We start from the raw sequence: 263,211 nt of genomic DNA, 5'->3' as shown, positions 1-263,211 counted from the left end.
TTTACATCGTAGAGCATGTTTCTCATGCCATTCTCTATGGGCCCTTTAGAAAATATCTGTAGAGTCCAACTGTGGGTATCATCCAAGTCCATTGTCTTAGGTGAGTAAGAAACTGCAAGTGGTGTATCCTACATTGTCCCTTTCCCTAGGGAGGCTGGTGGCACTAATTCAAAGAGGTGGCTGCCATCTTCTCTCCCCAAACTCATTGTGTCTGATTACTGCTGAAGTTTCAGGTCACAGAGACCAGGTATTTAGAATTTTCCCTTCTAGTATCTGGTGCATTGTAGAGGCTGAAATCATGTCCCTGAGTTGTCTGTTCCTTGCACGCCTACCCATCAGTGATGGGCAATGCCCCCCAGCCCTGCAGGAACAAGAAGCAGAGCCCTGCAAAGTAAAGTCTTGAAGGGAATTTCATTTTAGTACAGATTACTATAGTTTATTATATTTCAAAAGTTGGAACAGGTCATTTCCAGCTACCATCATTTTTGGAGAGTCATAATAATAGCTAAAAAAATATCCAGTACCTATTTGCCATCACTGTTGTAAATCTTTTGTACATAACCCTTCAGTCTTCAAAACAATGCTATGAAACAGATGTACTATTAATTTCCCCATTTCACAGATGAGAAAAAGAAAGATGCATGGAAAGACATGGAAAGATCGGCAACATGCTCGAAGTCACACTGCTTGTAAATGGCAAAACCAAGCTTCAAAATCAGGCAATCTAGTTTCAAGTCCATAAGCTCTTTGTTAAGTCAGATTAAAAAGCACCATAAAAGGGAATCCGCTGGAGGTCCAGTGGTTAGGACTCCGTGCTCTCACTGCCGAGGGCCTGGGTTCAATCCCTGGCTGGGGAACTAAGATCCCACAAGCCAAAGGGTTTGGCCTAAATAAATAAATATATATATACGTTCCCCCCACCAAAAAAAAAGCGCCATGGATATTGCCCTCTGCCGTGCAGTCTGATTAAAAGAAAAAAAAAAAAGGCACCATAAAAAAGACAAATTCACAATATTGAATGAATTCAATATGTAGTCAATGGTTATTTATCAACATCTCTGTTATAACCCCACCAGGCTGTGGACTCTTGGCCCACATCAGTAAAGCTAAGTCACAATGAACTTTGAACAAATACTTCTGATTTTCCTAACATGTTAGCTCTGCAAGGAGTCCCAGGGGTCATCTGGACCTGGGGTAGAAAACGGGCTGCAGGCCCCTGGATACCAGGCCAATAGTAGCCTCTTTTATGTGAACAGAATGCTCCAGTGTTTCTCAGTTCCTACCTCCTCTCCTTGCCTTATTCTGGGCCTCTTCACATACCTGAACAACCTGTCTGGCTCAGGCTTGCAACCTCTGCTCTGGCTTAATTTCCTACCTCCCTCAGGGACAGTATCAACTCCCTTTGCCAATCTGAACATTTCGTTAGTGCATTTCTGTGGTTAAGAATGCTCTAGAGGTCAAAAGTCAAGGCTCTGGAGCTGATAGATTCCCAGAGCCAAATCCTGGCTGCTTCATCACTCATTAAGGCAGGTTATTTAGTTTTCTCTATGCCTCAGTTTCTTCACCTGTAAAATGGCAATAATAATAGAATACTTACCTAGTAGATTTGTTGGGAAAATTAAATGAGTTAATGACCTATATAGTGCTTAGAGCAGAACCAGGCATATAATATGCATTATACGAGTAAGCTATAATAATACTAGTAATAATAATAATAACAGTTGTTGCTATTATTATCACTGAGCACCATCAGTTTTTCCTTGTTATAATTACTAACAAATATCATAGAGAAAGATGGGATTTTTTTTTTTTTTGCTTTAACTCTTCTACTAATTGATTATTCCATCAGAATTTTAAACGTCTGTGAAACACTTGGTCTAATCCAGGTTCATGTCCTGATTACAAACATTTACTCAGAAGTTAATTAATTTGTATTTTTGCTACATATCTGGAAATTTCCTTCACATTCAGATTCACCTGCCTAATGTTTCAAAAGTTTTCCATTTAGAACTTCATTTTAAGTAAGTCATGGGTAGGGGTGGGGATGGACTCTTATATTTCAGAGAAAATATAAAGGTAAGATGGATTTGAATATATCCTTATGATTAACTTCAATTAACACATGCTTTTCAAAAAGGCAACAGAGGGCTTCCCTGGTGGCGCAGTGGTTGAGAATCTACCTGCTAATGCAGGGGACACGGGTTCGAGCCCTGGTCTGGGAGGATCCCACATGGCGCGGAGCAGCTAGGCCCGTGAGCCACAACTACTGAGCCTGTGCGTCTGGAACCTGTGCTCCGCAACGGAGAGGCCACCATAGTGAGAGGCCCGCGCACCGCGATGAAGATTGGCCCCCGCTTGCCACAACTAGAGAAAGCCCTCTCACAGAAACGACACAGCAAAAATAAATTAATTAATTAATAAACTCCTACCCCCAACATCTTTAAAAAACAACAAAAAAAACGCATACGCCCTTTGTGAAAACAAAAAAGAAAAGGCAACAAAAATCTATTTGCTTTTCCATATGACCCAAATAAATCTTTTTTTTCAAATTCAGACAAAAATCAGTCAATTTTATGTTATGTGTATTTTTACACAAAAAAAGTAAAATAAAATCTTGATACTATTCATCAATAAAAAGGAATGGTCTACTAATACTTACAGAACATGAATATATTTCAACGCATTGTGCTAAGTGAAAGAAGCCAGACACAAAAGACCAGATTCTATATGATTCCATCTATATGAAATTCTAGAAAAAGTAAAACTACAAGGAAAAAAAACAGATCAGTGGTTACCAGGAGTAGGGAACTGATTGCAATGCGGTGTGAGGATAATTTTGAGGGCATGAAGGAAATATTCTGAAATATGAATGTGGTCAAAAGTAATCAAATTGTACACTTAAAACAGGTAAAATTGATTGTCTATAAATTATACCTCAATAAAACTAGTATTAAAAAATAAGAGAAAGGGCTTCCCTGGTGGCACAGTGGTTGACAGTCCACAACAGTGAGAGGCCCGTGTACCACAAAAAGAAAAAATAAGAGAAAAATCTCAGGACTTCCCTGGTGGCGCTGTGGTTAAGAATCCGTCTGACAATTTAGGGGACACGGGTTCAAGCCCTGGTCCGGGAAGATCCCACATGCCGCGGAGCAACTAAGCCCGTGCACCACAACTACTGAAACCCGTGCACCTAGAGCCCGTGCTCCGCAACAAGAGAAGCCACCGCAGTGAGAAGCCCGCGTACCGCAACGCTCGACACAACTAGAGAAAGCCTTCGTGCAGCAACGAAGACCCCACGTAGCCAAAAATAATAAATTTATTTTTAAAAAATCAAGAAAAAAATCTCAAAAAAAGCTATTTTATAATTAAGATAATACTTTAATTCAAATGTGCAAACTCAAGCACAGAACCAGAAACACAACAGTGACTGCATAAATTGTAACAAGCCAGAGCACAGATTCCAGACCCGACGTCTTGCTGTTTCTATTAAGCTCCAAAGAGCTTCGAGCAGAAGGCCATCTCAGGCCTTCAGGCAGAAATACCACCCAAGAATTGCAGGGAGATCCCTCTTCCACTTTTTGTTTTTGTGTTTTAATTTATTTTACTGAAGTGTAGTTGATTTAGGGATCCCTCTTCTGCAGGTCCGTTTCAGCAATTTACAAAAGGAAAGAGATGCCTTTCTGAACTGTTTGCTTAGGAGCATGAATTTTAAACCCATCTTGGACTTTTGTCCTAGGAAGTCAGCACTTAGAATTTCCTCTTATCTTTTCCAAAGTAGTCACGTTCATCTAGAGTGTAACCCCTGGTATCAGTGGGGATAAGGTTCTATGCAGAAGTTCTCTGAACAGAGATGGAAAGGTACTGGAGCATTTCCCCAGGGCATGACCGGGAAGGCTGAGGCCTTGGAAGTCCCCTTTGTCCATTGTTTCTTTTGCAGTTCCGTCATCCTCCAGGGGACTTTTTTTTTTACATGCTGTGTAAATCACCTCACAGAACTGTCATCTCTCCACCCCAACCTACCAAATAGAATTGCTTTCAGAAGGAATGTCTGGCATGTCACCCGCTTTCAAACTCACTTATGATAAAAACTGAAGCACTGGCTGTTAACATGCCAGCAGGAGACAGGGCTGCTGGTCTTGATCCCAAGCCTTTAATCTCCTCAGATAGTTCTAATTACGTCTGCATTTGCATAAAAATTTTAAACCCAAAATAATGCAATCAGGGGGAAGAAACCAACAACTCCCCCTTTGTTCTTAATTGGTAAAGGAAAATGTCCATAAATGGAAATGGTTTGGTGTTTCCTGGATCGTCTGGGTAAATTCTCTGAGGTTGGCCAGACTCCAGAAAAACAGTGTTCTCTGAAGCAAGCATCCTGGCTGAAGTGGCAAGCTTCCATCTTATGCAGAAATGTATATGGTGTTCCCACAGCTAGTTTTCAGGGAGCAGTGGAAGCCAGACCAGAGTTCAAGTAATACCTTTTACTTTAAAAAAATTTTTTTTAATTTAATTTTTATTTTATATTGGAGTATAGTTGATTTACAATGTTGTGTTAGTTTCAGGTGTACAGCAAAGTGATTAAATTATACGTACATATACATATTATATATTCATTTTCAGATTCTTTTCCACTATAGGTTATTACAAGATATTGAATATTGTCCCCTGTGCTATACAGTAGGTACTTGTTGTTTATCTGTTTTGTATAGTGGTATGTATCTGTTAATCCCAAACTCCTAATTTATCCCTCCCCCTCCCCACCTTTTACTTTTTAAGGGGAGATATTCCTTTTTCTATGGTCGGCTGGTGATGCACCTGGGACCCGGGAAGTGATGGGAAATCAGCAGCTAACCACAAAGAGCAACTTCATTTGCATATTTTTTGGATATAGCTATTATAGACAGAAATATTCGCACTGATTATTTGTTTAACCAATACAACAAATGGAGAGGAGTGGAGAGAAGAAGGACACATGCTCAAAAAAAGGCAAAATAGAAAAAACAAAAAGCGAGGGTGAAAGATTCTGCGAGGGAACTCTAGTGGATTCAGGGGGGTGCCAGCTGTTGTGTTGTGGACAAAATTTGGTCATCCACTCAGGTGTGAAATGTCCGTTAGTAGATTAACCGCCACCCTTGGTTCCTTACCCACTCTAATACGTGGACCATAGGTATTCAGATTTGAATGAGAGGTAAGGAGCCCACCGCAGTGAACTTCTTCCCTGGACTGCAGCGTTGGGGGTCAGGGCTGCAGGCATGACAAGGTAAGTCCAAAGAAGCAGGCAGCCACCTTAGCTCAAAGGTCCCCACCCCTGCCTTTCGGAAGTAAGAAACAAGTTCACGAAACAATGTTTCTAAACGTGACTCAGTTTCAATCTGGTACTTTCCACCTTTAATAATTTAAAAAATTAGCATTTAGAGTCTAACCCTCTGCCTTTAGATAGGAAACTTTGGATGTATTTTAAACATCTAATAAGAGTTTTGACAATTACAATACTGACGGCAAAACCGTACTGAATATTCTGCGGGTGCCCAGCTCAGTGCTGGGAGCCTTGCTGGGGTTTTGGATTTCATTCCTCACCACCGCCCTCTGAAGCAGGTGCTATTATTATCCTCATTTTGAGGTTACCCAGGCTCCTTCACAAATCCATGCCAATGTCTTGCTCTACAGTTATTATTCAACTAGAGTATAAAAACAAATTAAGCCTCTCACTTGGATAAACACGCCCTTCTCCAACTAAAAAAAAAAAAAAACAACTGAGTTGGATCTTCAAATAAAAATAAAATGGTTAATCTTTTTATTTATTTTTACTTTTGCTGAGGGAATTTTTTCCCAGTTTTATTGAGATAGAATTGACATACAGCACTGTAAAAGTTTGACGTGTACAATGCTTTGTCCCAGGTGTTAATGCTTTGATTTACATATGTCATGAAATGATTACCACAATAAGTTTAATGAACATCTATCATCTTGTACAGATGCAAAATTAAAGAAATAGAAAAAGATTTTTCTTCCTTTGATGAGAACTCTTAGGATTTATTCTCTTAACAACTTTCATACATAACATAGAGCAGTGTTACTTATATTTATCATGTTGTACATTACATCCCTAGTACTTACTTATCTTACTACTGGGAGTTTGTACCTCTTGACTACCTTCATCCAATTCACCCTTCCCTCAGCCCCCGCCTCTGGTAACTACAAATCTGATCTCTTTTTCTATGAATTTGTTTATTTGTTTGTTTGTTTTTGAAGTATAACTGAACTACCAAATGCCTAACCTTTATAAGATATACTATATTCTACAGAGACTCCCCTCCTGCAGATAGCAATGAAGGTTTGGTTATTAGGAGTACATTTGCCTTTTCACATTACCTTTTGTAACTCTTCAGTGTACGATGTCTTTGAATTCTTATGCAAAATCCTTTTACGTCATCTAATCAGGTCTTAATGGTTTTCTCTTGGTCTGATACCTTAATCCAGGTATAAGAGCTCTTTATTAAATAACTCAACTCTTGAACTCCTTAGGATAATTGGAAATTAGTTTCAGCATGGTGTAATGAGTCTGAGCAGTCTGAAAGAGCTCCAGAATTTAGTGGCTGTCTCCCTGGGGTCAGCTTTTCTAGGGCCTGGTTGCACAGAAATCCCCAAACATTCCTGGGTGGTTCTTTTGCAGGAAGCCAGAAGATTGGATTAGACTTCGGTTAAAAGGTAAAACTGTGAGATCACTGCAATTATGGAAAGAGCTTCAAATAATCTCAGAAAAATCTAGAGACATTTCTCGCTGACCTAAAAATTTCTCACAGCTTCAGTATGTCTACTTAGATTAAATAGCAGAATTAACGCAGTGATTCAGACAACTTAAACCAAAATGACACATTTAACTCCCTGGATATTTTAGGTGAATACATTTCAGGCCTGAATTATTTGGACAATTGTTTCAATGTCCTATCTTTTATTGTATGAAGACACAGCAAAGCAAGATTTAATTGCTTTATCAAAGCTGCTAATACCTTTGCTATTTTCTGATCTCAGGGTGCTCTATTAAAGCAATCCTGGGAAGTAACTTAGAAAAACACAGCAAAAGCAGAATATGACTACTTGGTTTTGCAGCAGAATTGTTTATTTGGAATTAATATATTTTACATGCCTTGGTAAACTTAGAACGGATTATACCTATGTTAAAAATTCTATACACACACGCACACACACACACACACACAGATATGTATTACTTGAGCTCTAGGTAGAAAATCTCCTTTTGAGTAAAATGTGTGGGCTTTTGTTTGGTTGGTTTGGTTTTTAGGTTTTAATCTTACATTCAATATTTTCTAAGAAAAGGGCAATTCCAAATCTTCTACCCTTCAGGGCCTGATGGAAAACCCATCTTCGAGTTAACTGTCCTAATATTATCTACATTCTAATCTTTCTTGTTAAAATTTTCTGAAGAATTCTTACAAATTTATAAATAAATTATATTAATAAAAATTAATTTAATGAGCTTCCTTTCAGAACCAGATCATTTCTAACCAGTCAACCACGATGTTGATTTTCCCTCTGGAACACAGACAAAGTCAAGAGTGATAACACATAAAAGGCTATGCTGGGCTTCCCTGGTGGTGCAGTGGTTGAGAGTCTGCCTGCCGATGCAGGGGACACGGGTTCGTACCCTGGTCCGGGAAGATCCCACATGCCGCGGAGCGGCTGGGCCCGTGAGCCATGGCCGCTGAGCCTGCGCGTCCGGAGCCTGTGCTCCGCAGCGGGAGAGGCCACAACAGTGAGAGGCCCGCGTACCGCAAAAAAAAAAAAAAAAAAAAAGCCATGCTGATTCAGGTCACTGTCCCCTCACACAGTGGACCTCACAGGAGCACCAGTGGATGTTTTGAGGGTGGGTTGCCTCTGTGATTCTAACCTCAAATGTTTAGGAAAACAGTTCAAAATTTCCTCAAATTTACTTATTAGCATACTATGGAATTACCATCTGTACATTTAACCAACCCTCTCTTTTAAATATCTATATTTTCTAGAAGTTTTTGATCTGCTGTATTAAATCAACTTGCTTTTATTTTATTAAAAGACCTCTTAATTGTTCCTGGTTTTAGTACTTTAGGATTTGCTAAACAAGAGTATGTTACAGCCATTTCCCAATCCCTTATGACGTTGTAAGCTTTACCGACATGTTCTTTGCTTTCCTGGATGAAAAACCCCATTTTTAGACTCATCTAGTAATCTGCTCTACTGCTGATTTTGGTTAGCTTTTTAAGGCTATTTCCAAGCTTTCCCATGTATATGTTGACAAAGAGAGGCCAGACTGTAAAGCGCCTTACATTTGGACGCATCGCAGCTTGCAAACTGGCAGCGTAACAGTTTCGGATGGAGGGCCTCATGCGGGTCACCTTGTATGGTTATGGTCAGCGCAAGAGCATGTGGCAGAGGAGGTATGCAGGGGTGGCGGGGATAGAGTACTAAAACCCAGCACGGAGCCTCTCTTGCCAAGCCACATACTCTGGCACGGGCCTGCATGTATCCAAAGGGAGGAAAACTTTTCTCTGCTTGGTCTCCCCAGAGGGGCTCCTTTTAGCCATCAGCAAGAAATGGGAACCAAAGGATTAGTCCACATGATTTCTTGATTTTGTCTTTGATATGAAGCTGGATTCAGATACCATCATTTAGTTAATCTAATTTGGATTATTTTCCCTTAAATACAATAATTAACACCAGTTTTCTTTGAATTTCACATCTCACCTTCCTACTAACTCCAGTTCTTGTGAGCTTTTCCGAAAACTTTTCTCTTCTCTGCATCAATTTGATATTTAGCATCAACTTGGGCAAAATACCATCTGGAAGATTAAACCATGTATTATGTCTTCCAGGTAATTTACAGTCATTTTAGAAAACACTGTTTACCACACCAATCTTTGGAGGATATTGTTTTTAGCACATTTTCCTCCATCCAAAAAACCACCGTTTCTTCTCTCTAAGTTCCCGAAGTATAACAAAACATTGTCTCTGGTTCTAGGGTAATGAAAGTTGTAAAATAATTTCTGGTGTGGAATTTTAGTAACTTTTTTGAACATCCGAACAGCAACTGTTGTTTCTATCTTGTCTTGAAACTCATTTGTGTTCCCAAAGAGCCATTCTAGTGTGATCAGATGTCTTTTCCCCAGAATCCATGCTTCCCTTTCCAGAGTAATTTGCTTGCCTGCCTTTATTAAAGATTTCATCAGCTTGACTCCCCTACCTGTACTTTCTAAGGTGGTGCTGTCCAGTGGAAATTCCTGCAATGGTCAAAATGTTCTGTATGTGAATTTTCTAACAAGGTAACCAATAATCACATGTGTCTATTGAGCATTTTACACGTGGCTAGTGCAAATGAGGGGCTAATTTTTTTCATTAATTGTATTTAAATTTAAATAGCCACATGTAGCTAGTGGCTACCATATTGCATACACAGCACAGGTCCAAGACCTTCTCTGACATCTTTTTATAAATGAATGTCTCACTAAACCTCTCCTTCACGGTGGTCACTTGTAACTAAATGTTGTCTCTGTGGTCAGTAGTCCCATAATTTGAGTTCTTGCAAAATCAGTGAGTGTATAGGATCACTTCTGATGGAAAAAAAAAAATTATTTGAAAGTAAATACTTAGTAATTTTTGGTTTGACTATTAAAATTGTACCCAGCAGAAATTTTGTCTTATGTGTTACCTAAATTTTTCTAACCCTACATTTCTACTGGAAAATATCACTTTTATATTAATAAAATCCTATAAACCAGATGCCTGGAAATGGGGTATAGGTTTCATGCTCATTTAGTTTTGCCTTCTTGAGTCTAAAGTTTGGAAAGTTCCACATATTTTTGTTTTCACAATTGTAAAGTAAGGTATTCACATTGCTATATTTGAAGGGTGTTCTATGAGAAATGAAAGAAGTAGCAGATCAAAAAATGTATTTTAAATTGCTTTGTAGAACACTCTTGAAAACTTGGGTGTTGTCTTCACCTACAAATGGAATTTACCTACAAAAACTGTCACCACAATGCAGATTTTGATTTTATGATTTGATATTTTTAAGGAAAATAATATGATGTAAAAAAAAGGAAAAAATTTCTTATAATCTGTCTTTTTCAGTGACCCTAGGCTAAATTCTTCTTATTAAAATCTGAGATTTATTTTATAGAGGTAATTTATATAGAGAATCCTTTATCACAGTAAAATATTTTGCTATGCCAATTCTTTCATTTACTTGTTAAATGATTTTTTGTTTTTGAGCATCTACTATGAACCAGGCAGGGTGGTAGATGCTTGATCAATAATACAGCTCATTCTATATAATCTATGGGAAAAGGATGAAAAGACAAGTGCAACAAAAACACAATTTACTAGGCATGAAGGGAACCAAAGGGAAAAATATTATAAAGTAGAGTTTCAAAGACTTACCCTGGTAGAATGAATTAATCCCTTTAATTTATCTAATAAATGGCTACTCAACTGCTTGTTAAGACTATAAATCAGCTTGGTGAACAGTAAGAATTCAAAAACTGTACTGTGTTTTGCATTGCTGGGGACATTTAGGCTAGTCAGAGAGAGAGTCTGTAGCCAGTGACTGTCCCAGTGATTCCCATCTTTCTCAGAATAAAACCCAAAGTCGTTATGCAGCCTCTAAGGTCATACACGCTACACTCCACCTCACCCCTCCAACCCATCCGCTATAGTCCTCTTTCTCCTTCATTCTGCTCCAGCCACCCTGGCCCCTCTGCTGTTTCTCAAACTAGGAGCCCATCTACCTCAGAGACATCCCACTTGAGGATGACCACGATCAGATGCCACCTCCCTCCCCTGCCCAGTCATTCTCTATTTCTTCCTTTGTTTTATGTTTCTTCTTACCACTTCTTACCACCTGCCATAAGATTTACATGTTTTTTCATCTGTCTCTTCTCAAATAAGAGGGATTTTGTGTTGTAAAAAACAAAAAAAGCAGGGATTTTGTGTTGCAACAAGATCTAGAACAGTGCCTGGTTCTTAGTAGGCTCTCAGTAATATCTTTTTGAAAGAGTAATACATGTTTAGTACTTATTTTGAAAGACTGAACTCGCTCAATTTTCTATATCTCAGTTTAAATATTAATATGATGAGGGAAATTATATCTTATCTAAATTACCCCTTAAGAACGTTAGAAAGATGACAAGTTAATACTACACAGATTTGACCTGCTTGGAAGAAAAACAATTCTAAAACTCAAGTTCTCTTACTTTATTAAGATAATTTCACAGATTACCAAAGCTATAAATTCATACAAATAAAAGAGACTAAAATGAATATACAAGAATTGCAAATAACTCTAACAAAAATGGGATGTGCTTATGAAAAGTACTTTCTTATGTTTAGAGCTTGAAGATGAAGGAGGGAAGAGACCTACACTTAAGACCAAGGGTATGAATGGAAGACAGAGAGAAAGCCCGTATCCTCGGGTACCTCTTTGCAACCATCTTCTCGGTCTCATCACAGAGAAAGCGTCCTCCAACACAGATATTCCACAGTTCCGTAAATTAAAGGTCATTTAATCAAACCTCCTCAACCCCCTGGAAGACACACACTCACTAATCTAGGCAGTTAAAAAAAGCTACAATAGGGCTTCCCTGGTGGCGCAGTGGTTAAGAGTCCACCTGCCGATGCAGGAGACGCAGGTTCGTGCCCCGGTCCGGGAAGATCCCACATGCCGCGGAGCAGCTGGGCCCGTGAGCCATGGCCGCCGAGCCTGCGCGTCCGGAGCCTGTGCTCCGCAATGGGAGAGGCCACAAGAGTGAGAGGCCCGTGCACCGGAAAAAAAAAAAAAAAAGAGCTATAGTAGTTTTATATCCTATTTTTCTACATTTATTTTTAAAGACAGAAAGGAAATTTTATAGAAACAGGGTCAACTCTTTATCTAGAGTTTGCAAACTTTTGAGAGCCATACACTTATTTTTAAATTTCTCATCAGCTAGGATGCATTTAGCTACAAGTAATTGAAATCCCAACTCAAAGTGGTTTTTATAATAAGCAAATTTTATAGAGGCTCACATCTCTGAAAATTCAGAGGTCAGGTGGGAAATAGGGTTAAATTACCCTATGGTCTAATGATACCATCAAAGATCCAAGTTCCATCTTTCTCTTTTGTTGTCCAGGGTCCACTTCATCTCAACTCTGGCTCCCCGCGTCGTTGTAGAATCATAGTTGTTATTGCCAGTAACAATCAGGGTTGTATGCTTCCTTATTCACATGGGGGGTTAGAGGCTCAAACCCCTCTCTCCTCTCCCAAATTTCAAACAAAAATCTTTCCCCTTCCTGATTGGACCAATTTAGATCATATGTCTCTCTCTGAACCAGGAACTATCCCCAGGAAAATGCTTTTTGTTGATTGGTTTAAGCTTGGGTACCCTAACGACTGGCTAGAGAGATGGATAACTATGATTGGCTTAGGCCAGAGGTTGGCAAACAATGGTTGTGGGTCAAATCCTGCCCACCAGCTGTTTATCTGAAAGTTTTATTAGAACATAGTCACTCTCTTCTTCTGCGTATTATCCATGGCTACTTTTCCATAAAACAGCAGTGTTCAGTAGTTGCTAACAGAGACCATAAGGCCCAGAAATCCTCAGACATTTACTATCTGGCCTTTTACAGAAAAATTTTGCCAACCCCTGGCTTGGATAACATGGGCCCACTTTGGAGCTGAGTCCAATCCCCTAAATCATGATGCAACTACACGATGAGAGAAAACTGGACACAGTGGGATCGATATAAGGTCCTCACATGTCAACCTAAGTTAATTTTTTTCTCTTGTTCTTTTCTGAGCAGCAGAGCTGAAAAAGAAAGAACACACCAGCATAGAAGGAAAGCCTTCGTTTTTGAAGTCCATTCACTTAACCTCATTCTTCTCTTCCAGTTGGATTATCATCAGTTCCTTACATTGATCTGTGTTCCAAGCTTAGCCGTGTGTCATCTTGTTTGTTTGTTTCATTTTGTTTTCTGAACTGTCTTCAAGTTATTTGTTCATGCCACGGATCTGGACTATTTGAACTCTCTACCAAATCTTCGATCTGCCAACAGTGTTTGATGGAATTCCCCAGAGTCCTGCTGCAGCCGTAGAAGACACCTCCGTCAAACCAGGGCACAGCGTTACAATGCCTGCTCAGTCACAGGAAGACCCCCACCTGTGTACCCTTCGCATCATGATTTTCCAGGTAAGCCCTTTCCTGCCAAAACAGCAGTCTGCCCTTTTTTTTAAATAGCTTTTCTTGTTTAATTCTGTTGTGACAGGAGCAATACATGTCCACTGTAGAAACATTAGAAAACATAGATAACCAAAAGGAAAAAAAAAAGACAAGAAAAGAAAAGAAAACTTGTCACCATCCCACACCCCAGGGAACTTTTAAAACAAACAGCATTTTCTAGAGGTGAGGTCTTCCCTCCAAGTGATCTGAACTAGCTTTGAGTTTTCCAACAGGAAGTCGCGATGGAATATTTTATTTTTTTAGCTGCCTATATTTATGAAGTAACTGAATGGGTCTATTCTTTGACTAGCCTTTCTAAGGGTCTTCATTAAGTTGTGAACTTTCTGACCATTTAAGGAAATTTATGGAAAAGGGCAGAGTTTGAGAAGTTGCTGTTTAAATTACTGTCTCAAAGTCTTATGCATATCTTTTGCAAACATGAAAGAGCACCTAGCTGTCTTCATTTGGGTTGGTATGTACGATTTCACCTTATTTGGTAAATAAGAGGGAATGAACCTTTCTGAAATACAGGGTTGGGAAAGTATGCTCAGCCTCACAAATCTTCACTTAGGCACACCTGTGGGTTCACTAATGCTCATTACAGAAAGCACTTGAAAATGTCCCAAGGTTGGGTTGCTTCCAAGACAATCAGATGGGCACAATGTTAGGCTTAGGGCTAGAATCAACTATAGGATGGGATTCAGTATCACCGCACATCCCTGAGGGGATCTGAGTGTGGGATCAGGGCCAATGTTGTAATTAAAATCCAGGCGTTACTTCAGAGAGTGATGCTTTCCCACCCTGCTCACAGCACCCGCCCCTCCTCCATTATTCCTCTATAGAATCCACACAGTACATCTGACCCCAAGGGTCATAACAAATTCGGCCATTCATATCCCAAGGATAATTCCTGTTGAAGAAAGTATGAGCCTTTGAGTCTCTGGAAGAGAAGGAGTGAATGGGGGAGGGAAGTCCACAAATAAGAGAGGTTAAAAGAACACTCACTCTACATTAAAAAGATGAAATATTGCCATTTGCAGCAATATGGATGGACCTAGAGAATATTATACTTAGTGAAGTAAGTCAGACAAAGACAAATATTATGATATTATTTATATGTGGAATCTAAAAAATAATACATATGAATATACAAAATATATGAATATACAAAACAGAAACAGACTCATAGACATAAAAAAAAAACTTATGGTTACCAAAGGGGTGGGTGCAGAGCTAAACTAGGAGTATGGGATTAACAGATAAACACTACATAAAATAGATAAGCAACAAGGATTTACTATATAGTACAGGGAACTATATTCAATATCTTATAGTAACCTACAATGGAAAATAATCTGAACAAAATATATATAACTGAATCATTTTGCTGTATACCTGAAACTAACACAATATTGTAAATTAACTATATTTCAATAAAACAAAAAACTCTGGCTCTAGGGCTCAGACTAACCTGGATTTTTTTTTTTTTTTTTTTTTTTTTTTTTTTTTTGCGGTACGCGGGCCTCTCACTGCTGTGGCCTTTCCCGCCGCGGAGCACAGGCTCCAGACGCACAGGCTCAGCGGCCATGGCTCACGGGCCCAGCCGCTCTGTGGCATGTGGGATCTTCCCGGACCGGGACACGAACCCGTGTCCCATGCATCAGCAGGCGGACCCTCAACCACTGTGCCACCAGGGAAGACCTGTCAGACAATTTTTTTTTAATTTCATTTTTTAGAAAAGTTATAGATTTATAGGAAAATTGAGTATATAGTTCTCTCTGAATTCTCTATTAACATATAGCCCACATCTAGTTTCCCCATTACATCTTACTTTAGGAGGGTACATTTGTTACAACTGATGAACCAATGCTGATACATTGTTTTCAACTAGCAGCCATATTTTATTCAAATGTCCTTAGTTTTTACCTAATGTCCTTTTTCTGTTCCTGGAGTGCATCCAGGATACCACGTTACATTTACTTGTCACGTCTCCTTCAGCTCCTCTCAGACCATCTGTGTTTCTCAGACCATCTGTGTTTTCGATGACCTTGACAGTTTTGAGGAGTACTGGCTCCATGTTTTGTAGAATGTCCCTCCACTGGGATGTGTCTGTTTTTCTCATCATTAGACTGGGGTTGTGGATTTTTAGGAGGAAGACCACAAAGGTCAGTGTCATTTAATTGTATCAAGGATACACATTGTCAACATCACTTATCACTGTCGGTGTTGACCTTGAGGACCTGGCTGAGGTAGTGTTTGCCATGTTTCTCCACTGTAAAGTCACTATCCCCCCCTTTTTCCACACAGTTCTCTCTGGAAGGAAGTCACTACGTGTTGCCCACACGTAAGTGCTAGGGAGTTACCCTCCACCTCTTTGAGGGCAGAGTGTTTAGATAAATTATTTGGGATTCTTCTCTGTGGGGGATTTGTCTTTTCTCCTCAACTAATTTTTCTAGTCTAGTCTTTGTTCGAATGAATTTTCTTTTTTTTTTTCCCCAAACGTCACTGAAGAAAGTCTAAGGCCAACGTCCCTCAAATTGATATCCTGCAAACTCACCACTTTCTGTAATTAAGTATTACTATTTGGAGTGTTCTTAAGCTGGGCATGGGGGAAATTTGATAAAACCAAGATTTCTAAAACCTGACAATCTTCTAGTTGAGCGTCACAAAGGGCAGCTATGAAATTAGCAATTCCTCAGTAACCCTATATGGAAAGATCTGAAAATGAATAAGGAATTAAAAATAAAATGAGTGGGATGGTCAGAACCAATATAAATGAATAGCTGTGAGCCAAGTGGAAAAGCATCCCTTGGCAAGTTTAAACTGGTTACCTCAGCATGTCCTCAAAATGTGCTCTCAGTGTTCCAGGCTATTAGGCTCCCTTTGTAGGCATGAATCCTGCCCCTCCTCAGAAAGGAAGCTCTCTCTATGCCTCTCTCTTTCGATTGATCTAGTATTAACATGCTCTTAAAAATCACACACACACACACACACACACACACACACACACACACACCTCACCACATACCACACACAACCAAACAACTTGAGAATAAATTCCATGTCTTAGAATAATTACAATTAGAATAATTGGCTGGGTAGCTGAAAATCCACTTGAACTTCTCCTTGGAAAGACTTCTTATAAAACTAAAAAGTATATGTTTGGGGTTAATTTGAAAGAAAATGGGGGAAGATTATTGTTGGTTCAGCTTGTAAGGTTTCCATATCCCTTTGGTCAGATCAAACTTCAGCCGCCCCTGTCTTCATTCTATCAGAATACTTTTTCTCTTAAAGCAATTCAAAATTTGCTTCCAAAGCACAGGCTGACAGAAATAGGTGAGGGTTTCTTTCTCCAGAATTTACTCCAAGACAGAGAGATCTCTAACATGCTCATGTCCGGCACAGACTTAGTCACAGCATTCCACGGCTCTGACACATTTCTTTGGAAACCCACCCACCGCATGGTGTATGGAAGCATCCAGTTCCCAGAGGTGGAGGCTTTGGTTCCTGTCTTATCCTGTTCTGGTGTGCTTTCACAAACACCTAAATACAGGCCTGCATTTTGATCTAGTATCCCAGGCCGTTAAAATGAGCAGAAGGAAAAAAGCCCTTGAACAGTTTTACTGTAATCGTGGTGACGATTTTTTAAAAGAATTATCCTGGTCAGTTCAGAGCCTTCTCAATTTTTCACTTCCTATACACACAGCAAATGGAGAATCCTTGATTAAATAGAAAGCTCAGGAAAGGAGATGGTGTGGCTGAATATGGTTTATTGCTAACTAAACGTCAGCGAACAGTTTTTTCTTAAATATAGCACTTTCGCTTTGCGGGCTAAGGCATTCACGCCTTTAACAAATCAGGTGCCCTCTCTGTGTCATCCGCATTGGCTAAAGCATGATTATTATAATCTTTCTGGAAGATTTTGGATCTTGTTAATTCTTAATCATTCTTTTTACTCTTCAGCACTATAGTTAATATAAACCGTGTAAGGCAAAATTTTGCCCATCCTCTGACTTCACTTGGAAATTTTAGGTAGTTCTTTGTCTTTCTTTTTTAGTGAGATAATTGATATGAGCTTATATTCTTGAGATATTTTTCTTTTCAGTTAAATCAATTGCCGAAAAAACTTCGGTCCAATTAAGTGTTCTGATTAAGGATTTCTGGGTAAGTGGTTTTCAAATTCTTTGCCTAGAGGGGAACACTTCAAAGAAGGCCAATTTGCAGAATGCACATGGCAACCGCAAGAGGAAATACAGTAATCTGATATTTGGTTAGAGCAAATCAAATACCCCTACTTAAACCACTGACTTTACAGAAATTACTCAAGTATACTTCATCAACACCAGGTATGTATGCTAATGTTCATTCGAGATTCAAACCCATCCGTTTCCACCAAATGTCCCAGTCATGTGTATGGGTGCAGGACGCAGATAGTCAGGGCATCTATGAATCACAGTGGTTTACTCATGGCCTATGTGCTGCCAGTAAACAAAGATTTCATTCAGCTTCATTTGAAAAATAAAACTTTTGGACAATTTACTGAGGTAGCTTCCACTGGGACAGGATTGAAAGAAAGAGAAGATTGTGATGCTTAACCAAGCAAACTCTCTAGTAAAACATACCCTACTCAGCTGCTCAGTCTTGCAATCACATCTAGACCTTGCCATTCCAAGTCACTGTTCTAGAACCTCAGTTTCAAGCACCCAATCTCTAATCACAACCTCTGATTTTTGGAGGTCAGGCTCTCTAGTGCCCAGACTTTAAAAATACCACCGAACCTACCACATTTACACTCCTCCCACACCTTCTTGCCATCTCAGCCCCCTTCACCCATGTTAAATGCCATGGTCAGTCATTAGAATCCCTCCCTTAGAGTCCCACTAACATCCCACGTACAACTTACTGTCACATTTTGAATTCATACTTATTAACCTCAAGGGGTTGTGAGCGATCAGGCTCCATTTCCCTAGGCTGCCTTTCTTCCATTCCCCTCAAAGACTATTTCTCTTCCCCCCTTTCTCCAAACCTCTCACACCTCCTCCCCATGTCACTGTCTGCTGACCTATTTCCCAAGACTCTGAGAAAGTGGAAGCCCTTGGAAGAGAGCCTCTACCACACACTTTTACTGCCGCATCCAATAACCTGCCCTCCTTTCACCTGTCCTGCTGTCACATCCCTCATCCCAGGCCAACAGGAGGGCTCCCCCCTACCTTTGTCAAGGATAGCACCCCACCCCCTGGAAAGGGATTCTTCACCTTTGCTCCTGTGTCATCAGTTTTTCTTTCTCTTCTGGATTTTTCCCATCTTAAAAATAACTCCCGGGGCTTCTCTGGTGGTGCAGTGGTTAAGAATCTGCCTGCCAGTGCAGGGGTCATGGGTTCAAGCCCTGGTCTGGGAAGATCCCACATGCTGCAGAGCAACTAAGAATGTGCGCCACAACTACTGAATCTGCGCTCTAGAGCCTGTGAGCCACAACTACTGAACCCTGCGAGCCACAAGTACAGAGCCTGTGAGCCACAACTACTGAGCCCGTGAGCCACAACTACTGAATGCTGTGCGCCTGGAGCCTGTGCTCCACAACAAGAGAAGCCACGGCAATGAGAACCTGTGCAACGCAACGAAGAGTAGCCCCCGCTCGCTGCAACTAGAGAAAGCCCATGTGCAGGAACGAAGCCTCAATGCAGCCAAAAATAAAAATAAACAAAATAAATAAATTTATATAAAAAAAATAACTCCCTGAACCTGTGCTACACTTCAGCTTCCGCCCTATTTTTCTGCCCCTTCTACAGTTGTCCCCCTTGCGGACAACAAAAGAGTTGTCTATCCATGCCTTCCCCAGGGTTCTTTCCTCCCAGTACCTTCTGAAACTGCTACAGTTAGATTTCAAGAAACCCCTCCAACCACTGCGATTAGGCCTCAGCCTTCACCATTCCACCATTCCACTGAAACAGCCCCTGCTACGGCCCTCCAGGCCCTCCATGGTGTAAAGTTCAATGGCCAATTCTCAGCCTTCGTTTCTTGCATCTTTCAGCATCCTTTAACATAGCTGACCATTCCTTTCTTTCTCCTTAAAACACTTTTCTTTGTCTCTAGGACACTGTATGCTCATGTGCCTTTTCTTCTACCTCACCGATCACCCCTTCTTGGTCAATTCCTCCTCATCTCTCTGACCCCTTAACACAGAAGTGCCCTCCTAATGGAGAAGAAACCACCCAAGGCTCAGGTCTTGGACCTCGTCTCTTTTCTGTCTATACTCACTCCTTGATTTTCTCAGCTAGTCTCAACTCTAAGCACATCTGCTAACGACTTTTACCTTGGTATTTTTAGCCTCCTTGCACAGCCCCCCACCGAACTCTTAAGATCAGATTCAACTTCCTAATTGAAATTTCCATTTGGACGGAGAGTTCACATCCCCGGTGTAACACAAAGCTGAGCTCCTCGTATTCTGCCTCCTGCTCCTCTTATGCCTCAGTTTTCCCATCATTTTGGACTTCAGTCCAAGCACCTTAAAGTCATTCTTGACTCCTCCCATTCTCACGGTAGATCTTGCTGCCCTGCTCTACCTTCAGAGCATAATCAGAATTGGATCACTTCTCATCACCTCCACTGAAGTCACCTTAATACAGGCCCCCTCATCTTTTGCACAGATTATTGTGATCTCCTCCTGTCTCGCCTCCCTGCTTTTGCTGTTGCCCCCCTCTAGTCTACCTTAACACCACTGCCAGAATCCTCCTATTACAGTATAGCTCAGACCACATTACTCCTGGTTACAAAAGCTTCCGATGGCATTCCATCTCACTCTCAAAGCCAAAGTCCTTGTAATGGCCTCAAGGTCCTACACTGTGCATCCTGGCCCACCTCCAATCCCCTTTCCCTCAGTGTCCCCCTTCTTGTTCACCTCTAGTCACAGAGTCACTTCCTCTTTGTGGACTCTGCACTCTCTCATGCCTCTATCAGGAAGGTGCTTTCTCCAGACAGTCATGTGGTTCAGCTCTTTATTCAAATGCCATCTTAGTGAGGCTGTCTGGACCATCTTGTATAAAACTGCAAGCTCCGTCATACCCCCTAAACATTTTCTTTCCCCCTTTCCCTGCTTTATTTTTCTCCATAGAGAATCATTTTCCTTTCCACCCTACTAGACGTCGGTGTGCCACTTAGAGTCAGTATGATGTGGTGGTCGAGATGCAGGTATGTCGTGGAGTCCGTGTGCCGGAGTTCAAGGTCCTGCTATGTTACTTACCAGGTAGTCAAGATAGAATCTCTCTATTGTTCATTTTTCTCATTTATAAGATGGGAATAATAATAGTCCTCACCTCATCAGGTTGTAGGTTTCGTATCTGTAAAGTTCTTAGAAAGGTATCTGGAACATATGAAGTGCTACCTGGTTAGCGAACACATATTTCATCCATCTTTTGTTTATTATGCCTCCCCCACTAGAATGTGAGTTCCATAAGGGTGGGGTTTCGTCTGTTTTGTACACAGCTTGATCCCCACCACATAGTCAGGGCCTCACCCAGAGCTGAGTCTCAGTACACAGCTGTAGAATGACAAGTCATTAAAGTTTCTGAGATACTCAAGAGTCAGTAAGGAAAACTTGAGAAAACTTTCCGTGATATAATGACGTCACATGAACAAAAACTAAAGTTCCTGATTGCTGGCGTTGACATAGGCCTGGATAAATTTGTGTTCATCATTCCCAGGTGGCAAGCCTCTCTCCTAGGTTATTTCAGAAAGTCACAGAATAGACTCTCAGCATGCTAGGTGAGCATGCATTGGTTCTGTTTTAGTACTAGATCTATAACTACCAAAAATCATTTTCCTTTGGTAAATGGGAACTAACTGAGGTGTTCGAGTCCTACATTGAAGCTCTACTCAGTGTTTTCTGACTGGAATATTCTTCACAATGCCACTTAAGCGCGCAGATACCCACAGGGTACTCTGGGGTCCCCAGTGAAATGGGCTCCCTAAATAATTTGGACACTATTATTATCCTATACCAGCGGTCCCCAATCTTTTTGGCACCAGGGGCCGGTTTCATGGAAGACAATTTTTCCAAGGGGTGGGGGGGTGAGGGGGGATGGTGCAGGCGGTAATGGGGGCGATGGGGAGAGGCAGATGAGTCTTCACTCGCTGGCCTTCCGCTCACCTCTTGCTGTGTGGCCCGGTTCCTAACAGGCCAAGGACCGGGGGTTGAGGACCTCTGTCTTACACCCCTGTCCTCTACCATCTCACCAGAAAAATAGACTCAGAAGGGTAAGGGTAAATAGACTCCAGAAAAATAGACTCAGAAGGGTAAGCTTAAGAGTTTAGATCTTTCAACTCATTAAAATAGCATTGTTTTTGTTATGTTTGCTATCTTGTTTTGTTTTAATAAAAATAACCTGGCACTAAGTCCTGGCTGAAACATCAGGGTCTGAGTCCTTGCTGTCCAGAGTTTATGTTCTGTTCTGTATGGTGAACGCTTAGAGCGGGCTTGGGCCTGAACGCACCTAAGAATGACTCCAGTATTGGATTGTCTTTGGTATTATATATATAATTCCCTGAGGAGAGAATTGGATGGAATTCTATTTTAAGAAGTGATCTTTAAGAATTGAGTCTGCCTCTTTCACGTCTGAGATTAAAAGGTTTAGTGAAGTAGATAGTGTGCGTTCTCCCCAGTCAAGTCATCCACCGTTGCTCCAACGAATGCCTGCCCTGGGGCGCTCTTTCTTCCTTTGGCAGAAGTCTGATTCTGCAGCCTCTGGGCACATTCTGGAGACCAGGCACTCCCTTCCCAGCCGCACCCACTGTCGTCATGCAGTGAGCACACCAAACAGGTTCTCCTGGACAGACTGCCGCTGAGGTGTCTGCAGTGGAAGGGAAGTACAGTCATGCACACGCCCGATGACACAGTGACATAAAGGAAGCAGCTGCTCTGCCTTCCCCTGGCTTACAATAAATATAGTAACCACGCAGACGTGGATTTCCCATGTGGAGGTAACGGAGCTTATGGGCCTCTTTCCAGCTCTATCCGTACTTTTGCATTTGTGATTGTATATATTTTTTTTAAAGGAAGGCCCCAAATTGTACAAGCTTCAGGCCCCACAAAAACTTAGTTTACCTGACTATCCTGTGTTTTGTGTAATGTCACATACTTACCCACTTATGCGAAGAACTCTGTAAGGTTGTGCTAGCCCCACTTATAGGAAACACTGGCAGGTGGAGAGGCTTACTTAGCCAAGAGCACACAGCTAAGTTGGCCATGAACTGTGGCCACTCAGCAAGGCCTGAGGTTTAAACTGAGCTTCTTTTGATGTCTTTAGGTGTATTTGTTGGTTATCCTAATTTCAAATGCATCACCCACATTAAATGATTTGGCTCTTTTATTTTATACTTCAGAACAAGCTCAGTGCACTCACAGCATCGGATGGTAATGATGAATCATAAAAAGTCTAGTCTATCCTGTAATCCTTTGGCCTGTTCATACCTAGTGGATAGAAATTACTATTTAGAAGATCTTATGAAAAGTGGAGAAATCAATTGGGAGATAAAATACTTATATTAAAAGATTTTAAAAACAGATACATCAGTCTCTGTCTACTTTTTAAGAAGGTCTTTGTACTCCATAGGAGGAAAGTCTTGATTAATCAACCAATTCAGTGTTATAGAATACTTAGAGTTTCTCAGTAGTTTTAAGAAGCACAGAAAAGAGTTGACATTGTCTCTAACACTGTAATTAGCATAGACACATTCTGAACGTCTCTCTCCCCAATTACAACCTGTTTCCTAGCAAGGGGAGCTGAAAGTAAAGATGATGCTTGGTTGAGTCCAACATGCAGACACACAGGATATACCAGTAACAAAGATTAACACAAGGGGGAAAATTGCGAGAACAGTACATAGCACTCTCTGATGCTCTAGGCAGCATCAGAATCCCCTAGAAGGCGCTTGTTAAAACACAGATTATCCCCCTCCCCTCTACCCCTGAATTTCTGATTTGGTAGGTCTGGGGTGGGGTCTGAGGATGTGCATTTCTAAGAAGTTACCAGGCAACGTAGATGTTGCTGGTCTCAGGGCCTCTCTTTGAAAACCATTGCTCAAGGAAACGTTCTGAGTCCACAATTCTACTTGAGTACAAACCTCATTATACTACTTATTTAACCCTCATAACACTCAGCAAAAGAGCATAATTAGGCCCACAATAGTTTTTGCCAGCCCTTTCTTAGAATCTAATAAAACATCAATAGACTACTAATAGTTCGATAACTACATTTTTTGATCTCAACATTGCAAGATCTTTCTAGTTTGGGCCCTGACTAATGACTAGGCACTTCTTCAGACCCTCAAATAATAAGTGAGAGTTTGAAATAACCAAATAATTTGCCATGACGTCATTGGTCTTATGAAATGACAGCACCACACATTAAGAGTAGCCAACAGGGCTTCCCTGGTGGCGCAGTGGTTGAGAGTCCGCCTGCCGATGCAGGGGACATGGGTTCGTGCCCCGGTCCGGGAAGATCCCACGTGCCGCGGAGCGGCTAGGCCCGTTAGCCATGGCCGCTGAGCCTGCGCGTCCGGAGCCTGTGCTCCACAACGGGAGAGGCCACAACAGTGAAAGGCCCGCGTACCGCAAAAATAAATAAAAAAAAAAAAAAAAAAAAAAAAGAGTAACCAACAATAACCAATCAAGAACTGGAACATGGAAAATGCCCATATAGGGCATGAGTGTTCCTTGGGGCTAGAGACCACAGGGCTGGGTTGCCAGAACATCTTCAAGACATAGAGAGGAATGGATGGGAAGAAAACTCAACTATGCAATTGCACATCATTGAATTCTCTGTCCGTGCATTGTCGTATTTGGGTCAGGGTTTCCAAGCTCATTTCCCAGATTATATTCTCTCCAACACAGCTAAAAAATACACACCTTTTCATATAATTTGTCCTTCTAAGACTTCCCATAATAAACAGTCCTGAGCATTCACTGATCTCACACACACGCACATGCACACGCACACAAATATATATATAATGTCCCTATGCATCTGTTTACCAACATCCTCACATATTCCTACTTTATAAAAATATGTCGTTCTCTATTTTTGTTTGTATTGTTTTGTTTTCTGCTGCCTCCTTGACTTAAATAAATTTCCCAAAGTAGAAATAATTGCTTTTGTCACACCGTAAAACCCATGAGTACCAGTACTAGGTAGGCTATATGAGCAATGAGTACTCCAAAAATATTTGTTGATAACGCATAACCTGGGCAATCATCTATGGGGAGAGAACAGGCCATGTCCCCTAAAATCAAGTAGCCTAATGAACAATTTGCTTAAAATTCAGCACCATTTTCAAGAGTTTTTGCATTCATTTGAGCAACCTATTTTTTGCTGTCATTGTTGTTGTTTGCTATTGGCATTTTGAGAATTGACAAAACCTAATTTTGCTCCCTGGAAAAGTGCCGGATTCCAAGATCAGGGCAGGGGAAGTACAAGATGAGCCTGTAATGTCTTGATGTGTCAGAAGTAAGATAATGCTCAAAGAATGATGGGGATGTATCAAAAGGTCACAGAGGCCAGCTTTAGAGTATTCCCATCGGCCAAATAAGGGACATTTAAGATCAAAACAAATATCAAGAACAAAATATTAAATAAAATAGGAATCCATGAATCTAAAATAATAGCAATCAGGAATTCCCTGGTGGCCCAGTGGTTAGGACTTGGTGTTTTCACTGCCGTGCCCAGGTTCAACTGGGGAACTATGATCCCACAAGCCATGTGGTGTGGCCAAAAAAAAAAAAAAAAGTAATAGAAATATATATTATATAGATATAGATAAATGGGAGAGATGGAAAACCTCTACCTCACAGCATTAATGCCAATTAATAAATATAGAAAGAATGATGGAATTAGAAAATCTCCATTTGGCAGCCGCCATCATTGGGTAAAGGTATAAGGAGTAACAGGATATTTATATAGTCTCAAAGCATCTCCCCGTGAGATACTTAGTAATTACAAAGGATAACAGAGTAACTTTACAATGGAGAAACCTAGAAGGTACCAGCCCAATCAAATGGCAAAGTTAACATTGCCGGTAATTAGTTATGTGCCTCCTGATTTAATGTGCTGAAAAAACTTCAGCATCACTTCTACGATCACCCTGCTGAAAGTGCACAACCTGAATCCAATCAAAAGAAAACAAGACAAACCAAATTGAGGAACATTCTACAAAATAAGGGTCTGTATTTTTTTAAAATGTCAATGTCATGAAATACGAAGAAAGACTCAAGAATCGTTCCAGATGAAAGGAAATGAAAGAGATGTGACAACTGAACACAACACACGATTTCAGATTTTCTTTTGCTGTGAAGGACATTTTTTTTTTTTTTTTTTTTTTTTGCGGTACGCGGGCCTCTCACTGTTGTGGCCTCTCCCGTTGCGGAGCGCAGGCTCCGGACGCGCAGGCTCAGCGGCCATGGCTCACGGGCCCAGCCGCTCTGCGGCATGCGGGATCCTCCCAGACCGGGGCATGAACCCGCGTCCCCTGCATCGGCAGGCGGACTCTCAACCACTGCGCCACCAGGGAAGCCCTGTGAAGGACATTTTTGAGACAAATAGTGTATTCGTTTCCTATGCTGTGTAACAAATTACCCCAAACTTAGTGGCTTAAAACAATGCAAATTTCTTATTTTATAGTTCTGTAGAAGTCTGATAGGGGTCTCCCTGGGATAAAATCAAGGTGTCAGCAGGGCTTTGTCCCCTTCTGGAGGCTCTAGGGAAGAATCATTCCCTTGTCTTTCTTTCTGAGCTTCTAGAAGCCACCCACGTTCCCTGGCTCCTGCCCCCTCCTTCATCTTCAAGCCGACAGTGGTGGCCTTAACACATTGCATCATTCTGACCTCCTTTTCTGCCTCCCTCTTCCAATTATAAGAATCCTTATGGTTGTATTGGCCCAACTAGATAATCCAAGATAATCTCTCAATTTTAAGATCAGCTGATTGACAACCTAATTACATCAGAAAGCTTAATGCCCCTTTGCCTTGTGTAACCTAACACATTCATAGGTTCTAGGAATTAGGATGTGGACATCTTTGGGGGGCCGTTATTCTGCCTACCACAAATGGTACAATCTGTATAAGGGCTGTAGATTATAGTACTGCATCAATGGGAATTTCCTAATTTTGACAATTGTACTGTCGATATGTAAGAAAGTTTCCTGTCTTTGGGAAATAACACATTGAAGTATTTATGGGTAAATGGGCATTGTGTCTGCAACTTAAAACACTTCTTTCTCTCCCTCTCTCCATGGAGAGCAAGAGTGAGAGCAGTGAAAAAGCAAGTGTACCATTGGTGGAATCTGAATAAAGAGTACTAGAGAATTTTTTGACTACTCTTGAAAATTTTTCTCTAAGTCTGAAATTATGTCATAAGAGCAAAAAATTTTAATGCAGTCTTTGTGAGTAAATTTCCTATTTCTAATAAATACTTAAATTTGTGTCACATTATGAATGACATGTTCATTCTGATGGGTCTTTAAAAATCTCTTTTGAAACATTGACATTTTAGCAAGTTGTTTAATGACTTATTTGCAATTAACTATGAATAAGTTATGTATTGGGCAGTTTTGAGTGTATCATGAAGGTAAAATCAATTATTTTGGACTCCACACTCCCGTTGTCCCATAGCTTGGGTATTAATGTTGAGTATTTTCATTTTCTGTCTTAAAATTCAGTATTACTTTTAAAATGGGGTCTTGAAAAGGTATTTAAAAGTAGGCAAAAACTGTTTAGTTAGTAGTATTCTTCCAATATTAATCTCTTAGTTTTGGTAAGTGTACTGTAGATATATCAGATGTTAACATTAGGAAGCTAGGTAAAGCTAGGTGACCCAGCTTCATGCTCCTTAACCCTGAGCCTTTGTAGGGGGAAGAGACAAGGAGGGAAAAGCAAGAGCAGAGAGAGAGGTGTGAGCCATGAGGTGTATATGGCCCAGGTGGCTCGAGGACGATCAGGGTCCAAGTAACAGTTCTGCCGCTAACTGGTTCCTTAATATTGGGCAAGTTACTAATATATTTAAATCCTGCCTTGATCACTCTAAACAAGGGATTTGAGGAAGCTTTTCATAAAATACATGTACATAATCGAGGACCTTAAAAGGAAAGTGGATCAAAATCATGACAGAAAATGAGGCAACAGCTAACATAGTGGCTAGGGTGATGGGGAAGCAAAACGTGGCTTCGATTTTCTCAATGGTCAAATGGAGAGTGTCATCACGAGAGGCAAATGAAAGAAATCAATTATGAAAGTGCCTGTGAAAACACGGCATGGGTGTGAGTTACTTTGAGAGTGTTAGTCTTGCCTGAGCCCTCAGAAACATATAGAGGGCAGGCAGCCCATCCGAAATCTACGTGGCAAAACTCATCTCTCTGGCCAGGTGTGCGCCTCTGTATCAGCCTAACAGAGACAGCACAGAGAGCAGACAGTCTGAGCCAAGAGGGATCAGCAAGTTGTAACACAAACCTCTCTGACCACGCTAGACACGTAATCACCCAAATCACAGCTGTTTCTCCTGAGCCTTTATCTTGGACGCTGGCTCAGCAGCCCAGGAACGTGTAATCCACACTAGGACAGCACATCTTCCCCAGACGTTTCTGCTCCTGGCTGGACTTGTGCTTACTCTGCACTAATCTCACCTTGGAAACCATGCTCAGGAGGAAAGAAAGGTCCATGGAAGAAGAGTCTGGGATCAATGAACAGAGAAGATTAAGGAAAATTAGGATCATATACATCCTAGAAACCAAGCACTGAATATCCAGGATGAAATCACGCTATGTTAACACAAGTTGCCATGGCACAAAATTTGATGATTGCCTTAAAGTTACCAAGATGACAAAGGATCTCAGTTATTAGGGCAGACGCCATGGCACGGGCCCCCAAAGCATCAGTCTAAGGCTCACGTAGAATTTTCGGTTACTAGCTATGGTGAAAAAGCATTATGGGAGGATGGAAGGGTGGCCCTCAAAGGTATGACCAGGGACCTTTCACAGAGAAGCACTTACACTGACTTGGACAAACTCACGGGAACAGTGATGTAACAGAGGGTTACATTCTGATTTGATCAAAGGCCTGAAGCTCAACTTTTTACAGAAATAAATACAAACTGAATTAATCATACGCAATACCTCTGCTTATGAATTAATACTGAATTAATCATACTGAATTAATCATAAGCAATACCTCTATGGCCTAAGTTATACGGCTTTCCAAGGTAGGAAGCAAACAATAAAACACCAACCAGTCTGTTGAAATTTACTGGGACCATTCCCAGGAGTTAGAGAAAAAGAAAGGGAATTAATATTATAACTTGGGCCAGGAGCCAGAGATGCCTACAGAAGGGGCTGTGGGTAAAACTCGCAGACAACACATACACAGCGTTGGGAACGGCTAGTGTGAGGCTGGGAGCGCAGAGGCCCAGGCCTTGTAGACCGCATCACACCAGCTGGTTGCTGACTGCATAGCCCGGTGAGGTCTGTGCTATGCCATTTGGTGAAAGACGGTGGTTTTGGTTATTTTTCTACAAATCCATCCTTAGGTAAGAGCGCTGAGTGAACAGAATGCTGTTGGAAGGAGAGGGGGAGAGATAGAGACACAGAGAGAAAGAGAGAGAGAGAGAAATTAACAAGTATCCATAAACCTCTCTCTGCTCACAGCAGGGAAGAAGTAACAGGAGTGGGAGAACAGGATGAGAAAGGCTGATTTGATCGCATCTTTAAGACAACGTGACTACTGTCTGCCTCCTAGCCCTGAGGATGTGAAAGGGAGTAGCCAAGACCCTGATCTTAGAGGTAAGGAGAGAGCGGGGAGGGAGAGTGGGTGAGACACACCGGACCAATAAACACATGCCCAAGGGCCATGCCGGAAGCCAGTACCAGGCTGAGAGGGGTGGTGAACAAAGAAAGGACTGGCCAGTTTCAACAGAGTAGGGAACACCTTGACCTTAGGTTTTCCTGTACTGGGGAAGGGAAAGCAAGCACGTTCTGGGCAGAGAAGAGTTAAAGCCAAGACATGGAGGTCTTAACACTTGAAATGTTAAGGTTTCTCTTAATTGAATTCTTATTTGAGATTTTCTTTGGTCTTCTGCTAAATATTTTCCTTTCTCAAGCATACGATTTTTACTTAGAATTTCATTGATCGGTATAGAGCAGGTAGAATCATTCTAGGAGACTCCACAAGAATAGAAGACACTCTGGTTCACTCCTGAATGAGTGCAGCCTCTGAGAGATACATAGATTCCTTACAGAAAGTTATTTTTCACTCCAACTATTAATATTTTCAATTAAACCTGCTTAGTGTGAACAGGCAAAACTACCTGACATTTACAGCCATCTCATTTCTGTTCCCGTAAACTATTGGCCTGAAGAGATCTGATCTTTCCTCGGGTGGGTCCTTCCTCACCTTAGGTGGAAGGTGCCACCTGCTTTTCTACTTCATGACTCTCCTGGGCACCAGGAGTCCTGTCTTCTCCAGACATTCTATTTTGAACGTAACTGAAGTGGGTCTGGTGAGTTCAGATTTATTAAGGGGCTAGAATGCTTATTGAAGGGGTAAACCTTTGGAGATATTTTGAATCAGATTATGCTGATACCAACTTCAGAGAAATTGCTGACTCTGAAATAACAAAAGGAATAGGAACACATTTTTAGAATTCCACTCATCACTCTGACACAGTAACTATTGAGGTATAGTTGCACCTGAGTCATATCCTACAAATGGGTTAAGAACACGGTATGTAAGAAAGCTAGTAACTAGTGCCCTCTGAAGCTCTCTTCGAGGAAGTTTAAAGAGAAGAGTTCAGGTTCTGCTTTACAGGTGTCACAGCTGTAACGATTGTGTTGTTTGTTTGTTTTTGCGGTACACGGGCCTCTCACTGTCGTGGCCTCTCCCGTTGCGGAGCACAGGCTCCGGACGCGCAGGCTCAGCGGCCATGGCTCACGGGCCCAGCCGCTCCGTGGCACGTGGGATCTTCCCGGACCAGGGCACGAACCCGTGTCCCCTGCATCGGCAGGCGGACTCTCAACCACTGCGCCACCAGGGAAGCCCAACAGCTGTAATGATGTACATGACTGGGGAGGTGGCATGTCATCCCCAGGGCCTCAGGGCTATAAACAGAGCCAAAGAGTAGAGCAAAGCCTTACTGCTGTCTCTGTAGTTCCAAACATCTTCATCTGGTCTTAAGTTACTCCAGTTGGGTCAGCCCTCCAGATGGCCTGCTGGTCCAGCACATTACTTACTTTTTCTTCCATTATGTTTGAGAGTGTTTCTCATCGTATAAAAAAGTATGAAAGTACCTTTAGTTTAGCTGAAGATGTGTGTATTTAAAAGGTGGAAAGACAACTCTTTACATACATCTGCTAATTTAGAAAGCCCAAATAATTTGAAAATAGTCCTCCGTAGTCACTAATCAAATATGGAGACTACACCAGGGGGTCTGGCAAACTCCAGCCCGCAAGCCCAGGCCTGTTCCTGTAAATAGTTGTACTGGACCACAGCCCTGTTCATTTGTTTACAGACTGTCCACAGCTGCTTTCCTGCTACAACAGCAGACAGAGCAGTTGTAACAGAGACTGTATGGCCTGCAAAACGTAAAACATTTACTATCTAGAGCTTAACAGGAAGAATTTGCCATCATCTGGACCACAACCAAAGTATTCCAATCTGGGAAGGGTTAAAATACATAAATATATACATAAATAAATTTATATACTCACACACACGCACGTACACACACTGGATTGTTCTCAGGAAAAGAAACAACCCAAAGAATACATTACGAGATGCTTCCCCTTCATCATACCTTTTTTTTTTCATCATACCTTTTAAAACATCTTACATCCCCAGTACCACACTCAGGCCACACCAAGTATAAAGGGTTACAAATATTCAGATTTTATTATAAATAAAATACTGTTTTTTTTTTTTAACATAAAAAATGCCAAGTGTTGCATTTTATTTACTACCCTGGAGAGCAAGACCGTAGAGATTAAGGCAAACAGCTAAAGTGAAGGCACATGGAAAAGGGCCACGGTTGGAATTAAGAGGGAAAATTCCAGGGAACAGCTGTGTATGTTCCCTGTGACACCCAGCATTCTGCAGCAGCCATCCTGTCGATTTTATTACATAAAATACAGATAACTGGAACTATACAATAAAATAATGGCTATATTGCAGGTGTGTAATTAAGGTATTGTCTTATAAGGAACTTTTATTTTAAAAATAAAATTCTGTTTAAAAATATACCACACAGATGGAAAAGGAGAAAAGAAACAACAACAAATCCCCCAAATTTCACTGTGGCCTAAGACTTACTGGAGTGAACCTGACCCACAGGCTAGAGGGTAAACTACCTTAGCAGTCTATCTTCAGTCCTTTCCCTGAAACCTTGACCAAAATGTCTCATAGGATGTGGCCACTTAAAAAAGAGGAACTAGCTAGGAAACACTGATGTGAACACTTGGCAAGAAAGAGCCAGGCCTCCTGCGATAGGAGAAGAGGCCTGAGAAGAGGAATGGAGTGGAAGCTTAGGAGGATGCCAGGTCAAAACACCAGTAAGTCAACTCTGGGATGCAAGGAGGAGATGGAAAGGGGAAGAACTAAGGCAGACCACCTCTCCCACTCTATGCAGCATGATCCCTGATGCACTACGGGCACTCAAGTAATTATGCACCCCTTATAAAAATGACCCCATCCAGCTCCAACAACTGCCAGAGGGCATTTCTCACTCACTCCTGGCTCGGCTCACACTGATGGTAAAGATGCCCTTCAGCAGACTTTCCTAATTCCATCCTTCCCTGTGGAGCTGGCATTCCTGCTCTGGGGCAGCCACTAAGAACAACATCGTGCTGTGGTTGAGGACCACCAGGACTGCAACGGAAGAGGGTTCGAGGTACCTCTTTATCGTGGCTGTGTGTGGAGGAAAGCAGGTGGATGTGAATGTCAGAAAACGGACATGCTGCAAACACAAGGCGAAGGGCAAAGCAACAGGGAACAAATCCAATCCAAAGAACCGCAGATGGAAGGGAAGGAGGTATACAGACACGCTGTGCTGGTGAAGAGGAAAAATGAAGTGAAGAAGTGAACGGACAGTGCCATTCTAGAAACAGGACCAAGTATATTTACATAAACTCCTTACTCTATAATCATGATAAACAAAAAAACATTCACACAAAAATATAAATTTGAAATAATTAATAGCACCAGTGTGTCAGATAATAGTTTCTTTCCCCTGCTACGCAAAGTACAAAGTTGCATAGTGTTAAAGGCTATATATGAATCTCGAAAGCGGGTTGGTAGGAGGAAGGGGTTTGTGGCAGAGAATCGTCACGCTGTGACCTTAGAAGAAAACCACAGAGCTGAGGGTCAGAAGTTGAGAAGCTCACTAGGAAACTCCATGTAAGGGTCTTCCCTCTACGCTTAGAGGGAAGGTTTAGAGGTGGGTTTAAATCACAAAGTGCAGGAACGAGATGGTGTTGGCAGCTGTGTGAAATACTGAGTGCAAGTATTTGTCACCAGGATTTGGCAAACAATGTGTTTTGAGGGGTTCTACAAGATGGGAACATCAGGAGAAAACTGAGGCTAAGGGTCAAATGTTTCATCTCTCCCCAATGGAAGAAAAATGGATATGTGGGATCCTGACGGTACAAGTTGCATCTAAGTTCTATCCCTTTGCTAGAAAAGACTCTAGGACAAGGAGGCTTTTGTTTTGTTTTGTCAAGATCGTAAGGACCACCCGTTCTCTGCCAGGTAACAACACTAGTTCCAAGACTAATATTCTAAAAAAGCTCTAAGAATTAGTGTGATTTTGGAAAAAACTTTAGTGGTTATCATATCCCTGTTTCTTCTGCATAAATTCCATCTATAGGAATAGAAGACGTCTGTTGGTGAGAGTGCAAGCTGCCCATCCACATTTAAATTGTCAGCTGCCCAAAGATCTGAAAACAGTTTATCTTCCTAGTCAGTTATTAACATCTGAGAAAACGTGCGGCCACTTCTGCAGTCTCACATCGTCCTGGAGACTGTCATAAATCATTGCATCCTTACCCGTGGGATGGCTCAGTGTCCTAAACTCAAAATAGCTAAAACAACAGATGATGGCTCTCGACATTCTAAATGACCAATACCTTTGGCACAGGATGTGTATTTCCTTTTGCTTAAAAGGAGGAGGGGCAGGAGATGTGGATGCATTTTCTTTACCTATAGACTGGATATACTGGCCATCACAATGCTACTGTCAATAGCCAAACTTCTCCTTCATAGAAACAAGAGTACTGAGACTGAGGAGGTTCTGTTGGCATCAGAGAGAAAGGGAGGGCTACTGGCTCAGCCCTGGCCCACAACGGTTCCCACGAAGGGTTTAAGCCACTGTACAGCAACGCAGGATGCCACGTCCTTAGGCGACTCAGAAGGGAAAGGTGGGTCTAAGGGACCACCATTAAGTGGAAGAGAGACTTTATTAGATAAAACCCTTTGTTCCTGATTCACGATGTTTAATTTGCTTCTCTTTAAACTTTGTGACTTCTCCTGGCTCAAAAGGACAGTGGTGGAGAGCAGCAGAGAGTGGGGGTCTGAAAAATGTAATCTTTGTGTTAAGGCACTCTGTGGCCTCACAGTGGCTCCCTAAAGGAAGACGCTAGGGCTTTTCAATGGACGGGGTGTTGAAGCAGCCGGAGGGTAAGGTCTTCTTGATGTCTTCCAGGTTGCGGATGTCCTTCAGGATCTCCTCAATGTCTCTGTTATAGTCCATGATGGCAGCCTCCTGCCTCCTGGCTTCATTCTCCAGGTTAGACACTTTCCTGTCTAGATCACTGACTTTCATTTCATCTTTGGCTTTGTTCAGGGTACCTTCAATCTCATTTAGCTTGTTCAGGTCCACTGTGTCCAGCTGCCCTGTTGAGTCAGAAAGGACACAGAAGAGGACAGACACATTCAGTGAGAATTATAACATCACTCCGCAAGTATCCCCACCAGCGTTTTTCTAAAGGAAGCCCAGCCCCAGCAGCTGTCGCCATGAAAAAGTGGCCTGAGAACTTGACGCCTGTCATACAAGGGCATTAACAATGCAAACCAGGTACAATCACTGACCTAATCTAGCAGGGATGGGTCAGAGCTTATAATGAACATTGGGGCTGGATTTTTTTTCCTGAGAAGACGGTTTTTGTGCAATGTTTTCTAAATGTGTAACGACCATGTCCTAGACCTTAAGCCTCACTTGTGGTTTTGAAGGTCATCTGGTAACGTGTAATACCTTTTCCACGTTTATATATGTAATCCTTGTGTCTTTTTAGTGTCCTCTAATGAACATAAACATCTTTACGCTAGAACCCTAAGCCCTCAGCTGTTCGATTCCAGGGAAACCGGGTTGTTCTGGGAGTCATGTCCTGCTCACAAGAGTTAGACACTATTATCGGAGCCCTCCTATGGAAAATGGCCAGGGTTGAAATGCTGAAATAATTTCACCAAAGCTTTGCTTTTTTAAAAAATTAATTAATTAATTTATTTATTTTTATTTTTGGCTGTGTTGGGTCTTCGTTTCTGTGCGAGGGCTTTCTCTAGATGCGGCGAGCGGGGGCCGCTCTTCATCGCGGGGTGCAGGCCTCTCACTAGCGCGGCCTCTCTTGTTGCAGAGCACAGGCTCCAGACACGCAGGCTCAGTAGTTGTGGCTCACGGGCCTAGCTGCTCCGCGGCATGTGGGATCTTCCCAGACCAGGGCTCGAACTCGTGTCCCTGCATTAGCAGGCAGATTCTCAACCACTGCGCCACCAGGGAAGCCCCAAACCTTCGCTTTAAAATTAGCAAGAGGGCTTCCCTGGTGGCCCAGTGGTTGGGAGTCCGCCTGCCGATGCAGGGGACGTGGGTTCGTGCCCCGGTCCGGGAAGATCCCACGTGCCACGGAGCGGCTGGGCCCGTGAGCCATGGCTACTGAGCCTGCGCGTCCAGAGCCTGTACTCCACAACGGCAGAGGCCACAACCGTGAGAGGCCCACGTACCGCAAGAATAAATAAATAAATAAAATTAGCAAGAAAAAGAGGTCCTTTTGCAAGGAACTACTTCTATATTAGACGAAAGCAGACAGCCAGCTGCACAACGACCAGCACTTTATGCATACTGAACTTGATTAAATTCTCACCAGATCATTTGACATCAATGATTCTCAGCTGTTACGTAATTTGCCCAAATTTGCACAGCTTACAGGCCACAAAGCAAAGATTCCAACCCAAGTCTGACTAACTTTAAAATACAACCTTTTCTGTCACAAAACCTACCTCTTCCAGCTTACTTTCATTTTAAAGTCCATCTGCTGGCACATAATTTATTATTCTTGAAAATTGAGACAGATAAAAATATCACACACACCTCCCAAAAAAACCCCCCCACAAAACAAAACACTGACCAAAACCAAACTTTAAAGGCTATCACATTAAAATAGAGTGCCTTGCTTACAAAGCTGTACTGGCTAGAGTATTACAACTTTATAATAGAGGCTGGTGACAAAAGTACATCTGCCCTATAATGAGGCCTGCTCCCTGTATCAAACTGGATTAAAGGAACATTTTAATATGCTTATATTTCCTTCAAAAAGAAAGCCTTCTCTCTTTTGGCATAAAAACTGTCACCTCATCCAATTAGCCTTTAATCGATTATCCTTTAAAGTGTTCTTTTATTCTGTCATTGAAATCCTTCACTTTAAATCCTTTAAAGACATTCTGCCAGCAGGATGAACTAAGAATAATCACTGTTCGATTGTAACATAAACCTTGACCATAAATGAGCCACCCTAGCTGGAAGCATATCTTCAAAATTTTATTAAGTCCTCAGACCACGGTCAGATTCCAATACTGAGTCAGATTCCATGGAAGGACCTAGCAAGTACATGTTGAATTAATACAACTTAAAGTCACGATTCAGTTCATACGGTCTTTGCACTGTAGTATCTACTTTTGAGTCAACTATCTCAGATCCCAAGAACAGTACCAAGAATTCAAAGGCTGCCTAACAAGACTCTATGGTTACTTACCCAGCTGCTCCAGGAGGTCATTAATAAGGTTGAGGAGGCTGGTGACAGAGTTTTTGGCCTTTCTGGCATTGATCTCAGCTTCCTGAGCAGCCTGTGAAGCCTGTACAGGGAAAAAAGGATAAATGATACAGTAGTCTTGATGATACATTTTTATCTTCTTGAAGTATCTTTTCCCCAATGAGTCAACAAATCTAATTTTCAGATGGTTTCCCTTCTTCTAACTCGTGAAACTATTAGCTCCTACTGTGGAGATGTTCTTTTTTGGTCATATCTTCATGTTGAGGATGTGGCTATTTTTAATTCACTTCATAGTCATGAGGAGGCAGTCAGTATGCCTACAATGACTGTATCTGTCTTTCAAAGATCAAGGTTCCCTCCTTTTCTCACTTTCTCACTCAGGAACACATGGAGGTGTATTCATAATAAAACCCATCAAGCAGAAACACGTTACTTTTTAAGGACGAGTATAAAAACTACCGTTTTAGAACCAAAACATGCCCTCTGGGATGATCTTAGAGACTTGATTGTCAGAAATGTCCTATTCTCAGAAATTTTTCATAATTAAGTGACATTCTTCTAAAACTCCCTCTCCCCAGGCAGTCACACACATACACACATACAAACTGGGGCAATACAATTTACATTTAAAAAATCAACCGAAGGTAAATATATTGGGGAAAATTCCATGAAACCTGAACAAATACACTTGTGCATGAGTCACAGGAAATGGCAATGGAAGAGGAAGTGTCTAAGTATCAGAAAACAGATGCTCTCACAAATAAATCTGGTCAGGATATACATGAGTAGCTTTGAGCTTCCTACCACAGAACTGTTTTTCCTAGCTTTTCTGGGTCAAGAGAATACAAAAGTTTTGGATAGAAACAATGTGAAAATTTTAAAAAGAAAAATAAAGCAACGGAAAAAACCTTCACAAATAAACGATTAACCTCCGTTCAAACTGCAGCCATTCTCACTGCACCTTCCCAGGCTGTCTGCGAGTGTTCTAGCAGAGCTGTAAAGGACTCTGCTACGGCCATACCATTACATTTAACCTGCTTTCTGCAGCCTCCTCTTCCAGAACAACTGTGAGCCTTCACTCTTTCCCTTAAAAAACAGGTTACGGACTGCAACAATACTGATGTAATGTTGGCCTCTCAGGATTGATACTTAAATATAAATGGCATAGTATATATGAGGGTGCCTTGTGCTCCTTAGAAGTTACTTACCAAAAGGAACAAAAGGTGGATCTTCTTTCTACCCTTTTAATTGAATTCATACCCTTTTTTGAAGCTTATAGAGAATATATATCTTTTCCTTTCCTTCAACAGGCTCTAAATCTAATGTTTCTATAACTGTATTAAAACATAAAATCCAGAGACCCTCAGCACGTATGAAATATACACATTTTTACTATATGGGAATTTCCACTTGAGCCATACCTTGCTATAGAAAATGAGGACAATTCAAAACAACAAAAAAATGCATAGTAAAATAAGGTATTTGCACAGCGATGCTTCCTGTTATCACTTCCCTAGGGACTTCTTTACCTAGATTAACAGGCTTAGCAGTTCTTCTTTCCAACCCAAAGTGAAAATGATCTACAGTGAAGGGTGTGATTTTTAGCAGGAGTGGAAGAAGGGTCCCTTCCTTGCACTGAAAGTCCACAATTAAACAAGTTCATGTCTATCATTACTGTGGTTATAATCAGATTGAACTGTAAAGGAATATTTCCATTGTGACTCCATCAAAGTCTTTCAAAAGCAAAATACAGCACAAAACAGAACCTAGTCCTTTGCTGGGCCATGCATTCACAAGTCGATTTTGTTACAAACAGGGCTATGTATACACATCATCACAAAAAGTGAAAAATCAAATTGGATGTAAGTTTGATATGTTTTGTCATCTTCAAAAATGTCCTTTTACACAAGAAACTGGTTTTTGTCTTTAGGCAGCAAGTTGCTGGGAGAATAAGAGGAGGACGGAAATGAACTTTTCATTGCATGCCTTTTTTGATTTTATACCACCTATGATTTACCCATACAAAAATATAAAGACATACTTTTAAATGTCCTAAAACCTCAAATGTGTAAAACAATGTTTTTCTTTTAACTGAGAGTAGCTTTGGGAAGGAACAATTGTGCAACAATCTGGCAGAAGATCCAAATTCTTTGTCTTCTATGTAAGTTACTAACCCGATTCTTGACCAGAAAACACAATTAAAAACAGAAGTCAATATGCAAAAGACTCTTCTCAACAAGTTAGGGATCTTTATTATTAAACACCCTTCACTTTCTGCCCATTAGCAAACATTTGCCAAAATCACTTACCATCCCTGCCATCATCATATCCTGGTCAGCATCATCTTGTTTTTTCTTCAGCTCCTTTTCTGCTTCCTGTAGCTGTTTCAACATATTATTCACCTCGTTATCCAGATCTGTAACTTCTGCAAAAGTCCTCTCAGCTTCTGCCTTGGTGCTGGTAGCGTTCTAGGCACAAAGTAAACAATTCCTAATGAAAAAAAGTTTTCCTTTTTCTAAAGTAGGCTGCCACTCCTTTTATAATCTGTAAAATGGTTCAAAAATATGATCCAGAAAGAACAGGGCAATAATTTGTACTATATGTTGAATTACGTTTAGTTGGGCTACAAATTTAATGAAAAAATAACATTACCACCTAACGTAACATTTTATATTTTATAAAGCACTTTAATTTGTATCCTCTAGTTTAATCCTGTTAATAAGAATTCCTGTTCTGTCGTTGCCATTTTCAGTTGGGGTCACATAGCTGCAACATTTAAACGGTGTATACTTGCCACCACATTGTACTGATTAGACTCTTTCGCTTGGATAATCTTCTATTCAAAGCTAGCCTTATTCTATTGATACTTGGCAGTTCATCATAATGTACAAGAAGTCCATAATTCTGAAATATATTTTATAAAATATAATTAATCCAAGAAACTAAAAAATGTGTGTGATTTTCAAACACATAAGTTTAGAATCAGCTCCAATTTCTCCTTTAAATGAAAGAGATTTATCTTTAAGTAGCAGAAAGCCGGCCTAGAGAAATTATTCTTTAAGATGAGTAGAAAGAATCCTAGTACTGGTAACTTCAAAAATTCTAAATAGGTGGGTCTTAGATATGGCAATATGCTTGAAAGGGGGTCTTAAAAACTGTACTGACTTGGCACTGTATATAAGATGGAAAAAATATCAATTGTTCATGTCAAGGAATTGTGTTTACTTAGAAAGAATCTGATTTTTTGTGGGCAGGAGCTTGATGGCTCACTGAAGCCAACTCCCCTCCTCAGCAACTCAGACCCTGCCACTGAGACACAGCAGAAATTTTAGAGTAAAGGACCCTTTCAATGACTCTCCCTCTTCAATCAATGTGGTTACCTGCTCTAATGCCTAGTAAAAAAAAATGAACGACAAGGACGGTTTAATATAACTTTACTGGAGTTGAGGAAAAAATTTGCAAGAGCTTTTGGGGGTCTGGAAAGAAACTGGAAAATGATTAGAGAATAGATGAGCAAAGGCTTCGTTTCGGACAAGAGGGGAGAGCACACCTTTTGGACAGCGCTGGCGATCCTCTCCGCCTCGTGGGCCTTGTTCTTGGCCTCGGTGGCATCTGCGGCAGCATTGCCCAGAGCCAGCTGTGCTTCCCTGGTCTTTTCATTGGCTTCGATTATAGTCTGGTTGATGGCAGGGATTCTCCTTAGTGCCTCCTCTGCAGCCGTCTTGTTATCATTTACTCGTCTATCAAAATCTAAAACAGGTTCAAGGAATGCAATTAAACTAAACTCTCAACAAGCCAAAAGGGAACTTTTCAGGGAGCTGCCACTGGATTTTGTTTTATGAACAATGAAAGTCAGGGGAAAAGACTGAAAAACAGCATGGACTGAAATGTGAGAACAAAGCACACAGATCTACATGGAAGATTCATGTGAATGAACACCTGTTTCTGGAAGGCAAATTCTCACTTGAAACATTTATTGTCATGCAGAGCTGAGTATGCCATCACCTCCACCTCAACCAATATCGAAAGCTGCAGTTTATTTAGTGTTTACTAAGTGTTAGGTACTGAGTTAATAAGAGCTTTATGTGCTTGTGACACAGGCATTGAATCATTTTTATATGAGAAAATTGAGGATTAAAGAGGTAATTTTTTTCAAGGATTCACACTAAGTAAGAGGTGGATCAGGGATCCTACACCAAACCCACTGACACGAAGCCCATACATTCAACCATTATTCTATAAAGCTTCTGCACATATAGAGCTTATGTTTATCAGAGGTGAGTCCAAGGCTACACAGTGAATTGAGCACAGTTCGTTTTTATCTTGGGTGAGGAAAGAAAACATGAAGACTGAGATGCAATTGTCAGAGAAAATTAAAGATAACCTCCATTTACCAACACAAGTCAGCTAAATAGGCATATCTTGGTTACAGGAAATATCTTTTTTTGGCTTCCATACTGAAGAATGCTGGCATAAGATGACATGAGCGCTGGGATTTTTCTTTGAAATACTTTACCATAAAAAAAGGTAGGGTAGGGACTTCCCTGGTGGCACAGTGGTTAAGAATCCACCTGCCAATGTAGGGGACACGGGTTTGATCCCTGGTCCGGGAAGATCCCACAGGCTGCGGAGCAACTAAGACCGTGCACCACAACTACTGAGGCTGTGCTCTAGAGCCCGCGAGCCACAACTACTGAGCCCAAGTGCCACAACTACTGAAACCCATGCGCCTAGAGCCCGTGCTCCGCAACAAGAGAAGCCACCGCGATGAGAAGCCTGCACACCGCAACGAAGAGTAGCCCCCGCTCACTGCAACTAGAGAAAGCCCGTACACAGCAACAAAGACCCAACGCAGCCAAAAATCAATTAAAAATTAAAGCACTATCAGGTGATGCGTAAAGCAGTAATTGTTGGCTTTAATTATATGCATTAACTGATAAAAATTTTTTTTAAAAAAAGGTACGGTAGGTGTTGGGGGATGAAGTAAGTGCAGTAAAAATCTTAACTGCTGAATCTGAATGACAGGTATATGGGATGTTTTATACTATTATCTCTTGTGCTGTATGTGTTCAGAAAGTCTCATAGTAAAAACTTCTTTACAAAAGAGAGAGAATCACCCTAATGAAGGAGACACACAAATTTACCCTGTTACCTGACCCTCTCATACCTTTCAGGTTGCTGAGAATGTCATTGGCTTCTTGTAAGGTATTTCGTCCCTTTTTAGCAGCTTCTTCCGCAAGAGCCTTGGCAGCATCCGCTCGGGCTAGGAGCTGGTCGGCAGTCTGCAAACACGTGGCAGATGAGAGGACAAACCCTCCAAGGTAAAGCCCTTCTCTCTCCTAACAGACCAGGCACCTACAAGCCACCACCCTGACACTGGCCAGTATACAGCAGGTTAGGCCTGGGCATCAGCATAAGGCCCTCCTCTGAATACTCTTCCATGTATTTCGTTGCTTCTGCAATTGCGGTAACATCACAGACACAGCCTACAGTCAGGCAGTTTCAATTTTTGCCTCGAGAAATGAAGCAACTCGCAAAGCAAACCAACCTGCTGTTCGGTCTTTCCTTTTTCCAGAAGGTTCTTTACTTCAAATTCCTTCCCTCTCATGTCCTGTCTGAGGTCCTCATAATCTTTTAACTTCTGGTCAATCAGACGATCCAGATCCTCAGCTTCCTTCTTTATTTTATTTGCCTCATTCTATGAGAAGCAAGTAAGATCATTATATTTTAGGCAAAACAACTAAACTGACGAAAAGGTAGGCTTAGTAATTCTATACTTAGTGGACATTTTCTAAAGAATAGCACAGGTCAAGATTTTATGGACCTCTTTAAAAAACTGAGGTATACTTACACATACTGAAATGCACAGCACTTAGTCTGATGAGTTTTGACAAATATATTCACCTGTGTAACCAACACCCCAAACAAGATACAGAATATTTCCACCCAGGAAATTCCCTTGTATCTCTTTCCAGTCAATTTCCACACCCACCTTTCCAACAATGCAGCTGCCACTGGTCTGGTTTTTATCATCATAGATTAGTTTTGCCTATTGTCAAATTCCACATATATGGAATCATACAGTATGTACACGTCTGAGGAGACCTAAAACTTTATGGTAAAAACGAAGTCAACACCTCAGATGTAAAAAGTGAAACTTAATAAATTGCAAGTTTAATGTAAAAAATACACCACTTATATAGAACTTGGTATGAAGATTCATGATTAGAGTACAGATGAAATAAAACACTACTAATCCCTAAATATTTTACCTGCCCCAAAGCATCCTGATATAGTTCTTTCATTTAAACCATTCTTTTATTTCTCTCTTGTTCAAAACCAGGGTAATGACCTAGGTGTAGTCTGTTTTAATTAATCCAAAAATATTATAATTTGGATTTATATCCAAGATTTAGGAGTGATTATTCCTATCACTAAAGGAGTCTTTGCTATTTAATGTTTATAACCACAGGATTTTTTTTTACCTCAATAAGTTCTATTAACGTATCTAAACTAGAACTCAACTTTACCAGTGAGCTGTTGGGAGGACAGAGGAGGTAGGTACTGATGACAGCTGCTGGGCAGTCAGAAGAGCTCTCACCCAGACTGAGGGGGCACGTGGCTGTGTGTTTGGTGGGAAGAGGGTAGGAGCTGTGAATGGGGGACGGCAGTGACAACCAAAGCCTGTGCGTGCAGGCTGTCAGCGCCATACCTCCATGGCTTCTGAGTCCACGGGAGTCAGCTGGGCAACACTGGCATAGATCTCCACGGCTTTCTCACCAGCCCTCTTGGCCTCCTCATGTACTCGGGCAGCTTGCTTCTCTAGATCCTGTGAGATGTTCTTCGCTTGTTCATACCTAAGGAACAAAAGATGTGATGTGCTGAAAACCCTAGTTGCTTTTAGCATCTTAATGTTCACCAAATTCATTCCAGTTTAAATCACCGTGATAGTATTTCCAAAACCTCAAAGAAATGTTATATTAAAATGCTATTATTTAATACCAACATAGCTTAAATTTAGATTTCATCTCATCACTTCTATTTAAGGCATATGGTTTACCATATGCTTTCTTATTTCAGACACCTTTTAAATATTTGTAGCTCAAATATATTTTCTCTGCTCACTCTGTGATATTTTTTCTCTTCTCCTTTATGCAGAATTTTAAGCATCATGGCTAGTCGTTACCATTCTCTGCTGATACAGTAACTGGATCAAATAAAATCTCTGTGGCTCTACATCCCCTGCTCTAATTACGGCATCATTTCAAAAGCATGATTAACAAAAGAAATCTTACTGCATGAATACATGGCCTGAATTCACCGGCATTTAATTTTTCCTTGAACTGGTGTTACTTACAAGAACAACTGAAGGGCTATAAGCCACTTTTAAATTACACTCACTTTCTATTAAGCTCTTCAATCTCAAATGCTGTTTGATTTTCTCCTGCCAGTGTCCTCAGAAGCAGATTATATGCCTCAGTTGATGTATCATTGGCTGCCTTTGCCACTCGTACAATGTCATCAGCTTCTTGTTTATGGCTGTATAACATAAGAGGAAAAACAAGCCATGAAACACAACCGTCTAAAAGGGAAAGAAGTAGAATTTAGGTAATGCTTACCTTATTAATATACATAAACTAATGTGGGCAGAGGTCCACAAATACTGAAAAAATCTTATAAATTTGGAATTTTGTTATCATTTCAGAGGGGCTGAGTTTATAAATAGCGTTCTGTAATCTGAGAAAATGATATTTCCCAAGGATATTAATGATATAAAATGTGTAGGGGCAAATGCTTATATTTCTTAAAAATTACTTTTAAATATAATTATTAAGGGTATTTATGTATGAAACTGTGGATACCAGCAAGAACTCATTTCTCTAGTCATGAACACAAATCCCAGACCTCATCTTTAATTGCTACTCTGGTTCTGTTACTGCATAGTCTTGAAACAACTTTGACTATTCAGATTTCTCACATGCAATCTAGTTACTGGCCAGGAAGAGCAACTCAACAAGGAACATGTCAACAGGGACTCCAGACAAATAACGCACGTTAGCTGGGTAAATGCTAAGGTTTTTTCAACTCTAAAATTTCATATTACATTGTCACACTGCAATACATGGCCATTCTTTTTGATATGATAAACTTTCCTTCAAAATTCATGCATGAAGTACACCACAATTAATTTCCAAGATCTAATTTTCTCGGGAGTTTTCTATAATGTTTTCAGCTGTCTTCTTTTAATCAGAAAATTCAGCTCTAAAACCATGAATGTTCTATGAGCTAAATGACAACAGTTCACACACATTTACAAAGGACAGAAAGAGAGCACATATGGTAAAGCAAGAAGCCAATATAACTGCTTAGACATTGAGGCTAAAATTCTAACATGAGGCTTATTTAAGCACCCTGTACCTATGAGGTCTACTAGCTGTTCTGCAATGCATTCGATAAACATTTATTGAGTACCTACTATATGCCAGACATTGTTTTAAGCATTGGGATTTCAACAGTGAATAAAGCACACAAAAACACCTGCCCTCGTGGAGCCTACATTTTAGCAATTTTATTTTTAAAAAAATGTTTTCACTTGATGCCCTCTACAATTTAAAGTCTTCTTAAGAAATTACCTTACATTTAATCAGGAATGAAATGGTCTGTTTCTGATTTTCACATGTACTATGGGTTAGTAAATATTCTCTATTGAAACTTGAAAATTAAACATTTTTGTTGAAAATTTAAAAATTTTTAAAAATAACTAAATTCTATCGAGCTTAATTATCTATTAACTTTAAGGTTTCAAAATTAAAAATCTAAAAAATGTTACGGTTTTCCTTAGATGTGCAAATATAATTTCCCTCCAAACCATCACATTCTAATATTCAAAGTAAATATTCTAATTTCAAAGTAAAGGGAAGCAAAGAGTACATGTAGCTAATCGCATTTCAGAAACGAGAGCAAACTTTGCAAAAGTGCGTTACATGGGAAGTGTGTGTGGGGATAGAACGAAAGGACGTGTGCACACCGCAATGAAAGCCATAACTTAACCATTAAAGAGGGAGCTGGAGGTTACCGTTCAGCAAGCTTTCGTGCCTCATCCGCCAAAAGAGTCATGTTGTTTGGGTCCCCTGTAGATTCTGGCTGAGTGATTGACTAGAGAGGAAATAAACAAAGCACTAATCTCAAAGGAATGAATTATTTAAATTTAATAAAGCAAGTGTCAAAACTAAATTTTCACTAGTGTTATTTCGAGAAAGAAGGTCTCTTCTTAATTTCAGAGATCTTCAGGTAACATCAGCATCCTTGATTGTGGATTATTATTTCTAGTTTCAGCAGAGAATAAAGGAAGCTTAGGGACTTCGCTGGTGGCCCAGTGGTTAAGATTCCATGCTCCCAATGCAGGGGGCCTGGATGCGATCCCTGGTTAGGGAACTAGATCCCGCCTGCTGCCACTAAGAGCCCACACGCTGCAACCAAAAGATCCCGCGTGCGGCAGCGAAGATCCTGCGTGCTGCAGCTAAGACCTGGCACAACCAAATAAATAAATAAATATTAAAAAAAAAAAAGGAAGATTAAATTGCCTAGTGCCATAGAAGGAACAAAACTAGAGAAAGGACCCAGATGTCCTTTGGTTTTAATCCAGTTTGTGATAACTATTTCATGGCAACTATGAGCAATGTGGCTTTCTTGCTCCATGTTTGAAGACAAATAAAAAGATACAAGGAGTCAATTTAGCTGAAGAAGCATTCCACTACCAGTAAAAGCCAAGGGACTCCCTCAGCCCCACCTCAGACCTTCCCAGTCACTCACCACATTGGCAATGGCGACTTTTGCTTTCTCAAGTTCTCTGGATGCGATTTCAATCAACTGCTCTGTGCTTTCTACCCGGGCACAGGCTTGCTCAGCCAAGTTCCCAGTCTCTTCGATGGTATTCCGGATATTCTGCAAACGGCTAATTTGGCTGAATAAGGTGTTATTCACTCTCTGGAGGCGATCCATCAGATTCTGGTCTACATCTGCAATCACAGTGCAGAAGGAAGTCCATAAATTATCTGAGGCGGGGTCGGGCGGGGCGGAACACATATCATCTCACGTGAAATCTGAGGCGCTGCTTATCCTTACTCTTCCAAACATAGCATCTTTCTGACAAGTTTCCCTAAGTCCATTGGCAGAGCTGGTCAGTCTTCACTGTGCCCAGCAGTAGCACCACTGTTACATTCATCTACGGTCTCCAAGTGGGTTAACTGGAGATTAACACACTGTCTCTCTCCCACTTGACTATGAGTCCCTCATTCTTACTCAACACTGTATCCCCAGTATCACACAGTGATTGGCAAAGAGAAGACACTCAAAAAATGTCTGCTGAGGGAAAGATTTTGATATTCTAGCATATGCAAGATTGAATCATAAAAATACAATGTTGTTAAAAGTACTACCAGCCCTGAGAGCTGGACATTTTTCTAAACTAGGAAAAAACTCGGTTCAAAACTGATGTTGAGGGACTTCCCTGGTGGCGCAGTGGTTAAGCATCTGCCTGCTAAGGCAGGGAACACGGGTTCGAGCCCTGGTCCAGGAAGACCCCACATGCTGCGGACTAAGCCCGTGCGCCACAACTACTGAGCCTGCGCTCTAGAGCCCATGAGCCACAACTACTGAGCCCACATGCCACAACTACTGAAGCCCGCGTGCCTAGAGCCCGTGCTCCACAACAAGAGAAGCCACTGCAATGAGAAGCCCGTGCACGGCAACAAAGAGTAGCCCCTGCTCGCCGCAACTAGAGAAAGCCCGTGCACAGCAGCGAAGACCCAACACAGCCAAAAATAAATAAATAACATAAATAATAAGAATTCTTTCTGGGAAAAAAAAAACTGATGTTGAAATATGGCACGTTAAAATTATTTTGTATTTTAAACTAAATAGACTCTTGCTGCCACCTCCCGCTGCCTGGCACATCCATGTAGTTGCTTTCAAATTGATCTCTGCTTTTGAAAAGTTCTTCAAATTGTTCTCTATTAATTATGCACATTCAGTTTAAACCTCATACCTGTGTCCTAATCAATCAATCAATATAAGCCCATGCAAAGATAATTCTGACATTATTACAATTCTCACATGTCATGAAGTTATATTATAATATACAGGAACCATTAAGTCAATCCTATTCAAAATTGACCAGTTCTTATTTCTGCATGGTGTTAGTGCTGGCATCTAAATTTTCCAAGGAATGTAAAAGAGATGAGAAGTCAAAGTTAAGATCAACAAAGATGAATACAGGTTTGGAAAAATAGCAACTTACAAGCAGGGCCACCCAATCAATACACATGCGAAGCTGGTGGCCTAGCAAAACATCTCATCCAACTATACAAAATGGCCCTGCGCGGATGATTCCTTAAAACAATTCTTTGATAATCCAAAGATTTTTAAGAAAATACAAAATATAAAAACAAGCTGAAATCATAGATAATCATTCAGATTTAGGAAGCATAAGCATTGGCTTCATTGGCTAATGAAGTTACAGAAGCCCCCTTCCCTTTAGAACTTCAAAAAGGTAACAGATACCGATCTCTCTGGCCTGTTCTTTACAGAAACAATAGTATCCCAAAAAGGGAACAAATAACCTAAGTGGATCACTTCAAAGCCCTCTAATTCCAAGTGTCCAATTGCAAGACCTAATTGCACCACATAATCTCCCTTCAAACTGCAGAATAAACACAAGTTTAACTACAAATGAACACTTAGGGAGAGTCTGAAAGGGTAAATCATTTTGAAGATATTTTTATTCTTGGCTAGTTTGAACCTAAGTAGGAAAGGTCAGCCAGGAACTCCATGAATCAGGATTTAGTGGGAGTGGATTTTAACTCCAGCCTCACTGTGGTGCTCCCAAAGCTACCAGAAGCAGCCCGTTATGCTCCCCACCTTGCAGGTGGTACGGTGGCCATGGCTCCTATCAGAGCTTCTGTCCCACAGAATCACCAGCTTGGGCGGAGGAAAGTACGTAGCCATTGTGGCCCAAAAGAGCCAGATGTAACTGGGGCTGCGCCAAGGTGTGGAGCCTGGATGAGTGGCGGTGCTGGCTCACCTCCCCTTCCTGCCCCGTGACCGTGCCCATGTGCTGGTGCTGCTGGCACCAGAGCTGCCTGCCACACCCCACCTCTCAGGTTGACTGATTGGCACCTAAGAACGATCACCCCATGTTCAGTTCTTCAACGGATATGGCAGGACAGATGCGAATTTGCTGTTACAAGAGAATACATTAATGAAAAAAAACGTGTGTCCAAATTTGAAAATGAGCAGCCTAAAAAAACCACCATTGTTTATACAGAACAGGAAACATATATATTCTTCTTAATCTATGTTTAAGACTTAAAATGTAACAACAACTGAAACAAAACACATAAGTTTTGACCTCTCATTTTATTTTTCCATTTCTAAAAATTTACCTCATAGAACAATTTTTGGACTGTCCTAATAAAAATTAAACAAACTGGCCCAAACCAGATACATCCAATTTCTTCCTTCTCTACTTCAGTAATTTTATAAAATCTTAGGGACATTTACAACAAGAAATAAGCAATATATTTAGCTTTTGTTGACCCGTACTCTGACAAGAGGACTTCTCTAACTCCAGATGGAAACATCATCAGTAGGGAAGTTGATCACTGTGGTCCCGGGTGTTATCAACGTTAATGCACATTTCCTATGAGTATCTGATGAGCATATGTGTCTCAGTGATGGAAAACTCCAAAACAAAGTGACTTCAGCCCAGTGGTGAGCACCTTGATAGAAGGATTCATAAAATGCTTGGATTTTAACATCTAACAGTTTTTGATGTGTTGGGAGAAGTATTTCTGCTTAGTGTATCTTAAAACATTGACAGGTTCTTTTCTACATGTTTAAAAAATAAAATAATTCATATTCTAAACAGAGTTTAAAAATTGATGGGCTTCCCTGGTGGCGCAGTGGTTGAGAGTCCGCCTGCCGATGCAGGGGACATGGGTTCGTGCCCCGGATCAGGAAGATCCCACGTGCCGCGGAGCGGCTGGGCCCGTGAGCCGCCATGGCCGCTGAGTCTGTGCGTCCGGAGCCTGTGCTCCGCAACGGGAGAGGCCACAACAGTGAGAGGCCCGCGTACCGCAAAAAAAAAAAAAAAATTAATTTTATAAAACCATACTACTTAACCTTGCATTAGGAGCTACATCTAAAGACGGACCATCTTATAGAAATTACCCACTTGTTTAATCGTGTGTACCTTTGACATCCTGGGCCTCACGAAGGAGGTCAGTCACCTCTCTCTCTGCTTCCTTTAGTCTATCCTCAAAGGCTTGATCCGTCACCATCTCATCCCCAGTTCCAAGGTTTGCAATGAGATTCTCTAATTCCTGGAGTTTTGCTCGATGCTCAGCAACCTAAGCGTAATGGAGGAAGAAAAGGGAAAGGTAGGGTGTACAGACATTCCTGAAGAACTCAACTGTACTTCCTGTAGGAACAATAATCAAAGTGGGTACTCTAGAACAGGGGTGCCCAACCCCCAGGCTGTAGACCGGCAACAGTCCATGGTCTGCTCGGAACCGGGCCGCACAGCAAGAGGCGAGTAGCGGGCGAGCGAGCAAAGCTTCATCTGCTGCCCCCCATCGCTCTCCACGGCCCGCATTACCGCCTGCACCATCACCGCCCCCCACACACCCTGTCCACGGAAAAACTGTCTTCCACGAAACCGGTCCCTGGTGCCAAAAAGGTTGGGGACCGCTGCTCTATAAATATGAAGGTCTATACACTCCATGTATGTATACTTTTAAGTAGATAACATGGGTAGTTTTTCCTCATTCCTCTGGCTTCAAAAGAAAATCTGGTTGATTCCTTTGACGTTAAACCCTACATGCTGATGATTCTCCAGTTCTGACCTCTCCCTTGCGTTTGAGATTACCTATCTGATACCCCCACTTGGCTCTCTGATAGGTATTCTCAACCTAATATCCAAAATTCTATCCTTGATTCTTTCTCTTAAATATGTATTCTCTGAGTCATCACCATCTCAGTAAGTAATGCCTACAACTACCTTAAGCAAAAAACCCAAGATCCATCCTTGATTCTTCTCTTTCCCTAACTTTACCCTCTCTCACACCCTGCCCTGCCGAACACACATATAATATTTGTCCAATTCAATCTAGGCTTCCCCTTTTGCCCCACACCTAACCATCAATCTTCACACAGCAGAGTGCTGTTCTTAAAATATAAACTGGATTTCCCAGCTTACAACTCATTAGTGCATTCCCACTGGATTTGGAATAAAATCTGAATTCCTTACTCTGGTCAACATGGTGCAACGTAAGCTGTCTCTACCAACCTTTCCAGTCTTATCACAAACCACTCCCCCCTCACTCAGCAGGCTCCAGACACCCTCCAGCTTTGAGGCCTTTGTACCCCATGTTCCCTCTGCCTGGAACAGCCTACCCACCACTTCTCCTTTGGTTTGCTCTTTCCTATCCTTAAGATCGCACCTTAAGTGAGTTTCCACAGACGCTCTATATAAAGTAGTTCTCCCCAGTTATTCTCTGTTTGTATTCTTTCTTGCACTTATCTCAGTATTTCTTTAATTTTTATTATTTGTCTCCCAACTAGAACTTGAGTCTTTGAGAACAGGGACTGTGTCTATTTTGTTCACCATTTTTTCTCTAGAGCTTAGAGCATAGGAAGTGCCCATTCAACATCTGCTGAATGAATGAACGCATGCACTGTTGACAGCTGACCTTCTCCTTTACCAGCCGGTAACAAGCTGGACATTCCTGGCAGCCAGGCCAAGACCGATTGTAGAAATAGTTCTCTTCACACTGGTCACAGCGATTCCCCACAAAGCCTTCTTTGCATGCACAGAGACCATCATCTTTGCACTGGAGGGAAAGAGACCCCTCAGGATGACAGTCACAGGCTGCAGAATAAAGGGAAAAGGTACATAATAAGGAAAAAAAGGAAGAGTGCATTTTCTTTTAACTCACATTGATATCAATAAGCCAACTGTATTATCATTATAATTAGATGCTTTGTGAAAAACAGGCTGATTTAGGAGAATTTAAATGGTTAAGCCTGCTTAGCAGAGAAGCCAGACATTTTTAAAACAGGAGTAAATTTTAGAGTGAGCACCTTTTGGAGGGGGCACATTTCACGTGACTGAATAATTACAGAAATTAGTCTATTACAGAAAGTGCCCTTTTTGTGCACTTCGAGAATTTATCTCTACCTTCATCTCTCCACTGTTTTTCTCTCACTAAGGAACTAGAAAACCCAAATGCTAATGCTTATTTTCCATTATTTTATAGTTTGTTTACTCATTTTGTTCTCTGAACGGAGTCAATGACTTATGCTACATTCCACAGGAGAAATGAAGGAATTCAGAAAGCAAAAACCCAAACTGTTCCGCGGCCTAATTCCAAGCAAGTGTTTATGCCAAGGAGCAGCAGATGTGGACATGTAACCGCACCAAAAGGGCCCCAAGGGTGGGAAGCAACTGAGCCAGTAAGTCAACAAACACGTTTGAGCAGAATCCCTCACTGTTTCATTTTCTGCGCTAAGGTGATCAATTAAAAAGTTTCATTAAGCACGGGGAAGGCTCGGTAACCAAAGGGTAATCATCTGGAAAAATTAAAGGCTAGAAAAAGGAAGAATCAGAAACACTGTAAAAAAAAAAAAGACATAAATAGGGTGGTTGCAAAGAAACTAGAGAGGCTTTCGGTCCTCTGAGTTTTAAAAAAATGGATAATATTTCTTGAATAAAGCATCTGTGATGATCTGGGCACAGCCCTGACTGTGAGCCATGTGGCTACACCGAGGCTGTCAAAGTCCTTTCTGGACTAACAGTTCTAACTGGAATGAGACGAGACTTTGCCACCAACGCCCCTTACGTTTACAGCCTTCAGGTCCAAACCCAAAGTGGTTGACCTCGCAGTGCTCGCAGTGCTGACCGGTGATGCCAGGCTGGCACTCACACTGGCCAGTGTGGATGTCACACTGTCCATTGGTGGAACCCAAAGCATGGCAGTCACACCTGAAAATGAACACATGACATTTCTCAGGTAAGTAAAACAGACTTTAAGCAAACCTTTCTTTTTTGTTCCTTTCAGCATAGGACTGATGTAATTTGTATTAGAAAACAGAATGTTAAGGGCTATTATGACAGACGTTAAGGGTTGTTAAAACCTGAGGTTCAAGTGATTTTCATGAGTTCTATTCAGAACTTCTTTTTCTAGCCTAACCCACACAAATACTTTTATTTCACTACTAAAACTACTACCCACGGCTCTCCAATCTGGCACCACGTGGGCGCTGAACAGGAGGTTTGAAAACAGGAATTCCCAGGCAACTGCAATCCTTGAAGGTCTGATTCTAAGCATCTCAGAAAGGACCATATAATCTGTATTCTTAAAAAAATGTTGCTCAGGTGACACTGACACAGCTGGGGCCACTGCATTCCACTCTTTTCTCTCATTACTTAATTACAACTCTCCAGTATTGCCTCGAAAGGGTGCCTTGCCTATTTTAGGCACTCAAATAATTCCTGAACAAAGCCAAGCCAACTATGAACCATAACTTATAAAAATTCATCTCTGACAATAAAAGAGCAAAGGTCACTTGAACCAAAGGCAGCCGCCATCTTACCTTTCACAGCCCTGCCCGCTCTGCAGGTTGTAGAATCCAGGGTCACAAGCTCCACAGTCCCGGCCGGTCACATGAGGCAGACACTCACACTGCCCGGTCACAGGGTTACAGCTGCTCTGCTGCTTCACGGTCCCGTAGGGGTTGCAGTCGCAGGCTAAGGCAGGAAGACAGAGACAGCAAAAGATGCAGATCATCTGAGAGAAATACTGAAGTATAAACAACGCAAATAGATTCTTTAGATTTGAGTTATCCAGTACAGTAGCCACTGGTCACTGGTGGCTACTGAGTACTTGAAATGTGGCTGGTCTGAATTGAGATGTGCTGTCAGTGTGAAACACACACTGGACTTCGGAGACTTGGTGTGGAAAAGAACATACATCGCAAAAATGTTTTACTGATTTCTTGTTGAGATGATAATACATTAGATAGGTTAGGTTAAATAAAATATAGTGTTAAAATTAATTTCACCCGTTTCTCTTTACTGTACTGTGTCTACTAGAGAAATTTAAATTACGTAAGTGGTTTGCACTATATTTCTATTGAACAATGCTGCATTCAACCAAACAACTGTGAATATTTAAAGAGACCGTGCAATGATTCTCAGAACGAATGAATATAACTGTGACGGAATCTGGCCGATGGCCGATTACCTTTGCACTTGTCTGCTGGATTGGGAGCCAGGGGATTTCCAAAAAATCCGTCTTTGCACCGGTCACAGTAGAAGCCTGCCGTGTTATAGATGCACTTCAGGCATTCTCCCGTCAAGCGATTGCAATTTCCAACTGCATTGGGATCGATGTTGTCATTGCACTGGCACAGGCGACAAAGCCTCACAGGGCCGTTTCTACCCAGAGGGTCTCCAAAGTAGCCGTCATCACAGAGCTCACATCTTTTACCTGCGCAGGAGACAATCTGATGTTATGAAAGAAAAGGCCTTAGATGTTTCTAGTGCTACTGGTTACAAACAGTCTGGAGTAAACATCAGATGCAAGGCAACATGGGGCAGTGGACATGGCACCAGACTAGGAGAGCAGAGGACCTGGGCTGCAGTCCTGGCATGGTGAGTGACCTTGGACACATCTCCATTTCCTTATTAGAAAGATAGCACCTGTTTTGCCTCCTTTGCTTCAGTTGTTTTGAGGATTAACTGAAATCATGCACTAGGAGTGCTCTGTAAATGAGTCCAGCTCAGGTTGATTAACCTTTCCAGTCCCAAGGGCTGGTACATTCATCTATGTTTGTTTTTTCCGATAATATTGAGAAAAATGAAAGATGACTCTTGATACCATACATTTCTTATACCACAGGGTGGGCAGGATCATTCTCTTAAAAAATAAACGGCATGTGCTAATCCTCGTTTGAGCAGTGTCAGCTGGCATAGGAGAGAACTTGGACAGCATCATTTGCCACTCACTTCTATTACAACTAAGGGAACAGCCAGGTTGAGAAACTTGCCCACAACCAAACAGCCGATAGTAAAAGAGACAGAGGTAGAATTCAGGGCTCTTTCCACTGTGTTAAACTCACTGCTCCTCATCCTTCTTTTTCCACTTCCCCACTATTATTAGCTCAAGTTGTGTTCTTGGTATCTTTGTAGGCAACTGGGCCTGAATTACCTAAACTTTTTGGAGAAACAGAGGTTTCTTCATTTACTCATCCCACAAATACTAACTGAGCATCTACAGACACTGCTCTAGGTTATCAGGGTGATGTGGTGAACAGGGCGGATGAGGTCTCTGCTCTCACAAAGCTTATGCAGCAACTGAGGGAGACCAGTTCACAGACATATAAATAAACAAGATCACTTCAGAGAGCGACACACATAAAAAAGTTAAACAAAACAGAAACCATGACAGAGAGACAGGGCGAGGGCGACTTTATATTGGGTGGTTAGAGAAAAGCCTCTGTAAGAGGAGACATTTGGGATGACAATGGAAAGACACAAGAAACAAACCATGATAATATCCAAGAGAAGAATGTTCCAGAAAAGCAAGATGAGCTTGTGGAAGCAGTAAGAGACAACCATGTAGGTCACAGTAAGGAAAATGGGTTTAAAGTACAGTGAGATGCTATTAGGGTTTTTTTAAGTGATGAGATCTGATTTACATTTAAAAAGTATTATTCTGGCTGCTCTATGGAGAATGGGTTGTAGGAGAGCAGAGTGAAGCATGGAGACAAATTAGGAGGCTATTTCAGGTGAGAGATGACAGCGGAGTAGACCAGGGTGGTGGCGGTGAAAGTGGTAAAGAGTGCTCAGATTTGAGAGCCAGCAACACCTGCTGACTGACTGCTCCTAGGAAATGAGAGACAGAAGAATCAAGGACAAGCCTCGGATTTTTAGCTTAAGCAACTAGGTAGATGGTAGTGTTTTTACTGAGATGAACAAGACTGGGGAAGGAACAGGTTAGGGTTGGAGAACATCAAAGATCTAGCTTGAATTTGCTTAAATTTGACATTCCTTTAGCCATCTGATTCAAGATCACACCAGAAAATATTTGGTACATTCAAACTAGTGAGATTTGAGGAGAGACATTCACAGAAAAACAGACAGGATGAAAAGGCAGAGGGCTATGTACCAGATGAAGGAACAAGATAAAACCCCAGAAAAACAACTAAATGAAATGGAGATAGGCAACCTTCCAGAAAAAGAATTCAGAATAATGATAGTGAAGATGATCCAGGACCTCGGAAAAAGAATGGAGGCAAAGATCAAGACGATGCAAGAAATGTTTAACAAAGATCTAGAATTAAAGAACAAACAGAGATGAACAATAACTGAAGTGAATAATACACTAGAAGGAATCAATAGCAGAATAACTGAGGCTGAAGAACGGATAAGTGACCTGGAAGACAGAATGGTGGAATTCACTGCCACAGAACAGAATAAAGAAAAAAGAAAAAAAGAAATGAAGACAGCCTAAGACACCACTGGGACAACATTAAACGCAACAACATTCGCATTATAGGGGTCCCAGAAGGAGAAGAGAGAGAGAGACAGGACCAGAGAAAGTACTTGAAGAGATTAGAGTCGAAAACTTCCCTAACATGGGAAAGGAAATAGCCACTCCAGTTCAGGAAGCGCAGAGAGTCCCACACAGGATAAACCCAAGGAGAAACACACCGAGACACACAGTAATCAAATTGGCAAAAATTAAAGACAAAGAAAAATTATTGAAAACAGCAAGGGAAAAACGACGAATAACATATAAGGGAACTCCCATAAGGTTAACATTAACAGCTGATTTCTCAGCAGAAACTCTACAAGCCAGAAGGGAGTGGCATGATATACTTAAAGTGATGAAAGGGAAGAACCTACAACCAAGATTACTGTACCCGGCAAGGATCTCATTCAGATGCGATGGAGAAATCAAAAGCTTTACAAACAAGCAAAAGCAAAGAGAATTCAGAACCACCAAACAAGCTCTACAACAAATGCTACAGGAACTTCTCTAAGTGGGAAACACAAGAGAAGAAAAGGACCTGCAAAAACAAACCCCCCCAAATTAAGAAAATGGTAATAGGAACATACATATCGATAATTACCTTAAATGTGAATGGATTAAATGTTCCAACCAAAAGACACAGGCTCGCTGAATGGATACAAAAGCAAGACCCATCTATACGCTGTCTACAAGAGACCCACTTCAGACACAGGGACACATACAGACTGAAAGTGAGGGGATGGAATAAGATATTCCATGCAAATGGAAATCAAAAGAAAGCTGGAATAGCAATACTCATATCAGATAAAATAGACTTTAAAATAAAGAATGTTACAAGAGACAAGGACACTAAGTAATGATCAAGGGATCAATCCAAGAAGATATAACAATTATAAATGTATATGCACCCAACATAGGAGCACCTCAATACATAAGGCAACTGCTAACAGCTCTAAAAGAGGAAATTGACAGTAACACAATAATAGTGGGGAACTTTACACCTCACTTACACCAATGGACAGATCATCCAAACAGAAAATAAGGAAACACAAGCTTTAAATGACACAACAGACCAGACAGATTTAATTGATATTTATAGGACATTCCATCCAAAAACAGCAGATTACACTTTCTTCTCAAGTGTGCACGGAACATTCTCCAGGATAGATCACATCTTGGGTCACAAATCAAGCCTCAGTAAATTTAAGAAAACTGAAATCATATCAAGCATCTTTTCTGACCACAATGCTATGAGATTAGAAATGAATTACAGGGAAAAAAAAGTAAAAAACACAAACACATGGAGGCTAACAATACTAAATAACCAAGAGATCATTAAAGAAATCAAAGAGGAAATCAAAAAATACCTAGAGACAAATGACAATGAAAACACGACAATCCAAAACCTACGGGATGCAGCAAAAGCAGTCCTAAGAGGGAAGTTTAGAGCTATACAAGCCTACCTCAAGAAACAAGAAAAATCTCAAATAAACAATCTAACCTTACACCTAAAGGAACTAGAGAAAGAAGAACAAACAAAACCCAAAGTTAGCAGAGGGAAAGAAATCATAAAGATCAGAGCAGAAATAAATAAAATAGAAACAAAGAAAACAAGAGCAAAGATCAATAAAACTAAAAGCTGGTTCTTTAAGAAGATAAACAAAATTGATAAACCTTTAGCCAGACTCATCAAGAAAAAAAGGGAGAGGACTCAAATCAATAAAATGAAAAATGAAAAAGGAGAAGTTACAACAGACACCGCAGAAATACAAAGCATCCTAAGAGACTACTACAAGCAACTCTATGCCAATAAAATGGACAACCTGGAAGAAATGGACAAATTCTTAGAAAGGTATAACCTTCCAAGACTGAACCAGGAAGAAATAGAAAATAAGAACAGACCAATCACAAGAAATGAAATTGAAACTGTGATTAAGAATCTTACAACAAACAAAAGCCCAGGACCAGATGGCTTCAAAGGTGAATTCTATCAAACATTTAGAGAAGAGCTAACATGCATCTTTCTCAAACTCTTCAAAAAACTGCAGAGGAAGGAACACTCCCAAACTCATTCTATGAGGCCACCATCACCCTGACACCAAAACCAGACAAAGATACTACAAAAAAAGAAAATTACAGACCATTATCACTGATGAATATAGATGCAAAAATCCTCAACAAAATACTAGCAAACAGATTCCAACAACAAATTAAAAGGATCATATACCAAGATCAAGTGGGATCTATCCCAGAGCTGCAAGGATTCTTCAAATATATGCAAATCAATCAATGTGATACACCATATTAACAAGTTGAATAATAAAAACCATATGATCATCTCAATAGATGCAGAAAAAGCTTTTGACAAAATTCAACACCGATTTATGATAAAAACTCTCCAGAACGTGGGCACAGAGGGAACCTACTTCAACATAATAAAGGCCATATATGACAAACCCACAGCAAACATCATTCTCAATGGTGAAAAACTGAAAGCATTTCCTCTAAGATCAGGAACAAGACAAGGATGTTCACTCTCACCACTATTATTCAACATAGTTTTGGAAGTCCTAGCCATGGTAATCAGAGAAGAAAAAGAAATAAAAGGAATCCAAATTGGAAAAGAAGAAGTAAAACTGTCACTGTTTGCAGATGACATGATACTATACATAGAAAATCCTAAAGATGCCACCAGAAAACCACTACAGCTAATCAATGAATTTGGTAAAGTTGCAGGATACAAAATTAATGCTCAGAAATTGCTTGAATTCCTATAAACTGATGATGAAAAATCTGAAAGAGAAATTAAGGAAACACTCCCGTTTACCATTGCAACAAAAAGAATAAAATACCTAGGAATAAACCTACCTAGGGAGACAAAAGACCTGTATGCAGAAAACTATAAGACACTGATGAAAGAAATTAAACATGATACCAACAGATGGAGAGATATATACCATGCTCTTGGACTGGAAAAATCAATATTGTGAAAATGACTATACCACCCAAAGCAATCTACAGATTCAATGCAATCCCTATCAAATTACCAATGTCATTTTTTACAGAACTAGAACAAAAAATCTTAAAATTTGTATGGAGACACAAAAGACCCTGAATAGCCAAAGCAGTCTTGAGGGAACAAAACAGAGCTGGAGGAATCAGGCTCCCTGACTTCAGACTATACTACAAAGCTCCAGTAATCAAGACAATATGGTACTGGCACAAAAACAGAAATATAGATCAATGGAACAGGATAGAAAGCCCAGAGATACACCCACATACCTATGGTCAACTAATCTATGACAAGGGAGGCAAGGATATACAGTGGAGAAAAGACAGTCTCTTCAATAAGTGGTGCTGGGAAAACCAGACAGCTACATGTAAAAGAATGAAATTAGAACACTCCCTAAACACCATACACAAAAATAAACTCAAAATGGATTAGAGACCTAAATGTAAGACTGGGCACTATAAAACTCTTAGAGGAAAACATAGGAAGAACATTCTTTGACATAAATCATAGCAAGATATTTTTTGATCCACCTCCTAGAGTAATGGAAATTAAAAAAAAATAAACACAAAAATAAACAAATAGGACCTAATGAAACTTAAAAGCTTTTGCACAGCAAAGGAAACGAAAAACAAGACGAAAAAGCAATCCTCAGAATGGGAGAAAATATTTGCAAATGAATCATCGGACAAAGGATTAATCTCCAAAATATATAAACAGCTCATGCAGCTCAGTATTAAAAAAACAAACAACCCAATCCAAAAATAGGCAGAGGACCTAAATAGACATTTCTCCAAAGAAGACATACAGATGGCCAAGAAACACATGAAAGGATGCTCAACATCACTAATTATTAGAGAAATGCAAATCAAAACTACAATGAGGTATCACCTCACACTGCTTAGAATGGGCATCATTAGAAAATCTGCAAACAACAAATGTTGGAGAGGGTGTGGAGAAAAGAGAACCCTCTTGCACTGTTGGTGGGAATGTAAATTGATACAGCCACTATGGAGAACAGTATGGAGGTTCCTTAAAAAACTAAAAATAAAACTACCATATGACTCAGCAATCCCAGTACTGGGCATATACCCAGAGAAAACCATAATTCAAAAAGACATGTGCAGGGGCTTCCCTGGTGGCACAGTGGTTGAGAGTCCACCTGCCGATACAGGGGACACAGGTTTGTGCCCTGGTCCGGGAATATCCCACATGCCGCAGAGTGGCTAGGCCTGTGAGACATGGCCGCTGAGCCTGCGCGTCCGGAGCCTGTGCTCCGCAACGGGAGAGGCCACAACAGTGAGAGGCCCACGTACCACAAAAAAAAAAAAAAAGACACATGCACCCCAATGTTCACTGCAGCACTATTTACAATAGCCAGGTCATGGAAGCAACCTAAATGCCCATCAACAGACAAATGGATAAAGAAGATGTGGTACATATATACAATGGAATATTACTCAGCCATGAAAAGGAACGAAATTGGGTCATTTGTAGAGACGTGGATGCATCTAGAGACTGTCATACAGAGTGTAGGAAGTCAGGAAGAGAAAAACAAATATCATATATTGACGCATATATGTGGAACCTAGAAAATGGTACAGATGATCCAGTTTGCAAAGCAGAAGTTGAGACACAGATGTAGAGAACAAACGTATGGACACCAAGGGGGGAAAGTGGTGGTGGTGGTGGTGGTGGTGTGATGAATTGGGAGATTAGGACTGACATGTATACACTCATGTGTATAAAATGGATGACTAATAAGAAAATAAATAAATAAACATAAATAAACAAAAAATAACAAAAAAATGAAAATTATGTCCCTATTAATATTTAGTTTAACTTCCTTATATCAAACTATTCTCTTTTGAGAAATGGTAGGGAACTCTGACTAAAATGTTTATATACAGCACCATCCTATGCAGTGTCACACACTGGTGAGCATTTTTCCAAGAATAACTTTCCAGTGATTAAAAATTCATGGGATATTAGTATATTAAGAAATTAGAACATGATAAAAATGGCATTTCAAAACATCAAAGAAAAGACAGATAATTAAAAAAAAGACTTGAGGAGAGTTAATAAAACATACTACCCATAGAAGGAAGGGGATAGTGTTGAGAAACCACAAGTAGAGCATAGCACCTGGGGTAGTAACTGCAGGGCTCCAGAACCTTGGCCTCAGAGGGTGGGTTGAGGGAGCAGTTACCAGAACCTAATAGTTTCTAACTTTCTTAAAAAGGGCTGTTTGGAGAAGGTCACCTGCCAAGAGCTGGTAAGTTTGATTAAGGTCACCAAACCACAAGGACCCTACAGAGAGGGGGCCTTGGAGTACATACTCTGCCCTCACTCTCCTTCCTCTCTCTCTCTGATCTCCTACGTGCTTCCCACCACCTGCACTCAAATGGAGGTGGCCATGTGATGTAGTACATGCAGGCCTCATCAGGGTGGAGAAGGATAAAGAATGGATATGGAGGGGCAGATGGAAGGCTTCCAGCCCACCATCCAAGTGGAGACAGCAAGTAGGTAGCTGGTACTCAAGAGAGCGAGGTCAGGGCTGAAGACATGGATTTTGCAGTTGTAGGCACAGAGGGGCTTTTGAAGCCTAAAGATGAGATTTGTTCACCTAAGGAGAGAATATAGATAAAGCTAACATGAAAGCCCTAGGTTGAGAAACAGAAGTGATCAAAGGAGATCCAAGAGAAGAGAAGAAAAGTAGAAGAAAACCAAGGTGAGGGAAGTATCACAAAAAGCAACAGGAGAAAATGTGTGGAGCAAAGTGAGTAGTGAACAGTGTCCGGTGCTGCTGAGAGACCAGGTCAGATAAGGACTGAAAACTGACCACTGCATCTGGCAAACAGAGACCACTGATGAGGTAACAGAAAATGTGGCTGGGGGAGGAGGAGGACACGAAGAAACAGGATGTTAAGAGAGGACAGGAAGCTAGGGGCCCTTCTTGCCTCTGAGGCAAATATTCAATAGTTGCCAGACCCACACCCAAGATCCTTCTCCAGATTAGGATTAAGACACCATTTCAGTTCTGCTTTTTCATCAGGTAGTTTAGCTAGTCTAGATACGATCCATATTTAAAATGTCTTAAAACCTGTTCTGAATAAAACTCAATTAAAAAATCTGCTAGAAAACGTAAAACAGAGCTACATGATAGCCCATGAAAAGCTCTCATTGCAAAATATCTTCCACAGCTACAGCTAGTCTACCCCTCTGTCTCAGAGCCTAGGATGTAGGTTCAAGTCCAGGCTGTACTACTTATATGACTTCGGGCAAATTATAGACTTCTCTTAGTCTTGGTTTTCCTTATTATCCCTCCCACACTGGGAGTGGCGTCTTCCTTTCTTCTCCTTTAGCACTCTTGTGTGTGTTCCTTTATCTGAACTAACCACACTGTATTAAAATGATCTGTGCTTTGCTCCACAGTTTTAGACCCTGAAGATTAGGGACCCTCCTTTATTCATCTTCATGTTCCAAAGCCATGCACTTAAAAAATTTTGTTGAAAAAATGATTATTATTTTTAATTTACCTAAAAAGATTGTTTAAAGTATTAAATTAAATGCAGAAGCATTTCACACATGAAGATTTCAGTGACTATCAGCTGTTATTCATATTCTTCAACAATTTTCTAAACGAGGAACATCTTACTTTGTATCTGCAACCTCTATTCATTTATTCAATAGATACTTGCATTCATTCAACAAACACACGTGCCAAACACTATTCTGGGTGTTAGGGACACAAAAGTGAATTAAACAGACAAAAGTTCCTGCTCTCAAGGAGCTTAAACTGGAGGTGGAGGGGGAAGATAGGTAATCAACAAATGAATACACATAAAAATATCAAGTGGCTAAAAAGTGCTATGAAAAGAAGTAAAGCAGGATATAGGAAAATAAAGAGTGATGGCATTGGACTTCCCTGGTGGCTCAGTGGTTAAGAATCCACCTGCCAATGCAGGGAACACAGGTTCGATCCCTGGTCTGGGAAGATCCCACATGCTGCGGAGCAACTAAGCCCGTGCGCCGCAACTACTGAGCCTGCGCTCTAGAGCCCGCGAGCCACAACTACTGAAGCCCACGTGCCCTTAGAGCCCACATGCTGCAACTACTGAAGCCTGCGCACCTAGAGCCTGTGCTCTGCAACAAGAGAAGCCACTGCAATGAGAAGCCCGCGCACCGCAACTAGAGAAAGCCTGCACGCAGCGAAGACCCAACACAGCTAAAAAAAAAAAAAAAAAAAAAAAGACTGATGGCATTATTTTTCACAGGGTCTGTGCTGTTTTCATGCAGACTTCTACATCCTAATTAACATCCTCAAGAACTGCTATAGATCATTTCCTTCAATCCAGGTGATAACTAACAAAACAAATACAGCTGACCCTTGAACAATGCGAGGGTGGACGATCCCTCTGCACAGTCAGAAATCCTTATACAACTTATAGTCATCCAGCCCCCACCTCCTGCGGCTCCTCTGAGTTTGCAATTCCACATCCAGGGATTCAACCAACTGTGGATTGTAGTACTGTAGTATTTACTATTGAAAAAATCTCATACAAGTGGACCCATTCAGTTCAAACCTGTGTTGTTCAAGGGTCAACTGTGTATTTCACAAATCTGATTAGTGACTAATATGTGTATAACATTTCCTAAAATCTCCTATATGATACTCCATCTCTCTATAAGCATCCCGAATAATTTTACTTCACCATTTGTACTATTTAGTATAGATATGAGAACGACTCCACAATGCCTAACTGTTTAGTTTACTGTCCAGTGAAACAACAGAATCAGTAGAGGGATCTCTTATCAAAATGCTCTATTAAGTACTTCTGAGAGTAGACACTGAACGAGGGATACTTACTATACTCTGTGGCAGCAGAGTAAAAGGTCCTAAGAACCTGGGTACAGCAGGGAGGGTTCATTGAGGAAAACCATCCTGGGGAAGTGACGTTTCAACTCAACCCACAGAACAGACAGGAGTTGGCTAAGAAAAGTGAGAGAGTCGGGTAAGCACTCTAAAGAAAGAGAACAGCACGTGGCAGGCCAGAGTCGGGCACACCTGAGCCCAGGAGGGCAGGAGCAGAGGGTACAAGTGCAGCGGTGGGTGGTGGGGAATGAGGCTGGAGAAGTCTACCTCTAAGAGACTCTGTTGGGCCACTGTTTTCTTAAAAAAAAAGGAGAAAAGGGTCAAAAATATGAAATTCTACACTAACTTCTACTCCTTATTTTTTCAACTACCTTAAGCAAATGATTGGCTCTCCCTGTGTGGCACTGCCCTTGTGCTCGATGTGCGGTCAGGGGAGAAGTGGAAGGAAGGTGGAGTGTTTTAATGCTTCCCAATGATTAAAGAATGTTTTGATGAGACATGAGAGATACAGAGTATGAGCTCAGTGTTTTGGTTTTTCTACTTATGTTCATGCTCTCTAGCAGTATCTTTTGAACAAAGAGCTTGTAACGGAGTCAAAGTCTGTATCAGAAGCCTGGCCAGAACCTCTCCATTACGTGGAGGCTAAAGTCAATGGAAGAAAGGGCAACGGTCAACAGTGAGCCCCCGTCTCCTCTGTGAATCAGCACAGGCAACTCCTTGAGTAGCCAGGAAAGATCTAGTTTTATGTTCTTATCAAAAAGAAAGAATCTCAGAGAATGGGAACAGAGGTCTTATCCAAAGCTCTACAAATATTTTTTTCCCCAACTAAATGCGATGGGCCCTGATACACTGAAAGGACTATTTAGATAAAGAATTTAAAGAATTTTAAAATTACCACTTTACACCAAGAATCCCAGGGCAGCCTCACAAACTAAAACTCAAGTTTTGATTCGCGTCTTGTAAGGGAGAGTATATTGTAGTGATCCTCCTCTTTGGAGCCAGAATGCCTGGGTTGAAATTCCAGCTGCTCCAATGACTATAGCCATGTAGCCTTGGACATGTAACTTAATGTCTCTGTGCCTCAGTTTTCTTAGCTGTAACCTGAGGATAATGCAAGAAGCTATCTCAGAGGGTTGTGAGGATTAATGAGGCAGTATATGTTAAAGTGCTTAGAAAAGCACCTGGCCATAAATATGTTAGCTACTATTAGTAATTGATATGCATTTTACAAATCCATAATAAACCTGTTTCCTACAAAACTTTTGCCTACTAGGAAAACTAACCATGGAACCAAACAAGAAAATCCAAAAACCTCCAAAGTCCTTCTTCCCAAGGTGTTTCTGTGGATAGAGCAGACTTACCAGTGGTGCCAGTAGGACAGTTGGTGCACACCACCTCCTGTGTCTTAGGGACAACAGCACAACTGGAGCCCCCAGGACACGGACAGGGCTGGCAATCAGAGGAGGTGCCCACGGTTGAATCGCCATAGTACCCGTCACTGCATTTCTCACAGTGGGGCCCGGCTGTATTCTCTCTGCAGTTACAAACACCTATTTGGAGAGCAGGTGTGAGAAAACAGGTGAGTGTATAAGCAAATAAGACAACGAGCACTTCCAACCACCTGCTAAAGAGAATTTAGGTCTAGCAAGCCCCCAAAGGTCATCTTCTCACCTGTCTCAGGGTCACAGGTCTCACTGTGCCCATTGCAGGTACAAAGCACACATGGACTGTATGGTCCAAGACTCGGAGTTTCTCTTCTGTAACCGGAGAGGCACATCTCACAAAACTGCCCTCCGTATCCCACAGGACAGGTGCAGGACTCCACCCAAGTCGCAGGGACCCCAGGCCCGGGACGAGCGCTTGCCAGGGTGACATCATCCAAATATCCAGCACCTGTGTATGATGTGGAGAAGAGGATCACTGAACTGGCTTTCGTACGCCAAAACTTCTTGCAAAGTCAATAATGCGAAGGGGTAACCACACCCAAAATTTCAGAGACAATCAACCATCAGTTTAATTCATCTGTTGGAGAAGATAACCAGAAAATAGCATGTAGAACAATTATGTGCTACCTGGTGCTAAGTATCTGGAATGGTGGTAGAGCAAAATTCATTTTTTAAACACACACATACACACACACACACACACACACACAGATTTGTTGGATTTTACAGTTCTCCCAATCACCAATGTGAAAAATGAAAAGCACTGGGCAATAATCTGGGGCAAGAAAAGATGAAAGGAAGAATGTGGAAATAACAAGAGTTTAAGGCGACAGCCATTAAGCCGTGTTTTTGTTCTTTTCCCACAAAATCAGGCACTGATCATAGAGCTCAAGGATAAGAAAGCAGGGGAAGCACCTGTCGACAAGTACCACTCAAATTATATTTTTTGCCCTGCATAAAACAGAAAAAATAAGTAAACAAGTTCTAATAATCAGGGCTACTTTGACAAATATGTAATTATTCCAAAGCTGTTATGCCGTATATCATAATGCTTTCCCGTTTCCAGAAGAAAATAAAAATAGAGGAAGCCTTATATTGGCTTAGCCCAATGGTTCATCCAACCTAACAGTGCACATGACAGACTCAGCAGGAACACCCTATGGAAGAGGCAGGTTTTGATTGTATCATCATATTTCCCTTTAATTTCCATTCCACTCCTGTCTCTTGCACTCTTATCTTTCAAGTGTATTTCCCCATGTTATGAAATATCACTTGCTGTTTATATAATCCTTAGAAACTGATGACCTGAGGCTAAAGGACAGCTCTTCTATTTCTGCCTTGAATTTAGTTAACTTTTACTACATTTATGGGTTTTTTCAACATTAGATCATGAGAGACATCTCCACTGTTAATGTGCTTCCAACTTCAAACATTCTTAAGCCTCCCCATCCTAAAAGTACTCTTTCTTCGATCTGTCCCTACTCCCTAATTAGAGTCCAGTCCCTGTCTTTTCCTTCCATCACAGCCGAACTTCTTAAAAGAATAATCTGTATTTTACTTCCTTCACCTTTGAATTTACTTAATTCGTGATCTAATTTACTTAATTAAATAACTGCAATCTAACTTCAGTTTCAACACTTTTTTTTTTTTTTTTTCCTGCGGTACGCAGGCCTCTCACTGTCGTGGCCTCTCCCGTTGCGGAGCACAGGCTCCGGACGCGCAGGCTCAGCGGCCATGGCTCACGGGCCTAGCCACTCCGCGGCATGTGGGATCTTCCCGGACTGGGGCACGAACCCATGTCCCCTGCATCGGCAGGCGGACTCTCAAACCACTGCGCCACCAGGGAAGCCCAACACTTCTTAAAAAAACAAACAAACAAAAAAAACCCCTCACCAATGATTCTTCAGTTACCCAATACCAAAATCCAATTGTACTATCTTCCTAAACCTGTTAATTGTTCCTCTTCCTTGAAATTCTTTTTCTCTCAAGTCTCAGGTCATGGTCCTTAAATAACTGTTTCCAGGATTGCATCTTCTTTTCTCTTTCTGTATTTTTTTGTTACATTTCCAAGTTTAAAAATGATTACCCATACGGTGACAACCCTTTGATTCTAGATCTCCAGTCTCAACTTCTTCGTAAGCCCCATCCATATGTCTAACTACTTATAAGACATTTTCATCTGGATATTCACGCAGGCATCTCAAAAATCAACACATCCAAGCTGCTGATGCCACTTTCAATGCCACACCACCACTCTGATTCCTCTTCCCCCAGACAGCTTTACCTTTCTATAGAAATAGGTCCTCATTAAAAAAAAAAAAAAAAAATTATAGGAAAAAAATTTAAAGAAATGCTTAAAAACAGCTTTTTAAATTTAAAATTATAACAAATGTTCATTCAGTAATTTTTAATTTTTCATAATTTAGCCAATTTAGTTAAAAGGGCTTGATAGTTACATAAGCAAGAAATAAAAAGAAACAAAGGTTAAGCAATGTGAGCCAGCAGAATTATATTTGGGATTCTTAGAAGATTCTAATTATAGATAATGTAACCTCAATAGGCTTATTTATTATAAAACAATACTATTTACTAATTTTGGCTAATTTTCTCCAGGTCCTTAAAAGTAGTTTTAAAATGCATTATTTTTATACATAATTCATGTATGATGAGGCAGTTTATACCACTTCTCTAGGATCAGTGTTATAGTATTAGGACTTTAGAGATAAACTTTTGATTATGGATCCTTTTATCTAATCATCTTAAATGATTCTCTTAAATTATATCATAACTTACTTCTCTCACTATATGTCCCACGGATCTTGATAGAGGTCAAATTGTTTAGGAGTTTCTGAAATTCAAAAGGGGTAAGAGTAGGCCTCCAAGGGTAATCTGTTGCTTCATGGAGCCTAGAGAAAAAGGAAGGGCCACATTAACCTCTGTAAGGACAATTCTGGGTGCTGAGAAAGCATTTCTTACTCATTTATGCCACCAACAATGCACTGCTCTGCCAATCTAACCAGGTCAGAGATGAGTCTGTTGGTTTGACAGTACAACTGGAAAAGGTACACGTCAACAAAGGGAAAGTTCCCTTTTACAAAGCCACCTTGAGAAGCCAGAAGTTTTTCTTCGACACACACCTTGAGGCCTGGTGAGCTTTGACAAAGAAACCACTTTTATAATTCTGGTCAAGTCAGATTTTAAAAACAGAACTGTCTTACCTGAAGACATATTTCACAGTGGTCTCACTCGGATAGGAATTGCCCTGAGCGATCAAGGGCACAGACACTCTTAGGCCAGCTCCCTCAAGCACCAGGTCTTCTGCAGAGAGGCGAGTGTCTCGCCTGTCCACTCGAAAGGAGAAGGAGAAGTTCTGACCATAACTCAACACCTGCTTGCCCAAGAACTTTGCTGGAAGGCAGACACAATGGTGAGCAAGAATGTGAGCGTAGGAATAAACGGGCATACGCCAAGCCAGACCGCTTCCTAGCCTTACTTACCGGGGGCAATGAAGTACCTAGGAAAGTAGCTATCTGAAATGACAGCGATATCTTGCCTCTCAGAGGACCACTCAAATGATGCTTCAGAGCCATCCCTTTGTTCCACACGCCACCCATCCTCATCTGCAAGCAGAGGATGGAACACAAATGCCGTTACTTTGTAAATGTCCTGAATTCAGGTCCTCTATATACCACAAAATATATAGCAAGTCATCAATGAAAGTTTTTTAATAAATGGAGGCTATAACAGTACCTATATATGCTATACCCCTCAAGCTAAACTATCTTATATAATAGTTTATACTTAATTTGGTAAATTCTAAAACCATTTATATATACTTTCATTAAATTAAAAAGCCAAACAAAAATCACATACATTAAAAAACAAAGTGCTGATACCGTCAAAAGGTGCTCAAAGAGCTACTGACTTTTTAACACTGTAAGTCTAGTCTCACGATTCTAGAGGACAGAAGGAAAGGTCTACTTTACCTGTCTGAAAGGTAGAGGTTATAGAATAAACGCTGTAGCCGACAGCATTTGTACAGACAGAAGAATGCCCAAAGCAGAAGCAAGGTGTGCAACCCATAGGATTAGATGATTCCAGATTAAAAAATCCAGGTTTGCATCTGAAAGAGATTAAGATACAATCAGGTATTCATTGTACTTGAAATATGGTAACAGAGAAAATACAATACGGCTAGAGAAAAAATGAGCTACCTCTCACAATTGAAGCCTTCGACATTGTCTTTGCAAACACATCTTCCTGTTTCAAAATTACATTCGTCTGTGCTGCCAGAAGGATTACAAGAGCATGGCCTATTGGATGGAAAATGGAGGAAAACAATGAAATAAGAGAAAAGATAAAGAAATTCCACTCAAAGTCAATCTTTTGTTTTATATGTTAACAGATTTTTAAAAAAGGAATTCCTTTTTTAAAAAGGAATAGAAAGAGCAAAATGAATCCTAAAGTCGTCTTTATATTTGGATTTGATTTCAGTCAAGGATAACCATCACATTTAGACACTGAAAACTCTGCTTCACCTCTGTACAGAACAATCCTGGATCATCATTACAGCGAGAAGACAGCGAGAAGCCTTAAATCTTGGTTTACAAGTATCATGGGGGGAAAATGTTTATATGGCTGCAGATTAGCTACAACATCTATTATTAAGAATCAGCTACATTTGGGCTTCCCTGGTGGCGCAGCGTTCGAGAGTCTGCCTGCCGATGCAGGGGACACGGGTTTGTGCCCTGGTCCGGGAGGATCCCATATGCCGCGGAGCGGCTGGGCCCCTGAGCCATGGCTGCTGAGCCTGCGTGTCCGGAGCCTGTGCTCCGCAACGGGAGAGGCCACAGCAGTGAGAGGCCCGCGTTCCACAAAAAAAAAAAAAAAAAAAAAAAAAAGAATCAGCTACATTTGGATTCTGCCCCCTTGAAAAATCTTACCTGCATCCAGCCTCAGTAAGAGAATGGTACCCAGGCTGGCAACGGTCGCATTTGTCCCCCATCACTCCAGGCTTACAGCTACATCTGCCATAGCTATCACACTGTGTACTGAGAGAACCTGAAATTTAAAGTGCTCAGTGTCAACCACCAGTTAGGTAAGTAAAATGAATGTCTCAAAGAAAGAAGGTTGGTAACTAAAAACAATGCCTGAAAACCAGAATGCAGATTGTTTTTCAGTATCTAGATGGTAACCAAGAGAATAAAGATCAAATTTTAAATCAGATCACTCTCAAAATCATACCCCTTTAAGCCATGACTTTTAAACTTTCCAGACATACACCCTAAGATGAATCCACTCATAACTGCTGAAAAACACTAACGAATCACTCTGTACCCAATGGTAAACCGTACACAAAACCAGTCACTGCTCTGTGGACGAGCACAGGCTCCTTATGGCCTGTGTCTAGAATTTAAGTATATACAGGCATGAATAACAAAAATAAAGTTCAAACTCCTGAAAAAGCACAACAGACGAAGAGCACTCTGCTCCTCTGAACACACACCAATGTGCTGAAAGAGTTCAGCCCTCCAAGGAGGTTAGACTAAACAAAATCATTAACAAGGAAGAACTCACGAAGAAGCTAACCTTTTACAGTCAAAGTTCAAATGGTCTTGATGATCTCATTGCTAATTATTTACAGAACCATTACTCAGGCCAACCCCACATTTTTATACACACCAGAAAATCATCTGAAGGCCCAACCTGGTTAAAGAGAGTAGAGGCAGATCCTAAATCATTTACATGTTATAACAATGTCCACTCTCCTGTACTTAAGCTGTGCGAATCCCTAGGGAACAAAGCTTTATGTTCTGGGGGTACAGGGAATGCTCATTTTGTCTTCCAACCATCACAATGAAGCAGACTCTGCCCGTCGCTTACCAACAGGACTACAGTGGCAGGGAGAGCAGGCTTCTCTGTTCCCAAGGCGGAAGAAATTCTCCCGGCACCTCTCACAGTTGGCGCCGTCCGTGTTATCCTGGCAGTTGGTACAGTGGCCACCATGGCCCGTGGAGCGGTACAGTTCAGAGTCAAAGTAGCATTCCTGCGATCGGCCATTGCAGTCACAGGCTGTTGGCCAAAACGTTAAGTCAGATCCATGTTCCTTTACAAACAGCATTTTAAAAGACTCAGAGAAAACAAAACCATAATTCCCCACATCTCTGACAAACAGGTGGTGGCAGATTACGAACGACCGCCAGATGCACTGTTCATTCAAAAACAAAAACGAAAACTGTGTGTCTGTCTATAAAGGGTTCATACCGTCAGGTTAACAGCTTACTAAGTAATGTTCATCCTTATCAAAAATAGTACCATCATAAAATATAAGTAATCCTTGTACTTAGGAATCTCTGCATAGTTGTACACATACAAACAAAAGCCAAGTCAAATTACAATTTTTCTGAACCTTTATCCTTCATTCTAATACCAAGTCCAAGCACAAGGGGCCAATTTATATGTAGGCTTCAATTTATGTTAACTTTTCAGGGCTCAGACAATTCAAATATATTAGACACCAACTTCTAAAATGCCAGATTACTTGCATACCCAGACTGGAGTAATCTTGAGACACGTGGGTAAAAATTAGTGCCTCTTTCAAAAGAAGCAGGAAATCTGTAGATCCACAAGAAAGTAAATCCACAAGAAGAGAAATCTAGATCCATAGATGCCTCCATCTGCTGGGAAGCCACAGTGCCAAATGGGTCATCTGTTAAGTAGCTCTATTCCCTACATGACGAGTATCTGTAGTCACTGAAAATCTTTATTATATTTATACTAAGATGATTTTTTCCAAATTATTGACCCTGCTCCAAGTACAGACACTAAATAAAAATAAAATTTTATTTGATTACAGATAGAGCAGGAGATTGTTGTTTAAAAAAATTTGAATATATGTTTTTTTTCTCCTCCCTGCCTTTACAATCAGTTCTTTTATGGTACTATATTTGAAAACTTTTTAGAAACTTGAATCGCTGGCACCAAGAATTAGAGTTAAGTAACTCTGGAAGCTCCCATTCCCTTCTCCATCAGCTATTTCTCTTCCCTCAAGTCTCCCTAGATTCTCTCGCCATCAGCCCAGCTCACGGCACCTAAATGGTCTGGTGCTTAGAGACCGTGAGGCAGAACAATCCCCACGTCTATGCTGTCCTAACCCACTGCTAAAAGCAGATGCTGTGGCTCCCTCATCAGCAGCTGGTAAGAGAGAAGGCAGCTGTCATTCTCTCTTCCCTAGCTCCAGCACCCTGACAATACTGCAGTACTGTCACACCTCCAGAAACTTCTCTCTCTGACGGGCCATGGTGCCTGAAGGGACCAAAGAGGAAAGCCAATTGACTTAGCTCCTTATCAAAGTCTGTTAGCTACTGTATTCTGTTCACTTGCTAGTGAGAAGCTGGATATAATGTTACACTTGTTTTTTTCCCATAATGTTCCTGGATAGACTCAACATATGACATCATTAAGCAGATTACTTTTCAAACACATGTGTACATTTATTTAGATGTCACACCTTAGGAGTATTTCATTTTTTCTTTTATCAGCCTTTATCATGTAGTTTCCAACACTGGATATTACAGTTCAGTAAAAGAATGAAAGAAGTTAAAGTGCTTAGGAATGCTAGAGCAGGCTGTAAAATTTATCTGAAAATCAGGAATTTGTTGAGAAAAGAAAAGTTGAATAAGAAAATCTGCTGTAGGCAGCTAATGGAAACAGTCATGAGTCAAGATATTGGTCCTTTTTCAAGGTTTCTGCCAATAATTCCTGCAAGTTCAGAGTGCCTTCCCTCTTATTCCCTTTATTACCAAGAGGATACGATAAGGAATATTTATAAGGACATAAGAAAATGTTGCTGCTTTAAAAGTTTCTCACTTTCAAGTCCTTGGCAAATCATGACTACGTGGTTTCATGATTTTTCTCCTGAGATTCCTTTCTCTATCTCTTCAGAAGAAACCAAGACATTATGAAGGAATAAACAATGTGTAATCTTTTTCATTTTACCTCTTCCTAAGAATACCAGGCTCTACTCTTCTTCCCAGAGCCACCCACCTCTGCATGACGGAAGTAGGAAATCCTCCCCATTGTGCTCTTTAGTGAGATAAAGAAAAAATCATTTTGATAAATAATCCATCGAATAGCAGTCTTAGTCTAGAACTCATCACACCTGACCAATGTTCATCAACAATCCTGGCTGTTCGAATAAATGAGCATTGAAAGCAAGAAGAATATTTTAAAGGGCAACAAAGAAAAGACTGGAGAAACCATATCTTAGAGTAGGCAACCCCAGCCCAGTATTTAGAGCTAAGCAAAGGCCAAACCTTGAAGATGCTGCTCCCATTCTGTTATGTGTGTTCATGAAGGAAACATAAAACCAGCACAGTTTACGTTTGTGGCCAATTGCCCGCATCTATGATTTTCCTTTGACGTGCATGCAGGTTATTGTTCTACACTCTCAAATTAGGGAAGAAGCTCTGCCTTCCAGGCTTTTCCTTTCAAGGAGGAATCAAAGGAAGTCACCCATTCCTTCTCCCACCTCGGAAGTCCTCAAGACAATTCAGCAGACGAACACCAAGGGGCACTCACGCAGGCATTCGCTGGCACTCTCGGCAGTCGCCCTCCTCCACGGCCGGTCATTGAAGAAAGGAAGGCACTTCTCACAGTCTACGCCATAAGTATTATGTTTGCAATTACACACCAGCTTGTCAAATTCATTCTTCACGCACTCGCTTGCATGCCCGTTACATTTACACCTGGGGAGAGAAGAGACCCTTAAAAGAATGAAACACCTATGAAGCCCTGAAACGGATGCAGAAAAAGGATGTACACAGAGAACTGAAAACATCTCAGGATGTTTTTGAGTTTACCACTCAAAACTGTAAACTGAGGAACTGAGCAAGATTAAGTAATGACTGTGTGTTTTCAGGTATGAAGAAAAATCAAACAAGACAAAAAAAAAGGTAGCTTTATTTAACAGGGGATGGGGCATTAACCAGACATGAGAAGAAAGTCCCCAACAATTTCTGAGGACATCTGTAGGATCATTTCCTGAAGTGAAATGTGTGCATCTCAAGAGGCAGCCAAGTGTAGTGGTTGAGAAGAACATGGACTCCGAGGCCAGGCTGCCTGGGTTTGAAACCTTGCCCTGTGACTTACCAATGGAACTTAAACTCGGTGCCTTACCTGTAAAATAGGGAGGATGATAATACCTATTTCATAGAGTTATTGAGGAGATCAAGAGGTTGCTACATGTATGTGCCCAGGACTGTACAGGCATATAACAAGTCAATAAATTTCGGCAGTTATCTGCCATCATGATTTTAAAGTATTTGATCTGAAGACAGTGAGAGACAGATACCACACCACCATATGGCTCTCCGGTAGACTGACATTCCCTTGGGTTGTTTGGGGCAAGAATCCTTGAAGGAGCCTCTAGATGCAGGTATTACCATAAACTAAGGACTCATGGAAATCCCCATGAACACTAACACGCACTCTGGTGCAGAGCCGTTACCCTCACTCACTCTTTAAAGATGGCAGTCAGTTCCACAGCTTCAAGCACCACCTAGTAATACACTCAAACACTTCTGAAACACCTACAGTGCACCAGGATGAATCCCAAATGTGTATCTCCAGGCCGCCTCTTTCTCCCAAGCTCCTGTCCTTGACTGCTGCACAAGTTTAGATGTCCTCCACGACTTAAAATTTTACATTCTACAACTAAACTCACCACCTTCCCAAATGAGCTCATCTTCTCCGTTTATTCTGTTGATACCACCATTCTCCTGGTCACTAAACCTTCAAAATCACCTCTGACTAAAATCCTGATAATTCTTCCTTCATAAAATGCACCTAAATGTTTCTTTCCATTCTGCTGTCACCACCTTAATGTCAGGTATTTGGTGTCACCTAACACCTAGATGACAGCATAATAACAGGAATATAAATTCTCTCGATCATATTCTACTGTTACCTTGCCTGCAGCTAATCTTCCTAATCTACTGTGTTGAAATCATAGCCCTAACACCAAAAAAGTACATGATTTCTCATTGGTTACAGTTTCCATCAGCTTTCACTGAGCATCAATCCCATACCAGGAACACTGCATACAAAAATAATGCTTCTGCTCTTGAGACTTCATAGTCTATTACAAGGGGAGGTAAGTCCAAGATTCTTGGCTCACTGTCTAAGGTCTCTGGCTACCAAACTCTCTGGTTTACAACTCCACAAATTCATATAAGATTTTCCTTAAGTCAAGGAGGTTTAAACGCTTCCAACTCTAAACTTTTGCTCACGACATGCACCCAACCCTTCTGCACCCAACCCAGACATCCTCTCTCCTTATCTAAACCCTACCTATTCTTCGACGCCCAGCTTAGATTCCATCTGTTTCTCTAGCCTGACAGTCCTGTAACTGTTCTCTGACATATGACATCTCTTTATCTAAAACGCTTGATGGTACCAGTATTTAACTTTTCGCATATTCATACATCGCCTGCCCCATTCACCTGTAGGATCCTAGAAGGTCAGGTCCTTCTCAGTAAGTGAATGTCAGACTTGCACTTCCTCAGTAGCGTCACAGTGCCTATCATAGAGCTTTGCGCTTAAATGCTCAATAAGAATTCACTAATGTGTTGATCTGACAAGGTTTTAGAAAACCTAATTACTTTGTTTCCAGGATAATGAGTCCAAAAAACATTACTAATACAGTTGTAAACAAGTTGCTACATTCACTTCTACACCAAAGCTCCAATCACTTTCAAGGTTATTTAATGGTTTACTTACCTACCACCCACAGCGAAATCAGAGATTGCATAATAATAGGATTTGAGAACTTTGGGGTCATTAAACACTTCATCCCCAAAAGTGTTCAGGCGATTGAGTGTTACTCTGATGTCAGTGGCAGTTACCCATTCCTGTCAGAAAACAAAAACACAGAAAAGATAGGTAAAGGCACTGAAGATAAGAGACATATGTGTGACAAAATCTTCTACACAGTTAATGTATCATTTAACTCATGTCCTCTTCTGGCATTAAATCTATTATAACACTCAAGGACTCCTTTCATTTCTTCATACTTGAATTTCCTTCTTGACTCTTCCCTTCTTTGATCTAAGTTGTTACTTTACCACTCAGAGTCTCCCAAGGCAGGAATAATATTAGTTTCTTCACAAGGCTGTAGAGAGGCTTAAGTGAAATATGCTTTTCAACGCTCAGCATGCATTAGGTAGTCAACACACGTCTCGTCTCTCCATCCTGTACCCACACCCCAAAGCCAGTCAAGAGAAGCCAGCACAGAACTCACGAAGTACCACCACTGTGCCAGATACACTGGTCACTGCCTCCTCCTGCCCATCTTGTACCATCTCCCTCTCCCTCCTACCCACTCCACTATGGACAGATCTGGGAGACACATCCAAGCACAAAGCAATCAATCATTACACTGGCCTGAACCAATCAGATGTACTCTTTGTCTTGACCCTTCCCAAATGTCACTTCTCATGAGGCCTTCCCTGGCCACCCTATCTAAAATCGCCACCCCCCAGCCCCCTGCAACTCCCTATTTCCCTTCCCTATTTTATGTAAACTGCCTGTCTCCATCACCACCACCTGCCCACCCCACCACTGCCACCACCAGATTATAAGCCCCTCAGGGCAGGAATTTGTTTTGTTTTGTTCACTGCATTTCACTAGTGCTTAGCATATAGTTGGTGCTCAAGTAACATCTACCGAGCAAATGAACAGATTTGAGGAAACTCCAACTGATCAAGTCGGTAGGTATATCATAATGGCAGAGGACAAGAATGAAGGTTATACGGTTTTCCCCCCCGGTTTTATGAGATCTAAGCGCTTATAATAAATGCCCTTTCATTGAGCTAATTTTAGTCAGATGTTTACATCTGTAGTAGTTATAACAATTATCCCAATGAATCATGTCTGCCAGTGTCCACAACCTGTGTAGTCCCTGTATACGCTGATTTCTAGGCTTGGGCGTGTGACTTGCTTTGGCCAAGGAGACATCAGCAAATGTGACACAAGCAGAGGTTTGACAAGCATCTGTGCACTGGGATTTACCCTCTTGGAATACCTCCTCCAACACATGAAGAAGCCTAGCCTAGCCCCCTTGAGGATGTAAGATCACAGGGAGAGAAAAACCCAGCTCCCAGCTGACCTGCCAGGGAGTGAGCCCAGGCCAACACAAAATCATGAGAAATAATAAATCACGGTTGTTTAAAACCATTAAGTTTTAGAGTGGTATATTACATAAAACTACCCATATATACCATGGCCACTTACTTACTTATTTATTTTATTTTTTGGCCACACCCCATGGCATGTGGGATCTTAGTTCCCTGACCAGGGATCGAACCCACCACACCCGTGCAGTGAAAGCATGGAGTCTTAACCACTGGGCTGCCAGGGAAGTCCCCCATGTCCACTTTAAGTCCTCTTCTGGGACTGCATATCAGCATTACCTACGGAGACGTTAACAAGCACGTGCAGAGCTGCAGGCGTCTATGTTTTCAGAAGGCTTCACATGAGACTGGGAAGCACACCCCTGATTAAGAAGCACTGCTTACACCAGGCCAAACACCTGGCATGTAGAACAACACAGAGAGCTCATCAAGGCTAATCTCCATGAAGCCTTCATGTATAATTAGAAAGGAGAAGAGATGATGATTTCACCATATCCAAACTTGGAACTCTAATAACAACGCCCACTCATGGCCACAATGTTAGGAATCTTTTAGTCGTCTGTAGTGTAAACAGCCAAACATATCTCTGTGTTTAATGCTTATTATATCTTCGACAGGCTTCATCTTTATCACAGCTCTCCTGGAATAAAAGCTTCTCAAGAGTTGAATCTAAGGTTTTTTGTTTTTTTTCTCCATAACAGGCATCTTAAAAAGAACAGACTCTAGAACTAGACTTTCTACATTTTGAATCCCAGTTCTGCCACTTAAAACTGTGTGATTATGTATATGTATAATTGATTCACTTTGTTATAAAGCAGAAACTAACACACCATTGTAAAGCAATTATACTCCAATAAAGATGTAAAAAAAATAAAAAACAAAAAACCTGTGTGATTTGGGGCAAGTGATTTTATCTTTTCTGGGCCTCTGACTCCTCATCTGTAAAATGGAGAAAATAAAAGTATCTACCTTACAGAGTTATTGGGAAGGTTAAATGTGCTGATACATTTAATATATCTAAAGCGTTTAGAAAAATGCTTGTCACACTGTGGCACATTATAGTAAGTGCTATAATAAATGCTAATTATTATTATAAATCACTGCATGCTTAGTAATATTCATACACATTAAAACCGGGAAGGTTTCTTCCGGGAGATCACAACTTTTAGAGGGAGGCACAGGGAGCAATGAGGGCAGAAGCCAACTGCCTCTCTGCTCACTGTCAGATCGGCTACAAGTCGTATCAGTCAACCCTCCTTGGCAACTGTATATCAGAGCCAGAGCTCTTACATCCAGAGACGCATAATTAATGTTTCTGCATAATGATACCAACCGACCAAATCTATTGCAGATGCCCACAGGCTTTTGCCACATTTAGTCTTACAAGTTTCTGTGGCATGAAGAGTTAAGAAACGTCAGAATTCCTATAGCTGGGGGAACTGCTTTCAAGACAGGCTGCCAAGGCATACAGTTAGCAAAGGTGCCAGAAAACCACAGTCACATCATTACCTCACTGCTTTTCCCTACTGACTATACTATTCCCTCCCCAGGACAGTAAAATACAGTAATTTGTGTAGGAAGAATCAAAGTTAGAAAATGTGTGCCAGTTGACCAACTTAAAGAGTATTTATAGATCACTTCTGCCCTAAGTAATCTGTCTCCTGCTTTTTCATCTATCGAAGTCGGTTATTCTTTCTGCCATGTATTTTGAACACAACTTACCGCCTTTGAGAGAAACATTTTTGAAAGACCTTTGCAAACACACTTATTGCTCACCAGAACCCTCAAAATCAAGATTTATGATCTCCCAGCAAACTACAGAAATACAATGGAAGGGAAGAACTGGACCCAGTGAGAATATATTCTCATCTTTCGCCACTGTCCAAAGCCACGTGGCCAAATTAGACAAAGGGTCCTTGTACATAAAAAGTTCCAAAGAGAAAGAATGAGGGAACACAAAGGCATAAGGCCCAGAAAAACAGGGAGGTTCCCTAGTTAGAAGTCACAACAGCTTTTCATAAAGTATACACAGCGTTTGCAAACCCACATCCAGTCTTTCTTGTCTCAGCGAATTAATACAGGCTGTCCCCATTTAGATGTTAACTCTAGCCATGTGACAGAAGCATCTCCAGTCTGTGTGAATGTGCTGAGTATGGCATGACACGCATCTGTCTCTCCATAATCAAACAGCCAGAACATAAGAAAAGGTCACAGACATCTAAGCAATACAGAAAGATTCCAAATTATAGTGTATAAGGAATAAGCATACGGCATTTATGAAAAAAGAAACCTTTAATTCTTTCTATTGCCATATAGGGAAAAGTTTCTATCACCATTCTTAAGCAATATACCAGGGTTACCTAAATTTATATCTTGTCACAAAAACCAGTGCTTTTAGGTAATGAAGAGTTTTCATAGTGATTGGCAACAGTACCAGACAAACCCAACCAAAATTTCCTTGTACAATAACGAAGGAAGGTAGAGTTCTTAAACATCTTGCTTCAGTTGTTCCCTCTTCCTAATATTAAAAAATAGTTTTCTGGGCTTCCCTGGTGGCGCAGTGGTTGAGAGTCTGCCTGCCGATGCAGGGGACACGGGTTCGTGCCCCGGTCTGGGAAGATCCCACATGCCGCAGAGCGGCTGGGCCCGTGAGCCATGGCCGCTGAGCCTGCGCGTCCGGAGCCTGTGCTCCGCAACGGGAGAGGCCACAGCAGTGAGAGGCCCGCATACCGCAAAAAAAAAAAAAAAAAAAAATAGTTTTCTTGTTTTGTCAAATCAAAGAAGAGGTACGACAGGATACAAAAAATTTGGTAGATTCATTCAAATACCCTCCTTCAAAAGGAAGGCAGAAGCAAAATGTTTCCACTGCAAGTACAGAGACTCAAGTCAAAATTGTTCAACATTTTAAAAAATCTGTAAAATTTACATCCCAGAATACACGTGCATGAAAACTAAGAACAAACATCAACTGGGCAGCAGAAATAAAACTACTTTCCTTCACTTATTAAGAGTACACAGGAGAGCAGAATAAAATCCAGCTGTCTGTCCTGGTGGAGTAGGTGCTATTCCTACCCCTTACTTCAAAAGTGGGACCATGGTCCCCCACTACAATGATCTTCCTGCATCCTGCATATGGAAGAACTGACTGGCTACCAAGACAACCGCTAGGTGCCTACCTGCAGCACAGGGCTATTGTCAAAGTTGTAGGCACTGGGCCTTCCTTCCAGGGTTGAAAAGGCCACGTTGCCCCCGGTGAGAGGGGAAATGTCACTGAATTCATCTGTGCACAAGGCCTGCTGCTCGTCCCCTCCCGTCCTGATGAAGCCTCGGTTTGCCTTCGAGTAGGTGTTCTCGCAGGAGCCGCTGTAGTACTGGTAAGGGACCCAGGGCCCCTCTTCCCGCGTGCGCTTGTAAATGGCGAAGCTCTCCGGGCGGCTGGTATGGAACTTGAGGCGCACGTATGTGATGTCAAACGCCTTTCCTGTGGGGCAAACACATCGATGTCCAGAAGTCATACGTACGAAGCAAAGAAACCCCCTCTATTCCCACTTTGCTTTGGAACTTGACAAAGAAAGAGGATACAAACCAACCTGTGCACACTACGCTAAGAGGGTTCCAGAACACAACACGTTGGCTGTGTCCCATAGGCTACTGAAAGCCTGGAAACAGTGCGTGTTTTCCCACAGAAATAAGTTATAGCTGCACTCGTAAGTTGGCTCATAAAAGTCCATTTATGATGTGTGTTGTTAAAATTTTGGTTGCCATGAAAAATGATAGCATGTATTATGTACTTATATTGTTAAACAAAAATAAAATTGAGTGAAAATGAGCATTTATCCTTAATGCCGGTGCTTCCACAAAAGCTTAATTAAAAGATAGAAAAGAAAATATTTGCTGGCTTTCTAAATGGGTCTTCTGGGCACTTTCAAGATTTTTAAAAATTCGTTCTGTATTAATTTTAATGTTACTTCTTGATGCAGGAAGAGTATCATCAGCACTATTCTACTTACTTACCAGGTTAAGAAAGAGAAATCTGAGGAAGAGTGAAGGACGGGGCTTCCCTGGTGGCGCAATGGTTGAGAATCTGCCTGCCAATGCAGGGGACACGGGTTCGAGCCCTGGTCTGGCAAGATCCCACATGCCGCAGAGCAACTAGGCCCGTGAGCCACAACTACTGAGCCTGCGCGTCTGGAGCCTGTGCGCCGCAACAAGAGAGGCCACGATAGTGAGAGGCCCGCGCACCACGATGAAGAGGGGCCCCCACTTGCCACAACTAGAGAAAGCCCTAGCACAGAAACAAAGACCCAACACAGCCATAAATAAATAAATTAAATTAAAAAAAAAAAAAAGAGTGAAGGACAGTGATTGAGATATGGGGGCAGGGACTACAGCAGGAAAGAAGAAAAAAAACTCCTCTAGTAGCTGACAAAGAGATGACAAAAAAAGAGAAAGAGAGAAGAGAAAGGCGGTTTAAAGAAGCTGTGTTCGTTCAAAAGAGAATATATGAGACATGAGTGCTGAGCAAGAAAGGACAGCAACAGGGAGGAGCGAACGGGCTGTCATCCCTCTGGAAGAAGAGTCACTGCATCAGGCAGCTCCCTGCAGCAGGCAGAACACAGCCTGATGGCTGGGACAGCTTGGTTGCCAGCCAGCAGGATTTCAGGTGGGTAAAAAAGATAATGTGCAGCTGTTTTTAAACACCATTCATTCACAGATTGGTCTTTCTATCTCTGACAATATCTATATTTTGCTGCTTCTATGTTATAACGAAGATCACGGTTTGTCAACAAGTATTTATTGGGCACAAGTACATGCTCAGTCCCATGTTATATACTTTGGGGGACAGGATGCACTAGACATAAGTGGTCCTTGAACTCGAGAAGCTTACAGTCTCTTCTGTCCAAGTGAATCAACTTCACAGGAAGAACCACCCTACAAAGCCCACAGAAGAGGAATTCCTGCACTCTCAGAAGTGTTGAGGAGAGACTTCTGCCATTCTCTCACTTCCTCACACCCACTCATCCCCAGGGGAGAAGAAGTGTTGCTCACGTGTGGCCCAGAATCTCCTCAGCTCTCTCCTAGTTGCCACCCGAGTCCCTTTCTCTCCTCTCCCTCACTCCTCAGTGCAAGACAGCACCTCTGCCACTGTGCGGGGGAGGCCTGCTGCTGTCCTGCTACTCGATTCAGGACTAAGTGCATGAGTTCAGGTGGGGTGGGGCAAAAGGCCCATGTAAGCTACATGCCCAGGCTCTGTTCTTCAAGCCAGTTTTACCTGTAATAAAACTGATATGAAGGGCCATATCTGACTCCATTTCCCAACTGGTTCAGATCTTAAAAGAGGGGTTTGATTAACTGTCCCCCATATAATGAAACATTCACACGCATGAGATCTTGAACATAAAGGTGTATGGTATGATGGAAAAAACACAGGACTGGGCATTATGAGACCTAAGTAGACATCCTGGCTCCTTCAATTACTAGCTGTGTGATTTCTGTTCCGTCATTTTCTCCTCTGTAAAAATGAGGGTGATACAGACATAGAGAACAGACTTGTGGTTGCCAAGGAGGAGGGGTGGGTAGGGGAGGGAAAGATTGGGAGTTTGGGATTAGTAGATGCAAACTATTATATATAGGATGGATAAACAACAAGGTCCTACTGTATATCACAGGGAACTATATTCAGTATCCTGTGATAAACCATAATGGAAAAGAAGATAAAAAACAATATATATGTATAAACTAAATCACTTTGCTGTACAGCAGAAATTAACACAACATTGTAAATCAACTATACTTCAATAAAATTAAAAAAAGAAAATGAGGGTGATAATCCCTGAGCCTCCTACCTCAAAGAGTTGTTGGAAGGTCAGACTAAGATCTTGCATATACCTGATTCATTATAAAACGCTATACAAATATAAGGCATTATTATAATACGGTACAGAAGAGAATTCGTGAACTAGGATCCTGGAGATGTTCACACACAAGAGCCTGATTGCACAAGGGCCTACCTGGTACAGTTGCCAAAGAATATTTTACAAATCCAGATCTTCTACCTAGGAGGCAGTATAACACTTTGTCTGGACACAGGTCATGCAAATACAGTTTACAACCTTCTTGTTCAAAGAATGCAAATTTAACCTGTATCTCTTTACTGTGTTAAAAATGTAAAGACGTCATCTTTGAATGAAGGCGAGGTTATAATACAGTATCTATGGCATTCCAGAGACTATCTAAAACATTCTGGAATGGTAAAACAATTTAGTTTTACTCATGAGTATGTGGCTTGGGATGTTCAAAGGCTTACTCACTAATCTGTGGATTACAGATTACCCTTGCTTTTCTATTTTCTCTGTCTACATTTCTGCCATCTCATTGTTCTTTAGCAACCCAACCTACAGGAGAATGGATCAAAGGAGAAGAGGTAAATGGATCAGGGTATCCTGTGTCCCAGACAAACATCTGCACCACAAAGCCACACACTGAAAGAAACAGGCATACGTGGTCACTCAGTGTCGGCACAAACACAGCGATGGGTGGCAGAACGTCAGAAAAGCAACTCCGCTAGCATTAAACTTTGAAGCACCCTAGCTTGCTGCTGCTGGCGCTGCCTCACCATGCCTCATTTTCAGAGCTGCTTTTTTCATTCTAACTTACAGCTACAGTTGAAAGAAGTAGAGGGCTCTGTGGCAATCTGTAAAGGAGGCTCACGCATTCCACACAACAAGATGGCCATGTGCGTGACCTTCGACATTGCAGCCAGCCCAGCAGTGGATACAGATCACCGCAATTCCATGTGATGAGTGCTATGACGGGGGAAGGACATGAGGTTTTGGGAGCATGGAGGAAAGTCACCTAACCCACATCTATAAGGTCAAGACATTTTCTAGAGGAGGTGACATCTAAATCCAAGACCTGAGGAATGCAGAGGAATTAGCTAGGCCAACAGAGATCAGTCATCCAGGCAGATGGAATAGGATGTATGAAAGCCCAGAGAACACAGAGGAGTGGCCACTGGAGGAATCAGAGGTGTGCAGTACATCTAGAACTGGAGAGAGTGGCTGCAGGTGAGTCAGTTAGCAAGCACAGCACGCCAGGCCTGAGGCCATGCTAAAGAGCAACTTCAACTTCCTCAGGCTGATGGCAAGCCATTGAAGGATTTACGTCAGGAAATGTATGATCAGGTTTGATTTTCAGAAAGATCATTCTGGCCACTGTGTGGAGATTAGGTTAGAAGGAACAGGACTAAAGGTAGAGAGACTATTTAAGAAGATGTGGCGGTAATCCTGGCCGACAGTGGCTGAACTAAGAATAGGGACAGCTGGAATAGAGAAATGAACGGATTTGGGTGACATGTAGTTAGCAGACTTCAATAGTAATTTGTAACTGATGGAGGAGAGCAGGAGTCATTTCGGAAAGCCTTCTTTACTTTTACCCTATTGACATTCTGTTTCATTGCCAAAGCTTCCTTTATGCGTTCTACAAAGTGGAAGGATTGAGAATAACATTCAGTTTTCTAGTTTAAAAACAGCCAAATGGGGCCTCCCTGGTGGCGCAGTGGTTGAGAGTCCGTCTGCCGATGCAGGGGACGTGGGTTCGTGCCCCAGTCTGGGAAGATCCCACATGCCGCGGAGCGGCTGGGCCCGTGAGCCGTGGCCACTGAGCCTGCGCTCCGCAACGGGAGAGGCCACAACAGTGAGAGGCCCGCGTACAAAAAAAAAAAAAAAAAAACAGCCAAATGGAGAGATGTACCATCCACTGAAATAGAGAAGAAAGGAGGTTAAAGCAAAATTGGAGGCAGAAGTGGAGGGCAGGATGGGGAGATGAGTTCTATTTTGGATACACAAGATTTAAGGTGTCTGTGGTCAACTAGACAAGAAAAAGTGTCTAGTAGGGAGCTGGATGTGAATAGTCTGATGGCCCAAGAGCGAGATCTAAGTTAGAGATACAGATTTGGGATCCATTAGCCTGTGGATGGATAATGAAGATGTGGTATGGTTGAGACCAATGAGGTCAGAGTGTTGAGCGAGGAGGGAGCTGACTTTTAGGATCATGCTGAGGAGCAACAACATTTAAAGCACAGCCAGAAGACGAGGCAACAGAGGAGACTATGAAGACCAGAGGGAGGAGGGCAAGTAAAAGACAACACAGAATATCACAGAAGACGAGAGGGTGAAGAAGGAAAGAATCAATGGTGTTTAAATCGGCTAAGCGAATAAAGTAAGATAATGACTAAGAAGCGTCCAACGGCTTCAAGCCACAAAGAGGTCATTGAGGTGCTTAGTGAGAGCAGTCCCACCGGCAGCGATCTTGCTGGGTTGGAACTGAGAATGTATGGTAGATAGGACGTGGGAAGGTAGACACAGTGAGTGTAGCCAACCTGGTATGACATCTGGCTAAAGGGTAGGAGAAAGAGAAGAGGACGGTAATTGGAGGGGATACAGGGCCAGGGGAAGATTTTTCCCTTTTTTGTGAGAGAAGTTACAAGGCTGTATTACATGCTGTTGTGCTCCAGTCAGCAGAAAGAGAAAGAATGACTGTGGAAACAAGGCGGGGAAACAAGAATGTGATTCAGCACTGGTGAAAGGACTGGCTCCATAAAGGAGAAAACCTGCATCCTTGCTTTCTACCTGGGTGCAAATGTAAGTGATTTAGTAGGTTTTAGAGGATGGAAGTTGAAAGAGTTCTAACTGATGACTTTATTTTTTCTGTGCAGTGAAAATCAAGGGTACCTGCTAAGGGGCTGAGGGCAAAGCCAGTGGGGAATATCTGAAGGGAGTGTAGAGGCACGATAGAGACTAGCAGAAAGCTGACTAGAGAGAAAGGCTTGCTGGGCAGAGACAACGCTGCCAGGATGAGGGTACGGACATCTTCGTGGAGGCGTGATTTTCTACAGCAGCACTTAGCACCTCCTGTACAGGGTCAATGGAAGGACAATAAGGTAGCGGGATTGATGTAACTCCAAGGAACTTAGAATCTAACCTGAATAAATAAGGAAGCAAATACAGAAAACAGAGTGGAAGAGTCATGGCTTGAATATCCTGTGTTATCTGAAACTACCTGTAATCATGGATAATGAAGAACCGTAAACTGAAGGAGCTACTTTTTATTCCATTAAACAACTATAGTCGAGACCTTCCATGTGCTTGTTCACACACTCTCTCTCTCTGAATACACTTCTCTACTCTTTATCTGTCCATCCTACTCATTTCACAGTTGACAGAGTAAGAAGATCTAGTTAAATGGCAAATGAACAGAAAAGAGGACTAGGTCTCCGTTTTTCCAATGATAGCGACGACACTACCTTCATACTGTGGGGGCATGCAAAAGTAGACGAAGGACTTTAAAGGAAAGGAACCAAGCCAAACAATTAAGAAAACCAGTAAGTACACGTCTGGAAAGTATTCCAGCAGCTCTACAGCTAGAACGTCTTTCCCCTTCACCTCACGTTCATGCACATGAAGACTAACCATGGGACTTCCCTGGTGGTGCAGTGGTTAAGAATCCGCCTGCCAACGCAGGGGACGCGGGTTCGAGCCCTGGTCCAGGAAGATCTCACATGCCGCGGAGCAACTAACCCCGTGCGCCATAATTACTGAGCCTGCACTCTAGAGCCTGTGCGCCACAACTACTGAAGCCCGTGCGCCACAACTACTGAAGCCCGTGTGCTCTGGGGCCAGCGTGCTGCAACTACTGAAGCCCACACGACTAGAGCCCATGCTCCGCAACAAGAAAAGCCACCACAATGAGAAGCCCGTGCACCGCAAAGAAGAGTAGCCCCCGCTTGCCGCAACTAGAGAAAGCCCACGCAGCAACGTCGACCCAACACAGCCAAAAATAAATAAATTAAAAAGTAAAAAAAATACTAACCATGGGTATACACACCCTCAAGAAAATATTTAGCTTCTGAAGGGTCTGCTGCCTCCCCCGCCTCCCCTTGCCACATTCCTTCCATAAACAAAAAGACTCAAGTGCAGATGTTTAGAACGAAGCACACAAAATTAACTAATACTTCCTGCTCTGAATCCTACAGTGAATCTGGCTGAGGGACTAAGAGCAGGGGAGGGGGCCACCTGGACAATGAGAATCCAGCCTTTGTGCACACAGGGCCAAGCCAAGGAATTCTGCTTAAGCCTCCTACGTGGTGAAGTATGTCTAATCTCTCTGAGTAGGGGAGAAACCCTTCCTGTCTTAGAATTGGATTCAAGTACTAACTGCTGGGGAACATAAACGCTTCTCTGTTATGTGCAGCTCAGAAGAATTCCATGAGGATGTTGTGAAACAGCCTCCTTTACAGTGAAGTAATGAGCGACAATGGCCATACAGAATTTCACAAAACTTCCAAATGCCCTTCCATGGCCTGAATTAGAAGAGAACTGGCTCATTCTGAAATATCAAATTAGGAGTCACTGATTCACTATTGTTCTTACGTGCTCACTCCTCAGAATCAGAAAATGACTATTCTCTTTGCAGTCAGACTTGATCTGAGGAATACGAAACTTTAATGAGGCTGCAGCACAGAAAGTCAATTAGAGATGGTAGATGTTTAGGTTACTAAATGGGAGTCTCCAAACAGTTAACACAAACAGTAGTCACAGAAAGCAACTATTTGAAAATGTTTCCAATTTTGTTAGTATAACTGCTGGCCGAAATAGGAGTTCCCAGGACGAACTGTACAGCTGCGTACCAGCTGTTATTGTTCCACCTCAGCAGACAGATTGTACAAATACGGCCTCGCCAATCAAGATGACCCAGGGCCAGCTAATGCTGAATGTGGGATCCTCAAGTGGACACAGATGGGAGATCAGAAAGCGTGGAGAGGAACAGTCAAGCACAGACAGAATGTGTTGGGGTGATCTGGGTACATGGAGTTATTCCAACTGTTAGAAGACTCTTTCCTAACTGCCTGTTGAAGGGCTAGTTTTCTATGGCTCAAAACTTACCTTCAAAATAGATTGTTTTTAAGAACTTATTATCCCGCTCCTTTCCCTGAAATTTCGGTGCTCTTTTTTCAAGGCCCCTCTCTTGTCAGTCAGCTAAGTGCCAACAGTGTGAGGGGACAATCCCATAGGAACTGCATCTAAATCAGTCAGCACAACTTATGAACGAGGACAACTAACCTTTATAGCTTTCTATGAAACAGTCATTTTTTCATTGAACTTATTGAAACAAATGCAACAGCACTCACAGTTTGAGAAAGCATCCCTTTCAAATGAATAAAGAAAATGGTTCGAATTTCCTGAGTACATGCAATAAGCACATCCCATCACACATGAACCCCTGTCATGACAGAAGGACATGCCGAGACGAGTGGTGCTAGAATATGGACCGTTTCCATTCCAAGCTGCCACTGGGAAACACCACAAAGGAGGCAGGTAAAACAGACAAAGTGAAGAAAATCATTTTTAGAATTTTTTAAAAAGCTAATAAAATTCTATACCAAAGGCTATGTATAAAAATGATGGGGCTTCCCTGGTGGCGCAGTGGTTTGAGAGTCCGCCTGCCGATGCAGGGGACGTGGGTTCGTGCCCCGGTCTGGGAAGATCCCACATGCCGCGGAGCGGCTGGGCCCGTGAGCCATGGCCGCTGAGCCTGTGCGTCCGGAGCCTGTGCTCCGCAACGGGAGAGGCCGCAACAGTGAGAGGCCCACATACCACAAAAAATAAAAAAAAAATAAAAATAAAATAAAATAAAATAAAAAAAAGATGGTATGGCTGTAACAATAAAGCTAAGGGGGAAAAAAAAAGTTTTATAATTGACTGGTATGATTTCAGAGAAGATAAACCCATAATCTCTTAGGGAAACTAGATGTGTCCATAACGTACCAAATTTAAAGTTTAAGCCAAAGAAAACAGTTCTACTCTCTCCCTATCACCTGCCAAACCTCCACTTGGTGCGTCTGCTGAATAAGACCATGGCACTAACCTAGTGTAGCAATCTTCAAAAAATAAAATCCTTCTGCTTGCGTTGCCCAACTGTAATATCCAAAAATGCTACATACTCTTCAGCAAATTGAAGGGTCAAAACTGATTTGGCTTTATACACTAAATATCAATAAATATGAGATCATCAGACAGTTGTTATGTGAACACGGAGGATTCTTAACTGAACACTAGAACATCAAACACTTTTGGAGGGTAATTTCAAATAGGTGCAAATTACTGTTAGAGGTTACAGATGTTTTCCATTATCAAAACATAAGACATATATATTCTAATTTGTATATCTTGCCATTTTATTTGAAACTGTCACCAGGAGAGACAAGATTCCCAAGTGAAATTCCAAGACAAGAACTGGGCCTATGCCTAACCCAAACCTCATGCTTGCAGACTCAATACCAGCCCTAATTCAGGCCAGTAGGTCACAAGCATGCCTGAAATCTTTGAGCCAAGCTGAAGGAATGTAGCCAGCATTTACTCCCACTCACCCAAGCTGAGGCGAAAAAATCCACTCTGCTGAGCGTCAGACTTCTAACTATGGGGGGCTGACTGATGTGTAAGACTTAATGGAGTCACATAAAGAAAACAGTCAATTACAATACTAAGGAAATAAAATAAAGAAATCAACAGGCAAGGAAATGTAAGCTCCACAAGTAAAACCCACACTTGAAAAATGTCGAATTGTTAAGACGTGAAAAGGAAAAAAGACACCACAATTTTACGGGAAGCTGTTTCTTGTTCTGTGACGTCCATACACTATGGAGATTTGACTCTTTTTTTGGCTGTCATCCGCAGCAGAAGAGTGAAGAATTGTAAAAGAAGAGAGAGAAAATCTGATTGGAAAAAACATGAGATTCTAATATATAGTCATAGTGGTACAATCACAGACTAAGATCAATTCTAATAAATCCTCCCCCCACACACACAGTCCCAAGAAGTTAACCAATAGTGCACTTTCATTCATTCAATAACTATTTGCTAAGTGAATTTAAGTGACAGTCCACCACGACAAGCTACTTAAAACACGCAGTCCTTCATTTTGCTAGAATGCCTTTTACTCTCCAGTTTGAGTCTTAATAAGCTCAGCCCGCTAGTCCCCTAGATCATAAACTATTTGAATCTGTCCTCAACAGAAGAAACAATTACAAACACCATAAAGTATCTTCAATACTCAAATGTCTTTCTCAGTTTTCACAACTGTGTAATTTCTTACCACAGCCACCCATTAGCCCAAGGTTAATAGCCATAACTGGTGTTGATAACTGCAAGTCGAAATGCTTCCACTCGTTCATCAAATATTTACTGAGCACCTATTATGTCACTGTCCCAAGCACTATTCTAGACACTAGGGCTACAGAAGAAAAGACAGACAAGGTTCCAACTTCATGGGGCTTACAGTGTGGCAGGGAGTGGGGGGTGGGTAAGGGATAGATAAAAAGCAAAAATAAAAACAAAAATCTTGTGTGTCAGATGATAGATGACATGGTAAAGAACAAAGGGGGGATAGAAAGCATGGGAATGGAGTGCCACTTAATGTAATATGACAGATGGCCTCACCGATGTGGATAAGGTGACATTCGAGGAAAGCACTGAAGAAGTGAGACAGACATGGTGGGGGGAACATCTGGGGGAAGAGCATTCCAGGAAGGACACATGCAAATACCCTGAGGCAGGTATGCTGGCCAGTTCCAGGGAATGATGAAGAGGCCAGTGTGGCTGAATAAGAGTGAACGAGAAGGAAAGAACAGGGCTTCCCTGGTGGCGCAGAGGTTGAGAGTCCACCTGCCGATGCAGGGGACACGGGTTCGTGCCCCAGTCCGGGAAGATCCCACATGCCGCGGAGCGGCTGGGCCAGTGAGCCATGGCCGCTGAGCCTGCGCGTCCAGAGCCTGTGCTCCGCAACAGAAGAGGTCACAACAGTGAGACGCCCACGTACAGAAAAAAAAAAAAAAGAAGAAGGAAAGAACAGCAGATGAGGTCAGGGAAGCTGAGGGGAGGGAGGGACTGCGGATCATGCCGGCCTTTAGGCCATTGTAAGACTTAGGCTTCTCCTCTGAATGAGATGAAAACCCACTGGAAGATTTTGTACCAGGGAGTAACATGATCTCACTAGTATTTTAAAAGGATCACTCTGGCTGCTTTATTGACAAAAGACTATGGAGGGGAGTACAGAGAGACAAGAAGGCTAGTCAGGATTTTTTTTTTTTGCAATCTCCCAGGTAGGAGACAATGGTAGCTTGGTCCATGGTTGCGGAAGTGAGCAGTGATCAGATTTTGGCCATATTTTGAGGGTAGACCAGACCAGTTTCTGATGGACTGGACATGGTATGTAAACTGTGGCAACTACAAAGCTCGAACTGTCGTTTATAATGAGATAGCGAAGTACATGGTAAGAATGAGTGTGGCGATGGAGATCAAGGAAACTGGGAGTTCAGTTCTGGATATTTTAAGTTTGAGATGCTTATGAAACATCCAAGTGGAGATTTCAAGTCAGCCATTAAGATATACAAGTCTGGATTTCAGGGAGAGGTCCAAGCAGGAGAGAGAAATCTGAAAGTCATGAGCAGACAGACAGTATTCAAAGTGATGAGATTAGATGAACATACCTAGAGAATGGACTGAGAGGTACAGAACTGCGTCTTGGGACATACCAACTTTTAGAGATGGGGGAGATAGGGAGGATCCAACAAAGGAGACCCAAGAGGGACAGTCGCTGAAGCAGAAAGAGAATCAACAGGGCAGAATTCCAGAAGCCAAGTTTTTTTGTTTTTTTTTTTTATGCGGTACGCGGGCCTCTCACTGTTGTGGCCTCTCCCGTTGCGGAGCACAGGCTCCGGACGCGCAGGCTCAGCGGCCATGGCTCACGGGCCCAGCCGCTTCATGGCATGTGGGATCTTCCCGGACCAGGGCACGAACCCGTGTCCCCTGCATCGGCAGGCGGACTCTCAACCACTGCACCACCAGGGAAGCCCCAGAAGCCAACTTTTAACAAAACACTTTTCAAGAAGAAGAGAATGATCAACTGAGTCAAATGCTCCTGAAAAGGTGAGAAAGATGAAAACTGAGTGTTGGCCACTGGATATAACTGATTACTACAACCCTGACAGCAAATGGTTTGGTAGAATGACAGGGATGAAAGCCAGAGAATATTGAGGGGGTGGGGAGGACAGAGACTGGAGACAGCTAATAAAGACATTTTTCCAAGTAATTTTGCTATAAAGAAATGAGATGGCAGATAGAGGGGAGAAGAAGGGGTTCAAGGAGAAATTACTTTCTAAGACTGGACGACAGCACGTGTTATGTTGATGGGAATGATCCAGTGCAGCAGCTGAATTTACACTGAACAATAAGGACCATCTCTGGTGTTGCAGGTGGATTAGAGTGGGTAAAAGAGACCCACTTTGGTACACTGTAAAGTTCTTTGAGCCTTTCCAAACATTTCCCTCAAGGAAGAAGAAATAACGGAATTAACAGGATCACTGTAAGTATCTAGATTAAAGAGAGTTATCTGGTGCAAGCTATCATATATAGCATGGATAAACAACAAGGTCCTACTCTACAGCACAGGGAACTATATTCAATGTCCTCTGATAAACCATAATGGAAAAGGATATGAAAAAGAATGTGTGTGTGTGTGTGTGTGTGTATATATATATATATATATATATATATATATATAACTGACTCACTCTGCTGTACAGCAGAAATTAACACAAGATTGTAAATCAACTATACTTCAATAAATTTTAAAAAATAAAATAAAATAAAACTTAAAAAAAAGGTATCTGGTACCCAAGCAGTTTAAAACCCAAGGTGCTCTGGAAGGCCCTCCCCAGTAGAGCCAGCCCAGATCTAGGCTTTCCTGCTAGAAATAATCTGGCCCACAATAAGGTACCAGACTAGCTGTTAGAATCAACCAGAGAGCTTCTGAAAAAAAAGCAAATTGTTGAGCCTCCTCCCCAGAAGTTCCATTTTGGTGGGTTCTGGGTGAGTTCCCCAAATCTGTATTTTTAAATTACCCTAGGTAATTTTCAGGTACAATTACATTTGAAAAATACTGTCCTACTGTAAACTCTTCCTTATTCTGGTTCTCATCCTTTAAAGATTTAGGTAGGAAAGGCTCTGCCCTTGGTGCTGCACTGCAGAATGAACTCAGGCACTCATGAGTGGGGACTTCCACTTTCACATCATGTGTTTTAAGGTGAAATTTATTGCAAGTGTTAACTGTGCAGGCATGAACAGGGAACCAGAATAACAGTGGTCTATCTTCTTTAAGACACAGACAGATGTTAAACTACACAGGGGTTGTTCACTCCATACGCAAGGAGGCTTGGGATGACTGGACCAGCTGAACCCAAGCTCTCTGCAACATTTTTCTCCATGCCAATTTCCTCTGTCATTCAACTTGTATCCTCAAGGCCCTATTTCCCAGGCAAGTAGAAATAAACGTTTGATTTTGAGAAAACCCACCTACTGCTGGGGGTTTCACAGTGCTCTTCTTTTCATGCAGATATTGGTCAAGATTCCCTGTAATCCAAATTCCCCACCCCCTCTGGTTTCTATCCTTCCTTCCTCCTCCCAACAATTACTAATAGTTATTAATAAAATGACAGAACGCTACCAACAGTTCTCAATGGCAAGAACAAATCTGGAAGCAAAGAGTTAACATCTGCTTCAGTACACTCAAAAAGATAAGAAAACACTTTTTCTTCTTTGTCTAGAAGCCTAGACTTGTTTAATCCCAGTCTGTGTCGGGTAGTGTTGGCATTTTCAGGGAGAGTGTTACGTTCTGTTGGTTAAAGGCCAATGTAGAAATATTTACTTTTCAGAGAAGAAATTTCAGGTATTTTTTTTTTTAATATATATGCTTAAGAGCAAAGTACCAGACATTCATATCGATATTAAAGAGATGTGGGGTGGGGAGTGGGGCAGGGGGAGACTGAGATTGATTGAAGAATTATAAGAACACTTCAAAAATTCAGACTCGATATTCTGGTTTTTAAATTCTCTCCCAACATTCACATCTGATCTACAGGGCCGTGCTTTCTTTTCATTTTGAAAATACTTTGAGGTCACTGATCCCATCTCCGTCCAGAATCAAGCCTTAGGGCACACCTTGAGTAGTTCAGAAATCTAAGGTTGGCAAACTGTAGCCCACAAACGGAGTCTAGCCCATCACCTATTTTTTGTAAATAAAGTTTTAATGGAACAAAACCATGCCCATACATTGCACTTTGTCTATGGCTGCTTTCTGGCTACAAGGGCAGAGTCAAGCAGTTGTGAGAGAGACTGCACGCCTAAAATATTTACTGTGTGGCCCTTTATGGAAAACATCTGCTGATCCTCATCTAAGAAATCAAAGAATATAAAAACAAAAAAATTCTACTGAGACCTTGTCTACCTCTTTTCTGCAGGGCATACTATTTTAAAATTTGGCCCAAGGACATCTGAATTTTTCCTCTATGGTCACATAAAATATGGAAAGAGGAATTCTATTCAGAAATTTTACAAGATTGGTAACAATTCAAATCCATTTGATACCTAGATTTACTTATTTTATTACTTCGTAGGAAAATTATTATTTCAAATGAACAAGTAAAAAGCTTAGCAGTTGAGAGGAAATGGAGATTTAACTCATTTCAAAACTCAAATCTATAATAATAAGCTTTAGCTCTTTTACACAGCCCACAAACATGAACCAGTCAAGCAGAAAGACAAGGAAAAAAACACCACTGGAAAAAGTAGCACCACGTTTCCAGTGGTGCCCCCTCTCAGACCCACCCCAGACGGAGACTTTAATAAGCAATAGCAGTGAACGGAGGAAAACTGATGAATCAACTCCACAGCAACCGCTAGGATGGCAGGAAAGATGATGTTGAAAACTGCAAACAGTGGAAAATGCAAGTAGATCCCATTTAGATCTCTGCGAGAACCTCCCTCCCTTGTCCTCTGGGTAGGAATTCAGTCCTTCACACAGGCCTCCTTGTACTTCTGCTCTTCTGAGCGGATGGACAATTTACATCATGAAAATACTCTGCCAGCTGGCACTCTCTCCACAAGCGACTGATTGTGAGCAGATGCCTTCATAAGATAAGGGTAAACGGATACACCCCCTTCTTCATCTTTCATTCATCCCCCCTCTTGGCAGAGGAATGGAAATGCATGCTCTACACACTATCTTTTAGAGACCAAAGTTTGTGCTCTTCACATCCCTTCATCTCTCATGGGCCGTGCTTGGACTTGCCATTGCGTTTCTGATTATATTGTGGCCCCCACCAAATATCTAAGATGTATGCAATCTCCCTAGATTATCTGTAAAAAACCTTGTGCTCCCAGATACAAGCACCTGCTTATTTTTTCTAATAATTTAAACACTGAATACTCTCTAGCATAGCCTCAATTTAGAACATTTGATAATCTACCACAACAAAGAATCAAAACTTCCAGCCAGAAGTCAATCAAAATTATTGGTGTATTTAGTGTTACAGATTAGTCATGCTTAAATACACTTTTTCTAGTTAAACCATCTTCCCTTTAATGTACGGTATAATTTCAGAAGCTTCTTTGTTTTAAATTTCTCTCCAATTGGAAAGTAGTAGCGCGTTTTAATGATGCCTTTCAGGGAGGAGAAACGTTTTGTGATCGCTCCCAAAATTGTTTTATAAATTAGGTATATGCCACATTCAGTGAAGGTAAGAGAAGATCATCTGACAAATTATCTACATAACATGCTTCAGGTAGGCCAGTCAGATTCCCTGTACTTCAAAAACATAAGCCTTCCTTATCTGGTTTTCCTTCTACATTGAGAGCAAATATTTAGCAGTGATATCAGAAGAAATGTTCTTCTAACCCATCCTTCACCATATTTCAAACAGACAGTGCTGAGTTCTCATCCATGGGAGCATTTCACATGCACCACAATGGGACTTGTTCTACCTTTCTATTTACATTCTGGAGAACAGCCAAAGTCCTTTCTAGCTCTCTTTGATCTGGTGCCAGAGACTTGGAATCTAACACCCACCAGAAGAAATTCCCTCAGGAGCTCCATGACTAAAGAAGAGTCAGGAAGGAGCTGGAAAATATTCTATAAATCCACCCTACATCATATCGCTACCCATTTTATGAATCTGTGCAAGTTATCTAATCCAGTGCAAACTCTTTAGGCATGCTATTGAAAGGCATTCATAAATCTGAACAATTGTGCTTCACTGTACACCTCCAAACTATATCCTAAAACTCTGCAATGTAAGACTCCAGTCTTGCCATCTCTTTTATATATATACCATTTCTTACTTCTAAGTCATTCTCTAGCCTTCACTCCTTCCAAACCCTACCTATCTTCCTAGGTTTAGTTCACGTGCCACTGTCTCGACACTTCCAACCTGTGTTATCTTACTTATTGGAACACACAGCTCTTAGTATCTAAACCACATAATTCAGAACTTGAGTATTCACTCCTTTTATAAGTTTGTTTCCCCTAAAAGAGTTTAACTTTTTTTTAAAATTATAGTTGATTTCCGAAAATATATTAGTTTCAAAGTATAACTTATTCAAAAGCAAGTAATCTACCTATACTTTTTGGATATCCTCTACAATTGTATTTTTCAAGTTTTTCTGACCATGATGGACAGTAAAAAAGGCACTTTTTACATTGCAACTCTCAACACACACACACACACACACACACACACACACACAAACTGAAAATCAAGTTTGATAAAATAATGAAATACCATCTATGCAATCTGATATTCTATTCCATTCTCTATTTCATTTGTTAGAAAAACGCTAGTCACAGCTCACAAAATTCATTTTATGACATTAGGAAGTTGTAAACTAATTTGGAAAACACTATTCTGTAATCCCTTGGGCACTGTCCTTGGCACAAAACAGGTGCTCAATAAATATTTGTTCACTACGGGTTGACTCATCTACTACACACAACAGGTCAGAACTCCACAATAAAATGACATTTTCTAGTTATTGACATAAAATTTAAGAAGACCTTCCAATTACTTAAAACACTGAACGATATTTTTAAAAGCCTTTGTATGTGGCAGCCTTTAACAAGATCAAAACAAAACAAAACGAAACAAAAACCTTTTCCTAAAGCTAAAAGGCAAAATCCCATTCATCAACATGGCATCCCTAACAGGACCAGAAGCCACCAGCCCCGCCTGAACTAATCCTTCCAAAGAAGTTCTTTTTAGCAGCTCTGGTTCCAGAAGTCCTTCAACCATGAGCCTTCAGGGTAGCAGCAAGGATGTCCTCTCTGTGGGGTAGATGGAGTGATGCCCAGCGCTGGGCGTTAGACTCTACTAAAGAGAAGACATTTTGATATCTATTGGGAAACTCAGTTCTCCATGTCTCATGTTCATGGCACTTTTCTCATTGGGTTATCAGTACTTGGAATTATCTCTTTTATTTTTTGCATGTCTGGTTTATATGTCACCACCCCCCACCCCCATACACACACATGAGAGTAAGCTTTTGAGGACAGGACTTTTGTCTTGTCCCCTGCTATCCCTTTACTTTGAGATATGTTTTTGTTCTTGCCTTTTAAAGAGAGAGAAATATCTGACTTATAAAATAAGCAGCAAGCTAATAGGAGAAAGTCAGTGACCTAGGTAAGTTGTTTGGTTCATTCGTTCACTGATTCATTCATTTTGCAAAGATATGCTAAAACTTAACTGTGTACCAGGCAGTTGGTTAGGCACTGAAGACAAAAGGAGGAAAAAAGACTCAGTCCTTTCCCTAAAGGACTTCCATATGATACACAAGGGAAGAGAGAAATAATTAAAATGCAACGTGAGAGAAGTATTATACTAGGGAGTAAGGAGCAACCACATATGTTCTCATCCATAAAATAAAGAGCTTTGACAAGATGAATTTAACATTTAGATCCCAAAAGCTTGATTTTATAATCTATATGTCAGCAACATTTCTAAGGATCCTTCCCTCACCAGATCAATGCTTTCTTTTCTTATAGTAACATTCTAGAGAAATGTTAAAATGCCACAGGAACTGATTTTGCAAAGACAAATGACAAAAGCAGCTGGTTTCCAATTAACCTCAGTTCTTTAAAGACTTAAATAATTTTCTGAACCTATACAATGCTTTTGCCAATACTGTATCTGTCAAGTCCTATAATCCCAGGTGAGCTTATATTGAATAATCTGCAAAGGATAACAGAAATTCAGGTTCTACTTTTAAGGTTAAAACTTTTCTAATGACTGAACAAAGGGCTCTCAAATAGTTGCTTCCATCTTTGGATGAGAAAAAAATAACTCTTGGTTTCTAGGTCCATAAAATATGAAGCAGTTCAATCTCCAGGCTATAAGCAAATAATTAAACATCTTCTGTCCACATCTAGTCATGAGGGACAAATGACACAATGTTTTAGAAAAATTTCTTCAGTACCAAGAAAGAATGGATTTTCTGCTCTCACTTGAAAAAGTAAATGTCTGCATCCCTTTGAAAATTAGCCCAATCTGCAAAACAGTGGAACTAAACTGAACTCCCACCAAGACTTGGCTCATGCATTCTTCCACAAGTTTGGAACAAAGACCCCATTGACTTACGCATGTAGGCGGATTAGAATTGCAATGCAGCCATGTAGCACATTACTGCTCAGTGATTCAACTGTGATAAGTCAAGGGAGCCTTCTCTAGATATTTCTCCCTGTTTTCCTTCTTTCCACAGCAATATAATTTCAAGTCTACCCTGTAACACAGATGTGCGATTTAGCATAAACCAGGCCTGTCTGCACATTTTAAAATAGAAAACAGGCATTACATTTTTTAATTTGCCTGCTCATATTCAGTACTATTTCCAACCCTTTTAAAAGCGCTCCTTCTTAAAAGGCCAGATAAGTGGACACATGCTAAGGGTCAAACACTCCAAGTTCTTAAATATCCAGTGAGAACCTAAAAAGAAAAATATTATTATGAAAAATGAAAGGAATATGAGAATGGGAAACGGGCTACTGGTAGAAAACAAGAGCAAAAGGATAGCATGAGCAGAAACCAATTTTCACCAGTTTGCTATATCTTTAGAATTGATAAAGCAAGTTTATAAACTTCTTTTAGTGGTCCCCACTTTCTAATTTAATTTCCAAGCACATACTGACTGCCTAAAGTAACAGATTATATAAGGATGGATATGCTCTCTGCCCTCAAAGAGTTTACGACCTAATAGAACCACAAATCCAAGTGCAACCCAGAGAAGAATGTGCTAAGTTTTAGCAAAAGCATAAACAGGGCAGACTGATTCCAAATGGATGATTTCATAAACTTTTATAAAGCAGTTATGGACAAATTTAGATTTCTTCTTCTGAATAACTGATCAAATACAAGTGGGTGGTTTTGACACAACAGACCAACATAATATATACTCTCAACAGCCTTTTCTTTCAGCGCTTCTCCTGATGTTTTAGTATATGAGTTTTAAGAATACTCACTTGAATAGAATGCCTGGCATTGCCACCCTTACTGTCAGAATAAAAAAGGAAGCATTGTAAGGAACCCACAGAGAATTTATATGAATACACGTACAGATAAGGACAGAGACTGATTTTAAATACCACATTTGCCTGAATATAGTAAAAGAATTTCCCCCTAAATTATCCTTTCAGAAAAGGGAGAACTGCTCTGTATTTCAGTTCTTACAATCCCTCCCAATTATTTCATTTTAGACCACAAATTACTGTGAGGAAATCAAATTAGCTTGAAATGACCTCATATAATACAAGTTTTGGACACTTACATAAGACACATAATAGAAGGGTTTTTAGTTTTGTTTTGTTTTACAAGAGGCAAGAAATTAACTCAGATTTATGTAATTTCCCCTGAGAGGTATGGCTTTAAAAATTAAAAGTGCTGAATATTGTAAATAATAAAACTTTTAAAGAATACTTTATTAGGCAGGAGGGTAAATGGTTATACTATGAGGACTGCAAATACAAACCAAAATAAGTGGAAAAATACATATGCTAGCATTATGTTAATATAATCAGTGTGTATGGCTTAAGATAAAATTCCCAATGATAATCTTATACAAGTGTAAAAGCACTGTATCATAAACAATCTATTCATGGAAATGAATAGAATATGATCTGTAAAAATCTGTGCCGATGGCTAAAAAGTGACTTTAACAATCACTGATGTCAAAGATGTATGTAAAGAACTGGAATAAAACGGTTCCGTAAGATGTGAAAATGGGGAAAACAACGCTAATTTATAAATATATTATTTTAAATACGTAAATTAATAAACATTTTAAATAGACAGCTAATTATTTCACCTATATCCTTTAAATTTTTAATATATTCACGTTGGCAAATCCCTGTTTTTAAAATCTTCTAAAAGGGAAAATGAGAAACAGCTTAATATTTGAGGTTGTCTTTTATACATATCCATATGGTAAATTTCGTGTTGTGACTCAAAAGGGACAAGACAGTAGCTCAAAGGGGATTCTGTATGAGAACTGTCCAATATTTAACAGAGCAGTACCCATACCAAAGCTTCGGTCCCAGAAGAAACCAGCACAAGTCAGGAAGTGTTTGGGTTGGCAGGCACATTACCCATCATCCTGGTATGATTCTTACTGTTTCCATGTAACAGATACAAGTTATCCAGGTGGATGCCCTGCTTGAGACTCTTCCATCCCTTCCCATTTTATTCTTACTTTAAAAAGGAAAATCAACTTTAAGGGCAGATCAATCACCATCAACACTAATACATGAAAGAGCATAAGTATAGGTATGATATACCCTTGATGGTAGCAGAATAGCATGAGGAAAAAAAAATCTTTTTTTCTCTTATTTGCCTTCCACTAATTCAAAAAATTATCACCTTTCTTTCCTTCCTCCGAAGTCCTCCCACCTGCACAAGTCACTGTGAAGGGCAAAAATGTTAGAAGAGTCAGTAGCACAGACAGCAGGAAAGTGAGCACTCAACTAACTGCATGAGTTGTGCTAAGGCCAGTGCCCTTGCTCCACTGTATCACTAACAGGCCAAATGATGATATTGTCCACATCAAGGCTCAAGCTGGGGGAACCTCACCAGGAAACCACCCTGACTCTAAAGAACACTGTCCAAAGTCACAGTTCTCACTTCAATTCCCAGCACTAGGATATGGTTGGCACTGATCCTAATAAAACCCCACTTAAAAACCATCTTTAAAGATCCAGGCACATGCCTAAAATGCCACAGACATTTGCAGCATCAATACTAATACAGGCATGCCTTGTTTTATTGTGCTTCACTTCATCACTCTTTGCAAATGTTGCCTTTCTTACAAGTTGAAGGTTTGTGGCAACCCTGCATCGAGCAAGTGTATTGGCGCCACTTTTCCAACAGCATTTGCTCACTTTGTGCCTCTGTGTCACATTTTGGTAATTCTAGCAATATTTCAAATATTTTATTTATTATTATATTTGTTATGGTGATCTGAGATCTTTGATATGACTGCTTGCCGAAGACTCAGATGACAGATTTTTTAGCAATAAAGTATTTTTAAACTAAGGTACGTACATTTTTTTAGACAGATTACTGCACACTTAATAGGCTACAATACAGTGTAAACATAACTTTTATATGCACTGGGCAAACAAAGAATTTGTGTGACTTGCTTTAATGTGCCATTCACTTTATTGCAGTGGTCTGAAACCGAACACACAGTATCTCCAAGGTATGCCTGTGTAATGAAAGAGCATCAGTGCTATAATCACATTAACAACATGGCTCGGGCTTCCCTGGTGGCGCAGTGGTTGAGAGTCCGCCTGCAGATGCAGGGGACACGGGTTCGTGCCCCGGTCCAGGAAGATGCCACGGAGCGGCTGGGCCCGTGAGCCATGGCCACTGAGCCTGCGCGTCCGGAGCCTGTGCTCCTCAACAGGAGAGGCCACAACAGTGAGAGGCCCGCGTACCGCCAAAAAAAAAAAAGAAACATGGCTCTATTTCCAACAATGATTCCTAAAAGTAAGACACAGTTTCTGGATGAGCTGTGGTAATTTGGAAAAGGGAATATGATGGGAAGTCCTTGCCCTCCAACTCCCTTTGCTTAGGCACATGCACATACATTCACACACGTGTCAACCTGCCAACGCTTCAAACTCCACAGCCCTTCTTCACCAAAATGATATCCTCACAAGGAAGCCATCAGAAATATTTAGCATACCAATCTCTTTAGAATTAACAGCACCAGTACTCTCGTTCACTGCTGGTGGGAATGCAAAATGGTACAGTCACTTTGGAACACAGTTTGGCAGTTCCTTACAAAACTAAACATACTCTTACCATACGATCCAGCAGTTGTGCTCCTTGATATTGAATCAAATGAGATGAAAACTTACACACACACAAACACCTACACATGGATATTTATAGCAGCTTTATTCATAATTGCCAAAACTTGAAGCAACGAAGATGTCCTTCAACTGGTAAATTAACTGTGGTACATCCAGACAATGGAATATCACTCAGCAATAAAATGAAGAGAGCTCTCAAACCACAAAAAGATATGGAGGAAACTTAAAGGCATATTACTAAGTTAAATAAGCCAATCTGAAAAGGCTAATTCCAACTACATGATACTCTGGAAAAGAAAAACTATGGTGACAGTAAAAAGATCAGTGGTTGCCAGGAATTTGAGAGGAGAGAGGGATGAATAGGTGGAACACAAAGGATTTTTAGGCCAATGAAACTATTCTGTTTGATACTGCAGTGGTGGTCATAATGTCATTTAACACTGTCCAAACCCACAGAATGTACAACACCAAGAGTGAACCCTAGTGTAAACTACGGACTTTGGGGGATATTGATCACTGTTGTCTCATCAATTGTAACAAATGTCCACTCGGTTTAGGATGTTGACAGTGGGAGAGGCTGTGTGTATGAATGAGGGGAGGAAGTTTGCCACTGGACGTCTCTGTACTCTACTTTCAACTCAATTTTGCTGTTTAAACTACTCAAAAAATAAAGTCTATTAACTTTAAAAAGAACGTTACTAAATTTCATTTAAAAGGCTTGTTTTAGAAGCCAAATGAACTTTGTTATAGGCTTTCAAGGCAGTTTTCATTCAAAAATATTAAAAACTTAGAACATTAGTACTGCCAAAAAGTTGTCTAATGGCCAGTTTTTTAAAGCCAAAAAAGGATTGTGCTGGGAAAAAACAACTAAAAAATAAAATCTTACCAATCTAACAACATATATAAAATAACACAGTCTAACAATATGCATTTTTCTATTTAACGTAATATTAAAAAAAAACTAGCATCAAATTACAATGGTTAAGATTTAACATACTAGCTACTGAGTCTGGAAAGAAAAACAGGAAGAAACAAAATCTCTGATCCCCAAAAGGTCTGACTCAATCCACTGACCACTAAGTGTAGTTGGGGGTATTCTCAACGGTCCTAAGTCCCAAGGCTGAAGTCTGAGAAGATAAGGGAGGGAACAGGGAAGGCTTAGGTTCCATAAGTAGGACCAGGGCAAAATACCAAGGATGGAGGAAGGTGGGGCTAATCCCCTGAGAACTCCAAGCTTACTCTCCAACCTATCTGGCCCCCTCAGCTAAAACAACTGTCCACACTCTGACTTGTGCCCATGTATATTTCATCACTGTTCAGTGTAATGCTCTCTGGAAATGGATAACCAAAGATAAAGGATACTACCTAGAAACTGTAGAAACTATCTTGGTATCTTAAATATCATCTGTGGGGAAAAAATAGCCAATATAATATAACTTTCTATTTTTTTACATTTTCATAGCACTGTCATTACTCAATAAGACATCCCTTCATTATGCCTAGAGTAATGAAAAACATTTATGTTTCTATTCAACAGAATTCTATGGACTCTCTTATACAGACTGGTAATACTGGTTACCAGTCTGGTTAGTTATTTTATGCAAAATCATATGATCTTTAGCTGTTCAAATTCAGAAATTTAATTTTTATCAGTCCATTAAATGCTGATTAGGCTCTTGGAACTGACTTGTGCTAACCAAACTCAACCAAACTGATTTATCCATAAACAACCACAGGTTCATTTTGGATAAAAGCTATTTTTGTCAAAACAACAGGAGCAGATAGCTGCACAGGGCAAGTACGCACAGACCAAATTAGAGATCATAAAGTTGCCTGGTAAGCAGAGAACTAGAGCAAATGGGAGTTGAACATTCTTGGGCAAGAGTTCTATCAAATTATGGCAAACTGCCCTTCCCTATTCTAGAGATAGTTCTTTCTAAAAATAATCAGACTAGTCGTCTAAAGTTAGAGCACTCTCTCCCACAGAGAATGGGACACAGATTAATATTTTACTCTTTATTTCCCCCTTTTCAGTATTCCTTATATGTCACTAAAACTTCTGTTATTATAGTTTTTTACATTAATTATACATCATGATACCCTTAATCTCACAATGTTGCCTTTAACTACAACATAAAAATGAGTTAAAATTACTCCATCTATTAGGTTTCATTTTCTCACCTTGACTCCAGATTTGGGGATTTGAGGATCTTATCATTACTTGAGCTTTTAGATTTAAGTGCATTTAAAAAAGCAATTAACATTCCAATGTGATACCTATCTTTCCAGTTAGCACCTTATCTCCAGATGCAGAAATTCATAGGACCCATAACTAGTCAAAAATAAACAACCAATACGATAAATTCCTGTTAAGAATCATCTTTCTGAACTAGTATCTTTCATCATTTTAATCCATATCTAAAATATCAAAGGACAAAGTAAACACTAAAATACACACAAGCAAACCAACAAAAAGCAAAGCACAACTTTTAAAAGTTAAGGAAAAAAACCCACCAGAGTTGAATAAATTTTAAGAGAGAACTTTATTGCCCCAAACAAGGAAACTCCAAAGAGATGAGAGAGAAAGCTGGTAAGAACCAGTCAGCACAAACAACAGTACTGAGAAAAGACTTGACAGAACAGGAAAGAGGGAAAGGAAAAGGAATTCTTGCAAATAGTCAGTACTGTCCATACCATGAGTCTCCCCTCATGGAGTAATTTGTTTCGAAAGGACTCAACAGGATTATCTCTGGGATCACAGTGTAAAAAGAAAATGCTATAGAATTATTCGGCAAGGTACCTTCAAAGGAATCCCCACTTTCCCACACACTTTCAGCAAGCGTACCTGCTTTCCAAAAAAAAGGAGAAATGAGGGGTAATTTAGGTTTGAGACTGTTTGCATTTTTAGTTCCTTTGTTCTGTTCTCTTTAAATTAGAAAGAAGCAACCCAAACTGTCCTCCAGAGAACCTCTTAATTACACCAACTACCAAAAGGAACTCGTGAAGCACAACCTTGGCCTTTCAGGTTACTTCACAAAACTGCAGTGAAAAGGTCAGTCACTAGGTAACAAAATCAAAAGGCCCTTTTTTTTTTTTTTTTGGCGGTACATGGGCCTCTCACTGTTGTGGGCTCTCTCGTTGCGGAGCACAGGCTCCAGGCACGCAGGCTCAGCGGCCATGGCTCATGGGCCCAGCCGCTCCGCGGCATATGGGATCATCCCGGACTGGGGCACAAATCCGTGTCCCCTGCATCTGCAGATGGACTCTCAACCACTGCGCCACCAGGGAAGCCCCAAAAGGCCCTTCTTTAACTAGTTGGGCATGAAGTTAAAATATTTTTGTGCTTAAATATTTATGACAAGGCATTAGATGGTTGGTGGGGCCTGGGGTAGGGGGGACAAACCGGGATATCTTGGAGAGAAATAATTTATTTTTTGTTTGTGCAGAAATGTTTTGAATGCCAAGTGATTTTGCCAAAATTTATAACCAGCCTTCAATAACCAGTGATCAAACCTATAACATGAATTAGAGAGTACATTCACAGGATGAGATGACAATTGAGACAGAGAAAAGCAAGAAAAACAAGTGGAGACTGACTTTGCTCTGACCTAGTATTAGAGGCAGTATTGTATGGTCCAAGTACTGTCTCAACCTAAAGGTCTCCAATGGTCCTGAGGTAGGGTTTGCTGATGCATGAAGGCTGGTTTTCAGCCATCGCAGAACAAGGGAAGAGAGAAAAGAGGTTAACCCCTTCTGCCTTACCACTCCAACCCCTAGCTTGGTTCCACTGTTCCTCCCAGGCTGTTGGACAAAGACGGCAAAGGATGATGAACAAATGAAGAGAGTCACTGGACTTGTTAATGGAATAAAATATAACTGCTGAGGCGTTTCTCATTTGACATCAAAAATCCCATGACAGCATTCTTTTGGTCCTTACTGCTAAAAAATAAAAATGATAAAGCTCAGTTAGACAAAATGTCCTTCTCTACTCAGGGATAAAGGCAAATGAAAGGGAGCTGAAAGCATTAACATGGAGCGTGCCTAGCAATCACAAAAAAGTCTGGTAAGCACAGAGCCTTTCAAAGGATGAACACAATAGATTCTTCGTTTCCATCCTTCTTTACTACGGTGGAGGCATACCTATAGGTTCACTGTTGGAAACAACTTGCCAAGGAAAGTTAGTTCTCTCTTTATAATAGCTGTAAGATCTGGTAAAATGACAGAATGAGGTTTTGTGATACATTGCTTACGACAGCTGCAGAAGCATTTATAGAAATTGGCCAGACAACACAATGTTGAATCCACTGATTTCATGTGTCCCAGTGTGCCAAGAGATTAGTAAACTATTACTGTACTACCTCTGGCCCTTCCTCTCCACGCAGGAGAGAGTTGAGAGTCATAAGCCAAAACATGTTCAAGCACCCAGAATTTGAGGATTTGTTTGAAAGGAAATGAAATTTTTTAAAACTCTCCAAGGACATAAGAGCAATCTCTACCAAATGCTTGTAGCTATTCACTCAAATGTACTACACAAATTAACACCATACCTGAAATTGCTAACTGTAAAAGCTGTAAATTCCCTATCTCTGGGGAAAGACAGGGGAGGCCAGATCATCGCTATCCAAAATGAGCAAACAAAACAAGATGGTCCATTAGGATGTGTGGGAAGAAAATATCAGAAACTCTATTTGTATTTAGTTTTGTCTTACCCTTCTAAACTTACCATTTACTGTATTTGTAATGTACATAATATATTACTACAGCCTACATGTGTATTATTTATAAATAAATCAATATACATATATTATGGGTGTATGCCAAGAAATATTTTACTACTAGTGTGCTTGATCCACAAAGTTTAGAGACCACAGGTCCAGATAGCCACTTAGAACCCATGCTTGTCAAGGGACTCAAACACTGGGTGAAACTTTGAGATAACCTGAGAATTTACTTCCTAACTTATGTAACATCCTTTCATTCTTGCTTAAATATATCTATAATCTTAATAATCTGTTTTGGAAAATATTTTCCATTAGACAAGAAAATTATAAGCACTGGACAAACTTTTATTTCAGGACAATTCTTTTAGACTTAAGTGGGATTGAGGCTGTGTTTGAATTTGGGAGGAAATAAGTGTTCTTTATAAAACTAAATGAGATAAAGGCCAATCTGTATATCCAAAGGCAGATAAATGAAAGAGATTTCAATTACTGCTATTCAGTTACCTCATATTTAGGTAAAGTTTCATCTTTCATTCTTGCAGCACTGAATAGAGAATTTCCAGGGTTTGTTCCTTATAGACTCCACTAAGATTATTGATTAAAACTATAAAACAACAGGCCAGAATGAAAAACATAATTTTTTCTAACTCATAAAGTGTCAAAAACCCTCTGTAATGAAGTAGATGGGAACAGTGTTCTACGTCCGGCTCTTCCTTAGGTAAGTACTCAGCCTCCTCTTCATTAATAAAACATGTGACTCAAGTTCAATATTATAAAATCATATCCATACAGAAAATACCCTATATTGTCAAGATCCCTATGGACTGGAGTCTTTTGCAACCTAACAGTTCCAGCTTTAAACCAGGACCCTGTGAAGACTGGGGGAATCCTTAATAAACCATGCTTTACATCCTTTTGCTTCCTATGCATGATCAAAGAGTAAACCACACACTATATGGTAAACTTGTATGGATGTACTTTTTCGACAACAGCACTTGTTTTCCACATGCAAATATCATTCTTAGACTCTGAACACTCAGCCTTTTCTAAGCTATAGGTTCATAGAGCTTAACAGGTAAGAGCATAAGAACAATTAAATTCATCACTTTATAAAAATACGATATGTATGAGGGAAATTTATGCATATCCAATAACACTAACTTATAAGTCTATATAAAAGACACATATGACTGATGTTACCATGTATCTGATTTGAATAATTTCATAATTAATCTCAATTAAATTTCTCTACAGAAATTAAATTTATCTTATTGTCTCTAATAATTTCAATATCTGAAATTTGTGTGTCTGCTTCTCTTGTCTATTATTTTGCTGGTTTTCTTTCTTTATATCTTGTTTTCTTATATGTCTTGTTATCTTGCACTATGTGTTGGACACTGTATTTAAAAAATACACATAGGTACAGGTAAGGTACATTCCTTAGGTAAGTACTTAGCCTCCTCTTCACTAATAAAACATGTAACTCATACATATATTGTACACACAAACAAACACACACACGAAAAAACTCAGAGCTAGTATCGTCCTACAAAAGAATGTTCAATTACTTATGCCAAACACTTGGGAGTGACACCAAACTGGCTCAACCTTAATCTAAGTTCAAGGCTCGAGTGTCTGAATTACCCAGGTGATGCAAAGCTGGCTCAAGTCTATCTGTGGAATGGTATATTTCTATTCTCCCCTTACTCAGAAGATGAAAGCCTTTTAGGGACCCAGATAAGTCCTAGACTTTGACTCTATTTCCCTTGCCCTGTGGGGCTGCCAAAACCTTTATTTTATAGCTATTTCTTTGATTAGAAAACACACTCAAGGCTCACCTCTGTGATTCCTGCCTTTTTCTAGGTTTATACTCAGGAATTCCTACCTTTTTTGTTAGCACTTTGAGGTGTTTTTTGCCCCTCACAAAGACTAGGCTGAAAATCCCAGCTGAATGTTACCAGAGGCAGAAGTAAGTCCTCTCTAGTAGCATATAAAAAAAGATATTGCATTACGTTCAAGCTGGGCTAATTTCAGGAGTGTAAGGTTGGTTAAAAACTTTTTAAAACATGTTAATGTAATCTATCATCTTGAGAAATTAAAATAATCTAATCATTTCAACAGGCAAAGAAAGCACATTTGATTAAATTCAATATTCTTTCATGATTAAAAAAAATCAGCCAGGGCTTCACTGGTGGCGCAGTGGTTGAGAGTCTGCCTGCCGATGCAGGGGACACGGGTTCATGCCCCGGGTCCGGGAGGATCCCACATGCCGCGGAGCGGCTGGGCCCGTGAGCCATGGCTGCTGAGCCTGCGCGTCCGGAGCCTGTGCTCCGCAACGGGAGAGGCCACAACAGTGAGAGGCCCGTGTAGCGCAAAAAAAAAAAAAAATCAGCCAACTATAAATAAAAGAGAATTTCCTTAACCTGATAAAGGGCATTAACCAAGAAAATACCCACCAAAAAACCTTTAGCAAAATCATACTCAATGGCAAAGTGAGTTCCACAAACACAAAGATTCCTAACTCTTTGACATCATACTAGAAACCTAGTCACCACAAAAGAAAAAGAAGGTAAAAGGATAAGAATTAGAGGAAGCACTTACAGCCAATAAATAAATTAAAAGGTGCTCAAGCTTTTTAATCAGGGACATAAAAAATAAAACCACAAGATACCATTTACACCCATTAGATTGACAGAAATGAAAAGATCTGTCAATATAAAGTGTTATAAAATACATGAGCTAGTAGTGAGCTTTCTCCACTATGTTAGACATAAATGTAGTGTCCCCTTTCCAGCCAACTGGGTGCACTGCAATACAGCTCTGACATCAACCACCTACAGTTAGCATTAGACTCCACAGGTTAAGGCTTGGTGCTCCACAGCACTTCTCTTACTTCATATGCCAGCTGCACTTCGGGATTCACTAGGTCACCCACACTTCTGAACAACTGGCTATAAATTCAGGGGTTCTCACAACCCCCTCAGGTTTGATAATTTGCTAGAATGACTCACATAACTCAGGAAAGTGCTACAGTTTCAATTACAGACTAGAAACAGCCAAATGGAGAGACACATAGGGTGAGATGCGGGCAGAGGGGAATGCAGAGCTTCTGTGCACTCTCCTCAAGCAATCCAAGAATGTCATCCTTTTTGCACATCAATGTGTTTACCAACCAGGAAGCTCCACTGAGCCTCAGTGTCCAGAGTCTTATTGGGAGTCTCATTACGTAAGCATGACTAATTAGATCATTGGCCACCTGACTGAGCTCAATCCCCAGTCCCCATGCCCTCCCTGGAGGTCAGGCTGGCCCAAAGTCCCAACCCTCTAACCACATGGTTGGGCTTTCTGGTGACCAGCCCCCTACCTGAAGCTATCTAGGGACCCACCATGAGTCACCTCAACAGCATAACAAACACTCCTGACACTCAGGAAATTCAAAGAGTGTTTGAGGCTATGTACCAAGGCCCAAGATAAGATGTACATGTACAGCACATGCCTGTCTTAAGCTCAGGCTGCTAAAACGCCATAGACTGCACAACTTAAACAACAGCCGTATTTCTTTCTTAAATTTCTGGAGGCTGGGAAGTAGAAGATCAAGGTGCTGGCAGATTTAGTTCCTGGTGGGAACCCTCTTCCTGACTTACAGAGGGATGGCTTCCCACCATTTCCTCACATGGCACAGAGAGGAAGAAAGAGCTTGTCTCTCTTCCCTTTTGTATGATGGCACCAATCCCACCATGAGGACCCCACCCTCATCACCTCATCAAAACCTAATTACCTCCCAGAGGCCCCACTTCCAAATACCATGATATTGAGGGTTAGGGCTTCAACATATGAAATGGGGGAGATGGGGCACAAACATTCAGCCCATAACAAGTATCATTTCAAACAGATTTTGGAAGCTGACTTACATTAAACAATTTCTATGGAAAAAAAGTTTTACAAAGCAAATCATGGTTGAACATTTGGCATATATCCAGCTCATGCAAAAGTCTGACTCCAAGACACTTGATTCATATAAAAAAAGGGTGTGTCTCCTTTAGGTTCCCGTTGTCATATGGTAAAAGAACATCTTCTAGATTAAACTATACAAATAGTATTTTTAGTTTGGCACTGCCTACCTAGTACTTTCTTCTTCTTTTAACTTCTCATATATATTTGATCTAAAGACTGGTTTAAGGAAGTCCTCTTCAGACAAGAGTAAATGAGGTCAAATAAAGAGGAAGGACACTAAATGTCATAGGTGAATTTAAAAAGCAAAACTTCAGTTTTAATGTTATTAAAAGAAAACACCAAGTAATGATGCTGCAGTAACGTCCAGCTGACTCTGTCCTCTAACCTGCTGTACCCAACAGTCATCCATTCACCACATCCAAGTACGTTCCTATAACAGTAATGTGGGGAAATTCTCCCCCACCATTTCCTAGATTCAAGTCAGGCATTTACTCTGGAAGGTCCATACCCATAAAGAATGGTCTCTGTAAAAGGAATACAGTGTTTGAAAACCAGTGGAATGAGGGGCTCCCTGACGGTCAACTCAGGACCTCTAATGAAGTAGAAATGTACACACAATCAGCCAGGACTTTTGGAGTCCAAGATATTCAAAGAGCTGTCTGCAGACTTTGCAGGGACCCCTTGAATTAAATGTTCCCAAGCCTCAGTCTTTGGAATGTGTTGTAGCAAGATTTTATCTACACCCAGAAGTTTACCACAGTCACATTATCACAGATGGTGTCCCCCAAGTAACAGACTATAGAAAGTCAAACTTTACCTATATGCTATTATTTGTTCTTAGCTCCAAATTAAACAGTTCCTTTAATTCTCAGGAGATTTTTTAAAATCTTTTAAAAAGCATAAAAATTCCCCATGTTCAAACCCTCTTACACTGTTGGTAGGAATGTAATTGGTATAGCCACTATGGAGAACAGTATGGAGGTCCCTTAAAAAACTAAAAATGGAGCTACCATATGATCCAGCAATCCACTCCTGGGCATATACCCAGAAAAGAAAACTAATTCAAAAAGATACATGCACCCCATTGTTCAGAGCAGCACTATTTACGCTAACCAAGACACAGAAGCAACCTAAATTAAATGTCCATCGACAGATAAATGGATAAAGAAGATGTGATGTATACACACACACACACAGTGGAATATTACTCAGCCAAAAAAAGAATGAAATAATGCCATTTGCAGCAACATGGATGGACCTAGAGATTATCATACTAAGTGAAGTAAGTCAGAAAGACAAATATCATGTGATATCCCTTATATGTGGAATCTAAAAAAGTGATACAAATGAACTTATTTACAAAACAGAAATAGACTCACAGACATAGATAACAAACTACAGTTACCAAGGGGAAAGGGGGGAGGGATAAATTAGGAGCTTGGAATTAGCAGATACAAACTACTATACATAAAATAGATAAAACAACAAAGACTACTATATAGCACAGGAAACTATATTCAATATCTTGTAATAAACCATAATGGAAAAGAATCTGAAAAGGATACATACACACATATATACATATATATGTATATATGTATACATCACTTTGCTGTATACCTGAAACTGACACAACACTGTAAATCAATAATACTTTAATTAAAAAAAAAAATTTCCCATGTTCATCCAGAGATCTGAACCACGAGAAGGGCCAATAAGCTTACATTAAATACAGTCAATTCTCATTATTCTGGTAGTTATGTTCTATAAGGTTGCTGTGAACACTAAATTAGCAAATACAGAAGCATTGCTCCCAGGGGAAATACAGGATTAGATTCTTGAAAACCTTTGGTCACAACATTTTGTCCACAGATCAATACATAACCTTGTTTCGTGTATATTTCTGTTTTAGGACACCTCATTTAACATATATTTTTGATTCATTAACATTGAACTCAGGCCAATAGCACTATAACTCACACCTGAACAAAGTTTATCTAACACATGTATTTTCTCCCTAAAGCACATAAAAGCCTTCTTGTACCAAGAAACACTAGACACTTGAGGGCCATTTCAGATAGCAAAATCACCAAGAAAAAAGCACCAAAGTGTGAAAAATGTGGCACTAAATGTTCACAGTATGAGAGCTGAAACAACAGGGCAGCGCATCACCTTCTCCAACGTCAGCCGAGAACACACGTCAGGTGACATTTTTCACCACTCTGAGCACGTTCCCAAATAACTGCAAAAGTACCATGAGTACTGTTTTTGCGTTACAAATGAAGTTTAGTAAGAAGGTGAATTTGCAAATACCAAATCTGTGAATAATGATTATGGACTTACAGGGTCTACATATATACCTCAAACAGCAACAAAATTTTAGTCTGTCTTCCTGGTGTCCAAAAAAAGAAAAATAACAGACTTACTCTTTATTATTTATTTATTTATTTTTGGCTGCATTGGGTCTTCGTTGCTGCTTGAGGGCTTTTCTCTAGTTGCAGCGAGCGGGGGCTACTCTTTGTTGCAGTGTGTGAGCTTCTCATTGCGGTGGCTTCACTTGTTGCGGAGCAAGGGGTCTAGGCTCACGGGCTCTAGAGCGCTGGCTCAGTAATTGTGGCATGCAGGCTCAGTAGTTGTGGCGCACGGGCTTAGTTGCTCGGCGGCATGTGGGATCTTCCCGGACCAGGGCTCAAACCCATGTCCCCTGCATTGGCAGGTGGATTCTTAACCACTGCGCCACCAGGGAATTCTTTTATCATTATTTTAAATTACAGCTGTAACTGGATACAGTCTCAATTTTCAAGTGAGAAACCCCACAGGGTAACAGATACAGAACACAGTATAAAGTATTTTCCTCCACCCAAGTATAGACAAAACATCTATACACACACAATTCCAAGTTACTCATTATGTCTCTTCCTGCATCGATCACCAATTCCCTAACTTGACCACACACACACACACACACACACACACACACACACACACACAGAGCAGCTTTCAAATTTAGACCCTTGAAAGACATTTCCTGGATCAGCTTTTTGTGGAACAACAAATAAATCAGCTTCCTGACATATAAAACATGATTTCCTAAACAGCAATCTTGAAAAGCACTGTTACTTTGTATAGCGACACAGCAGGTGGCAGGGTGTGATGAAACAGGAAATGAGAACAAATGTCTCCCACACACAGACTTGCAGACCACCACAGGGAATACATCAGCACACAATTCCACATCTTTATCATCCAACCAGCCAACGTCTGTACAATTTCTCATCCTTTAACTCACCCTCACCCACTGTTCAGCTACCCTTTGCACCTATCTGACAATTCTTTAGATATTTACATAAGAAATTTGCCAAGGGGGACATTACTGTGATAATTACACTGAATTCAAGTAGAAAAAAGATTTCCTAATTCCTAAAAAAATAACAATTCCTAATTCTCTAAACTAATAGCAGATCTCCTTAAGCCACAGATTTTAAAATATAACATTGATATCTCAAGAAATTATTAAGCCCTTTACACCTGACCACCTCCAAAGACTAAGGTTTCCCTAATTACCAACTAGATATAGCATTTATTCCACTTACAGTTATAAAAACCTAATAGGAGCGTTTCCTTCACTACCCCAGAGATCAGAGTAGCCATATAGATACAAATGGCAGTATACTAGTGAGATCATGACCCAGACAACAGAGGAAGAACACACAGATGTTACCATCACCCACAAAACTGGAAGTATCCCAGGAACATCTGAGCACCCACAAAGCATCTCAGTCATCCAAACTGTATGACAGACCAGAGTGATGCTTAGAGAGCCAGGACATAGAACCCAACAGAAGGGACTCAGCTCTGAAGCCCCAACAAAAGCACTAGTCCCTGTACCTTTACTTAAAATCATAGATGTTCTAAGGTGGAAGGAATAGAAGAGTTCTCAAGTCTAACTGCCTCATTAATAGGTGAGAAAATAAGCCCAAAGATTAAATGATTTGCTAACAGAACTACTGAATCACAGACTGAACTGTGTAACTATGTATCTGCCTCATAAAAGGGCTATGATGATTCATTAGGCAATGATTCATTGATTCATTAGGCAATAATGATTCATTAGGCAATAATCATTAGGCAATAATGATTCATTAGGCAATAAAAATACCCAAATTTTAGAAGATATAATCCAGTCATTTCATTCCCTTGTACAGATCTTTCAATAATTTCTCAAAGCATTCTGGACTTTACATATGGTATGAAAGATTTTTATGGCTAAGTCTACGTATCTCTTACCTAATTCTACATACACTCTGCAATCCAGCACATTCATTCATCTGTCCATTCGCTCAATCATTCTTTGAGTAATTATTCATGAACAGTCTACTGTGTGCCATCCCAAACTACTTAAAATTACTCAAGTAGTCCTTTCTCTTTTTTTTTTTTTTTTTTTTTTTTGCGGTACGCGAGCCTCTCACTGCTGTGGCCTCTCCCCCTGCGGAGCACAGGCTCCGGACGCGCAGGCCCAGCGGCCATGGCTCACGGGCCCAGCCGCTCCGCGGCATGTGGGATCCTCCCAGACCGGGGCACGAACCCATGTCCCCTGCATCGGCAGGCGGACTCTCAACCACTGCGCCACCAGGGAAGCCCAGTCCTTTCTCTTTTTGGACTCAGTGCCTTTGCCCATGATATTCTGTCTTTACCTGGAATGCCCTCTCTATCTTCTACTTCTAAGTATACAAACACAGTAAGACATTAAACTGCATTTTTTAATGATTAGGTTTTCTATATTTTGGTGGATAGCTCCCATCTGTCTTACTCTGAACAAGCATTAGCACAACAGGGATAATGAAACTCCATATTTATTGTTCCCAGATGCATACAAGGCTGTTTTGAAAATCTGGCAAGAAAAGCAAGCTAAAATGCCTATTTGCCAGTGGATAAAATGAACTAAAGCACTCTCTGACAATGAGCCTAAAGCTACTCACTGGGTTCTTCTGAAGCTGCTGTAATAAGTAGTATAGTAGGTACAGTACAGTTTATACTGTGAGGGTACATATTAAATTTTAAGATATACAAATCAGGCAGAGTTCAACCATGATTTTTAAAACTTTAAAAACAAGTAACAATACAAGAAAACTTACCATCAGGCCATTCCCTATTAAATCCCTCTAAAACAGGAATATTACTAAGATTTCCACTATTACTTCAGGGTAAAATTATTTTTCCTAAAGCTCAATCAGTAAGTGATATGGTTTCTAGTAATCTGATTTATCACAATTTATAGGTACGGCCCACCACCTGGAAATCATTTCAAATACCCCAGGACCATAAGGTTAACTAATCACCAGATTCATGAAAGGTTACTTCTGGAAAGAACCTTGTTTGCGGGTTTAAAGAAAGGAATTCAAAAATGTTAAGAGCTCAAAATCGAAGTCATACCATCCTTAAGTGACACAGGAAAGATCTGAGTCCTTGCCAAACACCCCAGAGAGTACTCTTTTCACTCTAAATGGGCCCAAACTGAAGCCTACTCGCTTCAGTTTTGGCCTATTACCAAAACCCGCGTTTAGAGTTTATGCTATAACTTCTGACAAACTCTCGAAATAGAATTTCAAAAACCTCTATACTTCAAACAGGCATCATCAAAGTAGGAAAAACATAATATTGATATCATTATTTCGCTCAAACATTTTTAGTCACCAAAATGGCTTGGAGACAGTATTTTCCAATTTCTGCCTTTAAGTGTATCTCTCACTTTAGGTAGGCTACGTTCCTAAAGCACCAGGTTGGCAAAACAGACAAAAAAGAAACAAATATCTGATAAGCACACTTCTTCTCCAGGGCCGACAGCACCTCAAAGTGGGAAGAGAAGATAACTTCTTTAACCTAATAGGGCATCTACAAAAAGCCTTCAGCCAGTATCATGACCACCTGTAAAACATTAAATCATTCTCATATTTAAAATTAAGAACAAGACAAAAAATGCCCACTTTATCACCTCCATTCAAGACTTCACTCATAACTCACCGCCTTTGCATCCAAGCCTCAGAAATCCTCTGGCAGAGCCTCCCTCATGGCTCATAATCACCTTCTTTCTCGTAGGTGGTCAAGGGAGGAAAAATGGAACGATCCCAGCATACTTAGGCTCTACCCCACAGCTGTGCTCCTACCCAGTGTGGGAACTCCAGCGTGTGCCCTCAACCTTCAGAGTCTTGATCTCCTCAACTAGAAAATGGGGATTAGTGATTCTAGTAGCAAAGCATTAACTGAGTTTCTACTAGCTGACAGACAAGATAAATAAGGCTTTACGAAGAACATGTAAACAGATACAGCTGGTATCATAGTAAAAGGTATGAAAAGGCTTTGGAAAACACAGATAAGAAACAAATTAATTCTGTCCTACTTAAATCACAAGACCGCAGTAAAAGATCAAAAGAGATAAGATATGTGAAAATAGTTTTATAAATGACAAATCCTTCCACAAATATGGGTTACGTTATGACTAGAATACATAAGATGGCATCTGTGTTTTCATGTGTCTCTTTATTCCCTAGAGCAGGGGTTCCCAACCCGTGGCTATGGGTCCGTGGCCTGTTAGGAACCCGGCCACGCAGCAGGAGGCGAGCGGCAGGCGAGCGGGTGAAGCTTCACCTGTGGCTCCCCATCGCCCGCATTACCGCCTGCACCATCCCCCCTTCCCCCCACCACTCAGTGGAAAAATTGTCTTCCACGAAACCGGTCCCGGGTGCCAAAAAGGTTGGGGACCACTGCCCTAGAGTACCTAGGAAACGGCAACTGAATTAATTCAATATTTATTATATAAATTTAAAAATGTGCAAAGCCCAAGAGATTTGGATTAAGATGCCAAGTACAATATATTGAATGAAAGCTCTCTGAGAACACTACTTTTTTAATTGAGACATAATTCACATACTGTAAAATTCACCTATTTAGCATTTGTAGCAAAATCTGACCTGAAATGACACGGGCTATATATTATATACAGTCATTATTCCACATACGCATGAATTTTTATTTCACTGCATTTGATTATAGGGTACTTGTCCAAAAAACTGCTGAGAGCAGGAGTACGTAATATAAAGTGTACACATTGTGTTACATTTCTAAAAATCATGAATTCTGAAACGTGTTTTGCCCCAAGGGTGTTGGAGTTGGGACTCCAGACCTGCATAATCTAGTACCCACTTCACAGAGTGGTTGTGAGGATGATGAACGAACGTCAAATGCTAGCACAGCGCCTGCACACAGCAGGTCTTCTTTAGGAGTCAGTGGCTACCGCTAGCCTTCTGCGACTACTTGGTGAGCACCAATACCCCTAAAACCTTTCTAATTTTGACCTCTCCATTCCCACCCCAATGGATGTACTTGCCCTTCCTTGTTTATGTACTATATATATATGAGTTCTGGCTTACAATTTCTTACTTTGTACTGTAACATCCCAGATGTTACTTCAATTTACATAAAAATAATTACCTTACACTTCAAGTTCACTTAAGCATCTGAGTTTGGGACAACTGTATCCACTGTCATTCTCCACAAAAAAAACCAACCACAAAACAAAATGGATAACCCACTAAAATGTAATATCACAATAAATAAATAGGCAATAAATAACAAACGTGGCTTTTTTTAAAAGTCCACTTTCAAGTAAGAAACTTAAGTATCACGAGGCACTTTCAGTATAGCCTTTAGCCTCTCAGTAGGTTACTAGGAAACAGACCCTAAGTGCACCTTCCATATGCTATAGGAAACTCAGGTTAATGGACTCCAATCTACTCATTTTCCAGGAGATTGACCAGAAGCAACAGGTAGAAACAGTTAATCCCTTTTTGCCATTCATTTCAGTACAGAAGCACCCATGTGAGGCCCCCCAATAACAGATCTTTCCGAAGTTGCTTCTGCTATCATGACACTCCCAAGACTATTAATATCAAGGTCAATACTGACAAGCTACAGAACACTCAGCACAGAACTACAGCAACAAAGAAATGCACAAAACACATTTTGCAGTTGTGTGGTCAACTTTAAGAGGAGGCACCCTAATTTTTTCTTTTTTTAATTAAAATAAGAGTGCTTTCATAACTTTAAAAATACACTTACAAAAAAGAGAATTCCAAACAAAATTGAAAAACCTTATAATCAAAGATTACTTTTTATTTCTGAGCAAAATCCTAGAGCTGATCAGTAAATCATCATCAGTAGTTAAACAAGGTCCTAGGTATGAAATCTATAAGAATATGATCTGCTTTAAAGATTTTATAGAAAATATAGTTCCACTTCAATGAACACTAGTATCAAAACAAGAAATTAAGTTTCAACTGCCATTGTATGCCACACTCGAATTCCAGGGAAAGCCTAAACAAACCTGCACCCTGGTGCCTGCACCTGCCACAGTGTAAGAGTCAATTCTCAATAATAAAGATGCTACCCACTTTGCTTCATAATATCTTAATACATAAAGTGTCAGGTCTTACTGTCTTTTATACTTATAACCTGACAATAAAAATGGAAGTACTTTGTCATTCAAAAATAAATTACCATATCACAGAATGAACTGTGTGGGAGGCAAACATTATCCAGAAAAAGAAAGGTAAAAAAAACAGTAACAAGTTTGATGTATGAAGCAGTTATATAAATAAATTTAATATCATTATCTCATAACCACCCAGGGAAGATTCCAAGCAAGAGCATCCTTTGTATATGATGAATTCATTCAATGTCTGAAATTGGCTCACCTCATGCTAACAATTCAGTTTGATGAGACAGATATGCCTCTGTCTTCTTTATTAACATGTTGCTGCAGAAAAAAAATATGAAGATTTACAAGACATTATGCTACACTGTTTAAAGCAATGATAGAAAAGACCTCAGGAATAGCATGGCCCCTACAAAAGCAACTCTATAATGTGTTCAATAATAAGCATCAGATGTCAGCATCTTCCAAACAGTACTGGACAATGACATAAAAGCTGCCAATTTCACTAAGCCATCTTTGAAATGCTCATTTTCCAGGGTATCAATACCCGTATACAGCAATTTCAACTTTTTTTTTATACCTAAGTTTGCTATTTGCTCTGGAGCAGTGTGCTGACTTAAATCTTTCTAATGAGATTTTTAAACTCACTTTTTGGTTGATAACTTCCATCAATTAACTATCTCTATAAATTCCATCAATTAACTATCTCTAAATAAAACATTTAATATATATTAATTTGCCTGTATTCCAGAACAAGCTCCAATCTTACTATACGTACTTAAGGCCTACAGACAAGTGTTGGTTCGGACTCAACATGTAAAACAAAATAAATTTGACTATCCTGAAACTTTGAGTGAAAAGCTGACAGTCTTTTGATTTTTTTAAGTAACCATGAACATCTTAAAATGTTACAGTGTACATTCAAAACCCATTTTCTGCCAAATAATGAATAATGAAACTGGATGTAGAGGTATTCACTAATTCCCTGTCTGTGCCCCAAAATGAATTTAACTGATATGAAATGTAGAAACCACTAGTAATTCAACTTTTTTTTTTTAACATCTTTACTGGAGTATAATTGCTTTACAATGGTGTGTCAGTTTCTGCTTTACAACAAAGTGTATCAGTTATACATATACATATGTCCCCATATCTCTTCCCTCTTGCATCTCCCTCCCTCCCACCCTCCCTATCCCACCCCTCTAGGTGGTCACAAAGCACCGAGTTGATCTCCCTGTGCTATGCAGCTGCTTCCCACCAGCTATCTATTTTACATTTGGTAGTGTATACATGTCCATGCCACTCTCACTTTGTCCCAGCTTACCCTTCCCCCTCCCCGGGTCCTCAAGTCCATTCTCTAGTAGCTCTGCGTCTTTATTCCCGTCTTGCCCCTAGGTTCTTCATGACCTCTCTTTTTAGATTCCATATATATGTGTTAGCATACGGTATTTGTTTTTCTCTTTCTGACTTACTTCACTCTGTATAACAGGCTCTAGGTCCATCCACCTCACTACGAATAACTCAATTTAATTTCTTTTTATGGCTGAGTAATATTCCATTGTATATATGTGCCACATCTTCTTTATCCATTCGTCTGTCAATGGACACTTAGGTTGCTTCCGTGTCCTATCTATTGTAAATAGAGCTGCAATGAACATTGTGGTACATGACTCTTTTTGAATTATGGTTTTCTCAGTGTGTATGCCCAGTAGTGGGATTGCTGGGTTGTATGGTAGTTCTATTTTTAGTTTTTTAAGGAACCGCCACACTGTTCTCCATAGTGGCTGTATCAATTTACATTCCCACCAACAGTGCAAGAGGGTTCCCTTTTCTCCACACCCTCTCCAGCATTTATTCTTTGTAGATTTTTTGATGATGGCCATTCTGACCGGTGTGAGATGATATCTCATTGTAGTTTTGATTTACATTTCTCTAATGATTAATGATGTTGAGCATTCTTTCACGTGTCTGTTGGCAATCTGTCTATCTCCTTTGGAGAAATGTCTATTTAGGTCTTCTGCCCATTTTTGGATTGGGTTGTTTGTTTTTTTGACATTGAGCTGCATGAGCTGCTTGTAAATTTTGGAGATTAATCCTTTGTCAGTTGCTTCATTTGCAAATATTTTCTCCGATTCTGAGGGTTGTCTTTTCGTCTTGTTTGTGGTTTCCTTTGCTGTGCAAAAACTTTTAAGTTTCATTAGGTCCCATTTGTTTATTTTTGTTTTTATTTCCATTTCTCTAGGAGGTGGGTCAAAAAGGATCTTGCTGGGATTTATGTCATAGAGTGTTCTGCCTATGTTTTCCTCTAGGAGTTTGATAGTGTCTGGCCTTACATTTAGGTCTTTAATCCATTTTGAGTTTATTTTTGTGTATGGTGTTAGGGAGTGCTCTAATTTCATTCTTTTACATGTAGCTGTCCAGTTTTCCCCGCACCACTTACTGAAGAGGCTGCCTCTTCTCCACTGTATATTCTTGCCTCCTTTACCAAAGATAAGGTGACCATATGTGTGTGGGTTTATTACTGGGCTTTCTATCCTGTTCCATTGATCTGTATTTCTGTTTTTGTGCCAGTACCATACTGTCTTGATTACTGTAGCTTTGTAGTAGAAGTAATTCAACTTTAAAACAAAATTTCCTATTTCTCCTTCAAGTTTTCTGGATCAGTGTAATCAGACACTATCCTGAAATTGCATGACAAGCTATTTCAAAAGCTATTAAATGTTCACATTGTAATTTTTAGCACTTTCTGACAAGAAAAACAATATTAAATAATATTAATCCAGCCCAAAAAGAGCTACTAGAATTATCTTATCCACATGACTTTGAACTCTTATTTTACAAACAAAATGTAGAATTAAGTTATAAGATAAAACTGGACTCAGGAGAACGGAGCCCACGTTTCTGCAGAGCTGGAACTCCCAGCTCGGGGTCTCTTCCCTCCGCCGTCACGGAATTGCCCCGGAGCCCAAGGGGAGGGCGGCCTCACTGAGGCTGCCAGCTCTGGAGGGGCCCCGGCGGCCGAAGCCGCGACAATCCTGGGGACCGCAGGCAGGAATCATCATACCTAGGATTCTGGAGAAGATGGCGGAAGAGTAAGACGCGGAGATCACCTTCCTCCCCACTGATACCTCAGAAATACATCTACACGTGGAACTGTTCCTATAGAACACCCACTGATCGCTGGCAGAAGACCTCAGACCTCCCAAAAGGCAAGAAACTCCCCACGTACCTGGCCGTGTGGATGACAGGCTATTGGTGCTCCAGCCAGGCGTCAGGGCTGTGCCACTGAGGTGGGGCAGCCAACTTCAGGACACTGGTCCACAAGAGACCTCCCAGCTCCACGTGATATCAAACAGCAAAAATCTCCCAGAGATCTCCATCTCGACACCAAGACCCAGCTCCACTCAACGACCAGCAAGCTACAGTGCTGGACACCCTATGCCAAACAACTAGCAAGACAGGAACACAGCCCCATCCATTAGCAGAGAGGCTGCCTAAAATCATAATAAGGCTACAGACACCCCAAAACATACCACCAGACGTGGACCTGCCCACCAGAAAGACAAGATCCAGCCGCATCCACCAGAACACAGGCACTAGTCCCCTCCACCAGGAAACCTACACAGCCCACTGAACCAACCTTAGCCACTGGGAACAGACACCAAAAACAACAGGAACTACGAACCTGCAGCCTGTGAAAAGGAGACCCCAAACATAGTAAGATAAGCAAAATGAAAAGACAGAAAAACACACAGCAGATGAAGGAGCAAGGTAAAAACCCACCAGACCTAACAAATGAAGAGGAAATAGGCAGTCTACCTGAAAAACAAGTTATAAGATAAAACTGATTGAAGGTTGAAACCTAACTCTCAAACTGAAATTTAGTCTACCAAAGAAATTAAATGTATATAACTCAGCACTATTCTTATCCATTTTATGTATTGGGAGTTTGATTTCATTGGATGAAAGGTCCTGTTACTAAGAAAGTTTGAGAACTGCTATATGTAAATGTTCAGGGCCAACTGGGCATATTAAAAAAAATGCAGGCTTCCTTTTTCACTACTTCCCAATTATGCACAGATACAATTTAATTGCGCAAAGCTTTAGTTTCCTTAATAAAGTAAATTATTAATATTTACTTTATCAGATGTTGTGAGCATTCACTAAAATGTCTGTGAAGCAACTAGCTCCAAGAATGGGGAAAAGTTGGCACTCAGTTTTCCTGACCTTCTTATAAGGTCTGTGTCCATTTACCTCAATAGCAAATGAAAATGAGAGATAGTAGTTTATCAATTAGATCATGTATTTTTAAAATACATGTTCAGAAAGCAAAATTGACTTCTGATTAGAATTCTTTTTTATAATTTTCCATAATCCATAAAAAAGACCTTATAGGAATATCTTATAAAGACCTTATAGGAATATCTCAAAGAAACATAAAACTTAAAAGGTATAGGAACCTTAAAAAAAGAAAGAAAAAGGATATAGGTGCTGTATCCCAAGAAGTACTTATCAACAGCAACCCTAACGAAATGTCAGGAAGCGATACTACAATAAGGAAGCCATAGGAACATCTTGTAAATGCCAAAAAGAACTGACAAATTATTTCCCAAGCTTCTTTCTAGGCCCACAGCCCAGGAGAGATGAGCCAAGAACAAACAGAAAACAAAAAAACAAAAACCAACAATTACAGAAAGAACTTCTGCTCCTCTTCGAAAAATCAGAGTAGAGAGTTTCAGATTTAGGTTGAGCTTTTAGACACTGATACCAAAAGACTGGAATGGAAAGGACTTTACTTTTGAAGGGAGGGAAAGGGGAGGAAAAGAAACCACCTTGGCAAACCAAAATGTGAGACATCTAAAAGGGAACTAGGTCTGCCAGAGTTTTGCGGTTTGTTGTTTTAAATGTCTCTCCTCTGGCCTTTCTGATTGGCACATCACCCTAGACTCAGTCATCATTAGCTCACATCTGGATTGCTACGATAATTTAAACTAGTAGCCCAGGATCCAAACTTTTCCTCACTCCAAACCATGCAGCCACTAGACTGATTTTCCAGTAACTGCTACGTAACCATGTCACTCCTCTGACAAAAACCTTAAAATGACCACCTTCCATAACGCACCTCAATTCTGCTTCATGTTCAAAACCTTCCAGATGAAGTGATCACATCTTCCTCTTTTACAGAAGCCTACTTCTCAACACAAATCCTTCTTTCCAATTAAACGGTTTCATTCTTCCCATCAAAATAATGCTAATTTTGCATCCTTTGCTTATGCTGTTATATCATCTCAGCATAACCTCTAATCAGGATTTCTGTTTTCATTCATTTATTCATACATACAACCATCTAATGAGCATCTACTATGTGTTTGGCAGTAGGGGTAGTGCTAGGGATACAAAGATAACTAAGGCCTGATCCTTGTCCTCAGGGGATGTAATGATTATTTAGTGAGTCAGACATGTAAACAAGTCATTAGGACACAGTTTAATAACTGTTGTAATATTGTGTACGAGGTACTATGGAAACACAACAGAAGTAGTGATTCACCACAGAAGAAGGTAAGAGATGGAGAAACCATGGTCCGAGAGCCTGCACAGAAGAAGTGGAATTCGAATTAAGTCATGAAGGATGACTAATGGGGAGTGGTGAGACAGGATAAAGGGGCAACTGCTATTTAAGAAAAAAATGAAAATATGTATCATGTTTCAGGAACTGCAAAAGATTCAGCGTTAAAAATACAAGAGGTTAAGCTGGAAAGTACATTTGCGTAGGCTTAACTTCTTGATACACGATGAGGAACCTAGGATGGTTTTTAAGCAGTGACATGCTCAGGTTTTTAAAGCTTGCTCTGAAGAAACTCTCCTTTCAGGATCGAGAGTCTTCTTGTTGCGGTTAATTTTAGGCCAACCTGACTTGGCCAAGGGGTGCTCAGACTAAACATTATTTCTAGGTGTGCCTGTGAGGGTATTTCTGGATGAGATTAGCATTTGAACCAGTGGTCTCAGTAAAGTATTCTGCCCTCCCCAATGTGAGTGGGCATCATACAATGCATTGAAAGCCTGAATAGAAAAATGGGAAAGGGAAAAATTCACCCCTTTTTGCTTCCTGTCTGTCTGAGCTGAGACATCTGTCTTTTCCTGCCCTTGGACTGGGATTTACATCACTGACTCCCCTGGTTCTCAGGCCTCCGGATTCAGACTGGAATTACATCACTAGCTTTACTTGGTCTCCAGCCTGCAGGCAGCAGATAGTGGGACTTCTCAGCCTCCAAAACTGCATGAGCCAATTCCATATAATAAATGTCTTTATATAATAAGATATCTCTCCTATTGGTTCTGTTTCTCTGGAGAGCTCTGACTAATACATCTCCCTACTATGACAATGTTCACATTTCTCTCCTTGTTCCCCTCTCCCCTTGAAACAGAACAACAATAACTGTCATTATGGAACACTAGCTATGTCCCAGGCACTATGCCAGACATTTAAAACCATCATTATATTTAATCCTTACAACATTTCTAAGATAAAGGAACGTAAAGTCAGAAAAATTAAGTTTCTTGTCCAAATGTCACATAGCTTGTAAGTGGTAGATGCCATTCAAACCTCACTCCAGCTTCTGTGGTCTCCATCCATTACGCTGCACATAATCCTACACTGAACTGCACTCTCCTTGGCCTCTCCCTGTTCCATATCTATGTGTCATCTCTTTTACCTGTCTTGTAAATTGCTGCAGGACCTGGGTTCCACACCCAGGGCTGCCACAAATTACTTGTTGACTTGGGCAAGTCACTTACCTTAACTAGTTTCCTCGGCTGACATGGAGAATTAGACCAGGTGGTCTCTCAGATCACTTCCATTTTCTCCTGCCACACACTTGGGGTTAATACAAACTACAAGTGCTGATATATAACAGGGCAAACGGACTGTTAAAACCTGGGATGCCGTGGTCCACCATGATATAACTTACTAATAGTCCATCCACCAACATTTATGCAGAACACCTCCCAAATCAGGAAGCCAAACCTGAGTTAACAAAATCATCAACAATGAAGCCTCCCCTCTTACACCTGAGCAGCTTTCTTATTCTGCTAACTCTGCCTCCACTAAGCAGAATAACCTGCTTTGCTTATGAAGGCTTGAATTAGAGACCACTTCACTACCAGGGGATTCTAAGTAAATCACAAGACAGGCAATAGCTACACATGGAACACAATGGAAGGAATTACCTACATTCAACTTCCAGTAAACTGAGACACATAGCAAAAACAGATGCTGCCACAGTACAGCTATCTTTCAAGAGAAATCTTTCGAGACTTTATTCCAGGAGAAGAAAAATTTACATGTTATAAAACAGAACAAAATATAGATTAATACCTTACCTGAAGAACCCTTGGCTACTGAGATTGCTGTTGATGGATTTTACCTTTAATAAACATGTAGGGAGCTTTTTGTTGGTGGCTTTTTGTGAGTTTTTCTCCTCCATTAATCATCTTTCACCCTCCAGGGAAACCAAGTAGGTGGGCAAAAATTCCTGGAGGTTTTCTGGGAGATACTGAGAACACCCACACCCAGAGACATAAAAACTACTTCAAGTCTAGATAAACAGTCTTAGGAGATAATTTGGTTAACAAGAAACATTAGTATGAGTAAAGATAAAATATTTACATGTTGAGACATAAGAAAATATTATAGGAAAATGGGAAAGATGTGTAAGAACAAAACTTAAATCTTTAAGATGTGTTTTCTAATGATTCATTCACACACAAAACTCCCAAATCACCAAATTCATCATTCTTCACTTCAGTCAATGTCTTCTGGGGACAAAAAAACAATATGGATCTGTATTATCAAATAACTACAGAGATGAAACAGGACTAGACTTAAATTTATACCTACCAAGCAAATTAAAATAACCACAGAGGAATCTTCTCCACAAAAAGCAGTATATTTATTTCAAGAAGCAGAAAAACATAACGATGTATAAAATGGCAATGCACTGTAAAATTCCATCACCCCCAATATCCCTACGCTATCAACATGAAATACAGCAGTTGACCAAAACTCACGTCCACTAAACCACACAATCAGCAAGCTTGAGATAAAATCCTTAAATTGACCCTTTAAGTATACTTCCAAGAATTTACTAGATTTAGAACAGAAATGGAGCAGTCAATAGCAATGAACTTTTGGAAAACTACACCACAGGCAAAAAAAATAAACGTCCTCCCACGTTAGGGAGAATGAGAGAAAGCCTCTTTTCAGAAGCGTCAAATATACTCAGTGACATAAAGTGACAGTTTATTTTTAGGAAGAGATGAGGTCTGTTTTTGTTTGCTAAACAAAAGCAAATCCTAAAGATGACTTTTGATTATGACTTAGTTACTTCTTAGGTGTTAAGCATAATAAAATATCTGATATGTTTATAGTTAGGGCACATAATATTTATGTAAGGAAAGAAAAACTTCAATAGAGACTAAATGAGGGTTATATATGTTTATATTTTCAACTTCCCAACCCTACCAGCTTAGGCTATAGCTGACAGCTATTCGAAGTTTTAAATAAATTTCTACATGGTTTGGGATGGTCTAGGAAGTTTCCAGAAAGACAGGCAATCCATTCTCTCGGGAGATTGGCCTGTATCATGAAATCTGTTTACGCATCAAAGATGGCTAAGGGAGTGGCTGACCAAAGAAAGTCCCTGGCAGCATTAAGAAGTCTATGAGGTGGGTACAACTATGGCTTTGAAACAGAAACAAATGCACCTGTCACTACTAAATACCTTCTCTCTTGGAGAAGCTGAGGGCAGAGACCAGGTAAGTACCAATCTGTGTTTCTCTGAATCTGTATTGTGGGGAAACACTTTAGCAAACCTAAGAATACTTAGTCCTGCTCCAGAGTCTTCCTAATCCGCCTGTTTTTTAACAGCCCAGTAACCTGTGAGCCCTTCAAAGACACAGACTTTCTTATAAAGCTCACAGTCCTCAAAGCTTAGCACAAAATGCTTAGTAAATTTAGGATTATTGATGCTTGTGCTGTGATTTTAAATGAGAGGATTACTCAACTATTATGGCTGCCATGTAAATAAAGTGGGTATATAGACTGTGAGCAGGACGCACACTTGGAAGAGGCTCTCTGTCCCGTGAGGCGCAGTCTGCATACATAACCTATTTCTGCTTTTTTTTTTTTTTTTTTAAGAAGCTCACAAACTGGGGTGGTGCATGGAATCGTGGAGAGAGAGCACTATTCTCGAAGCAGGAAACCTGATTGCTATCTTCCCTGGACTTCAGTTTCTTCATCTGTAAAAATGCGTGTGGTCAGTGAAATGACTTCTGAGGTCTCCGAGGTGCCTTCATGCTGCCTCACAAGGCTGGTTAAGTGCCAACCAATGGTACCCAAGAATTCAGGAGGGAGGGCAAAGCCACGGGGAGGGGAACGGGGAAATGTGAAGAAGCCCTCAAGGATGAAGAGGCTCAAGTCAGGCTTCAAAGACAGCGGTCCTTGTCCCGTGGACAACAAATACACCAGATTTGGCAAGCTCAAGTGTTCATACAAGGAGGAAACAGAGAGGAGCCAGAATACGAGGAGCCTTAAGTGTCACATAATTCTCTCAGGGAAGCTGACTAGTCTCAGAACCAGACCCTTACCATTCAAGCTTATTATTGAACTCAGTAGTTTTCAAACCATACATTGGTTTGAAATGAAAAAAACGCTGGTAGGTCAAGGTAAGCATTAAAAAATAATAATAATTAGAATAGAATGGAAATATCAGGGCAAGCCTTGTTTTAAGACGCCTGTCTCAGTTGTATGTACTAACTAGGTGGCTATGTAAAATATATTTCTTAAAATGGGCTACAGTCAAAAATATCTGGGAAAAACTCATCTATTAAAAATTGACAAGGAAACTAAGTTTTTCGAGTCTTTAAGCACGTTTTTCAAGTTTTTACATTTAATGCACTGTAAAACCCTAACAAGAGATTTGATTTACAGCATAACATAAATTCAAACAAATAAATTCAGAAAGGACTGCTCTTTACCCTCCCTGGACAGGAAGCAGAAGTACAGAGAACTCCAGCCAACACTAGGAAAAACAGAGAAATCATTGTGTAAGTCTCTTGCCTCATTTACCTGCGTTTGCATAAGGAAACCCACATGCTCTCAAGACAATAATTCCTTAAGTTCCCAGTCACTAAAACCCTCAAGAACTTTTATGTAGCTTCTTTGAGTATGAAAGAAAATGCAAATGTAGAAAAGGTTTCTAGTTAATCCAAATAATTTAATGAACACTATTATGTATCATGAACGAATAAGAACTTCTCTGTCCTCAAACTGCTTATAATCTATTATATGAAGGGATATAAGACAAACACCCAAAAAGCCAAGCTGACTGTGCTCAAGGTGAGGGAGGGGGAGGGACATGAGTAGGAAAAATGAAATGAAAGATGGGAATAAAAAGGAGGCAACTGAAATTGGCCTTTTAATATGAATAGAATATCAACCTGCAAAGTCTGGGAGAGACAGGATGAGGAGTGGAAACTAGGGTGCCTTTGAAGGAGGGGGGGAACAGCAAAGACAAGGCATGAGAGCTGCATAAAAATGGATAGGTAGCTAGTTGGACACCTGTAAGGAAACAGTGATAGTTAAGGCTATGGTTAATGGCACCAGGAGATGTACATTTTCTTTGCCCGGAAATGAAAGGGAAGCTTTTTGGTCATGGGGAATGGCAGGAACCTATGGACACCAAGAATCTGAACACAGCCTGTCTTCTTAGTATTGGCCACATTTATGGCTCTCCTTGAGACCATCTTAAAGATGGGTTCTTGCACCTACCTCTCATTCAGCAGCCACAAAAGGATACTGACCATAAAAGCGTCTGCTCTCTCAGACACAAGATTCCCGTGATAGGAACTTGGTTTGAAACTTCTGCCAAGCTTCAGTTCTCACACAAAAATGCACAGCCTCGGGATACTTCTGGCTCCTCTCCCACTGCTCTCTAGTTGAAGCCAAGCAGAAGTGAAATTTCTGCTGGGAGTCCACAGGTTTTTTTTTTTTTAATGCAACAATTCCAAGAAAGAATAAAGGCTGACTCCCCTTGGGGGAAAAACAGCTTAGGCTTTCCAAGTCAATACCCCAGAGACTCAATAACCGGCCCAATTATCTATTGCTGACAGCAGGCTACTCCAATGCACAGTGCTTTACAGCAACCACCATCTTTATATCTCATGAATTTAAGTGTCAAGAATTTGGGAAGGGCTAGGTTGGGTAATTCTTGAGTCCACAGGGCACTGACTGTGAAGTCACTTGGTAGTATTCGGCTGGGCTGGTCATGCCTGGTGGCTTGGTGGGGATGGATGGAAGGCTGGACACTGCTGAGACTACCCACCAGCGTGTCTACCCATGTCCTCTCAAGCCTAGCAGATTTAGTAGTCAGACTTCTCCATGGCGGAGCAGGATCCAGGAGACCAAGGTGGAAGCTGCCACTCTTCTTAAAGGCTTAGTCTGGAACTGGCATATCACCACATCTGCTATCCCACTGCTGGGTCACAGGCCAGCCCACATGCAGAGGGAGGCGTGTCAAAGCACTCATGCTCATCTTTAATCCATCCTAACCAACAAAATCGGAGCTGCATCTTAGGCAGCCATGATTTGCTAACTACTCAAGATAGGGAATTTTAAAACCCAGGTGAAGAAAAATTCATCTGACTACCTCACATTAAAAGGAGAGAAGGAAAGAGAATTTCCAGAGCAACAGACCCTACTACTCAGAGTTTAAGACTAAAAAGCTTAGATGGATGGAAACTAAATTTTTGATGGTGAGCATACTGTAGGGTATACAGAGGTGGAAACGTAATGCTGTATACATAAAACTTAAATAATGTTATAAAACAATGGTACCTCAATAAAAAAATTTTCTTGATTAAAAAAACCAAAATAACAACAACAACAAAAAAAAAGAGTAAGGAAGCATGGAGAACTTCCTCCAAATTCAGTTTCTATTATAACAGGGGAAAAGCAGGTTAAAAATATCAGCAAACACTTCTGGATTATACACTAGGTACAAAGAGCTATATTAATGTTGGAGATGCAAAGAAATGTAAGATATAGTCCCTGCCTATCAATGTCTCCAAATGGTGAGACAATTACATATACCACAAAACAGTACAAGATAGCACTTGAGGAAGTAACAGCTGGTATTTTAAAAATGGGAGAGGGAATCGGAGGCAGGAGACCAGTTAGAAGACTACCTGTGTGAGGATGAATTGCTGTAAGATGATTCTCAAGCCTACAGACTCCAGCCCCACTTTATAACAAATATTTTATAATGCCTTCCCCTCAACAACCCAAAATGAAATCCATAGGTTATATAATCTACAACATGTAACTTCCAAGTTTGGGTGTGTGCGTGCGCGCGCGCGCGTATGTGTGTGTGTGTGTGTGTGTGTGTATGTGTGTAGCCCTACCTATAATGTAAAGCAGAAACTAAAAGGAAACATATGCATTTCAATAGATAAAAGCTCAATAACTACTAGAAGGCATAACAAAGCCATCAGACACTTTTATCAACTTATAACATGTAAGTTTGCATTTTTCATTTATTTATTTATTCATTTTTTGGCCATGCCACCCTGCAGCATACGGGATCTTAGTTCCCCAACCAGAGATCGAACCCATGTCCCCTGCAGTGGAAGCTCAGATTCTTAACCACTGGACCGCCAGGGAAGTCCCAAGTTTGCATTTTTAAAAATAGGACTGGATGGCATTCTGTACAAGACATACAGAAAATGAAGGGGCAGAGGTATAGGTGGACACTGCAATAAAAACTGGTGTTAGCAGGGCTTCCCTGGTGGCGCAGTGGTTGGAGGTCCGCCTGCCGATGCAGGGGACGCGGGTTCGTGCCCCGGTCCGGGAGGATCCCACGTGCCGCAGAGCGGCTGCGCCCGTGAGCCACGGCTGCTGAGCCTGCGCGTCCGGAGCCTGTGCTCCGCAAGCGGGAGGGGCCGCAGCAGTGAGAGGCCCGCGTACCGCAAAAAAAAAAAAAAAAAATTGGTGTTAGCAAAAGTAATAACACACCAGATTAACCTGTGTGTTTTAAGAAGAAGAGAAATATCACTTTAACTGAATAGGTATAACAAGTCAGGACAAATTACAGACTGTCAAAGTAGAGAACACAAGTTAGAATGATATATCTCAGCCAACTTTATCAGCATGTTTCCTTGTAAAATATTCACTTAATCTTAATGATTTGATTGCTCCAGAAGAAAAAACATGTTGGCAGGATAGGCATGTTGGTAACTATTCATGTGCAGGAAAAGCTGTAAAAGCAAATTCCAAAATTTCAACTGAATAAGATCAACACTTTTCTTGACATTTGATATTTTAGGAAAAAGAGGCTAAATATACAAATATGCACACAGAATCACTCTGACTGTGAGTGCTAGAACGTAGTGTGATCTACACATGTGCCGAACGGGCAACGTGAACACCATGAGAGGCACTCTTGGCAGAGAAATGACTTTCCTCTTGCTAAGCTCAAAAACTATTTATTTACATGGTGGCTGTATTCATGGAAAATTATGTGTAATAAAGTTATGTGGAAAAAAAACTGTGTTTATGTATAAAGGCAAAGTTACATTCTAGGCTCAGATATTTATGACTGGGTTTTTAATAGCATAAATGTCCCATGAGAAATCACAAAGTTGGGCAGGATTTGGGCACTTCTTTGCTGTGTGGGACAGCCTCCCCTCCCCACTTCACCCCCTCTGCCTGCTGTCTATTACATACCCCTAAAGGGACAGTACCACACTCTCCTCTGAGGGCCACCTCTCCGGGGTTTACAGCTGAATCCATGAGGCTTATCTATCCCAAGAACTTAAAAAAACTTCAGATTTATCACATTTTACATTGTACAAGACAATCTTTCTACAGATTCCCATAGATTCACCATTCCTTGTTCCAAAACCTCTAAATCCAATCCACCTCTCAGATTATAAATAAGGTTTCAAAGTGTATTAAGACAGTTTATTTATTTATTTATTTATTTGACTCGTGAATTTGTTTTTATTTTTATTGGGCTATAGGGGATGGGCTGGGAAATATCTCTGTAAGTTATGCCCTACTAGGGAAATGTCCATTCTAATTTCCCTGGGATAGCTTTCGGAGCTTTTTCTTTTTCTTGGAGCTGCTGTTTAAAGTGGGGAAAAGAGCTTAAAGTATATGACCCACATTAATGATATAGCAAAACCATGACAACTGGCCTAACACATCTCAGGAGCTTGAGAAATTTCTCAAACTCTGAAGTCAAGGGTGATTCAGTTAGGAAGACAAATTTAAAACCCAGGTCCCTTTATCAGTGCTTCCTGGAGGTGCCACTGAGACAGTCTGCTTTGTTTTTTAGAGAAACAAATGTTTTAATCAAGTCTTCAGTGTATTTTATAAGTAGCAATGTTTTCATTATCCAAAATACTACTTAGGCCAAACAGTATGAATAACAACTAATTTGGTGACTACTTTACCAAAGAGGTGAGTAATAACTGTATATTACTAAATTTGAGCTAATTTTTTTTTTTTTGGCCGCACTGCGCGGCTTGCGGGATCTTAGCTCCCTGACCAGGGATTGAACCTGGGCCCTCAGCAGTGAAAGCGCAGAGTCCTAACCACTGGGATGCCAGGGAATTCCCAAATTTGAACTATTTTAATTCACTGTAACCTGTAGCCAAAACATTCCTTAGAGTGGTTAAATACCAAAATAGAAACTAAGCTAAAAAGATTTTGTATTAATACCGTATCTCTTTACAAAAAAAGGAAGTGAGGTAGCTTATAGAAATAAATATTATGCAACAGAATAAAAAATAGCCTCAACAATTACAAAAGAAATGCAACCTAAAATAAAAACATTTCTCATCTATCAAATTAGCAAAGCTTTATAAAAATCATAGTACTTAAGGGGAATGTTTAAACAGGAACTTTGTATACTGCTGTAGACAGCAAAGAAAAGAAAAAATAAATAAAAGAATTAAGGGTCAGTAGGAAGAAACGAAACTGTTATTATTTACAGATGATGGCTGTCTACATATAAAACCGAAAGAGTCTAAAGACAAGTAATTAGAATTAAGAAGAGAATTAAGCAAAGGGTATAAGATCAATATATAAAAAACAGTTACATTTTTATATGCCAGCAACAAAGACATAGAAAATGTAATTTAGAAAAAAAAGTTAAAATAACAACAACAAAAATGTGCCCAGGAATAATTATAACAGAAAAAGGACAAGGTTCACATGGACAGAATTATAAAACATTACTGGAATTCATTAAAGAAGGCCTAAATTATACTATGCTCATGAACAGAAAGACTTGAAATTTTCAAGATGTCAATTCAACCCAAATGGATGCCTAAAGTCAATGCAATTTCAATCAAGATCTAAATAGAGGTTACTGGGGAACCTGACAACCTCATTCTAAAATTGATGTGTAAGAGCGAAGGCCCAAGGACAGCTAGAATATTTCTAAAATAGAAGAATAAGTTTGAAAGGGACTTGTCCTAGGAGATAAAGACAACACACAAATCAATTAACACATTAAAATGAAGAAATTCTGTCCAAAAGCTATCATAGAGAATATAAAAAGACAATCACACACTGGTAGAAGATATGGATAATACATAATTGATGAAGGATTAGTATCAAGAATACAGGAAGAACTCTACAAATCAATAAACAGGCAAATCAATAAATGAGCAAAAAACATGAAGAGACATTTTACAGGAGAGGAAATATGGAAGACCAATAAATACATGAAAAGCTATTAGCCCTGGGCTTCCCTGGTGGCGCAGTGGTTGAGAGTCCGTCTGCCGATGCAGGGGACGCGGGTTCGTGCCCCGGATCGGGAATATCCCACATGCCGCGGAGCGGCTGGGCCCGTGAGCCATGGCCACTGAGCCTGCGCGTCCGGAGCCTGTGCTCCGCAACGGGAGAGGACACAACAGTGGGAGGCCCGCGTACCACAAAAAAAAAAAAAAAAAAAAGATTAGCCCTTATAAATAAAATGACTGAGATATAATTTTACACCATCAAATGGGCAAAATTTAAGAATTCTAACAATACGAAATGTGGATCAACGGTCTATTAACACTGCTGGTGAGCATCTAAACAGGCACAACCACTCTGGGAAACAATTTGCATTCTCTCATAAAAATGAAGACACTCATTATGATCCAGCAAGCCAGTTAGAGAGACTCCCACATAAGCAACAGGAGACACATGTGAGAATGTTCACAGAATACTTTTCATCATGACAACAACCAAAAAAAGTCCATCAGCAGAATAATCCTTAAATTATCTGTAGTATAATCACAATAGAATACTACACAGGAATGGAAATCAGGGAATTACAACTACACCTTAGAAATGTACTGAGTGAACAAAGCAAGGTACTGATGACTATACAAACCATTTTTATAAAGCTCAAAAGCAAGCAATACATTGTCTAGAGATGATAAACTACTCTCTTTTAAAAGCAAGGGAATAAAACATAAAACCCAGGGGAGTGGATACCTAAGGGTGGGAGGGTGGGCAGAAATCCTCCTAGAGCTACTCAAATACTTCACAGAGAAGTGTTCACTTCTACTCCAGATTTCTGTACACTAAAACAGAGTATCTGCTGCACAAACAACGTAATTATCTATTTTATCTTGCATTTACCTGTAAGTGCAAAACAACACCTCACAGTAATCCACAGCTGACCATATGTATATCAAAACAAAATAAAACACACAAAAAAACTCCACAGATGATTCTATTTGATATTGGTGAGTACTGGAGGACCACGAGCCTAGATGACAACAGGATTTCCTCCTTGAGGAATAATCCCCGGATTCACTGGCAATTAGTATTAAGAATTTATAAGAAGTATTACACTGTAATAACCTTCAAACGATACGAAGAAGGAATTTAAACACCTACTTTAAAGTGCTCTATCTTTGGCGAAACAGAAACTCTTAAAAGTTTCAGTCTGAGAAACTCTGCTCTCCTAAAAAAAGAAAGGTATTTAACTTGGCATCGTGGATCCTGGAAAGGAGCACAAGGCTTCTCAAAAAGAAACAAATCCATGGTTGGTCTCAGCTATTCTTCGGTTCTTAAAAGAAAGTTCATCAGAACAAAAAGACAGGCCTTCTATTTTTACTGTCCACAACAAGGATGATGTCTTAAATTTTGAGAAAGCAGCTCTGTGGACTTTCTCCAAAGATCAGTAAACACACCTCTTCCAAACACTTTTCCAGAAAGTCTGGACATATTTATTGAATTTAGCCCTATGCTTCTCATGACTTCAGAACTGAGTTTTCTGATTTAAGACAATGAAGAATATTCAAATGCCTATGATTTCACAAGTCAAGTACCTAGCTCTAAGTTGCTGACCCATAGCTCCTGTCCTCAATGAGCTCATATGAAGAAACAAAATAAGTACACATTTAAAAGACTCCAGAACAAGATGATATGCTCAACTGACCAAGGAGGGACACAATAAGCGCTACTGTCTCACACTTCCAGAATGTGGAAAAGCATTTTTAGAGAAGGCAATTTCCTTCCAAAAGAAACTGGGGTGATAAAGCACAGAGGACAACATGATATATATTTAGGCAAAGGGTGATGGCAAAGGACTCTGAGCAAATAAAGACAATGAGTCTAAGAAAAATGATGTCCATTCAAGGAGACCACAATCTTTTAGAAAGCAAAATCCAAGCTGAGAGAACCCTAGAGGCAAAAGCAATCACTTATAACCATTTATATAGTCATTCTCAATACAAGTGATTCTTTAAAGATTCCTAGAGACACTGATTTATTGCTGATTTAAAGCAACTGGACAGAAAGAAAAAAAAGCTGTGATAAGTAGGTAGATAGGGAGGGAGATGCATAAAGTGTGGAGAGAGTAAGGACACAGACATCACTGAAATCATATGCTTCTAGGAACAAGAAGAAAATCAGAATTAACTTCCAATTCAAAAAGTATCTCAAATGAAATGGCTTTAATGCAGCCAGGTTCCTAACAGAGGCATTGGAGATGAAACTGCATTTCTACAAAAAACCATCAAACAAACAAAAAAATAAACTACTTCTTTGAAACATTTATCTAATGCTCTAATTGGAATTCTAAATACTCTTACCATAATTTAAAAACCCATCCACTCAAATCGTCTTAAAATACAGCTGTTAAAATGCACCCTTTCAATGAAATATAAGTTCCTATTAAATGGACTTTTATTCAATCATTTAGATAATAACCAATTTATCAAATGCCTATTATGTGCCAAATTTTTACATAGTCTTTAGTAGTTCTATTATCACTATCTGTAAAAGTGGTATAACATATAATCAAATGTGATACAGTCCATAATCCTTTATCTGTGATTCTATATCCAAAAATTTCTAAACAGCAGAGGATTTTCATGATATCTGACAACAAAACGTGACTTAAACTAGTGTGAGGCCCTTATAGCCTTTAATCAGCCTTTAATTCATAAAAGTATGAATACATTTCACCGCAGAGATAGTGAGGACCTGGCTGTTAAGTCTCTGACCTAATTAATGTTTAAAATACAGCTCCTGCCCTCAATGAACTCAATTCATATTGAAGGAAAAGATAAATACACATTAAAAAAGATTCCAGAACAAGACTGTATGTTCAAGTGACCAGTAAGTGGTACAAACAATAGGCACTGTTCTACTACTTCTGGAGTTCTTGTTTCTGAAACACATCTGGATTTTAAAACAGCTTTGATTCATCCATCACAGTGGAAGGTAAACATGATCACTACTGTCAAGTAAATCAAGACTTAATGATTCTGCAAGGATGTGCTCCTCCGAGATGAATCTGATACAGAGCCGGTCGGTGTAAGTACCCAACACTAACATAGTGAGAGCTCAGTGTCAGGAGGGGATCATGGGAATGAAACCCGGTAGTCTCAGAATAAAATGAATTGTGCAAAGGAAGGGAGTGAATGGTGCACACTGAGAAGAGCAGGACGAGCGTGCACCCCTTTTCTTCAGAGGCTCTTCTCCTGAAGTCCTAGGGCGTGAAGGTCTACAGAGAGCATGTTTGCTAGTTTTTCTAGATCCACTTCCTAAAACTGCTAGCCACAGAATGGGATCCTCTGAAGAAGGTACTTCAGGAAGACCAAAACTCAGGAAAGAGAGGATTCTCCAGCACAGGAACTGGCAGGCACAATACCACAGTAGAGGGTTGGCATGCCAGAGCCATCTGCCAAAACCAGTCCCCCTCCCCGCCACCCTCCATCACTGTAACAGATTTGTGGCTGGGCACAAGGTTGCCCAGCCAGACTACACTTCCCAGCCTCCACTGCATATATGAGTGGCCAGGTGACTAAATGCTCTCCAGTGGCAGATGATACAACGATGTGGACCTCTGTCGGGTCTCAGTCTTGAAAGTTAGGCATACACTCCTCAGCAGCATCTTCCCATTTGTAATACAGAGGTAGCTATCACTCAGCTTCAACCACACACAGGAGGACAGCACCCTAAGGGATGGCAAATCATGAAGATGAAAGGACCCTGGGCCCCAGAATGTCTGTGTGGATCAGAGCTACCTTGCTGCTCACTCAGGACTACCACATGAAAGAGAAACCTCTATGTTTCTTGAACTACTTTATCATTGGGGCTCTTTACTACTATGGCTTAGTTTTTACCTAACAACACTGGTGAGGAAGCTACATCACGGACTAGCCATCCCACTCCACCTGTCCAATTTCAATAACCCTATGTAATAGGCAAACTCCATCTTGGGAAAATCTAAACAAAACTGCCATTTCTCACCCTCATCTGCATTCTGGGGCTGTAGCCTCACAGAAATAGGAATTCATTCATTCAGCAAACTTTTGAGCACCCACTACTAAATGAAAGGTATTATGCTACACACTAGGAATATATAAGCCAACGTAAAAAAGAAAGCCAAGGGAACCCTCCTTGGGCAGGTCCTCTGTTCTGCATGCTTTTCACCCAGAAGTTAAGCTCTAGGTCTTCCTGTCTGTCCCATTTCCAGCACTTTGCAGTGCCTTTTACATAACAGGCACTAATAAATATTTGTTAGGTGAATGAATTAAGAAATCAATAAATTCATCTTATCCTCAATGAATTCAGTCTGGGGGGGGGGGAACAAAACAATACAATCTAGCACCTCTCACATCACAGGCATGTAATATGGTCAGTGATTTTTAGAAATGAATGAATGTATGGGCACTGAACAACATGACAGCAAATGCTATGGAGGGGCAGGAGAAATTAGAAATCAAAATCTTCCCAGAGAAACTGAAATTTGCCATGAGTTCTGAAGGACAATTAGAAGGTAACCAAATAAACAAAGTAAGGAATCAAGAAGATGTAGCGCCCATGCTGTCTGAACATGTTTACTATGCCTGGAACTTAAGGGCAGAGTTCCAATCACACAATGAACATATCTAGTACTCCTCTGAATACCACTGCTTCCACTAATTAAGCCAAAAACTGACATCTTTTCTTTAGCATTTGCATCATCATATGAACTGCTGTCAATGCAGTGCTACACCCTTCTTTAACTTTCAGATGTAATTTTCATTTTTAAATCTAAAATCAGGATTTATTTGACCAGTTCTAACAAATCCTCCATCATATAATCAAAGAATCTCAAGGTTGGTAGAAATCTGAAAGGTCACCAGATAAATGTTCTGGGAAGTCATTTATCTTGACCAGCTACAATCAGTTCTTTGCAGTCACATGGAATTTTTATCCTTCTTTTACAGCACTTTATATTTTGTCTCAGAGTATATTTGTTGATATACACATGCTCGCTCTCCCACTAGACTACACGCTTTTTATGTACAACTCACATTCTTCTTTATCTCATATTCTTCCAGTGCTCAATAATCATAGGCTCTGTATAAAATCATCTTTTAATCCAACCCAACCACATCAGCTCCTGCAGTCCCTGTCAAATCCAACCCGTTTGCTTGCTCCTGTATACAGCCTCATTGTTACCTCTGGTAAAGATGAGTTGTTGCACCTTCTTTCCAAGACCCACAGAGCTTCCTTCCTGTTTTTAATGCCAATGATGCCACATTGCTTCTCTTTTCACCTCCATTTCTATGTCATGGATTAGGGCTTAAGACTCCAAATGTTTGGAAAAAATGAAACAAGTTCCAAATAAACCGTCCCTTTTGTAAGCTGCAGAATGTCCATATCTCAGAAATTGTCAGATGTTTCCCTGCAGATGTTTTAAGCCTAAAATCATCAATGCCCTTTCCCGTTCCACCTTTTGTCCCTCTGACAAGGTTACTGTGCTTCCTCGAGACTTCCTGTTTGAATAACCACACACTTGGGTGTTCAAACCCCCATGTGTCCATTATTCACCATAAAAGGGACCTGAGGAAGTAACCAGGCAGTTGAACACAAAATGATCCATGAACAAAAACAGCTGTGCGTTAGCAGGATGGACAAAAAGACAGCAGGGATCTTGACACTGCTGTGAATTTCAAAAACAAGGTCTATTTAGTCAGGCATGGTTAAAAGGCTGCTGATTCAGAGCATTCGTGGTCCATTTCATAATTGAAAATCACTGGAGATGTGAAGAAGCCTTTTTAGTTACTTCCACAGAGTCTCGCCCCAACACCAGCCTTCCTAACAGTCTCCGTTATGGGAACAAAGCTGCCTCTCCTTTCTCTCACAGCAATGGCACTACCAACTCAAAGGTTTCACCCCAAAAATTTAATACTTATTTTATTTCCCAGTCCAAAAAGCAGATTCCCCCTTCCCCAAGAGGTTTTCCTATAAAAACACAGGGAAGCACAGATATAGATACACACAGAAGAACACACAAAAAGAGGCAAAGAAAACAAGCTTACATTCTCCAAACATCTGGAAAGTATGTTAATATCCAGAATCAGTCTATTTCTGATACCCTAGATTTACCATCCATGCCTTGTGCCAGGATATAAGAACTTTAAAGTGGGCATAAGTATAAAACCAAAGCTTTATCAGAATGGCCGCAAAACTGAATGATTCTTATTGCACCAGGAGTTGATGCTAACTTATTTCTTGCCAAGCAGCAAAAATGCTGAAAACAGTAGTAAAAAAAAACCAGCTTCAGCCCCTAAAGCAATCCTGATAAAGTAAACAAATTTTATTACAACTGCATTACAGATGGTCTCACAAACTTTCATAATCTGTAATAGAGTTGTAAGAATTTGGTATTCGATAGACTTTCTATCCCATGAACTTATCTAAAATACTCACTATAAATTCACAACTATGTATAGAGACACTCTGAAAGTTAATCCTAGACGCTCAACCCCACAGAACGTGACCCCTTTACCATGAAGGGGTAACCACATGACCAAAACAATTAAAGTAGACAATTGCTCTTCCGTTTCCAACTGTCTCTCCCACACAATATTCACCTTTAGCCTTGTGTTTCTTCCCACCTCCAAAAAGAACACAACTTCAGTGAAAATTTCAGGATGCTCATCTCTACCAGATCATGATCTGGCATTTAAATAATAGTAATAATCTAAAAACTTAGCGCTTCCCTGGTGGTACAGTGGTTAAGAATCCACCTGCCAATGCAGGGGACACGGGTTCGAGCCCTGGTCTGAGAAGATCCCACATGCCACAGAGCAACTAAGCCTGTGCACCGCAACTACTAAGCCTGCACTCTAGAGCCCGCGAGCCACAACTACTGAGCCCTCATGCCACAATTACTGAATCCCGCGCGCCTAGAGCCCGTGCTCCACAACAAGAGAAGCCACGGCAATGAGAAGCCCGTGCACCGCAATGAAGATTAGCCCCTGCTCACCGCAACTAGAGAAAGCCTGCACGCAGCAACGAAAACCCAACGCAGCTAAAAATAAATAAATGTATTTAAAATTTTTTTTAATGAAAAACAATTTTTTTCATTTAAAAAAATAAAAACTTAGTGACACCAAAACAACAGGACAAGTCACCAGTCCTATCAGGATAAGGTCCATAGGAGAAGGAACCACTAGGGGAGGAACAGCAACACTGAAGCACAGATAAACTGCTAAACCAAGGCAACTATACCCTAACTTCTTTGATAAGAGATTAAGTAAATTAAACCAGGACCCATCCCTAAAACATATTTTTTACAGTTTAAACTTTCCTAAGTTTCCTTCCAACTCCAAAATTATTCTAGTTAGCCACATATTCAAAAGTCCAGAGATGCCAACATTCCAGAAAACTAAAGGTCTAAATGTTGTACAGGATAGGGTCAGAAAACAAAATCCATTCCTAGATCTAATCATTTTACATTGCCAAGCTACTATAACTTATTTCTTAATAGTTTCTGATAATAAGATGATCTCAGATTTTGAGAACATCTGTGCAGACCGTTCCTGCTTCTAATCAGGATTTGCTGCTGCCAGAGTCCCTGCCAATGAACAGAGAGCTCAAGAAAAGCTGTTCAACTCATTTTCATCAAGCTGTCATGACCCCCTTCTCAAAAACCGTGAAGCTCTTCTCTTGGAAAGACTTAAGATCCTTTTATTCTCTTTGAAGAAAGCTGATGGGAAAGCCCTTAGAAAATACTGATGCTTCTGTATTTTACCAACTGGCAAAAGGGGTGGGGGCATTTTAAGCCCAATACTCGGCCTCAAATGTAGCAGTGGGTGCCATTCTTCCCATAAGAAATAAAATTGAGCATGTGCATTTAAATACCATCAGTCACTAGGATGTGATGATGTAACCACATGTATCACAGAAATGCAATGTGGACAAAGCAGGTCTGTAAAGAAAGGAGGATTGTGATTCAATAATACTTAATATTGAGTTGTAGAAGCGGAGGTAGTATGCAGTGGGGGAGAAACCCAAAATACAAAATCTAAGTGGGAACCCCCTTCTTCAGAGAGGAAGCAAAAAAAAATTTCTTTTTTAAAATTTTAAGATATCTAGGAGTCCGCTGATTGAACCTTGGCTCAGGAATGCTCTGGGGAAACTAAGGAGATAAAGAGTGAATGATAGATACACAGATAAGATAGATAGACAGAGTTGTAGATTTACAAACTAACATATACAGAAATCAAAGTGAAGGAAGTCACTTCCAAGCCTGAAAGCTGAAACAGTGACAAAGAAACCTCCTGGGACCACAGTAGTTATTTATCAATCAATAAAAGGTGGTTACACCTTTCAGTTAGCAAACCTGAACAACAAAAAGGCCACCAAGTAAGAGTCAGAATTTACTTGAAGCAGAGGAAACGAAGTAGAACCTGGAGATGGCCCTGACAGGCTTATCTTTAAGGATGTCAGATAAAGTAAGCAACTGAACTAAGCAACTCAGCCATTCTCAACAACCAGAAAGGAGTCATGGATAAGGCAGAAAGGAGATAAGGTGGCGTTCCCCTGACCACCCTTCAGGAAACAGGGTATGTGGTACACTTTTCCTATCATTAGACACTGACAAAACACAGAATCTCATTCTGAAATTCAATAAATTCCTTAGAAATTCCTAGAAGCGTTAACAGCTAAATATATAACTAGTATAAGTACCCAAAACCTAGTATTTTCCCATTGCTAACAATCCTCTGTTCTTCACAAATAAGTGCAAAGATCTTTTTAAAAGAAGCACTCCAAATCCAGAGCTCAAGCAGAGATCTGTCAGAGAAACCAGACTCAGTCCTTTGGTTTGGTATACTTTCATTTCACTTCCTAATTAAAGGTCCTCTACAGGTCTCTGTCACTTACCAGGCTTGTTCTAACATGGCAGAGTGGCAAGTGCATAACCTATCCACAACAGGTCTGAATTCCAACCTAAATTCAACCTGTTCTACCTCAGCAGTCACCAGTCATATTACTATCCATAGGGGTCACAGTAGTTCTCAAGATTGTTTTAAGGATTCAAAGAGGCAACCGAGGGGTGCTCAACGAAAGGAAATTTACTTTCTTTTGTTGCCCAGTTTTCACAATCCGCATCTCCTCAGAACCCATCCTCCAAGTCTCTACTACTCCATGGAAAGCAAACAATGCCTTCACCATTATCTGGTTACTCTTAGATCTTTATTCAAACAAATCACCCTTCCTGGAAAGTCCTCCATTCATGTCTACCACTCTTCAAGACCCAAGAAGCTTTTCCTGGGTGACTGCCATCGACACTCTTCAAAGTGCTTTACAGGTATTCCCTCAGCACTTTAAAAAGTTTCAACTGAATTATGTTTACTGTGCTTATATTCTCCCACTGATTGTCTGTACATGAGTGTTTTTGTCTTATCCCCTCAAAACACATTACAAATCACCTGAGGATAAAAAAAGTGTTTCAACAATATTACCTACACATTCCATATTACAATGCCCATAAGAGAAGAATTTTCTCAGCAAAGTAAGAATTTTATTTACAAAAGAACTTTGCCAACTAACTAATTAAAAATCACAATCAAATAGGCTCACCTCATTTTGAGTGGGTAGGTCTTTTCACTTAGTTGGAAATACTTCACAAAATTTCATACACTTCTCTAAGAAAGCCACACAACACAGTTCAAGCTTCAGACTTATTTCTTTTTTTAAAATAAATTTATTTATTTATTTAATTTTGGCTGCATTGGGTCTCTGTTGTGGTGCATGGGCTTCTCATTGTGGTGGCTTCTCTTGTTGCAGAGCACAGGCTCTAGGTGCGCGGGTTTCAGCAGTTGTGGCGCACAGGCTTAGCTGCTCTGTGGTATGTGGGATCTTCCCAGACCAGGGATCGAACCCGTGTCCCCTGCACTGGCAGCCGGATTCTTAACCACTGCACCACCAAGGAAGCCCCAAATGTATTATTTCTAAACGGCTCAATGAGAAGAAGCCACTATCTGGAACATGTCAAAGGAAGGAAGGTCTTCAGATTATACATTTTATGTAATATGTGGAATATTTTGTTTTCACTGTAGAATTTAAGTAACAAGTTTTATAAAAACCAGACATTGTAACAAAAGCACATGCCACAGGGATATTCTTAGAGAACTCTCTAAACCTGCCCCCCAAAACACAAACTTACCATTTATCACTTCAAACCACTAAGCACCAACCAAATCCATCACCTGGTTAAAGGTAGTCATGAGAAGAGCAAAGAGAACTTGCTCTTCCTGTACACCTGCCCACACTCCACTTCCTGAGACCTACCAGGAAGCTCACCTGAATGCTTTTCTGAAAGCACTCTGTAGGTACTTCAAGTAAAATCAGCTGATACCTCAATGAAAATCAGCTGGTTGGCTTGTTTTGTGTCCCTTCACTCAAAAAACATTTCTGAATGCCTACTGATGCCAGCAACTGCTGGTAGGGTAGAAAGACCGTACGAGAAATAGAACGTAGATGATTATGTCTTAGATTCTGTGCTCTCCTATTTTAAACCAAAATCGTACCCCAAACTAACAAAATCACCTATTTATTTTTTGTATTTTAGTAGGTTGAAACTTTTAATTCTTTTTTTCTAATTTGAAGAATAATTTAGATACAACAAAGTACACAAATATTAAATGTACAGCTCTGAATCTGTACATATGTATACACCTTTGTAACCTCCATGCAGGTCAAGATGCAGAACGTAAAGCGGGAACTATAAAGGAGAAAAAAAAAAGACTGATTACTAGCTGTGTCTCTGAAAACACTGACAGGCATCTCTGTAGTCACTGCCTTGGGCAATCGCTCTGGTTAGCAGAAACCTTCACATACAATGTGATTTATCATCACGAACAAAATTCATTGAGTCCCTAACTCTATACTCTATACAATAGAGTAACTCTATACAATACCACTTGTATTTTTTATTTCAAGAAATTTTTTAAAAATGTGAAGGTTGATTCTGAATCCTTATTTCCAAAAACTTCCAAAACAAAAAGAAGATAAAATAACAACAAAAAAAAAAACACAAAACAAGACGATACAGCAAAAATCCAATGTTGACTGCAATATAATAGGAAGCAGCCATGCAGTCGGAAACAAAGAGTAAAAGGAGGGAGCTGAGGGACTAAAACTCCTAAAGTTTTAAAAGAAATCATGTAAATCCCCTAATTCATCTCCCAGCCTTGCCACAAAAGATCTGAGAGCGCCATTGTCTAAGAAAGAGATAAGTCTGCTTTATTTTATTTCATGAATATGTAGCTGCATAGGGCACCAGGCTGACTGGACCCAGTTATTTTAGGCTGGCCTCCTGGAAGAGCCCATGGAAAGAAAAGCAGATGTACTTAATTAGTGTCACCACAGTGTGGCACAATACTCTAAAACCTCAGTGACATTTCTGTAAATGAGTTTTCTGCTAACCCCATTTAGCAAGCTGTCCGCTTTAGGCCCAAATGAGCCAACATCTAACTTTATCATTTTAGAAGAAAGGAGATGCTTGCAAATCTTAGCAAGGCCCTCTGACAAATCTTAGGGCAAGAAACAGGCAAAGTAATAGAACCGGCACACAGTCATCTTGAAATTTTATCCTTTGACAATTTAAGATAAGGGACAGATTAATCCCTTATTTTAAAAAATCCTCTCTGGAATTTTGGGCAGTAAAAATAAACAAACAGTTCTGCTCTAAACTTTGACACTTTTCCCTAAAACTCAAACAGACCAGCAGTAGAGCTGTCCATTAAGTATAGCTGGAAACAAGCAACAAGGAAAGAAGCATCTGTTGGTTCTGCTGCCTGTTAAATCTAGACAAATAAGTGGTTATTATTCATCTGTCTAACCACTTTAATGTGGTTCTTCACTATCCTGCAGAGAAGGCATACCTCAGTATGCCAGTCTCCTGAGTGTACCAATAATGAATTAAATAAACTAAAAATGATGCCACACACAATAAGCAAATAAGATGTTTCACTGCAACCCTTCTCCACAACTGCTTAATAATACCCTTTTAGAGTCTATTTCAACAACAAACATGTGAATATATATTTTAAAATAAAATTTATGTCCATTTCTAAAGAAAAACACACATTAACATTAAAATTTCAGAAACATATTCACATGTGAGATTCAAACCTGAGCAAGTAGTTTACTCATAAAATTTATCCAGCTGACTTCAAATCATATAAAAGCCTAATTTTTACACCAAAAAAGGACAGTCACAGATCTTTCAATTCCATATCAGTTCCATACCCAACTTAGTACTTTTTTATAAAGCTACAGAAATAAAACAACCAGGTACCACATTCACAGTGGCATAAATCTCAAAAAAATGGAGAGATGGCACTGATAAAAATAAACTCAAGTTCAAAAGTGTTACTGAGAAGAATATAAATTAATGTGCAGTGTTTTGGGACTTCTTATAATTCAGGCATTCATTTATTTACTCACTCTTCATATACTTACTGAACACTATGCCAGACACATTGTTAAGCAGTGGAGATACAAACCCTCCAGCCTCCCTCCAAACGGTAAGTTAAGTGAATGCTTTCTGTGTGTGCACTTTTTTTTTTTTTTTTTTTTTTTTTTGCGGTACGCGGGCCTCTCACTGTTGTGGCCTCTCCCGTTGTGGAGCACAGGCTCCGGACGCGCAGGCTCAGCGGCCATGGCTAACGGGCCCAGCCGCTCCGCAGCATGTGGGATCTTCCTGGACCAGGGCACGAACCCGTGTCCCCTGCATCGTCAGGCGGACTCTCAACCACTGCGCCACCAGGGAAGCCCGTGTGTGCACCTTTTACCTAAAAACTTATTATATAACACTGAACGTATCGGTCTAGAGCAGACGTCACCAAACTTGTCCTGTAGAGGGTCAGAGAGTAAACATTTTAGGCTTTGTGGGCCAGGACTTATTGTTACAATTACTCAACTCTGCCTTTCTAGTGCAAAATCAGCCAGAGACAATACGTTAATAAATTAACTTGACTGTGTTTCAATAAAACTTTATGGATACTAAAATTTGAATTTCATATAATTTTTACATGTCATAAAATATTTTTCTTCTTTTGATTTTTCAACCAATTAAACATGTAAAAACCATTCTTAGCTCATCGCCCATACAAAAATAGGTGGCAGCCCAGGGCTGGATTTAGTCTGTGGGCTATAATTTGCCTACCCCCAGGCTAGAGACCTAGGTCTCCACATCTAAGCCACAAGTTCCATGAGGTCAGGGCAATATCCAATGAATCATTATACACCCAGGAATCTGTATGGTGCTGAGGCATAGCAAGCAGTTAACTAATGTTAGTTTTATTCAACTAAACTAAAAAGATGACTAAGTCCCCGACCCTGCCTTCAAAGACCTCATGGTCTAGAAGTGGAGATAGACAAGCAAAGAAACAATACCATGTGATAAGTGCTGTGGTAGATACCTACAGGGTGGTGTGAGTGGGATTCCTAATCCAGGCCAGGGAGAGAAAGAAACTGGGGAAGGATTCCTGAAGGTGATGACACCTGGAAGAAGTGTTCCAAACCGAAGAAACAGCCCTTCAAGCACATGAAATGACAAAAGATAAGCCTAGAGGTTATAAAGGTCCGGATCCTAAAGTACCTTATACACCATGCCAAGGCATCTGGACTTTATCCTAAAGGCTTGAGGAATCACTGCAGAATTTTTAGCTGGGAAACGATATCATCAGATTTGCATTTTAGAACCATTGCTCGGTCCAAAGCGATGGCTGCCTGAATAGAAAGAGCAAAACTGGAGGCAGAAAGACCACCAATTCATTAGCAAGTTGTTGCAGCAATCAAGGTGAAGTTCCATGGGGGGTTACAGTAAAGCAGATATAAAGATAAGGATCCAAGAGACATATGGCTGGATACAGGAAGTGAAAGTGGAGTCTTGGGCAGACTGTAGCAAGGATGGGTGGGAAAGTGGTGGAGTTACAGTTGCCCAGAGACCCAGCAGCGGATGCTATCTGCTGGCCAAACAGAGTAATCTTTACTGATGAAAGCCTATGAAGCATGGTTCTTGGCCAAAGATTGGTTGAGAGCCTCAGGAATAAACAGTAGTGCTGTTCATTAAGATACAGCTTTGAACTGGATAAGACAATAAGGAATGAATTTAGTTTTGGACATGGCCTCTGGACATAGCAAACTGACCATGTCCCACATGGAGAAAAAGCTGTCCTGAAGATACAAATTTAGAATTTATTGATTTGCAAATAGTAATGGAAGCCTTGAGATTTAGAGGACTTCATTCAGGAAGAGTGAGTAGCATGAAGAAAAAAAAAAAGGAATCGAGAAACATAAGTGAAAAGGAACAGAGGGAACAGCAGGAAAACCAAGGGAGTCTAATATCTCTGAATCGGTATGTACATGAACTTGTATTGATATTTTAAAGTTGCCCTGGAATAAACTAGTCATTCTTTTGAGAGATTTGTTAGAGAAACGAAGAACTGCAGGAGCTAGTATGTTGGACTGAGTCAAAAACCTACCTCCACTATAATTTTTGGCAAATCACAACCTCAGGACCCTCATCTTTGCCTTCCCTCACTGAGTTATGAAAATCTAATCAGTGATAAACTGGAGGCTTTATAAACTGTAAAGTATTATAAAGGAACTCCTGATTTATTATTGTAATGGCATTACATCTGGGTATGAAAATTCCATCTAACAGGGTATAAACTTCTGAAGAATGGACCTTCAATCTTCTACACCTTTCTATCAGGTACTGCACCACGTATTCAGTAGGTATTTAAAATATGTTTGCAGAATATCTGGGAGTAACGTGAGAATGTATGCACAGGGAAAGGAGTGCATAGCAAAAGGCATGTCCAACTTCCTAAAAGGATTTAGAACTGAAATAGTCAAACTTTATCCCTCCCACAAATGTGGCCAATGACAAAATAATGGGGGGAGGGGAGCTCACAGTTCCAAACTTTCTCCTAATGTGTAAACTGTTTTTCTGAATGCTTTAGAAACATGAAAAAGGTATTTACGGAAAAAGCAGTGAATTGTAGAACAGGAAAACAGCCAACAGCAACTTTATAAAACTGTGTTCACCAACTGCTGGCCACTAAAGAAGAGCTCCTTAACTCCTCAAGTTGAAACCTGCAAAATGTAAATCAGGCCTTTGTAAGACAAACTAAAATAGTGTCCCCTCAGGGTGCACAAATACCACAGTGAAGTCACCAGAGTTCTAACAGAGTCAGAACCTACTTCGCAAAAATATTCCCGGGGAAAAAAATTTGCTGTTTGTTTCATGTTAAATACACACTAAGAGGACCAAACAGAATAAAATGTAATACCCTTATATAGCAATTATTGTGATTTAGACACACAAAAACAATATTTAGATACAGCTTAAAAGTGTCATTTAATCACTGCTTGTTCCTAAAGCTTATAAGGAGCTTGGACACCAATCTGGCAGACTGGACACCCAGTCTGCCAAGTTTTCATCTACAGTGACTATCAAGTTAATTAAAGGGGCTGTTTAATAAAAGGCAAATCCTCAGATGCAATCTTACTATCAACTACTCTGCTGATAAGGATAAAACTTATTATAAAACACAAAAGCCAGACTTTTAAAAAGCAGTTGAATAATTCATATAGGAGTTAGGAGAGAAGATCCAGAAGTGAAAGGCAAAAGAAAGACTTCTTTTTAGAAAAGGATGCCTTGCTGAGATTTCTCTCCACAATGGGCAGAAAATACAGTTCTGATGACCACAGCAACTTTAACTCATTATATCTAAGTATACATTGCACCCTGTACCCTGGATAACTGTAAATGGTGCTTAAGACATGGCTGCTTACAGAAACAATGCTGATTTTCCTGGCCTTTGTACAAGTGATGATAATGGTACAATCACCTAATTTGTACTTGCCATCTGTTAAAATATGCCTCACCCCCCAAAAAAGGTACCAGTTAAAATGATCGTGTAATTTTATACATACATGTGTATGCATGAAATGTTTCTGGAAGGTTACGTAAAAAATTGTGAGCGACAGTCTCTACGGCAACTTAGCAAATGGAGATAAGAGACTCACTAGTCATTATACTGTTTTAATTCACTATGTCATGTTTTACTTTTACAATAAAAAAAGTCTTAGGATCACTGGCAAAATATGTATATTTCTTGTGACAATTTAACTGTGATCTGACTTTGCTTATTTTAAAGTTTACTGTGCTTAAAGTTCAACATCAAAAGGAAGGCTACAAAAGTGGTGGCTAGACCTAGTTCTTTCACACTGCTCCCTTCAGTTTCACATGCTCTGTAAGGGCAAAGCACAATATGCATCACTTGTTTAAGGGTATGTGAAATTTGAACTGGATGGGAGATTTAATAGATGCACAAACAGTCATGGTCCTTGAATTCATGGGAAATAATTAGTTAGCTAGAGCCCATGGAGTAACTGCAGTTAAGGAGTGAATGTGCTGAATATCAAAACACACAATAATACATAAAGCCCTGCCTATCTGTTGTTAAGTTATAGATCATAACATTCATGAATACATATATCCTTGTCATGAAAAAAGAGAGGGGAGAGAGAGAGAGATTGAGACATCAACGCCACTACACGCAAATCTCCCTCCCCTTCCCCATCTTCTCCACACACAGTTTCCTCCAGGACAGTATTTCTGATGGCACAACAAGTACAATAACTTCTAGTCAAGTTTTTAGAAATTGTCTATCTAAAAATCTTCAAGTAAATGTTCTTACAGTATTTGTATGAAAACTATTTTAAATCACTTTTATTTACTTAGAAGTTTTAAATCTATAGTTTTATGAACTTCATTTAGCAAGAATGTTACCAAAAACTGAAGAATTTTTCAGCAAAACAAGTTCAAGCATATATAACATTTTCAGAGTAAAAAGTCTTTCGAGCTTTTTAATCACTAGGACCCAAAGCTCATATATCGGCCTCCCAGTAGTAGCAACCTAACTTGACGGATACTATCTTACCTAACACATTATCTTTGTAATAGAGAAGTAATCACCGAGTAATCTACCTTCCTCTACCATCACCTGAAGTAACCTTTTGCTACATAGTGCTCACAGCAGAAAATTCAGAAGGTCCAGATTGACAGCCCTATCTTTACCTAAATAAGAGATTCTTATTCAGAAATTTTCAGTTGAATCTCACGCATTTGAGACACATGCTTTTGCTTTGAAATTTTTAATATTTCAAAACATAAAATAAATAAGACGCTGTAGGCATTCAAAATTCAACACAGAAGCTTTAAAAAGACAAAAAAATTTTTTTTAATAATTGGATACAAGTTTCAAAACTAATCTTGGCCAAGTTTAAAAATACAACACTTAGGAGAAAAGTGATAAAGAGCATCCCCACAAAGTCTTAGGAGGGCCTAGGTCTCTTGCAGAATCTTTGGAAAGGCACCTGTTCCAAGATACTGCTTAGTTCCATGTTTCCAATACCTTTGAAAAACTGAACTCAGTTTATTTCTTCCACCTATGAAAAACAGGTGCCTTAGAGTTCCAGTTTATGAACTTACTTTTGAAAAGTTTCATCTTCCTAATAACTTGTCTACAAATAAAATGATATTTACTACAAAGGTGCTAAATACTGTTTTTCTAAAACTTGCTCCACACACAGTAATTTAACTCCACTTTTCAAAGTACTTTCTCTAGAATCTTGACGCTTTCATAAAATTTAATGTATCAGAGAGCAGTGGAAAGAAAAATACAAAAACCACGACCAAAAGAACCATGTGCCTACCAAACGTTCCTTTCGAAGATTCCCCAAATAATGTTACTAGCCTTACAGAATTATACTGCTTTGATAGAAGAATGGCTTGGCACGCTGTTCGCTCTGGAAGTTCATTACTACCAGCTACTGGTCTGCAACGGGACTGAAGCTCTGCCCGTCAAGGCCAGTTTCTCACGCATGTTACTCTGTTAAACACAATAATGAATCATTCTGCTCGTTTGTATATTTCAACGATGAAGAAAAACTGACCCAGATCAAACATGATTTTTAATACTCGGGGATAAACATGTCCATCCTCGTCCACCACCCAGCAATGAAGTTTTCTATACATCCCTTTCCTGATTGCTAAAAGGTCACTTACACATGCTTCTACACTTGCTTTGAATCAAAGCAAAAGGAAAGACAGTGAGGAGAGCCTTTTTACTCAGGGACAAAACTGTACCCAACAATTACAGTGAGTGCAGATACTTCCTTTTGTTTTGTCTGTACCAGGATTATCAGTGAAATCGCTCTGTGGCCCTTAATTAAAGCTGAACAACTTTAAAGAACAATAACTTTAAAAGTGAACTTCTATTTTAATTACACATAGGCAACAGCAGTAGTAAAGTCATTTGCTCCCCTCAAACCCCCTTAACTTAGACCCTTTCCTCTCTAGCTTATTCAGCAAAGCAAACAGCAATCACCCTCAACCCTGGAGAGAAAGTCTTTTAAACAAGATAAAAGTGCTAAAGGTTGACAAGTGAGGAGGGGGGGTTCTGATTAACGCTTCAGGAAAGAGGGACCAAAACAGCCGAAATGGCGAATAATCAAGGGGGCGAAAATCCGGCTAAGTTATTTATAGACTAGGAAAGCAAACAGAGAGAGATGCTGGCGGGAAGCATCTTGGCTCGCGGGATGTTAAGTGCTAGATCTAGTTTAGAAGTTGGAGAAGGGAATTTCTGTGTGGCCCATGCTGGGGAGCAGAGAGCCACCACGCGGCTGTTTGGTCCCCGCAGACTGGGTGAGGGGGTGAGCAGTAGTAGGGGATGGGGCTGTCACCGCTTACCCAGATGCAGCGTGAGGTTGATGGAGTTGGGGTACTGCACCCCGGCCAGCATGGTCTGGCTCTGCCACCAGGTGGTGTCGGCCTGGTTGTTGTAGTCCGTCAGGAAGGCTGCCCCGTGCTGCAGGTGGGGCTGCCCGGCGTCGCACAGGTGACAGGACTTGGTGACCCCGGTCACCCCGGTCTGCACACAGTACTCCTCGGGCGGAGTCCCGCACGTGTTGGTGGCCACCACGGTCACGTTGAAGGCGGCGTTGACGAATTCGGGCATGCAGCGCTGCGACCGCCCGCCCTCGTCCGTGCACTCGTCCATGGCTGCCCGGGCGCAGCCGGCCGCAGCGGCCGCCAGCACAGCCAACACCCGCCAGAGGCCGCCCCGCGGCCGCAGCGCCGGCGCGGCCGGTTTGCTGCCCCTCATCCCGCCGCCCGCGCGCTGGGCCACGGCAAAGGCAAGAGCGCGGCGCGTTCCTCTCGTGCAGCGGCGTCCCTCGGAGGCCGCTCAGCGGGCTGAGCCTCGGGGCCCAGTGGCCGGACTCTCCGGACGGGCGGTGGCGGCGGCTCGCGGCGGAGAGGAGGTCCGGAGGGCGCCCCTGGCGAGAACTGCGCGGCTCGCTAACCACTGCCCCGCACGCCGCCTCCGCGCCTCCCTCTCCCACCCGGGACACAGCCGGCACTCGCTACCGACCCCCAACTTCCGAGCGCGTACCCGAGCGCGCGCCCCCGGGGAGGAAGGAGCAGGGGGTGGGATCGGCAGGGTGGGGTGGGGTCTGCCGAGAAAGCCCAACCCCGGCGTCCTTTCAGTAGCTCCCGCGGCCCCCGTAGCCGCTCCCCGGCTCTCCACGCGCGGTGGACTGCGCGTCCGCCCCGGCAACTCGCGGCGGCGGCGGCGGCGGCGGCAGCGGCGGGGGCGGTGACATCTCGCGCTCGAGCCCGCGGCGCGCGATCGGCGGGGGAGGGGCTTTGAGGGGCGCGAGGGGTGGGCGGGGAGCGGGAGGAGAGGGGAGGGAGGGGCGGCAGGGCGGTGCATGCCGGGAGGGAAAGGAAGGCAGCGGAGAGGCAGCTTCCAGCCGGGAGGTGGATGCCAGGGTTCCCTGGCGCCGAGTCCCCGGAAGACTCGGGATTAGGGGAGCGGGTAACGGAGGGGGCCTTAAAGGGGCGACGCCGGAGGGGTGAGGTCGCTCGGAGTCGGCCTTTGGGCCCCACGCCGGTCTGGGCCGCAAGAGCGCGGATCCCCGCCCCGCCAGGTGTCAGTCCTTGCGTCCAGCCGGCAGCACCCCGGGCCAGGGACCAAAGGGACCCAATCGATGGTGGGGACTGCCCGCAGGCTCTTCGCCCCAGCCGGCCGCCCCGGGAATGCCCCCTGCCGCTCGGGGTCGGCTCCAGCGCTTTCCGAGGAGCGGTCCCGGGGTGTCAGGGGGCTGACATGGTGGTCCCCGGAGAATATAGGGCCTGGTCGCAGCATCATAATGTTTTCTGAAGCGATTTCCTGCCTCTGAATTAAAGTGTAACCAGTCGTTTAACAGGCGCAAGGAAGGAAGTGAAAAGGCTGGGAATGGAATGACATTTTTCCCCTGGGTACGCAGACCCACTGCGAAATTCTTCCACTGTGTTGTTTATGTTCCCCAGCTTGCCTTTAAAAGACTCGAAATTATCTGGATCTGACATCCTCCTTTTCGGGCCTGCTGAGTCACGGAATATTCTCCGTGCCAGGATGACTCAGTTCACAGAACCTGAGCCAGAAGATCATGAGGTTTAGTCCGAGATCCGAACCTGGGCACTTAACCAGTGCTGATAACGACAAGCAAAGACGCGAAGGGAGGGTGCCATAAAAGTGGATGGCCCGAGGCGGCGTTTTTTAAACCTTTGGAGTCCCCAGGCAAAGTGGGTGTACGTTGGGGATGCTCCTGAGGCAGTTTTTTTCTTTTTCTTGTTTTTTTTTTTTTTTTAACTATTCAAGCTCGTTAACAGTAAAGTGAGAATGATAAATACACTGGGGGCGGAAGGCGGGGGTGGAAAATACCTAGTTTTGGACCCAGTAGTCCCGTCAAGAGAGGGATGGTGAGGATGTGAAATAATGAAATAAGTAAATGTTAGGTTACTATGGTTGGAGTCAGTGTTAACTCTAGGAGGACCTTAAGGATAATGGTTTGGGGGAGGGGAGCAGACTAGGGGACTTGTCAAATGGTGAGCTTGGTTAGCAAATACAAGGATCACTTATATTGGTAGTTTATTTGATGAGATGGGTGGAGATCATGCATGACTCAGAGTCTCTAACTCCTCGCCCCCTGGCATCTACTCTTTGGGAAAGTTATGGAGCTGTGGGTAACAATGTTTTAATCCTTTCACGTGTGAGTGGAAGCAAAAGAAATTTATTCATTTATACCTAGAGGGGATGCTATTCTCTCTCAGTCCTTGATTGTTCTTGGGAACAAACGAGGGCATACAGGACAAAGATAAGATGTTAGCTGTAAACAAAGCTACAGATATTTTAATAACTATATTTAAATGCATATATTAATACATTTGCCTGATAAATTTTCAGTATTTTATTAGGTATTGGCAAACCAAACAGCGGGTCTCCTTTCGTTTTCCACCAGGTCAATAGTTGGGTAAGGAGACCCCAAAGGCTGCGAATCAACATAAATGTTTCTTTGTCACTGCTCCCTTTTAGGTTCTAATGTCCAAGGGTTAACTACAAGCTCTTACTTATGCTTACCTACCCCACTGTTTCATTACCAGAACCTCATGTGGTATTTGTAAAGCACATAAAGAGACTTTGAATTGATTTCTGAATTGTATTGCTCATCATGAGAGTGTGACAAGGAGATATCTATTTTGAAGCGAGATAAGAATGTAACCAGCGTGCTTGATGATAAAAAATTTTGCTCCATTGTCTGAATCCTGATTCAAACAAACTAATGGTTAAAACAAAATTTTTAAGACAATTTGGGAAACTCAAACACTAATTAGATCTTGGATGATAACAAATTAAGTATTTACCTGGAGATGCCACTGTTGACTAAATAGCCTTGGGTGTGTTTTTTTTTTAAGTGAGAGTGTGTGAGATTTTCTTTACTTCAAGTTGCCCTGTTTTTTTCAAAAAATTCCGAAGCCCTTAATACATGTTCTTAGCTGCTGGAAGCTCCATTATTTGGTGAACAAATGTGGTGTTTAGAAGAAAAACGTGAAGGTGTGGGAGAAATGGGTTCAGATCCCTCAAAAGATGATCTTAGTGCCCAATCACCAGTGCCTCTATGCTGAAAGAAAGGTAGGATGAGGGAATGTAGTCGTTTATTGTACATACAAAAGACCTCCAAAAAAAATTTTTAATTCCACTTAGAATTTCAGAGAAAAGAGCTTTCCCCATCAGGATCTGTATACTCAATTTCAAGGAAGGATGCTGATTTCCCTGACTTGGGTCACTGCAAATTCCTGAGCATACCCATCCCTAGTGAGGGGAATAGAGTAATGTGATTAAGCAGCCCACCAGAAAACCATGGAGTTTAGGAAAAGCAGTTCTCCAAGGAAACACGTTGCTGTTGCTAGAAGGGGGCAGGTTGCAAGACAGAAAAAAAAAACACCAGATGCCCACTACATCAAGACTGAGACTATGTCATATAATTAGAAAAATAATTTAAAATGTTGTATTGACCTTTTCAGATTGCCACTTGGCCCTTTTTTATCCTTTTATAATTACCAGTGTGTTTATTTTTCCATTCCTTAGTCTTTTTGACCTCGTTTCCCCATATTCTTCCCAAGTCTAAACACCACTATACTATAAGCTTTATCTTTTATATTTAGCATGCAACTTAAAGATAACAGTTACAACTAATTATATAATGATGTTAGTCTATATTTACATTCTGTTTTATACTTTTCAAAATGTAATAACTCTGAAGCAAAGAATATTAATTGTGTAGAGTTGAGGAAACAGGATCAAAGAGAATAAGTTACAGCAAAGTCAAAACGGGGGCCTGCACTTTGTGGCTCCCTGTCTAGTGTTGTTTTCTTTTCTGTGTGTAAAGATCATTGTAGAGAAGAGGGAAAAGGAAGAGCTTTCCCAAACTTCCAAGGTTTTGAGGTTATCAAATAAGAATTTTTAATTAGGTGAAAATAAATATGATAGTAGAAGAGAATTACAATATCCCTCTTCAAAGTTACGCTAACTACCCATGATTCTTGGTGTTAGGTTTATAGATCCTGCTTGGGTCCTTGGTACAGGTCCAAGCATAACAAGATAATATATCATTGTGGCAAGGTTCAGGTGAAGACAGGATTCCTCTTATATGAGGTAAAGGCCATCCTTCCCATCTAGCCCCCCATACCCAATTTAAGCCATCTTTACATTGTGATACTAGTTTTAAAAGGAAGAGAGAAAAAAAAAAAGGACACATAATACATAAGATTTAAACTAGAATTTTCTTATTATAAAGACAATTTTAAAAAGAAATACTTCCGGGGCTTCCCTGGTGGTGCAGTGGTTGAGAATCCTCCTGCCAATGCAGGGGGCACGGGCTCGAGGCCTGGTCCGGGAAGATCCCACATGCTGCGGAGCAACTAAGCCCGTGCGCCACAACTACTGAGCCTGCGCTCTAGAGCCCACAAGCCACAACTACTGAGCCTGTGTGCCACAACTACTGAAGCCTGTGCGCTTGGAGCCCATGCTCCACAAGAGAAGCCACTGCAATGAGAAGCCCACGCACCGCAATGAAGAGTAGCCCCCGCTCGCCACAACTAGAGAAACTCCGCACACAGCAACGAAGACCAACGCAGCCAAAAATAAATAAATAAAATAAACAAATTTATGAAAAAAAAATATTTCCAAAAGTTAGGAGCAAAGTCGAACCCCTCCCCCACCCAAAATCTTCCCATCAAAGGAACAGAACACTTCACATCTCAAAAATTGTATTATTCTGCTAACCAGATGTGGAACGTATCCTACTGTACAGAACAGAGGGATAAATAATCTTTTATACACAGATGAAATGGCTTTATTGTGGGAACTCAGAATGTCTTTAACAAGTTGTTGACCGATAGTGGTTAAATACTGCTAGAAAGGGTAATTCTTTCAAAACCAAAGTTATTATTGGTAGTTTTCTCCCAACATTTAATCGCGTTATAGTTCATTACCTCATTCAATTACTTGGATATATAGCACAACAATTTTTTGGAGGATGTGCCTAGAAATTTTATTGTTCAAAATTAGAAGCTCACAGCTCTTTGAGCAAAACTCTCTTTGGGGTATGGTAATACCAACTTTAAATTTTTTTCTCATTGAATTTGTTATGGTCCTCATAAAGAGCTCAAGGGCCTCCCATCTCTAGTTTATATATGCATTTGAACAAATACTAAATTACTTTGTCCTTCCACCCAAGTTTTGTTTATTGTAACAACCAAATTAAAGCAAGATTTTTAAAACTTCATCCATAATTATACTACACTAAAATGACTTTTCTTTTATCAGAACTCCCTCTCCTGGTCCTAATCATTCTTTTATTTTAATGGACATCTTTTATTGAAGTACAGTTTACATGCAAAAAACACACAAATTCGAGGGTATAGTTCAGTAGTTCATATCACGAAGTGCACACACTTCTGTAATCATTACCCAGGTCCAGAAATAGAATATTGCCCTAACCTAAAAGCTCCATCATGTCCCCTGACAATCAGTATCCCTCCCTTCTCCCCAAATGTAGCTTCTATCCTTACTTCTGTCACCATAGATTAGTTTTGCTTGTTTTCAAATGCTATTTAAATTAAATCACACAGTATGTGTTTTGTGTGGGGGTGGCTTCTTTGATCAATATTGTGTTCTTGATATGAATCCATCATGTATGTAGCAATAGTTCACTATTTTTCTTTGTTGTGTGATATTATATTGTATAAATAAACTGTAATTTGTTCATTCTATAATTGGTGGACATTTCAGTCATTTTCAATCAGGGGCTATTATGAATAATGTTACTATCAAAATTTTTGTCCTTTGGAAATACACACACACATACACACACTTTTGTGAATACATACCTAGAAATGGAATTCCTGGGTCATAGGATTAGGCATATATTCAAATTTAGTAGATATCACCAAACCGTTTTCCAAACTAGTTGTGCCAATATTCCCTCCCACCAACTGTGTATGAGGGTTGTAGTTGCACCATATCCTCAGGAATACTTGGTATTGTCAGTCTTTTTAATCTATTCTAGGCTAACATTATTATCGTATTGGTGCAGAGCTTGAGAGCCTCTCATTCTGGTTTGTATATGTATTTGAACAAATGATGACTTACTTGTATCATTGGGTGTGTAGTATTGAACTGTGGCTTTAATTTCTAATTCCTTGATTACTGATTAGACCAACACCTTCTTCATATATTTATTAGCCATTTGGGTATTCTTTTTTGTACGTTTTTTCTTTTTTTGCTCATTTTTCTGTTGAGTTGACTGTCTTCTTCCTATTGATATTCTTTATACATTTGAATATAGGCCCCTTTTCTGGTTCTATGTGTTGCAAATATCTTCCTTCACTCTGGTTTGTTAGTAGTGTCTCTCCTTTTTAAACTTTTATTATCAAAAATACAAATATAAATAAAAGTGGAGAGAATTACGCAGTGAAACCCCAGCTTAAAAAAAGATTTTTTGATTTAAGACCGATCTTATTTCAGCTATATTTCCTCATTTCTCCCCAACCCCACTTCCATCACCACTTAATTATTTTGAAGCAAAATCACAGATACTATACTATTTTTTCTTCCAGTTTTATTAAGATAAAAATGATACAGAGCACTGTATAAGTTTAAGGTGTACAGCGTAATGATTTGACTTATACCCACAATAAGTTGAGTGAATATCCAACATCTCATATAGATACAAAATGAAAAAAAAAAGAAAAAAAACATGTTTTCTTTGTGATGAGAACTCAGGACTTTTCTCTTAACAACTTTCATTATAACATACAGCAGGGTTAATTATATTATTAATTATATATTAATTATATTGTATTTAGATGCTCTTATGATGGGTGCATATATACTTACAATTATTATATCTTCTTGGATTGATCTCTTTATTGTTTTGTAATGTCTTTCTTTGTCTCTTGTTACACTCTTTGTTTTAAAGTCTCTTTTGTCTTATGTAAGTATTGCTACCCCAGCTTTCTTCTTATTTCCATTTGCATGGAATGCCTTTTTCCATGCTCTCACTTTCAGTCTGTGTGTGTCTTTAGATCTACAGTGAGTCTCTTATAGGCAGCACATATCTTGTGTTTGTATCTTGGTCTTATGTTTGTATCCATCCAGCCACTCTGTATTTGACTGGAGCATTTAGTTCTTTTCATTTAAAATATTGATAGGTATGTGCTTATTGCCATTTTGTTAAGTATTTTGGGGTTGTTTTGTAGTTCTTTGTTGTTCCTTTCTTCTTCTTTTGCTCTCTTCCCTTGTGATTGGATGACTATCTTTAGTGTTATGTTTAGATTCATTTCTCTTTCTTTGTGTATCTAGTATAGATTTTTTGTTTTGTTTTGTTTTTTGCAGTACGCGGGCCTCTCACTGTTGTGGCCTCTCCTGTCGCAGAGCACAGGCTCCGGACACGCAGGCTCAGCAGCCATGGCTCACGGGCCCAGCCGCTCCGCGGCATGTGGGATCTTCCCGGACCAGGGCACGAACCCGTGTCCCCTGCATCTGCAGGCGGACTCTCAACCACTGCGCCACCAGGGAAGCCCTAGTATAGATTTTTGTTTTGTGGTTACCAAGAAGTATATATATACTGACCTATGTACATATACATACATGATTATTTTTAGTTGCTGATCTCTTAAGTTTAATGCATTTTAACAACCGTGCATATTTACTCCCCTCCCCATGTTTTTCTGTGACATCATGTTCTACATCCTTTTATTTTAATATATCCCTTACCTACTTCTTGTGGATATAGATGATTTTACTACCTTTACCTTTTCATCTATTAACCTTGTACATTGTTGGTTTACTAACTTTATTGTATATTTGCCTTTACCAATGAGAATTTTCTTTTCATAATTTTCATATTTCTAGTTGTGGGCTTTTCTTTTCTGACTAGAGAATTCCCTTTAACATTTCTTCTTCATGGTGCTGAACTCTTTTAGCTTTTGCTTATCTGTAAAACTTTTGATCTCTCCTTCAAATCTGAATGAAAGCCTTGATGGGTAGAGTATTTCTGGTCGTAGATTTTTCCATTTCATTCCTTTATATCATGCCACTCCCTTCTGGCCTACAGAGTTTTGGGTGAAAAGTCAGCTCATAGCCTTATGGGAGTTCCCTTGTACATAACTTGTTGCTTTTCCCTTGCTGCTTCTAATATTCTCTCTTTATTTTTAATTTTTGCCATGTATATATATATTATGTCCAATTTTTTGGACATAATGTCCTAGTGTGGTCCTCTTTGAGTTGATCCTATTTAGGACTCTGTGCTTCCTGGACCTGAATATCTGTTTCCTTTCCCAGGTTAGGGAAGTTTTCAGTTATCATGTCTTCAAATATGCTCTCCACACGTCTCTCTCTCTCTTTTCCTTCTGGGACCCCTTTAATGCAAATGTTGGTATGTTTGATGTTGTCTCTGGGGTCTCTTAAATTGTCCTCATTAACAAATTTTTTTTTTTTCTCTTCAGCTTCAGTGATTTCCACTACTCTATCTTACAGTTCGCTGATCCACTCCTCTGTATCATCTAATCTACTGTTGATTCCTTCTACTGTATTTCTTATTTCAATTATTATATCCTTCAGCTCTGTTTGGTTCTTCTTTCTATTTTCTAACTCTTTGTTAAAAGCTTCTAACTTCTCACTTTATTCATCCATTCTTCTCCTGAGTTCTTTGTTTCTTTGAGCATCTTTGTGACCATTATCTTGAACTCTTTATCAGGTAGATTGCTTATCTTCATTTCACTTAGTTATTCTGGGATTTTATCTTGTTCCTTGTTTGGCACTTACTCCTCTGTCACCTCATTTTGCCTAATTCACTGTTTTTATTTCTATGTGTTTAGTAGATTGGTTATGTTTCCTGACCTTGATGAAGAGACCTTTTGTAGAAAACATCCTGTGCTTCCCAGCAGCATACTCCCCTCTGGTCACCAGAGGTATATGCTCTAGGGGTGCCCCTGTGTGGGCTGCATGGACCCTTCTGTTGTAGGGGCAGACTACTGTGGGTGGTATGGTAGGTGTGACTGGCCCCTGGTTGGTTTGGTTGTCAGACTCTGCCTTATATGGAGACTGGATGCTGGTAATCGGGGCCAGGTCTCAGCATGGATGGTTGAGGGGCTGAGGTTCCTAGATCTAGCATCAGCTGGCAGGTGGGTGAGGCTAGTTTCTCTTACAGCTGGCTGCAGGGTCCAGGGTGCCCCAAAGCTGGTGTCAGCTCACTGGTAAGTGGAGCCAGATACTGGGGCAACTAGCTGAGAGGCCCAAGGTGTCTTGGTGCTACTGCCATCTCACTATTGGGTAAAGCCAGGTCCTGGGATTTCTGCCTGCAGGGCCCTGGGGGGTCCCAGAGTTGGTCTGAGCCTGCTGCTTGGTGGGACCAGTTCCCAAAGGCTGGCTGCAGGGCCCTGAGTGTCCCAGGGCTAGTTCTGGTGCACTGGCAGGCAGGGCTGGGTCCTGGGCCCTCTGTTAGACAGGACTGGGTCCTGGGACTGCTGCAGGGTCAAGGGGGTCCTAAGGAAGCAGGCCTGCTGGGGGTGGGGCTGTGTTCCTGCCCAGCCAGCTGCTTGGCTTTAGGCCTGCTGGTGCTGGTGCCAACAGGCTGGTGGGGGGATGTGCCAGCCCCAGCACTAAGAAACTGGAGAGAGGATTCCAAAATGGTGCTTGCCAGTACCAGTGTCTTTGTAACAGAATGAGATCCCAAAGATGGCTGCTGCCAGTGTTTATGTCCCTAGGGTGAGCTCCAGTTGCCTCCTGCCTCTCCAGGTTGCTCTTCAGGATCAACACGTGGGTCTGATTTAGGATCTTTTCAAATTACTGCTTCTGCCCTGAGTCTCAGAGTGTGAGATTTTTGTGTGCACCCTTTTTTGGGGGGCTACATTGGGTCTTTGTTGCTCTGCTCAAGCTTTCTCTAGCTGCGGCGAGCGGGGGCTACTCACTGTAGTGGCTTCTCTTGTTGCGGAGCATGGGCTCTAGGAGAGTGGGCTTCAGTCGTTGTGGCAGACAGACTCAGTAGTTGTGGCTCGTGGACTCTAGAGCGCAGGCTCAGTAGTTGTGGCGCACGGGCTTAGTTGCTTCGCAGCATGTGGGATCTTCCCAGACCAGGGCTCGAACCCGTGTCCACTGCATTGGCAGGTGGATTCTTAACCACTGCACCATCAGGGAAGCCCTGTGTGCACCCTTTAAGAGTGGAGTCTCTATTTCCCACAGCCCTCTGGCTCTCCCGAAATTAAGTGCTTTCAAAGCCAAATGTTCTGTGGGCTAGTCTTCCTGGTGCAGGACCCCCAGGCTGGGAAAGCCCAATGTGGGGCTCAGAACCCTCACTTCTTGGGGAGAACCTCTGCATTGTAATTATCCTCCCGTTTGTGGGTTGCCCATTCAGGGGTATGTGTTTTGACTATGTGTCTCCACCCCTCCTACCAGTCTTATTGTGGTTCCTTCTTTATATCTTCAGTTGTATAAGATCTTTTCTGCCAGTCTTCAGGTCTTCCTCATCAATAGCTACTCTGTAAATAGGTGTAACTGTGGTACGCCCTTGCGGGGAGGTGAGCTCAGGGTCTTCCTATCCACCATCTTGGCCACTCCTCCCCTATACTATTTCATTTAATACTGTCCTTTGATGAAAGAAATTCTTCATTTTAATGTAACCTAATTTTGAAGTTGAGGATTAGTGTTGTTTCGAGAATTCCCTAGCAGTTCAGTGGTTAGGACTTGGCGCTTTCACTGCTGTGGCCCAGGTTCAATCCCTGGTCAGGGAACTAAGATCCCTCAAGCAACACAGTGTGGAAAAAAAAAAAAAAAAGTGTTGTTTGTACACTCATTTAAAAAAATCTCTAACCATGAAATTTTAAAAAATAATTAAAAAATTTTTAAAGTTCTTAACATATCTTCCTATGTTACGATCTGGAAATTTTGTTTTATCTTTCACATTTAAATCTTTAATGCATCTGGAATTGATTTTTGTATATGGTATGATATAGAGGTCAAGATATATTTTTTTCATATGGCTGCCCTATTGCTTAAACACTAATAATGGAAAGACTATTCTTTCCCACATTACTCTGCACCATGGCCTTTATTACTAATCAAGTGCCCAATAATCTGATTCAGGTTTCTGTAATCTGTTTTATTGTAGCTCTGTAGTAAGTCTTGATAACCAGAAGTGTAGGTTCTCCAGCACATTTTTTTTTTTTTTTTTGGCCTCGTGGCATTTGGGATCTTAATTCCCTGACCAGGGATCTAACCCGTGACCCCTGCAGTGGAAGCATGGAGTCTTAACCACTGGACTGCCAAGAGAAGTCCTCACTTTTTTTTTTTCCTTCAAGACCATTATTTGATTATTCTTGTCCTTTACTTTTCCAAACAATTTAAAAATTGCTTGTCAATTTTCAACAAAACTTCTACCTAGAATTTTGCTTGTGATTGCATTCAATCTATATATTAATTTGGGAAGAAGTAACATCTATACATTATTGAGTCTTCCATCCCTTAATATGATATGTCCCTCTAATTAGTCCTTCTTTAGATTATCTTGGTAATTTTTGATAGTTTTCTTTGTAGAATCTTGTACATTTTTAAATTAAGTGTTTTGCTAAGTATTTTCTTTTTTTATCCTATTGTTTGTTACTCGAATATAAAAATATAATTGATAGCTTTATATTGGCCTTGTATCTAGCAATCCAAAAACCTTGCTAAATTCACTTATTATTTCTAATACTTTGAAATTTCTTTTAGATTTCCCATCTACACAATAAGGTCATTTGTGCACAAAAACAGTTTTGTTTTTTGGGGTTTTTTTCCTTTTAAATAGCTTTCAGTTCTTTTTTTCTCAGCTTGCATTGTTTAGGACTTCTTGTTAAATGATAAATAGAAGTGGTGATAGTAGACATTGTTATCTTGTTCTTGATCTCAGAGGAACTCTTTTCAACATTTCACCATTAAGTATGTTTGTTGTACATTTTCTATGTTTACCTTTTATCAGATTAAGGAATTTCCTTTATACTCTTAGTTTGTTAAAAGTGTTTTTTTTAAATTATGAATAAATGTTGGAATTGGTCATGATTTTTCTGCATCTTTTGAAATGCTTATATGACTTTTCTATTTTGCACATCATATGATATTATTTTGTTAGTGTGCTGCATTACATTGATTAATTATTAAATACTAAACCAACCTTGCATTCATGGTATAAACTCAATTTGCTTGTGCTATTATCTTTTTATCTATCACTGAATTTAGTTTCTAATACTATATTTAGAATTTTTTCATCTATGTTAATGTTTTTTTTTTTTTTTTTTTCCTTTAACATCTTTTTCAGGATTTATTATCAAGAGCATACTGGATTTAGAAAACAAGTTGGGAAGTATTTCTCTTTTTCTATTCTCTGGAGGAATTGTTCTAAGTGTTATTTCATCTTTACATGTTTGGAATAATTTACCAGTGAAGCCATTTGGACCTGATATTTTTTGGGGGTGGAGGGGGTGGGTAGGATAGGAGAAGACATTTTAATAGCATACTCAATATCTAAAATAAATATAGAACTATTTAAATTTTCTGTTTCTTTTATAGTCAGGTTTGGCAACTTGTGTTTTTTAAGGAACTTGTTGATTTCATCTAAATTTCAAATTTATTGGCATCGAGTTATTCATAATAACCTCTTATTCTCTTTTTAATGATTGCAGGAACTTTATTCATTCCTGAGACTTGTATTTTCTCTTTTTTTACTTACTAGGATCTATCAGTTTAATTGATTGTTACAAATTACCAGCTTTTGGCTTTGTAGTTTTTCTCTATTATTTGTTTATAATGTCATTTATTTCTGTTTTATTACTGTCTTCCTTCAACTTTGATATTCTCTTCCACTTTTTAATATAAAATCTTAGATAACTGATTTCAGCCATTTCCCCCCTAATATATATGTTTAAGGACATAAATTTCCCTCTAAACACCACCTTAGCTACATCCTATGAATTTTGATGTGCCATGTCATTATTATTATTATTCAGCTCAAAATATTTTCTAATTTCTGTTGTAATTTCTACTTTGTCCCATAGGTTATTTACAAGTATGTGTTTAATTTCCAAAGATTTGGGGGTTTTGTAATGATGTTTGTCATTATACAGTTCTTTATTATAATGTTATTTAAAATGTAATTAATGGGACCTTAGGAAATATAATGTTTATTATTGTGATTGTTTTGCTTGGATCATGGAGTATGTCCATGGATGGAGGCGAGAAAGAGGACCCTGTGGTTTGATCAGTTTGGAAAGGGTTGGCTGACACCACAACCTCTCTAACCCAGTACCCTGAGGGTGTACTACAGGAGCACCAATGGCCTTTCAATAGCAGAGAACAGTCATCAGAACTGTCCCCTGTAGACTGAGTAACAACCCTTGGATTTCTGGACTTACCATGACATGGGGACCCAGAAAATGAAAAACATTCTCAAAATAAAGCAGGATAGATATTTGGTGTCATATTACTACTAAAATTATGTGACCTTAAGTTATTCTCCAAGCTGGAGAAACAGGATATAACATTTTTCACTTGATATCATATTTCACTTGGTATTTAGGAGACATAAATATAACTCAGTCTCCCTACTGTGTTAATAATATCCATAGCTGATATTTACTATGTCTCAAGCACTTTTCTAAGCATTTTGCCTCTGTTACTTCAATTAGTCCTCATACCTGTTATCCCCATTTTCAAATGAAAAAAGTAAGGCACTGCAATAGTAGGTGACTTGTCCAAGGTTATTCAGCTGCTGGTGGAGCCTGGATTTAAACTCAGGATGTCTGGCACTAGAGCTGATGCCCCTAACCATTGTGTATACTATAATAAGTGCTAATTTGGAGTTTTCTAGGTTGCAGTGACATTTTAAGTGCTCAGTATATATTGACTCATTTAATCTTTATAATAACCCTATGAGGTATGTAGTTTTACTATCATTCTATCTTATAGGTGAGCACACAAAAGCACAGGGAGGTTCAGTTACTTACTTAAGATCTCACAGCTACTAAGTGGCAGAGCTGAGATTCAAACATGGGCAGTCTGGCTGCAGAGTCTTTGTCTTCACTATTATGTAATACTGCCCCTCAAACCATATTGACTTATCAAAGACATGGCCTGTCAAACACATCAGTTCATGCTGTATTATATTTTCAAATTAACATTCACCCAGACTTGATAATTATGTCAGTAATGGTGACATTTATTTCTGAATGAATGCTTTGCTCATAAATAAAGTTCTTTCCAATTTTTAAAATTTAAAAACAATTTATAAGCATAATAGAAATAACCTACAAATAATAGTGTTTAGGACAAATATAGTTACACAAATATACACATTATAGTCTTAGTTTGAATTCTATGACAAAAAGAAATGACTTATAGATAACATCAACTGAGGGAAAGAAAACTTCAATTTGCCCTAAGTTATGCACCTAGGTTATTTTTTCCATGGCTGCAACCTGAATTATTAAAGTTTAAAAGTTAAACTTTAATGTTAAACCACTCAAGGACTTCATAAATATGCTGTAGTGGCAAGGCTTATTCGGTGTTAGTTCCACATGAAGGGGAAAGGGTCCATTTTCATCCAAGTCCAGAGACAGGGTCACCTGTCTAATATTTAGGTAAACTTAGTGACTGCAAAGCTGAACAATCCTCTCCCCACACATCACATTTTTTTAGCTGTCCAGTAAATTATACAGAATTGAAGTCCTTAACTTGCTTTTAAGTGTTAGCATGCCACAATTTTAGGTATAGAGCTTTCAATGCTTTATCCAATCATATTTGACTGAAGTAATAATAGTTTTCTACTAACATTTCACTTTTGTTCTTTGGTGTGTGTTCACTATACCCATTTGTTAACCACAAAAGGTATGCTTTTCCAAAGCAAGAATTAATACTGACTCAAACTGATTTCATGGAAGTCATTCCAGGAAGTAATTTGACATCAGAGTATTCACTGAATACAAGAATGACATTTTCTTTCAAAGAGCTGGATGGTCTTTTAGATGTCCAGTTTTACATGTACATCAGTACAACTTCTTAGGCATAAGGCACCCTTGTTTTGTTTTTAATAGCATCTGAACATTTGTGCTAATGGAAGCATTGGTCACTTATTCTGGAATGAGTTGTGGAAAGGACAGTCTGAATACAAAGGACCTCTGTGACATAACTGAGGTCTTAGCAATGAAAGTACTTCAGGCTATAAAGCAGGAGTAGCAATACAATCACTGCATAAGGCAAATAAGTGAAAATATTCCACATGGCTTCCTAAGTAGAAAAAGAAAATAAGCACTTCTAAAGAATTCTTATCACTATGTCACAAAATGAAGGTCAAAGCAAACTGCTAAAGTTTGGGAAATAAAAAACAGCAAAATGTAAAAAAAAAAAAAAGAAAGAAAGAAAGAAAGTAACATACTTTGGAAATTGGCACCATGGTAACTCCCAATAGCCAGAGTGCTTAAAGGCAAAAAAACCATTAAATTATTGTTATGGACTGAATGTTTGTGCTCTCCCCCGCCACCCACACACAAATTTTATATGTTGAAGCCTTAATTCCCAGTGTGATGGTTACTTGGCACTGTGGCTTTTAGGAGATGATTAGGGTTAGATCTGGTCATGCTGGTGGGGCCCTGGTCTGATGGGATTAGTGCCCTTATAGGAAGAGGCACTGGAGAGCAAGTGCTTCCACCCTTTTCTCTCCATATTTCTCTCTCTCTGGCTCCCTGTTTCTTTCTTCCATGTGAAGACACAATGAGAAGGTGCCTGGCTGCAAGCCAGTTTCTTTTTCTGGAACTTCTGTCTTAAGACAGCTCATTATAAAAACATCATATCAGTGTCTGTTGAGTGCATGAAAGAATCATTGTTATCAGGCTGCCATCCTGATCAATCTTATCCCTTCATCTGAGATATATAATTACATAGCAGCACTGGAGCTACAGAAAATAGAATGTTTCCCCCTGCTGAGTACAGCCAAGGAAAGAGTCCTTCTTATACAGGCAGGGTCAGTGACACACAAAGAATAAGTTCACATGTGTGTCTGATTTCATTCATAAGCGATGTATCTTTTATATTCCAGATCACCTGAAGTTAAAGACCAAGGTTTTTTGTTTTGATTTTGTTTTAAATATTGATACCAGGATGGGGGCTCCACTGGTTGTCAGTGGAGCTAGCCCTGTGATTGGAGGGTTAGAACTTACAGTCCCACCTTCCGCCCTCCCACCACCCCCAGCAGGGGTGAGGGAATGGAGATGGAGTTTAATCATCAGTAGTCAACGATTTCATCAGTCATGCCTATGTAATGAAGCCTCCAATAAAACTCAAAAGGAAGGGGTTCAGGGAGCTTTCCAGTTGGTGAACACATGGAGATGCTGGGAGAGTGGCGCTCAGGGAGAGGGCATGTAAACTCCATGCTCTTTCCCCATACCTGTATTATGCATCTCTCCTACCTGGCTGTTTCTGAGTTATATCCTTCTATGATAAACTGGTGATCTCATAAGTAAAATGTTTCTCTGAGTTCTGTGAGCCACTCTAGCAAAATTAATCAAACCTAGGAGGTGGTCCTGGGAACCTCTACTTTATAACCAGTTGGTCAGAAGTACAGGTAACACCTAGATTTGGGATGGAGTCTGAAGTCCAAGGAGGGAATCACTGGAACCTCCAATCTAGCTGCTTGATCAGAACCACAGGTAACAGCCTGGGTTTGTGACTGGTGTCTGAAGTGTGTGGTGTGTGTGTGTGTGTGTGTGTGTAAGGGGGTGGTAATCTTATAGGACTGAACCCTTAACCTGTGGAATCTGATGCTATCTCCTGATAGATAGTGACAGAATTGAGTTGAATTCTTGGACACACTCCTCTGGTGTCCAAGAATTGTTTGTTGGTGTGGGGAATTTACCCCCCTCACCACTATGTTGGAAATTGGGTCTCAGAACACCCAAAAGAGGAAGATAAAAATTTGAATAAATAATTACAATAAAGTAAGATGGGATATGACATAAGAAATACAAAAGTAACTGGAAGTCATTGAAGGGAATATTAAATAACTGGATGTTATCTAAGCATGGAAGTAACATGATAATATTTGCAAATTTGAAAAATGAATCACAAATGGAAGAGAGCCATTTAGAAAGTTGGTGGCTATCATCCCAGTAGGAGATAGATAATGATGGATAAGGGGATGGAGAAACATGGCAAACTCAAGACATACATATGAGGTAGAATAAGTACCTCCTGGGTTTATTTCTTGAGTTTAGAAGATTACGAAGACAATAGGAAAGAAATCTCTAGATTCTAGATTGAGCGACTGGGTTAATGGTGATGTCATTTAAGGAAATGCTGGAAGAAGAATACATTTGGGGGTAAAATTTGAATATGCTGAGTTCAATTTTCAACAAGTTCAGTTTTGGTCATAATGACTGTGTTAGATGCAAAACAAAGCATAATGTCTGACCTTGAGGGTTCATACTATAAGAGGAAAATAATGAACACGTTACTGTATTCAGCATAATAAAAGACTAAATAGAGACACAGAATGTTGAAATAGGATACGTGAGGTTATGAATAAACTCTAAAGCTCGGTGACTTAACCAACAAAAATTTACTTCTTGCTTATATGAATTCTAATGCAGGTTCAAAGGGCTTTCCAGAGCAAAACCCCCCTCCCCCAATACGTGGTATGTTTAGGCCATTTCCATCTTGTGGTTCTGCCATCTCATCACAAGGCCTCCATAGTTACCAACAGAAGAGAGCATTAGAAGGTCATGTACCAGCTCTTAGGTGTTTTAGACCAGAAGTGGCACACCTCCCTTCCACTCATGGCTGTTTGACCAGAAGAAGTCACATGGCCCTACCTCATTAGAAGGGAGCTGGAAAATGTAGGGCATCAAAAGACTACTCAGTGAGGAACGAGAGTTTGAAATGAGAGTGGTTCAATAACTATATGGGAGAGCCAAGAAATCCTTCACAGGGAGGTCACATTTATGCTGAGATTTGAAGAAAGTCTACGAGTCAGCCATGTGATGAGTACAGAGGAAAGACTTTGTAGGCTAAGGGAACGACATGTGTGTGGATGAGCTCGAGACATTACAGATATCTGGGGAATGGCAAGAAGACATTTGTTAGAGTACAGGGTTTCAGGGAAGTAGAAGAAAATAAGGTGATGATAAAGATTGGGGAGGGCATGAATATCATACTAAGGAGGTTGTATTCTGATCTGTAGGCAAGGGTGAGCCATCGGTAGTTCTTAGCTAAATAAATAACTATCAGATTAGTGAGGAAAGACGACTAGGAAGAGGAGAGACTGGAGGCAGGAAAACCATCTAGGAGACTGTCATATAGTCCACAAGGGAGAAGAAGAGATAAATCTACTTAGAAGGTAAAATGGGTAGGACTTGGAAAACCTTTGACATGTAAGGGTGAGGGAGAAGGAGCTGTGGAGAAGAAATTTGAGGTTTCTAGCTTGGTCACTTCAAAGGATAGTGAAGCCACGAATAGAGGTAGGGAAAACAGTCATTGGAACAGATGTAAGAGTAAAATAATTGTTTCTACAGTTAGACATTTGAGACTCCAGGATCATCTTTTGCTGGAGTTTGTTTACCAAGAATTTTTCTATAACTATGCTGTAATAACATTCTTCTTTAAAAAAAATTTTTTTTGCTTACGGAAACACTGAAGGAGGAGGCTTTGTTATTGACTAAAACCACCCCTCTTATTTGAGTCTTAGCCCAGTTTCTATTGCCTACTAGATCCCGGTGTGCTTGGAGCATGGAAGCATCTGGAGCCACCACATTTCCTTATTTAAGCCAAAACAATTTAACTCATCTGTGGCTTATCTCACATCCGCCCTGTAGATCTCATGGGAGGATATAGCCCTTATTATTAAAATAATGTGTAGAAAACAAAAATAGCATGGAAAGAAGTTTCAGAACACGATCTTTTTAGTTGCTTTTCAAAATAACTTACTCATATAAAGTTAATGTAAGTTAATGTTTTGTGGTTAAATATTGCTTGGTTTTGATAAAGTATCTTTGTTAAGCTTTTTTTTGTGTGTGTGTGCATTCATTTAAGTTGGGGGAAATCTTTTTTGTAATAAGAAGAGAAACACTTAGATGCTGTTTTTTCCTCTTAACTTGTCGTAAGGCATTTGACCTGTTGACAATTAAGCCCTTGACTGTGATACAGGATAATAGTGTTCAACTCTCCTATGAGAATATTTTTGAAAGTTATTCAAAGGTGTTAAAACACTGTTGTGCCCTTAAGTGAAATGTATTTGTAAATACTAAGTATGAATAATTACTGCTACTTATTTTGAATACAGTAATTTATTTAGTCCTGATATTTAGCCATCTTCTATTATATATTTGGTGCTGAGGATAAAAATATAAATAACACATGGTTCCTACCTTCAAGGAATTCTTCCTTTTAGCAGAGAAGATAAACCATAACATCAAAGAGTCAACATAGATAAGTACAATTTCATGAATGGTCAAGTGAATCACTAGAGGGAAAAAAAAAAAGTGAAAGCGAAAGAAAATCAATAGAAAAGTTACCTGAGCTAGTTGTTCTAAAAAACTTCAAGAATCTTGATTGACTCCCTTTTTTAACTAATAATAAGTTATAGTAATTTTCAAAGCTTCCACTTGTTGGCAAGTTATTTGAAGCAAGTCATATTTTTCAACGTAGTGTCCTATTTATCACAAGGAAGTAGTGAAGAGAATTGGTCCTGCATGTGAACCTCCTAAATTTAATTACTGGTGTGTGACTTTGAGTAAGCTTCTACTCCACTTAATGCCTAAGTTTCTTCATCTGTAAAATGGAGTAATAATAGCAAAACTTCATAGAGTGGTTGAGGACTGAACAAGTTATACATGCAAAGTACCTAAAAGTAATTGGCACTTATTAAGCATTCAGTAAGTGCTAGCTGTTATTATTAGCCACACCTCTTAGTATAATGTTTTGCATACAGTAGATATATCCTCTTTGGATTAAACTAGCAATCACTTAGGCATAATCCAGAATTAGGTAAAAGTATCCATTCAACTGTCACTGTTCTTGACAAAAACAAATATAAATTCTGGAAAGATTTCACCTCATGAAGAAATGAGGAAAGAGATGAAAACTAAATGTGGACCATGAAAAAGTTCTTCAGAACTTAGGAAGTAAAGTGAAGTATCTTTAACATGTCATGGGAGGGACTTCCCTGGTGGTCCAGTGGTTAAGACTCTGCTCTTCCACTGCAGTGGGCACGGGGTCAGTCCCTGGTCAGGGAATTAAGATCCTGCATGCTGTGCAGGTGCAGCCAAAAAAAGAAAAAGAAAAAAACAATAAACCACATGTCATGGGAGCAGGGACAATGCCAGTCTAATAGCCCTGATGCCTACCTACCTAATGTCCAGCACATAGTAGATTCCCCAAAAATATTTTTTAACTGACAGTCCAATGGGGGTTGGGGGCAAAACATAATTCTGAAATTATCTAGCATTATTCAGAAGAAAATTTCCATTTTGGGCCTCTTCCATAAAATACAAAAAGACATATTTTCTATGAAACAGTATCAAAAAACCATAATGAGAAAAAAATGGGGCATTGCTAGTCCAAGCACCAGCGATAAAACACTTGTTACCACCTGTGATGACTTTGAAAGTGTTTATTGAAGGCAAGGCCTTAGCAGATGTCGTATCTGCTGCAACAGATCTTAAGCAGGTGTGGGGTAGGAGTGGAGGGTACAAGGAGTCAAAAACTGTCAGGCAGACTGGCTGCTTCTAAATGTTCATTTATATTGTCCAAACCCTGGACAGTGAATATGTGTGGTAATGAATTCTAAGGATGTTAGATCAGAAGGCAGGAACATAATTTTAGATTGGGCTGAATTTATCACTTGGCATGTATCCAGGAGAGCTTCTGGATTCAGTGAGCTAACTCAGGCAGCTGAGAATAGTTCTAATTGTTGGCTTTGATTTAATGGTATTCTATGCTGAGTTAAGCTGAGATAACAGAAATTCCTTGGTATATACGAAGCAGTGATTCTCAGCTCTGTTTGACCTCATGCCCCCTCTTTATGAGAATGTTTTTGTAATATCCCCTTTGTTCTCAAATGAAATTCATATTTAATTTAACCTACTTATACATATTATTTTCTTAAATCAATATAATATTCTAACTGTAACATGAATAAAAGGAAAATATTATTATTTCAATGTATGAATGCTTAAGCACAACTCTACTAGAAGACACAGCAGCAAAGTAGTCCTATGTCTACATCTATATGTGGAATTGCCTTGAGTACAACAGCTCTAAATGCAGACTGATACAGATGTATTGTTTTGAAGATAAAAGTTCACAGGCAGTATTGTAGCTGGTGATATAATTTTTCCAAAATAATGAAACAAGTATTGGTGAAGTTCTGAGCAAAACAATAGAGTAATAGCTTCACTGACATGATTCTTGCTTTCCAGAAAATTTAGTTTATATTAAAACCTCACAAAAGCTCCTGGATTTTTCCAAAAGACCCTGTGCCATTTACTGAGGTAACTGTACACTGGGGAAAGAGAAATATTCTCCATGGATTATTGGACGTGTAGCTCTGAGCTGCCATGAATCCCTGGGAACCCAGAACTTAACTATGGTCACTCAGTTGAGTTTGACTTATACAGGTCATGTCATAAACACGGTTGGGCTCAGGTCCATCTTACAGTGGGTCCTGACATTTACAAACCCACCCTATGTTTACTTCCACTATTCCAGAGTATATAATTGGAATAGTATACTCAGCAGTTGGTAGAATTCTAGTATTGGTTCCCAATCCAAGTAGGCTATTACAATAGAAAAGATCAAGTAGGGGATTCCCTGGCGGTCCAGTGGTTAGGACTAGGTGCTTCGACAGCCGTGGCCCGGATTCAATCCCTGGTTGGGGAACTAAGATCTCCCAAGCAGCCAAAAAAAAAAAAAAAGAAAGAAAAAGAAAAGGCCAAGTAGAACATCCTTCCCAATCAAAACAGCAAATCTAAAGCACTACTGAATTTCAGGGAGAATCGTTGAAATTAGTGCTTGAAAGGGTTTAAAAGACTTGAAATAAACAACCAGTACAAGAATACTAGTCCTCAGCTTATCTCCATTGAATTTGACATTTGCCTGTGCAGAAGACAAATAGGTTCTGGCATCATAAGCTTAATCAGGAAGAGTATATAGTTGCAACTTTTATCTCTTTACTGAGCCAGATCAACAAAATACCACATCTTGTATGCAGCTATTGATTTGATAAATGCATTTTTTTCTGTCTTAATAAGCTGAGAACACTAGAAGCACCTTGCTTTCACTAATGTGGACAGCAGTACACCATCACTATCTTGGTAAGCAGATGTCACGTGTGCCAAAGGATGGAAGATAAGTCCCATAAAAGTGCATGGTCCTGCCACCTCAATAAAGTTTCTGAGACTCCAGTTGTTTTGTTTGTTTGTTTTAAAATATTTATTTATTATTATTATTTTTTTGGCTGCGTTGGATCTTAGAGGCAGTACTAGGGATCTTCGTTAAGGCATGCAGGATCTTTCGTTGAGGCACACGAGCTCAGTAGTTGTGGCACACGGGCTTAGTTGCTCTGCAGCATGTGGGATCTTAGTTCCCTGACCAGGGATCAAACCCACGTCCTCTGCATTGGAAGACGGATTCTTTACCACTGGACTGCCAGGGAAGTCCCTGAGGTTCCAGTTGTTTGAGTCACATGAGGATATTCTTTCCAAAAAGAAATATACAATCACGCACCTTGCAATTCTACTTTGAGAAAAAGGCACAGCACTCGGTGGCATGGTTTGCATTTTGTAGGTAATATGTGCCATAGTTGGGTGTACATCTCTGACCTTTCCTGAGTAACCTATAAAACCACTGACATTGAATAAATCTAGAGTAAGAGAAGGATGTCAGCTGCTCTGGGCTTCAATGCAAGCACCTGGTCCTTAATATACAGAAAATAAAGTGGCAATTGACATATCTGTGACTAATTTGGAGTGCTGTGTAGAAACCTGTGGCAGGCCTAAATAAGAGAATCATATCAAAGCTCCTTTGGATTTTATCACAAAGTCATTCTCTCTTCAGCAAATAACTACTCTCCTTTTCATATATATCCCTTAATTTGTTATTGGGTCCTGATAAAGATTAAACACCTGACCACAGGACATTAAATGATTAATTAGCCTGGTTACTCATCACAAACTGGGTGTTTTCTTATCTAATCCATCACAGTGAAAAGCTGGGCATGACCAGAGCACTCCATCATTAAGTGGAAGCAGCAGTTGAGTTTGGTCTGAAGCAGGTCCTTAAAGGACAGGTAAGTTGTGTGAACAGGTGGCTCACTCTTCCATTGCACTTATGCTATACACTGGCTCCTCTCCCTGAACCCACACATATGGCCTCATGGAAGTCTAGTATTGTCAGTTAACTGAGGAAGAAAAATTCAAGCCTGATCTAAATAGTTTTTGGAGTATGTGCTGGTACTGGCAAGAAGCAGACTGCCACAGAATTAGAACTCCAAGTGGGGGTGGGAATGGGAGGTATTGGATAAAGGTGGTCAAAAGGTACAAAACTTCAGTTGTAAGATAAATGTACTAGGGATGTAGGGACTTCCCTGGTGATGCAGTGGTTAAGAATCCACCTGCCAACGCAGGGGACACGGGTTCAAGCCCTGGTCCGGGAAGATCCTACATGCCGTGGAGCAACTAAGTCTGTGCGCCACAACTACTGAGCCCACGAGCCACAACTACTGAAGCCTGCGTGCCTAGAGCCCGTGCTCCACAACAAGAGAAGCCACCGCAAGGAGAAGCCTGTGCACCGCAACAAAGAGTAGTCCCCGCTCGCCACAACTAGAGAAAGCCCGTGCGCAGCAACAAAGATCCGACGCAGCCAAAAAAAAAAAAAGAAAAAGTACTAGGGATGTAAATGTACAACATGATGTCTATAGTTAGCATTGCTGTGTGATATGTTTGAATGTTGCTAAGAGAGTGGATCCTGAAAGTTCTTGTCACAAGGAAGAAAAATTTCTCTCTTTTTTTTGTATCTAAAGAAGATTATGGATGTTAACTAAACTTATTGTGGTAATCATTTCACCATATATGTAAGTCAAGTTATCATGCTGCACACTTTAAACTCATACAGGGCTGTATGTCAATTATATCTCAATAAAACTGAAAAATATAGAAAAGAAAATTTTAAAAGAAAACACTGTTAAGCAGAAAAAAATAATAATAATAAATTTATAAATGCACCAAAAGAAAAAAAAAGAATTAGAACTCCACCCAGAAGTGGCCAGGGAAAAACAATTCCACTCCTGGTGGGAAGAGCTTTAGGCAGCAAGATGGGTTATCTGCTTTGCCTGGAAGGATAGGTGGCCAAAGGTTAAAATCAATAGTGATTTATGGCACTACCCTTTAGATGAATGGTCAGGGACTGGACAGAAGGCCCATTGGGAGAACTGATAACAAGGAGGTTTGGTTAAGCTGTACATATGAAGCTCTCAGCCTAGATTCAGAATGTGAGGATATTTGTGTTCCATGTAAATGATCATCCAACTCTCCACCCCACCCCACATTAGAGAAAGCTCTAAATAATCAGAGCAATAATCAGTGGACAAATTGATCTGCTCTTTGGATATAATCAGTCCCTTTCTCCAGCCACTCTAATGAATATTTAATAGGCTCAAGTACAAGTTACCAATGATGGCAATAATGGAGATTATGTATGGGCTCATCAAAATGTACTTCCTCTTATCAAGGCTGATTTAGTGATTGCTATTCTTGAGTGACTGTACAGGTTAGATGACAGGTTAAGCTGAAAATACAGAGACTTAAGGCAAGAGTAATATGAATAAAGCATATTTTTCTTTCCTATAAAAATCCTGGTAGGTGATTCAGGCTAGTATGGCAGCTTAACAGTTTGGGTAATTCATTCTTTCCTGCTTGCTTTTCCCTCTTTTTTCTTCTGCTATTTTATATAGAGTGTGTCGGTAGTGGTGAATTTATTTAGTCCACACGTCACAGGTTCTCAAAAGAGGGTTGTGACTGAACTAGAGTAGGAAAGAGCATCACCCAGAGATGAATGCTGTGACTGAAAAGATTTTGGGTTTCCTCTTTTGGAAAGATGGTAAGGATGTTTTTATTAGTACAAAGTATATTTGCATTGTGTTAAGTGGGAATATGTGGTTGTTGGAAGTTTAAGTGTGGGAAGAAGGGTGTGTATAAACGTTGGGTAGCCAAGAGGACTTGCGCACACATTGTGGAACAGTTTGCACAACACCTATTTCACCCTTGTCCCAGAATGCCTTCATGAAACGCAGAGGTTGGAAAGCTGAAAGCTATTTATACCAGAATTTAGATTTAAGTTGCAGCTAAGTTTCCAGATTCAGGTTATTTGGATTGAGCCAAGCAGATACACTCTGAAAGCATTTTATTTGGAACTGAATTATGTGAGGGTAGAGACTGATACAGATGGTGGAGAAGAGAGATGTGCTAGAGCTGGCAGCTATGGCTCACTGATTCCCAGGGATCCTCCTGTTTTAACAGGAGGCTTTTAGATTCAGCAACTTTTGATGTGGCAAAGGTGGCCTGGTTCTGGTGCCAGCCACTGTGGAAGCATCTTCCTGATTCAGCAGCTTCCTGATCATGACAGAGTCAGCCACTACCTAGTTCTATGTATTACTTTGGGAGAGGTCCTGCAAGTTCAGACAAGAGATTCTTCCTTTAGCTCTTTCAGTGATTGTATAAATAAACTTCTTTGGACTTAAACTAGCTAGAGTACATTCTCTAGACTGTTAAGAATCTACAACAATACATGGGAGCTAGAAAACAGGAGATATGCTACTGGAGGATGATAAAGAAATGTTCCATCTTAATAATTATACACCAGGCCTAGAGGGCAATCAGTTCATATTAGAGTCAGGAGGACTTTGGGAAAAAGGTATCCAGCAAAATAAAAATGGAACTCATAGATTATCTGATGTGATTAAGCATTTGGAAAAATTATTGCAAGGTGTATTGGAAAAATAAATGGTAGGAGCATTTTGAAAAAAACTAAAGCTAGGTACAGAAAAAAACGTAAGCAAATAAAAAAGGAGTCAATTATTAATTGCAGGAAAGCCAGAAAGGTGTACAGAAAGCATGCATGATCAAGGTACATTATTTGGCTCAATAGTGAACAATATTTATATAATCAGAAGAATATACACATTGGCTATTGCTTTAGCAAATTTCTTTGAGAATGGGAGAAAAGAGGTACAGCGGTAAATCCTCTACTACCATAATAGGTGATCTATAGGTTCCGTCTAAAACTGATAAGTTCATAGGTATAATTTTAAAAAGATGGGGCTTCCCTGGTGGCGCAGTGGTTGGGAGTCTGCCTGCCGATGCAGGGGACACGGGCTCGTGCCCCGGTCCGGGGGGATCCCGCATGCCGTGGAGCGGCTGGGCCCGTGAGCCATGGCCGCTGAGCCTGCGCGTCCGGAGCCTGTGCCCCGCAACAGGAGAGGCCGCGGCAGTGAGAGGCCCACGTACCGCAAAAAATAAATAAATAAATAAAAAGATGGAGTTAAGTAGCAGAAGACACAGCTAAAAGAATTGAAAATGAAAAAATAAAAAATAAAAATTGAAAATGGCTGCCCCTAGGGAGTTATATTTGGCGGTAGAAAGAGGAGACTAGTATTTCTTGATTTAAGCCTTTAGTACTACTTGATAATTTATCTATTTGTATATACTACTTTGATGAAAATTTTTTTTTTTTTTTTTTTTTTTTGCGGTACGCGGGCCTCTCACTGTTGTGGCCTCTCCCATTGCGGAACACAGGCTCCGGATGCACAGGTCCAGCGGCCATGGCTCACAGGGCCTAGCCGCTCCGCGGCATGTGGGATCTTCCCAGACCGGGGCACGAACCCGTGTGCCCTGCATCGGCAGGCGGACTCTCAACCACTGCGTCACCAGGGAAGCCCTGATGAAAATTTTTAAATTAAAAATAAAATACAAGAACTAAATATTCCAGTCAAGAAGTTAGAGGAAAATATAACAAAAAATATCCCAATAAAGAAAGAAATAATTAAAAGAACAAAGAAATGAGCTGATAAACCGAAACTAAATATAAAATGTAATGTTAATTGAGAAAACTAAAAGCTGCTTTATTGAAAATATCAATAAAACATAAAAACCTTTGGTAAGACTAAGCAAGAAAAAAATGAGTAGAAATCTTTAAACACCATTAAAAGCAAGAAAGGGACAAAAATGCATATGGTGAGATTAAAGATTCTTAGATAATATTGTTAACTATTATGCAAAATTAATTTGACAAGCTATTTGAAATGAATGATTTTCTAGGAGAACGTAATATAAATGTTACTTCTGAGTCAAGAAGAGGTAAAAACAACAAATACATTAAAACTTTAGAAGACATTGTAATCTGTCAAAGAACCATTCTAAAAAAATTAACCAGTTTTATACAATTTCTTCATGTAGTTTCAATACTTTTTTTGTTGTAGAAACTAGGAACGTGTGTTTAAAAAAATCTTTCCAACCCATTCTATGAATCAGACATAACCATGGTTTTCCTTCTAGAATACAATTATAGCACACCCAAAAAAATTATAGATAGTCTCACTAATGAACAAAGATGCAAAAATGCTAAATAAATACTAGAAAATTAGCTCCTGCAGTATGTTAATAGTGAATACTTTGCTTAATTAGGTTTATCACAGGAATATAAATATGCACCAACTTTACAGAGTCTAAGCATGAAATTCACTATATTAACAGATTAAAGTTAAATAAAAGTGATCATACTAAAAGATGACAAAAAAAGAATTAAATAAAAATCTATAAACGCATTTAGTACACTAGGAATATATCTTGAGAAAACTGACCTACCAGATTCTATGGCAAACATCTTACTTAATGGTCAAACATTAAATGCAATCCCATTCAAGTCAGAGAAAAGCAAAGATTGATAGTATCAATATTGTACTGGAGGTGCTAAGCACTGCAGTAAGATAAGAAAAAATAAAGTATACATTTTGAAATGGAACAGACAAATGGTCTTTATTTGTAGCCTTATGTACCAGTAACAGTCATTTACAAAATATAATGAAAAAAGATACAGTAGAAAAACAAATAAATACACAAAAATCCATATAATGCCAAAGATTAAATCTATTAAACATGAGCAAGGGACTTTCCTGGTGGCGCAGTGGTTAAGAATCCACCTGCCAATGCAGGGGACATGGGTTCGAGCCCTGGTCCGGGAAGATCCCACATGCCGCAGAGCAACTAAGCCCATGCGCCACAACTACTGAGCCTGCACTCTAGAGCCCGCGAGCCACAACTACTGAACCTACGTGCCACAACTACTGAAGCCTGCACACCTAGAGCCCATGCTCCACAACAAGAGAAGCCACTGCAATGAGAAGCCCGCGCACCACAATGAAGAGTAGTCCCCCCACCGCCGCCACAACTAGAGAAAGCCCGTGTGCAGCAACGAAGACCCAACGCAGCCAAAATTTAATTAATTAATTTAAAACAAACAGACAAACAAAAAACATGATCAAGACCCAAATGGAAAAAACTAAAAATTTTACTTAAAGACACAAAAGACAATCTGACACATGGAGGGATTGATCATGTTCCTGGATAGGAAGGCTAAATATTGTGAAGGTGTTCATTCCTTCAAAAGAGTAACCTGTTAATTCTATCAAGAAGTATTTAATTTGCTTCCAATATTTCAACCATCTTTGTGAACATCTGGAATAATCCAGTCTGAGTATCTTTACTTTGTAGAAAAGTTTTTTTCTTTCTTGTTGTATGTAACATTTCTTTATCTTTGAAATTTTATCAGAACATATCTAGGTGTACATCTTTTTCAGTGATCCTGATTACATATCTACTTATAAATGTCTTTTTGTTGTTTTCTCTTTTATTTCTCTGCCTTTATTGCTTTCTGCAATTCAGTAAAAACAACATCAGATTACTAACATCTACGTTCCATGTTCTTACCTTTTATCTAATAATCTCCGTCAGCCTTTTTGTTCTCCTTTATGGGATAACTGACCAAGACCTAATTCACACATTTAATTTTCCATAATTTGATGCTCATTCAGTTACAATCTATCTTAACTGGGTTTGTTTAAAATATATTTCGCTTATTCTCAGATTGCTTCCTTTGAGCAGGAGCTGAGTCTTGGCTACACTGATCGCAATCTCCCGGGGGCAGGTCTCCAAGCAGGCTTCCTCTTTGTTGAGTGGTTTAGAGAACAGGGCCAGGCAAGTCTTTCCCTGGGGGCAAACCTGTAAAGAGGTTTCCTCCAGGGTGGGAGGCTAATAAGTATTTGTGAACCAGCCAGTTCTCCTAGCAAGCAAAAAGGATGAATCAAAGCCATTCTCTACCTTGTCTTAGAGAAAATGGTTAAAAGAAACTGCCAACAGGTTTGTGCTCCTTTCCTGCTTTATGTTAGCTCTGTGAAAATTCCTTGAGTCTTGAGATATGTAAGCGAGATAGGTCTTTCCTTTCCAGGGTTAGGCAAAATATATCCATTTTATATTTGCTAGACTATTTTAGTAGATGTTTGGAAAGTAAGGTCATCAAATGCATATGCTTATATTACTCTCAGCTTCATCCCAGGAAGAATTTGCCTACCACATGGTGTTCATTGGAAAGGTAAAAAAGGAGGATGTGCAATTAGAAAAACAGTAACCATAATTTATTTCTACTGTTTTTGTTGAAGTATATCCTATGTACTAGAAGGTGCACAAAATTTTAAGTATACAGCATGATTGTTGTTTTACAAAGCAAACACACCTATGCAACCACCAGCCAGGTGAAGAGGACTTTAAGAGGCCTCACTGTTTCTTCTGTTACTCTGGGAACCCTGCCATCATGCTGAATGAAGCTTGGGCTACACTCCTGAATGATGAGACACCATGTAGAGGCAGAGGGAGCCATGTGGAGAAGCACAGAGGAGCCAGACAGTGAATGAAGCTTTCTTGGAACTTCTAGCCCAAGCTACAGCCGAGTGCAGCTGAGTGAGTGACCGTAACCTTTGTTACGTGGAGCACAAAAAATGCCCAGCTGAGTCCTGCCTGAATCCCTAGCTGAAAGAATTGTGAGAGTTGCATTCTTTTTGTTTGCATACATCATATTATTTTGATGTCATCTCAAACTTAAAAGTTGCAAATACACTACAAAGAGCTTTTTCCCAAATCATTTGAGAGTTAAGTTGCGGACTTGTTGTCCTAATACTAGGAATACTTTATGAATTCATATCTACAATACAACCATTACAATCAGGAAATTAACACTTATGATCTCCTTTATAGGAGACAGAGTTAATCTGGAATCACCTACTACATTTACAGGTGATGTTTTCTTAGACTCTTTCAATACCAAACAGTTCCTCAGTCTTTCCTTGATTTTCATGACCTTGATTTTTTAAGTTATTTTATAGGCTGTTCTTCAACTTGGATTTGTCTGAGATTCCTAATGAGTTCAAGTAATGCACCTTTGTCAGGAACATCACAGATGTACTACTCTGTTCTTCTCATTCCATCTAATCCAAGTGTACAGAATTTTGATTTGTTCTGTTTAACTCTGGTCACTTGATTAAAGCGATGTCTGCCAAAATTCTCCACTTTACAGTTACTCTTTTTCCCTTTGTCACTAACAAGTAGTTTGTAAAGCAGTACTTTGAAACTAGGTAAAGTCTCACCAAACCTTCAATGTATTCATTTATTAATTTATGTTAATAAGGACTCATGGATTCATAACTTATTACAAACATTATTTTGTTGTTCAAACAGTCCCCGTTTTGGCCAATGAGAACTCTCTTTAAATTGACTTCTGTGTCCTTTTAACATGTCCCCATCATTCTTTGAGTATTTCCTTTCTGTCTGGCAGAATAAAATATTCCAGGCTCATCTTTCACTCTTGCTGCACCAACTCTGGAATCAGCCATTTTTATAAGGAGTCCTGATTCCTTTCAGTGGAGAATGGCATGTAGAAGTCAACTTCTGCACCATTGGTGCGCTTGTTGCTATTGGGTGTTGGGGAAAGGGGTGCTGCTCTCAGCCAGAATTAGGGAATGTATGTCTCCTGTATCTATATTTATTTCCATACCCATCTATATACACTGAAATCCACAAGTTCACACGAATACTTCTAATTCCAATCCATTACAGTGTTCTAGTTTACTCTTTTTCCATACCTGTAACTCCTTTCCCCCCAAAAATGGAAGAATCTGGCACCCATCATCAATAATATATTTCATTATTTTTATGTATTATATTTGTATTTTATGTATTATCTCCCATTGCCTCTTCTGCATGCTTAGCTTGTTCAGGGGATAGAAATAAATCCAGTAGAGCAGGAATGGGACAATAAAAGGCAAAATGGTAGAAGAAGAAATTAGCACTATATCACTAGTATCCTAATATTAAATTTTTGTTCTGATTCCATGATAAAACATAATAGGTATTATATAAAGTTAGTTAAATTTAAGTTAAGTGAAGAGAGATCTTATACATGGACTCACACATCATCAGACATGTACATTTTTTCCTTCCTGTATTTTATCTTTTAAATTATTTTTGTCTTGTCTTTGTATGCTTCATAATACTTACCTAGCGCAAAGCAGGTGCCCCATACATTTTTATTATTTAATTTAACATTTAAAACAATAAATTTAAATTTGTTTTTAAAAACATGATTGAATATTTTTATCTTCTAAATAGGTATTGACTGATTTTTTTTCATAAAGGAAATAATGATCTGCAGTATTTCAGAGGAAATCGGCTCATTTTTTTTTTTCGGTATGTGGGCCTCTCACTGTTGTGGCCTCCCCCGTTGTGGAGCACAGGCTCAACGGCCATGGCTCACGGGCCCAGCCGCTCCGCGGCATGTGGGATCTTCCCGAACCGGGGCACGAACCCGTGTTCCCTGCATCGGCAAGCGGACTCTCAACCACTGCGCCACCAGGGGAGCCCGAAACTGGCTTATTCTTATATATTCTTAGCATTTTCTTTTTTAAGCATTCTATTGTTTTAACTTAAACTCTGAAAAATAAAATTTCCTTCCCCTAAATACCAATGTATTTAATTTTTTCCTATTTGGCAAACATTGATTTGGGGCTTCCAAATCAATTGGAATTGTTTATGTAGGTGATGGAGTCACTGATAAGCCTCACAGGGGTAAGGTGGCAGTGCAGGTATTAGCAGAGGCAATGGGATGGGGAGGGCTTACTAGGCCCTAGAGGCCTAGAGGCCAGGCCAGGACCCCAGAGGACCGGGTTGCTCCATAGGAGCTGCAGCTATAGGAAAGGCACAGTGACTGCTGGCGATACCACCTGAAACAGAGTGAAAAAGAGAAAAATACCTTGGCTTCTCCATTCCTCTTACCTTCCAATCTCTTACCAGTGCCAACCCTTTGAGTGAACCTAACAGGAGCAGTTAGCAAGGGACCTTGGGAAATGTAATTCCTTGTGATACAGAGCAGAGCAGGGGAGCAGAGAAAAATGGATATGAGAACAAACAGCAAATGTGGCACAGAGCACATTTCTTAGCTTTTATTTTCAGGAAAATAAATAGTGACTTTATGAAACAATAATAATGCTTCATGGGATTTTAAAATATAGCTAAAATTAAATTATATAATGATAGCAGCACCATAAGGCAGTAAGAGGGACAATGGAGATCAAGTATTCTAAGGTTCTTCCACTATTTGGGAAGAAGTAAAAGTTATGATTTGTATCAGATACTTTAAAAGGTCAACAATGGCTTAACATCACTAATCATTAGGGAAATGCAAATCAAAAACCGAAATAGGATACCACTTCACACCCATTAGGATGACTATTACCAAAACAAACAAACAGAAAATAACAAGTATTATGAAGAATATGGAGAAATTGGAACCCTGAGCATTGTTGGTAGGAATGTAAAATGGTGCGGCTGCTATGGAAGCAGTATAGTTTCCTCAAAGCATATATTGAAAATGAAGAAAAACTGAGTTAATTATTGGAGTAAACATCTCAAAAAAATTTAAGTACAGCAAATTAACATCCCCCCCAAATTAGCAGAGATAAAATAATAAATATAAGACAAATAAAAAATAACACAGAATAGAGAAGTATCAATAGAGCCAAAGTTGGTTCTTTAAACAATAAATAAAATTAATAAATCTCAGCAAGACTGACAAAGAAAAAAGACAAAATTTAAAAGTTACCAAGACTAGAAAACTAAAAAGGATACCGGTATATGCTATGGACATTAAAAAGGCAGTGAGAGAATATTAAGAATAATTTTATGACAATAAAATTTTAAATGTAGATGAACAAATTCCTAGAAAAACAATTTTTTAAAATGGATAGTTTTACATCTAATAAAAAAGCTGAATTCTTAATTATAAACCTTCCGACAAAGAAAATTCTAAGCCCCTTTGGTTTCACTGGTAAATTTTATGAAACATTTGGAGAAGAGATAACATATCTTACAAACACTTCCAGACAACTAAAACAGTATATACACTTCCCAACTTGTTTTATGAGGTCAGAAAACTTTCACATCCAAATCGAGAAGGACATATAAAGAAAACAAAAAACAGCCCACAGAATGTCTCTGATGAACTACAACAAAATCCTAAACAAATATTAGCAAATGAATCCAGCAATATATAGAAAGGATAATACATTATGACCAAGTTGGAGTCATTCCAAGAATGCAAAAATGATTTCACATTTGAAAATTTATATATGTACTCTACCATATTAACAGAATATAGGAGAAAATCAGATGTTCATGACAATAGATGTAAAAGAAAAACATTTGGCAAAATTCAATACCCACTCACAATTTTAAAAAAGAGAAACTCCTACAAACTAGACTAGAAGAGATTTTTTTTTTTTTTTTGGCTGCACTGCAAGGCATGTGGGATCTTAGTTCCTTGACCAGTGATCGAACCCATGCCCCTGTTCATGCCCCCTGCAGTGGAAGCACAGAGGCTTAACCACTGGACCACCAGGGAAGTCCCCTGAGAATTTTCTTAATATGATAAAAGATATCTACCAAGAGCATATAGCAGACACCTAACTTAATTGTGAAATATTCAAAGCTTTTCCCCTGAGATTTGTAATAGATAAGGAAGCCATTCTCACAACTTCTATTTAGCAAAGTCTTGAATCCAAAACCAGTGGAGGAAGGCAAGAAAAAGAAATAAAAAGCCAAAGGTTTGGAAAGAAAGAAATAAAACACATTTAATTCAGAAATGCCATGACTGTGTATGTAAAAATATCCAAAAGAAACTGCTGATAAACTATTACAATTAATAAAAGAATTTCACAAGGTCTCTGGATACAAGGTCAATATGCATAAATCAATTATATGAGAACAATTAGAAAATCAATATTAAAAATGACCCAATACCAAGAATATCATCAAATACATGGAATAAATCCTATGAAGGAAAGACTTTTACACAGAAAACTATAAAATATTCTTGAGAGAAATTAAAGAAAACCTAAATAAATGGAGAGATATGCCATGTTCATGGGTTAGAAGAATCAACGTTGCAAAGTTATTTTTTTCCCAAAGAATCCAAAGATTCAGTGTAATCCCTTATCAGAAATCCCAATGGCTTTTTATTTCATGGAAATTGATGAGCCAATTCTAAAATATACAAAGGAATGCAAAGGGCTATTCTATAATAACCAAAAATATCTTGAAGACAAATTTGGAAGATATATACCCTTGGATATCAAAATAAAGGTACAATAATAAAAACAATGTAGGGATTTCCCTGGTAGTCCAGTGGTTAAGAATCTGCCTTCCAATGCAGGGGATGCAGGTTTGATACCTGGTTGGGGAACTAAGATCCCCCATACCGTGGGGCAACTAAGCTGGCGCACTGCAGTTAGAGAGTCTGCACACCGCAGTGAAAGGTCCTGCATGCCGCAACTAAGACCTGACGCAGTCAAATAAATAAATATATTTTTTAAAAACATAGCAATGACACAGAATAGGCAAATAGACTGAACAGAACAGAGAATTCAAAAACAGACTCAAACATTTATAGATTCTTGATTTATGCCAAAGCAGCACTGCAGAGTAGTAGGGAAAGAACAGTATTTTCAATAAATGATCCTAGGATAGTGTCATTTAGGAAAAAGTAAATATTGTCTTCTACCTCACATTATATACAAAATTAATTCTAGGTGGATTAAAAGTCTAACTATGAAAAGTGAAGCAATAAAGTTTCAAGAAAATAACTTAGAAGAATATTTTCATAACCTTAAAGAAAGAGTTCCTGAGTGGGACAAAAACTGCACTAGATAAAGGAAACCATTTATAATTGGTATACATTGAAATTAGGAACCTGTGTTCATCACCAAAGACAGCATTAAGACGGGGGGAAAAAGCAAGCCACAAACTGGGAGGAGATATTTGCAACTGATATACCAACTTGTATCCAGAATATATGAAGAACTATACATCAGTAAGAAAGAGGAAGAACCTAATAGAAAAATTGGAAGAAGATTTAAGATCTCAAAATGAAGATATTCAAATAGGCAATAAACATATGAAAAAGTGCTCAACATCATTAATCACCATGGAAATGCAAATTAAAACCATAATCAGATACCACTATCACCCATCAGAATGACTAAAATTAAAAGGACCAACAATACCGAGAGTTGAGTGAGGATGTGTTGCTGAGAGTAAATTGGTGCAACTACTTTGTAAAATTATTTTGCATTCTCTACTAAGGTTAAACATATGCATACCCCATGACCTAGCAAATCCACTCCTAGATATATAACCAATAGAAATAAATAGATATGTACAGTAAAAAGACAACTATAAGAAAATTTATAGGGCTTCCCTGGTGGCGCAGTGGTTAAGAATCTGCCTGCTAATTCAGGGGACACGGGTTCAAGCCCTGGCCCGGGAAGATCTCACATGCCGCAGAGCAACTAAACTTGTGCACCACAGCTACTGAGCCTGCGCTCTAGAGTCCTTGAGCCACAACTTCTGAGCCCACGAACTACAACTACCGAAGCCCGAGTGCCTAGAGCCCGTGCTCCGCAACAAGAGAAGCCACCGCAATGAGAAGCCTGTGCACCACAACGAAGAGTAGCCTCCGCTCGTCGCAACTAGAGAAAGCCTGCACACAGCAACGAAGACCCAAAGCAGCCAAAATAAAATAAATAAAAATTTAAAAAAAGAAGACTTATAGCACCATTATTCTTATTAGCCCTAATCTGTAAACAATCCAGATGTCCACAAAGATAATAAATTATAACAATAATTATACATTACAACATATATATTAAATATATTTAATATACTAAATTATATTCATCACACAATAGAATATTATATAAATATAATATAAAGAACCAAGCAGTTAAAAAGAACCAACCATTTCTACATGCAGCAACATGGATGAAACAAATATAATATTGACTAAAAGAAACCAGAGACAAAAGAAAACTTACTGTTTAGTTACATTTACATAAAATTTAAAAACAGACAAACAATCTTTGGCTCTAGAAGGCAGGACAGTGATCCCATTTAGGAGAAAGAAGGCATTAGCAGTCAACGGTGGGGAGAGGAGGACACGTATATGTATTCTTGGGTGCTGTTACAGGATGTGTTCACTTTGTCGTAATTCATTTATATGTGCCTATGTATAATGTAATAAGAAGTTATTAGTAAAAATATATTCAGGTGAAAAATATACTGAAAATGTTCACTAAAATAATAGTAAAGTAGTGTTAGGGCACTGAAATTGTGGGTGATTTTTTGGCCCTAATTTTCCAAATTTTCCATACTACAGTTATCAGATTATAATATACTGATTTGTCACAAAACTGCCTCTATTGCTTAAAAAATTATGCTTATAAAAGTGATTTTTTTTTCAAGTAGAGATCAGATTTGAGATATTTGTGAGACAATTTTTAAAAGAACCACTAATGGAAGTCATTAGTTCTATTAAATTTTGAAATCTTTCAAAACAAAAATATCTGTTTCTCCTAATCATGGTTTGATATATACTTCATTGTAGCAAGTTGCACTTAAGCATTTAAGATAAAAAGTTAAGTAACTCATCCAGATCATTTACTCATAATATGTTTACTTCCTACAAAAATAAACAATTAGGTGCAAAAGGCAATTTCCCGTCTAGTATGAATTCTTTGTTCATTTTTAGTTGTAACACAAATTTCAGTTTGTTCCAGAACAAATTCTACTCTGCAAAAATTCATGTTGCTAATTCTCTAAAGACTAAAAATGACAATGAGACGTTATAAATGATTTAAAGTGTAGCATTTTATGGTCTTTCCCCCCGCTTCTCAATCTAATTCCGTTCTCTTCTAATAATGTTTTGATTTCACTTTAAAAAATAAAGCCTTCTTTTACTTCCCCAACTTATATCAAGATTCATTTTGATGCTATAGTAATTCAAACATAGGTATAGGTAAAAGAAGCATAGGCAAAGGGACAAATAGGTCAATGAAACAGAACAGAAAAAACAAAAACAGATTAATGAGTATTTGGGAACTTGGTATGTGATAGAAAAAGCTATGTAGACTAATGGGGAAATTATGAACTATTCAATAAATGATCTTGGGACAACTGGATAATTCACATTTTCAAAAAGCTATTAGATCTCTATTCAAATCTTATACAAAAATCAGTTCCAGATGGATCAAGGATTTAAATATAAAAGGTAAAATTTTTAGGAGAAAATATAGGAAAAATCTTTATGACCTCAGAAGGAGAAAGTTTTCTTAAACATGGTATAAAAATCATAAAGGAAAATATCTATAGATTTGACTACATAAAAATCAAAAATACCTATATGACAAAAGATATCATAAACAAAGTTAAAATACAAGTGACAGCCTCAGAGAAGATATTTGCAGCATGTATGACCAGTAAAGGATTAGTTTTCAGAATATTTGAAAACAAGCTACCCAATAGAAAATTATGCAAAATATATGAGCAACCAAATCACAAAAAAAGAAACTAAGTGGTCAATAACAAAGATGATCAACTTCACGCTTAATTAAGGAAATACAAATTAAAGTGATGAAACCAACATTCCCCAAGCTGAATGGGCCAAGGAAGCTTTCACTTAAATCCCTTTTTTGGTATATCCCACACTTATATGGACCTTGTGTCCCCAAGTCCAAAATTCTGTTGTTGTTTTTTTCCCTTTATCTTTTGTCCTTCTGGATTTAGGACTTTAAAGCTCATATATGTTTGTATACACTTTTCTGTCACTGTAGCTTGTTTGGGAGGAAATGGCTGTGAAACTACATTCAATCAGCTATGTTATCTATTTCTTTAACCTAATTTAGCTCTTTTTTATAATTAATTTTACCCCCAAACTAACCTCATTTCAGATGTAAAATTAATTTTCAAAAAATCGGGCTTCCCTGGTGGCGCAGTGGTTGAGAGTCCGCCTGTTGATGCAGGGGACACTGGTTCGTGCCCCGGTCTGGGAAGATCCCACATGCCGCGGAGCAGCTGGGCCCGTGAGCCATGGCCGCTGAGCCTACGCGCCCGGAGCCTGTGCTCCGCAACGGGAGAGGCCACAACAGTGAGAGGCCCGCGTACCGCAAAAATAAATAAATAAAATAAAATAAAATAAAATATTCCTTTGTCCTCTGCATTTCCTGAAAATTGGTAGTTGGATCTAGAGGTTTGATCAAAGTCAGGTTTGATTTCTTTTGGCTAGACATCACAGTTTGGGTTGTGTCCTTCCATCAGGAGGCACATATGTCTGATTCTCTTTTTTTTTTGCGATGTTAGCAGCAGTTGACAAGCAGTGCTACTAATTTATTACAAATCACAAAATCATTATATTTTCTTCTTTCTTTTTCATTTATTACCTGGAATACGATAAAGAGAAACCTCCCTTATTTACCATTTAGGTAACCAACAGCAGTAGTTTACATAAGAAAAGTAGGTAAACATATATATTTGATGTGCTTTTCAATCCAGTGCAGTATTTATCCTTATGGATGCCTAAACTTTCCTATCTTTGTCAGTGGGAGCCTCTTCAGATAGGCTTCTGCGTTCTTCTGACACAACCTTAGCAATCTCAAAACATTCCTTGCAGTCTAAGACAAGATTTTCAAGCCTGTCCTGTACATTCCCTGTCCTATACCCGAAATCAGTTCTTTTCCCAAAGTGTGCTTGTTACTTTTAGTACGAGATACTATTTGGAGATCACAGTCTGGGTGCTATCAGCGCTCATTGCTACTGGCTTGATAAATGCATTTAGGCCTATACAGTGGACAAAGCTAGGTAGCTATCTTTAGGCCACCAAAGTGTATATATAACACATATATAATCTTTGAGCATCCCTATATGTCCTATGTAACAGGATTTCTGAATTTTGTGTTATCATTTCCTTTTATATGTATCTTTAAACAAGGTATTATTTAGTTCTTCATTTTTGAAACTTTATATAAATGGAATTATACTGCAGATGTTTTGAGTCTTTCGGGAGTTTGTTTGGTCAACATTAAGTTTGTGAGATTTACCCATGTTAAAGCAGTCACTTTCATTACTCTATACTATTCCATTCTATGAATATAGCACAATTTATCTATTCTCCTAAGGATGCAAGTTTGGGTCATTCCCAGTAGTTTGCTCCAGCAACAAACCAGTTATAACCATCTTGTGTATGAGTCTCTTGGTGCACTCATGCAAGAGTTTCTTGTTTCCAATAACTGAGAAGTGAAATTTCTGGGTTATAGGGTCTACTCTCGCTTTTGTTCCTTCAACTCAACTGAACACCCTTGTTAAGTTTACCAGAGACCTCCATAGGGCCAGATGGGTAATTTTCTGTTCTCATTATGCTTGGTTCCTGAACAGTTTTCAACTCAGCTTTTCCTACCTTGGAATCTCCACCCAGGTCAGGACAGCACAGTCTGCTGACATTGCTCACATTCCAATGGTAGCTCCTCCTTGATCTATTCTGCCTAATACCCTCTACCCCACCTCTCAGCACTCGAGTTCCTTGGAATCCTTCCGGAGCCCTTTCTTCTTTTCCTCTCTATCCATACTTTCTCTAGGTGAACTCATCCATTTTCATGATTCTAAATGCTATTTATTTGTTTTAGACCCTGATTTTATTGGTCCTCAGCTTTCTTCTCTGAACTCCAGTTGTATGATTAACTGCCTAGATTACTCAGTCATTTCAAATTTAATATGTTTAAGGGGGAATTTTTTCTTTTCCCATATATCCTATAATACTCCAGACTTCCTCATCCTAATAAATAGGTTACCAGTCTTTCAGTTATTACAACCAGAAGCATTGATGCCTATGAACTGCTGGTTCTACCTCTAAAATATATCCTGAATCTGAACATGTTTCTCTACCTTAATTGCCACCACCCTACCCAAGCTACTATCATCTTTCACCTGGGCCTCTGCAATAATACCATAACTGATCATAAACGTTTCCATTTTTGTAACCCTTCACTTCATTCTTCCTACAGCAGCTGGTCCTGATGCTTCAGTCACACAGACCTCTGTCAGTTTTTTTACAACATGTCAAGCCTTTTGACTTGTAGGGCCTTTGCACTTGCAGTACCTCTGCCTGTGTTGATCCTCTTGGGTTTCCTATGAATGGCTTCTTTTCATCATTTGGGTCTCGTTTTAAAAGTCTCCAACTCAGAATGGCTATCTTCAAAAAGAACACAAATAACAAATATTGAGGAGGATGTGGAGAAAAGGGAACCCTTGTTCACTGTTGCTGGGAATGTAAATTGGTGCAGCCCCTGTGGAAAACAGTATGGAGGTTTCTCAAAAGACTAAAAATAGAACTACCATAAGACCCAGCAATTCCACTCCTGGGCATATATCTGAGAAAAATGAAAACACTAATTTGAAAAGATATATGCACCCACAAAGTTCACAATTGCCAAGATATGGAAGCAACCTAAGTGTCCATCAACAAATGAATGGATAAAGAAGTATGAATGGTAAATATATAACAGAATATTACTCAGTAGTAAAAAAGAATGAAATGTTGCCATTTGCAGCAGCATGGATGGACTTGGAGGGCATTATGCTAAGTTAAATAAGTCAGACAGAGAAACACAAATACTGTATAATAGCACTTACATGTGGAATCTAAAAAATACAACAAAGTAGTGAATGTAACAAAAAAGAAGCAGACTCACAGATATTGAGAGCGAACTAGTGGTTACCAGTATGGGGAGGGGCAAAACAGGGGTAGGGGATTAAGAGACACAAATTATTATGTATAAAGCAAGCTACAACGATATATTGTACAACACAGGGAATAGAGCCAATATTCTATGACTATAAATGGAGAATAATTTTTAAAAATTATGAACCACTATATTGTACACCTGTAACTTATATAATGTTGAACAGCAATTATACTTCAACTGAAAAAAATACAAGAAAAAAGAAAGTCCCCAACTCAGGACTTCTCTGACACCCTATTTAATTAGCTCCCCTCTGCTATTTTTTTTTTTTTTTTTTTTTTCAGTACGCGGGTCTCTCACTGCTGTGGCCTCTCCCGTTGCGGCTCACGGGCCCAGCCGCTCCACGGCATGCGGGATCCTCGCGGACTGCGGCACGAACCCGCGTCCCCGGCACCGGCAGGCGGACTCTCAACCACTGCGCCACCAGGGAAGCCCTCCCCATCTGCTAGTTTCTTCTCAGTACCCTATTTCTTTCAAAACACTAATCACAGTTTGTAAAAATATATTGTAGAAAGATGTTTACAGTCTGTCTCCACCACTAGAATACAAGGTTCAGGAGAAAGGAAGCTTTGTCAGTCATTCTTCTGTTGTACCCCGGCATCTTGGAAACTCAACCCCATTCTAGATACTAAAAACTTGACAGTTGTGAATAAGACCTCTATCACATCCTCAGATTTGCCAAAGTGAATAATATTTTTGTAAAATTTTCATCAGCCATGACTGTAGATGCCAAAAGAATTCTATGCACATTGTAGTAACAGAGGTGAATTTCCTTAATAAATTCCCATCTGGCTCCATCTAACTTGTTACTTTGCTTCCTTAGTGGTGGATATTTGGTGGTGGCTTCCGAAATGCCATTAAAGCCTTGTTTAAAATCCTATCAAACTTTTTAGCTTGGCCACACAGCACTGATCAAAAGTTCAATCTTGAGGAAATGAGCAGTCCTTTTTCTTGTCCTGGAGTCCACCTGAACAGCCACCCAAGAGTCTCTTTGTTTGGTTGGCTGGGTCCAGCTTGATGAATGAATAGCCCCTTTACCAAAGAACAATAGCATAGAGTTGGGCCACTAACTAGTTGAGAGGTGTTAATCTCCTTGCAGGTAATTATTTCCAGAAATCTAGCAACTCCTAGAATGTTTCAATTCCTACCATGGTCCTAGAAATTTAACCAATACACTTAAAATGTTTTTAAAACTTTTTAAAGATTTCGTAGTTTTATGCTTTTTAATTTCAGACATCATGCTTTTGTATTGAAATTGTAAAGTTATAAACATCTTTCTTGAAATTGTTATGAATTTATACTTTAGAATCTAAGAGATTGATTTCATTCATAAGTTTAATTCACTTTCAACTCTTAAACACAGGGAACAGATACATTGATCAGATGTGTAGTTTGCCATTAATACCTTTACCTCTCCACCTGAAGTGATATGTAAAACCTACCAAGTCACTGCTGTGACCTGCAAATGTTTACTTCAAGAAGTTAAACATCAGACATTGTGCAGGGGTTAATCAACAGTCTATTTCTAATAGCTTGCTGACAAAGGCAACCTTATTCTATATGTTTCTAAAAACCACCAGAGTTAGTTACTGTAACTTTGCAGTGAAAACCAAAATATTCATGGCCTCAGTGCCCTGAGATGCATGAAGTCCTTAGAATCCAAAAGTAAACCTTAGACTTGATCTTCCTCTAAAATCTATGGTGGCAGGTAAACTGGGGCTTCTCCTCACACCTCCTTATGAATTGGAACATTTCATGCTGAGTAAATTGTGCTTGGTAACACACCACGCTGAATTTAGCTCATATCTGAAAAATACCACAACCATACTCCATTGTTTGGCCGTATTTACTTTCTGTCTAGAAAGAACTTCCAAAGAGTATTCATTTCCTCTATCTCTTTAGGCCCTGGACCTTTGTTTATTGTGGTATAGCTTTGTGTGGTGGGACATAGGTTGAGTTTCAAATGCTGAGAAGGGATGATTAGATTTAGCTTAAAAATACCTTTTGAAAATACTATCCATATCTTATTGTCTTACTGAATTCATCCCAGTCCATTTTTACACAAGATTTCCAGATAAACTGATTTAATGTTTAAGACCTGAGACCTCAGATTACAAAAAAAACCCCAAAAAACAAAAACACAACAGAAAAACCCAGCAGCTTGTCATTTCTTATTTAATTTTGTTATCGTTTAGATACCAGACTCTTCTATTGGATGGGACTCTTCATTCCTCTGTTGTATTGATACCTTTCACTTTTTAATTAAAGGACTAAACCGCTTCAGGCTTCTAAGTTGGTCTTCAGTTTCCCTTTTGGTGATAAGCAAGGTATGTCCGTTGAGCAACCCAGCTTCCAACACAGATACAGGGACAGCCTTCGCTCTCTGATGAGGTATGCAGTACCTAATATATCACAAGGACATTAGGCAGAAGCAGCCTCCAAGAATGGGTTTTTTGATTGGTAACATTTCATTCTGACATTTCCATTAGTGTTTAAGTACACAGTTTAATTTTTTAAGTTACCTAAATCAATAAAATATAATAAAGAATGAAAAGAAAGAAAATTGTTTCTGTGAAACGTAAATTGAACGCCTTGGAAACACGCAATAAGATCGAATCACTTAAACCTGTTTAGTTGTCAAATTAGATGTAGGTTAAACAATAAAAAGTATAACTGACATTAAAAGGTCTGAGAACAAACACCTCAAGCATAATAGAGCAGCCACCTCGCCATAAGAGTTAATGTTGTGAGCACCAGGTAAGTCAGTTAGGTGGAGGTCCTTAAAAGAGAATCTACTTAAATGTTGGCTTTTGCCATTTTTATGATATTCCTTATTTTTAAAATATATCATGGGTGTGATAAAGTGTGCCAAAGAAATGCTATTGGGGCTTCCCTGGTGGTGCAGTGGTTGAGAGTCCGCCTGCCAATGCAGGGGACGCAGGTTTGTGCCCCGGTCCGGGAAGATCCCACATGCCGCGGAGCAGCTGGGCCCGTGAGCCATGGCCGCTGAGCCTGCGCGTCTGGAGCCTGTGCTCCGCAACGGGAGGGGCCACAACAGTGAGAGGCCCACGTACAGGAAAAAAAAAAAAAAAGAAATGCAATTGAACAAAGAGAGACTCATGAATAACTTAAGAATTATGATAATAAAAGTGGCAATAAATCATCCCAAAGAAAATGCCATAATCATTTTATGATTATAGAAAACTCAATGACTTTTCAGTTACAAACAATAGAAACTGAATCTGGATATTTAAGCAGTTTATTAAAAGAAGTTTTGAAAAGATATTGGGTTAAAGCAGATGAATTTTATGGTATGCAAAGCATAGCCTGATAAAGCTGTAAAAGAGGATACTGAGTGTCTAATGTGTGTTTTTCGACACCACCAAGCAATTAACTCAATTCTGACACTGTCTACCTGGAGTTAACATCAGACCCCACAGGTTAAGGGCTCAGTCCTACAAGACTGTCTCATCCCTCCCCCCCCCCCACTTCAGACAGCAATCACAAGTCCAGGCTGTCACCTGTGCTTCTGACCAACCAGCTATAGATCAGAGGTTCCCATGCTCCCAACCTTGGCTTCGACAGATTTGCTAGAATGGCTCACAGAACTCAGAGAAACAATTTCCTCACTAGATTATTATAAAAGAATATAACTCAGGCACAGCCAGGTGGAAGAGACACACGGGCAAGGTATGTGAGAAGTGACACAGAGCTTTCGTGCCCTCTGAGCATGCCGTTTCCCCCACAGCTCCAAGTATTCACCAACCCGGAAACTCTTCAAAGCTCATCCTTTTGTGTTTTTATGGAGGCTTCATTACGTAAGCATGATTGATTAACTCACTTGCTGTTGGTGATGGAACTCAGTCTCCAGCCCCTCTCCGCTCCCTGGAAGTAGAGAGGGGAATAGGAGGGCCACCAACCCTCTAATCACTTTTTTGGCTCCCCTAGCAACTAGCTCCCATCCTTAGGTTATCCTGGGGCTTTCCAAAAGTCACCTCATTAACATAATAAAAGGCATCTTTATTGCTGTCATCACTGAGACAAAGACCAAATATATATATTTCTTATTATAAATCACAGTATCACAGGTTGGCTCACAGAATCAGTAGGAGGACTGGAGAAAACAGACTTAAGGCTACACTTCCAGGAACAACCCTGAAAACCACGGTGCAGAACTGGTCTGATGAGGAACCTGCTGCTGCTGGCCCTGCTCTCCACACTGTGGGAGGGCACACCATGGCCCTTCTGCCAGGGATTGACCTTACTGTGCCCATACTGCTGGCAGCAAAGGCTAACTCCTGGGTCAGAACTCAACCTTACGACCACAGCCATCCCTCTGCTTCTGCGCTTGGAGACAGAGCCTGTCTCCTCATGCAGCTTCTGAAATAAAGTCTCAAATGCCTATGCGAAAGCTGCACAGGATCCTGAGGAATTGAGTTTTCTGGGTCTCTCTCTTGAGGAAGCAGGACTCCTAAAGCCAGACACTCTTCCTAGACATAGCAAGAGTGATCAAAAGATGCTGGCAGCCTGAAAATGTAAGAAATGTCTATTTCAACAGCTTCTAATTTTCAATGGATTTACTCATGTTCAGTCAAATTCTCCTAATCTAATACTTATGATATCAGACCTCTAGAATTCCACATACAATGTGTGGCTTATCAAAGTCTCTGACTTATCCAAAACAATACAATAATGAAGATTAAAGGTGATTATATGATTGCCACAATAAGTTTAGTTAACATTCATCATCCCAGATGCAAAAGAAAAAAAAAGAATGTTCTCACCATAACAACAACAACTACCACAGAATGGTAATTTTGTGAGTTAAAGAATGTGTTCCCTGTTGGTGGGATTGTAAATTGGTGCAGCCACTATGGAAAACAGTATGGAGGTTCCTCAAAAACCTAAAAATATAGTTGCCATATGACCCAGAAATCCCAGTCCTGGGCATATATCTGGACAAAATTCTAATTCAAAAAGATACATGCACCCCTATGTTCATAGCAGCACTATTCACAACAGCCAAGACATGGAAACAATCTAAATGTCTATTGACAGATGAATGGATGAAGAAGATGTGAGAGAGATATATATATATAGATATATATATAGATATATATATATGGAATATTACTCAGCCACAAAAAAGAGGGAAATAATGCCATTTGCAGCAACATAGATGGGCCTAGAGATGATCATACTAAGTGAAGTAAATCAGAAAGAGAAAGACAAATACCATATGCTATCATTTATATGTGGAATCTCAAATGACACAAATGGGGCTTCCCTGGTGGCACAGTGGCTAAGAATCTGCCTGCCAATGCAGGGGACACGGGTTTGAGCCCTGGTCTGGGAAGATCCCAAATGCCATGGAGCAACTAAGCCTGTGCGCCACAACTACTGAGCCTGTGCTCCAGAGCCCGTGAGCCATAACTACTGAGCCCACGTGCCACAACTACTAAAGCCCACATGCCTAGAGCCGATGCTCTGCAACAAGAGAAGCCACTGCAATGAGAAGCCTGCGCACGGCAACAAAGAGTAGCCCCTGCTCACCGCAACTAGAGAAAGCTCGCACACAGCAACAAAGACCCAACACTGCCAAAAATAAATAAATTTATTAAAAATAAATAAGTAAATAAAATGACACAAATGAACTTATCTACAAAACAGAAACAGACTTGCAGACATAGAGAACAGACTTGTGGTTGCTGGGAGGCAAAGCGGGGGAGGGATGGCTTGGGAATATGGGATTAGCAGATGCAAAATATTATATATAGAAAGGATAAACAACAAGGTCCTACTATATAGCACAGGGAACTGTATTCAATATCCTGTGATAAACCGTAATGGAAAAGAATATGAAAAAGAACGTAGATATAGGGCTTCCCTGGTGGCGCAGTGGTTGAGAGTCCGCCTGCCGATGCAGGGGACGCGGGTTCGTGCCCCGGTTCGGGAATATCCCACTTGCCGCGGAGCGGCTGGGCCCGTGAGCCATGGCCACTGAGCCTACACATCTGGAGCCTGTGCTCCACAACAGGAGAGGCCACAACAGTGAGAGGCCCGCGTACCGCAAAAAAAAAAAGAACGTAGATATGTGTATAACTGAATCACTTTGCTGTACAGCAGAAACTAACACAACATTGTAAATCAACTATACGTCAATAAAATAAGTTTTTTAAAAAAGAATGTGTTAACTAACCTTATTATGGTGATATGTAATATATATGTGTACCAAGTCATCACATTGTGCACCTTAAACTTACTCAATGTTGTATGTCAATTAATATCTCAACAAAGCTGGGAAAAATGTTGACTGTTGAATCTGGCTGATAGGTATACAGGGCCTCAGAAAAGTATTTACTGTTTGTGTGTGTGTGTGTGTTTGAAAATTTTTATGGTAAAATGTTTAACAAAAAACAATGAATTTATTTTTGAAATTTAAAAAAATGATTGTTAGGTCCACATGAAAGAATGAAATACTTGTGACATGGACAATTGAAAATGTAGATTAATGAAAGGTAATGGGCACCACCAGTCACTAAAATGTACTACAAAGCTACAATTACCAAAGCAATGATGGCATAAGAATAAAAAGTCAATGAAGAAGAACAGAAACCCCAAACACAGTCCCTGTTACATATAAAACTTGAGTTTTTATAAAGTTCTGATTTCAAAAAAAAGAAAAAGATTAAAGTTGATTATATATACGTCTCTTAGAGGCCAAGAGTATGACTGTGGAACCAGACTTACCTGGATTCAAATCCCAGTTTTGCAATCAGTGAGCTGTGTGACCTTGGGCAATTTATTGTAACATCTCAGTGTCTTCAACTGTATACTGCAGATGATAATGGTAACCTACCTCATAGCAGTGTTGTGTGTTTTAAATGAGTCAATATATGTAGAACTCTTAAAACAGTGCTTAAATGAGTACAAGTGAGTTATTATTATAGGTAGTACATATGTACTGTAAGGAAATAGGAAGGTACCGAGTCTAGGAGCTATACAATATGTGCAGAGCTCATAGATGGAGGCTCAAAGGTGAAAGGGACACATGGCCTTTGCATTCTGAGCTGGAAACCAAGTGTGGAAGATAAACACATAAATAAATGTGATACAAGACAGATGGCAATAAGTGTACAATATCGGTACATACAAAATACTATGGAAATATTAAGGACAGTGAGATTCTTTCCTGCTGGAAGACCCTGGCAAGGCACTTTGGAGCATGTCAGCTTTGAGCTATGCTTTAAATAAAGAGTTTAAATGTGATGGGCAGATACTCGGGGGAGGGAGAGGAAGAGAGCATTCCAAGCAGGAATGGAGCAACTTGAACAAAAGCACAAAGCTAAGAAATGGTATGAAAGGAGTCACCTGTGTTTGTATGGGTTAAATGAAGTTTAGCAGGAAACAAGGCTTGAAATAAGCACGGACCAATGTGTGGAGTGCTTTCAACTTTAGGCTAGGGAGATGCACTTGATTACGAACTCAATGGAACCTTCAATTGTTTTGTCTGGTGGGGCAGGGGGAGATGGGGTTCCCACCCCATGCCAAATCATTCTGGCCCAGACCATTCCATTTTCTTCCCCTTCATTAGTTACCCTCCGATTCCAAGTTCTTTAGAAAGATATTAACTTTTCAAGACTACAAGATAAAATGAATTACATTTACAAGTCAAACTGGAACCTGCTTTGAACTGGCCTTGCTTGGAGTTTTCTAAATCCCCATTACTGTATTCTTCCCTGGGCTGCCTGAATATGGTTTTTGTTATCTAAACAGGCAAAAGCCAGATAAAGGTATTCAGCGACTCAAGTCTTTCAGCATTTATAAGGTAAAAACACAACCGCTCTCCCATTCACCTCTTTACTCGCACATTATTTCCTTCTTACTCCCTTTGAGAGCAAAGAGAAGGAAATGGAGAAATTCTGCTTAGGTCAAGCAGTTCCTTATCTAAAACGTATTGATACCTCATTCCCCCTTGCCTCAGTGTTTGGTATGTTGCCTCCAGCAGCAAATCCAGAAGAAAGATGGATGAGTGACTCCCTGGAACAGTGCTTCTTCACACGCTTCCCTCGGGCCTCAAGTCGCTCAGTCAGCCCAGCACTCCAGCACCTCTTGCGCAGCAGCGATTCCTCCACTTGGTAAGCCTTCCCAATGTGCAAACAACAAGTTGATTTATGTAATGTGTTCCTCAGTAAAACACACTTATGGCTTAGACTTGCAATATATATGAGATGAATCTGAGTTTAAAAGTATTCCAAAAGAAATAGGATTTGGAATTCCTAGTGTTAGGGAACAAACATGCTACTGTTAAAATGTTGGTGTGACTCTACGTAAGTCCATGCTCCATAAATTTGGTTCTATGACAGACGTAGGGGGTGTGTGTGTATATATATATATACACACACACAGTGGAATATTATTCAGCACAAAAAGGACTGAAATGTTGCCATTTGCAGCAACATGTATGAACATGGAGGACATTATCACAAGTGAAATGTCAGACAGAGAAAGACAAATACTGTATGATTTCACTTAGATGTGGAATCTAAAAAATAAAATGAATGAACAAACATAGCAAAATAGAAATAGAGTTACAGATACAGAGAACAAATAGGTGGTTGCCACAGTGGGGAGAGGAAAGAAATAGGTGTGGGAGATTAAGAGGGAGAAACTTCTAGTTGCAAAATAAATGAGTCATGAGTATGAAATGTATGATGTGGGGACTATAGTTAAAAACTATGCAATATCTTTGTATGGTGACATATCTTAACTAGACTTATCATGGTGATCATTTTGAAATGTACAGAAATATCAAAACATTATGTTGTGTAACGGGGACTAACATGGTGTTGTAGGTCAATTATACTTCAAAAACAAACAAACAAATATAGAAAAAGAGGTCAGATTTGTGGTTACCAGAGGCAGGGGGCAAGGGAGGGGGATTGGATGAAGGCAAAAGGTACAAACTTCCAGATGTAAGATAAATAAGGACTAGGGATATAATGTACAACATGATAAATATAATTTAACAGTGCTGTGTGTTATATATGAAAGCTGTTAAGAGAGTAAATCACGAGAATTTATTTAATTCAGTATCTATATGAGGTGATGGATGTTCACTAAATTTATTGTAATAATCATTTCATGATGTATGTAAGTCAAATCATTACGCTGTACACCTTAAACTTATACAGGGCTGTATGTCAGTTATAGCTCAATAAAACTGGAAGAAAAAAAAAATTTGGTTCTATGACTCAAAACCAGAATAAAAAACTCACTTGTTTCACCACTATTTATCCATTATAGGTTATTTTTTTTAAAGCATGAGGATTTATTGGCCCATAGAATTGAAGAGTCCAGAGGTAGTTCCAAGCTTCAAGCATTGTGGATTCAGGGCTCTGGTTTTCTTTCTTTCTGTCCTTATTGGTGCTGGCTTCCTTCGTGGCTGTAAGAGGGATCTCAGCAGGAGGACTACATGTTGGAAAATGATCTTATGATTTCACTGTAGGCTTACTGAATTTTTTTACTTTCCTTCAAAATCTAGCAGGTGCTGGGGCTTCCCTGGTGGCGCAGTGGTTGAGAGTCCGCCTGCCGATGTAGGGGACACGGGTTCGTGCCCCGGTCCGGGAAGATCCCACATGCCGCAGAGCGGCTGGGCCCGTGAGCCATGGCCGCTGGGCCGGCGCGTCCGGAGGCTGTGCTCCGCAACGGGAGAGGCCACAAGAGTGAGAGGCCCGCATACCGCAAAAAAAAAAAAAAAAAAAAATCTAGCAGGTGCTGCATTATTACACAAATGGCATTTGTGTATTTGACAAATGGTTCTTCAAAGCATCAAAGTGCTGAAGCACCAACTTCTGGCTCTGGACAATGAATAAGGGTTAAGTCACCATGGGGGCTGTGGACATCCACATTGTCCAGGCGCATGTGGTCTCTTCAAGTTGGATAGCTCTGCTGGTCCCACGTCAGGAGAGCACCAAGCCTTTGTTTATTTGGGAGCTCTGGAATTCAGGGCTAAGCCGTCTTGCATTACCATATGGCCAGTTTTCTTCAGAGTCCTTTCATTACTGGTTATTTTTAAGGGACTTAGGGACTTCCCTGGTGGTGCAGTGGTTAAGAATCCACCTGCTCATGCAGGGGACACGGGTTCAAGCCTTGGTCTGGGAAGATCCCATGTGCTGCGGAGCAACTAAGCCTGTGCGCCACAACCTGTGCTCTAGAGCCCGTGAGCCACAACTACTGAAGCCCATGCATCTAGAGCCCGTGCTCCGCAGCAAGAGAAGCCACTGCAGTGAGAAGCCTGTGCACTGCAATGAAGAGAAGCCCCCGCTCGCTGCAACTAGAGAAAGCCCGCGCGCAGCAACCAAGACCCAACGTGGCCAAAAATAAAATAAATAAATAAATTTAAAAAATATATATGCTTAAAGAAAAAGAAAACATTATTTTTAAGGGACTTGGAAAATAAAGCAATGGATATTGTAAAATATTAAGACCTATTTCTATGGACATAGAGGAAGCTTAAACAATAATGTGAAAATTTTCTTCTAATGTATCATTCTCTATTTATTATTATATTTTAATATTCAGGGCAATTCTCTTTCTAGTCCAATTGTTAAGTAGAGGAGCTGATTTGTATGACGGCCTAAAAGTGCACTAATGACATGTTCTCTATGGGTTAGCCTGTGTTTTTCAGTGTATGCGTCCATATATGTGTGTGGACTGTGTGTGGACGTCAGAGTCAGGGGGATGGTCAGGGAAGTGAGAATAAGCTCCTGCTGCTGAGTTTGGCAGCAGGTAACATAAACTAAGCACAGTTATGTGACAATCATGGTTTTGAGCATTTTACAGACATTATCTCATTTAATTCTCATAACCACACAGTGATATAATTTCTCTCTTGTTCCCATTTACAGATGGAGAAACCGAAGTTCAGAAAGGCAAGTACATTTCTCGAAGTTGCATAGCTAGAAAGGGGCCGAGCTGAGTTGTCTTTCTCCAGAGCCTGAGGACTAAACTGCTAGCTTGAAGTGGTTCCCAGTGCTCTTTCTTCTGAAGTTTACGCTTGATGTTCCCTAGTAATGCGACAAAAGATGTCTCCCACCTCCATTCTGTGCCCTCTGAGAAGTCTGGGAATTCCATAGATTTACAGTTTAGAGTCAGGAATAGAAGAGCTAGCCCAAGCCTTTTTTCCCCCAGGAAACATTTGATTTCCTCTAGCACAATGGCCTTCTTCTCTTTTCATATAATTCAATATGTTTCAAAACTTAGCAAGGAGTTACTATTTGATTCTTTAATGTATATTTTTCCGATTGTGACAGAAATACATGCAAATCGAAAAATTTTAAGAAAAAGAAAACATGGAAATATGTAAAGAACCACATAACTCCTAAGATAACACTGTTAACATTTCTGTGCATTTTCTTCTAGAATATACAGCTTCACATTTCGTTTTCTTCATGTATGGTAATGTGGTAAACATTTTCTCATAATTCTTGAGGGCGACAACTATGTTTATTTGGATCAATGTTATATTTCCAGGGCCTAGCACCATACCTGGCATATAGCAATTAGCATCTAATTAGTAATGTCTAATTATTTGATTTAACAAATATTAGTTGATTGAATGACTGACATTATATATCCTTCCAAAACTTTTTAAAGGCCACATAATTATGAATCTCTGAAATAAAGTGTAACTGTGAAATCACATTAAAATCGTACATAACTCATTTTCTAAAGTTTTACCGGGGAAAGACAAAATGATGTAACACAAAGAACCCTGAGGCAGGAGTCAGGCTGGCAGGCTCTAGCTTTGCTCAGTCATTGTACATATAACAGTACACACTCCATTTTACTTCTTCATACCTCGGTTTCCTCATTTGTGATATGAAGGGGTTGATTGGACTGCTTGCTAAGATTCACTTCTATTTTTACACTATGTCATTTTCTTTCTTTGAAAGGGTGTTACTGTAGTACATAAACATATATATATATTTTTTTAAATTTATTTATTTTTGGCTGCATTGGATCTCCGTTGCTGTGTGCAGGCTTTCTCTAGTTGAGGCGAGCGGGAGTTACTCTTCTTTGCGGTGCGCGGGCTTCTCATTGCAGTGGCTTCTCTTGTTGCAGAGCATCGGCTCTAGGCACGCAGGCTCAGTAGTTGTGGCTCGCGTGCTGCAGAGTGCAGGCTCAGTAGTTGTGGCACACGGGTTTAGTTGCTCCGCAGCATGTGGGATCTTCCCGGTCCAGGGCTCGAACCCATGTCCCCTGCATCAGCAGGCGGATTCTTAACCAGGGTGCCACCAGCGAAGCCCTATTTTATTTTTTTTAAACATTTAAGTAATACAGAATTATATAGAGTAAAACATGAAATTTCCATTTTACAACCACCCCCATCCCCAGTACCACTCTCCTCTCCAAAGGCTACAACTAGTATAGTTTGATGTCTGTAGGTCCTTCCATCCTTTTACTATGCTTTTATATATGTCCAAATACAAATTTGTAATTTAAAAACCCATAAATGGGATATTATATGTATTATTCTGAGAATTGCTTCTTTCCCCTTTTTCCCATTTCCCTACAATATATCTTTAGGGCTCTTTCAGAGTCAGCATATCTAAACTGAATTTATTTTGATAAAATGGTTGTTACCATCAGTTATTTAACAATTCCACCAGCAATAGTCACAGGTTGTTTCCAGTTTTACACTATTGTAAACAGTGCAACGGTAAATACCCTGTACTGCATGGCATAGTGGTTAAGAGCATGAACTTTGGACTCAGGCTACATGCATTTGAATCCTGGCTCCACCACTTCATAGCTGTTACTTAACCTCTCTGTGCCTCAGTCTCCTCATTAATAAAGTGGGGATTATGGGCTTCCCTGGTGGCGCAGTGGTTGAGAGTCCGCCTGCCGATGCAGGGGACACGGGTTCGTGCCCCGGTCGGGGAAGATCCCACATGCCGCGGAGCGGCTGGGCCCGTGAGCCATGGCCGCTGCGCCTGCGCGTCCGAAGCCTGTGCTCCGCAACAGGAGAGGCCACAACAGTGAGAGGCCCGCGTACCGCAAAAAACAAGCAAAAAAAACAAATAAAGTGGGGATTATGGGGCTACTTTTAGAATTAAATTAGTCAGCATATACAGAGTTCTTCAACTGTGTCTGGCACATAGTAAGAGCTAAACGCTATTGTCATTATTATAATTATTATATATAACATCTTTGTGCACATATACAAGGGAACTGATTTCTAAAGGTGGAATTACTGGGTTGAAGTTAAGCACATTTAAAATTTTGAAAGGTTTTGCCAAATTGTCTTCCTAAAAGTCTTCAACGATTTCTACTTTAATCCACGGTAGTTAAGAGTGCCTATCTTACATTGGTCACTATCAATTTTAAATAAGTTTGCTCTACTATTAGACATCTGTGCACTTTTCAAAACTTAGGCTAATTAGCTATTGTCATTCTCAGTGTCCTTTACTGTCAAGACTGAAATGTAAGACTTCTGTTGGGTATCAAGGCAAGTTTAGGCCACCAGACTTTTACCAGAGGAGCTACAGTCAGCTGTTTTAGGCTGTACTTTGTCCATATCCGGTATTGCCTCTCTTTAGTGGGACGCATGTGCCCTGAAACATGTTTGGTGCTTCTTTTGTGTGGTTTATGTAAAATGAAATTAAAATCCTGTATTTACCTCAAAAAGAGCTAAAAACAAAAGCAGAACACAAAACAAGTATCAGGGGATAAGCACATATTGTCAGAGTCTGAAGATTTCGCAGAACGTCACGCTTGAGGTTAAAGAAGTGTTATACGTTAAAGAATGTGTCTGAGCTTGTCCTTCAGAGAAGTGGTGGGTAGCCTGCTTCTGAGTCAGGGCTGGAGCTGGCGGGGCTAAAGGAATGCTTCAGGCTCCACCCAGCCCTTTGGGATTAAGCAGCCCAAAAGCTCTCTAGTGCCCTCTTCTGGCCAAAGTGAGGAGTTACATGCTAACCGGAGAATGTTTCCTGTATTGTCCCAACATTCAGAGTATTTGTTTACAAAGTTAACGTCAAAGAGTTAAAGAAGAGGGAAAATTCAGTGTTTTAAGAAAGAAAAATTGGGCTTCCCTGGTGACGCAGTGGTTGGGAGTCCGCCTGCCAATGCAGGGGACGCGGGTTCGTGCCCCATGCGCGGAGCGGCTAGGCCCGTGAGCCTGCGCGTCTGGAGCCTGTGCTCTGTAACGGGAGAGACCACAGCAGTGAGAGGCCCGTGTACAGCAAAAAAAAGAAAAAAAAAAAAAAATAGAGAGGAAAATTAAAGTATTTGGGAATAAATTGCTGACTGCCATGTTTATTAATATTTATTTTTTCAATTGAGAAAGGCAAAAGAAAAAAAATACAACTACATTTTACAGCATTCTACTGTGCGCACCTTCCAAACAATAAAAACCAAATCTCCACCATACAAAACTTCTAAAATTCCTAAATCTTCAGATGCACTCAGTGTTTTCTGACCAATACCGGCCTTATTTAAATGTTCAACATGTAGAAAAATGTGAAAATAATATGCTAGCAATATTAAGAACTTTATAAAACTGTAGTTACTCTTTATTTACTAGTGTTCGTTATATCTGAATTGCCCTCTGGGAATGACTGAGTGATGGAAAAAACTTTCCTTCCCTTGCAGCTGTCAGAGTCGAAGGTTTTCCTCTGACCTCCTTTAGATCTTTACTCAAAAGTCACCAATGGGTGACTACCCTCCCAACTCTGTATAAAAATTGTATCCCAGCTCCACCCTCCGAAACTCCCCCATCCCTGCTCAGCCCATGCCCTTCCCCCTTATTTTTTTAACATTCTCCATAGTACTTACCACCACTGAATGTACTATAAATTTTACTTTTTCAAATTGAGGTATAATTCACATACCATGCAATTCATTCATTTAAAGCATACAATTCAATGGTTTTTAGTATTATTGTCAGAGCTGTACAACCAACGTAACAATCAATTATAGTGCATTCTCACTGTCCCCAAACGAACTCCTGAACCCATTAGCAGTCAGTCCCCATTTCCCCTCAAACCATCCCACTGTCCCTACTCCTAAGCAGCCACTAACTTTCTTTCTATCTCTACAGATGTGCCTGTTCTGGGCATTTCATATAAATGGAATCATATGTTATATGAACCTTAGTAACTGACTTTATTCACTTAGCATGTGTTCAAGGTTCTTCCATGTTGCAGCGTGCATCAGTACTTCATTTCTTTCAGTGGCCAAATAATGTTCCTTTGTATGGCCATACCACATTTTCCTTTTCTGTTAATCAGCTGATGGACATTTGGGTTCTTTCCACTTTTTGGCTATTGTAAATAACGCTGCTATGAACATTCACGTACAAGTTTTTGTGAGGATGTGTTTTCATTTCTCTTGGGAATTTTACTTCCTTTAAAAAAAAATCATGTTTGTTGTCTGTCTCCCCAACAAGAATGCAAGCTCAGAGATTTTTGAATATTTTGCTATATCCCCTGCACCTAATACCATGCCAACATAAGGTAGATGCTCAATACATACCTGTAAAAATGAATGAATTGTTTTCCTCTCTCCTTTTTGGAAGACAATATTTTGCAGCATGGGCTCCCTCAGTTCCTCTTAATTCTGGTTCCAACTTTTCGCCTAAAGTCAGGTGAGTCATCACTAGGAAGAAAGGAAGGTGACTCTGTAGACGTAAATTAACCTAGGAGGCAATAATCAAGCAAAAAGTGTTTATTTGGGATCAAAAAATTGCAAAGAATTGCACCCACTCGGTGTCCCACTAGGGAGTAAACGTCAGGGGCTTTTAAAGGCAAAGAAGGGAGTTTTGCATTACAAATACTTCAACTGGTTTGTTAAATCTGCAGATGCAGAACTGTAGAGACAGAGGGCCTACTGTAAAGTTAAAGGATTTTTGACTGTGTGGGAGTTGGTGCCCCTAACCCCCAACATTGTTCAGGGTCAAATGTATTTGTTGTTTGGCCCAGTTCAAGAGTTCATAGATCCACCAGGTGAGGACAGGCGTAAGATCCACCTCCTTAATGGCCTCCTGGCTCCATTTTAAAAATTCCCTCGACATAAGTGGCTTCATTTTATTTCACATTTCACATTTCCCCCTCTTGATCAAGATCTTTCTCTAAAACATTGCTAATCAACTTACAGATTTGCTTTGTCTCACATTGCTGGGATGGACCTGTCCCAGAAAGTCATGTCCTACATTGGGGGGAATTTTTAATCTTCCGTGGTTATTTCAAGGAGTCAGTATCTTAAGGGTTAGGCCACATTTGAGCAACAGGGAGATGTTTAGGAAGTGATTCTGAGGCAGTTTCCTTGTCTGGGAATTTCATCGAGTTACATGAAGGTTCAGGTGAATAAGACTTATCTATCATTTCAATCTGTTGAGCAACCATAATCTTGGTTTTCATAGATGTTTTGGAGCAGAACAGAGTGAGGAGTAGCATAAGAAGTTTAAATCAAGCGCCCAGAGCAAAATTCCAGTAATAAAAGAATGAGCAAAATTTGAAGTCCTGATGTTAGCCGAGAGCCTGAACCTGAAGGAAACCAGCTGAAAACATCAATAGGGAACCAGGGGATATTGGACCAGAGAGGTTTTGTGCTATTTTTCTAATTTTTTTGAGTTCTAATTCAACTTCACCAGAAGCATTGATTCCGGTGTAGCAGAAGGTGTTGTCTATGGCACAGATACCAACCTGTTCTGCAAGGAGATAACCGAGTGCTATTCGATTATCTAAATGTAATCCTTGCTAGGGAATCCAGGGATCATTGCCATTGAGCCAAGACTCGAGCGGTAGAATTTTCTAATTTAGCTATGCTTAGGGATAAATTCTTTATCAGCAGGTCGTTATGGACTGCACCAATCCAGGGAACAAGTCCTTTGGCAACGGTAATCAATGGAGAGTAGATTGGGTATAAAAAGGGGCTGCCGAGTCTCTCCTTGGATGTTTTTCTTTAACAAAAACTTGAAACTAAATTTATGGTATTCCCAAAGGTATTGTCCTGTCATATGCCAGCTTCTAGATATTCATAAGCCCATGGTTCTCCTTTGTAACCACATACACAGGTGTATCCAGAAGAGGCACATAGTATGCTGCCAAGAGTGTGGTTACTCATGTTTTCAGTGACAGGTATGAACTTAGGGATCCGTCCTAGCCAAGGATCCACGCGGCCTTTACAGACCGTTAAGGGTCGGCTGACAACCATCTGATCCCAGTATGACAAAAGGCTTGGCGTACGCTGATGACATCACATTTCTTACAAATTTTGGTCCGTCATTTGCTTGATGCCAGAGGTAAAGGAAAAAGAGGGTACAGGTGGTAGGAACGTTAGAGGAATAGGGCTTTAGAGAAATATTTTGTGTCAACTGAAAGCAAGGTGGAGACACTTTATCATATAGTTTTACTCTGCAGACAGTCTTAGGGGCTGGATGCTTAAAATCTACCAGATGCTTAAAATCTACCAGAGTGTTGGAAACCAAGGAGAAATTATTGGTGAAAAGTATAACTACAAAGCCCTTAGATCCGGATGATTGTGGTCTTTGGAGACATACCAAAGCACTCAGAGAGAGGTCCCCCAGTTGCTCTATTTTGGGTGTTTTCTTCCCACTCTAAGGGATCTGGTCTTTCAGCTTTGAGCAACGCATAAAGAGACTGGGTAATTAAGAAAAAGTTAGGTATCCAGTTCCTACAGTATCTGGCCAGACCCCCAAATCCTTGAAGTCGTCTTTTGGTCTGTGGGAAATTTAAGACATTTTGAATCTTTTTAGGGTCTAAAAGGAGTCCTTGATCTGAGATCAAGTGTCTTGGGTATTTGATCTGGATTTGAGTAAGCAGTAATCTCTTTAGAGATCTAAAGACTTTAGTTACTAACAGCTTGAGGAGACGGATGCTATCTTGCTCACTTGCTTCCTTGCAAGAGGACCAGAAAAGAAGTTCATCAACATATTGAAAGACGGTAGACCCTTGTGGAAAAAACGACATCTGCTAAATCTGCTTTTAGGATCTGTGAAAAGTAGAAAAAGCTCTCAGTATAGTCAGGGGTATCGTTGTCCTTCCCACATGAAAGTGAATAAAAATTGACTTTCAGGATCCACAGGGTATGCTGAAAAATTCACTACAGAGATTTATTATGGTGAAAAATTTATTCTCTGTAGGTATTGCCGTTAAAACGGTATGAGGGTTGGAGACAACTGGATAACAAGAAGGAGATAACAATGTTATTAATAGCCCTCAAATCTTGGACAAATCTCTATCCTCTTCCTCGGGCTTCTTAATAGGGAGAATGGGTATAATACAAGGACTGGTGCAAGGGACTATGGGGCCTTGTGTCTTATATTCCTCTATGATTGGTTTAATCCCTGCTAAGGCCTCAAGATTTAAAGGATACTGTTCAATATTAGGAGAAGGCTTACCAGGGTCAATTTAAATTTGAATTGGGAGAGCTGAATGAATCCACCCAATGTTGGCTGTGGACTTTGCCCAGAGTTTCTCAGGGACTTCTTTAAGGAGTTTTAAGTTTATGTCATTTTAGAAGCTTGTCCTAAGGGCAAAAATTGCTAATAGGATTGAGGAGCTTGGAATGCCATTAGTTGTTGAGGGGGTTAAATCAATTTCGAGGATAATTTCCCTCTTTAGAGAAAAAAAGATGGCAGCATGATATTTTTCTAAAAAGTCTTTTCCTAGGAAGTTGACAGGAGCAGAATTGAGCAATAGGAAGGAATAGCTGTCCTGGAGGGAGCCCAGTTGGAAAGGAAAGTTAAGGGACTTGTAAGCTATCAGGGGTTTATTAGATGTTGTCACCATTTGAATTTTCTCAGTGCTCTGAGGAAGGGATTGTTTGAGGTTGGTGTGGTTGAGCGTGAATAGTGTGGCTCCAGTGCCAGTTAAGACAGTAAGAACTTCATTTCCAATCATAGGGAAGTTTCGTCCAGAAGACTGAAGGGAAGGATTGGAAAAACCCCTTGTTTTTCCTCGAGCAGGCTCAGTCCATAAGAGGAGCTGAAGGTTTAACACGGGAGGATTGTTTAAAGTGTTTTAGTTTAAGGCAATCCTTTTTCCAACGGCCATGTTTCTTGCAAAAATGGCAGACATTTTTAAGAGTGTGAGGCTTTGATTTAGTTTGTGGAAGCCCCTAGAAAGAGGCCTATACCTGTTGGAGCTGTAAATTCACGATTTTAGTGGCTTTTCATTTATTTGAATTTTGAATAGTCCAGGTCAATTGGTTTGCCAGATTAACCAAATTGGAAGTTACCATGGTTAATAATATTTACCTTAAAATAGACTCCAAATTTAACACAGGGTCCTTCCAGATCAGGGGTAAGGCAGGAAGGTGTTTTCCCAATGGTGTTCCTCTCCTTGGGTGCTGTCAGCCCCTATGCAGTATTTCACAGCTAGACTGTAAACAAAAGTTATTCCAGTTGGCTCAACGTACATTCAATAGTAAAATCACAGAAACGAATGGTCTCTGTTCTCCAAAGTATTATCTTGAGCAGACTTTTATTATTAAAGTGTTATAGTTTGCACACATTATTCCCAGCTGGAAATTTGCGTCCAGTTTAACAGTTACATAATATAATCTTTCACGTGAGAATTTTGAGCAACACAATAGGGGCATGAAAATAGACTAACCTATCCTTCTTGGCAGAAAATGTCTTGCTTAAAATGTAAAAGAAATTTTATTTGGGGAACCCTGTGAATATGTTGGAGGAAACCTACGTCGTTGGATTTGACACTGGAGTTAACTCTAGTAATAACCAGAAAGTTGTAGTTATCATCACCACCCAGTATAAAAATAAATTTTCCTCCAGGTTGTGTTTGTGCAGACACGCGTGTATAGAGGGTTAGGTACCACCTACATTCGTTAGGTCATGAGGACCTGGAGGGTGACGCACAATCACCCTGAAAACGTGTGAGGACCCCATGAAAACCCTCCATGGGGAGAGAAGTCTGTCTCTGGATGGTTCTGAGGTGAGTAGGGTGAGGTTAGAGCCAGCGCCCGCGGAGTGGGCATCATCTAGTGGCGCCCCTACCCCGCCCGCCAACAGCTGGCCCAGAACCTTCCTTCCCCCACGCCCCGTCGCGCCCCACAGTATCCCTACCTACCTCCAAGCCCCAGAACCACCCGCGACACCCGGACCCGCGCCCACCACCCCATCCCCTAACTCCCTCCAGGCGGGATCCCCTCGAGCCGCCGCGCTCGTTGCTCGCCCATTGGCCCGCGCGATCCGGGCCGTAAAGCGACTAACGGTTGCCGTTGGCCCGCAGGGTGCTGAGGAGATGGCGTCGGGATCCAGAGCCACGGTGCCTGAAGACTCGGTCCGAACCGTCAGCCCCGGGCAGCGAGGCGAGAAGGCTGTCTCCGCGCTCACCGGGGACTCGGTGGAGGCGGGGACCCTGAAGAGCGCCGCGTCTGCCGTGCGGTGGGTGGTGGCCTCCCCTCGCCCCGTGAAGCGGAAAGCCGTCCGGGAGGCGGCCCAGCGGCGGCTCCAGCTCCTGCCGGGCTCTCAGGCCGAGGGTCGGGGACCGGAGCCCGAGGAGGAGGAAGAGGAGCCCCTTCTGTCGGTGCCGGAGGAGGATGACGAGAAAGCGCAGCCACTGCCCCCAGTCTGCGTGTCCCCCATGAGGGGGATGTGGCGGGAGGAGAAGGTGGCGCTGTATTGCGACGAGGTGCTACAGGGCTGCAAGGTGAGAAGGAGAAGAAAACGGACGGGAATCCAGGGGGACTCGGGTCTTCCTCCTATGCTGATGGGGGTACAGAGGGCACAAAGAAACCCTGCATTTCAAAAAGTAAATTTACGGGGCTTCCCTGGTGGCGCAGTGGTTGAGAGTCCGCCTGCCAATGCAGGGGACATGGGTTCGTGCCCCGGTCCGGGAAGATCCCACATGCCGCGGAGCGGCTGGGCCCGTGAGCCATGGCCGTTGAGCCTGCGCGTCCGGAGCCTGTGCTCCGCAACGGGAGAGGCCACAACAGTGAGAGGCCCGCATACCACAAAAAAAAAAAAAAAAAGTAAATTTACTCCAAACTTCCAGGGCTTCCACCTTGTTAGAGGTTCCCAGGCCCTGTTAAAAGAGTTCCAATTCGATTTTCCTTCAAACAGATCACATAGTGTTTTCTGGTTTTCTGAGAGGTTATCAGTGCCCAGGTATGCATCTTAGTGTTTTCGTTAACAATCTGTGCCCAAGCGTAAGGATAAGGTTACTTAGCCTTGACTTTTACACTACAATAACTCAAAACGTTTACACTTTAAGAGTGGTTCCCAGCCATCAGTCTAGGATGTGGAATGAGGTTTTGTAAAGAAGATACATACTTGGTAATACTGAATAGAGCAAGTATTGTTTCTTCTAACCTGTTTTTTCTTTTTTTAAGTTATAGCAGAAGAATTTGTGTACAAGGATTTCATTGCACCGATGTTTATAAAATTTAAAAACTAGAAACTAAATTTCCAACTATGGGGGCTGTAAAGAACTTGTGGTGGCTTCATGTAATGGAAAATCATGCAGCTGTAAAAATTATGTTTTCAGAAACTATAGATATGCTTATGCTATAATGTTAAGGAAAAAAAAATCAGAAGACAAAACATATGCTTCATATATATGGATGAATATATGCATAGAAAAAAGACTGGAAGGAAATGCACCAAAATATCAACAATGGTTATTCTGGCTGTCAGGATTAGGGGTGGTTTTTGTTTTCCTTATATTATCTGTATTTTGCAGATTTTCTGTAGGTTAACCATATTTTATAATCAGAAGAAAAATTTTAAAAATACTGTTACCATAAAACTAGAATGGTATTTAATGACCAATTTATATTTGATATTCGAGGTTGGAGAAGGCTAGACGTCTTAAAGGCAATTGAAAAACATTTATATAAATCACAGTGTCATTAATCAGTCAGGGTCTAATGACTGAGTTTCATAATAGTTTATGTTATTTATCATCCTGAGGTCGCTGAATTGAAATGTAGAAAATCAAATGGGCAGATATTTATTGAATGCTTAATATGCTCATTTGTTTTATAGAGTGGATTTCTATTTTAAATTTTTATGTACTGAATAAATTTTAAATAAAGTCAATAAATCTTTAAAGTTCAGAAAAAGTCATTACTGTTTTTTAACATGATAATAACTATGTTTTTATATGTATAATTACAGTATACTTTTTGCTCAGTGGATTAATAAAACCAGTTACTTAAAACATAATAAGTAGATGTCTCATTTCTGAATTACTCTATTGAGTGAATAGATCTCTTTTAAATTTATTTTAATTTTTTAATGTTTCTATTTTCCATTAAATATAGATTCAGTTAAAAATCTATTATTTCCCAGGTTTTTCATTATTTAAGGGTATATTGGTTTCATATTTAAATAGAAATCAGTAAAAAAATATATAAATCTATAATTTCATATATTTATATGTATCTATTTTTTCTTTTGCTAGGCAGAAGATGCTGATGATGCTATGTGTAGATACCTATCAGAAAAATTAAAGTTGAAAGGCAAATGGCTTGGAGTCTGGAAAACTAATCCTGAGTTATTCTTTGTGAAATATGAAGAAGCTTCTATTTCTTTTGTTGGTATACTGGTTGAGGTAAATAATTTTCACCTGATCCTTGTTCTTTGAGTGAAATTATCAGTTCTTTTTAAGACCAAAATGTAACCTTATTAATTTGAGGCTTTGATACTTAAACAAAGGTTGACAAAAGTTTACTTCTATTTTAAGTTTCTAAGCAAATTAATAGTGTAAAAAGAAGGTAAGGAGGGATATTAGCACCCATTTACCTATAAACAGTTGTCATTAAATCAAATCTAGTAGTATTACATAATATTTATTAGCCTAGTTTCAATTGCTCAAATAACATAAAAATAAAGTGCATTTCTTAAAATTTAGTAACTTAGGCTTTAATTAACTTGGGCCTTTTTTCCCCATCATTTCTCTTTAATCTTCATTTATCTGAATTATGAGGTTTAGTTACATTAGGAAAGAAAAAAATAGATCAGAAAACTATTGGTAAAATTTGAAATATTTTCCTATGAAAAGTGCCCTTTTAGTATAATACATCCACTTCCAAACCTTCAGCTGATACAATTTTGCTTTTATAGGTCTATATGTTAAATATTGTAGCATATTTGACATGATAAATTCAATTCACTTAAAGGTTAATTATCCTTGTATAGAAATCAATATTTACAATCACAAATGGTACCCCTGTTTCAGATAGATATTTCAAATCTGTGGTTTCGGTGACAAGAAAAAATTGTGTTTGAAACTCATTACATTGCACACTGCCTGAAAACAATTCAATTCTGTGTTATATGGAAAAGTAAATTAGTGGTATTTTTACAGTAAAGGATGGCATATTTTCAGTCATAGCTGCTACAAAAGAATATGAAAGTCTTGGGATTAATTTTCCAATAATACTCTATTTTTAGTGGTTCTTTGAGGTTTGACCAACTTCAGATTTTGAGTTGATTTTGCCTAGAACTTTCATAACTTCTTTGGACTTTTTTCATGTGGATAAAATAAGAGGAGGTGGACTCTATAGTATCTGAAAAAAATTTTTTAACAGTGTAAGTTCGGGCTTTTTCAGTCAAGTTTTATGAGGAAGTCCCACATATACAACATATTAAAGTGGAACATTCCTGATTGAAATGAGGGATGGTAACATAGCAATTGCTTGGCTTCTCTCTCAACATCACATGATAGCCCCTACGTTCCATAAAACTTTTCAAGATCCCTAAAGTTACATGGAAACTCACTGGATTGGGTTATCCAAAAATTCTATCAAGTTCTAAGATTTTACATGCAATATATTTACTCTCTTCCTTATTCCAAAAATAACAAACAAGATTACACATAATTAGATTGCTTTAAAATCCTCTATGAAATGCTAACGTCCTTTAAACATTAGAAAGGTGGGAAGAAAAGCGAGAACAGAAGAAAAGCAGAATAACATATTGGCAGATTCTAATTTGCATTACAAGGCATTGAGACTAGCTCTTGGGACCTCTTAAGATTGTGCTGCACCATTCACATTTGGTGGTTTTGTCTGCCTCCACTTCTTTAGTCTTACTTGGATCGAAATATCAACAGTGCTATATAATGCTCCTTGTTCTGAAGTTACAATAATCTATTCCTATGGACCTCAATCTCTGGCTTTAGCTTTAGATGCTATATTAGTTTTTCTATTGCTGCTGCAACAAATTACCACAAATTTGGTGGCTTAATATAAATTTGTTCTTTTACAATTCTATAGGAAAGGAATCTGACATGGGACTAATTGGGCTAAAATCAAGGAGTAGACAGGGCTTATTCCTTTCTGGAAGCTCTAGGGGAAAATCTGTTTCCCTGTCTTTTCCAGCCTTTATAAGGTACCTGCATTCCATGACTTGTGGCCCCCTTTATCCATTTTCAAAGTCCTTCTCACACTCTCTCTCTGGTTCCCTACAGTCTAGAAAGGTGCTTCCATTTTAAAAGACTCATGATTAGAATGGGCCCAACTGGGTAATCCAAGAGAACTTCCCCATCTCAATTCCTTAACCATAATTACATCTGTAAAGTCCCTGTTGCCTTGTAAAGTAATATATTCACAAGTTCTAAGTATTAGGGGACCATTTGAGGGCCATTATTCTGCCTAATACAGATCCATACAACAAAGAGAAAAGGCTTGGAAATATAATATTTGATTGGAAGGAAATCTAGCATATCCTTCTTTGTTACAAAGTGGGCCAAATATTAAGGAAACTTTTTTATAACCTCTGTAGAAAGCAATTTGGTAAAATATATTAAGAACTTTAAAATAGTTTATTTGTTGTAAGTCAGTTATTTCTCAATAAAGCTGGAAGAAATAAAGATAGTAAGAAATAAATAGACCCCACTGCACAGAAAAATAAATAAAAATTAAAAATGTTCATTTTATTTCTAGAAATTCATTCTATAGAAATCATAAATGTAGAAAAAGATTTAATGTATTTAAGGTAATCAAGTCATATTTATAAAATAAAAAATTGGGAAGACCATAAAAGTTTAATAATAGGATATGGGTCAAATAAATGATAATTTATTCATAAGATAGAATATCATGTAGTTATAAAACTTATGATAACAAAAAAACTCTTAATGATTTGGAACATGCTCATTGTGTACATAAAGTAAAACAGAAGACACAAAACTAAATATACAGTATGATCCAACGAAGTACATAGGAATAAAACTGGAAGATAAAGAGCAAAAGGTTAACAGTGATTATCTCTGATGACAGAATTTTGGTTGATTTTTTAAAATTTTGTAAAAAAAGCATGTCTAGTCACCATCAGTAAGCTTTCTTGGACAACATGCTTTAAAATTTTGTTTATATCCCTTGATGAAGGCTTAGAGAATCTTTAATTTGCAGATGTTTAAGGGAATTCTCAGTGGATTCTGGAAATTGGTTATTTACCTGATTCTGCTATATCATAGTTGTAAAGACGAAATAGTAACTTTGGGCTGTGCTCAACATTCACAGCTTGCATCGCGGCTATTTCCACACACTCCCAACTCCAGTAATAGGCTCCTTGGTTTTAAAGCCTGTTTTAAAACTTGGTGATCTCTAGACCTGCTGGACAGCTTTTGGGATCTCCCTCCATCATCATCCTAGAAATTTCTTTCATCATTCTCTTGTGTAAATAACCTATTTCCCCAAATTGCTTTTTTCTTAGTTTATTCTCTCATTTTGGCCAAGGATCTTATCCTAATAGCTTCACGGGTAAGGGCACAAAGTAGATAAAATTTTTGTGATATTGTGTGCTTGAAAATATCTTTACAGATCTTCAAGTTTATTTGACAGATTAACTGGATACACAAATTCTAGGTTTGATTTCATGCCCAGAATTTGTAAAATTCTATTCCATTGTCTTCAAACTTCCAGTGTTGCTGGTTGAGAATCCAGTGTCACTGATTCTTTGATGATATATATATAGATATATAGATATAGATATATAGATATAGATATAAAATATATGTGTATATTTTTGTGGCTGTGTTGAGCCTTCGTTGCTGCGCATGCGCTTTCTCTAGTTGCAGCGAGCAGGGGCTACTCTTCGTTATGGTGCGCAGGCTTCTCATTGCAGTGGCTTCTCTTGTTGCGGAGCAATAGGCTCTGGGCTTGCGAGCTTCAGTAGTTGGCGATGCGTGGGCTCAGTAGTTGTGGCTCGCGGGCTTAGGTGCTCTGTGGCATGTGGGATCTTCCTGGACCAGCACTCGAACCCATGTCCCCTGCATTGGCAGGCGGACTCTTAACCACTGTGCCACTAGGGAAGTCCAGCTGATATATTGTTTCCTGTCTGAAAACTTGTAGTATCTTCTCTTATAGTATTGTCCCCAGAGTCCTTCACCAAAATGATAGCAAAGGGATTTTTTAAAAGGTACCCAAGGACAAGAGATAGAAAAGGAGACAATAGCAACACAATTTAGAAGGTGTAAAACATATAAATAAATGACAACTGACTTAGTAGAGCTAAGAAAGTTGAATTCTGTTTACAGTAGGGAAAACCGGAAAAAAAAACAACACTTAATTTACACTGCATAACCCCAAAGGCTTAGGAACTGACTGTACTGAGAACTTGAATTGGCTTGAAGATGGAGCTTGAATTCAAGAAGAATAGCTTGAAAGCTATTTAAGAAACAGAGACTTCCCTTCCAGGAAGATGGAGTAGACAAACTTTTCCCTATTCTTCCTATCAAGTACAGCTAAAAACCCTGGATTATATGTGTAAGTAAACATAAGACTCTGCAAGTTGGAGAGAAGGCAGATTGTCTAGGGACCTTGTGACACAAGGAATGACATGATGATGAGTTCCCTGGGCTTTACTTCATATATCCTAGACTGTGTACCAGAGGAGCTGGAAACCTGGAAACACCAACAGGTGTAGGAAAAAAAATAAAAAATGCCCCTCAAAAGCCTGCTTTCTCTAGTCAAAGTTAGGAAAGGGACAGCCAAACAATACAGAAAAAAAACTGCTGCTCTTCACTCCCATCTTGCAAGAAAAGACAAAGTGAAGAACCTACACTTCCACCCTTGCCAAGTTGTAACAAGGCACACTAACCCCACTCCCAGAGTGGTGTTAGAGAAGATCTAGTGGGAAGAAAATGGGGAGCTGGGTGATAAGGAACTTTCCCTGCCTTCCATGATGTCAGTGTAGACTACATGGGAAGCCCGGACTACCACCCCCACTGGTAAAGGGACTCCTTCCACTCCCTGCAAGGATGGTGTCAGAAAAGGTCTAGTGGAGAATCAGAACTTTCACTACCACCCCCATGATGTTAGTGGAGACAACGTAGGGAGCAGTAATGAGGTGCTCTCCTCTCTCTGAGCCAGGGTGGTATCAGTGGAGGCCTAATAGAGAACCTGAACTCCCACCCCTGAATAGCAGTAATGAACAACCCCCTCATCCTCCAGGATCAACAGAGGCTGAGCAGAGAATCTGAACTTCCATCCCCATCTGGCAGTAACAAAGCCCCTTTTCCATGCCGGATTGGTGTCAGAAGAGGACTGATAAAATAAAAGATTTAAATAAAATCAATACTCTCACAATGTAATACACAAAATGTCCAGTTTTCAATAGAAAATTACTTGTCATCACTCTCAATTACTTCTAAGACCCAGGAAGATCTCAACTTGAATGAGATAAACCAATAGACATCAACACTGAGATGACACAAATGTTAGAATTATCTGATAAGGATTTTAAAGCAGCCATCATAAAAATGCATCAGTGAGCAATTATGAACACATGCAAAATGAAAAAATAGGTCTCAGCAAAGAAATAGAAAGTAAGTAAATGAAAGATATAAAGAAAATGAAATGATGTAAAGAAAAACCGAAACAAAGTTTTAGAACTAAAACTAAAAAATATATAGTAACTGCAATTAAAAACTCAGTGGATGTGCTCAACAACAGAATGAAGACAGAGGAAACAATCAGTAAACTTGAAGGTAGAACAATAGAAATGACCTAACTGAACATCTGAGAGAAAATAGATTAAAAAAAACCCCCAAACCAAAAAATAAGCAAACAAATAAAAAACGGAGCCTCAGGGCCATGTTAGACTGTAACAATTCATGTTTTCAGAGTCCTAGAAGAAAAGATTGGGCTGAAAAAAATATTCAAAGAAATAATGGCTGAAATTCCCCAAATTTGGCAAAAGACATAAACCTACAGATTTAAGAAGCTGGCTTGAGAAGCATGGTTAAAGATGGGAGTATCCCACTGAAAAAAAGATTGTGATACTTCATTGGTACTGAATGTTAGGATCCTCTGTCTTCTACCCTGATTCTCCTTCTAGAACACAGGCAGCTAAGGCATATCTCTCTAGGCATTAAAATTGAAAGATTCTTCTATGATCAGTTCAAAAGAAAAGATCTAAAGATACTGATACATGAAGTTCCCATGGAAAGAGCCTGGGCAGAACATCTTACAGTGGATCCATAGTAGACTTGTTCCACACAGACCTTCCAATTACTTTTATAGTACTCAACTCTTAAATATGAGCAGACAGCCAAGGGTCACCAGACATTTGAGGAAACTTAAATATCAAAACAGTGGTTAAAACAGCAGAAAAGAAGACATTTGGAAGAAACAGATGACAGGGAGAAGAAACACACACACACATATATAAAACTATTAATATTCTCAGAAAGAAGAGACAAGCTAAAGCATTCATGAAACAAGAACTGGATCCTGTATGATGGGAAAATTCCAAGAAAGAAAGAGAGCTTTTGGAAAATAAAAATACAACAGCAAGTGAAAAACTGAATAGAAGGATTAGAAGCATTAGAAGATAAAGTGGAGTAAAATCTCCCATAAAGTAGAGCTGAAGGACTAAGAAATGGAAAGGAAAGAGAGGAGAGTAGTTAGGGGATTGGGTCCAACATCCAATTAAATGTTCTAGAGAGAGAAAAGGAAGGAGGGAGGGAGGGAAGAAAAGAAGAGGAGAAGGAGAGAGAGAGAGAAATAGGAAGAGGAGAAAACAAGAACAACATACAGAGGAAAGAAAATTGTCAAGTTGTGAAAGTTTCCTAGAACAAAAGGACATGAATTTCTAAATTGAAAAGGCCCACTGATTGTCTAGCACATAGTGAAATTTGAGAACACGAGGGCCAAAGAGAAGGTTGAGCAGGATTACAGAGAGAAAAACAATAAGTTCATATAAATGATCAAGAGGCAGAATAGCATTGGACTTCTCAAAAGTAAGTTCTTAACTTTAAAAAGCTATGTAAGTATATTGTCAACAAAAGTGATATCCTAACCTAGAATTCTATACCCAGTCACACTATCAGTTAAGTAAAAGAGTAGAAAAAATTTTCTCTTTTCAAGGATATCATATAGTATATAGCCTTTTCAGGTTGGTTTCTTTCACTTAGTAATATGCATTTAAGGTTCCTCCATGTCCTTTCATGGCTTGATGGCTCATTCCTTTTTACCACTGAATAATATTCCATTGCCTGGATGTACCACAGTTTATTTATCCATTCATCTACTGAAGGGCATCTTGGTTGTTTCCAAGTTTTGGCAGTTATGAATAAAGCTGCTATAAGTAGCATTAGGTAAATAAAATCTACTTAAAAATAAACAATTTTATTGGAGATGTACTTGAAAATGTTTAAAATTCATTATTGGAAGTGTATTTTTTTCAGCTTTATTGAGGTTTAACTAACAAAATTGTAGGATAGGGTGTATAACATGATGATTTTATATATATATATATATATATATATATATATATATATATATATATGTATATCCATATACATTGTGAAAGGATTCCCTTCATTAAGTTAATTAACATGTCCATCACCTCACGTATTTACCCCCCCCTTATTTGGTGAAAAGATTTAAGTTCTATCTTAGGAAATTTCAAATATATACTACAGTGTTATCAACTATAGTCACTATGCTATACATTAGATCCTCAGACCTTATTCACCTTATAGCTGAAAGTTTGTACCCTTTTACCAACTTCTGTAATTTTAAATTTTGTGTTAATACTTAGCATAATTTATTAATTTTTAAAGCTACTGTCAACTCAGTGGTTCTCAAGCACTGATTTTCAGACGTGCTGGAGGTTATCACTCTATTGTGGTGAAATGAGACAAGTAAGCACAATATAGTGTGCAGTTTATGAAGCTAAATTTATTCAACCTAAGGACTTTACCTTTTTTTAGGATTTCATTTTTTGATTATGTCCATTCTACTTTTTTTTGGTACTTTATTAGCCTTTCTTTTAAAAATAATGTAATATAGATAGTAGGATTTTTAAAAACATACTTTTATGGCAAAATTAGTCCAAAAACTTTTTTTAATACTACTATTTTATAAAATCCCAAAGTCTGGCAACTCAAACTTAGAATAATGTGGGAGATAGGCAATTCCTCTCATGAACCTTAAAATTAATGTTGTTTAAGAATTAGTTTGAAAAACTGTGTTTATATTTTATTCAATATTGATCTATTATTATTATGTATGTTGATTGTTAGAGAAGTCATAAAAATTTAAAAGAAGAAATTTTATAAGTAGGTCATATTTGAGAAAGAATTCTTGTGGTTTACTTTCATTTATAATTACAAATTTTATAATATTTATCTTAGGTAACTTGTAAACTACGCCAAAGCTCATCATCTTGTTTCAAAGTTACTGTTTCTGTTGCTGAGCCCTTTTCTTCTAACATCGCAAATATTCCAAGGGATTTGGTCGATGAGATTTTGGAAGAACTAGAGCATAGTGTGCCTCTCTTGGAAGTGTACCCTGTTGAAGGACAAGATTCTGATTCACATGATATTGCTTTGGCCTTGGAAGTTGTAAGGTATTAGAGGTTATTTCTTCTGAAAGTTCAATTCTCATATTCAAAAAGTTAATTTAATATGTAAGTTTTGTTCATATAGGCACTTTATTTAACTTTTACTCACTGCTGAATTCAATTTTTCTATTTTTAATGAACATACTTGTAACTTTTACTTAAAACATTCTCTCTTGTGGAAGTTTGCTGTTTTTTGATCTTGCATTTTACAAAAATTGAATTTTGAACAGTTCTAGAGATAAGTAATGCTAAATTCTAGGGAATTCCCTGGCAGTTCAGTGGTTAGGACTCAGCACTTTCATTGCTGGGGCCCAGGTTCAATCCCTGGTCGGGGAACTAAGTTCTGGGAAGCTGCACGGCACAGCCAAAAATACCCAAAATCCAAAAAACAAAACCACTAAATTCTGTTCATATTTAAGCATCTTAAATATATTAGATTTCATTTTTCACATTTAAAGGTATTACAAATACCTGATGTCTTCATCCCCATTGTGATTGCTTCTTACAAGTTGATATCATTTGAGAGAAGCTATACGTAAGCATAATACAGAATACTGGGGGCATGTTTTTGTTTTCCTAATACTCCCCCAATATAAAAATATGATGATATCTCAAGTATTATTTCTTTGGTAAACAAAGCCATAGCCACAATCTATGAAATGTGGAACATGAATTTTACAATCCCACTTCAAGAAACATTATCTTATCTGTAGTAACTTGAAATAGAATGCAGATCATCTAATGTATAAAGTTTTACTTTTAATATTAGTTCACTGAAAGATCATTTTGAAATATTTTTCTTAACAATTAAGCTTCATATAAAGATTTCTGACATCAGAATGTCTTTTTAATTCTAAACATGTACTGGCTGATTTTGATCACTGTCATCTCAATTTGATTTACCATAGGTTTTTTTATGACTTTCTTTGGAGGGACTGGGATGATGAAGAAAGTTGTGAGAATTATACTGCTTTGATTGAAGAAAGAATTAATTTGTAAGTATAGTTAAAATCATTCATCACAGTATGTAAGATAAACATTGTAACTATACTCATACTTTTCAGGTGGTGTGATATACAAGATGGAACAATACCTGGTCCTATTGCACAACGTTTCAAAAAAACTTTGGAGAAGTATAAAAACAAGCGAATCGAGCTCATTGAGTATCAGAGCAATATTAAAGAAGATCCATCTGCAGCAGAGGCTGTTGAATGCTGGAAAAAGTACTATGAGATAGTAATGCTCTGTGGATTATTGAAAATGTGGGAAGATTTACGCCTCAGGTAATAATTTGTTCTATTTTAAATGGAAACAAAAAGATTGCATGGTCATTCTTTTATCATATCACTTGTCATATATGTTACCCTAATTGAAATAGATTATAAAAGTAGATGTCCAATTTATAAGCACAGGTGCAACTACCAATATTGGAAAATTATTTTTATATTAGCTGAATTAACTGAAATCATTGTTTGGGGTTTTTTTGATGAAAAAAATCGCATAAATCTAGTCCTTTCCTTACCTTTCTCCTTTACCTTCTTAATTTTGGCCAAAGCATAAGAAAAGAGTAAGTAGACGTCATCCACATATAAAATGAAAAGTAGAGAGAGAGTTGACTAATTTGGCTGCCTAATTTCTTTTCTAACCAAAATAAGTTGTTTTTTTGATGTTAAATAAAATAATGCAGATTTAACTGGCATCATTCTCCAGAATACTTCAAAATGTATTAAAATATTTTTACATTACTGTGCAGTAAAGTATATATTTCTGTCTTTGTTTGAAATAGAGGGGAAAGAGGAATTCTTGCTCATGACCCCAAAATTAATGGAAAATCTTGACTGGAGCCAAAGAACTTTTGGCTATTTCATACTAAGTTGTCAAGCTCCTTCCTTTGTGTTCCACCATTACTCATTCTTTGCCTTAGGAATTCTAAGCCATATTTTACTTGTCTAACAATTAATTATTAGCCTAAATATTTTCTTATTCTATTTTCTTTCAAGTTTGACCTTTTTAAATTTTTATTTATTTATTTATTTTTTGCGGTATGCGGGCCTCTCACTGTTGTGGCCTCTCCCGTTGCAGAGCACAGGACAGGCTCTGGATGCACAGGCTCAGTAGCCATGGCTCACGGGCCCAGCCGCTCCGCGGCATGTGGGATCTTCCCGGACCGGGGCACGAACCCGTGTCCCCTGCATCGGCAGGCAGACTCTCAACCACTGTGCCACCAGGGAAGCCCTCAAGTTTGACCTTTAAAAAAAAAAAATTACTTATTTGTTTATTTATTTGGTTGTGCCGGGTCTTAGTTGCGGCATGCGAACTCTTAGTTGTGGTGCGCATGTGGGATCTAGTTCCCTGACCAGGGATTGAACCCAGGCCCCTGCATTGGGAGTGTGGAGTCTTAACCACTGCACCACCAGGGAAGTCCCCAAGTTTGCCCTTTTTAAAAATCACTAATAATCTCATTCTAGTGCCCATTTTTGATGTTTCATTGTTAGTGGGATTCCTGTGTAACAAAATCTTAGGATTACTTTGGGGAATCAGTATAGATAAGATTTTTGAAATCCACTTATCTAGAAATCCAGATTCAGTGAAAGTTGAATTTTAATACAAGTTATCGTTACTAGACTTTATATTCTAATGGTATAGGGCAACACAGAGTCCTCTCATCTTAAAAGTTATAATCACAGAGAATCTTATTCCAGGGGTGGTGGAGTGAGTTAATTGGTCAAACCTTTCCATAGGTAACAATTATAATATCTGGCAAAATATATTAAAAGTCTTCAAATATTTTAAGGCACTATGAAATGACCAAAAGCATCAGGAACAAGAAAAGCTTATCTTTGGAATGGGTAAGAAATGGGAACTTGTGGCATTCTGTTCTGAGGGTCATCACCAGTTCTCATAGCCCAGGCAACAAAAAAAATGGCATCTTACTGTTTCAAGGTGACAAAGGACAGTGCTGGCAGAGCAGCTGGAAATTTAGTTGGGATAGTCTGAAAGTGAGAGAGCTGCAAAAGGAGTGAGACCCAAAATTTGAGCATAAACTCTGCTCAGATCCTTGGCTGTCCACTAAACTTTGCTAGCAATGGCAGGGGAGAGAAATCTGGGAACTCTGCTAAATAAGGAAGTATAAGAGCGAAACATGGAAGGTGAGAGAACTGAGCAGAGATGTCAGCTGCTACATACCTCAAGGAAAACATTTTGCATTTTGAGGCCAGGCAAGTTAACTGCCTGCTAAAATACAGGACTAACAATCCTCAGAAGAACATAACACAGAGTTACCAGAGTATATTATCCAAAATCTCCAGTGTTCAACCCAAAATTAATAGGTATGCAAAGAAACCAGAAATTTAGATCTATCCTCAGGAAAAAAAGAAGTTAATAGAATCTGATTTTGGGTGGGCCCAGATGTTAGATTTGTCAGACAAAGACTTCAAAGCAGCTGTTATAACTATATCAGAGAACTAAAGGAAAGCATAAGTATACAGAGAATCTCAACAGAGAAATGAAAACTATAAAATAGAACCAAGGATTTCCAGATTCAGCTCTGACATGCAAAGAGCTTGTGAGTTATCAGTCCTATCCTTACAACAAGAAAAAAGCTGAACAAACTTGAAAATTACTTTCTTGGAACTATCAGAGAACTGAGGTCACAGGACAAACTGCCACCCTGAAATCTGGAGAAAGGTAAGAGTCACAGCTAAGATCTGCTTACCTCAAACAGAATCCACTAGAGCCATAAATTGTAAGACTTAAATGGTAATTTTGATAGATTGCTGGAGGCTGAATGTTAACGAGTATGAGAGAAACTCCTGGGGAACTGCAGTTCTTAGGGAGACCTCATACCTTTGTGGGGTTTAACCTCCAGGAGTCTCACTAGGTTCTCAGGTGAAGAGCCAAGAAAGATCCCATTATGACTGTGGCAGGGTGAAGGGAAAAGTAACCACTGTGAAATATACCCCGAGCATTTTCCATAACAAAGATCTATTCTCCAGGGGAAAAGACTTTACCAGAGCTTTTTCCCACCTAGAGGAAGAGCATTTCCCTGACTCTAGCCCCATCTAGCCTTCTTGTCTGGGTAAAGAGCAGACTAAGAAACACTTGTGAAGGTCACAGTTTGGTGATACAGACTCAGTAAAATTCTGAAAATCAATCATAAGAATATAGAACATTTCCTCTCTGCCGAAACTTAAAACCACACCAACAGGATTCCAGTATAATAACTGGATTATAGTTAAAAGACCTGTAAGACGCAGACTCTTCCAAGAGTAGTTTTAAAGGAAGAGGAGGAGACAGAAATATGGAAAGGAGAGGAGACAGAAATATGGAAAGGAGAGGAGACAGAAATATGGAAACTACAGCAATTTGAAGCCTCTGACACCTAAAGCTACAACAAACAAACACAGGCTACCTCCTGGTTGGATTAATATAAAACCTCACACTAAAAGCCTATCTCCCTCACTTCCTATTAGCCAATACATCATGCGTGGGTTTCAACAAAAAATTATAAGATATGCTAAAAGGCAAGAAAAAACTAAGTCTGAAGAGGGAAAGCAAGCATCAGAACCAGACTCAAGTATGATTTTGGAATTAACCAAACAGGAAATTTAAAATAGCTGTGATTGGGACTTCCGTGGCAGTCCAGTGGTTAGGACTGCGTGCTTCCACTGCAGGGGGCACAGGTTCAATCCCTGGTCAGGGAACTAAGATCCTGCATGCCGTGCAGTACAGCCAAAAAGAAAAAAAAAAAAAAGCTATGATTAATACGTTAAGGACTTTAATGGGAAAAAGTACACAACCTGCAAGAACAGATGGCTAATGTAAGCAGAAGATGGAATCTGTAAGAACAAATTAAAAAGTCATGCTAGAAATCAAAGACACTGTAAATAGAAATGAAGAATACCTTTGAAGGGCTCACCAGTAGATGGGACACAACTGAGGAAAGAATCAGAAAGCTTGAAGATATGTCAATTGCATTGTCTCAAACTGAAATGCAAAGAGAAAAAATAATGAAAAAACAACAAAACATACAAAAACTGTGGAACAGTTTCAAAGAATGTAGCATATGTGTAATTGGAATACCAGAAGAGAAAAAGGAAATGCAGCAGAAAAAAAATTTAAATTAATAATGGTGAAAGGGCTTCCCTGTTGGTGCAGTGGTTGAGAGTCCGCCTGCTGATGCAGGGGACACGGGTTCGTGCCGCGGTCCGGGAAGATCCCACATGCCACGGAGCGGCTAGGCCTGTGAGCCATGGCTGCTGAGCCTGTGCGTCCGGAGCCTGTGCTCCACAACGGGAGAGGCCACAACAGTGAGAGGCCCGCGTACCGCAGGAAAAAAAATAATAATAATAATGGTGAAGATTTTCCAAATTAAATGCAGACACCAAACCACAGATTCAGGAAGCTTAGAGAACTCCAAGCAGGATAAATACCCCAAAATTGTATAAATAGGCATATTATATTTAAACTGAAGAAAACCAAAGATAAAGAAAAAATCTTGAAAGAAGCCTAGGGGGGTAAGGAAACCCTACCTATAGGTGAACAAGAATGAGAAATTCAGTGGGCTCCTTATAAGAAATCATGTAAACAAGATGATAGTGGAGTGAAATATTCAGTGTTGAAAGAAAACCACCATCCTAGAATTCTATGTCTAGTGAAATTATCCTTCAAAAGTGAAGGGGAATAGCTTCCTTAGACCAAAAAAAAAAAAAAAAAAGAAGAGCAAACTAACAAAAACCAAAGGAATTTGTCACCAGTAGATTGGCCTTGCAAGAAAGGCTAACGGAAGTTCTTCAGGGAGAAGAAAAATTATTACAGGTCAGAAACTCAGATCTACTTATACAAAAGAAGAGCTTTGGAGGAGGAATAAATGAAGATAAAATCTTTTCTTTTTCTTATTCTTAATAGATCTCTATCAATCTAAAAGATAACTATTTAAAGTAATAGTAGTTATGATGGTATTGGGTGGTAATTGTTTATGGATTGGTTAAATAAGTGACAGTAATATCATAGGGATAGGAGGGGAGAAATGGGAAAACTCTGTTAAAAGGTACCTGTACTGTACATGAAGTAGTATAGTGTTATTTGATGGTGGACTTAGTTTAAAATGTATATTGCCATCTATAGGGCAAACACTAAAAAAACTTTTTAAAATAATTGATATGTTAAGAGGGAAGATAAAATGGAATTACTAAATGCTCAGCTAAAACTAGAGGAGACAAAAAGGAGGTACAACAAATAGAAAACTGTTGCAAGTGTAGTAGATATTAATTTAACGATATCAATAATTTATTTTTTAAAATTTTTATTTATTTGGCTGTGCTGCGTCCTAGTTGTGGCACGTGGGATCTTTTTAGTTGTGGCACGTGGGGTCTTTAGTTGCGGCATGCGACCTCTTAGTTGCGGCGTGTGGGATCTAGTTCCCCGACCTGGCATTGAACCCAGGCCCCTGGCATTGGGAGCACAGAGTCTTAGCCACTGGATCACCAGGGAAGTTCCTCAATAATTACTTTAAATGTGAATGATCTAAATACATAAATCAAAAGATAAGAGATTGTCAAAGTGGATAAAAAGACAAGATTCAACCATATGTCATCTACAAGAAACCCACTTTAAACATAAAGGCTTAGAAATGTTCAAAGGAAAAGGTTAGAGAAAGATACTTCATGCTAACACAACCATTAAAAAGCTGGAGTAGCTATATTAATTTCAGACAAAGTAGGCTTTCAGAATCAGTAAAATTATCAGGAATTGCATAATGATAAATGGTTTGATTTTCCAAGAAGACATGACAATCCTTAATGTGTGTATGCACCCAACAACAGAGAATCAAAGTATGTGAGGCAAAAACTGATAGAAATGCAAGGACAAATAGACAAATACACTATTATAGTTGGAGACTTCAGCATCCCTTTTTCAATAGTTGATAGATCAATCAATAATAATAATAGATCTAGAGGAGAATTCCTCTTCTTGAAAAAGAACATTACAAAAACTCTACAGCTAACATCATACTCACTGGTGAGAAACTATATGCTTTCCCTCTAGGAATAAGGCAAGAATATTTTCTCTAATCACTTCTATTCACCATCATACTAGAAGTCTTAGATAGCGCAATAGGACAAGAAATAGAAATGAAAGGTATACAGGCTGGGAAGGAATAAATAAAACTCTTTACAGATGACATGACTGTCTACATAGAGAATCCTAAATAACCACCACAATAACAAAAAAGCCTGGAACAAAAAATGAGTATAGCCAGTTCACAGGATGCAAGGTTAATATTCAAAAGTCAATTTCTTCCACCCCAATGTTCATAGCAACATTATTTATAATAGCCAAGATATGTAGGCAACCTAAGTCCATATAGATTCAATGGAATAGTACTCAGCCATATAAAGAATGAAATTTTGCAATTTGCAACAATATGGATGGACCTGGAGGTATTATGCTTAGTGAAATAAGTCAGACAGAGAAAAATAAATACTGTCTGTATTCACTTGTGTGTGGAATATAAAAAATAAAACAAACTGGTGACTATAACAAAAAAGAAACAGACCTACAGATATAGAGAACAAACTAGTGGTTACCAGTGGGGAGAGGAAAAGGGGGAGACACAAGATAGGAGTAGGGGATTAAGAAGTACACACTACTATGTATAAAATAAATAAGCTACAAGGATATATTGTACAGCACAGGGAATATAGCCAATATCTTATAATAACTATAAGTGAAGTATAATCTATAAAAATTTTGAATCATTTTGTACACCTGAAACTAATATAATATTGTAAATCAGTAAACCTCAGTTAAAAAGTCAATTGCTTCCTTATAAACCAGGAACAATTTAGAATTCTAAAAAATACCACTTACAGTAGAGCCAAAAAAATGAAATACTTAGGTATAAATCTAACAAAATATGTATAGGATCTATATGTGAAAAATTATAAAACTATGATGACAGAAAAGAAAAGGGAATGTAAATAAATGAAGAGATAGTCCATGTTCACGGATTGGAAGACTCAATGTTGTTAAGATGTCAGTTCTTTCCAACTTGATCTATAGATTCAATGCAATCCTAATGAAAATCTCAGAAAGCTATTTTGTAGATACCACCTACTTCTAAAATTTGTATGGAAAGGCAATAGCCTAAGATAGCCAACACAGTACCAAAAAAGAATAATGGTATTGGTGAAGGAATAGACATATAGATCAATGGAACAGAATAGAGAGTCCATAAATGGATCTACACAAATATAGTTGACTGATTTTTGGCAAAGAAAATTAAATTAGAGAAAGGATATTCTTTTCAACAAATGGAGTTAGAATAATTGAATGTCCTTGTGTAAAAACATGAACTTAGACACAGACCTTACACCTTTCACAAAAAATTAACTCACAGTGATCCGTAGACCTAAATGTAAACAAACTAAGACTTCTAGAATAAAACAGAAGAAAATCTATGTGACTTTGGGTTTGGCAATGAGTTTTTATATACAACACCAAAAGTATGATCCATGAGAGAAAAAGATGATGAATTAGACTTCATTAAAATGAAAAACTTCTGCTCTGTGAAAGACACTGTTAAGGGAATGAGAAGATTAGCCATAGATTTGGAGAAAATATTTGCAAAACACATATCTTATAAAGGATTTGTATCTAGGGGAATTCCCTGGCAGTCCAGTGGTTAGGACTCTGCGCTTCCGCTGCAGTGGGCACGAGTTTAATACCTGGTCAGGAACTAAGATCCTGCATGGCATGTGGTGTGGCCAAAAAAAAAGAGACATATCTAATATATAGATAGATAGATATAGATAGATCTCTTAAAATTCATTCATAAGTAGCAAATAACCCAATTAAAAATGGGAAAAGGACTTAAACAGACACCTTACCAAAGAAAATATATAGATGGTAAATATATAAAAAGATGCTCGAGGGACTTCCCTGGTGGCGCAGTGGTTAAGAATATGCCTGCAAATGCAGGGGACACAGGTTCAGTCCCTGGTCCGGGAAGATCCCACATGCCATGGAGCAACTAAGCCCGTGTGCCACAACTACTGGTCCTGCGCTCTAGAGCCTGTGAGCCACAAATACTGAGCCCGCGTGCCACAACTACTGAAGCTTGCATGCCCAGAGCCCATGCTCCACAACAAGAGAAGCCACCATGAGAAGCCCGCGCACCGCAGCAAAGAGTAGACTCCGCTCGCTTCAACTAGAGAAAGCCCACAAGCAGCAATGAAGACCCAACACAGCCAAAAATAAATAAATCAATAAATTTAAAAAAAGATGCTCAACATCATTTGTCATTAGGGAATTACAAATTAAAATGAGATCTCATTATAACCTATTAGAATGGCTAAACAAACAAAACAAAGCAAAAACCTGACAATACCAATTGCTGACAAGGATGTGGAGCAATAGGAACTCTCATTATTTATGGGAATACAGAGTAGTACAGCCTCTTTTGAAGACGGTTTGATAGTTTCTTAAAAGCTAAACTTATTCAAACCGTTGGTATTTACCCAAATAAGTTGAAAATATGAACAGAAATAAAAAGGATTATTAAGGAATAGTATGAGCAATTATATGCCAACAAATTAGATAACCTAGATCAAATGGACACAATCTACCAAAACTGACTCAAACAGAAACAGAAAATTTGAATGGACCTATAGCTAGTAGGGAGATTGAATTAGCAAATTTAAAAACTATCCACAAAGAAAAGCCAAGGACCAGATATCTTCACTGGTGAATTCTACCAAACATTTAAAGAATTAACACCAATTTTTTTTTTTTACAAACTCTTCCAGAAAATAAAAAGAGAAGGGAACACCTCCCCAACTCATTCTATGAGGCCACTATCAACCACCCTGATACTAAAACTATAGAAAGACATAACAAGAAAACTACATAAACTATACCTTATAAATATAGATGCAAAATCCTCAGTAATACTTTAACAAACTGCGTCTAGCAACATATAAAAAGGATCATACATTATGACAAGTGGAGTTTATCCCAGGAATGCAAGGTTGGTTTAAAATATGAAAATAAATCAATGTAATACACAATACAGCCATATTATCATCTCAATTGTTATAGAAAAATCATTTGACAAAATTCAACACTCTTTCACAACAAAAATTCTCAAGAAGCTTGGAATAGCATGGATCTTTCCCAACCTGTTTGAGACCATCTATGAAAAACCTATAATTAACATCATACTTACTGATGAAAGAATGGATATTTCCCTGCCTAAGATCAGGAACAAGACAAGTATGTCCATTCTTGTATTCAGTTGTACTAGAGTTTCTAGCCAGAGCAGTAGGCAAGAAAAAGAAATAAAAGTCATCCAGATCAGAAAGGGAAAAGTAAAATTATCTGTACTCGCAGATGACATGCTTGTATATAGAAAATCCTATAATGAAATACTGCTCTGCGCTATAAAGAAATAAATTGCTGATACACAAAATAACATGATGGATCTCAAAATAGTCTGACTGAAAAAAGCCAGACACAAGAGAGTACATAGCATATTCCATTTTAAAATTCCATTTAAAAATTCCAAGAAAGGGGGCTTCCCTGGTGGCACAGTGGCTGAGAGTCCGCCTGCTGATGCAGGGGCCATGGGTTCGTGCCCCGGTCCGGGAAGATCCCACATGCCGCGGGGCGGCTGCGCCCGTGAGCCATGGCCGCTGAGCCTGTGCGTCCAGAGCCTGTGCTCCGCAAAGAGAGAGGCCACAACAGTGAGAGGCCCCCGTACCTCAAAAAAAAAAAAACAAAAAAAAACTTCCAAGAAAGGGAAATCTATGACAGAAAGCAGATCAGTGGTTTTCTGGGAGTGGATGTGGAGGATTGACTGCAAAGATGCATGAAGGAACTTATCAGTATGATGGGAATGTTCTATATCTTGATTATTATGATTGAGTTAAATGGGTGTTTACATTTGTGAAACCTCATAGAATGGTTCATTTAAAATGAGTGTCTGTGATGTAAATTATACCTTAATAAAGGTATAATTTAAAAAATCACATATACCTTTAATTTCAAAACTAGGATTCTATGAGAAACTACTTATTTCCTGCATGTAAGATGCTTTACTCTTTGAGCAACTAGTAATTAGCTATACAGTGAAAAAAATGTATGAGTATTTCTCTCAAAATCAAAACCAATTGCTTAAATAGGTATAAAAATGCTGAATGGGTTTGATTTTGAAATGTTGAATGAAACTTTTGCTTTGGAGGACATTGCTGGTATCTTAAAATTCAAAATTTAATAATTGGTGTCATAAATTCTTAGAAACAGTTTTCTGAAATTTTAAGCTTTACAAAAATATTAACAATTGAAATATAAGCTGAAAAATATTGGTATTAATGCTGCATCCCATTAGCATCAAGCAATAATCAAAGTGCTGCAGAGAACCCAAAAGATTACACCTAAGGAGACTGCTGGTAAATATGTTGAAAAGGAGTATCCCTTTTGGCTGACAGTAACGGTAAAAGTTATACTCAATTTTTTTTTTCCTTTCTTTCTTTTGATGACATTTAAATGATTGATAGGAAACAGGAACTGTAAAGAAAAGCAGAAAGAAGAGAAAGAGCACTGAACATCAAACAGTTAAGAAGCAATGAAGAGGGAAGCTATAATTGTTCTGCTGGGAGGCCAGCAGCCAACTATATCTATGGAGAACTTAACCTTTGAAACAAAAACAATCTGTTAAATAAACATAGTATCTCAAATTAGGCATGTCCCAAAACATTCTTATACCTAAGTATCAGAGACATAATCTATCGCTGCTTCAAGTGTCTACAATTCAGTGGATTATGAAAGTACAATCAAGAAAATTTCTACTGTATTGAAAAGTTGAGATGATTGTAGTGGGTTGCACACAGATTTTCATTAAAATGAAAAGATTTTAGAATTCAAAGCTTTAAACAGTTACCTAAAAGATTTCAATTGTTGCATTGCTCTCAAGTTGCTCATTGCTCTCAAGAAGCTTAAAATTAGTTAAACCTATTTCTCAAAGATGCTTAGTACCAAGTTTTAATTTTCTAAGTAAGTATATGTTGTCTTTTTCATGTTAATTTAATCATAAATAAATGTTTTCAACTTCAGAGTTCATGGGCCTTTCTTTCCAAGAATTCTGAGGCGTAGGAAAGGAAAAAGAGACTTTGGAAAGACTATAACACATATCGTAGCAAAAGTGATGACTACTGACATGGTAAGAAATACACTATTATTATTTGTTCATTTATATAGCTGCATATAATCAGAAAAGAAGCTCTTTGAAGGTTGGATTCTTATCTGACAGTAATGCCTTATTTCCTCCATTACGTCCAGCTCAGAGATTGGCAATTAATAGGTACTAAATAAATATATGTCAGCAACTATTTACAGAGTACCAGTCTTGTTGCCAGGTGCTATGCTAGTAGCTATGGGAGACAAATACGAAAAATACTGCATTTGAGGGAGATACAGTTTTGAACCAGGCCCACAGTCTTGCTTCTTCCATACATTTGACAAGTTTGAATTATGGTGGAGATATGGACAAGTAAATAGGCTATTACAATTACAACACAAAATGATAAATGCTATGATAGGAGTATGTACAGAAGGCATATAAGATGGGTACGTAAGCCAGAGTTAGGAATTCTGGCAGTGCTGGCTGGAAGAAATAACCAGATGAAACCTGAAGGATGAGTGTAAATTTAACCAGCCCAAGAGAGGAAAGTGTTCTAAGTCAGAGTAAATATTTCTATCTCGTTTGACCTCTCAGTAGCATTTCACAGCTCTCTCCTTGGAATACTCTTTTTCATTGTCTTCTGTTACAATACTTTGCTGGTTTCAGTCTGTCTAGTTTTTTTATCCTTCTGTCCTCTAAATGCTTGGAACTTATCTTTTTTCTGCACTATAATATCCCTAAGTGATTTATCTGATCTCTTCCCATGACTTCAGTTATATACACTGATAATCTAAAATATGTATCCACAGCCCACGTTTCCGTTCTGAGCCCCAGACCTATATGTCTAGCTGCCTATTACTCATCACCCCTTGATTACTTCAACTCAGATGTCCACAATTAAATTCATGATCTTATCCATTGACTTGTTTATATACTAGAGTTCTCTGTTTCAGTAAATGGCTCCACTATCTACCCAGTTGTTAATTACAATCTTCTGAGAGTTAGCCTAATCCTATCCCTCATCACCTTCATGTACCCTCTTTTATTCCTCATTAATACCATATCCTGGTGTACACCATGTTGTTTCAGAGAGCTACTGCACATCCTTTAGGTCTCAATTTAAATGTCATTTCCGTAGAAAAAGGCTTTCTCAACCTTCCAGAATACATTTTACTACATATTCCCATGTACCCTGCACTTTCTCTTATTGGCACTTTTCCTTATCATGACTGTATTAAATACTTTTGTGGCTATCTATTGCATGTCTGTCTCTTCTACTAGAATATGAGCTTCTTGAGAGCAAGGGGTGTATGTTTACCATTCATCCAATCACCTAGCATGATGCTTAGCACGAGGTAGGTGCTGAGCAGTTTTTGTTGAATTAGTAAATGAGTGCATGTTTGACAAGAGAGTATGGGGTATATGTGAAGAACTAAAAGAAGTCCAGCAAGGATGGTGTTTAATACCTAGGAGGAGAGTGGTTAGAGATAAAGCTGGACTATTAGACTGGTCTTATCTGCTATTCTACCCATTTTTATTATTTTCAACAAAATTTAACTTTCCTTTGATTTGCTTATTAGATCAGATTTTCAATAACAATTATTCCACCAATTATATTTGTAAACATCTTTTAAAACATCATTGTAAAGTAAGGTATAGATTTTGCTTTTATCTCCAGCCTTTTAAAATATTTTTATTTATCTTTCTTTTGTTTTTAAATCTGTTTTTGGCTTTATTTTCCTATATGGCAGTAAGAAATTTATTTGATTTTTATTCAGTGCTTTGCAACCCTTTCTTCATTTGTGTAAGTAAATATCCATGAACTTCAGAGGACAGGATAATGAGAGGAAGGCTACTCTGAGAAGGCAGTATCATCAACTTCCACTTTGCTTGGATCTTTGATTTTAGATTTACCTTTGAGGTTGACAAATTTTAATTTGACGGTAGTTGCAGCTATGTACATAAGCCTTTAACAATTTTATCAACTTTGAAGATTCTTTACTTGGTGTTTTTCCTCCTCTATACTCTCTCCTTAAACAGTTTTATCCATGCCCATCATCTTTATGCTGGTGATCTTCACAAGTAGTATAGCGAAAAGGCATGGACTTTGTAGTCAGGTAAATAGCCTGTCTTGGGCAAGCTGCCTAACCTCTGAACCTCAATTTCTATTTGCAGAGTGCTTTAAAAAGAGAAAAAACTGTGTACTGTTCTGATGAGGATGATGATCTCTGGAGCCAAACTGCCTGGATCCAGATTCTGGCTTTGGCACTTACTACTTATGTGATTTTCAACAAGTTATTTGCCCATTTGTGCTTTAGTTCCTCATTTGTAAAATGGGGATAATACCTTATTTCCTTATTTATAGAGCTATGAGTGTTCCTTATTTATAGAGCTATGAAGATTAAATGAGTTCATATATGTGACGTGCTTAGAATAATGGCCAGCACATAGTAAGTACTAAATAAATATTTTATTACTACTATTACGGCTACCACCACCACTGACACCTTACAGGGTTTTTTGAGAATGAAATGAGATGCTATGTATAAAATACCTAGCAGTGTCTGGCAAACAGCGGTTTTTCAGTAATTTCATTCCCTTTTCTCTTTCCCTTCTTGCTTGTATTCTTTGCTGACCAACATTACTACAAGTTCTTCCCAGCACCTTTACCTTATGTCTCACTAACATACAACAATCCTAAATTTGAACTTATTAATTTAAAAAATTTTTTTTGAATTTTATTTTATTTATTTTTTTATACAGCAGGTTCTTAGTAGTCATCAATTTTATACACATCAGTGTATACATGTCAATCCCAATCACCCAATTCAGCACACCACCATCCCCATCCCCCCATGGCTTTCCCCCCTTGGTGTCCATACGTATGTTCTCTACATCTGTGTCTCAACTTCTGCCCTGCAAACTGGTTCATCTGTACCATTTTTCTAGGTTCCACATACATGCGTTAATATACATTTGTTTTTCTCTTTCTGACTTACTTCACTCTGTGTGACAGTCTCTCGATCCATCCACATCTCAACAAATGACTCAATTTCATTTCTTTTTATGGCTGAGTATTATTCCATTGTATATATGTACCACATCTTCTTCATCCATTCGTCTATCGATGGGCATTTAGGTTGTTTCCATGACCTGGCTATTGTAAATAGTGCTGCAGTGAACATTGGGGGGCATGTGTCTTTTTGAATTATGGTTTTCTCTGGGTATAGGCCCAGTAGTGGGATTGCTGGATCATATGGTAATTCTATATTTAGTTTTGTTTGTTTGTTTGTTTGTTTTTGCGGTACGCGGGCCTCTCCCTGCTGTGGCCTCTCCCGCTGCGGAGCACAGGCTCTGGACGCGCAGGCTCAGCGGCCATGGCTCACGGGCCTAGCCGCTCCGCGGCATGTGGGATCTTCCTGGAAAGGGGCACGAACCCGTGTCCCCTGCATCGGCAGGTGGATTCTCAACTGCTGTGCCACCAGGGAAGCCCTCTATATTTAGTTTTTTAAGGAACCTCCATACTGTTCTCCATAGTGGCTGTGTCAGTTTGCATTCCCACCAACAGTGCAAGAGGGTTCCCTTTTCTCCACACCCTCTCCAGCATTTGTTGTTTGTAGATTTTCTGTTGATGCCCATTCTAACTGGTGTGAGGTGATACCTCATTGTAGTTTTGATTTGCATTTCTCTAATGATTAGTGATGTTGAGCAGCTTTTCATGTGCTTCTTGGCCATCCGTATGTCTTCTTTGCAGAAATGTCTATGTAGGTCTTCTGGCCATTTTTGGATTGGGTTGTTTGTTTCTTTAATATTGAACTGTATGAGCTGTTTATATATTTTGGAGATTAATCCTTTGTCCGTTAATTCGTTTGCAAATATTTTCTCCCATTCTGAGAGCTGTCTTTTCATCTTGCTTATGGTTTCCTTTGCTGTGCAAAAGCTTTTAAGTTTAATTAGGTCCCATTTGTTTATTTTCGTTTTTATTTTCATTACTCTAGGAGGTGGGTCAAAAAAGATCTTGCTGTGATTTATGTCAAAGAGTGTTCTTCCTATGTTTTCCTCTAAGAGTTTTATAGTGTCCGGTCTTACATTTAGGTCTCGAATCCATTTTGAGTTTATTTTTGTGTATGGTGTTAGGGAATGTTCTAATTTCATTCTTTTACATGTAGCTGTCCAGTTTTCCCAGCACCACTTACTGAAGGTACTGTCTTTTCTCCACTGTGTATCCTCGCCTCCTTTGTCATACATTAGTTGACCATAGGTCCGTGGGTTTATCTCTGGGCTTTCTATCTTGTTCCATTGATCTATATTTCTGTTTTTGTGCCAGTACCATATTGTCTTGATTACTGTAGCTTTGTAGTATAGTCTGAAGTCAGGGAGCCTAATTCCTCCAACTCTGTTTTTCTTTCTCAAGATTGCTTTGGCTATTCGGGGTCTTTTGTGCCTTCATACAAATTTTAAGAGTTTTCGTTCTAGTTCTGTTAAAACTACCACTGGTAATTTGATAGGGATTGCATTGACTCTGTAGATTGCTTTGGGTAGTATAGTCATTTTCACAATATTGATTCTTCCAATCCAAGAGCATGGTATATCTCTCCATCTGTTTGTGTCATCTTTGATTTCTTTCATCAGTGTCTTATAATTTTCTGAGTACAGGTCTTTTACCTCCTTAGGTAGGTTTATTCCTGGGTATTTTATTCCTTTTGTTGCAATGGTGAATGGGATTGTTTCCTTAATTTCTCTTTCTGATCTTTCATTATTTGTGTATAGGAATGCAAGAGATTTCTGTGCATTAATTTTGTATCCTGCAACTTTACCAGATTCATTGAAGAGCTCTAGTAATTTTCTTGTGGCATCTTTAGGATTATCTATTTTTAGTATCATGTCATTGGCAAACAGTCACAGCTCTACTTCTTCTTTTCCAATTTGTATTCCTTTCATTTCTTTTTTTTCTCTGATTGCCGTGGCTAGGACTTCCAAAACTATGTTGAATAATAGTGATGAGAGTGGACTTCCTTGTTTTGTACGTGATCTTAGAGGAAATGCTTTCAGTTTTTCACCATTGAGAATGATGTTTGCTGTGGGTTAGTCATATATGGCCTTTATTACGTTGAGGTAGGTTCCCTCTATGCCCCCTTTTGGAGAGTTTTTATCATAAATGGGTGTTGAATTTTGTCAAAAGTATTTTCTACATCTATTGAGATGATCATATGGTTTTTATTCTTCAGTTTGTTAATATGGTATATCACATTGATTGATTTGCATATACTGAAGAATCCTTGCATCCCTGGGATAAATCCCACTTGATCAAGGTGTATGATCCTTTTAATGTGTTGTTGAATTCTGTTTGTTAGTATTTTGCTGATGATTTTTGCATCTATATTCATCAGTGATATTGGTCTGTAATTTTCTTTTTTTGTAGTATCTTTGTCTGGTTTTGGTGTCAGGGTAATTGTGGCCTTGTAGAATGAGTTTGAGAGTGTTCCTTCCTCCGCAATGTTTTGGAAGAGTTTGAGAAGGATGGGTGTTAGCTCTTCTCTAAGTGGTTGACAGAATTTGCCTGTGAAGCCATCTGGTCCTGGACTTTTGTTTGTTGGAAGATTTTTAATAACAGTTTCAATTTCATTACTTGTGATTGGTCTGTTCATATTTTCTATTTCTTCCTGGTTCAGTCTTGGAAGGTTATACCTTTCTAAGAATTTGTCCATTTCTTCCAGGTTGTCCATTTTGTTGGCATAGAGTTGCTTGTAGTAGTCTCTTAGGATGCTTTGTATTTCTGAGGTGTCTCTTGTAACATCTCCTTTTTCATTTCTAATTTTATGATTTGAGTCCTCTCCCTCTTTTTCTTGATGAGTCTGGCTAAAGGTTTATCAATTTTATTTATCTTCTCAAAGAACCAGCTTTTAGTTTTATTGATCTTTGCTATTGTGTTCTTTGTTTCTAATTCATTTATTTCTGCTCTGATCTTTATGATTTCTTTCCTTCTGCTAACTTTGGGTTTTGTTTGTTCTTCTTTCTCTCGTTCCTTTAGGTGTAAGGCTAGATTGTTTATTTGAGATTTTTCATGTTTCTTGGGATAGGCTTGTATAGCTATAAACTTCCCTCTTAGAACTGCTTTTGCTGCATCCCATAGGTTTTGGATTGTCATGTTTTCATTGTCATTTGTCTCTAGGTATTTTTTGATTTCTTCTTTGATTTCTTCAGTGATCTCTTGGTTATTTAGTAACGTATTGTTTAGCCTCCATGTGTTTGTGTTTCTTTCGGGTTTTTTCCCCTGTAATTGATTTCTAATCTCATAGCATTTTGGTCAGAAAAGATGCTTGATATGATTTTGATTTTCTTAATTTACTGAGGCTTGATTTGTGACCCAGGATGTGATCTATCCTGGAGAATGTTCTGTGCGCACTTGAGAAGAAAGTGTAATCTGCTGTTTTTGGATGGAATGTCCTATAAATATCAATTAAATCTATGTGGTCTATTGTGTCATTTAAAGCTTCTGTTTCCTTATTTATTTTCATTTTGGATGATCTGTCCATTGGTGTAAGTGAGGTGTTAAAGTCCCCCACTATTACTGTGTTACTGTTGATTTCCTCTTTTATAGCTGTTAGCAGTTGCCTTATGTATTGAGGTGCTCCTATGTTGGGTGCATATATATGTATAATTGTTATATCTTCTTCTTGGATTGATCCCTTGATCATTATGTAGTGTCCTTCCTTGTCTCTTGTAACGTTCTTTATTTTAAAGTATTTTATCTGATATGAGTATTGCTACTCCAGCTTTCTTTTGATTTCCGTTTGCATGGAATATCTTTTTCCATCCCCTCACTTTCAGTCTGTATGTGTCCCTAGGTCTGAAGTGGGTCTCTTGTAGACAGCATACAGATGGGTCTTGTTTTGTATCCATTCAGCAAGCCTGTGTCTTTTGGTTGGGGCATTTAATCCATTCACGCTTAAGGTAATATCGATATGTATGTTCCTATGACCACTCTCTTAATTGTTTTGGGTTTGTTTCTGTAGGTCCTTTTTTTCTCTTGTGTTTCTCACCTAGAGAAGTTCCTTTAGTATTTGTTGTAGAGCTAGTTTGGTGGTGCTGAATTCTCTTAGCTTTTGCTTGTCTGTAAAGCTTTTGATTTCTCCATCGAATCTGAATGAGATCCTTGCCGGGTATAGTAATCTTGGTTGTAGGTTCTTCCCTTTCATCACTTTAAGTATATCATGCCATTCCCTTCTCACTTGTAGAGTTTCTGCTGAGAAATCAGCTTTTATCCTTATGGGAGTTCCCTTGTATGTTATTTGTCATTTTTCCCTTGCTGCTTTCAATAATTTTGCTTTGTCTTTAATTTTTCCCAATTTGATTACTGTGTGTCTCGGTGTGTTTCTCCTTGGGTTTATCTTGCCTGGGACTCGCTGCACTTCCTGGACTTGGGTGGCTATTTCCTTTCCCATGTTAGGGAAGTTAATTTTTTTTTTTTTTTGCGGTACACGGGCCTCTCACCATTGTGGCCTCTCCCGCCGCGGAGCACAGGCTCTGGACGCGCTCCGGATGCGCAGGCTCAGTGGCCATGGCTCACAGGCCTAGCTGCTCTGTGGCATGTGGGATCTTCCCGGACTGGGGCACGAACCCGCGTCCCCTGCATCGGCAGGCGGACTCTCAACCAGTGCGCCACCAGGGAAGCCCCCCATGTTAGGGAAGTTTTCGACTATAATCTCTTCAAATATTTTCTCTGGTCCTTTCTCTCTCTTCTTCTTCTTCTGGGACCCCTATAACGCGAATGTTGTTGCGTTTAATGTTGTCCCAGAGGTCTCTTAGGCTGTCTTCATTTCTTTTCATTCTTTTCTCTTAATTCTGTTCCGCAGCAGTGAATTCCACCATTCTGTCTTTCACTTATCTGTTCTTCTGCCTCAGTTATTCTGCTATTGATTCCTTCTAGTGTAGTTTTCATTTCAATTATTGTATTATTCATCTGTGTTTGTTTGCTCTTTAATTCTTCTAGGTCTTTGTTAAACATTTCTTGCATCTTCTCAATCTCTGCCTCCATTCTTTTTCTGAGGTCCTGGATCATCTTCACTATCATTATTCTGAATTCTTTTTCTGGAAGGTTGCCTATCTCCACTTCATTTAGTTGTTTTTCTGGCATTTTATCTTGTTGCTTCATCTGGTACATAGCCCTCTGCCTTTTCGTCTTGTCTGTCTTTCTGTGAATGTGGTTTGTTCTGCAGGCTGCAGGATTGTAGTTCTTCTTGCTTCTGCTTTCTGCCCTCTGGTGGATAAGGCTATCTTAAGAGGCTTGTGTAAGTTTCCTGGTGGGAGGGACTGGTGGTGGGTAGCGCTGACTGTTGCTCTGGTGGGCAGAGCTCAGTAAAACTTTAATCCATTTGACTGTTGATGGGTGGGGCTGGGTTTCCTCCCTGTTGGTTTTTTGGCCTGAGGCAACCCAGCACTAGAGGCTACAGGCTCTTTGATGGGACTAATGGCAGACTCCGGGAGGGCTCATGCCAAGGAGTACTTCCCAGAACTTCTGTTGCCAGTGTCCTTGTCCCCACCGTGAGCCACAGCTGCCCTCTGCCTCTTCAGGAGACCCTCCAACACTAGCAGGTAGGTCTGGTTCAGTCTCCCCTGGGGTCACTGCTCCTTCCCCTGGGTCCTGATGTGCACACTACTTTGTGTGTGCCCTGCAAGAGTGGAGTCTCTGTTTTCCCCAGTCCTGTCGAAGTCCTGCAATCAATTCCCACTAGGCTTCAAAGTCTGGTTCTCTAGGAATTCCTCCTCCTGTTGCCAGACCCTCAGGTTGGGAAGCCTGACATGGGGCTCAGAACCTTCACTCCAGTGGGTGGACTTCTGTGGTATGTGTTCTCCAGTCTGTGAGTCACCCACCCAGCAGTTATGGGATTTGATTTTACTGTGATTGCGCCCCTCCTACCGTCTCATTGTGGCTTCTCCTTTGTCTTTGGATGTGGGGTATCTTTTTTGGTGAGTTCCAGTGTCTTCTTGTAGATGACTGTGCAGCAGCTAGTTGTGATTTTGGTGTTCTCACAAGAGGGAGTGAGAGCACATCCTTCTACTCCGCCATGGTGTTTCCTCGACCTGAACTTATTAATTTTTTTTAACTTATTAATTAATCCCATCCCTAGTCCTCCTGTATTCTCTATTGAATTAATGTCCTAAATATCCTTCCAGTCAACTACATATGTTAAACCATATATGTTTAACTTTTTAAAGAACCACTAAACTGTTTTCCACAGCGGCTGAACCATTTTACATTCCCACCAGCAATGTTTGAGGGTTCTGATTTCTCCACATCTTTATCAACACTTATCTGTCTCTTTCATTAAAGTCATCCTAGTGGTATATGAAGTGGTATCTCATTGTGATTTTGATTTTCATTTCGTCTTTTCATGTGCTTGTTGGCCATTTGTATCTCTGGTTTGGAGAGATATCTCTTCAAGTCCTATGCCCATTTTTGATTGGGCTGTTTGTCTTTTTGTTACTGATTATGAATTCCTTGTATATTCTGGATACTAGATTCATATTAGATGTATGTTTATGTATGTTTTCTCCCATTTCATAGTTGTCTTTTCACTTTCTTAATAATGTTCTTTGATGCACAGACGTTTTAAAGTTTGGTGAAGTTCAGTTTATCTATTTCTTCTTTTATTACTCATGCTTTTGGTATCATACCAAAGAATCCACTGCCAAATCCAAGGTCATAAAAATTTAACCTTATGTTTTCTCTTAAGAGTTTTATAGTTTTAGCTCTTATATTTAGGTCATCGATCCATTTTGAGTTAATTTTTGTATATGGTGTGAGTGAGGAGTCCAGTTCTATTTCTTTGCATGTAGATATCCCGTTGTCCCACCACCATTGTTGAAGAGACTATTCTTTCCTCCACTGAATAGTCTTGGCACCCTTGTTGAAAATCAGTTGGCCTTGGTTGTATGGGTTTATTTCTGGGCTTTCAGTTCTGTTTCAGATACTGTCTATCCTTATGACAGTATCACACAGTTCAATTACCATAGCTTTGTAGTAAGTTTTGAAATCAGAGGTGTGAGTTCTCCAATTTTTTTTTCAGTACTGTCTTGGATATTCAGGGTCCCTTGCAATTCCATATAAATTTGAGGATAAGATCTTCCATTTCTGCTAAAAAGGCTATTGGAATTTTGACAGGAATTACATTGAATCTGTAGATCAATTAGGGTATTATTGCCATCTTAGCAATATGAAAAGCTTCCAATCCATAAACATGGAGCCTTCCAATTTACTTAGGCATTCTTTAATTTCTTTCAGCAAAGTTTTGTAGTTTTTACATAAAGGCTTTCACCTTATATGTATGTAAAAATTATTCCTAGATATTTTATTATTTTGGATGCTCTTGTAAATAGAATTATTTCCTTAATTTTCTTTTCAGATTGTTCATTGCTGGTATATAGAAACAAAACTGACTTGTGTGTTGATCTTGTGTCCTGCAACTTTGCTGAATTTAATAGCTATCATACTTTTTTGGTGAATTCTTTTGGGATTTTCTATGTATATGATATGTAGAATCATGTTGTCTGCAAATAGAAATAGTTTTACTTCTTCCTTTCTAGTCTAGATGCCTTTTATTTATTTTTACCTAGTTGCTCAGGCTAGAACCTCTTCTGGCTAGTACAGTGTTGAATAGCAGTGGTAAAAATGGGTGTCTTTGTTTTGTTCCTGATCGTAGGGAAGTGTTACAGGATGAACTGTGTCTCTCCAGAATTCGTATGTTGAAGTCTTAATCCCCATACCTCAAAATATAACTACATGTATTTGGAGATGGGTATTTAAAGAAATGATTAAGTTAAAATGAAGTCCTTATGGTGGGTCCTAATGCAAACTGCCTGATGTCCTTATAAGAAGACAAAATTTGGACACACAAAGAGGTACCAGGGTGCACATGCACAGAGGGACAACCATGTGAAGAGGAAGCAAGAGGGTGGCCATGTGCAAGCCAAGGAGAGAGGTCTCAAAAGAAACCAAACTTACTGACACCTTGATCTAGGATTTGCAGCCTCCAGAACTGTGAGAAAATAAATTTCTGTTGTTTAGCTAACTAAGTTTGTGATATTTTGTTACCCTAGGAAACTAATACAGGGAGAAAGTTTTCAGTCTTTTATGATTATGATGTTAACTGTGAGGTTTTTGTAAATTACATTTATTGTGTTGAGGAAGTTCCCCTCTATTCCTAATTTTTGAGTGGTTTTTATAATGAAAAGGTATTGGATTTTGTCAAATGCTTTTTCTTTTTCGGGACACGGGCCTCTCACTGCTGTGGCCTCTCCCATTGCAGAGCACAGGACAGGCTCTGGACGCACAGGCTCAGTAGCCATGGCTCATGGGCCCAGCCGCTCTGCGGCATGTGGGATCTTCCCGGACTGGGGCACGAACCCGTGTCCCCTGCATCGGCAGGTGGACTCTCAACCACTGCGCCACCAGGGAAGCCGTCAAATGCTTTTTATACATCAATTGAGATGATCCTGTAGTTTCTTTCCCCCCTTTATTTTATTAATGTAGCATTGATTGATTTTTATATGTTAAACTACCCCTGAATTCCTGGGATAAATCCCACTTGGTCATAGTGTATAACTCTTAAAATACTGTTGGGTTTGGCTTGCTAGAAAATGTTGAGGATTTTTGCATTTATATTCATAAGCGAAATTGGTCTGTAGTTTTCTTCTGGTTTCTTTGGCTTTGTTATCAGAGGATGCTGGTGTCATAGAAGGAGTTAGGAGTTGTTCTCTCCTGTTTTTGGAAGAATTGGAGAGAAGAATTGGTGTTAATTCTTTAAATGTTTTGTAGTAGTTACTAATGGAGCCATCTGGTCCTAGATTTTTCTTTGTTGGGAGGTTTTTGATTACTGATTCAATCTCTTTACTTGTTCTAGGTCTGTTCAGATTTTCTATTTCTTTTTGACTCAGTTTTGGTAATTTGTGTATTTCTAGAATTTTGTACACTTCATTTTGTTGTTCATTTTGTTGGAGCATTTGTTGGTGTACATTTGTTCATAATATTCTCTTATAATCCTTTTTATTTCTAGAAGTTCAGTAGTAGTGTCTCCACTTTCATTTCTGATGTTATTTTTTGCCTTCTCCCTTTTTTCTTAGTTTAGCTAAAGGTTTGTCAATTTCATAGATAATTTCAAAGAATCAATTTTTGATTTCATTAATTCTACTGTTTTTCTGTTCTCCATTTCATTTATCTCTGCTCTAATCTTTACTATTTTCTTTCTTCTGCTGACTTTGGATTCAGTTTGTTCTTCTTTTTCTAGTTCCATAAGATATAAAGTTAGGTTACTGATTTGAGATCTTTCTTTTTTTAAATTTATTTATTTTATTTTTGGCTGCATTGGGTCTTCATTGCTGCACGCAGGCTTTCTCTAGTTGTGGTGAGTGGGGGCTACTCTTCGTTGCGGTGCGCGGGCTTCTCATTGCGGTGGCTTCTCTTGCTGCAGAGCATGCGCTCTAGGCATGAGGCCTTCAGTAGTTGTGGCACACGGGCTCAGTAGTTGTGGCTCACAGGCTGTAGAGCGCAGGCTCAGCAGCTGTGGTGCACAGGCCTAGTTGGTCCACAGCACGTGGGATCTTCCCAGACCAGGGCTCGAACCTGTGTCCCCTGCATTGGCAGGTGGATTCCCAACCACTGCACCAACAGGGAAGTCCCCAAGATCTTTCTTTTTTCTTTTTTTCTTTTGTTTCTTGCGGTACGCGGGCCTCTCACCGTTGTGGCCTACTCCCGCTGCGGAGCACAGGCTCCGGACGCGCAGGCCCAGCGGCCATGGCTCACGGGCCCAGCCACTCCGCGGCACGTGGGATCCTCCCAGACCGGGGCACGAACCCGTGTCCCCTGCATCGGCAGGTGGACTCTCAACCGCTGCGCCACCAGGGAAGCCCCAAGATCTTTCTTTTTTAATGTAAGCATTTATAACTATAAATTTCACTCTAAACTCCACTCTGAGCGTCCCATAAGTTTTGGTACGTTGTGATTTTGTTTTCATTAACCTCATTTTCTCATTTTTTCTTTGGGTTTTCTTTGACCCATTTGTTGTTTAAGAATGTTGTTTAATTTCCACATATTTGTGAATTTTCCAGTTTTTCCTGCTGTTATTCATTGCTAAATCAATTCCATTGTGGTCTGAGAGGATACATTTATTGAAATTTGTTTTGTAGCTTATCATATGGTGTATCCTGGAGAATGTTCCATGTGCAATTAAGAATATGTATTCTTCTGTATTGAGTTCTGTGTGTATTAGGTCTAGCTGAATTATAGTGTTGTTCAAATCCTGTTTCATTATTGATCTTCTGTAGATGTTCTAGTCATTATTGCAAATGGAGTATGGAAGTCTTCAACTATTATATTATTGTAGAACTGTCTAGTTCTCCACTCAGCTCTGCCAGTGTTTGCTTCATATATTCTGGGGCCTCATTGTTTCCTGCATACGTGCTTATTATATCTTCTTGATGAATAAATTCTTTTTGGTCAATATATAATGTCCTTCTTTGTCTCTGGTAAAAACTTTTGACTTAAAGTCTATTTTATTTAATATTAGTATAGTCACTGCAGTTCTCTTCTGGTTACTATTTGTATGAAATGTTTTTTTCTATCCTTTTACTATTAATTTATTTGTGTCTTTGGACCTAAAGTGAGTCCCTTGTAGACATTATATAATTGGATCATGTTTATCCATTCTACCAGTCTCTATCTTTTAATTGGTGATCTTAATCCATTTATATTTGAAGTGATTACTGATAAGAAAGGACTTCTGCCATTTGATTTCTATATGTCATATTCTTTTGTATTTGATGAGTTTTTTCTAGTGTTTTGTTTGACTCACTCCTCATTTCCTTTCTGTATATTTTTAGTTATCGTCTTAGTGGTTACCGTGGAGATTACAATTAACATTCTAAATTTATAACAGTCTAGTCTGGATTGATACCAACTTAGCTTCAATAGCACACAAACACTCTGTTCTTTTACAGCTCCATTCCTACTTTATGTTGCTGTTGTCACAAATTACATCTTTATACATTGTCTGCCCATTAACATGGATTTATAATTGTTTCATGCATTGCTCTTTTAAATCATACAGGAAACAAAGAAAAGGAGTTACAAACAAAGATTATAATAATACCGGCTTTACATTTACCCATGTATTTGCTGCCTTTGCTGGAGTTACTGCTTCATATGGCTTTGAGTTACTATCTAGTGTTCTTTTCCTTCAGTCTGAAGGACTCCCTTTAGCACAGGGAAGATCCAGGCTTTGTTTATCTGGGAATGTCTTAAGTTTTTCTTTATTTTGAAGGATAGTTTTGCCAGATATAGAATTCTTGGTTGATAGTGTTTTTTTCCCCCCTTTCAGCACTTTAAATATGTCATCTCATTGGTTTCTGGCTTCCATAGTTTCTGATGAGAAATCATGTTAATCTTATTGCCAGTCCTTTGTTCATATTGAATTGCTTCTCTCTTGCTGCTTTCAAGATTCTCTGTTTTGGCTTTCAACAGTTTGATTATAATGTATGCTGGTGTGGATCTCTTTGTATTTATTCTGCATCCATTAAGCTTCTTGGATGTGTTGATTCACATCTTTCAACAGATTTGGAAAGTTTCCAACCATTATTTTTTCAAATATTCTTTCTGCTCTTTTCTTTCTCTCTTCTTCTGGGATTCCCATAATATCAGTGTTCTTGATGGGATACCACTGGTCCTTTCGACTTTGTTCATTTTTCTTCCTGCTCCTTAGATTCAATAATTGCAATTGTCCTATCTTCAAGTTTGTTATTCTTCTGCCTGCTCAGACCTGTTATTGAACCTCTCTAGTGAGTTTTTCATTTCAACTATTGTACTTTTACTGTACAGCTATAGAATTTCTATTTGGTTCAATTTTATAAGTTTTATCCCTTTATGGATATTCTCTATTTATTCATCTGTTGTTCTCTTGGTTTCCTTTAATTATTTATCCATGGTTTCCTTGAGCTCTGTGAGGCTATTTAAGACAATTGATTTAAAGTTTTGTCTGGTAAGTCCAAAGTCTTTTCTGGACTTCCTCAGAGATGGTTTCTGTCAATTTCTTTTTTTTTTTTTTTTTTTCCTGTGAATGGGCCATAGCTTCCTGTTTCTTTGCATGTCTTATAATTTTTGTTGAAAACTGGGTATTTTTAATATTATAATGTGGTAACTCTGGAAATTGTATTCTACCCCATCCCCAGGGTTTGCTGTATTGGTTGTTTAGGACTGCAGTTGTCCATATGTTTAGTGAATTTTCCAAACTGTTTTTGCAAAGGCTCTATTCTTTTTTGTGTGTGGCTGCTGAAGTCTCTGTTATCTCAGCAGTTAGTCAGTGACCTGACAGAAATTTCCCTAGACACCTGCAGCTAAAAAGAAAAACAAAAAACTCCTTGTCTTTGCAGATTAGCTCTGAGTCGAGGCACTCCTTCAAACTAAGCCAGGCTGCCTACAACTCTGCCTTAGTTTTCACCTCCTGCTTGCACAGGGCCCAGTGATCAGCCAGAAGCACAAGCTTAAGGTCTTTACAGATCTCTTCTGAGTATGCATCCATCCCTGAGATTGTGCATTTTACTGTAGATTCCCCAGTATATAAGGTAGCTCTTATTTCCCCAAGAATCTTCCTCTTCAGCCTCCTCATTTGTAGGCTTTTCCTTGCCCTTCCTTCATCCTTTGTCCCAGGTAGCTTTGGGTAGAGTATGTCTTTAAATGCTTTCATCAGATGCTACTATAAAGCTGCTCCATCCTGGGGGAGGTGAAACAAAGGTCAGTTTCTTTGCCAGTCCCTCTCCTGAGATACTGATCATCAGACAGGTCAAAATGCAGTCACAATTTTTTTGAGAATAAGATCCCTATTTCCCCCACCCCTCACCCATCCCAGTGCCAGCAAGCCACATCAGAAATATGGGCTGTTGCTATTCACTCAACTGCTGTCAGTCTGGAGAATGGGATATGGTAGGCAAGTAAGTAAAAACACCAGAACACTTTCTTACTGAATTTTAACAACCTCTTCATCTAGCACTTCCTTGGCTGCTATGTTTAATTAGATTTCAGAGTTACAAAAAAACATTGATTCTGTCATTTTTTGCCAATTTGTTTGCTTTAGAAGAACTAATTCTTGGAGCTCTTTACTCCACTATTTCCAGGATATCACCTCTTTCTTGTATCTTTCTCTCTGCTCTCTCCTTCCTGAATGCATTGAGAGATGCTCAATTCTGTCTTATCTTAAATAACAAAACAATATCTACCCTAAATACCACATCTTTGTCTCTTCCCTTGCAGAGCCAAACTTCTTGAAATATTTGGCTTCACTTGTCTTTACTTCTTTCCCATTCATGCCTCTACTCACTGTGATCTGGTTTCTGCCTCCAGAACACCAGTGAAAATGCTCTTGTGGTCATGTGGGACCAAGCCGTGGCTAAATGCAGTAGGGATTACCATCTCTTTTAATCTTTCAGCAGCATTTGACATGATCAACTACTTCCTCCTTTCATGACACCTTGATCTGATTTTCTTACCACCTCTTGGGCCACTCCTCAGTTTTCTTTGTAATATCTTGTTTTTGCCTATCCTTTAAATGTTATTCCTCAGTGTTCTGTACAAGGGTGCTACCTTTTCCTTTTTATACATTCTTATAGCTAATCTCACCCATTCCCATGCTTGAATTATCATACAAGTAAACAATTCTAGGATCTTTATACCTTGTCAGATTTCAGCCCTGTATTCTAGATCCTTATATAGATGGTCTACTGGATATCTCTGAGTGACTCCACTGGTACCTCAAATTAACTGGCACCAAAATTAAACTCATTATCTTCCCCCATCAAACATTTTTCTCATGTTTCCTGTTTCAGTGAATAAGGCAAATATAAATGATGGGAATTCCCTGGCACTCCAGTGGTTAGGACTCTGAGCTTCCACTGCAGGGGGCACGGGTTCGATCCCTGGTCGGGGAACAAATATCCTGCAAGCCGCACACATGGCACGGCCAAAAAAAAAATTTTTTTTAATATATATATATAAATGAGATGTATTCTAGAGTTCTTCCAAAGTATTTACAGAGGTAGTCCTTGTACTGTCTGCTACAGAAGTATTTAGAGTATGTAAGATGTAATACAAGCACAAATGACTGTATTGGTTTGCTGATTTAGTGAGGATTTTAAGAGTTTCATATATATATCTGGAAAAAAATGTTCACTACTGCTTATCAAAGAAAATTAAAATGAGGCAGTGAGCCTATTAAAATGGCAAATATTTTTATACATTTAAAAGATACCCCATGCTGATGAGCTTGCAGAAAAGTGAGTTCTCAGACCAAGTTTCAATTGGTTAAACTTTCTTGGAGGGTGGTTTAGCAATATGTATCCAAGAGGCTTAAAATGTTTTGTACCTTTTGACTTAGTCATTCTCAATCTAGTTTATCCTAAAGAAATAACTAGAGATGTGCATAATTTATTTGTGGTCGTATTTTTGTAATATTGAAAAAAATTGTAAGCTATCTAAATGAGGGTAAGAAAATCATATTATGACACATCTGTATGATGTATTATTATGTAAATCATAAAAATTAGGCTTTGGAGACACAGACGTAGAGAACAAACATGTGGACACCAAGAGGGTAAGGGGGTGGGTGGGATGAACTGGGAGATTGGGATTGACATATATACACTAATATGTATAAAATAGATAACTAATGAGAACCTGCTATGTAGCACAGGGAACTCCACCTCAGTTCGCTGTACAGTAGAAACTAACACAACGTTGTAAAACAACTATACCCCCAATTAAAAAAAAAAAAATTTAGGCTTTGAAAAAATATTTAAAGACATGGGGAAATGTGATATAATGAAATGAGAAAAATCAGGATTCAAAACCATATGCATCTATGGTATGATATATTGGTATTATGAATAAATGAATATATGCATGGGAAAAAGACAAGCAGGAAATATCTATATATTTTATTTAGGTTAAAATTTCCATTTTTGTTATGCTTTGTTTCATTTTGTTTTTTACAATAAGTGCCTCTTATATAATAAGAAAAACGATATATGAATGATGATGCCATTTCTATTGGGATAAAAGAATAGGCATTTTTTCAGAGTATATTTTTAGTTCAGATTTTATTTTTAAAGTTCCTCATTCTTCATGGCACTAATAATGAAGTTCTTTCCCCTTTCCTACTCCCAGTGCAAATTTCTGGTACTTTTTTGCTTTTAGTTCTAGAATCTTTAATATATAAATTTTTGTTGGTTTACCAAAATTTTAGAGTCAGTTTGAGTTAAAACAAAGTAGTAGTTTCCAGTAGGAAAGAGATCTGGTGTCATCTAGATCTAAAACTTAGCTTCACCACGCACTAACTCTGTGTCCGTGGGCAAATCATTTACTCTCACCGAGTTTCAATTTCTTAACATTACAAGGGTATAATAATACTTTACCTCAAAGAACTGTTGTGAGGCTTAGGAGGTAATATGTAAAGGTCAAAATATGACTTCTGGCTGTATGTAATAGCTGTAAAATTACTAGTGATTGTAATCATTCACTAGTGAATGTAATTGTAATGAGAAAATCTCTTTTCATCATTCCTTAATTGATGGACTGATACTTTGAGCATTTAATGAACATAAATACATAGAGTATTTACAGTGCACTACCTATACAAAGTAAGTCTTTGGGAAAAGCACATGTTACCAATGAGTTAACTGATTAAAATGACCCGTTTCAGTTTGACCTATTGTTTTATTTCTTTTTTTCAGGTAAAGGACTTATCTTCAGACACACTTCTCCAACAGCATGATGATTTGGATTTGGCTTTGGATAGTTGTTATAGTGGAGATACAGTAGTTATTTTTCCAGGAGAATATCAAGCTGTAAATCTTGCTTTATTGACTGATGACATCGTTATAAAGGGTTAGCAAGGCATCCTTTGCAATTTTTTAACAGCAATGTATGCTGGAGAAACTGTATTTTATAAACATGGTTAATCAGATTACTAGAAATTAGAACAGGGTTTTTATGTTTCACAAAAATCCCTTATGTGCTTTTTACAGTTAAGATTTTCTCACCTGTTCAGTAGTATATTATCTGTACAGGTGACCTCGTTTGGACATACTGTACCAGAGCAAATCAATCTATGAGACTACTTTTTCCCCATGATAATGTAGCACTACAAGCAGAGATTCTAAATAAATACTCAAAATCAGAAAAAAAAAATCAGTTCACAATGTCTTCTACTAGCTCTATATTTTTACCTAAACTACTTTTTTCTCCTCTGTCTCCATAGCACTTCATAGCACTCTAGTAGGGAAACCTAAATGTAAGGCTATATTAAAATATGCTCAGCATTTTCTCAAAAAGTTTAATTCACATGGAAACTCAAGAAGTAAAAAAGCAAAGTTTACTAAATTTCTTTTAGGTTCTGAACGTATTTAGTGAACATATTTAATTTTGCCCTTTTACATTAAAGTAAGGTTATTCCCCATGTCTAGCCAAAAGAAAAGACAGATGACTTCAACTTTGCTATCAATTCAAAAATTGAGCAAAATTTTCACTAGATTTTGATGACTGTAGTCAGTTATATTTTGCTGAACTATATGGGTAATAAGGATCATATTTGTAATTTTAAAAATTGGTAGTCTTCTTAAAGATCCAACCCCTCATTTTTGGATTGATGTTAAATTTAGAAGATTGCTCAGACTACTCTAGAACAAAATTATGGATATGATTACATTAATCTTGTAACCTAATTCAAGTCTCTGCCAGTCTTTTTCGTTATGGTAATTTATAATGGTTTTGAAACCAGGTTTTGGTAAGATACTTTTTGTATCTTACACATCTTGTAGATGACTGCTCACTATATAATATAGGGAAATATATGGTGGAAGGAATATGTTGAATAAGTACCATAGGTACATTTAGATTGATTATAAACCCAGATTCTTCCATCATGGCATCAAAATAAGGACAAAAGACTACATTATAGTTAAGTATCTAATTAGTTGACTGAATAATTACAGATGTTACTTATTAAAAAAGTGTGAAAAGAAAAACTTAGTAAGAACAAGTATTATTGAATGACTAAAGGGCTTTAAGCTTTGGGAGTACTGATTTAATTATGTATTTTTGTCTTTATACATCAGGAATTGGAAAGAGAGAGGAAATTATGATTACTTCTGAACCTTCTTATGACAGTTTTGTGGTGTCCAAAGCTGATAATGTGAAATTAATGCATCTATCTTTGATACAACAAGGGACAGTTGATGGTATTGTGGTGGTGGAGTCTGGTCACATGACTCTAGAAAACTGTGTATTAAAATGTGAAGGAACAGGAGTGTGTGTTCTTACAGGAGCTGCTTTGACAATTACAGACTGTGAAATAACTGGTGCCCAGGTATTTTATTTTATAAAATTTATGGGTTTATTTGGCTATTGATAACTTTGAGTGATCTTAATATGGAAACAAAGGGTAACAATTATTTTATCTTTTAATTGAATTATAATTAAACTTAGAAACTGACAAAAGTAAATAAAATGAGAACAAGTATACGTGTGTCATTATACACTTAGTACACTTAGGAAAAGTAAACTGCCTAAGTCCAAAGTAAGAAATTACTAGTTTTGGTTTATGTGTGTTTTTAAAAAATCTAGGTATCAGTGGCTGTAAAACAGATCATGAGTCAGTTACTTGATCGTTTACTTAAAAAGATGTAAGTACTTATAAGCTATCAGACATTGCTGTAAGGTATTGTGATTAGTTCTGACAGCTTGAGTCTAAAGATAACAATCACAAAGACCATTAAAGGACTAGAAAATTGAATCAAAAAAAGATTAAAGGAAGCAGAAAAATAAGACCTTTTTACAGAATGACTTTTTCTTAGTTCCCACTAAAATAAGGAAATACTTAAGTAGAATTATGAGGGATTTAGAGTATATATAAATGAATTTTTATAACTATTGAAAGTTGCTTAAAGAGGTCTTTTGACTCCCTTCTAAGACTTGATTTGGGTAGGAGAGAATGTTATACGCCATGAATTCAACCTTCCTTCTAGGCCCAATGATTCTCTGACACAAATAATTTGTTTTAAACATTATCTCCACAAAATTGTTGTCTGCACTACCATGTATTTTCATGTAACTTAGTGTGTTTAGATTGCTAATATAGAATTAGTTTTCAAATCTAAAGAAAATTTTGGAGAGGTGCATGTGTTTTATAGATTGTTTTATTTGCTTTTAATTTACAGGGTGCTGGTGTTGAACTGTATCCTGGAAGCATAGCTATTTTGGAAAGGAATGAAATTCATCACTGTAATAACCTCAGAACAACTGACAGTTCAAAAAGCACCTTAGGTGGAGTTAATATGAAGGTATTTTCACATTTTTTAACATAGAATTGTTGTAAGAATTATAAGTAATTATTAGAAAGATACCTTCAGTCTTAAATTTTAGTCTAAATGTTATTGTTGATTTGGAAAAGTATGGTACAAGTAATTAAATATGGTTTAAATGATGGTTGATAGGAAACAAGTTTAGTCTTATTTAATAATTTCAACTTAAATTCTTAGTAAATAACTTTGAATATGAGAAAGTACTCTTATAAATGTTTTAATTTTTCACTGAGCAGACTTGTAATAGATTTTCCAAGGTAAAGCAAATTAAGAGAATATATTAAATATTTTAAGTCTTACTTTCAAACTTTGTAAAATAATTTAAGCTAACCAATTAAAACATTAATAGCAATAATTTATAAGTGAAATGCCTTCCCATTCCTTTCTACTTCTATAAATTCTACCTTTCTAGGTCCCTCTCTAGACTCGTATAGTTAATGAAGTTTTCCCTAGAACACTAATTTACATATCATTATTTTAAATTATTTTCATCTTTAGCATTTTCATTATCTGAAATTATTTTCATATTTATCATGTTATATTAAAAGTCAGCTTCATGGGATATTGCTGTATCCCATCTAGAATCAGTTGTCTTTATCAATAATGGATAAAATTGAAAACTCCATTTAATACTAAAACTTTTTGTAGTTAGTATCACATTAATCCAGTGTGAGGAAAATAATACTTGTTCAAAACGAGATTCAGTTGTTCTAAAGAAATGTGTAAACTCAAGAATAAGTTCTAGAGTTTATGAGATGTTCATTAGTTCATATTTTATTTTTATAGAAACTGAAAAACTAATTTCCTTGAATAATTTAACAGGTTCTTCCAGCACCCAAGTTGAAGATGACCAATAATCATATTTACAACAACAATGGCTACGGAGTAAGCATTCTTCAACCAACTGAACAGTTTTTTATTGTAGCAGAAGAAGCCCTCAGCAAAGGGACTGCTTCAGGAGATAAAAAAGATGATAATATGCTCTCCAAAGTAATGCAAAATCTGAATCTGGAAATGAGTAATAATAAAATAGAAGCAAACCTAAAGGGGGCTATCAGAATAGTAACAAGTTAAAGCATCTGGATCTATGTTAAAGTTTTATGTTTCAGATATTTAATAATTCTCGTATCCCACAGAAATGGTAGTTTTAATTAAATGTGAAACTTAATTTAAAAATTTAAATATTTAATGCTTTCATTGAATGATTCATTTTAACATGTTTTTTTAAATAAGTTTTGAGATATAATTTACATATCATAAAATTCACACTTTTAAAATATGTAATTCAGTGGTATTTAGTATACTTTTAGTATATACCATCATCACTAATTCCAAAAACAATTGTGGTTTTAAATATTGTTTTATATAGTCTGAGTCCAATAAGAAGCTTTAGGTGTTTTATGTAGAGAATTGAAAAAATAAAAAAAGTTTATGGACAATATCTGATTCATTCCCATTTATCTGTGCAGGTAACTGGAATAAGATAAGATAGCACTATGTTTAGGCTTAACTATAGGAAACAAGAAAATTCAAAATAAGAGAGGCAAAAAACAGAGAAATGTATTTCTCCCTCAAAGTCACACACATTATTTCAACTTTCATGCCTCCCTCCAGCTAGAATCTGATTACATGGCTGCATCTAACTGCAAATGAAGCTAGGAAATATAATCTTTAAATTGGATGGCATGTGTCCTCTAAAATAGGGTGTTTGTTTTGTAAGAAAAAACTGGTCTTTTTCACAAAGCACAGCTTACATTAACTTCAGGATATAAAAGAAAATAAGCACTCAGGCTTAAGCCCCTAATCTTTCCTTCCACAATTTGACTTTTATTCAGTACTTTGTGTTATCTGTAACTTAGCAAAGGCGACCCTGTGTTGCTATAGAGAATCTCGAGGCTGAGAGTAGAAGTATAGTAGCTGTTCTTCAGTGTTTCATTGAATAGCTTTTTTTTTTTTAAACACAAGGTCTTCTTAGCCAGGTGACATAATTCCAGGGAGGAGGCCTTAACAAGAACAATCTCTCTATAATGAATTTGATAAGCTGTAAAAGTGGGGATTTTCCTTCACAATCCTCTTCCTCTACTTCCCTGTTTTTGGCTTTAGGAAGAGTATGTGATGGACAAAGATAGGCTCTTTTGAGTAAACAGAAAGCAACAGCCTCACAGGAGCAAACTTCTCACTCATTGGTTACTTGCCTCCTTTCTGTTGCTGCCATTGGTTTCCAACCACTTTTTTCCCCAGGCCCACTTCAGAATACAGGGTTTTGTTTTCTTCCTCCTATTCTCATATCTCTAAAGCATGCACAAAGCATTTTTAAGATTTTCTAAGAAATCTGAACTTTGATAGTTATTTTTCTCCCTCCTTCACCTTCCCACCCTTATATTTTTCTCTCCGTCATAACGAACTACCACAAATTTAGAGGTTTAAACATCACCAATTTATCATCAAACAGTTCTGTAGGTTGCAGTTTTGGCATGGGTCCCACCGGCCTAACATCAGTGTTGACAGGGGTTTGTTTCTTTCTGGAGGCTTTAGGGGAGGATTTGTTTCCTTGCTCATTTGGGTTGTTGGCAGAATTCAGTTCCTTGCAGTTGTAGGACTGTTTTCTTGATGGTTGTCAGCTGAGGGCTGTTCCCAGCTTCTGGTGACCAACTGCATTTGGGTTACGTCCTCCTTCCTCCATCTTCAAAGCCAGCAACAATGGACTGAGTCCCTTAATTTCTTCTGCCCCGTCTTCAATCTTATCTCTCTGAGCCAATTCTTCTGCTCCCTCCCTTCCACTTTTAGGGACTCATGATTAGATTGAGCCCAGATTGAGCCCACTTGGATAATCCAGGATAATTTCCCCATCTCAAGGTCCTTAACTTGAATTACATCTGCAGAGTCCCTTT

The 263,211-nt window shown here is 39.5% G+C and overlaps 2 protein-coding genes across 2 annotated transcripts; one reads left to right on the top strand and one right to left on the bottom strand.

The window, feature by feature from the left end:
* Nucleotides 1-30,986: 30,986 nt before the first annotated feature.
* Nucleotides 30,987-155,329, bottom strand: LAMC1 (laminin subunit gamma 1). Its single transcript, XM_060035132.1, has 28 exons — nt 154,462-155,329; nt 80,599-80,903; nt 76,011-76,141; nt 73,812-73,978; nt 71,115-71,303; nt 70,175-70,292; nt 69,446-69,544; nt 69,218-69,354; nt 68,729-68,851; nt 68,450-68,639; nt 68,025-68,137; nt 65,458-65,679; nt 65,148-65,336; nt 53,609-53,854; nt 52,959-53,112; nt 52,205-52,347; nt 51,056-51,234; nt 49,558-49,714; nt 46,119-46,324; nt 45,382-45,461; nt 43,707-43,844; nt 43,018-43,162; nt 41,854-42,003; nt 41,473-41,587; nt 39,856-40,055; nt 38,615-38,773; nt 36,288-36,387; nt 30,987-34,158 (listed from the first exon to the last, which is right to left on the bottom strand). Exons 1-28 carry the CDS (start codon nt 154,874-154,876, stop codon nt 33,902-33,904), a joined length of 4,827 nt encoding a protein of 1,608 aa, XP_059891115.1. The 5' UTR covers nt 154,877-155,329; the 3' UTR covers nt 30,987-33,901.
* Nucleotides 155,330-216,181: 60,852 nt separating this feature from the next.
* Nucleotides 216,182-261,892, top strand: SHCBP1L (SHC binding and spindle associated 1 like). The gene is made up of 10 exons (XM_060009805.1): nt 216,182-216,589; nt 218,345-218,494; nt 226,529-226,743; nt 227,646-227,732; nt 227,802-228,020; nt 238,852-238,957; nt 257,693-257,846; nt 259,076-259,326; nt 260,177-260,299; nt 261,143-261,892. The coding sequence occupies exons 1-10, from the start codon at nt 216,182-216,184 to the stop codon at nt 261,392-261,394; spliced, it is 1,965 nt and encodes a 654-aa protein (XP_059865788.1). The 3' UTR covers nt 261,395-261,892.
* The last annotated feature ends 1,319 nt before the right edge of the window (nt 261,893-263,211 follow it).

This window comes from Delphinus delphis, chromosome 1 (genome assembly GCF_949987515.2).
Source record: "Delphinus delphis chromosome 1, mDelDel1.2, whole genome shotgun sequence".
Classification (NCBI taxonomy): Eukaryota; Metazoa; Chordata; class Mammalia; order Artiodactyla; family Delphinidae; genus Delphinus; species Delphinus delphis.
This window is presented reverse-complemented; position numbering and strand designations above follow the sequence as displayed.

Coding starts and splice junctions, on each gene's coding strand:
- LAMC1 (XM_060035132.1), bottom strand. CDS start 154,876: ATGAGGGGCAGCAAACCGGCCGCGCCGGCGCTGCGGCCGCGGGGCGGC. Junction 68,852..69,217: donor AACCTCTACCTTTCAGACAG/GTAAAGTAGACC, acceptor CTCTGCTTGCAG/ATGAGGATGGGTGGCGTGTG. Junction 43,845..45,381: donor GCACGAAAGCTTGCTGAACG/GTAACCTCCAGC, acceptor TATGTTATACAG/CCATAAACAAGAAGCTGATG.
- SHCBP1L (XM_060009805.1), top strand. CDS start 216,182: ATGGCGTCGGGATCCAGAGCCACGGTGCCTGAAGACTCGGTCCGAACC. Junction 257,847..259,075: donor TGATGACATCGTTATAAAGG/GTTAGCAAGGCA, acceptor TTTATACATCAG/GAATTGGAAAGAGAGAGGAA. Junction 259,327..260,176: donor GTGAAATAACTGGTGCCCAG/GTATTTTATTTT, acceptor TTTAATTTACAG/GGTGCTGGTGTTGAACTGTA.